Raw genomic sequence first — 288358 nt, 5'->3', positions numbered from 1 at the left:
TGACTTTGACCAGGTTTTTCTGAAAGTCCTAAATATAAAAGTATTGTAGCTACCATTAATAAGAGATTAGAAAGGTAAGTGAGGGGCAATAAACATAAAAAGATTGTATGTAAAAAAAAATCAATTAATAAGATGATACAATAAAAAAAACTATAGCAATAACACTGCAGATATATTTGCCTTGTTCAGGATATAGAATAATACCTGACACGTAGTAAGCACTCGATAAATTACTATTGACTTGATGAGTAAATTTACGATGAATGAACACATCCTTTGGGGGAGAAGATAAAAGTTTATACTCAGTTCTTCACTGAACAAATTCTACACTGAAACTCTGATGCCAACTATCATTACTATTAAATTTTATTAAAATACATAAACATTCAACATAATTATATAATTTCCAATGATATTCTATTTCTAAATTAAAAAATTAAATCATGTTTGATGAGAGTGAAAGAGGAGAGTGAAAATTCTGGCTCAAAACTCAACATTCTAGAAATGAAGATCTTGGCATTATTGTCCCATTACTTCACGGCAAATAGGTGGGGGAACAATGGAAATAGTGATAGACTTTATTTCCTTGGGCTCCAAAATTACTTCAGATCGTGACTACAGCCATTAAATTAAATACACATGCTCCTTGGAAGAAAAACTATGACAAATCTAGACAGCATATTAAAAAGCAGAGGCATTGCTTTGCCAACAAATGTCCATCTAGTCAAAGCTATGGTTTTTCCAGTAGTCATGTATGGATGTGAGAGTTGGACGATAAAGAAAGCTGAGCACCAAAGAATTGATGCTTTTGAACTGTGGTGTTGGAGAAGACACTTGAGAGTCCCTTGGACTGTGAGGAGATCAAACCAGTCAATCCTAAAGAAATCAGTCCTGAATATTCTTCAGAAGGACTGATGCTGAAGCTGAAACTCCAATACTTTGACCACTTGATCTCACGAACTGGCTTATTGGAAAAGACCCTGATGCTGGGAAAGATTGAAGGCAGGAGGAGAAGGGGATAACAGAGGGTGAGATGGTTGGATGGCATCACCAACTCGATGGACATGAGTTTGAGTATGTGTTGGGAGCTGGTGATGGACAGGGAAGCCTGGCCTGCTGCAGTCCATTGAGTTGCAAATAGTTGGACATGACAGAGTTACTGAACTGAACTGTTTGGCTATATATGAAAATGATTCATTTAAAACTAAAACACTTGCCATTAAATATTTTGTTTAAGTACACTGAAATAATCTACAATACATAATCAAAAGAGAGTAATTTATCTGTGTCTTATGAAAGCATGTAATAATGTGCTAAATACTCTAATATTTCATGTCATTGATGTTGAAGGTTATTGCTTCAGACCAGTGTTCCTTGAGTATTTGATTGTATTTTAAACACAAAAGCACTTAAACAATCACTTTGGAAGATCTGGGAATCTCTTATAAAATTAAGACTGAAGCTACCCCATGACTTACCAATTTCACTTTTGCGAATTGACCCAAAAGAAATAAAAAAAATTCATGTTTCTGAAATGGCTTTTACAGAAATGTCATAGAAGTTTTTTCATGTTAGCAAAATGTTGAAAACCACTCAAGTGGCCATCCAAAGGGGGCATGTAATGAAATATTGTTGTTTAATCTTTAAGTCATGTCCAACTCTTTGCAACCCCATGGCTGCAGCCTGCCAGGCTCCTCTGTCCATGGAGTTTCCCAGACAAGAATACTGGAGTGCATTGCCATTTCTTTCTCCAGGGGATCTTCCCAACCCAGGGACTGAACCCATGTCTCCTGCATTCACAGGTAGAGTCTTTACTGCCACCGGGGAAGCAGAATGGAATATTACTCAGGAATAAAAAGTAATGAACTACTGCTACATTTGGCTTCCCAGTAGTGCTAGTGGTAAAGAACCTGCCTACCTAGGCAGGAGGCATAAGAGATATAAGTTTGATTCCTGCGTTGGGAAGATCCTCTGGAGGAGGGCATGTCAACCTGCCCCAGTATTCTTTTCTGGAGAATCCCCATGGACAGAAGAGCCTGGTGAGCTACAGTCCATAGGGTCTTGCAGGGTCCAACACAAATGAAGCAACTTAGCACATACTCACTGATACACCAAACACATGAATGAATCTCTAGTACATGCTGGGAGAAAATAACTTTATCAAATAGTATATAGTATACTCTAGAACATTCCATGTAAATGAAGTTCAAGAACAGGTCAAACTGACCTACGTGGGAAAAAAAAAAAACAAAACAAAAACAAACAGTTGCCCCTGGAAGGTCAAGCAGAAAGGATTCATCGTGAATGAACACAAGAAAAACTTTTAAGATACCATCCTATGTCTGCTAGGAGTTCACGTTTTACAGGAGCATTATTTGTCAAAATTCATCTAGTAGTACATCTAAGAGTGAGTATTTCAATCTCTGTGACTTTTACCTCCAAAGAAAAAAAGAGTTCTGAAGTGAATCTAGTGACATGTACACTGCAGTTTTTAGGGTATACGGTGCTGATGGACAACTTCTGAAATGCATCGAAAGTAGGCTGTTGAACTCAGAGAGGAACGGATAACTGTAATAAGACATGCATGATACAATTTAGATGGTGACACTATTGTATTGGCATTAAAATTCTTCAGCTCTTCTATAGTTTGAAAATTTTCATGATAAAATGTAAGAAAAAATTAAAAGCAATTTTCCTAGCTTATACTTCCTTTTTAGTTAACATTCACAGAATGACTTAATCATTTAAAAATATTTTATTTCCATAGAAATGAAAATATTTTCATAATTCTAGTTCACTACAAATTTTTATTCAATTTAGTTTGTTTTTAAAGATTTTTCATAGTTTTTCTATTCCTTGTTTTTTCCAGTTTTTAAATTATAGCCAAGTAATATGTTTCAAAAGCAGAGACATTACTTTGCTGACTAAGGTCCGTCTAGTCAAGACTATAGTTTTTACTGTGGCCATGTATGGATGTGAGAGTTGGACTGTGAAGACAGCTGAGCGCTGAAGAATTGATGCTTTTGTGGTGTTGGAGAAGACTCTTGAGAGTCCCTTGGACTGCAAGGAGATCCAACCAGTCCATTCTGAAGGAGATCAGCCCTGGGATATCTTTGGAAGAAATGATGTTAAAGCTGAAACTCCAGTACTTTGGCCACCTCATGCAAACAGTTGACTCATTGGAAAAGACTCTGATCCTGGGAGGGATTGGAGGCAGGAGGAGAAGGGGATGATAGAGGATGAGATGGCTGGATGGCATCACTGACTTGATGGACGTGAGTCTGAGTGAACTCCAGGAGTTGGTGATGGACAGGGAGGCCTGGTGTGCTGTGATTCATGGGGTCACAAAGAGTCAGACATGACTGAGAGACTGAACTGAACTGAATAGGTTTCAATCTTAAAGTGGCTAACTTTATCAATGCACAGTACATTACAAAATGTCCTGGTATAAACAATTTGTTAGTCAGATGACAATGACCTGACGAATTTCAATTTGAGCAGTTTACTGATGCCATTAAAGGTAGTTTGTGTGGAACTAGTGTGAAATGGTAAATTTGCAGTTAAAGTTCTGTGTTTGAATCCCGCTAGCCAAGATACATAATAATCTAGATTTATTTTTTCTTTTTTTTTTTCATTTTTATTTATTTATTTATTTATTTATTTTTAAATTTTAAAATCTTTAATTCTTACATGCGTTCCCAAACATGACCCCCCCTCCCACCTCCCTCCCTACAACATCTCTCTGGGTCATCCCCATGCACCAGCCCCAAGCATGCTGCACCCTACGTCAGACATGGACTGGCGATTCAATTCTTACATGATAGCATGCATGTTAGAATTCCCATTCTCCCAAATCATCCCACCCTCTCCCTCTCCCTCTGAGTCCAAAAGTCCGTTATATACATCTGTGTCTTTTTTCCTGTCTTGAATACAGGGTCGTCGTTGCCATCTTCCTAAATTCCATATATATGTGTTAGTATACTGTATTGGTGTTTTTCTTTCTGGCTTACTTCACTCTGTATAATTGGCTCCAGTTTCATCCATCTCATAAGAACTGATTCAAATGAATTCTTTTTAACCGCTGAGTAATACTCCATTGTGTATATGTACTACAGCTTGCTTATCCATTCATCTGCTGATGGACATCTAGGTTGTTTCCATGTCCTGGTTATTATAAACAGTGCTGCGATGAACATTGGGGTACATGTGTCTCTTTCCATTCTGGTTTCCTCGGTGTGTATGCCCAGCAGTGGGATTGCTGGGTCATAAGGTAGTTCTATTTGCAATTTTTTAAGGAATCTCCACACTGTTCTCCATAGTGGCTGTATTAGTTTGCATTCCCACCAACAGTGTAGGAGGGTTCCCTTTCTCCACACCCTCTCCAGCATTTATTGCTTGCAGATTTTTGGATCGCAGCCATTCTGACTGGTGTGAAGTGGTACCTCATTGTGGTTTTGATTTGCATTTCTCTAATAATGAGTGAATAATGAGAAAGTAGAAAAAGAAATTAAGGAAACAATTCCATTTACCATTGCAACGAAAAGAATAAAATACTTAGGAATATATCTACCTAAAGAAACTAAAGACCTATATATGGAAAACTATAAAACACAGATGAAAGAAATCAAAGAGGACACTAATAGATGGAGAAATATACCATGTTCATGGATCGGAAGAATCAATATAGTGAAAATGAGTATACTACCCAAAGCAATTTACAAATTCAATGCAATCCCTGTCAAGCTACCAGCCACATTTTTCACAGAACTTGAACAAATAATTTCAAGATTTGTATGGAAATACAAAAAACCTCGAATAGCCAAAAGCAATCTTGAGAAAGAAGAATGGAACGGGAGGAATCAACTTGCCTGACTTCAGGCTCTACTACAAAGCCACAGTCATCAAGACAGTATGGTACTGGCACAAAGACAGACATATAGATCAATGGAACAAAATAGAAAGCCCAGAGATAAATCCACACACATATGGACACCTTATCTTTGACAAAGGAGGCAAGAATATACAATGGAGTAAAGACAATCTCTTTAACAAGTGGTGCTGGGAAAACTGGTCAACCACTTGTAAAAGAATGAAACTAGATCACTTTCTAACACCGCACACAAAAATAAACTCAAAATGGATTAAAGATCTAAATGTAAGATCAGAAACTATAAAACTCCTAGAGGAGAATATAGGCAAAACACTCTCAGACATAAATCACAGCAGGATCCTCTATGATCCACCTCCCAGAATTCTGGAAATAAAAGCAAAAATAAACAAATGGGATCTAATTAAAATTAAAAGCTTCTGCACAACAAAGGAAAATATTAGCAAGGTGAAAAGACAGCCTTCTGAATGGGAGAAAATAATAGCAAATGAAGCAACTGACAAACAACTAATCTCAAAAATATACAAGCAACTTATGCAGCTCAAGTCCAGAAAAATAAACGACCCAATCAAAAAATGGGCCAAAGAACTAAATAGACATTTCTCCAAAGAAGACATACGGATGGCTAATAATCTAGATTTAAAGATTAATTCCCTTTTTTGTGATGATGGTAATTGATTGAAGAAATATAGTCCACAGAGTTCCTTACAGGGCATTTTTTGAAGTAATTGCAGAGTCAACCCAATTCCTAAATCATCAAGGTGCATGAAGACTTTGATATTCCCCAGGGTGATTTGAAAGTATCACATGATGTGGAAAGAATGATCAACTTGTCACACTCTCATGTTACCAGTACCATTATATGGTAGTTTAAAAGGGCTTTTCAAGGGAATTGCCTTAGAAATTTCTCTTCCTTCCTTAGCTGAGAGCAAAGAGAGACAGCCACTTCAGCTAATCATACATTAGCTATATAATCCAACTAAACAATTTATCAGCCCTGACTTAATATACCCCCTCTACACCAAAAATAGTATAGTGAAGTGAAGTCACTCAGTCATGTCCAACTATTTGCAACCCCGTGAACTGTAGCCCACCAGGCTCCTCCGTCCTTGGGATTCTCCAGGCAAGAATACTGGAGTGGGTTGCCATTTAGGGGCCATTAAAAACCTCACACTGGTGATTGGTGGAAATTTTCCTACTCTGGTACATGCTCACACCTCACTTTATCATGTATTAAAGTAACCTTTGGCGGCCACTGGACTCACTGAAGCTGAATTTTGTTGTTTAGTTGCTAAGTCGTGTCCAACTCTTTGTGACCCTATGGAAAGCAGCATGCCAGGGTTCACGCTCCTTCACTAACTCCCAGCATGCTCATGTCCATTGAGTCAGTGATGCTATCTAAACAACTCAGCCTCTGATGCCCTCTTCACCTTTTGCCTTCAATCTTTCCCAGCATCTGATCTTTTCCAATGAGTCAGCTCTTCCCATCAGATGGCCAAAGTATTGGAGCTCCAGCTTCAGCATCAGTCCTCCCAAAGAATATTTAGGGCCCACAGGAGGAATGATCTCCAGACTCTTCTTCTGCTGACACTTTCTTCTTTCCTTTCTCTCTCTCTCTCTCTCTCTCTCTCTCTCTCTCTCTCTCTCTCTCTCTCTCTCTCTCTCTCTCTCTCTCTCTCTCATACTTTTATTCTTTTCTTCACTGTTAGTCAACAAGACTCTGCAAGTGAACTTTCAAATGGGTACTCAAGTTACACTCCACTTTTCAGAGAAAGGACCTTAAAGACAGGCAAGAAATTGATCTGAAAGAACCTAAGGTTCTTATTTTGAAGGAATGTTTACTATGTATATTCTCTCAAAATCAAAATCACTTGATGAGACTCACTTTTTTCTTGAAACTCACTTTTAAAAAAGGAAAAAGTACTCAAAATATTTCACTAGTAATTTATCTTCCTGAAAGAAGAGAAATATTTATAAAAATAAATTTATTTAATATTAAAAAATATAGTTTATACATTATAATCATACAGTAATATTTGGTTTCAGTTCAGTTCTGTTGCTCAGTCGTGTCCGACTCTTTGCAGCCCCATGAATTGCAGCACTCCAGGCCTCCCTGTCCATCACCAACTCCTGGAGTTCACTCAGACTCACATCCATCAAGTCAGTGATGCCATCCAGCCATCTCATCCTCGGTCGTCCCCTTATCCTCCTGCCCCTAATCCCTCCCAGCATCAGAGTCTTGTCCAATGAGTCAACTCTTCGGATGAGATGGCCAAAGTACTGGAGTTTCAGCTTTAGCATCATTCCTTCCAAAGAAATCCTAGGGCTGATGTTTAGAATGGACTGGTTGGATCTCCTTACAGTCTAAAGGACTCTCAAGAGTCTTCTCCAACACCACAGTTCAAAAGCATCAATTCTTCAGCGCTCAGCTTACTTCACAGTCCAACTCTCACATCCATACATGACTACAGGAAAAACCATGGCCTTGACTAGATGAACCTTTGTTGGCAAAGTAATGTCTCTGCTTTTCAATATGCTATCTAGGTTGGGCATAACTTTTCTTCCAGGGAGTAAGCGTCTTTTAATTTCGTGGCTGCAATCACCATCTGCAGTGATTTTGGAGCCCCCCAAAATAAAGTCTGACAGTGTTTTCACTGTTTCCCCATCTATTTCCCATGAAGTGATGGGACTGGTTACCATGATCTTAGTTTTCTGAACGTTGAGCTTTAAGCCAACTTTTTCACTCTCATCTTTCCTTTCATCAAGAGGCTTTTAGCTCCTCTTCACTTTCTGCCATAAGGGTGGTGTCTTCTACATATCTGAGGTTATTGATATTTCTCCCAGCAATCTTGATTCCAGCTTGTGCTTCATCCAGCCCAGAGTTTCTCATGATGTACTCTGCATATAAGTTAAATAAGCAGGGTGACAGTATACAGCCTTGACGTACTCCTTTTCCTATTTGGAACCAGTCTGTTGTTGCATGTCCAGTTCTAACTGTTGCTTCCCTGACCTGCATACAGGTTTCTCAAGAGGCAGGTCAGGTGGTCTGGTATTCCCATCTCTCTCAGAATTTTCCACAGTTTATTGTGATCCACACAAAGGCTTTGGCATAGTCAATAAAGCAGAAATAGATGTTTTTCTGGAACTCTCTTGCTTTTTCAATGATCCAGTGGATGTTAGCAATTTGATGTCTGGTTCCTCTACCTTTTCTAAAACCAGCTTGAACATCTGGAAGTTCATGGTTCACATATTGCTGAGGCTTGGCTTGGAGAATTTTGAGCATTACTTTACTGGCGTGTGAGATGAGTGCAATTGTGCGGTAGTTTGAGTATTCTTTGGCATTGCCTTTCTTTGAGATTGGAATGAAAACTGACCTTTTCCAGTCCTTGTGGCCCCTGCTGAGTTTTCCAAATTTGCTGGCATATTGAGTGCAGCACTTTCACAGCATCATCTTTCAGGATTTGAAAGAGCTCAACTGGAATTCCATCACCTCCACTAGCTTTGTTTGTAGCGATGCTTTGTAAGGCCCACTTGATTTCACATTTCAGAATGTCTGGCTCTAGGTGAGTGATCACACCATCGTGATTATTTTGGTCTTGAAGATCTTTTTTGTACAGTTGGAACTTTTCTTAAATCCTTCTTAAAATTAATAGCACAATATAGCAGTATTTACAACACATTTTATTTTTCACTTTGTGCTCCAGGTTATTTTTGTCAAGAATATTTGTTGATTTTTTCAGTTTCCCTAGAGCTTCTCTCCATATGTTGTTATTCAAATAATTTTCATTTGAAGCACATCTCTTGTCATAAGCACTCATGTAAGAAACGAATCGCCAGTCTATGTTCGATGCAGGATACAGGAAGCTCGGGGCTGGTGCATGGGGATGATCCAGAGAGATGATATGGGGTGCGAGTTGGGAGGGGGGTTCATGTTTGGGAACTCATGTACACCCGTGGTAGATTCATGTCAATGTATGGCAAAACCAATACAGTATTGTAAAGTAAAATAAAGTAAAAATAAAAATTAAAAAAATTAAAAATAAAATAAAAAACCACTTTTGATTATCTAATTGTAGGCCATTGTTAGGTAGCTGGTATCTGCCAGAGTATCACTAGACAATGACTTTTAATGCAATAATTGACTTTATGTACTCCTGTAACATTTGCCATATTTGCAACTGTTCTTCAAAATCAATTTCCTATATTAATTGTATGTTATTTGAAATTCAGAGAGAAACATCCAAAGATATAACCCTGATTGATTACGAGAGTCTTCCTTTCAGGAAGAATAATAAGTGGGCAATCGTTTTAACAGTGAATATTTTTATACCATGGCAGACTTAACTGCCTTATGCTACACTGAATGTGGGGACTCAGATTATAGAGCCCTCAAATAATGAATACTTACACAAGGAGTTGTTTGTCTATGATTTATTATTAAATAGAATTAACATCACTGATAGTGGTTGCTTGATAGGGAGCACTCACACACTCACTCCTTGAACAGCTCAGTCTCCAATGTCTGACAGAGACAGTATGGATTGTGGGGAGATGTGAGAAGACAAAGGGAAGAACAGGGACTTTTCTAGAAATTGGCAGATTCATCAAGTTTCTTCCCCAGATGTCAGATTTATGACAAATTTTAAATATTGTTCTCTATAGCAGGTGAAAGCATGTGGAGATCTTGAGATTTTTCTGTCATTCTCTAATAGAGACACATGTGAGCTATGGAGCACTGTGGAGGAGAGCAACTCTTCATCAACTAGCTCACTTTGTTATTTGAAAGATGCAACTAACTCTCACCTCATCAGTGTTTGTCTGTATGTTTTGCACTGTCATTGTTCTGTGATAATCAGTTGTCATTTTTACGTGTGAGTGTTGCAATTACACAGTCAGCTTTTACAGCAGGAAACTCTTGCGTCTGATTTCTTTCACTGTTGGTTATAACATGATGCAGGCTTTTGAAACCATTTATGTATTTTGGATTACCTTAAAGCCATTAGTGTAATATTAAATGTGTATTTTATTACATCAATATACAACTAAATGAACACATACTACTTTAGAGGAAGTAAATATTAGTATGTGGATACCATCTCTCTAGCATCTCTTCTCTTATTCATTAAAATATCAGACTTTGCCTGACTGTTCTCTGGAGAGTTAACCACAGAAAAAGAACAAAAGAGAGGAATTTTAAATGACTCTTTTAAGTTCAGGTAACTTGAGGTAAAATTTAAAACTAGATTTACTAAAAAAAAAAAAAAAGTGAAGTAAAAATGTAAAAGAAAATCTAAAGTCACATTTATGATATGTGATAGTATTTTGAGTTACATTTGTATTTATATTTTGTTTCTCTCAATGAAGTATTTTAATGTGATTTAATGAACTTTTGAATATAACAATGTTGCTAATTTAATTGGGACAATCTTTATGGGCTAAAGAGGAGTAAAGTAGGAAGAAACATGTAAAAATTACATCACAATTGGAGAAAGAGACTGTTGTTCATCTTCTTAGGTACCTACCACTCCAAAATTGCTCATGTAGTGAGAGTTCAATAAATGTTTTTGAATAGGTAAAAGCTGGCCATATTGATCATATACACTCATATCCTCTTGCAAGAAAATGACTAGCTCTCTTCATTTTCTTCCTTGGCTGTCTTACTGCTCCTTCATTCATATTTCCCATTTCTGGACTGAGGGACTATTTTTAGTTTCTCAAAATAATAGACTAGTAAATCTTGAAAATACCAAGAAAATAAAATTGTAGTAACAATTGCCAAGTTAATAATTTTAAAAGTTATTCTCTAAGGTCATATATCTTAAAAATTTTAAGTATAAATGACAGTGGTTGACAGATTAGGTGAAGTGGGAATAATTCTGTAAAGTTTTTTTTCCCCTTAAGGATATGAAGTCCATTTAATAACAAAGGTTTATTTTCAAATAGAGGCTAATAAATGTGCTATTATAGTGATCATTTCTTAGAATTCCCTTCTCTTTCTTTCATCCTCTTCATTAATCCCCTCCTCTCCCTGGAACCCTGACAATTGATTAAGCTGTTATAATTGATTCAAACAAGAGTTCTTTATATCATACCTGTAGACATCATTTTCAGTTCTTCCAATTATGTATATTCATTTGTTTTCAATCAATGACACCCAAGCTTAAACATCATTTATATTTCACCCCCCTTTCATTTTCTGCTACTAGGCTGCCTATGCTATTCTTAACTCTATTCTTTCTTCCATACTTCTTCAGGATCTCACCTCTCCAATACTACAATTTTCTCCTTTTTTAAAAAACAAAAATCTCTCCTTTTTAGCCCCTTCCCGTCTACTTGTAAGAGCCACAGCTCTTGCTTTTGACTAAAACTCTTTCCTAGATCCCATTTGGCCTTCAGCCTCTGCCCTAGTTCTACCATTTCTACCTAACCACTGGATCTCGGTCTCTTTTCATTTCACCTCCTATAATTCTGGTTGTGGGTCTACATTTTATAACACCAAATCCAATGTTTATTTCTGAACCCTTATTTTTCTTGATCTTTGTGCTTTACCCAGTGGAAAAGCCCTGAGTCTTGAATGTCTCTCCTTTAACTTTCTAAATGATTACTTTGTTCTATTTTGGTGTGATTACTTTGTTCTATTTTGCTCCTTGCTTGTTTGATAACCTGTTACTCTTTTGTCACTTTAACCATTTTCCCCTAATCTAACTCTAAAGTTTGGTTTTTCCATTGTGGAGACTGCAACTCATTTTCAATTTATCCTTCATTTCAAGCTGATCAGCACTACCATTATTTATTTATATTTATTCTTTACCTGTTAATATGAGTTAATTTATTTTTATATTTTTGTAGTTTAAGTTTACTTTATTTTTAAAAGGTAGACTTCTATCACGATGGCAAATGGATACATTAGCATTTTCAAAAATAAATGAAAATTATATTAGCTTCCAAGGGCTGCCATAATAAATATCACAGACTTGAGTGACTTAAACAACAATAGAGTATTTTATCACAGTTTGGGGAGAAAGTCCAATATCAAGGTATTGGTGGGTTCAGTTTCTTCTACTGCTTCCCTGCTTGGCTAGCAGACAGCTGTTTTGTCATTGTGCCCTAAACATGTCTCTCTTTGTGCACATGTTTCCTTTTGTGTCTAAATTTTACCCTTTTGTAAGGACGCCAGTCAGACTGGATTAGGACCCATCCTGATGACCTTCTTTTAACTTAATCATCACCTTTTTTTAATCAAATGTTTTCCAGCTTTATTGAGATATGGTTGAGAAATACAAATTGTGTGTATTGAATTTGTACAATATAATTATTTGGTATATGTTCACTTTATGGAATGATTGCCACAATTAATCTAATTAGCATAAACTATCACTTAATATATTAATAGTTACTTTTTGTGTGGTGAGAGCACTTGAGATCTGCTCTGTCAGTAAATTTCAAATATAAAATATATTAATATTAACTACAGTCACCATATATACAATATATTAACTACAGAAGATACACAAATGGCTAATAGATATACGAAAAATCCTTACTGCCACTAATCATCAGGGAAATGCAAGTTAAAACCACAATGAGATCGTACCAACCTGCAAGGATGGCTGTTATCAAAAGGTTAAAAGATAACAAATGTTGGTGAGGATATGGAGGAAAGGGAACACTTGTGCACTGTTAGTGGGAATATAAACTGGTGGAGCCACTTTGTAGAAGTTTGGTGGTTCCTCAAACAATTAAATATAACACCACCATACAATCCAATAATTCCTTTCCGGGAATCCCCAGAGGTAGTAAAATAGCTTAATAAAAGAGATATCTTTCCTCTCATGTTCAATGTAGCATTATTCATAATAACCAAAATATGAAAACAACCTAAGTGTCTGTTAACAGCTAAATGGATAAAGAAAATTACACACACACACACACACACACACACACACACACAGAAACACACACACACTCTAATATTCTTGCCTCAAAAATCCCATGGACAGAGGAGCTCGGTGGCTATAGTCCAAAAGGTCATAAAAAGTTAGACATGACTAAGCATGCACATATCTTGAACCTCTTTTAGGGGATCCCCTGGTGACTCAGAGGGTAAAAAATATATGCCTACAATGCAAGAGACCTGGGTTCAATCCCTGGTTTTGGAAGATCCACTAGAAAAAGGAATGGCTACCCACTCCAGTATTTTTGCCTGGAGAATACCATAGACAGAGGAAGAAGCTTGGTGGGCTACAATCCATAGGGTCATAAAGAGTTGGACATGAATGAGTGACTAATACTTTCACTTTCACACACACATACACACATATATGATTGAAATGTATGTATACATATATGTATGTATAAATTGAAATGTATGTATGCAAACACATACATACATGCATATGTATTTCAATCATATATATGGAATATATAAATATTATCCAGCTTCACAAAAGAAAGATTTATTTTTTCCTGCCATTTGTGACAAAATGAATGAACCTGAAGGACATTATGCTTAATTACTTCTTTTTTTTTTCTTTTCTTTTACTTTATTTTACTTTACAATACTGTATTGGTTTTGCCATACATCAACATGAATCTGCCACGGGTGTACATGAGCTCCCAATCCTGAACCCCCTCCCACCTCCCTCCCCATACAGTCACATAGTGGAATACTAAGACTTGGAGACTGCACAAAAATTTTAGAGGAGACAATTCAGTCCACAACAGTATCTATAAAAATAATCACAATGATTAATATCTAGATTGACCTTTTATCTTCTTTAAGGTTTCAAATCTGAGGAAAAACAATTGACAAATGTAGACACACTAAAGATATATCAGCACCAAACTGAGACTTTAGATAATCTGAAAGATTAACAAACAACTAATAGGAAAATAACTTTCTCCCTGGATGATAAAATATCATGTCATTTCCCAAAGCCCCTGACATCACCCCACAGCTTATATGGGAGGAACTCACCTTTGCTCAGGGTTCCATGTCTCACGCTGTCAGCTCAGGTAGGTTGTTTTTCATCCCTGTATGTATGATAGACACTATATCTTCTCTTTAGCTGAAGTTTGCTAAGTGAAATTAATCCAATTAGCATAGGTAAATATATTAACTTTTTGTAATTTACAATACATACGCAATGTAAAATAGATATGATATTGTTTAATCCTCTTGAATATAATACAGCCTAAGAGAAATTAAAAAGAAAGTTACTAAATTAAATTGTCTCTGTGCAATTTCAAGTAATCTTATATACAGAGAAAATTTTGTTTTTCATTTCCACAGTCCCATTTGACTCTTTGTGATCATGCCAGGCTTCCCTGTCCATCACCATCTCCCAGAACTTGCTCAAACTCATGCCCACTGAGTTCATGATGCCATCCAAACATCTCATCCTTTATTGTCCCCTTCTCCTGTCTTCAATTTTCCCAGCATCAGGGTCTTTTCTAATGAGTCTGCTCTTTACATCAGGTAGCCAGTGTACTGGAACTTGAGCTTCAGCATCAGTACATCCAATGAATATTCAAGATCGATTTTCTTTAGGATTGACTGGTTTGATCTTCTTACAGTCCAAGGGACTCTCAAGAGTCCTCTTCAGCATCACAGTTAAAAATAATCAATTCTTCAGCACTCAGCCTTCTTTATAATCCAACTCTCACATACATACATGACCACTGGAAAAACCATAGCTTTGACTGTATGAAACTTTGTTGGCAAAGTAACGTCTCTGCTTTTAATATGCTGTCTAGATTTGTCATAGTTTTTCTTCCAAGGAACAAGAGTCTTAATTTCATGGCCACAGTCACCATCTGACATGATTTTGGAGGCCAAAAAAATAAAGTCTGTCACTGTTTCCATTGTTTCCCCATCTATCTGTCATAAAGTGATGGGACTGGATGCCATGATCTTCGTTTTTTAAATGTTGAGCTTTAAGCCAGCTTTTTCTCTCTCTCGTATTTCACCTTCATCAAGAAGTTCTTTGATTTCTATTTTCTTTCTGCCATAAGGATGCTGTCATCTGCATATCTGAGGTTATTGATGTTTACCCCTGCTGGAGTGGTAGCTGTGTGGTGCTGGAGCTGATGTAAGGAGATGCCCCACACACAAGGGCAGAGAAGCCCAAGCAACATGGCAGGAGGTGGGGAAATCACATTTAGAATCAAATCATATACCCGCCAGAGACACTCAGAGGGCTCAAACAAACCTTATGAGGACCTTATCAGGACCCAGAGACCCAACAGAGACTGAGACAGAGCTGTGTTTGAGTGTCTCCTGTGGAGGTATGGGTCAAAAGTGGACTGCTGCCGGGGCAGGGGCTCTGCATGCAGCAGATCTGGGTATGGCATAAGCCCTCTTGGAGGAGGTCGCCATTAACCCCAACATAGAGCCAGCAGAACTTACACAGGACTGGGAAAAGAGACTTTTGGAGGGTGTAAGTAGAACCTTGTTCACACTAGGACCCAGGAGAAAGGAGCAGTGACTCCACAAGAGACTGACCCAGACTTGTCTGAGAGTGTCCATGAATCTCCGATGGAGGTGTGGATTGGCACTGACCTCCTGCAGGGTTGAAGGCACTGAGTGTAGCAGTGCATGTGTGGGACCTTTTGAAGGAGGTAGTCATTATCTTCATTACCTCCACCATAGTTTGCTGCCGCTAAGTTGCTTCAGTCGTGTCAGACTCTGTGTGATCCCATAGACCAGGCTCCACCATCCCTGGGATTCTCCAGGCAAGAACACTGGAGTGGGTTGTCATTTCTTTCTCCAGTGCATGAAAGTGAAAAGTGAAAGTGAAGTTGCTCAGTCATGTCCAACTCTTCATGACCCGATGGACTGCAGCCCACCAGGCTCCTCCATCCATGGGATTTTCCAGGCTAGAGTACTGGAGTTGGTTGCCATTGCCTTCTCCCCACCATAGTTTACATCACCAGGTAAGTGACAGGGAAGGAACACAGCCCCACCCATCAACAAAAAATTATATTAAAGATTTACTGAGCATGGCCCTGCCCATCAGAACAAGACACAGTTTCCCCCACAGTCAGTCTCTCCCATCAGGAAGTTTCCATAAGCCTCTTATCCTTCTCCATCAGAGGGCAGACAGACTGAAAACCACAATCACTTCTTTGGAAGGAATGATGCTAAAGATGAAACTCCAGGACTTTGGCCACCTCATGCGAACAGTTGACTCATTGGGAAAGACTTTGATGCTGGGAGGGATTGGGGGCAGGAGGAGAAGGGGACGACAGAGGATGAGATGGGTGGATGGCATCACTGACTCGATGGACGTGGGTCTGAGTGAACTCCGGGAGTTGGTGATGGACAGGAAGGCCTGGTGTGCTGCGATTCACGGGTTCACAAAGAGTTGTACAAGACTGAGCGACTGAACTGAACTGAACTGAACCAATCTGATAGCATGGACCACAGCCTTGTCTAATTCAGTGAAACTATGAGCCATGCTGTGTAGGGCCACCCAAGATGGACAGATCATGGTGGAGAGTTCTGACAAAACATGGTCCACTGGAGAAGGGAATGGAAACCCACTTCAGTATTCTTGCCCTGAGAATCCCATGAACAGTATGAAAACGTAGAAATATAGGACACTGAAAGATGAACCCCCCAGGTTTGTAGGTGCCCAATATGCTACTGGAGATCAGTGGAAAAATAACTTCAGAAAGAATGAAGAGATGGCGCCAAAGCAAAAACAACACCCAGTTGTTCATGTGACGGGTGATGGAAGTAAAGTCTGATGCTGTAAAGAGCAATATTGAGTAGGAACCTGGAATGTTAGGTCCATGAATCAAGGTAAGTTGGAAGTGGTTAAACAGGAGATGGCAAGAGTGAAGATTGACAGTTTAGGAATAAGTAAACTAAAATGGACTGAAACAGGTGAATTTAACTCAAATGACCTTTATATCTACTACTGTGGGCAAGAATCCCTTAGAAGAAATGGAGTAGCCATCATAATCAACACAAGAGTCTGAAATGCAGTACTTGTATGCAATCCCCAAAATGACAAAATTGTCTCTGTTCGTTTCCAAGGCATACCATTCAATATCACAGTAATTCAAGTCTATGTTCCAACCAGTAATGCTGAAGAAGCTGAAGTTGGATGGTTCTATGAAGACCTACATGACCTTCTAGAACTAGCACCCCAAAAAGATGTCCTTTTAATTATAGGGGACTGGAATGCAAATGTAGGAAGTCAAGAGATACCTAGAGTAACAAGAAAATTTGGTCTTGGAGTACAGAATGAAGCAGGGCAAATATAACGGAGTTTATCCAAGAGAACACACTGGTCATAGCAAGCACCTTCTTATAACAACACAAGAGAAGACTCTACACATGGACTTCACTATATGGTCAATGCCGAAATCAGATTGATCATATTCTTTACAGCCAAAGATGGAGAAGCTCTATACAATCAGCAAAAACAAGACCCAGAAGCTCATTATTGCCAAATTCAGACTTAAGTTGAAGTAAGTGGGGAAAACCACTAGACGATTCAGATATGACCTAAACCAAATCCCTTATGATGATACAGTGAAAGTGAGAAATAGATTCAAGGGATTAGATCTGATAGACAGAGTGCCTGAAGAACTATGTATGGAGGTAGGGATCAAGAACATCCCCAAGAAAAACAAATGCAAAAAGGCCAAATGGTTGTCTGAGAAGGCCTTAACAGTAACTGTGAAAAAAAAAAAAGAAATGAAATGAAAGACAAAGGAGGAAAGGAAAGACACCCATTTGAATGCAGAGTTCCAAAGAATACCAAGAAGAGATCAGAAAGCCTTCCTCAGTGACCAATGCAAAAAAATAAAAAAAATAGAATGGGAGAGAATAGAGATATCTTCAAGATAATTAGAGATACCAAGGGAACATTTCATGCAAAGATATGTACAATAAACGGCAGAAATGGTATGGACCTAACAGAAGCAGAAGATATTAAGAAGTGGCAAGAATACACAGAAGAACTATACAAAAATGGTCTTCAGGACCCAGAAAATTATGATGGTGTGATCCCTCACCTGGAGACAGACATGCTGGAATAAGAAGTTAAGTGGGCCTTAGGAAGCATCACTACAAATAAAGTTAGTGGAGGTGATAGAATTCCACACGAGTTATCTCAAATCCTAAAAGATGATACTGTGGAACTGTTGCACTCAATATGCCAGAAAATTTGGGAAACTCATCAGTGGCCACAGGACTATAATAGGTCATTTTTCATTCCAATCTCAAGGAAAGGCAATGCCAAAGAATGCTCAAACTACTGCAAACTAATGCTAATGCTCTCCTCTCACACACTAGTAAAGTAATGCTCAAAATACTCCAAACCAGGCTTCACCCATACCTGAATCATGAACTTCCAGATGTTCAAGTTGGATTTAGAAAAGACAGAGGAACCATTGCTAACATCCATTGGATCATTGAAAAAGCAAGAGAGTACCAGAAAAATATCTATTTCTGCTTTATTGACTATGTCAAAACCTTTGACTGTGAAGATCACAGCAAACTGTGGAAAATTCTTCAAGAGATGGGAATACCAAACCACCTGACCTGTCTCCTGAGATATCTGTATGGAATTCAGGAAGCAACAGTTAGAAGTGGATGTGAAACAACAGACTGGTTCCAAAACAGGAAAGGAGTATGTCAAGGCTGTATATTGTCACCATGCTCATTTAACATATATGCAGGGTACATTATAAGAAACACTGAGCTGGATGAAGTACAAGCTGGAATCAGGATTGCTGGGAGAAATATCAATAACCTGAGATATGCAGATGACACCACCCTTATGGCAGAAAGTGAAGAAGAACTAAAGAAACTCTTTATGAAAGTGAAAGAAGAGTGAAAAATTTTGCTTAAAACTCTCAGAAAGCCATGGCATCTGGTCCCATCACTTCATGGCAAATAGATGGGAAACAATGGAAACAGTGACAGACTTTATTTTTCTGGCCTTCAAAATAACTTCAGATGGTGATTGCAGCCATGAAATTAAAAGACACTTGCTCCTTGGAAGAAAAGTTCTGACCAATCTAGATAGCATAATAAAAAGCAGAGACATTACTTTGTCAACAAAGGTTCATCTAGTCAAAGCTATGGTTTTTCCAGTAGTGACATATGGATGTGAGAGTTGGACTATAAAGAAAGCCGAGGGCCGAAGAATTGACGCTTTTTAACTGTAGTGTTCGAGAAGACTCTTGATAGTCCCTTGGACTGCAAGGAGATCCAACCAGTTCATCCTAAGGGAAATCAGTACTGAATATTCATTGGAAGGCCTTATGCTGAAACTGAAACTCCAATACTCTGGCCACCTGATGCGAAGAACCGACCTATCTGAGAAAACCCTGATGCTGGGAAAGATTGAAGGCAGGAGGAGAAGGGGACAGCAGAGGATGAGATAATTGTATGGCCTCACTGACGGGATGGTCATGAGTTTGAGTAGGCTGCAGGAGTTGGTGATGGACAGGGAGGCCTGGTGTGCTGCGGTTCATGGGGTCCCAAAGAGTCAGAGATGAGTGAGTGACTAAACTAAACTGAATTGAACTTAACCTGCAATCCTGATTCCAGTTTGTGCTTCATCCACCCTGGATGTCACATCATGTACTCCTTATATAAGTGAAATATCAGGGTTACAATATACAGCTTTGGCATATTCCTTTCCCAATTTGGAACCGGTCCATTGTTCCATGTAAGGTTCTAACTGTTGCTTCTTGACCTGGATACAAGTTTCTCAGGAGGCAGGTCAGGTGGTCTGATATTCCCATCTCTCTCATATTTTTCCACAGTTTGTTGTGATTCACACAGTCTAAGCCTTTAGTGTAGTCAAAGAAGCAGATGTTTTTCTGGAATTCTCTTGCTTTCTCTAGGGTCCAACAGATGCTGGAAATTTAATCTTTGATTTTTCTGCTTCTCCGATATCCAGCTTGAACATCTCGAACGTCTTGATTTACATACCATTGAAGCCTGGCTTGGAGAATTTTGAGCATTTCTTTGCTAGTGTATGAAATGAGTGCAATTGTGTGGTAGTCTGAACATTCTCTTGCATTGCCTTTCTTGGGATTGGAATGCAAACTGATCTTTTCCAGTCCTGTGTCCACTGTTGAGTTTTTCATATTTGCTGGCATATTCATTGCAACACTTTAACAGCATCATCTTTTAGGGTTTGAGATAGCTCAGCTGGTATTCCATCACCTCTACTAGCTTTTTTTGTAGTGATGCTTCCTAAGGCCCACTTGACTTCACACTCCAGGATGTCTGGCTCTGTGAGTGATCACACCATCATGGTTATCTGGGTCATTAAGCTCTCTTTCTTCTTGTTCTGTGTATTATTGCCACCTCTTCTTAGTATCTTCTACTTCTGTTAGGTCTATAATTGTTCTGTCCTTTATTGTGCCTGTCTTTGCATGAAATGTTTCTGTGTTATCTCTAATTTTCTTGAAGAGATCTCTAGTCTTTCCTATTCTGCTGTTTTCCTCTATTTCTTTGCATTGATCACTTAAGAAGTCTTTTTTATCTCCCCTTACTATTCTTTGGATCTCTGCAGTCAGATGGATATATCTTTCCTTTTCTCCTTTGTGTTTTGCTCCCCCCCCACCAAAAAAAAGAAAAATTGGATGTACATAAGTAAACAGCAGGACTATTTAAATAGCTTATTGATGAGCTCAGTTTTTAAACAACCATAAATGAATGATGGATGAAAAGATATTCAGTCATGGATGAAAAGAAAAAATAAAAAGTAGAAACAGAAAATAATTTCTAGAAGGAAAGAGTTTAAAATAAATTCGACAAGCTGCTAATATTTTAAACAGGAAGAATTCATATCTGCTAATATATGTTAAAAATACATCTGTTTATATGCTTATTTTCACAGTTGCATTTGTAACTAAATTATCTGTCTATCTTTAATATTGGATAAATTATTGCTTAATGTATTGGTAAGAGATCACTAGGGGAATATGATTCTTGTTTTGATTCTAAAATACCTGTTGATACCTGCAATCATTTTGCAACCATAGACACTGAACTTGGTGTGTCTACATAGCTCTACTCTGCCTAAATCACATTCCTGGGAAGATGCTAAAGAAAGCAAAAAGATTTACCTGAAGGAGAATACATATGTAAAATCAAAAGTAGAAAAGGTAATCACTTCCCTGATGGCTCAGACAGTAAAAAGTCTGCCTGTAATGTGTGAGACCCAGGTTCAATCCCTGGGTTAAGCAGATCCCTTGGAGAAGGAAATGGCAATGCATTCCAGTAGTCTTGCCTGGAGAATCCCATGGATGGAGGAGCCTGATGGGCTACAGTCTGTGGAGTCACAAAGAGTCGGACACGACTGAGTGACTTTCACACACACGAGGAAGTTGGGAAGGTTGAGATGTCCGCTTTAGGTAAGTATCTACGTTTGAAATCAGATCTAAGAAGTCAGAGGCTAAAAGATCAAACAGACTAGGCCAGACCAAATGGGAATGGTGAAAATAAATGGATCCTGAGTAGATATTATTTTTATAGGAACATATTTAACAAGCCTTTTAGAAAACATTTTAAACATTTTAGAATGATGAATGCTTATATTATGTTTGTGAAAGCTATTAATAATTTATCTGAAGTTGTTCACCTGGATTAAGAGCTAGTACTTTTAAAATTACCTTTAGAGATTTTTCAAGCTCAGAACTATTTAGTCAGGCTCTAACTTTCTGTGAAGAAAGTAAAGGAGGGAGGCGGTCCTAAGATGGCAGAGGAATAGGACAGAGAGACCACTTTCTCCCTCACAAATTCATCAAAAGAACATTTCAACGCTAGACAAACTCCACAAAACAACTTCTGAATACTGGCAGAGGACATCAGGCACCCAGAAAAGCAGATCATTGTCTTCAAAAACAGGTAGGAAAAAATATAAAAGACGAAAAAAAGAGACAAAGGAGGTGGGGAGGGAGCTCTGTCCCAGGAAGGGAATCCTGTCCCGGGAAGGGAATCTTAAGAAGAGAGGTTTCCAAACACCAGGAAACACTCTCCCTGCTGAGTCTGTGGTGAGGCTTGGAAGCACAGAGGGCAACATAATAAGAAGGAAAAATAAATAAATAATTAAAACCAACAGATTACAAGCCCAACAGTAACTCCCCCAGCAGAAAAGCAGCGCAGACGCCTGCATCCACCACTAGCAAGTGGAGGCCGGGCAGGGAGGCGTGGGAGATGTGGGCTGCAGAGCTTTTTAAGAATCAGGCAGGAAAGCCCCATGCGTAACCAGAACGAACTAACTTGGCTAGCAAACCAGACTGTGGGATAGCTACCAGGTGAAAAGCTTGAACATAAGACACTGCCAGGACCGTGCACAGAACAAAGTACGGAATGGAAATAGCCGGCTGCAGACCATCCCCCTCTGGGGACAGGCAGCCAGAGCCGTAAGGGCTGGAAAGGGGCAATTGCAGCCCCGGAGAGACTTTACCTACCAAACTGCAAGCAGGCTTCTTTGCTAAGACTTCTGGGGGTTCTGGACAGTCACCATCCACCTCACAAGGGGTGCCAGTGGTACATCCAGAAAACTGAATAGCAGAGATGGGAAAGGCGATAAGTTGCAGTGACCGCGCTCGTCAAACACCTGAGCTACTCAGACCTGGGAAGGGCACAAAATGCAGTCCCAACTGAATTTGCACCTCTGAAGGCTACCTGCATGATGAACATGAGCGGCTTAGGCTGGGGAGATGCAGGCAGCCTAGGACCAGCCTCAGACAGTTCCCGATGGAGCAACGTAGAGCCTGAGCAGTTTGTGCGCTGGGAGCAGAGGTAGGCCCAGTGGGGCTGAGACACTGGGTGCACACGACAGTCTTATTTGTTTGCAGCATCCCTCCCTCCCCACAGCACGACTGAACAAGTGAGCCTTAAAAAAAAAATAAAAAATGTCCACCACTGCCCACCCTGTGTCAGGACGGAAATCCAACACTGAAGAGACCAGCAAACAGAAGAAGTTAAACAGAGGGAACCGCCTTGGAAGTGACCCCACACTGCCCACAACACCAGAGAAAGGGCCAGAAATATCTTTATTATTTTTATGATCATTCTTTTTTTTTCTTTTACCTTTTTTTTGTTTGTTTGTTTGGTTTTTGTTGATGTTGTTGTGTGGTTGTTTTTTCTTCTTTTCTTTTCTAACTTTTTAAAATTGTTAAGTCCTCTGTTTCTCCTTTAATTTTTATTTCTATAACCTACTATTACTTTTCAAAAAAAAAGACCCTATTTTTTATTTTTATTTTTTTATATTTGTTTTTTTTTTTAGTTTTTATTTTTAAATTTTAAAATCTTTAATTCTTACATGCGTTCCCAAAAATGAACCCCCTCCCACCTCCCTCCCACAACATCTCTCTGGGTTATCCCCATGCACCAGCCCCAAGCATGCTGCACCCTGCGTCAGACATAGACTAGCGATTCAATTCTTACATGATAGTATACATGTTAGAATGCCATTCTCCCAAATCATCCCACCCTCTCCCTCTCCCTCAGAGTCCAAAAGTCCGTTATACACATCTGTGTCTTTTTGCTGTCTTGCATACAGGGTTGTCATTGCCATCTTCTTAAATTCCATATATATGTGTTAGTATACTGTATTGGTGTTTTTCTTTCTGGCTTACTTCACCCTGTATAATTGGCTCCAGTTTCATCCATCTCATCAGAAGTGATTCAAATGAATTCTTTTTAACGGCTGAGTAATACTCCATTGTGTATATGTACCACAGCTTTCTTATCCATTCATCTGCTGATGGACATCTAGGTTGTTTCCATGTCCTGGCTATTATAAACAGTGCTGCGATGAACATTGGGGTACATGTGTCTCTTTTGATTCTGGTTTCCTTGGTGTGTATGCCCAGCTGTGGGATTGCTGGGTCATAAGGTAGTTCTATTTGCAATTTTTAAGGAATCTCCACACTGTTCTCCATAGTGGCTGTATTAGTTGGCATTCCCACCAACAGTGTAGGAGGGTTCCCTTTTCTCCACACCCTCTCCAGCATTTATTGCTTGCAGATTTTTGGATCATAGCCATTCTGACTGGTGTGAAGTGGTACCTCATTGTGGTTTTGATGTGCATTTCTCTGATAATGAGTGATGTTGAGCACCTTTTCATGTGTTTGTTAGCCATCCATATGCCTTCTTTGGAGAAATGTCTGTTTAGTTCTTTGGCCCATTTTTTGATTGGGTCGTTTATTTTTCTGGAATTGAGCTGCATAAGTTGCTTGTATATTTTTAAGATTAGTTGTTTGTCAGTTGCTTCATTTGCTATTATTTTCTCCCATTCAGAAGGCTGTCTTTTCACCTTGCTTATATTTTCCTTTGTTGTGCAGAAGCTTTTAATTTTAATTAGATCCCATTTGTTTATTTTTGTTTTTATTTCCAGAATTCTGGGAGGTGGATCATAGAGGATCCTGCTGTGATTTATGTCTGAGAGTGTTTTGCCTATGTTCTCCTCTAGGAGTTTTATAGTTTCTGATCTTACATTTAGATCTTTAATCCATTTTGAGTTTATTTTTGTGTGCGGTGTTAGAAAGTGATCTAGTTTCATTCTTTTACAAGTGGTTGACCAGTTTTCCCAGCACCACTTGTTAAAGAGATTGTCTTTACTCCATTGTATATTCTTGCCTCCTTTGTCAAAGATAAGGTGTCCATATGTGTGTGGATTTATCTCTGGGCTTTCTATTTTGTTCCATTGATCTATATGTCTGTCTTTGTGCCAGTACCATACTGTCTTGATGACTGTGGCTTTGTAGTAGAGCCTGAAGTCAGGCAAGTTGATTCCTCCAGTTCCATTCTTCTTTCTCAGGATTGCTTTGGCTATTCGAGGTTTTTGTATTTCCATACAAATCAGGCCAATATCACTGATGAACATAGATGCAAAAATCCTCAACAAAATTCTAGCAATCAGAATCCAACAACACATTAAAAAGATCATACACCATGACCAAGTGGGCTTTATCCCAGGGATGCAAGGATTCTTCAATATCCGCAAATCAATCAATGTAATTCACCACATTAACAAATTGAAAAATAAAAACCATATGATTATCTCAATAGATGCAGAGAAGGCCTTTGACAAAATTCAACATCCATTTATGATAAAAACTCTCCAGAAAGCAGGAATAGAAGGAACATACCTCAACATAATAAAAGCTATATATGACAAACCCACAGCAAACATTATCCTCAATGGTGATAAATTGAAGTCATTTCCCCTAAAGTCAGGAACAAGACAAGGGTGTCCACTTTCACCGCTACTATTCAACATAGTTCTGGAAGTTTTGGGCACAGCAATCAGAGCAGAAAAAGAAATAAAACGAATCCAAATTGGAAAAGAAGAAGTAAAACTCTCACTGTTTGCAGATGACATGATCCTCTACACGGAAAACCCTAAAGACTCCACCAGAAAATTACTAGAGCTAATCAATGAATATAGTAAAGTTGCAGGATATAAAATCAACACACAGAAATCCCTAGCATTCCTATACACGAATAATGAGAAAGTAGAAAAGAAATTAAGGAAACAATTCCATTCACCATTGCAACGAAAAGAATAAAATACTTAGGAATATATCTACCTAAAGAAACTAAAGACCCATATATAGAAAACTATAAAACACTGATGAAAGAAATCAAAGAGGACACTAATAGATGGAGAAATATACCATGTTCATGGATCAGAAGAATCAATATAGTGAAAATGAGTATACTACCCAAAGCAATTTACAAATTCAATGCAATCCCTATCAAGCTACCAGCCACATTTTTCACAGAACTAGAACAAATAATTTCAAGATTTCTATGGAAATACAAAAGACCCTATTTTTTTTTAAAGCAAACACCATATATAGTCTTTGTGTGGTTGCAGTTGTTGTTTTTTAATAATTCCTGTGTCTTTTTTTTTTCTTCTTCTTCTTTTCCTTAATATTATATTTTTGAAAATCCAACCTCTACTCTAGATTTTTAATCTTTGCTTTTTGGTTTTTGTTGTCAATTTTGTACAATTAAAAACCCAAATGTCACTACCTAATTTTACCTGAGAGCGAGATTACTGGCTTGACCACTCTCTCCTCCTTTGGACTCTCCTTTTTCTCCACCAGGTGGCCTCTGTCTCTTCTCTCTCCCTTCTCTTCTTACCCAACTCTGTGAATCTCTGTGTGTTCCAGATGGTGGAGAACACCTAAGGAACTGGTTACTGACTGGATCTGTCTCTCTCCTTTTCATTTCCCTCTCTTATCCTCCTGGCCACCTCTGTCTATTTCCTCCCTCTCCTCTTCCCTTTATAACTCCGTGAATACCTCTGAGCAGTCCAGACTGTGGAGTGCACATTAGGAAGTGATTACTGGCTAGCTTGCTCTCTCCTCTTTTGACCCCACCTCATCTCATTCCAGTCACCTCTAATGACCCCCTCCCTCTTCTCTTCTCCGTGTAACTCAGTGAATCTACCTGGGTGTCCCTCAATGTGGAGAATCTTTTCATCTTTAACCCAGATGTTTTATCATCAGTGCTGTATTGATGGAGAAGTCTTGAAGCTACTGTTAAAATAAAACTGAAAACCAGAAGCAGGAGGCTTAAGTCGAAATCCTGAGAACATCAGAGAACTCCTGAATCCAGGGAACATTAATCAATAGGAGCTCATCAAATGCCTCCATACCTACACTGAAACCAAGCACCACCCAAGGGCCAACAAGTTCCAGAGCGAGACATACCATGCAAATTCTCCAGCAACACAGGAACACACCCCTGAGCTTCAATATACAGGCAGCTCAAAGTTACTCCAAAACCATTGATGTCTCATAACCCATTACTGGTCACTCCATTGCACTCCAGAGAGAAGAAATCCAGCTCCACCCACCAGAACTCCAGCACAAGCCTCCCTAACCAAGAAACCTTGACAAGCCACCCGTACAATCCCACCCACAGTGAGGAAGCTCCATAATAAAGAGAACTCCACAATTTCCCAGAATATAGAAAGGCCACCCCAAACACAGCAATATAACCTAGATGAAGAGACAGAGGAATACTCAGCAGGTAAAGGAACAGGAGAAATGCCCACCAAACCAAATAAAAGAGGAAGAGATAGGGAATCTACCTGAGAAAGAATTCCAAATATTGATAGTGAAAATCTTGTAATAAAAATGGAATCACAGATAAATAGCCTGGAGACAAGGATTGAGAAGATGCAAGGAAGGTTTAACAAGGACCTAGAAGAAATAAAAAGAGTCAATATATAATGAATAATGCAATAAATGAGATCAGAAACACTCTGGAGGCAACAAATAGTAGAATAATGGAGGCAGAAGATAGGATAAGTGAAATAGAAGATAGAATGGCAGAAATAAATGAACCAGAGAGGAAAAAAGAAAAACAAATTAAAAGAAATGAGGACAATCTCAGAGACCTCCAGGACAATATGAAACGCTCCAACATTCGAAATATAGGAGTCCCAGAAGAAGAAAACAAAAAGAAAGACCATGAGAAAATCCTTGAGGAGATAAGAGTTGAAAACTTCCCTAAAATGGGGAAGGAAATAATCACCCAAGTCCAAGAAACCCAGAGAGTTCCAAATAGGATAAACCCAAGGTGAAACACCCCAAGACACATATTAATCAAATTAACAAAGATCAAACACAAAGAACAAATATTAAAAGCAGCAAGGGAAAAACAACAAATAACACACAAGGGGATTCCCATAAGGATAACAGCTGATCTTTCAATAGAAACTCTTCAGGCCAGGAGGGAATGTCAAGACATACTTAAAGTGATGAAAGACAATAACCTACAGCCCAGATTACTGTACCCAGCAAGGATCTCATTCAAATATGAAGGAGAAATCCAAAGCTTTACAGACAAGCAAAAGCTGAGAGAATTCAGCACCACCAAACCAGCTCTCCAACAAATGCTAAAGGATATTCCCTAGACAGGAAACACAAAAAGGATGTATTAACCCGAACCCAAAACAATAAAGTAAATAGCAATGGGATCATACTTATCAATAATTATCTTAAATGTAAATGGGTTGAATGCCCCAACCAAAAGGCAAAGACTTGCTGAATGGATACAAAAACAAGACCCCTCTATATGCTGCCTACAAGAGGCCCACCTCAAAACAAGGGACACATACAGACTGAAAGTGAAGGGCTGGAAAAAGATATATCATGCAAATAGAGACCAAAAGAAAGCAGGAGTGGCAATACTCTTATCCAATAAAATAGACTTTAAAACAAAGGCTGTGAGAAGAGACAAAGTAGGCCACTTTGATCCTTCAAAGGATCAATCCAAGAAGATATAACAATTATAAATATATATGCACCCAATATAGGAGCACCACAATATGTAAGACAAATGCTAACAAGTATGAAAGGGGAAATCAACAATAACACAATAATAGTGGGAGACTTTAATACCCCACTCACACCTATGGACAGATCAACTAAACATAAAATTAACAAAGAAACACAAACTTTAAATGATACAATAGACCAGTTAGACCTAATTGATATCTATAGGACATTTCACCCCGAAACAATGAATTTCACCTTTTTCTCAAGTGCTCACAGAAGCTTCTCCAGGATAGGTCACATCCTGGGCCATAAATCTAACCTTGATAAATTCAAAAAAATAAAAATCATTCCAAGCATCTTTTCTGACCATAATGCATTAAGAGTAGATCTCAATTACAGGAGAAAAACTATTAAAAATTCCAGCATATGGAAGCTGAACAACACGCTTCTGAATAACCAACAACTCACAGAAGAAATCAAGAAAGAAATCAAAATATGCATAGAAACAAATGAAAAGGAAAACACAACAATCCAAAACCTGTGGGACACTATAAAAGCAGTGCTAAGAGGAAAGTTCATAGCAATACAGGCATACCTCAAGAAACAAGAAAAAAGTCAAGTAAATAACCTAACACTACACCTAAAGCAACTAGAAAAGGGAGAAATGGAGAACCCCAGGTTTAGTAGAAGGAAAGAAATCTTAAAAATTAGGGCAGAAATAAGTGCAAAAGAAAAGAGACCATAGCAAAAATCAACAAAGCAAAAAGCTGGCTCTTTGAAAGGATAAATAACATTGACAAACCATTAGCCAGACTCATCAAGAAACAAAGGGAGAAAAAACAAATCAATAAAATTAGAAATGAAAATGGAGAGATCACAACAGACAACACAGAAATACAAAGGATCATAAGAGACTACTGTCAGCAATTATATGCCAATAAAATGGACAACGTGGAAGAAACGCGGAAATTCTTAGAAAAGTACAACTTTCCAAAACTGAACCAGGAAGAAATAGAAAATCTTAACAGACCCATCACAAGCACGGAAATTGAAACTGTAATCAGAAATTTTCCAGCAAACAAAAGCCCAGGTCCAGACGGCTTCACGGCTGAATTCTACCAAAAGTTTTGAGAAGACCTAACACCTATCCTACTCAAACTCTTCCAGAAAATTGCAGAGAAAGGTAAACTTCCAAACTCATTCTATGAGGCCACCATCACCCTAATAACAAAACCTGACAAAGATGGTACAAAAAAAGAAAACTACAGGCCAATATCACTGATGAACATAGATGCAAAAATCCTCAACAAAATTCTAGCAATCAGAATCCAACAACACATTAAAAAGATCATACACCATGACCAAGTGGGCTTTATCCCAGGGATGCAAGGATTCTTCAATATCCACAAATCAATCAGTGTAATTCACCACATTAACAAATTGAAAATAAAAACCATATGATTATCTCAATAGATGCAGAGAAGGCCTTTGATAAAATTCAACATCCATTTATGATAAAAACTCTCCAGAAAGCAGGAATAGAAGGGACATACCTCAACAGAATAAAAGCTATATATGGCAAACCCACAGCAAACATTATCCTCCATGGTGAAAAATTGAAAGCATTTCCCCTAAAGTCAGGAACAAGACAAGGGTGTCCACTTTCACCGCAACTATTCAACTTAGTTCTGGAAGTTTTGGCCACAGCAATCAGAGGAGAAAAAGAAAGAAAACGAATCCAAATTGGAAAAGAAGAAGTAAAACTCTCACTGCTTGCAGATGACATGATTCTCTACATAGAAAACCCTAAAGACTCCACCAGAAAATTACTAGAGCTAATCAATGAATATAGTAAAGTTGCAGGATATAAAATCAACACACAGAAATCCCTTGCATTCCTATACACGAATAATGAGAAAGTAGAAAAAGAAATTAAGGAAACAATTCCATTCACCATTGCAACGAAAAGAATAAAATACTTAGGAATATATCTACCTAAAGAAACTAAAGACCCATATATAGAAAACTATAAAACACTGATGAAAGAAATCAAAGAGGACACTAATAGATGGAGAAATATACCATGTTCATGGATCAGAAGAATCAATATAGTGAAAATGAGTATACTACCCAAAGCAATTTACAAATTCAATGCAATCCCTATCAAGCTACCAGCCACATTTTTCACAGAACTAGAACAAATAATTTCAAGATTTGTATGGAAATACAAAAGACCCTATTTTTTAAAACAAACGCCATATATAGTCTTTGTGTGGTTGCAGTTGTTGTTTTTTAATAATTCCTGTGGCTTTTTTTTCCTTCTTCTTCTTCTTTTCCTTAATATTATATTTTTGAAAATCCAACCTCTACTCTAGATTTTTAATCTTTGCTTTTTGTTTTTTGTTGTCAATTTTGTACATTTAAAAACCCAAACGTCACTACCTAATTTTACCTGAGAGCGAGATTACTGGCTTGACCACTCTCTCCTCCTTTGGACTCTCCTTTTCTCCACCAGGTGGCCTCTGTCTCTTCTCTCTCCCTTCTCTTCTTACCCAACTCTGTGAATCTCTGTGTGTTCCAGATGGTGGAGAACACCTAAGGAACTGGTTACTGACTAGATCTGTCTCTCTCCTTTTCATTTCCCTCTCTTATACTCCTGGCTACCTCTGTCTACTTCCTCCCTCTCCTCTTCTCTGTATAACTCCGTGAATACCTCTGAGCGGTCCAGACTGTGGAGTGCACATTAGGAAGTTATTACTGGCTAGCTTGCTCTCTCCTCTTTTGACCCCACCTCATCTCATTCCAGTCACCTCTAATGACCCCCTCCCTCTTCTCTTCTCCGTGTAACTCAGTGAATCTACCTGGGTGTCCCTCAATGTGGAGAATCTTTTCATCTTTAACCTAGATGTTTTATCATCAGTGCTGTATTGATGGAGAAGTCTTGAAGCTACTGTTAAAATAAAACTGAAAACCAGAAGCAGGAGGCTTAAGTCCAAATCCTGAGAACATCAGAGAACTCCTGAATCCAGGGAACATTAATCAATAGGAGCTCATCAAATGCCTCCATACCTACACTGAAACCAAGCACCACCCAAGGGCCAACAAGTTCCAGAGCGAGACATGCCATGCAAATTCTCCAGCAACACAGGAACACACCCCTGAGCTTCAATATACAGGCGGCTCAAAGTTACTCCAAAACCATTGATGTCTCATAACCCATTACTGGTCACTCCATTGCACTCCAGAGAGAAGAAATCCAGCTCCACCCACCAGAACTCCAGCACAAGCCTCCCTAACCAAGAAACCTTCACAAGCCACCCGTACAATCCCACCCACAGTGAGGAAGCTCCATAATAAAGAGAACTCCACAATTTCCCAGAATATAGAAAGGCCACCCCAAACACAGCAATATAACCTAGATGAAGAGACAGAGGAATACTCAGCAGGTAAAGGAACAGGAGAAATGCCCACCAAACCAAATAAAAGAGGAAGAGATAGGGAATCTACCTGAGAAAGAATTCCAAATATTGATAGTGAAAATCTTGTAATAAAAATGGAATCACAGATAAATAGCCTGGAGACAAGGATTGAGAAGATGCAAGGAAGGTTTAACAAGGACCTAGAAGAAATAAAAAAGAGTCAATATATAATGAATAATGCAATAAATGAGATCAGAAACACTCTGGAGGCAACAAATAGTAGAATAACGGAGGCAGAAGATAGGATAAGTGAAATAGAAGATAGAATGGCAGAAATAAATGAACCAGAGAGGAAAAAAGAAAAACAAATTAAAAGAAATGAGGACAATCTCAGAGACCTCCAGGACAATATGAAACGTGCCAACATTCGAAATATAGGAGTCCCAGAAGAAGAAAACAAAAAGAAAGACCAGGGGAAAATCCTTGAGGAGATAAGAGTTGAAAACTTCCCTAAAATGGGGAAGGAAATAATCACCCAAGTCCAAGAAACACAGAGAGATCCAAATAGGATAAACCCAAGGTGAAACATCCCAAGACACATATTAATCAAATTAACAAAGATCAAACACAAAGAACAAATATTAAAAGCAGCAAGGGAAAAACAACAAATAACACACGAGGGGATTCCCATAAGGATAACAGCTGATCTTTCAATAGAAACTCTTCAGGCCAGGAGGGAATGGCAAGACATACTTAAAGTGATGAAAGAAAATAACCTACAGCCCAGATTACTGTACCCAGCAAGGATCTCATTCAAATACGAAGGAGAAATCAAAGCTTTACAGACAAGCAAAAGCTGAGAGAATTCAGCACCACCAAACCAGCTCTCCAACAAATGCTAAAGGATATTCTCTAGACAGGAAACACAAAAAGGGTGTATTAACCCAAACCCAAAACAATAAAGTAAATAGCAATGGGATCATACTTATCAATAATTATCTTAAACGTAAATGGGTTGAATGCCCCAACCAAAAGGCAAACACTTGCTGAATGGATACAAAAACAAGACCCCTCTATATACTGCCTACAAGAGGCCCACCTCAAAACAAGGGACACATACAGACTGAAAGTGAAGGGCTGGAAAAAGATATATCATGCAAATAGAGACCAAAAGAAAGCAGGAGTGGCAATACTCATATCTGATAAAATAGACTTTAAAACAAAGGCTGTGAGAAGAGACAAAGTAGGCCACTTTGATCCTTCAAAGGATCAATCCAAGAAGATATAACAATTATAAATATATATGCACCCAATATAGGAGCACCACAATATGTAAGACAAATGCTAACAAGTATGAAAGGGGAAATCAACAATAACACAATAATAGTGGGAGACTTTAATACCCCACTCACACCTATGGACAGATCAAATAAACATAAAATTAACAAAGAAACACAAACTTTAAATGATACAATAGACCAGTTAGACCTAATTGATATCTATAGGACATTTCACGCCAAAACAATGAATTTCACCTTTTTCTCAAGTGCTCACAGAAGCTTCTCCAGGATAGGTCACATCCTGGGCCATAAATCTAACCTTGATAAATTCAAAAAATCAAAATCATTCCAAGCATCTTTTCTGACCATAATGCATTAAGAGTAGATCTCAATTACAAGAGAAAAACTATTAAAAATTCCAGCATATGGAAGCTGAACAACACGCTTCTGAATAACCAACAACTCACAGAAGAAATCAAGAAAGAAATCAAAATATGCATAGAAACAAATGAAAATGAAAACACAACAATCCAAAACCTGTGGGACACTATAAAAGCAGTGCTAAGAGGAAAGTTCATAGCAATACAGGCATACCTCAAGAAACAAGAAAAAGTCAAATAAATAACCTAACTCTACACCTAAAGCAACTAGAAAAGGGAGAAATGGAGAACCCCAGGTTTAGTAGAAGGAAAGAAATCTTAAAAATTAGGGCAGAAATAAGTGCAAAAGAAAAGAGACCATAGCAAAAATCAACAAAGCAAAAAGCTGGTTCTTTGAAAGGATAAATAAAATTGACAAACCATTAGCCAGACTCATCAAGAAGCAAAGAGAGAAAAAACAAATCAATAAAATTAGAAATGAAAATGGAGAGATCACAACAGACAAAACAGAAATACAAAGGATCATAAGAGACTACTGTCAGCAATTATATGCCAATAAAATGGACAACGTGGAAGAAATGCGAAAATTCTTAGAAAAGTACAACTTTCCAAAACTGAACCAGGAAGAAATAGAAAATCTTAACAGACCCATCACAAGCACGGAAATTGAAACTGTAATAAGAAATCTTCCAGCAAACAAAAGCCCAGGTCCAGACGGCTTCACGGCTGAATTCTACCAAAAGTTTTGAGAAGACCTAACACCTATCCTACTCAAACTCTTCCAGAAAATTGCAGAGAAAGGTAAACTTCCAAACTCATTCTATGAGGCCACCATCACCCTAATACCAAAACCTGACAAAGATGGTACAAAAAAAGAAAACTACAGGCCAATATCACTGATGAACATAGATGCAAAAATCCTCAACAAAATTCTAGCAATCAGAATCCAACAACACATTAAAAAGATCATACACCATGACCAAGTGGGCTTTATCCCAGGGATGCAAGGATTCTTCAATATCTGCAAATCAATCAATGTAATTCACCACATTAACAAATTGAAAAATAAAAACCATATGATTATCTCAATAGATGCAGAGAAGGCCTTTGATAAAATTCAACATCCATTTATGATAAAAACTCTCCAGAAAGCAGGAATAGAAGGGACATACCTCAACAGAGTAAAAGCTATATATGACAAACCCACAGCAAACATTATCCTCAATGGTGAAAAATTGAAAGCATTTCCCTAAAGTCAGGAACAAGACAAGGGTGTCCACTTTCACCGTAACTATTCAACATAGTTCTGGATGTTTTGGCCACAGCCATCAGAGCAGAAAAAGAAAGAAAACGAATCCAAACTGGAAAAGAAGTAAAACTCTCACTGTTTGCAGATGACATGATTCTCTACATAGAAAACCCTAAAGACTCCACCAGAAAATTACTAGAGCTAATCAATGAATATAGTAAAGTTGCAGGATATAAAATCAACACACAGAAATCCCTTGCATTCCTACACACGAATAATGAGAAAGTAGAAAAAGAAATTAAGGAAACAATTCCATTCACCATTGCAACGAAAAGAATAAAATACTTAGGAATATATCTACCTAAAGAAACTAAAGACCTATATATAGAAAACTATAAAACACTGATGAGAGAAATCAAACAGGACACTAATAGATGGAGAAACATACCATGTTCTGGATCAGAAGAATCAATATAGTGAAAATGAGTATACTACCCAAAGCAATCTATAGATTTAATGCAATCCCTATCAAGCTATCAGCGGTATTTTTCACAGAATTAGAACAAATAATTTCAAGATTTGTATGGAAATACAAAAAACCTCGAATAGCCAAAGCAATCTTGAGAAAGAAGAATGGAACTGGAGGAATCAACTTGCCTGACTTCAGGCTCCACTATAAAGCCACAGTCATCAAGACAGTATGGTACTGGCACAAAGACAGACATATAGATCAATGGAACAAAATAGAAAGCCCAGAGATAAATCCACACATCTATGGACACCTTATCTTCGACAAAGGAGGCAAGAATATACAATGGAGTAAAGACAATCTCTTTAACAAGTGGTGCTGGGAAAACTGGTCAACCACTTGTAAAAGAATGAAACTAGATCACTTTCTAACACCGCACACAAAAATAAACTCAAAATGGATTAAAGATCTAAATGTAAGACCAGAAACTATAAAACTCCTAGAGGAGAACATAGGCAAAACACTCTCCGACATAAATCACTGTAGGATCCTCTATGATCCACGTCCTAGAATACTGGAAATAAAAGCAAAAATAAACAAATGGGATCTAATTAAAATTAAAAGCTTCTGCACAACGAAGGAAACTATAAGCAAGGTGAAAAGACAGCCTTCTGAATGGGAGAAAATAATAGCAAATGAAGCAACTGACAAACAACTAATCTCAAAAATATACAAACAACTTATGCAGCTCAAGTCCAGAAAAATAAATGACCCAATCAGAAAATGGGCCAAAGAGCTAAATAGACATTTCTCCAAAGAAGACATACGGATGGCTAACAAACACATGAAAATATGCTCGACATCACTCATTATCAGAGAAATGCACATCAAGACCACAATGAGGTACCACTTCACACCAGTCAGAATGGCTGTGATCAAAAGTCTGCAAGCAATAAATGCTGGAGAGGGTGTGGAGAAAAGAGAACCCTCTTATACTGTTGGTGGGAATGCCAACTAATACAGCCACTATGGAGAACAGTGTGGAGATTCCTTAAAAAAATTGCAAATTGAACTGCCTTATGACCCAGCAGTCCCACTACTGGGCATACACACAGCGGAAACCAGAAAAGAAAGAGACACTTGTACCCCAATGTTCATCGCAGCACTGTTTATAATAGCCAGGACATGGAAACAACCTAGATGTCCATCAGCAGATGAATGGATAAGAAAGCTGTGGTACATATACACAATGGAGCATTACTCAGCCGTTAAAAAGAATACATTTGAATCAGTTCTGATGAGATGGATGAATCTGGAGCCGATTATACAGAGTGAAGTAAGGCAGAAATTAAAACACCAATACAGTATACTAACGCATATACATGGAATTTAGAAAGATGGTATTGATGACCCTGTATGCGAGACAGCAAAAGAGACACAGATGTGTAGAGCAGACTTTTGGACTCTGAGGGAGAGGGAGAGGGTGGGATGATTTGGGAGAATGGCATTGAAACATGTATACTATCTTGTAAGAAATGAATCGCCAGTCTATGTTCAATGCAGGATACATGATGCTTGGGGCTGGTGCACAGGGATGACCCAGAGAGATGGTATGGGGAGGGAGGTGGGAGGCGGGTTTTTGTTTCGGAACTCATGTACCCCCCTGGTGGATTCATGTCAATGTATGGCAAAACCAATACAGTATTGTAAAGTAAAGTAAAGTAAAAATAAAAATTAAAAAAAAAGAAAGTAAGGGAAAAAAAAATTGGAGACAAGCAAACCTAGCATGAAAAGCAAAAATGTATGAATCACAGAAGATTTAAGATCTAAGGTTGCATGCAGATCAAAGAAAGATGATGAAAACATCAGTTCTTGTTTTTAATGAAGCATCTGAAGCTTGTGTAAAATTAAAGGTGATGACCTGGACCAGAAGTTGGCAAAATATGGCACTAGGCCAGATCCAGTCCATAGCCTACTTCTGTACAATGTGCAAGCTATGAGTGATATATATTTAAGAAGTTGTTTCATAAAGAAAGAAGGAAAATCTATGAAAGAGACCCTATGTGGCCCACAAAACCTAAAATATTTATTGTCTGGCCCTTTATAGAAAAATTTTTCTGATTCTTCAAACAAACCATTTCTGAAGTTTCTTAAGTTAGATTTTTAAGGTATAGTCACCTTGATGACTGCAGTGTTGTCAGAGTCATTCAATAAAATGCAGGACATTCACTTAAATCTGAATTTCAGATAAAATATTTTTGAACTAGTATATCCCATGAAGTATTTGGGACATACTTATACTAAAATACTATTCATTGTTTTTCTGAAATTTAAATTTCACTCAGAAACTTGCATTTTGTCTGACAACTATATGACTGCAGATATATGTGAATGTTCTGATAATATTTTGTATCTACAGCTAGTTGAGCAATTTTTCCAAAATATATTGATAGACAAATAATCTAAAGTTAGGTCTAGAAACAGTATTATTGAGAGGGTATAGGCCTTTGTCTTTGGACCTATTTAATCATTGTTTAAATCAGTGCACTGGATAAAGATCAGTTTATACTTATATAAACCACATGAAAGAGGGCATACATCTTTAGAGACAGCTAAGGACTAATTTTGGAGAAGGAAATGGCAACCCACTCCAATGTTCATGCCTGGAGAATCCCAGGGACCTGGGAGCCTGGTGGGCTGCCTTCTACAGGGTTGCACAGAGTCAGACATGACTGAAACAACTTAGCAGCAGCAGTAGTAAGGATTATTTTAAATTTCAGATGGTCCAATCAGTGTAAAACTGATAGTGATAAGCAAGAAATGACCAGAGGGAGAAGGACTTAATAATTAATGAGGTGTATCTGAAACTGGAGGACTTTATTTTCTTCCCTAAAGTGAGAGTAACTGACATTTTATTTACTCCATCACAAATATGTGGAGAATTATATTTGTGAAATGTATTTTGAGAGTGTGCTTTCATTAGAAATGAGTTTCTAAAGTTTGAAAATGTCATGTAATATTGGAAGAGTAAATAAGAGCAAAACTGCCTAAGTCTCCACGTTAAAGATAGATGGAAATAAGTTCACTAGCAGAGATTTTGGCAAATACATAATTTCAAAATAATATGAATAGTGATGTGGGACAGAAAAAATCAGAATAAGAATGATATGTGCCAGACTGGATATGTATTATATTTGTAAATTAATATGAATGATTTCAATTATTGAATGTGATGTTAAAACCTGTATAGGAATAGTGTAAATAGCATTTACATGAAGGCCACAATTACTACCAAAATTTCTGGCTTTGAGTTAAAAAGCAGAAGCATAGCATTCTAATCTAGAACTATGTGAAGCATTAATGTGAGATGTTAATGCCTCAAAATATATGAATAGTGAAATGTCAGAGCGTATTTTTTAAACAGAGCATTTCAAATTATCTAAATGCAAATTAACCTGATATATGCACATTACATTTAAAAAAAATAAAATTGAGTTTAAAATGAAGGGACCATTGCTTTACAACAGGGAACAGTCCTACACAGCTATGCTTTGGGTTTTCGAACATATGTTCAAACATCTGAACAATGGTATGGTTGATTTCACAAACTCTAATTGTGTCCAGAGTTACACATTCATCATTTTTAGCAATTTGCAACATTGGCTATTTTCAAGTGACTACATAAAAACTTTTTGGATATTCATACATAATGATTTTTATCACCTGTATAAAAAGTGAATTATAATCAATTTAACATGAAATGTGTACAGTTACATTTCTATCTAGTAAAGAAACAGAAAAAAATATATAAACTCAATGTGTAAGAGAAAAAACTCATTCAGATTTATTTTCTTTTTGCTTTCAAATATTGTGTACAGTTTCTTTCCAGAATATATTTTTGGCACTGCAAACACTAATTTGAATAAGGGAACACATTTTAAGTGGCTCTTTTGCTTTTTATGCCAAGAAATGTCAGATGTGCCGCACATAGGAATCCACAGTAAATAGGGCTTTTAGAGTCCTTATTAAACTAGGTATTAGAAATTTGTGAAAGACTAGAAAACATTTTTCTGAAAAGTTCGAATCATAGAAAACTTAAATAGTTGTTTGGTGGTGTCACTGAAATACATCTAGTTAAAGACATCGTTTTCCAACTTTCTTTTATATCCTAGAAAGAAATGTAACTACATCACTCTGCATGAAAATACAAACTCTGAACAACGTACTTCCACATATTCTAGAGTCTGTGCACAATGAATACATATTGATACAAATGTGAAAGATGTGGTTAAGTAAATATGATGCCTACTACAGAAAATCATGAGTATAGAAATACTGCTTGTTCCATGTAATTAGATACGATAAAAATGACCTCAAAATAATTGCCAATCAACATTGTAGAATGAGATATAGGTGTTTAGAGTCTGTCTATGGGATTTGGAATTCACATTCATGTAAAGGAATTCAGTAGTTGAATAATGGAAGAATTCAAGTGTAATGTCCAATCTGAAATGCATGTGATATGTGTGTGTAATGATGCCAACATGATAGAAATAACAAGTAAAATTTGTCATTTTTTTTTAGAAAATTTACATTGTTGATTTCAGACTTCTATTTTACTTCAAGATTGCAAGTTATCCCATTTTCTTTACTCTGAGTTCTATAATAGAAAACTCTAGAGGATAACCTTCAGTGGTTTATGATACTCCAAACTCAAAATTTACTAGAGTTGCTTAAATTTTTTTAAAAGTAGTAGATATTTTTGAAATCCTTTTAAAAATTAAGGGTTATTTTTAGTTTATTCAGGAAAAGGGATTATAGCAAAAATTGAGTGATAAACCGAAAATATTTTGTCGAGTTCTTATGTTGATATGTTTTAAATCCTATGATACATCCTGGAAAATTTGTGTTAGTTTGATTTCAAGCATGTTTGTAAATATCATAGTCTAAATAGTTTAGACTTTAGGGCTTCCCTCATAGCTCAGTTGGTAAAGAATCTGCCTGCAATGCAGGAGACCCCAGTTTGATTCCTGGGTCGGGAAGATCCCCTGGAGAAGGGATAGGCTAACCAGTATTCTCAGACTTCCCTTGTGGCTAAGCTGGTAAAGAATCGACTTGTAATGTGGGAAACGTGGGTTTGATCTCTGGGTTGGGAAGATCCCCTGGAGAACAGAAAGGCTATCCACCCCAGTATTCTGGCCTGGAGAATTCCAGGGACTATACAGTCCATGGGATCGCTAAGAGTCAGACATGAATGAGCGGCTTTCACTTTCACTTTAGCTACGAAAGAAGGGTAATGTATTCTAATAAACCCAAGTTAGAAGTGCTGCCTGAATATTCAGGCACAGATTGAAATGAATATAAAGTTTGAAAACTGTTCAAATCCAAAACTAGTTCAGATGGGGAAAAAGTCAGAGACTTGGGCTATAAATTTGTTATAGAGAGAGCAAGTTTTATATTTTTTCCAAGTATGATAGCATTTATTTACTTAAATAGCTAAATAGTTATTCAGTTGTTTAAAAAATAGTTTTATTTAAATTAAACAAAAATATATGTTTTCCTTTTATATCTCAGGTGCTACACTAGATACCTGGGTTGGAAATACATAAATGAAGAGAGTTATTGTCCTTGATATCTTCCTATCTAGGAGGAAGATGAAAGTAAGTATGCTATGAAAAAGTCTATACACAAATAAGGAAAGGCACAACATAATATGGGAAAATAGGTTGGAAACGAAAGCAGATTGGGATGTGAATCACAGAAGATAGCTTCCCAAAGAAAATAATAATTGATCCAATTCTTTAAGGAAGAGAAGCAGCTGACCAGATTATGAAGACTATTCCACATATAAGGACGGGTTGAGAGCATGGGGCATGATGCCTGAATGGGCAAGAGAGGCTGGGAGATTACAAATCCCTCATCATAACTGGATTGGAGTTTTGAATGGCAAGAGATTGGAGGAAAACAAAGCCAGAGAAGTAAGCAGGAATCAGATCATGGAGGGCAATGTGTGTCAGAAAAAGAAATGAGTTTGGAAGAAAAAACAAGCACAGATCAGATCATTTGTTAAAGAAGAATGTCATGGATCCAGGCGAATAAAACACCTGAGTGTCAATGAGAAATTGCATTCTCTCACTCTATGAGGGAGACCAAGTGTCCCAATTAGAAACAGCAAATGAAGTGAAACTGCAGACTTCAAGATATTCCATACAACTCCAACTCCAAACAGCATCCTTTCCCCCAAAGCCATTTGCTTTTTTCAGAAATTGCTCTGTGAGTAATGTCAGAGGAGCACACAGCAAAGACACTTTTAGAATTCCTAGGCTGGAAAATACTAGTGTAACTGTAGAAGAACCTCTTGCTCCATGTCCTCTCACTCTCACCCCATGTTCTGTAAACAATGACAGCATGGTTATGTAATAGCTGAAGTCATTTATAACACTGTGCACATATATATTTTTTTAGTTTTATTTTTACTTTATTTTACTTTTACAATACTGTATTGGTTTTGCACATATATCTTGATGTAATTTGGCCATGTGCCACCTTTGTTCATATAATCACCACCTGAAACAGCCTTGCAGCTGTCAGCCACCTGTGAATAAAGCATGTCTGAAGTTCCCAAGGCTCCTCTCATTTTCTTTCAGCTTTCCAGCTCATGCTTTGCCTACAATGGATTCGTCAATCAGCAAGGCAATTGGTATAGTTGGCAAGATACCCAGAAGATAGGGGAGCCTGAGACTACAATGGCCACAGTGGCCACCACATAGCATGTGGTACCTGGTGGTGACCGTCCTCTTGGTGTGGGCCCCAGTGGAAGACTGGAAGGTAGTGGACAGGTCACGGGTTAGCCTTGAAAAGGCATTATAGGTGGTCAGATCCCATTTGCCAGACAAAGCAGCTCATACTGTCATACTGCAGCTGGCACCATGGGGTGGATTTTGTTGACTACCCTGTAGGCTAATATGGATCGTGCCCTCTGTGATGATGCACAAGTGTGCAAATTGCAGAGATGAGAGAAGAGTTAGAACAGTGTATACCTGCCGGGGTCCAGCCCCGGTGGATCCAGGGAATTCGAAGGTGGGGAAGGCGTCGGCGTCCTTGGAAATAACTTATTTAATTACAGATAGAGAGGGATTTGAAAATTAGCAGATAAAAAGAGGCTGAATAACTTGGTTCACATGGAATACCAGTCACCACCTACGTAGGCCGCAGGCATCTTCCTGTTCTCCCAAAGGAGAGGAGGCACTGAGGCCCCCCGGTCCGATCTTAGGAGCCCAGGCAAAATTAATAGGCTTGGTGGGTACCCATGCACCAGATGGGAATTCGGCCAGAAAATAGTAGGAGATAAAAAGAGGCTGAATAACTTGGTTTATGTGGGATACCAAGAAATTTCCAAGACAAGGAATTTGCACCATCTATGTTGGGCCACCGGTGCCACTTGAATATCAGAAGGTGCCCCTCCTTAGGCTCCTTCTCATGTGGGCTTGAAAACTGGGGCAAATAAGTAGACTTGGAGGGCACCCACACTCCAGATGGGAATTCAGCCAGAAAAACGGGGAGCAGAAAAGAACGACATGAGGGAATTAGTCTTTCTGGAAACTGATCCGATTTCTTTATTTTGGGGTTTGTTTACATACCTTTTGTCACACATAGGGATGAATACAGAGTTACGCAGGGGTCAGCAGTCCTGACCTTTATCAAAATCAGGTGCTTCACATAAAAAGGTCTTAGGGATTTTACATCATCTTCTGGCCATGAGACCTGCTGACATTTTATGATCCTTTCTTTCTGATAACCAAAAAACTTATTTTTTCCAAGGGTGTTTTTTCTTAAACCAGGCACCACCCTCCAAATACAGTTACATTCCTATAGGGTGAGGGTGTAGTGAGTTACAGTCAAGAAAGGAATTTATTTAACCCAAGGTTAACATGATTAATCTTAAAGGTTAACACTTATTTCTCCTATATGCTTAAAGGTTAATACTTATTTCTCCTATATGTTAGTTATATTCATTATAAGGGCAGGGAATATGGAGATTTAGCAGCAAATATCAGCCCAACAAATGAAAATCCTTTCACCAATGCTCCCCTTAAGATCTATTTAGTCTTAAGATAGTGATAAAGTTACATTTTTACATAGCAAGGACACAGTGATTTATAACAAAGTACAGTGATCTATTACAAAAGAGAAAATTCATTAACTCAAAAAGTCTAGTATTGCTAACATCAAAAACTACTATATCTCCTTTTCTATATTCCAAATACATTGATTAATATACTCCCAGGTGCCTAAGGATATGGAGGCCTGGGGGCAATCATTGACTCAACAATGAGAAAAGCCCTATGCTAATTAAGATTTTTAAAATACTCCAAAACTCTCTGTGCTGTTTATGGTTGAGAGGTAGTAAACAATCATGTGTGTACTGGCAGGAGTATGGATAATCCTGTCACACAAGCTAGTCTGTCAGCAGAGAGGTTTGACCTAAGACTCCCTTGTCACACCCAGGGCAGTGAATTAGCAGCAATTATTGGCACAACAAATGAAAAGCCCTTCACCAATATAATTCCTAACCAACCCACTATACTAATAATTTCCAACTCCCCAAAATAATTTGCCTTTAGTAAGTCTAAAACATCTGTGCCTCTCAGATTGGGAGGCTGTAAACAATCACATGTGGCTGGGCGAACCTATACAGGTGGGCTAGATAACCTTCAGAGGAGTCCGTAAGCTGAAACACTCTTGTCACGCCCAAGAATTTTTATTGCCTTGGAGCTGCACGTTTACTCCTTCTCCGAGAAAAATGGTTATGGGGGAGAGCATAAAACAGACTCTGGTTTTGGGGTAGATGCTCAGGAACAGGGGATTTCCTGAGGCTTGATCACGCCTTTGCGTGTGCCAAGCCTCCTTCCTCATGACCTTTGCCATGGGCGGAGTTCCTCATGCTGGCTCCCGGCATATACCTATGCTGGAGCAAGACTTACATGGCCTTGATGAACCCAGCATCTTGGACAATGAGGTAATAAGGGACAGTGACAATGAACATTATGAGACCACATGTCCCCACATGTTAGAGAGGCCCACTGTGCAACAGAAGAGAAACACAAGCAGCCTACGGTCCAGGGGAGCATCCCCAAGGGGCCCCCAATGTGACTGAGTACACAATGTGTCGATGATATACCTAGATGGAGTTGGTCGATTTGGGTAAGCAATTTCCACAGAAGCAAGGGGAACCCTTGGTAGCTTGGCTTTTGTGACTCTGGAACAAAAGGGGGAGGATGGTTTTATTTGTTTCATGGATGAGACAGAACACTTGTCATCTATAGCTGCTCACGTCTCATTGAGACAAAGATTACAGAATGTTAGGTAACACACTTACAAGGCACCTAACAAAACACATGCCCTGATAGAATGAATTAACACTGCCATTTGCTCCATGCAGACAAATGTGGGCGAACTCTCAGAAACTGTGAGTAAATGACATATCTTTGCTGAGTTAATGCAAGTTGTGAGAGAGCTGGGCATGAAACTGTTTATGTTTAACCTATGATAAGCATTTTATAGCAGCATGCGAGATGCCATTTGAACAATGTCCCATCTACCTCTTTTGGACCCTTAGGGGTATTCTTGCACCCTGCGTGGGCCACCCCATCTATGAGGAGATCTCAATGGTGGGGAGCTTGGGAGAAGTAGAGGGATGGTGGCAGGCAAAGCGGGTTAGAAATGTTGGCCAATTGCTGGCAGCAGGAGTTGACAGAAATAAAATTGATAAAGAGCCCAATGCTCTGCTCCTAGAGTTATGGAGGCAACTGAGACCAGAGAAACAGTACCAAGTGCGGGAAGTACCCACAGCAAGAGATACAAGCGGTTCAGTTAGAAGATTACATAGCACCCAAGGATGTTCCTTTGGATGCCCTTTTCCACTTTGAATAGGACTCAGACTAAAGTGCCCACCCAGAGAGCCCAAGCAGGGACAGGAGGCCCCATGTAGAGCTTGCATTTCATTGGTCACAGGCTAGTGTATAGAGAGTAATGGCTCTGGTTGGCACTGGTGCTGGAAGCAGCTTTATGGCAAGCCAGAATAGTTTCCAGATCCTTGTGCACAAATTAATGGCTATGGAAGACAAGCAGTTAAGGTAAGGGCTGTGTCTTTACCTTTGGAAATTGGACGACTCCCTATGTAGATGCATACTTTGTATGTATCCCTGATCCTGGGATATATTTGGGAGACAGATGTTCCACGAGGCCTAATGTTGCAAACCTTTGTGGGGGAATTTTGTCTTTGAGTGTGTGTGATGAAGGCTGTTGTGAGGGAATACACAAAGCATCCCTCACAGTTTTTACTCACACCTTGGAGGGTAACCTCTGTGAGACAGTCATTTACCAGGTGGGCATGAAGAAATAAGTGCCACCATTGCTGAACTGGCAAAAGTGGGTATCGTACCACCTGTTCATAGTCCATTTAACTCCCCAGTGTGGCCTGTTTGCAAATCTGTGGCTAATGGTGAATGACTGTGGACTATAGAAAACTGAATAAGGTGATGCCACCTATGCATGCTTCTATGCCAGAGATTCATGACTTGATGGACCAACTGACCACAGCGTTGGGTGCTTATCACTATGTGGTGGACTTAGTTAAGGTGTTTTTCTCTATTTTTATAACTGATGAGAACCAAGACCAATTTGAATTCACTTGAGAGGGATGCCAGTGGACATTTCAGGTTCTTCCCCAAGGGTACCTGCACAGCCCAAATATTTGTCATGGGCTGGTTGCAAAGGATGTGACAAATGGAAGTGCCCAATATCAGTGAAGCTCTTTCATTATATTGGTGATGTATTACTAACCTCTAATTCTCTTGAAGATTTAAAACAGTGTGCACCAGAGCTTGTAAAACATTTGAAATCATGTGGGTGGGCTGTGAACACCACCAAATCCCCTCTTTGAAGGGGTGGGACCAACACCTATGGGGAGTTTTGTGGTTCCTTAATAAGAAACCCTGCAGGGGTGGAGTTGCCCCTGTGGAGACTCTCCTGCGTCATGCTACCACATCCACACAATTGCAAGTAACAACAACATTTTGTTAAAGCTTGGATACAGAATCCAAAGTAATATCCTGCTGCCAACTCCGACAGGGATTTCACAAGGACAGACAGTGGACTGGACTTGGCCATGGCGGATAAAGTCATCCCACATAAAGTTGATGGTTCTTCTAGCCCCATGGGGTCAAGGAGTGCAACATGAGTTCCAGGTGGTGTCCTGGTTGATGAATCCCTGGCCCTCTCATGTGTGAGTCACCTATCCAGTACCTGGCATTGGGTTTTGCTATGCAATGGGGATGTAACTTGTGCTCTAGTAGTTTGTTGCTGTAGCCTCTACTGTTGCTGTGGGTTGTGGGTCTAAGTGTCAGCATTACCTACCAAATGGGTATCATGGAAGACAGACTGCACATAGATTGTGAGGTGAGAGACCCTGAAGGGATGGAATATAGTTAGGCTCTCTCACCTCACATTCTATAAACAATGAATTTGTATGGTATGTAACAGCTGAGATCATGTATAATCCTTCAAACACACATCATGATGTAATCTCTTGGCCATGCGCCACACTTGTTCATGTATACGTATACAAGCACCACCCGAAACAGCCCTTGTGCCTGTCAGCCACCCATGAATAAAGCATGTCTGAAGTTCCTAAGGCTTCTGGAATTTTCTTTCAGCTTGACAGCTCATACCTTGCCTACTCTGAATTCAGGGATTAGCAAGACGGTAGTTCATGATTGAACCTAAAGGATGCAGAGAGATATTGATGTGGCAGATGCTGTGAAGCATTTGCTGTCAAACACAGCTACCTTCTTTCTTGTACATGTGTTGATCTTAAAAATGCTCCCTTAATAAAATTCTTATTTTATAATCTTTTTCTAGGGTTCTGTTTCTCTGGGAACTCACTCTGTAACAATTGGGGAGCAAATTTATAAAATGGCCTGACAAGCAAGCTCTTCAGGCAAGATGAAGAGGCATCCCCTAAGTCCCAAGTGCAGCAGCTGCTGCTGCTGCTGCTGCTAAGTCACTTCAGTCGTGTCTGACTCTGTGCGACCCCATAGACGGCCTCCTACCAGGCTCCCCCTCCCTGGGATTCTCCAGGCAAGAACACTGAAGTGGGTTGCCATTTCCTTCTCCAATGCATGAAAGTGAAAAGTGAAAGTGAAGTCACTCAGTTGCGTCCAACTCTTAGAGTGATTGCTAAATAGAGCCAAGAGATTTTGTAACAGGGAAGAACAAATCCACTTCAATATTGGATCTGTTTCTTTTACTTTAACCTTTGTATTCTATTGCTTTTGTTACAAATTAATCACTAAAGGGATGTTGCCTATAAGCTTAAATTATACATAATGACCTGTCTTTGAGAACTCTGCCTTCTGTGTAATGAACATTAAGCTAAAACACCTCTTTTTAGCTCACTGGAAATATCCTGAATGGGCCCACCGGTGAATGACTACAGGAAGGGAGAATTAACACATGCCCTCTAACATTTGACTAGGACTAGGAAATGATGACTGTACCCTCTGAGTCTAAAAGAAGCCTGAATTCTAACTCTCTAACTCGAGGAAGATGGTCCTTTGGGACAATAGTCCACCATTTTCTCTGTCTGCTGGCTTTCCAAATACACTCGCAATTCCTTACACCAACATCTTGTCTTTCAATTTATTGATCTGTCATGTGGTGAGTAGTATAAGTTTGCACTCAGTAGCAGTTTCATGTTAGAGACCAATCTGGGTTTAGTACATTTTAGAGATAGGGTCAGTTCAGTTCAGTTACTCAGTCGTGTCTGACTCTTTGGGATCCCATGGACTGCAGCATGCCAGGCTTCCCTGTCTATCATCAACTCCCAGAGCTTACTCAAACTCATGTCCATCGAGTCAGTGATACCATCCAACCATCTCATCCTCTGCTATCCCCTTCTCCTCCTGGCTTCAATCTTTCCCAACATGAGTCTTTTCCAGTGAGTCAGTTCTTTGCATCAGGTGGCTAAAGTATTGGAGTTTCAGCTTCAGCATCTGCCCTGCCAATGAATATTGAGGACTGATTTCCTTTAGGATTTACTATTTTGATCTCCTTGTAGTCCAAGGGACTCTCAAGAGTCTTCTCCAACACCACAGTACAAAAGTGTCACTTCTTTGGCACTCAGTTTTCTTTATAGTCCAACTGTCACATCCATACATGACTACTGGAAAAACCATAACTTTGACTAGATGGAAAATTAAGATCTCTGCTTTTTAATATGCGGTCTAGGTTGATCATAGCTTTTCTTCCAAGGAGCAGGCATCTTTTAATTTCATGGTTGCAGTTACCATCTGCAGTGATTTTGGAGATAAAGAAAAGAACTTCTGCCACTGTTTCTATTGTTTCCCCATCTATTTGCCATGAAGTGATGGGATCAGGTGCCATGATTTTAGTTTTTTGAATGTTGAGTTTTAAGTCAACATTTTTACTCTTCTCTTTCTTTCATCAAGAGTCTCTTTAGTTCCCCTTTGCTGTCTGCCATTAAGATGATAATATCTGAGGTTATTGACATTCTGGTAATCTTGATTCCACTTTGATCTTCATCCAGCCCAGCATTTTGTATCATGTACTATGCATATAAATTAAATAAGCAGGATAACAATATACAGCCTTAACATTCTCCTTTCTCAATTTTGAACCAGTCCATTGTTCCATGCCCAGTTCTAAATGCTGCTTCTTGACCTGCATACATGTTTCTCCTGAGGTGGGTAAGGTGGTGTAGTATTCCCATCTCTTAAGAATTTTCCATAGTTTGTTGTGATCCACACAGTAAAATGCTCTGGCACAGTCAATAAAGCAGATGTAGATAATTTTCTGGAACTCTATTGCTTTTTTGGTTATCCAGCAGATGTTGGAAATTTGATCTCTGATTCCTCTACCTTTTCTAAATCCATCTTGAACATCTGAAAGTTCTCTGTTCATATACTGTTGAAGCGTGGCTTGGAAAATTTTGAGCATTACTTTGCTAGTGTGTGAGATGAGTACAGCCCTTTTAGAGCTAAAATGGGCTGCAACTTGATTATAGCTCTATCACTTTGACGGTACAGAACCTGAAGGTCAAAAGAGTCATGATTCCCCTAGTTCTGCACAGCCAATTAAGCACTGGGCTGAGGATTTCATGTCTTCTCTCTTCTAACATACTGTCTTTTTCCAGCATACAAAAGTAGACCTCTGCTTCTCACAAAGATGCATTTCTGGGAATTTTCTTCAGCATATTGTTTGCTTATAGCCACAGGAGAAACATGAACATTCCTAGAGAATGATTTCACTTCCCTCTTATATCACTATTTATAAAATGTAAGGAGCGTGTGGTTTTTAAGATGAAAGAGGCAAGAGTCTCCCAAGATCTTTGGAATTCAGCTTAGAACCCTTTTATGTAGAGTTGAATTTCCTCCACTACTAGGGATAAATCAGTGTACATGTTTGAAAAGAACCACAGAAAGAAATTCCATTATTCCTAGGTATTCGATTCTTTTTCATTTTGGTTAAAATGTACTTATATAAGTGTAATAGCATCTATTGATATGAGGACTTTATTAGTCACCAAACTGCAGACAATTCATGATAACTATCCCCCATTCCAAAGATCGTATTACACACATCTGAGCGGTACACATTAAGAAGAGGTCAGTTGGTCCAATTATCCTCACCCTCCAAATCTATATGAGAGAGGGCACAGCCCAGCACAGAGAGAAGTGCTGCAGGGAATCACCAACAAGACACTGATGCCCCTGTGATGAGAGAAGGCACTTGTTCTCTCCATCAGGAGCCACTCAGGAATCAGATTTCACACTTTTCTTGATTTCTTCTACTCTTGAACTGACCCTGGGAGGAGATGTAACTATGGGAGAGATAGGAGGATGTGGACAACTTCCAATTGGGTGTATGGATGAAGTAATTAGGTCAATTGGATTAAACTTTTTATCAGCAAGTGACCTGAAAGCTTTGGACTGTATCTATGTTATCTCAAATAAAGAAAAGATAAACATAGCAGAAAATATATTAAGTTGATTGCTGGGAGAAATTAAATTATTCCTGAATGTAACCTGCCAAATCAGCTCATTTAAGAAACTAAATTCATTCAGTTCAGTTCAGTTCAATTCAGTCACGTCTGACTCTTTGTGACCCCATGAATCACACCACACCAGGCCTCTCTGTCCATTACCATCTCTCAGAGTTCACTCAAACTCATGTGCATCGACTTGGTGATGCCATCCAGCCATCTCATCCTCTGTTGTCCCCTTTTCCTCCTGCCCCCAATCCCTCCCATCATCAGAGTCTGTTCCAATAAGTCAACTCTTTGCGTGAGGTGGCCAAAGCACTGGAGTTTCAGCTTTAGCATCATTCCTTCCAAAGAACACCCAGGTCTGATCTCCTTTAGAATGGACTAGTTGGATCTCCTTGCAGTCCAAGGGACTCTCAAGAGTCTTCTCCAAAACCACAGTTCAAAAGCATCAATTACTATGTCAATATAGATGATATTGCATGCCCTATATTCTTAAAGGAGATTTTATTTTATTTATTTATTTATTGGCATCAAACTCAACTTGGTTTGAGTTCTGGCTTTGCTCATCACTGTGAGACCATGGCAAATTACTTCCTCTGTGCCTCAGTTTCTCCTTTAGTAGGATGGGATATTGACATTTGAGGTTTACACATTTTATGGTGAATTCCAAGCCCACCAGGATTCTTCTTTCTTGAGCAATGCTTTCTGATTTCTTTTAGCAACCAAGCTGATACAGCAGTTTTAGCCACAGTTACTAGGCTAGTGATGGTGAACTTAGTCATGCATCTCCACCCCAGGGTTGATCTTAGACTCAGTCTTTCCCTAGAGGAAGGACTCTACAGTGCTGAGTGGGACTCTACAGTGTTCAAACACCATCGTCAGCTAAGACCTGGTGAGAAGAATGAACAGAACTCTAGCAGAGAATGTACGTGGGTGCTTTTGCTCCTAGTTCCAGTCTTTTTCTGGGGATACATTTTTACCTTATTCTGGAGTTCTATAAGATGCCACGTTTATACTTTCATAAGTAAATTTTTCTGTCTTTGCTGACATTAACTTGGATTAGAAAAGAAGGATAGTTTAAGAACTTGGATTCCGATTCCAATTCCAAACTTACTGGCTAAGTAACCATGTTGCTTAAACTCTGCATCATTTTGTCTCCCATTATGGGGAGAGAATAGCACTTACTTTGAAATAATACTCATCCTTGAGGAATACATGGCTCACTACAGGCTAAGGTTAAGACAAATGCCTAACACATCTTAGTTCAGTTCAGTTCAGTCATTCAGTCATGTCCGATTTCTTGTGACCCCATGAATTGCAGCACACCAGGCCTCCCTGCCCATCACCAATACCCGGAGTTCACTCAGACCCACGTCCATCGAGTCAGTGATGCCATCCAACCATCTCATCCTCTGTCGTCCCCTTCTCCTCTTGCCCCTAATCCCTCCCAGCATCAGAGTTTTTTCCAATGAAGCAACTCTTCGCATGAGGTGGCCAAAGTACTGAAGTTTCAGCTTTAGCATCATTCCTTCCAAAGAACACCCAGGACTGATCTCCTTTAGAATGGACTGGTTGGATTTCCTTGCAGTCCAAGGGACTCTCAAGAGTCTTCTCCAACACCACAGTTCAAAAGCATCAATTCTTTGGCACTCAGCTTTCTTCACAGTCGAACTCTCACATCCATATATGACTACTGGAAAAATCATAGCCTTGACTAGATGGACCTTTGTTGGCAAAGTAATGTCTCTGCTTTTGACTATGCTATCTAGATTGATCATAACTTTCCTTCCAAGGAGTAAGCGTCTTTTAATTTCATGCCTGCAATCACCTTAAGTATCGAATAAATATGAGCTATTATTTTTTTTTAATGTTAAGCAATGCAATTTTATTAGAGACACAGATATATAGAACAGTCTTTTGAACTCTGTGGGAGAGAGAGAGAGTGGGATGATTTGGGAGAATGGCATTGATACATGTATAATATCATATAAGAAATGAATCGCCAGTCCAGGCTCAATGAGCTATTATTTTTTGAGTTGACTTTCATCACTTGAAAACTAAAATAACTTTGACCAATAAAGTATCATTTACAGACTTCCCTAGTGGCCCATTGGTTAAGAATCCACTTGTATGCACGGGGCATGGGTTTCATCCCTGGTCTGGGAAGATGTCACATGCTGTGGAGCAACTCAGACTGTTCAGTTCAGTTCAGTTCAGTTCAGTTGCTCAGTAGTGTCCGACTCTTTGCGACCCCACCTGTAAGCCACAACTATTGAACACACAAATGGAGCCCATATGCTGCAACTACTGAAGTCGCATGCCTAAAGCCTGTGCTCCATGATAAAAGAAGCCACTGCAAATAACAGTGGCCCCTGCTTGTTGGAACTAGAGAAAGCCCTCACACAAAAATGAAGACTTGGCAAGATCAAAAATCAAAAATAAAATAAGTAAGTAAAAATTTGTTAAAAAAAAAGTATTTTCTGACCCATAGAGTTGGTGTGATGATGAAAGAGAAAATGCAAGAAATGAGCTTAGCAAGGTAAGTACCAACAGTAAAATGGTCATTACTAGCTGTTATTGTCTCTTGTCCCCTCATTTCCTAGTTACCACTGTATCTGACGTTAATTGCCAATTAACACAAAGATTACCTATATCGTCCAGTCCTTATTTTTAATCCACAAGCAGCAAACAGGTCTACAAAGAGAACATGACAAATATACGTGTGCGGAGTGGTTTTGATTTCCAATTCTCTCTCTCGGTTCAGTTCAGCCGCTCAATCATGTCCAACTCTTTGCAACCACAAAGACTGTAGCACACCAGGCCTCCCTGTTCATCACCGACTTTCAGAGCTTACTCAAACTCATGTCCATTGAGTCAGTAATGCCATCCAACCATCCCATTCTCTGTTGTCCCCTTCTCCTCCTGCCGTCAATCTTTCCCAGCATCAGGATTTTCTCTGAGTTAGTTCTTTCCATCATGTGGCCATAGTATTGGAGTTTCAGCTTCAGCATCAGTCCTTCCAATAAGTATTCAAGACTGATTTCCTTTAAGATTGACTCGTTGGATCTTCTGGTGGTCCAAGGGACTCACAAGAATCTTCTCCAACACCACAGTTCAAAAGCATCAATTCTTTGGCACTCAGCTTTCCTTATAGTCCAACACTCACATCTATACAAGACTATTGGGAAAAAAAAAAAAAGAAACCCATAGCTTTGACTAGATGGACCTTTGTTGGTAAAGAAATGTCTCTGCTTTCTAATATGCTGCCTAGGTTGATCATAACTTTCCTTCCAAGGAGCAAGTGTCTTTTAATTTCTTGCCTGCAGTCACCATCTGCAGTGATTTTGGAGCCCAAGAAAATAAAATCTCTCACTGTTTCCATTGTTTTCCCATCTACATATTCTCTCTCGCTACATATTCATATTTATTTTTATCTATATCTATGATCCTAGGACAGATAATAAAGAGATATCCACAGAGATATCTTAACAAAGTAAATTAAAGTAATTGAAATTGATTTAGTATTTCAAGGACAGACAGTTTAAAGAAAAAATTCTTTTGCTCAGATGTTTTTCAATTTCATTAATCAAATTACATTTATGAGTAAGGCTATGATGTTGCCACTTAAATACAAGTTTTATTGATTGTTTCCTGCCAAAGTCACATCATATGATTAAGAAAATACTTGCTTAAAACTCAGTTTCCCAGAGGCCATGTGATATTTTTTTTTTTTTTAGCTCTGGGCCTCCTAGGTCTTCTGTTTTGCTATTATGTAACAAGTCTGTAGGACAGGTCAACATCAGCCATCCTGTTTGCTATTGCTCTGTTCTTGTATCCTCTAAGTTTATGTCTTCCAATTCTTTGTGCTGATTTCTTCTAGCTAACTGTAAATTAGAATTTTACTATTTCATACACTGTATTAAAGACCCAGGTTCATTCCCTGGGCATGGAAGATTTCCTGGACAAGGAAGTGGCAACCCACTCCAGTATTCTTGCCTGTAAAATCCCACTGATGGAGGAACCTGGTAGGCTACAGTCCATGGGATCGTGAAGAGTTAGGCATGACTGAGCAACTTCACTTTCACTTTCACAGTACAATACAAAAGTATTAGTATAGGTTTTTCTTTCATTATGTAAATGTTAAAATAAAAGAAAAAAGTACTATTAATAAGCTGTAATTAACTATCAGTAATACATTCTCATATAGAAGAGTTTAGTGCTTTCTTTGAAAGAGTGTACTGCAGCAATTGTGAGAAAATAGTCATTATTATGACTAAAAGATAGCATCTGATCATAAAACTTTACCATATTTCTTGAGATGGGGATCAGTAGGCCTACTAAAAATTTGAATAGATGAATGAAATTAATGCAATTGTTTTTCTCTTTGTTAATTTGTTTTATTCTCCTCTCCAACTTTAGTTAAAAAAATCATTTCTACTTATAGTTTTTCTTTTAAAACAATAACTGGTAGAAAGCCATTCTTACATATTCATTTTCACGATAACATAATATTCTCTTTGTCTGAACCACTCATTTCTCTTTTCCAAAAGCATGGCACCTTCTGATTTTTAATTTTAGGTTAAATGACATTTGCTAGTTGTAAATTTCTAATTGGGTCTTCCTCCACTTCCACCACACCCTACTCTGTTTTTCTTTGCTATACCACTCTGTTTCAGAGTCTGTATGTCAGTTTGAATTATATATTTGAACATTTACTTCTCAATTGGTTTATACTTCTTGTAAAGGCAAAGGGCAGGGAATATGTCCATCTTATTCTTCAGCATGTGACCATTGTTTAAAGTGCACAAGAAAAGAATGAAAATTAAAATGCTTCCTAACACCATACATAAATATAAACTCAAAATGGATCAAAAAACTAAATGTAAGATCAGAAGCTATAAAGCAGCGGAAAACACAGGCAGTACACTGTCATAAATCACAGCAAGATCCTCTATGACCCACATCCTAGAGCAATGGAAAGAAAAACACAAATGGGACCTAATTAAACTTAAAAGTTTTTGCACAGCAAAGGAAATCATAAAAAAGATGAAAAGACAATCCCCAGAATGGGAAAAAACAATTGCAAATGAAGCCACCAAAAAAGACTCAATCTCCAAGCAGTTCATGCAGCTCAATACCAGAAAAACAAACAATGAAATCAAAAAATGGACAGAAGACATAAACAGACATTTCTCCAAGGGGCTGTTGCACTGAGACGACCCAGAGGGATGGTACGGGGAGGGAGGAGGGAGGGGGGTTCAGGATGGGGAACACATGTATACCTGTGGTGCATTCATGTTGATGTATGGCAAAACCAGTACAATATTGTAAAGTAATTAACCTCTAATTAAAATAAATAAATTTATATATTTTTTTAAAAGAAAATATACAGATGGCTAATAAACACATAAAAAAGTTCAGTATCATTTATTATTAGAGAAATACAAATCAAAAGTACAATGACGTATCATCTCATGCCAATCAGAATAGTCATCATAAAAAAATCTACAAACAATAAATGCTGGAGATATGTGGAAAAAAGGGAACCCTCTTGCACAGTTGTTGGGAATATAAATTGATACAGCCACTACGGAGAACAGTGTGGAGATTTCTTTTTAAAAAACTGGGAATAAAATTACCATAGAATCCAGCAATCCCACTACTGGGTATATGCCCTGAGAAAACAACAATTTTAAAAGACACATATGCCTCAATGTTCATTGCAGAACTATTTACATTAGTCAGGACAAGGAAGCAACCTAGATGTTCACCAACAAAAAAATGAATATAGAAATTGTGATACATATATACAATGAAATATTACTCAGCCATACAAAGTAATGATTTTGAGTTAGTTCTATGAGATGAATTAACCTAGAATCTATTATATAGAGTGAAGTAAGTCAGAAAGAGAGAAATAAATGTCATATATTAACTCATATATATGGAATCTAGAAAAATGGCACTGAGGAACATATTGCATATGCAAACATTGAGAAGAGATTGTGGACATGATGGGGAAAGGAGAGGGAGGGACAAATTGAGAAAGTAGCATTGAAACATATACATTACCATATATAAAATAATTGATTAATGAGAATTTGCTGTATGAAGCAGGGAGCTCAATCCAGTGCTCGGTGATAACCTAGAGGGTGGGCTGGGGTGGGAGATGGGATGAGATTCAAGAAACATATGCATACTTAGAGCTGATTCATGTTGATGTATGGCACTAACTAACACAACATTGTAAAGCAATTATCCTCCAATTAAAAATAAAGAGATATGTAAATAATGTGTGGTGGAAATGTGGAAGAATGACATCGTCTAATAATTTGCAAATGAATTAATACATTATTGTGAGAATGAGAGAGATTGCCTCTGAAAGAGTTGAAAAGTTGTTGCTGAGCCATGAAAGGCACTGGTATTCCTGGCCTCTGGAGGAGTGGAATTCAATCCTGGACCAGTGACAAGGCTTAATCACTCAGAGTTTTTGTGTAATAAAGTTTCATTAAAATATAAAAGAGAGAGAGAAAGCTTCTGACATAGACATCAGAAGGGGGAAGAAAGAGTGTCTCCCTGCTAGTCTTTAGCCGGATGTTATATAGCTACTAGCAGGCTGCTAAATAGAGAAATGAAATATCTCAAAATTCAAAGATTGGCACCAGGCGCCTCACCCACAACATGCATTCTGATATAACATTGGCATAAAGTGAGTTGTCCCGGGCCATAAAATGATTGACATGAATCTTGAAGAATGGCAGATTTCCAAGCAAAGACATAGTCTCATTTAACATAGCCTGTGAGAATATTGCATTAGTAAAACATACTGGTTTATCAAGTCCATTCTGAGTCTTAGGCGGAACTGACTTGAAGACTGAGTCTAGGGTAAATACATAGTTCATTAATATAGTGAAGACAAACATTTCCACAAGAAAAACACATTGGTTAGCTCAAGGTTTGAGAAAAGTCTAATTCAGGTGGAAACAGGTGTCGTCATGGCAACAGAGAATTAAAAAAGAAGCCTTTTTTAAAATTTGTGTAGAGAAGGGATAAAAATCTAACACTTGTAGTTTGTTTACTGCTGCTGCTTGAGAGACATAAAAAGTGTCTGACACTTGCAGACCTCTGGCCTTCCTGCCTGTTACCCCCTCACTCCCCCCTTTTCTTTTAGGAGAATTATGTTGCCTAGGGAAAGAGGCATCATTCTAACTCTGTAACTGCTTCTGAGCTGAGAAGAGGAGTCATCCCTAAATTGTTGAGGCAACATATTCTCCTAACCCTCATAATGAGGGTCTCTGATCCAGGCATCCCAAGTAGTAGTTGGAGGAAGCTGCTGCAGTCACAGGAGTTTGAGCAACCATTTGTAACTTGAAAGCCTTCATGTGACTACAAACAAATCCAGTTACACAATTACAGATGCAGGGAGCAAACAGCAAAAGTGGAACAATCAGAATTATTGCAAGTAGGAAAGTTTTCCACCATGGGGAACTAGTTAATTTCCCCCAAAGTGAGGCAGTTGAGGTTTCATGAGTATCCATAGCCTGAATTATTTTGTTCATGTGCTTAGTAAACTGAGTAACATTAGTGCTCACATTGGATATATATGTACAGCACTGGGTATGAATAATGGCATAAGTTCCTCCTTGTGCAGCTGTCAGAATATCTAAGGCCAATTTGTTTTGTAAAACCACTTTTCTAAATTGTATTTGTTCAGCATTAAGAGCTGAAATAGCTTTTTGAGATTCTTCTAAAACCTTTTGAGTAGAGTTAGTCAGAACATCAACTCATAGCATAACATCTGTACTTCCCAGAGAGGGAACAAATACTACAGCCAAATAATCATAGCAGTGAAATACAGACCTTGCCCAGTGAGTTCTAATGTGTGGTAAATTATCAAGCATCTCTGGAAGCTCTGAAAATATGAAGCCATGAGTAAAAGCTAGACCTAGGCTGCATCTCCCTATCCAGCCAGGAGGAAGTCAGGCCATAGATAAGAGCCACATATCCAGTAGGTCCGGTTTGGAGCAAGCTAGCATGACTTAGGGATACAGTCCCAATCCTGGCCAAGCAAAATGAGGACCTGAACTGGGATTGGAAAACACGGGAATGATTACATTGCATGTTTCCTGAGCAGAAATCCCAACTGTTTTCAATCATTATAATTAAGTTGTTGTCTATCTTCTGGGGATGGCTCTATTTGTTCCAAGCATATGGGGGTGCTAGATATTGAGATCCCTTTTCAGGAGTTAGCCATATAACCTCATCCCATATTTCATAAATATCAGGTAAAAAGCCACCAGATCTAGATCCATTTACCTTCTTACGTGCAGCAAAATATTCATTAAACCAAGACAATGTATAATCAAAATTAAAAGTCACATTATGTCCATAGTTAAAGCAAAAAGTGTTGTACCAGTCCATTTTAGGATTGTTAGATGTCATCAGATTAAGAAAAAGCATCACATATGATTGTTGTTGTCAAAGGTATTCACAGACTTGGAGAAAATCTTTTCCTTGAAGTGAAGATGTCTACTATGGGAAGACTTCCACTGATGAACAGGGGAGCACTCTGCAGATGCAGCAGTTAGACCAATTGTGGAATGCAGCATAAGAGTGAGCCCAGGACAGGAAAGCATTGTCTTGAGAATCAAACAGCAGACTCAGGATTTTTGGAGTCAGCAGAAGCAGGCTCACATATATTATCAGGCCCATCTGAAAAGTACAAAGTCAGAGCAGGGAAAGTAAAGACATAAAATGACATCACTTAGTTCTGGTCAGGGTGCCACCTTTTAACTAGAGTGTGATGCACCCACAAATCAATTCATGACACTTTGACAGCTGTGGGAGAAGAAAGAATAACCTGGTAAAGGCCGTTTCAGAGGGGCTCGAGGGATTGATCCCCAGATCCCAATGTTTTTTATCAGGACCTTGGTTCCTGGCTCAAATAGAGGCTTGCTTGATTCAAAGACTGGGTCAGGAATCACCTCCCAGAGTTCTGCTATTGCCTGTTGAAAAGCTGAGAGCTGAGTTACATAACTAGTTAATTCCAAGGCTTCAGGATCTATAACAATGTGCATAAGAAGGCCTTTCCAGAAATACATTAAAAGGGGCACAGTCCCTTCTTTTGGGGGGCAGGTTGAGCCCTCATTAAAGCTATGGGTAGAACTTTAAGCCAGTTGTCCTGTGTCTCTTGAGTTAATTTGCACAGAAGTCTCTCAATAATGTCATTAGCTTTTTCTACCTTTCCTGAGGATTGGGGTCTCCAGAAACAGTATAAGTGATATTCTATTCCTAGAGATTTTGACACTCCCTGAATTACAGCAGATTTAAAGGCCTAGCCATTGTCACTCTGGAGGCTCTGTGGCAGCCCAAACCTGGAAATAATTTCATGGATTAAAATTTTTACAACCTCCTTAGCCTTTTCACTATAACAGGGAAAAGCCTCAATCCATCCAATAAAAGCATCCACCCAAACTTGTGAGCAAAAATATCCATTTGCTTTTGGCATATGAGTGAAATCAAGTTCCCAGTCCTCTCCAGTATATTTTCCATTTCATTGTAACCCAGATTTTGCTAGCTTTTCAGTCTCTGGATTATTTTTTTGACAAACCTCACATCTTTTGATAATGCTCTTTAAAGTTTTCGTTACATTTTTATCTTGAAACAAACTAAAAGCCATATGGTAAGTACTCTCAACACCTAACTGAAAACTCTGGTATAAACCCTTAAGAATTTCCCATTGAGAATTTTCAGGAATTATTAATCATTCATCCTTGGACTGTAACCATTCTTTATCAGCAATCTTTGCTCCTCTTCTCTCATATCTTTCCAATTCTTCCTCAGCATATTGTGTTTTTCCTGTTCCACAGGACCTCTCCAGATAAAGGCTTCTGTAGTTAAGGGATTTGATAAAGCACAGCCTTTCTGGCTTGACAGTCAGCCAACTGATTATCCTTGGCTACTTTACTCCCATTCCTGCTGTGCCCTTTGCAATGCATAACAGCTACTTCTTTAGGAAAATGTATAGCAGTTAAAAGTCTCTCAATCTCTCTGAAATGCTTAATAGGTTCTCCTTTTGCCATTTAAAATTGCCTTTCTTTCCATATTGCAGCATGGGCATGCAAAGTCAAACAAGCATACTTAGAATCAGTGTAGATATTTACTCGCTGCTGCCTCTGGTAGAAGGATGGCTCTGGATGCTTTCATTTCTCTCTTACAGATGGGAGCTAACAATTCCAGCCTCACTCCTTTGAACTGTATTCTGAAAAAACTGGGTAGATTTGATCCCCAGAGCTTAAAGAAGACATAGCTGATCTTCCTATGGGATAGTGCATGGCCACGGTATCCATTGGAGGATAACAATTGGAGGCTGGTTGGAGGGTCTCTTAAATATAATACTGTTTTACTATTAGGCCAGTTCTGTAGAAAACCAGAGAAATGGATAGAAGTAGCATATGTGTTGCCCTTTTTTTCTCCGTGAGGTATGCCAAACTTACGTCCTAAGGGTATAGATTTTGATATGAAACCTTCAGCTCCTTTCTGTCCTCCTATTTTGCCCCTGTACCCAGGGCTCCAAACTGAGCAAAGTGAAAGTCAAGGGACCCTCCCCTGGAAGAGTTGCCTTGATCTCAGTAAAAGCTCAAACCAAAATTCAAGTTATCTTGATCTTGGTAAAAACCCAAATTGAGATTCAAACTGCCCAAGTAGTGGTCCAAACAACCCATCTGAGTACAAAATCAGACTACTCTGGTTTCAATAGAAACTCAGACAAACAAAGTAAGAAGCTCAGACAGCAAAAACTAAGGGTGAAATACAGGATGAGATGGAAGATAGGAGACAAAGAGATAAAGAAAAGCAGGTTTCTCCAATCTATCCCTGGGATCATATGTACAGAGCAGCCAGAGAAGCTGAGGAACACAAGCTGTTGCCTCTTCAGGAAGCACCCATTGGGAGAAACAATCAGTCTATGAGAGTTAGTAAGCCCTTTCTTATCAAGAAATACAAAGAATCAAGGAGTATCTGGGAGACAATTTAGAAGAACCAGAAAAATATATTAGAGCTTTTAAAGGTGTTACTCTGCTTTATGACCTTACTTGGAAGGATGTAATGTGTATCCTGGGACAAACGCTAACTTTCAACTCAAAAACTCAAGTTTTGGGGAAAGCTCTTGCCTATGGAGATGAATGGCTTGGTAATAAATCAGTAGAGAAGAGGGAGGATGAGATAGCCACCCGCCCTAGTGGGAATCAGGCAGTCCCAACTATAGAACCAGATTGGAACTATGCTATAACATGGCTAAAGGAAGACGGGATCAGAGTAACTTTGTCATATGTGTTCTTGAAGGACTCAAGACATGCTAAGACTTTATGCCAAATTGGCAGACAGGACAGAAAGAGAAGGAAGCTCCTGATAAATTCCTAGATAAACTGAGAGAAGCCCTTTGCAGATTCACTGAGATTGATCCCTGAGATTGATCCCTGAGATTGAAAATGAAGACAGAAGAGTGATCTTAAAATATTTCTCACTCAGTCAGCTCCAGATATCTATTAAAATAGGCATATGGACCAAATTGGAAAAGACCCTGATGCTGGGAAAGATTGAAGGTGGGAGGAGAAGGGGATAACAGAGGATGAGATGGTTGGATGGCATCATCGACTCAATGGACATGAGTTTGAGTAGGCTCTGGGAGTTGGTGATGGACAGGGAAGCCCAGTGTGCTGCAGTCCATGGGGTCACAAAATCAGACACAGCTGAGCAACTAAATTGAACTGAACTGACGGGCCAAATCAGTCTTTAGATAATCTGCTGCAACAGGCTCAGACAGTCTATTATGATAGGGAATATGAGGAAAAGAAAGAAAGGTAGAGAAAACAAAGGAACAGGTGGAAGCCCTTGTAATGGCTGTCAGTACTGTTCTTAAACAGCCTGAGAAAAATTCCCAGAGGGATGCAGGTGAAAAGGGATGGGCTTGCTATTATTCTGGAAAGGAGGGGCACCTCAAGTGGGATTGCCCTCAGGCATCTAAGCCGCCCCCCAGCTCCATGTCTGGTCTGTAAGGGACTACACTGGAGAGCTGTGTGCCTCAGAGGTGTATGTTTCAGGTCTCAGACTCTCAAGGCAATCAGGACTGAAGTTTCTCGGGGGTCCCCACACAAGGCCCCATCCTAATTACACCTGAGGAACCCCAGGTATTAGTAACTGTGGGGTCAATCTGTAGATTTCCTTTTGGACACTGGGACAACTTAACCTGTGCTTACTGAAACCCCTGGCTCACTTTCTCCCCGATCTGCTTCTGTAATGGGACTGTCGGGATGCGCCAAATGTTATTATTTCAGTTGTTCTCTAAGCTGCGACTAGGACTCTATGCTATTTTCACATGAGTTTCTGATTGTGGCAGAGTCTCCTTCACCCCTTTTGGGGAGGGATATACTAAGCAAGGTCCATGCCTCTGTTTTCATGAATATAGAAGCCTCCCTTTCTCCCCCTTTAATTGAAAACAATGTAAATCCTAGAGTGTGGGCTGATGGGAAATCTGTGGGTCGAGCACAAGTTGCTATTTCTATAGTTGTCAAGCCCAAAGGCCTGCACTTATTTCCACATAAAAAGTAGAATCCACTGAAATCTGAGGTTAAGTAAGGGTTAAAAATCCAACATTGAGGATTTAAAGGAGCAGGGGCTATTAATTCCTTGTAACAGTCCATGCAACACTCCTAATTTGGGTGTAAAGAAGTCAATTGATAAATGGAGACTAGCTCAAGATTTACAAATAATAAATGAGGCTGAAGTTCCTTTATACCCTGTGGTGTATAATCCTTACAGTCTATTGTCTGAAATTCCTGAACAAGCCAAATATTTCTCAGTAATTGATTGAAAAGAAACATCTTTTTAAATTTGTATAGAAAACGGAAAAAGAAATCTAATACTTGTAGTTTGTTTTCTCCTGATGCTTAAGAGAGACATAAAAAATATCTGACACTGGCAGCCTATTTCCTCTGTTTGGAGACCTCTGGCCTTCCTGCCTGATACCTTCTGAGACAAGGCCCATTTTTGTGTGAAAGGTCTTGTTTTATATACAAGTGTAACTTGCATGTCTGGCAGACAGTGAAGGTTGGAGCTGAATTGCAAATGGGCAGCTACCACTGTAGATGTCACGTGAAGCTTCAGGGTTCTGTTGGAACCTCTCCAACAGATAAAGGAGACAGATAAAGTAAACACAATTAAGAAAAGAGAGATCAAAGTGAGTGCTCTAGAGTTTGATAAGTCAATGTCTTTTTAAAACATACTGCAACCCACTCTAGTATTCTTGCTTTTGAAATCCCATGGACAGAGGAGCCTGGTGGGCTATAGTACAAGGGGTCACAAACAGACACAGCTTAACAACTGAACATACATACACACACACATTAAAAAAATAGGATAGTTTAGTATTTTAATTGACATATTCTATGATTTTAGCAGCTTTCAGCATCTCTTATACTATTCACATCTTCTTTCAACCACAGTACTTTTGTACAAGCAACGTTCAAAACTGCTAAGGCATTTTCCTTTGGCCTCATGAGCTGTGTCATCCAATGATATCCACCAGCCACATGTAAACACCTGAAATGAAGCTAGTTTAAACTAAAATGTGCTGTGTCAAGTATACAGCAGATTTGAATACTTGATATGAAAAACAATTAAATAATCCACTAATATTTTCATACTGATGAAGTGATAGTATTTTAGATATACTTGGCTAAATAAAATATATTATTAAAATTAATTCCTTCTATTTAGGTTTTTAATGCGGCAACAAGAAAATTTTAAAATTGCATATATGCCTTGCATTCGATTAGTTTTGAACAGTCCTATAGAACTATTGAAATTATTTTAGTATCACTGGATACCAAGATCTAAGAAATTATTCAGTTCAGTTCACTCACTGAATCGTGTCCAACTCTTTGTGACCCCATGAATTGCAGCACGCCAGGCCTCTCTGTCCATCACCAACTCCCGGAGTTCACTCAAACTCAAGTCAATCAAGTCAGTGATCCGATCCAGCCATCTCATTCTCTGTCGTTCCCTTCTGCTCCTGACGCCTATTCCTCCCAGCATCAGAGACTTTTCTAATGAGCCAACTCTTCGCACGAGGTGGCCAAAGTATTGGAGTTTCAGCTTTAGCATAAGTCCTTCTAAAGAACACCCAGGACTGATTTCCTGTAGAATGGACTGGTTGGATCTCCTTGCAGTCCAAGGGACTCTCAAGAGTCCTCTCCAACACCACAGTTCAAAAGCATCAATTCTTCGGCCCTCAGCTTTCTTCACAGTTCAACTCATATCCATAAATGACTACTGGAAAAGCCATAGCCTTGACTAGACAGAACTTTGTTGGCAAAGTAATGTCTCTGCTTTTGAATATGCTATCTAGATTGGTCAATAACTTCCCTACCAAGGACTAAGAGTCTTTTAATTTCATGGCTACAATCACCATCTGCAGTGACTTTGGAGCCCCCCAAAATAAAGTCTGACACTGTTTCCACTGTTTTCCCATCTATTTCCCAAGAAGTGATGGGACCAGATGCCATGATCTTCGTTTTCTGAATGATGAGCTTTAAGCCAACTTTTTCACTCTCCACTTTCACTTTCAAGAAGAGGCTTTTTAGCTCCTCTTCACTTTCTGCCATAAGGGTGGTGTCATCTGCATATCTGAGGTTATTGATATTTCTCCCGGCAATCTTGATTCTAGCTTGTGCTTCTTCCAGCCCAGCGTTTGTCATGATGTACTCTGCATATAAGTTAAATAAGCAGGGTGACAATATACAGCCTTGACGTACTCCTTTTCCTATTTAGAACCAGTCTGTTGTTGCATGTCCAGTTCTAACTGTTGCTTCCTGACCTACATACAGGTTTCTCAAGAGACATGCCAGGTGGTCTGGTATTCCCATCTCTTGAAGAATTTTCCACAGTTTATTGTGATCCACTCAGTCAAAGGCTTTGGCATAGTCCATAAAGCAGAAGTAGATGTTTTTCTGGACTTTCTTGCTTTTTCCATGATCCAGCGGATGTTGGCAATTTGATCTCTGGTTCCTCTGCCTTTTCTAAAACCAGCTTGAACATCTGGAAGTTCACAGTTCATTTATTGCTGAAGCATTTCTTGGAGAATTTTGAGAATTACTTTACTAGCATGTGAGGTGAATGCAATTGTGTGGTAGTTTGAGCATTCTTTGGCATTGCCTTTCTTTGGGATTGGAATGAAAACTGACCTTTTCCAGTCCTGTGGCCACTGCTGAGTTTTCCAAATATGCTGGCATATTGAGTGCAGCACTTTCACAGCATCATCTTTCAGGATTTGAAATAGCTCAACTGGAATTCCATCATCTCCACTAGCTTTGTTTGCAGTGATGCTTTCTAAGGCCCACTTGACTTCACATTCCAAGATCTCAGGTTCTAGGTGAGTGATCACACCATCGTGATTATCTGGGTCATGAAGATCTTTTTGTACAGTTCTTCTGTGTATTCTTGCCACCTCTTCTTAATATCTTCTGCTTCTGATAGGTCTATACCATTTCTGTCCTTTATCGAGGCCAGCTTTGCATGAAATGTTCCCTTGGTGTCCCTAATTTTCTTAAAGAGATCTCTAGTCTTTCCCACTCTGTTGTTTTCCTCTATTTCTTTGCATTGATCGCTGAAGAAGGCTTTCTTATCTCTTCTTGCTATTCTTTGGAACTCTGCATTCAGATGCTTATATCCTTCCTTTTCTCCTTTGCTTTTCACCTCTCTTCTTTTCACAGCTATTTGTAAAGCCTCCCCAGACAGCCATTTTGCTTTATTGCATTTCTTTTCCATGGGGATGGTCTTCATCCCTGTCTCCTGTACAATGTCACGAACCTCATTCCATAGTTCATCAGGCACTCTATCTATCAGATCTAGGCCCTTAAACCTATTTCTCACTTCCACTGTATAATCATAAGGGATTTGATTAGGTCATACGTGAATGGTCTAGCGGTTTTCCCTACTTTCTTCAATTTAAGTCTGAATTTGGCAATAAGGAGTTCATGATCTGAGCCACAGTCAGCTCCTGGTCGTGATTTTGTTGACTGTATAGAGCTTCTCCATCTTTGGCTGCAAAGAATAGAATCATTCTGATTTTGGTGTTGACCATCTGGTGATGTCCATGTGTAGAGTCTTCTCTTGTGTTGTTGGAAGAGGGTGTTTGCCACCAGCACACTAAGCATGGGCGGCTGCCACCAGTGCACTAAGCGTGGCCAAGAGGAGCTACCCCACGTCTGAGGTCAGGGGCAGAAGCTGGGAGGACCCCATGACCGAAGCGTGGCAGCCAAGAGGAGTTACCCCACGTCCGAGGTCACGGGCAGCAGCTGAGAGTGCCAGGCTGTGATGGCATAGGAATGGCCAAGAAGAGCTACCCTGTGTCCGAGGTCAGGGGCAGTGGCTGGGAAGAGCAACCCCACATTCAAAGAGCAGTGGCTGTGTGGGTGCAGGAGAGCCTAGAGGAGCTATCCCACGTTGAAGGTCAGGAAGGGTGTCGGTGAGGAGATACCCTTCATCCAAGGTAATGAGCAGTGGCTGCACTTTGCTGGAGCAACTGTGAAGAGATACTCCATGCCCAAGGGAAGAGAAACCCGAGTAAGATGATAGGTGTTGCAAGAAGGCATCAGAGGGCAGACACACTGAAACCATACTCACGGAAAACTAGTCAGTCTAATCACACTAGGACCACAGCCTTGTCTAACTCAGTAAAACTAAGCCATGCCTGCGGGGCAACCCAAGATAGGTGGGTCATGGTGGAGAGGCCCACTGGAGAAGGGAATGGCAAACCACTTTAGTATTCTTGCCTTGAGAACCCCATGAACAGTATGAAAAGGCAAAATGATAGGGTACTGAAAGAGGAACTCCCCAGGTGAGTAGGTGCCTGATATGCTACTGGAGATCAGTGGAGAAATAACTCCAGAAAGAATGAAGGGATGGAGCCAAAGAAAGAACAATACCCAGCTGTGGATGTGACTGGTGATAGAAGCAAGGTCTGATGCTGTAAAGAGCAATATTGCATAGGAACCTGGAATGTCAGGTCCATGAATTTAGGCAAATTGGAAGTGGTCAAACAAGAGATGGCAAGAGTGAACATTGGCATTCTAAGAATCAGTGAACTAAAATGGACGGAATGGGTGAATTTAACTCAGATGACCATTATATCTACTACTGCGGTCAGGAATCCCTCAGAAGAAATGGAGTAGCCACCATGGTCAACAGAAGAGTCCGAAATGCAATGCTTGGCTGCAGTCTCAAAAAGGACAGAATGATCTCTGTTCGTTTCCAAGGCAAACCATTCAATATCACAGTAATCCAAGTCTATGCCCCAACCAGTAACAGTGAAGAAGCTGAAGTGTAACGGTTCTATGAAAACCAATAAGACCTTTTAGAACTAACACTCCAAAAGATGTGCAATAAGTGCCCTTAAATATAGAAAAGGGAAGTGGAAGAGAGTAAATCTATTGACATTATTTCAGAAAGATTGGAGCTATCAGTTTTTCCATTGAGTATGAAATTAAAGGGGTCCAGAGCTATGGAAAGCAGGAAATCTCTGGGAGCAAGAAGAAGCAAGGATAAAAATTAGCCCCTAGAACCTCCAGAAAGGAGCACAGCCCTGCCATCACCTTGACCCCAACATGCTGAGAACTGATCTACAGAGCTTTCAGATAATGACACTTGTGTTGGTGCATTCACTAAGTTGTGTGATAGCTATGGAAGCAACAGAAAACTAGCATAGGTCCTCAAGAAGACACTTCTGTGGGAGTGGTGGTGATGCTGAGCTGAGGTTGTGTAGCCTAAAGAAGAGAGAGGGAATGGCAGCTTACATGTGTATCACACATGTCTTCTCTTCCCTATGTCCCTTCAATCCTCACTCTGTGCTCACACTACTTGCAAACTGAGGGATAAAAATGTGCTTTTTTCATCTTCATACCAAGGTTCCCCCTGGTGGCTCAGTGGTAAAGAATCTGCCTGCCAGTGCAGGAAACACAGGTCTGATCCCTGGGTCAGAAATATCCCCTAGAGAATGAAATGGCAACCCACTCCAGTATTCTTGCCTGGGAAATCCCACAGACAGAGGAGCCTGGTGGGCTACAGCCAGACACAACAGTGGTTAAACAAAAAAATAACAACATCTTCATACCACCTCTAATGACTAGTTTCTTGTGTAATACTGATACCTATATGTTTAATTCATGTTTTTTTAATTGGATGTGTTAAATTATAGGGGAAACAGGATGTTAATTAAGGCGATAAGGGAGAAATGTCATCCTTTTTTGATGGAAAGAGGAGAATATGTATGTTCTTCTCTTCCTAGATGGGAATTTCTAGATCATCACCAATGTAAATAGATTGATGGACATGTAATTTTTACAGTTACAAGCACCTGGACGTGGGTGGGGAGCTGTCACTTTTTACCAGCTGAACTTGGTGCTCACTAGTGAAAAACACAGCAAAAGTAGTGAGAAGAGTAGGGACGGGCAGGCGGCTTCCCCTGCCCTTGATGCAAAAATAAAACCCTCTGTCAACACCCATAGGTAGTCTCACCTCCTGTCAGTCTCTGCCTTTGACTTCAATCCCCATTCACTTTCAACTTAACATCTTAATATTTCAGCAGTTGCCATTTACTAATAGATATGCATGGATGTGAGAGTTGGACTGTGAAGAAGGCTGAGCGCTGAAGAATTGATGCTTTTGAACTGTGGTGTTAGAGAAGACTCTTGAAAGTCCCTTGGACTGCAAGGAGATCCAGCCAGTCCATTCTAAAGGAGATCAGCCCTGGGTGTTCTTTGGAAGGAATGATGTTAAAGCTGAAACTTCAGTATTTTGGCCACCTCATGCAAAGGGTTGACTCATTGGAAAAGACTCTGATGCTGGGAGGGATTGGGGGCAGGAGGAAAAGGGGACAACAGAGGATGAGATGGCTGGATGGTATTACTGACTCGATGGACATGAGTTTGAGTGAACTCCGGGAGATGGTGATGAACAGGGAGGCCTGGCGTGCTGTGATTCATGGGGTCGCAAAGAGTCAGACATGACTGAGCGACTGAACTAAACTAAACTGAACTGAATAGACATGCAGTATTGCCCTATGCTTTTAAAGACAGACTCAGATAGGAATTTTATGGCAACACCCATTTCTCAGCCCTTCTCTGATGATGTAGACCCATCACTCCTCTGGAGGGAGACAAGTAATTGTTATTAGATGCTGACTGTATCTGCCTTCTTTGGCCCTAGAAAATCCCACATTCAGCCATCTGATCTATTGTTATTATATAAGTTCAGACTACTGTAATGCGCATTTAAAATATGCTCCAGTTAGTGTGAAAACAAAGCAGATATGTAGGTAGTCTTTTTTTTTTTTTTAATTAAACAAGACAAAACACTTAGTAAAACTTCTCATTTTTATTTCTAGGTTTGCAATTTACTCAGTGCAGCTGATCTTTAAGCATATATGGAATATACACAGACAGAATATAAAATAAATAATTTATTGGTTTTAATGTATTGGCATTTAAATGCTCCTTTATTGCACTATTTATAAAACTGTTTTATAGAGCACTAAAATTTATGGGACTGTTTAAAAATGTTAATCCTATAATTAATAGTCAGAAGCATACGCTTTCCTCCAGCACAAAGTGCTGATATTCTAAATCTGTCACTCTGAACTTTACAGTTGGGACAGCCATCTGCCTGCACATAGCCATCTAAAACAAAGCAAGACTATAGGCTCTTATGTCTCCCATGGTGAGATGCAGGATCAAGATAAAGTAGGCAGCAGGTTCAGCTAATATGAACTAAGACAGCATGTATTGAGGAAAACAACATATTAAATCAAACTGATTCTGTAACTCAGTATTATTAGGTGATTAGACATGATTTTATGAAGTAAAGACCCTGATATAATGTCAAGTAGATGGGAAATAGTGGATTGGTGACCTACTACTGAGTCATATAGCTTTGCACATACTTGCTTTGTGTTGCTGAATCTAATGCTATTTTAGTTAAGGCTCTTATGTAACTGACATCTGACATCTCCATTTTGCTGTGAGATTTCAAGGTTGTTAAGATAAAATAATATTTTTTTCAAAGGTTGAGAGTATTTACTGGAAGGAAAAAGGAGTAAGGCTATGAGGAAAAATCAATTTTGAAGATATCCTTACATGTAGATGTCTCTGAAGTTATATATATATATATATATATATATATATATATACATATATATATATTTTCATCTATGTCTAAATTTTTCTGAAATTCAAATCTTCTTAATTTACTTTCCACATTTTAGTTTTACTGAAATTGTTATTGAAAGATACTACCACTTCTCTTCAGATCACCTAATACACTTATTGGCTTAATTTTAGTTGGGTCATGAAAAATTATTAGATTAACTTTCACTTATTTGGTTTTATAATTCTAGAAATTTTTATTCTTTTTAAAGAAATCTCTTTTCCTTGAAATAAAGGTACTTTTTTTTTTTTACATGAAAGCATGAGGAATATTAGAAATTCTATGTCATGTTAAATCTGATTTTCTGATGAGTGTGTCCATAGAACATGGTGGTTAAATATGAATTCTAGGGTCTGATGAAATGGCTTTTAATTCCATCTCCACTATGTGCAAGCTGTGTGACCTAAAGAGAGTAATTCAACAGCTCGAGGCCTTCGGTTTCTCATTTGTAAACAGGAGAGTGACTTAGAGTGCTGACTTCAGGTGGGTTGCTCTGAGAACTAAGTGAAATAAGATACATGAAGCAACCAGGATCTCTTGCTGCTCGATCAGAACTCTTCACAATGACAATATGCAAACTTCATTCCTAAAGTGGAAGCTCACATATTTTAGATGTAGCAATCTCTCTGCAAATTTAAGCCTATTAATACTGAGAATATTTCTCAGAAATTATATATTACAGGATCACACAGTAGCTCTCTTGGGTATATATCCAGAGAAAACCAGAATTTGAAAAGACATATTTATCCCAGTGTTCACTGCCACATTGTTTACAATAGCCAGGATATGGAAGCAACCTAAGTCTGCATTGATGAATGAATGAAGATGACGTGGTATCGCTATAAAATGGAATGTTACTCAGAATAAAAAAGAATGAAATGACGTCTTTTGCAGCAACATGGATGGAGATAGACATTATCATAGCAAGTGAAGTAAGTCAGACAGAAAAAGACAAATATCAAATGATATCACTTATATGCGGAATCTAAAGAAACATGACACAAGTGAATTATTTGCAAAGCAGAAACAGACTCAAAAACATAGAAAGCAAACTTATGGTTACCAAAGTGAAACTATCAGGGGGAGGGATAAGTTAGAAATTTAGGAGTAACATATAAACACTGCCATACATAAAATAATTAAACAGCAAGGACTTACTGTATAACACAGGAAATGATATCCAATAATTTATAATAACCTATTTGTGAAAAGAATCTGAGAAAGAATATATATGTATATATATTTAATTTTGCTGTACATCTGAAACCTAATACAACACTGTGAATCAATTACATTTCAAAAGTAAATTAAAAGCTATATGAAATATATTAAATATTAATATATAAATGAAATCATAAGAAGTATCCATATATAGATAGAGAGAGGTAGTTTAGAGATTGTGTATCCAAAGCAAGATTTTTACCAGGTAGTTAAAATACACTGAAACTGGCTTACAATGCTAATTTATTGAAATGTACATTTAGAAATCATGGCAACTGGATAATGCTATATATAAGCAGTCTTGTCATGGTACCAGATCCCTGAATTGTGAACCTTAGGTGGTATTCATCATCTGTGGATCTGGATTCTAAGATGCATCCTAGTATGATTTACATTAATAGCATCAAATTAAGAACACAAATCTGTCCTTGGCTTTCTTTATGACTTAGAAAGAAAGGGGGTAAACTCAAATATAGGGGGTAAATGGTTAAAAATAAACATGTATCAGTTCAATTCAGTTCAGTCACTCAGTTGTGCCCGACTCTTTGCGACCAAATGAATTGTAGCACACCAGGCCTCCCTGTCCACCACCAAACCCCAGAGCTTACTCAACTTCATGTCCGTTGAGTCAGTGATGCCATCCAACCATCTCATCCTGTCGTCCCCTTCTCCTCTCACCTTATATCTTTCCCACTATCAGGGTCTTTTCAAACATGTACAAAAAGAATAATGATTAACTGTATAGCACAAAGATTGATATGCAATACCTTGTAATAATCTATAATGAAGTATAGTATGCAAAAAAATGAATAAAATGCTGTATACTTAAAACCAATAAAATATGTAAATAAACTACACTTCAATAAAAACTATTTGAACAAGGGAAAATGTGTACTTTTTCCAATTAGAAAGATATTCAGTTCAGTTCAGTTCATTCGCTCAGTCCTGTCCAACTTTTGCAACCCCATGAATCGGAGCACACCAGGCCTCCCTGTCCATCACCATCTCCCAGAGTCCACTCAAACTCACGTCCATCGAGTCAGTGATACCATCCAGCCATCTCATCCTCCGTCGTCCCCTTCCCCTGCCCCCAATCCCTCCCAGCATCACAGTCTTTTCCAATGAGTCAGCTCTTTGCATGAGGTGGCCAAAGTACTGGAGCTTCAGCTTTAGCATCATTCCTTCCAAAGAAATCCCAGGGTTGATCTCCTTTAGAATGGACTGGTTGGATCTCCTTGCAGTCCAAGGGACTCTCAAGAGTCTTCTCCAACACCACAGTTCAAAAGCATCAATTCTTCGGCTCTCAGCCTTCTTCACAGTCCAACTCTCACATCCATACATGACCACAGGAAAAATCATAGCCTTGGCTAGACGGACCTTAGTCGGCAAAGTAATGCCTCTGCTTTTGAATGTAATATCTAGGTTGGTCATAACTTTTTTTCCAAGGAGTAAGCGTCTTTTAATTTCATGGCTGCAGTCACCATCTGCAGCGATTTTGGAGCCAAAAAAAAAAAAAACCAAAAAAACGTCTGACACTGTTTCCACTGTTTCCCCATCTATTTCCCATGAAGTGTTGGGACCGCATGCCATGATCTTCGTTTTCTGAATGTTGAGCTTTAAGCCAACTTTTCACTCTCCTCTCTCACTTTCATCAAGAGGCTATTTAGCTCCTCTTCACTTTCTGCCATAAGGGTGGTGTCATCTGCATATCTGAGGTTATTGATATTTCTCCCAGCAATCTTGATTCCAGCTTGTGTTTCTTCCAGCCCAGCGTTTCTCATGATGTACTCTGCATATAAGTTAAATAAGCAGGGTGACAATATACAGCCTTGACCTACTCCCTTTCCTATAATAGAACCAGTCTGTTGTTGCATGTCCAGTTCTAACTGTTGCTTCCTGACCTGCATATAGGTTTCTCAAGAGGCAAGTTAGGTGGTCTGGTATTCCCATCTCTTTCAGAATTTTCCATAGTTTATTGTGATCCACACAGTCAAAGAATTTGGCATAGTCAATAAAGAGAAATAGTTGTTTTTCTGGAACTCTCTTGCTTTTTCCATGATCCAGCAGATGTTGGCAGTTTGATCTCTGGTTCCTCTGCCTTTTCTAATACCAGCTTGAACATCAGGGAGTTCACAGTTCACGTATTGCTGAAGACTGGCTTGGAGAATTTTAAGCATTACTTTACTAGCATGTGAGATGAGTGCAATTGTGCCGTAGTTTGAGCATTCTTTTGCATTGCCTTTCTTTGGGACTGGAATGAAAACTGACCTTTTTCAGTCCTATGGCCACTGCTGAGTTTTCCAAATTTGCTAGCATATTGAGTACAGCACTTTCACAGCATCATCTATCAGGATTTGAAATAGCTCAATTGGAATTCCATCACCTCCACTAGCTTTGTTCATAGTGATGCTTTCTAAGGCCCACTTGACTTCACATTCCAAGATGTCTGGCTCTAGATTAGTGATCATAACATCATGATTATCTGGGTGTTAAAGATCTTTTTTGTACAGTTCTTCTGTGTATTCTTGCCACCTCTTCTTAATAGCTTCTGCTTCTGTTAGCTCCATACATTTTTTGTCCTTTATCAAGCCCATCTTTGCATGAAATGTTCCCCTGGTATATCTAATTTTCTTGAAGAGATCTCTAGTCTTTCCCATTCTGTTGTTTTCCTCTGTTTCTTTGCATTGATTGCTGAAGAAGGCTTTCTTATCTCTTCTTGCTATTCTTTGGAACTCTGCATTCAGATGCTTATATCTTTCCTTTTCTCCTTTGCTTTTTGCCTCTATTCTTTTCATAGCCATTTGTAAGTCCTCCCCAGACAGCCATTTTGCTTTTTTGCATTTCTTTTCCATGGGGATGGTCTTGATCCCTGTCTCCTGTACAATGTCACGAACCTCATTCCATAGTTCATCAAGCACTCTATCTATCAGATCTAGGCCCTTAAATCTATTTCTCACTTCCACTGTATAATCATAAGGGATTTGATTAGGTCTTACCTGAATGGTCTAGTGGTTTTCCCTACTTTGTTCAATTTGAGTCTAAATTTGGTAATAAGGAGTTCATGATCTGAGCCACAGTCAACTCCTGGTCGAGATTTTGTTGACTGTATAGAGCTTCTCCATCTTTGGCTGCAAAGAATATAATCAATCTGATTTTGGTGTTGACCATCTGGTGATGTCCATGTGTAGAGTGTTCTCTTGTGTTGTTGGAAGAGGGTGTTTACTATGACCAGTGCTTTTTCTTGTCAAAACTCTATTAGTCTTTGCCCTGCTTCATTCCGCATTCCTAGGCCAAATTTGCCTGTTACTCCAGGTATTTCTTGACTTCCTACTTTTGCATTCCAGTCCCTATAATGAAAAGGACATCTTATTTTTGGGTGTTAGTTCTAAAAGGTCTTGTAGGTCTTGATAGAACCATTCAACTTCAGGTTCTTCAGTTTTACTGGTTGGGGCATAGACTTGGATTACTGTGATGTTGAATGGTTTTCCTTGGAGACAAACAGAGATCATTCTGTCATTTTGAGACTGCATCCAAGTACTGCATTTCGGACTCTTTTGTTGACCATGATGGCTACTCCATTTCTTCTGAGGGATTCCTGACTGCAGTAGTAGATATAATGGTCATCTTGGTTAAATTCACCCATTCCAGTCCATTTTAGTTCGCTGATTCCTAGAATGTCGACGTTCACCCTTGCCATCTCTTGTTTGACCACTTCCAATTTGCCTTGATTCATGGACCTGACATTCCAGGTTCCTATGCAATATTGCTCTTTACAGCATCGGACCTTGCTTCTATCACCAGTCACATCCACAGCTGGGTATTGTTTTTGCTTTGGCTCCATCCCTTCATTCTTTCTGGAGTTATTTCTCCACTGATCTCCAGTAGCATATTGGGCACCTAATGACCTGGGGATTTCCTCTTTTGTTATCTTACCATTTTGTCTTTTCATACTGTTCATGGGGTTCTCAAGGCAAAAATAGTGAAGTGGCTTGCCATTCCTTTCTCCAGTGGGCCACATTCTGTCAGACCTCTCCACCGTGACCCACCCATCTTGCCCTGCCAGCATGGCTTGGTTTCATTGAGTTAGACAATGCTGTGGTCCTAGTGTGATTAGATTGATTAGTTTCTGTGAGTATCGTTTCAGTGTGTCTGCCCTCTGATGCCCTCTTGCAATACCTACCATCTAACTTGGGTTTCTCATACCTTGGGCATGGGGTATCTCTTCATAGCTGCTCTAGCAAAGCACAGCCGTTGCTCCTTACCTTCCATGATGGGTATCTCCTTACCACCGCCATTCCATTTCCAATTCTAAAAATGTACTTCTCATCACATTCTAAGTTTTATACTGAAATATTTCCTCATAAGGCAAGAAAAAAAGTTATCAGTAATACTATGATATAATCTAAGGATTCCTACCTCAAGAATTTTGTTTCATGTATCATTGACTTAAATTTTCTTAAGAAAATTTATTGGTAAGATTATTCACAGTTCCTAACTATTTTGCACTTAGAAACAAATATTCTGTGGTGGATTATATAGATTTAGCAACATGTTAACATCCAATTTATCCGTTTAAAATATTGCAAATTCAACAGGAAAAACAATTAAAATATAAATGGTAGAAACTGCTTAATAATGTTGGAAGCAATAAAATATTCCTTGAAGTGAATATAGAGTAGAGTTCCTTGCTTCTTTTCCTAAACTCAGGGTCTTTCATTCTGCCACCCAAACACCAAACAGTCAAAGCTCAGTCAAGCCTGGGGTTTAACTCCAGGTAAACCTGGGTTTTTGTTTTTCTGGAGAAAAGTATGAGTTACTGCATGAAGCATTAAAGCCACAGAGTGAGGAGTCAAGGAGGAAGAGGGCAGTTGTGGACCTTGGATCCTCTGTGGTCTGGCCCATGACCAGGGAGGGACACACTCATAACTGAGAACCCCTGCTTTCACAGCATCAATTTCACCAGTCAGTAAATTTGGGCAGTAATACATAAAATAAAATATCAAAATGTATTTTAACAAAAGTAAGGAGGGTAATTTAGTATCATGAAGTTAAAAGAGGAAAAACGCTCTCAGTTTTACATGTGGAGCTAAAAGAGCTTTATCATCCAAATTATGTCCCTAGAGGTCCATTCATAGTACATAACACAGATGGTCTCAGATGGGAGCAGAGTCTCATGGTACTTTGCAAACATAAAATAGTCACTCAAAAATCAAGCAATAGTGGTGTGTTTTCAAAACCATCTTACAGGTAAAAAAATAAACTTTATGGATATAATATGTTTACAATGAATATGAAAAGAGACCATGTTTCGATTTCTGTGCTTTTGGCTATACTTACTGGCTTACTTGGTTAAATAGTAACAGGTTCATTACAGTCAAATAAGATTGGGAAGAAGAGTGGAATATTAGATATATGTATTTTTGACGTCACTTTTGGAGGCCCCACAATTTGCTATTTTAAAAAAAGAGTTATTTAACACAATCTTGGAAAAAGTAATGAAATTCTCTTCCATCTGAACCATCACCTAATAGTAATTCCTATCCCTCCCCCCAATATAGAACAAGTGATAAATTTTACATAAAAAATAATGAAAATCTCCATGCTTAGTGCATGTACAGGCCAGCTGCATAGACACCTAATGCCTTTGTCATCTGCTGAGGGCATTTTTTGCTCTCTTGCCCAGCACTGCTATAGTTAACTGAAATACTCTTAGAAAGTCAATAGATGCTGACAATAGAAGACTTTCCTTTTGATTCATAAATAGCTTCATTAATTCTTAAGCATCAAAGAATAAAGTGTTCTTCTGAAACACCAAAACAACTTCAATATAGAGATCTACTTATGAAGTACAAAAAAGCATTTTGATTAACAAATAAGCAATAAAATAATATTAATTAGAACTTAATTGTTTCTATGGTGACAAAGATGGATGCATCACAATTTTCAAGAAACTATCTAAATAACACTACATTTGAATTGCAACTCCTATTTTGTATGGCTATTACAAACATATTTTGAATGACAAGTTTAATGAAACAAACAAACAAACAGTGTTTGCTTTGCAACCCTGAACCAAAAACGTTCTATCAGAATTCATTTTTAAATAAAATTATACAGATATTTCTTGTTTGTGCTAATAGCCCTCAAGATGTTTATGATAGATTTTTCTTCTTTTCCACCCTCTGGAAAAGTTTTATAAAAGAAATATAGGAGGACAGTGAAGTTTGTTTACCTTGTTCTCAGAACTGGAGGGTAAATTGGAGCAGACAGTCACATTAGAAGGAGAAGGCGCCCCCTGGGAGGAGGACAGTGAGGCAAGGGCCCCTGTTGTGACACAATGGCCCCTGGTGGGTGGCAGGTGCTATGCTGGGGGCTAGCAGGACCCCACAAGGAATGAAAGACTGGGGCCTTTTGGATGGAGTGGGATACTTGGATCTAAACTTATACAAAGTTCAGGAAAAAATATATATATATATATAAGTAAAAGAGCCAGGTATTTAAATAGAAATAACAGAAACTTTGGTTTAAAATAAGGGGGAAAAGCTCCAAGCAAAAGACAAAGACTAGCTGAATGGATACAAAAATAAGACTCTCATATATGCTGTCTGCAAGAGACCCACCTCAAAACAAGGGACACATACAGACTGAAAGTGAAGGGCTGGAAAAAGTTATTTCATGCAAACAGAGGCCAAAATAAAGCAGGAGTAGCAATTCTCATATCATATAAAATAGACTTTGAAATAAAGGCCATGAAAAGAGACAAAGAAGGACACTGCATAATGAACAAAGTATCAATCCAAGAAGAAAATATATCAATTATAAATATATATGCACTCAAGATAGGAGTACCTAAATACATAATGCAAATGCTAACAAGTATGAAAGGGGAAATTAACAATAACACAATAATAGTGGGAGACTTTAACACCCCACTCACACCTATGGATAGATCAACCAAACAGAAAATTATCAAGGAAACACAAACTTTAAATGATACAATGGACCAGTAAGACCTAATTGATATATATATGACATTTCACCCCAAACAATAAATTTCACCCTTTTCTCAAGGGCACATGGAACATTCTCCAGGATAGATCACATTCTGGGCCATCAATCTAGCCTTGGTAAATTCAGAAAAAAATGAAATAATTTCAAGTATCTTTTCTGATCACAGTGTGGTAAGATTAGATGTCAACTATAGGGAAAAAAATTAAAAGTACAAACATATGGAGGCTTAATAAGAAACTTCTGAATAACCAACAAATCACAGAATAAATCAAAAAAGAACCAAAATATGCACAGAAACTAATGAAAATGAAAATACAACAACCCAAAACCTACGGGATTCAATAAAAGAACTGCTAAGGGGAAGGTTCATAGCAATACAAGGTAACCTCAAGAAACAAGAGAAAAATCAAATAAATAACCTAACTTTACACCCAAAGCAACTAGACAAAGAAGAAATGAAGAACCCCAGGTTAGTTGAAGGAAAGAAATCATAAAAATTAGGGCAGAAATAAATGAAAAAGAAATAAGGGTAACTATCAACAAAACTAAAAGCTGGTTCTTGAGAATATAAATAAAATAGACAAATCATCAGCCAGACTCATTAAAAAAAAAGGAGAAGAATAAAATCAACAAAATTATAAATGAAAATGGAAAAATCACAACAGACAACACAGAAATACAAAGGATCATAAGAGACTACTCTCAGAAATATATGAGAGTAAAATGGACAACTTGGAAGAAATAGACAAATTCTTAGAAAAGTATAACTTTCCAATACTGAACCAGGAAGAAATAGAAAATCTTAACAGATCCATCATAAGCATGGAAATCGAAACTGTAATAAATAATCTTCCAACAAAGAAAAGCCCAGGACCAGATGGCTTCACAGGTGAATTCTACCAATAATTTAGAGAAGAGCTAACATCTATCCTACTCAAACTCTTCCAGAAAACTGAAGAGGGATGTAAACTGCCAAACTCATTCTATGAGGCCACCATCACCCTAATACTAAAACCAGACAAAGATGCCACAAAAAAGGAAAACTACAGGCCAATATCACTGATGAACATAGATGCAAAAATCCTCAACAAAATTTTAGCAAACAGAATCCAACAACATATTCAAAAGATCATACATCATGACTAAGGGGGCTTTATCCCAGGGATGCAAGAATTCATCAATATTTTCAAATCAATCAATGTGATACACCACATTAACAAATTGAAAGATAGAAACCATATGATTACCTCGGTAGATGCAGAGAAAGCCTTTGACAGAATTCAACATCCATTTATGATTAAAAACCCTCCAGAAAGCAGGCTTAGAAGGAACATACGTCAACATAATAAAAACCATATATGATAAACCCACAGCAAATATTATACTCAGTGGTCAAAAGCTGAAAGCATTTCCTTTAAAGTCAGGAACAAGACAAGGGTGCTCATTCTCATCTCTACTATTCAACATAGTTTTGGAAGTTTTAGCTATAGCAATCAGAGAAGAAAAATAAATAAAAGGAATCCAGACTGGAAAAGAAGAAGTAAAACTCTCACTGCTTGCAGATGACATGATCCTCTACGTAGAAAACCCTAAAGACACCACCAGAAAATTGCTAGAGCTAATCAATGAATATAGCAAAGTTGCAGGATATAAAATTAAAACACAGAAATCCCTTTTATTGCTATACACTAACTATGAGAAAACAGAAAGAGAAATTAAGGAAGCAATTCCATTTGCCATTACAAAGAAAAGAATAAAATACTTAGGAATAAATCTACCTAAAGAAACAAAAGTTCTGTATATAGAAAACTAAAAACACTGATGAAAGAAATCAAAGATGACACAAGTAGATGGAGAAATATATCATGTTCATGGATTGGAAGAATCAACATAGTGAAAATGAGTATACTACCCAAAGTAATCTATAGACTGAATGCACTTCCTATCAAGATACAAATAGTGTTTTTCACAGAACTAGAACAAATAATTTCACAATTTGTATTGAAATACAAAAAACCTCGAGTAGCCAAAGCAATCTTGAGAAAGAAGAATAGAACTGGAGGAATCAACTTTCCTGACTTCAGACTGTACTACAAAGCTACAGTCATCAAGACAGTATGGTACTGGCACAAAGACAGAAATATAGACCAATGGAACAAGATAGGGGGACAATATGAGAGAATAGCATTGAAATGTGTATATTACCATATGTGAAATAGATCACCAGTCCACGTTTGATGCATAAACAGGGCACTCAAAGCTGGTGCATTAGGACAACCCTGAGGGATGGGATGGGGATAGAGTTGAGAGGGGGGGTTCAAGATGGGGGCACATGTACACCCATGTGTAAAGTAATTAGCCTCCAATGAAAATAAATTAATTTTAAAAATAAAGCAAAAAAACGGCAGTCATGCAAGGTTCAATTGAAAGCAAATAAAACTGTCACATTTGTTTTCCATGGTGGATTTTTTTAAAATTTTATTTATTATTATTATTATTATTATTTTTTACTTTACAATATTGTATTGTTTTTGCCATACATCAACATGAATCTGCCACGGGTGTACACGTGTTCCCAATCCTGAACCCCCCTCCCACCTCTCTCCCCATACCATCCCTCAGGGTCATCCCAGTGTACCAAGTGGGCTTTATCCTAGGGATGCAAGGATTTCTTCAATATCCGCACATCAATCAATGTAATACACCACATTAACAAATTGAAAAATAAAACCCATATGGTTATTCCATGGTGGATTTTTAAAATGTTGGAAATGTGACCCGGGGTGAATCATAGAATCCATCTCTGTGGTTCTGTGAAGCTGTATTAATTTCTTCAAAGTCCTGGGCAATCCGAATATATCAGCCTGCATAAGGCTCAGAGTCAGCTCTTGAGAATAATTCAAACTTGGGCTGAACATAGTTTACTTTGGCTCCTTATGAGCCTGAAACAAAGTAATACCATATTACATTTTAGTGGTAAAATTGCTTGAATTTAAATTCTTTCTAGGTTGATCACTAGAAATATGTTTTTCTTTCAAAGTCACTTGCATTCATTTGATAAATTAAGCAAGAGATACTTTAGGAATGCTACTAATGACTCCCTACTCTTTTCACAAACTTTACAGCCAGTTTGATTTTTTCTTCCCTAAAAACTGATGAACAAAAGCCAGTTCTATTTGAATTAAATTGAAATTCCTTATTTTTACATTCAAAGCTTATCAATAATTAGATACCCTTTGCCTTTCAGCCTGTTTTATCATGATTCCTAGTAAGTACCTTAACTTCTCTCAAACATTTTGAGATTACTATTCCTTAAAGGCTCAGGCTTTCCTAATTGTTGAAGTTTGTTGAAACCACTTTCTACACATTCTTATTCCTTTGTTCCTATATATAGTCTTCCAAGGTGGATTAGTGATAAAAAATCCACCTGCCAATGCAGGAGACACAAGAGACTGGTGTTCGACCCCTGGGTTAGGAAGATCCCTTGGAAGAGGAAATGGGAACTCGATCCAGTATCCTTTACTGGAAAATCACATGAACAGAGGAGCCTAGTGGACTACAGTCCATGGGGTTGCAAAGAGTCACATGAATTAGCGACAGCACAGTATAGCACATTCTTCTGTATCAGTTCCATTCCTTTCAGTCGCTCAGTCATGTCCGACTCTTTGCAACCCCATGAATCGCAGCATGCCAGGCCTCCCTATCCATCACAAACTCCTGGAGTTTACTCAAACTCATGTGCATCGATGTGGTGATGCTATCCAGCCATCTCATCCTCTGTTGTCCACTTATCCTCCTGCCCCCAATCCCTCCCAACATCAGAGTCTTTTCTAATAAGTCGACTATTCGCATTAGATGGCCAAAGTATTGGAGTTTCAGCTTCAACATTAGTCCTTTCAATGAACACCCAGGACTGGTCTCCTTTAGGATGGACTGGTTGGATCTCCTTGCAGTCCAAGGGACTCTCAAATGTCTTCCTCAACACCACAGTTCAAAAGCATCAATTCTTCAGTTCTCAGGTTTCTTCACAGTCCAACTCTCACATCCATACATGACCACTGGAAAACCAAAGCCTTGACTAGACAGAGCTTTGTTGGCAAAGTAATGTCTCTGTTTTTAATATGCTATCTAGGTTGGTCAATAACTTTTCTTCCAAGGAGTAAAGGTCTTTTAATTTCATGGCTGCAATCACCATCAACAGTGATTTTGTAGCCCCCAAAACTAAAGTCTGACACTGTTTCCCATCTATTTCCCATGATGAGACCAGATGCCATGATCTTCGTTTTCCGAATGTTGAGCTTTACGCCAACTTTTTCACTCTCCTCTCTCAGTTTCATCAAGAGGCTTTTAGTTCCTCTTCACTTTCTGCCACAAGGGTGGTGTCATTTGCATATCTGAGGTTATTGATATTTCTCCCAGCAATCTTCATTCCAGCTTGTGCTTCTTCCAGCCCAGCGTTTCTCATGATGTACTCTGCATAGAAGTTAAATAGGCAGGGTGACAATATACAGCCTTGACGTACTCCTTTTCCTATTTGGAACCAGTCTATTGCTCCATGTCCAGTTCTAACTGTTGCCTCCTGGCCTGTGCATAGGTTTCTCAAGAGGCAGGTTAGGTGGTGTGGTATTCCCATCTCTTTCAGAATTTTCCAAAGTTTATTGTGATTCACACAGTCAAAGGCTTTGGCATAGTCAATAAAGTAGAAGTAGATGTTTTTCGGGAACTCTCTTGCTTTTTGAATGATCCAGCGGATGTTGGCAATTTGATCTCTGGTTCCTCTGCCTTTTCTAAAACCAGCTTGAACATCTGGAAGTTCATGGTTCATGCATTGGTGAAACCTGGCTTGGAGGATTTTGAGCATTACTTTACTAGTGTGCGAAATGAGTGCAATTGTGCTGTAGTTTGCGCATTCTTTTGCATTGCCTTTCATTAGGATTGGAATGAAAACTGACCTTTTCCAGTCCTGTGGCCACTGCTGAGTTTTCCAAATTTGCTGACATATTGAGTGCAACACTTTCACAGCATCATCCTTCAGGATTTGAAATAGCTCAACTGGAATTCCATCACCTCCACTCGTTTTGTTTGTAGTGATGCTTTCTAAGGCCCACTTGACTTCACATTCCAAGATGTCTGGCTCTAGGTCAGTGATTACAGCATCATGATTATCTGGGTCGTGAAGATCTTTTTTGTACAGGTCTTCTGTGTATTCTTGCCACCTCTTCTTAATATCTTCTGCTTTTGTTAGTTCCCTACCATTTCTGTCCTTTATTGAGCCCATCTTTGCATGAAATGTTCCTTTGGTATCTCTAATTTTTTTGTAAGAGATCTCTAGTCTTTCCCATTCTGTTCTTTTCCTGTATTTCTTTGCATTGATCACTGAAGAAGGCTTTCTTATCTCTCCTTGCTATTCTTTGGAACTCTGCATTCAGATACTTATATCTTTCTTTTTCTCCTTTGCTTTTCTATTCTCTTCTTTTCACAGCTATTTTTAAGGCCTCCTCAGACAGCCATTTTGCCTTTTTGCATTTCTTTTCCATGGGTATGGTCTTGTACTATGTCATGAACCTCCATCCATAGTCCATCAGGCACTCTGTCTAGAAGATCCTCCCTTAAATCTATTTCTCACTTCCACTGGTATGTATAATCAGAAGAGATTTGATTTATGTCATACCTGCATGGTCTAGTTATTTTCCCTACTTTCTTCATTTTAAGTCTGAATTTGGCAATAAGGAGTTCATGATCTGAGCCACAGTCCACATCACCAGATGGTCAACACCGAAATCAGATTGATTATATTCCTATGTATGCTGTTACTGCTAAGTCGCTTCAGTCATGTTCAACTCTGTGCGACCCCACAGATGGCAGCCCATTAGGCTCCACAGTTCCTGGGATTCTCCAGGCAAGAACGCTGGAGTGGGTTGCCATTTCCTTCTCCAGTGCATGAAAGTGAAAAGTGAAAGTGAAGTCACTCAGTGTCGGACTCTTTGTGACCCCTTGGACTACAGCCTACCAGATTCCTCCATCCATGGGATTTTCCAGGCAAGAGTACTGGAGTGGGTTGTCATTGCTTTCTCTGATTGCTGTGTATAGCTCATCTATATTGCCAAATCAAGGTCTCTGTCATTTCTTCAACATAGCCTTCTTGGTTTTTTCTAACATAACAAGATGAAGTTGATGTGTCTCTTCTGTCTACAATTCCATGACATGTCATTGTACCACTGTTAGAATATTCCTACCTGCTTTTAGTATGGTTACTATTTTATGTACATATTCCTACTAGGTTGTATGTTATATTGATCATTATTTTCTCCACCCTTCTTCCACACACAGATTTCTCATTTTGGAAAAATTCCCTATTCTTAATAAAGACTTTGTGTATATATTTGTTGAATTAATTTCCTCAGTGTACCCCTGAGTGTTATATACTGTTTGAGAGGTGGTTTTTTGAAAATTTTCTTTCATAATATCATTAAAAGAATTATCTTTTAAATATAAAAAAATCTCCTTGCCATTAAAAATAACCAACAATGTAACTATTTGTGTAAATCTTTATTTTGTACATTTTTATAAATATAAGATCTTGGTAAAAAAAAGTTCAAAAATAACATCTGAGTGATAATTAAAGACTAATTTTTTGTCTATTTGGTATTCATATATCAACTCACTGGAATGAGAAGCTAAAGAAAATAAAATTGATAACTCATAAAAATATCTTACCAAAATAAAGTTAATGTAGAGGTCAGTTTCTTTTGTTTTACAATCTTTTTGTAACCTGAAATACTTCATTATAGTGTTTATCGTAGTTTGTAACTGTGAAGAAAAAAATGTTGCATGTGTTCCAGTTCTAAAAGGATCAAGTCATTTGCCACTGCAGGAATTCAGGATGAATAAAACAGGGATCATTCTGTGTGTTGGATACTGGCATGAGATAATTAAGATATGTATCTAGGGAGAAATTTCAATGATCCCAGATTCGTGCATCTGGGATATACATAGAAAGGCACTAAAATCATTAACTGGAGATGTCTACTCTTTGTAATTAGCAGTAATCTTTTGATGTGTGAGTAAGTAACCTTTCCCTCCAAAGAAAAGTTTATATATGTGCTGACTCATTTGAATAGAGCCTCTTTCTGAGAGGTTGCTTCCCAGGCTACAAGCATCATTAAGACACTGAAAATTCATTTTTTAAAGGGAACATGACCAATTTTTATTTTTATAATTGTTAAGCCTGACTCTTTTTCCTCTGGACTGAAATCTCTGTGAATAGATAGATCACTTCTGCTCTTCATCACGTTCTTAACAATGAGTATTCCCAAATACAAATATTTTATAAGTGAATTTGAATCACTCTTGTAAATATGCAATGTATATTCTACTAACAAGAAAAACGACAAGTAGAAATAATTTGGTTATTTTGAGGTCAATTTCATAACTCAATTACATAGTTCTTTGGTTTTATAGATAATATAAATTCTATCAGTTTGATGCAGCTCCACAATCAAAACTTTCTCTGACTTCATTCTACTGTATTAGAGTCGTTCTCATTTGTACTCAATATGTTTGTCCCTTTAAGGTAATTTTTGTTAAGTTAAATGGCAATGCTAATTTGAATTACATGGGACTTATTACTCAACGTTTCTTGTTCTAATTTAATTTTAGTTTTAGTGTTTTTTTTTTTTATTTTTTTATTTGGGGAGAATTAATGTCTTTTCAATATTGAATCTTCTTTTTTTTTTTATAGTTATTAGAATAATGTGTTTTTTTTTTTTTTTAGTTTTTATTTTTAAATTTTAAAATCTTTAATTCTTACATGCATTCCCAAACATGAACCCCCTCCCACCTCCCTCCCCATAACATCTTTCTGGTCATCCCCATGCACCAGCCCCAAGCATGCTGCATCCTGCGTCAGACATAGACTGGCGATTCAATTCACATGATAGTATACATGTTAGAATGTCATTCTCCCAAATCATCCCACCCTCTCCCTCTCCCTCTGAGTCCAAAAGTCCGTTATACACATCTGTGTCTCTTTCCCTGTCTTGCATACAGGGTCGTCATTGCCATCTTCCTAAATTCCATATATATGTGTTAGTATACTGTATTGGTGTTTTTCTTTCTGGCTTACTTCACTCTGTATAATTGGCTCCAGTTTCATCCATCTCATCAGAACTGATTCAAATGAATTCTTTTTAACGGCTGAGTAATACTCCATTGTGTAGTGTTTTTGAATGATATCACCATTTTGGTTGGTTTGATATTCTTGCAACTCAAGGGACTCTCAAAAGTTTTCTCCAACACCACAGTTCAAAAGCATCAATTATTTGGTACTCAGCTTTCTTTATTGCCCAACTCTCACATGTATATGTGACTACTGGAAAAACCATAGCTTTCAGATGCTGATTACATAAAATTAATTATTATCAACTGACCATATTAGTAGAATTAACAATGTAAGAAGGGAGAATAAAATTATAGTTCTCAATCTCATAACTTACATTGTTAATTATATTAATATGGTTGTGATTTGGTTGTGTTTAATGAACCATCCACATCAGTTCAGTTCAGTTCAGTCACTCAGTTATGTCCGACTATGCCCAACCCCATGAATAGCAGCACTCCAGGCCTCCCTGTCCATCACCAACTCCTGGAATTCACTCAGACTCATGTCCATCGAGTCAGTGATGCCATCCAGCCATCTCATCTTCTGTCGTCCCTTTTTCCTCCTGCCCCCCATCCCTCCCAGCTTCAGAGTCTTTTCCAATGTGTCAACTCTTCTCATGAGGTGGCCAAAGCTGGAGTTTCATCTTTAGCATCATTCCTTCCAAAGAACACCCAGGGCTGATCTTTAGAATGGACTGGCTGGATCTCCTTGCAGTCCAAGGGACTCTCAAGAGTCTTCTCCAACACCACATTTCAAAAGCATCAGTTCTCCGGTGCTAAGCTTTCTTCACAGTTCAACTCACATCCATACATGACCCCTGGAAAGACCATAGCCTCGACTACACGGACCTTTGTTGGCAAAGTAATGTCTCTGCTTTTCAATATGCTGCCTAGGTTGGTCATAACTTTCCTTCCAAGGAGTAAGCGTCTTTTAATTTCATGGCTGCAATCACCATCTGCAGTGATTTTGGAGCCCCCAAAATAAAAGTCTGACACTGTTTCCACTATTTCCTCATGTATTTCCCATGAAGTGATGGGATTGGATCCCATGATCTTCGTTTTCTGAATGTTGAGCTTTAAGCCAACTTTTCGCTCTTCTCTTTCACTTTCATCAAGAGGCTTTTTAGTTCCTCTTCACATTCTGCCATAAGGGTAGTGTCATCTGCATATCTAAGGTTATTGATATTTCTCCCAGCGATCTTGATTCCAGCTTGTGCTTCTTCCAGCCCAGCACTTCTCATGATGTACTCTGCATATAAGTTAAGTAAGCAGGGTGACAATATACAGCCTTGATGGGCTCCTTTTCCTATTTGGCACCAGTCTGTTGTTCCATGTCCAGTCCTAACTGTTGCCTCCTGACTGTACATAGGTTTCTCAAGAGGCAGGTCAGGTGGTCTTATATTCCCATCTCTTGAAGAATTTTCCACATAGTTTATATTTTTAAACTTTTGTGTAAAAATAATTGAAAATTTAACAGGCAGAATAAATCTTTTTTTAGAAAAATATGTAATGCTATGAATAAATTGTATTTATTTTTATTCCGAAGTCTAAGTAAATTCATGGCATAATTTACAGCTAATAAAAAAGCACTGATGGTCAAGGACTAGTAATAATATGTCTGATATAAAATCTGATCATAAGAAAATAGATTTGGTTAATGCTGTTTTCAAACTTTGATTTATGAGTCTGACATTTTAATTGATTGGTCAATTGATAATAATTATTTTTATGTAATCAGCAACTGAAGTGTGCCAAACATTGATTTACTCAGGTGAGACATGGGCTCCCTAAGCAGCTACACTAGGAGAAAAAGGACATTTAACTCAATTTAATTTGTTTTCTGAGAAAAATGTGATTGAGTTAAGTTCACAAAGTTCATTGCAAAAGTTAGACAAAATGGTGATGTCATTCAAAAACACTAAAACTAAAATTAAATTAGGACAAGAAATGCTGAATAATAAGTCCCATGTAATTCACCTTTAGCCTACTGTCTCTATGAATTTGTCAATTTTGAACAGGATATAAATGGAATCATTTACATGTGGTCTTTTACGGTGGGCTTTTTCACTTTGCAGAATGTTTGTTTTAAAGTTTCATTCATAGTTTTTGCATGTAAAATAAATTTATTTCCTTTTACTACTGATATTTTATGTATCTATTCATTAACTGATCACTAGGGGTTGTTTTCCTTTGGCTATTAGGAACAATGCTACTATGAATATTCATGTCCAAGTTTTGTCTGCATTCTCTTGGTTATATAATTAGGAATAGAATTGCTAAAGCTTATATCTTGTGGTTAACATTTTGAGTAGCAGCAGAGCTATTAATATTTTCCAAGAAACTGCACTGTTTTACATTCCTACCAACGAAATATGAGAATTCTAATTTCAGCACATCCACATTGGATCATATATTCTTATGTTGCATGCATTTAACTTTGTATGGATATAACATATTTTTATCTACATTAAAATGATTTATGTCAAAGGGGAGCTTCATTTTCCTCAACAATTCCCTTTGTAGTCTTTTAAAAATTATTATTATCATTTAAGGTTATTATTTATTTATCGTTGGTTACTTACACAATCTTAGTTCCCCAATCAGTAATCGAACCTGGAGCCTTGGCAGTGGAAACACTAACCACTGGACAACCAGGCAATTTCCTAAAGTCGTTTTAAAGAGCAGTTTTATGAACAGGATTCACTAATATCTGTTATTTTTCCTGGAATCATACCTGGGCAGGCCAGGTAAGCCATACTGCCTTTGAGATTAAGGTACTGAAAAAGTTACTCAAAGTGCTTACTCAATCCTTCTACATATCCATTTCTCTACTTATGTATGATCATACTTCATATACTTGTATTCACTATGCCTGTATCTATCTACATTGACCTCCATTACTATTTTTGTTGAGTGTTTTAGTGATTAGGACCTTGCATTCAAGCAGATAGTAAAGGACACTTAGTGATTTTTAGTGGTGGTGGCTAATAGAAAAAAAATCTAGAGAAGAATTTAATTCCTACTCTAACTCTCAATATCAACAACATAATATTCAATAGAGTTTTGGAAATATGGCTTCAAAGTTTTATTTAAATTATCATCATTTTCTACTATCTCTAAAATTTATATTGTTTCTAGTTTGAACTAATGCATTTTAAAATAATTTTATATGATTGTGAAACAACACAGAAAAGTGTTATTTAAAATGAATTTAATTGGTAGAATTATATTAAAAGAAGAAATATATGAAATTACTGTTAGTATGTATAAAAATCTCGTTTGCCTCTCAAAATAAGAATTAGATATCAGTTCAGTTCAGTTCATTTCAGTCTCTCAGTCGTGTCCAGCTCTTTGCGACCCCAAGAATCACAGCACCCCAGGCCTCCCTGTCCATCACCATCTCCCGGAGTTCACTCAGACTCATGTCCATCAAGTCTGTGATGCCATCCAGCCATCTCATCCTTGGTCGTCCCCTTCTCCTCCTGCCCCCAATCCCTCCCAGCATCACAGTCTTTTCCAAAGAGTCAATTCTTCGCATGAGGTGGCCAAAGTACTGGAGCTTCAGCTTTAGCATCATTCCTTCCAAAGAAATCCCAGGGTTGATCTCCTTCAGAATGGACTGGCTGGATCTCCTTGAAGTCCAGGGGACTCTAAAGAGTCTTCTCCAACACCACAGTTCAAAAGCATCAATTCTTCGGCACTCAGCCTTCTTCACAGTCCAACTCTCACATCCATACATGACCACAGGAAAAACCATAGCCTTGACTAGACGGACCTTAGTCGGCAAAGTAATGTCTCTGGTTTTGAATATACTATCTAGGTTGGTCATAACTTTTCTTCCAAGGAGTAAGCATCTTTTAATTTCATGGCTGCAGTCACCATCTGCAGTAACTTTGGACCACCAAAAATAAAGTCTGACACTGTTTCCATTGTTTCCCCATCTATTTCCCGTGAAGTGATGGGACCAGATGCCATGATCTTCGTTTTCTGAATGTTGAGCTTTAGGCCAACTTTTTCATTCTCTTCTTTCAGTTTCATCAAGAGGCTTTTTAGCTCCTCTTCACTTTCTGCCGTAAGGGTGGTGTCATCTGCATATCTGAGGTTATTGATATTTCTCCCTGCAATCTTGATTCCAGCTTGTGTTTCTTCCAGCCCAGCATTTCTCATGATGTACTCTGCATATAAGCTAAATAAGCAGGGTGGCCTTGTACTCCTCTACTTATTTGGAACCAGTCTGTTGTTCCATGTCCAGTTCTAACTGTTGCTTCCTGACCTGCATACAGATTTCTCAAGAGGCAGGTCAGGTGGTCTGTATTCCCATCTCTTTCAGAATTTTCCACAGTTTATTGTGATCCACACAGTCAAAGGCTTTGGCATAGTCAATAAAGCAGAAAGATGTTTTTCTGGAACTCTCTTGCTTTTTCCATGATCCAGCGGATGTTGGCAATTTGACCTTTGGTTCCTCTGCCTTTTCTCAAACCAGCTTGAACATCAGGGAGTTCACAGTTCACGTATTGCTGAAGCCTGGCTTGGGGAATTTTGAGCATTACTCTACTAGCGTGTGAGATGAGTGCAATTGTGAGGTAGTTTGAGCATTCTTTGGCATTGGCTTTCTCTGGGACTGGAATGAAAACTGACCTTTTCCAGTCCTGTGGCCACTGCTGAGTTTTCCAAATTTGCTGGCATATTGAGTGCAGCACTTTCACAGCATCATCTTTCAGGATTTGAAAGAGCTCAACTGCAGTTCCATCACCTCCACTAGTTTTGTTCGTAGTGATGCTTTCTAAGGCCCACTTGACTTCACATTCCAAGATGTCTGGCTCTAGATTAGTGATCACATCCTCATGATTATCTGGGTCGTGAAGATCTTTTTTTGTACAGTTCTTCCATGTATTCTTGCCACCTCTTCTTAATATCTTCTGCTTCTGATAGGTCCATACAATTTCTGTCCTTTATCGAGCCCATCTTTGCATGAAATGTTCCCTTGGTATCTCTAATTTTCTTGAAGAGATCTCTAGTCTTTCCCATTCTGTTCATTTCCACTATTTCTTTGCATTGATCACTGAAGAAGGCTTTCTTATCTCTTCTTGCTATTCTTTGGAACTCTGCATTCAGATGCTTATATCTTTCCTTTTCTCCTTTGCTTTTGACCTCTCTTCTTTTCACAGCTATTTGTAAGTCCTCCCCAGAGAGCCATTTTGCTTTATTGCATTTCTTTTCCATGGGGATGGTCTTGATCCCTGTCTCCTGTACAATGTCACGAACCTCATTCCATAGTTCATCAGGCACTCTATCTATCAGATCTAGGCCCTTAAATCTATTTCTCACTTCCATGTATAATCATAAAGGATTTGATTTAGGTCATACCTGAATGGTCTATCGGTTTTCCCTATTTTCTTCAATTTGAGTCTGAATTTGGTAATAAGGAGTTCATGATCTGAGCCACAGTCAGCTCATGGTCTTGTTTTTGTTGACTGTATAGAGCTTCTCCATCTTTGGCTGCAAAGAATATAATCAATCTGATTTCAGTGTTGACCATCTGGTGATGTCCATGGGTAGAGTCTTCTCTTGTGTTGTTGGAAGAGGGTGTTTGCTATGACCAGTGCATTTTCTTGGCAAAACTCTATTAGTCTTTGCCCTGCTTCATTTCATATTCCAAGGCCAAATTTGCCTGTTACTCCAGGTGTTTCTTGACTTCCTACTTTTGCATTCCAGTCCCCTATAATGAAAAGGACATCTTTTTTGGGTGTTAGTTCTAAAAGGCCTTGTAGGTCTTCATAAAACCGTTCAACTTCAGTTCCTTCAGCATTACTGGTTGGGGCATAGACTTGGATAACTGTGATATTGAATGGTTTGCCTTGGAGACAAACAGAGATCATTCTGTCATTTTTGAGATTGCATCCAAGTACTGCATTTCAGACTCTATTGTTGACCATGATGGCTACCCCATTTCTTCGGAGGGTTTCCTGCCAGCAGTAGTAGATATAATGGTCATCTGAGTTAAATTCACCCATTCCAGTCCATTTTAGTTCGCTGATTCCTATAATGTCGACGTTCACCCTTGCCATCTCTTGTTTGACCACTTCCAATTTGCCTTGATTCATGGACCTCACATTCCAGGTTCCTATGCAATATTGTTCTTTAGAGCATCAGATCTTGCTTCTATCATCAGTCACATCCACAGCTGGCTATTGTTTTTGTTTTGGCTCCATCCCTTCATTCTTTCTGCAGTTATTTCTCCACTGATATCCAGTAGCATATTGGGCACCTAATGTCCTCGGGAGTTCCTCTTTCAGTATCCTATCATTTTGCCTTTTCATACTATTCATGGGGTTCTCAAGGCAAGAATACTGAAGTGGCTTGCCATTCCCTTCTCCAGTGGACCACATTCTGTCAGACGTCTCTTCCATGACCCACCCGTCTCGGGTTGCCCGGCAGACATGGCTTAATTTCACTGAGTTAGACCAGGCTGTGGTCCTAATGTGATTAGATTCACTAGTTTTCTGTGAGTATGGTTTCAGTGTGTCTGCCCTCTGATGCCCTCTTGCAACATTTACCATATTACTTGGGTTTCTCTTACCTTGGGCGTGAGGTATCTCTTCACAGCTGCTTCAGCAAAGCACAGCCACTGCTCCTTACCTTGGATGAGGGGTATCTCCTTACCACCGCCGTTCCTGACCTTCACTGTGGGATAGCTCCTCTAGGTCCTCCTGTGCCTGCTCAGCCACTGCTCCTTAGGTTGCTCCTCCAGGCCGCCAGCCCTGGCCTCAGGCGTGGGTGGCTCCTCCCAGCTGCCGACCCTGGCCTCAGGCTCATGGTGGCTCCTCAGGGTCACCGCACCTGGCCTCGGGCGCGAGGTGGCTTCTCCCGGCCTCCACTGGCCTCGGACGCTGGGTAGCTCTTCCCGGCCGCCGCCCTGACCTTGGACGCAGGGTGTCTCCTCCGGCTGCCCCAGACCTTGGACGTGGGGTGTCTCCTCCTGGCCTCCGCCCCTGACCTCGGATGTGGGGTGTCTCCTCCTGGCCTCCGCCCCTGACCTCGGACGTGGGGTAGATCCTCCCGGCCGTTCCTTTGCCATCGCAGCCTGGCACTCTGGGCCACTCTCCCTGACTTCAGACATGGGGTAGCTCTCAGCCGTGCTTAGTGCACCGGCCCGCCACCGCCGCCTGTGCTTAGATATCAAAACAACCAATTATACTTGGCAAGTCAATCTAAACAATCATAATGCCAAGTTTAGTTCCTTTTACAAATGTAAGATTATGCAATTGAACAATACCATTATATCCTTATAATTGATGTAATAAATTTAACATTTAAAGACAAGTTAATTCATTATTAACATAATAGTATAATTTTAATAGGTCTTGCTTTCATATTGTCTAATTAGTCTTACTAAAAGAATGCATTTCTCATTTTCACAATCTTCTATTTTTTAGCTCTTATATATTCATAGTTAGGGTTCTTGAGACTAGTCTTCACAGGATGATGTTCTCAGTGTCAACATGTGTTAGGCAAACAATTGTACTCCAGGGCATTTCAGACCACAGTTTCTCAGTATCTAGAGAGGATACTTTTGAAAAGGTAGACCTCCCCTACCCCACCGCCTTGATAAATTATGGTCCTTTTTTCTCATGCCATCCTTACAGAGAATGTTTCTTGATTATAGAGGATATGAAGGGTCTGAGCCTAGCGTTCAAAGCTGGATGAAACTTAGATGAACATTTCGGCCTGTGTGGAAATCCAGAACTATCAAAATCCTGGATTTCTTTATTATCTTGTTTCCCATCTTTGCCTTCAAATACTACTCTCCCTTTATAAAATTTTATTTATTTATATATTTATTTTTTGTTATTTTTAATTGAAGTATAGTTGATAACAATGTGTTAATTTCTCCTGGGCATCAAAGAGACTCAGTTATATACATATATGTTGTTATTCAGTTGCTAAATTGAGCTTGACTCTTTGCAACCCCCAAGGAGTGAAGCACACCAGGGTCCCCTTTCCTTCACTATCTCCCGGAGTTTGCTCAAATTCATGTCCATTGAGTCAGTGATGCTAATTAACCCTCTCATCCTGTCGCCTCCTTCTCCTTTTGCCTTCAGTCTTTCCCAGCATCAGGATCTTTTCCAATGAATTGGCTCTTCACATCAGATGGCCAAAGAAATGGAGCTTCAGCTTCAACTTCAGTCCTTCCAATGAATATTCAGGACTGTTTCCCATTAGGATTGACTGGTTTGATCTCCTTGCAGTCTAAGGGACTCTCAAGAGTCTTTTCCAGCATCACAGTTCCAAAGCAAAAATTCTTCAGCACTCAGCCTTCATTATGGTCTAACTCTTATAGCCTCTGCTATACAGTAGCACCTTGTTTATCCATCCTGTATATAATGGTTTGCATCTGCCAATCCCAAACTCCCAGCCCATCCCTCTGCCTTTACCTCTCTCCATTGGCAACCACAAATCTGTTCTTTATGTCTGTGAATCCCATTCCTGGGCATAAACTGAAAAAACTATAATTCAAAAAGATACATGTACCCCTATGTTCATAGTAGCACTATTCACAATAGACAAGACTTAGAAACAATCTAAATGCCATTGACAGATGAATGCATTAAGGTGTAGTGCATATATACAATAGACTGCTACTCAGCCATAAAAGTAGTGGAATAATGTCATTCAGTTCAGTTCAGGTCAGTCGCTCAGTCATGTCAACTCTTTGTGACCCCATGAATCACAGCACGCCAGGCCTCCCTGTCCATCACCATCTCCCGGAATGCACTCAAACTCATGTCCATCGAGTCCGTGATGCCATCCAGCCATCTCATCCTCTGTTGTCCCCTTCTCCTCCTGCCCCCAATCCCTCCCAGCATCACAGTCTTTCCAATGAGTCAACTCTTCACATGAGGTGGCCAAAGTACTGGAGTTTCAGCTTTAGCATCATTCCTTCCAAAGAAATCCCAGAGTTGATCTGCTTCAGAATGGACTGGTTGGATCTCCTTGCAGTCCAAGGGACTTTCAAGAGTCTTCTCCAACACCACAGTTCAAAAGCATCAATTCTTCGGTGGTCAGCCTTCTTCACAGTCCATACATGACCACAGGAAAAACCATAGCCTTGACTAGACGGACCTTAGTTGGCAAAGTAATGTCTCTGGTTTTGAATATACTGTCTAGGTTGGTCATAACTTTTCTTCCAAGGAGTAAGTGTCTTTTAATTTCATGGCTGCAATCACCATCTGCAGTGACTTTGGAGCCCCCCAAAATAAAGTCTGACACTTTCTACTGTTTCCCCATCTATTTCCCATGAAGTGATGGAACCAGATGCCATGATCTTCGTTTTCTGAATGTTGAGCTTTAAGCCAACTTTTTCACTCTCTTCTTTCACTTTCATCAAGAGGCTTTTTAGTTCCTCTTCACTTTCTGCCATAAGGTTGGTGTCATCTGCATATCTGAGGTTATTGATATTTCTCCAGCAATCCTGATTCCAGCTTGTGCTTCTTCCAGCCCAGCGTTTCTCATGATGTACTCTGCATAGAAGTTAAATAAGCAGGGTGACAATATACAGCCTTGACATACTCCTTTTCCTATTTGGAACCAGTCCGTTGTTCCATGTCCAGTTCTAACTGTTGCTTCCTGACCTGCATACAGATTTCTCAAGAGGCAGGTTAGATGGTGTGGTATTCCCATCTCTCAGAATTTTCCAGTTTATTGTGATCCACACAGTCAAAGGCTTGGCATAATCAATAAAGCAGAAATAGATGTTTTTCTAGAACTCTCTTGTCTTTTCCATGATCTAGCAGATGTTGGCAATATACAGCAACATTGATGCCGCAAGAGATTGTCATACTAAGTGAAGTAGATCAGATAAAGAAAGACAAATGCCGTATGATATTGCTTATAAGTGGAATCCGAAATATGGCAAAATGAACCTATCTTCCCTTTTATAAACTAACAGAACTGATATTTTGCTTTTTGTCAGTTTTATGTTCATATTTCTTTGTCAGTGTGTCTGACTCTAGTTCCTATTTTTTCCCAATCCATCCTTACTCTTCTTGTTCTTATTACTTCTTTACCAAAAATTACCCTGATTGAAATTATATATTCTACTCTTATTTGGTTCTATTTACCTTTCAGTTTTATCTTCTTCCAATACCTTAATATATGTCCAATATATGTTCTAAACACTTTCTAGTCTAATCATTTTGGTGTTCAATACTTCATGTTTTACATATGCTGAGATTCCCCTGAAGTAAATTTTACCTAATTTTCTCTTAGGACACAACTCCAAAGTTATTTTCATGGATAAAGATGCATTTATTTACTTTATACCTTTTCTAATCCATGAATATCTTCTGAAATATGATGTAAAAGAAGCAAATAATTTTAAAATATAAAGTATAATAGACCGTTATGGAAACCAAATTCTAGGATCCTTAAATAAATATATACATTCCCATTTTAAAGCTGATACTATTTACATTTTTGAGAGAAAATTGAATTTATAATTTATAAAGACATTATTTTTGACTAAGAGCATGTGTTTATTTAGTGGCTACATTTAGATTTAGAAATCATTAAAGTTTGAATATCTTTCCATTATGAAGAGTAAGAAATACATAAATAAACAGTATTTTTATTTTTTATTTTTATTTCTATTTTTTAAAATTATGAATGTGTGATAACACATTTACAGGAAATTTGCAAAATGCAGAGAAAGTTTGCATATATGTCCACTATATATTATAATTATTTTTAAAATAAATCATATTTTTAGTTGGAGTTTTAATATCAAGCTCTCAAAACTTAATAGAATAAATATACAGAGAAGTAGGATACAGTAGACCTTTGAACAAATTCAACATAATTAAAATTTATACAATTTTCACACAACTGTAGTATAAAAAATTCTATTCAAGTTGTCATACACTATAAACTTGGAGACACTAGAACATACCCAGGGACATAAAAGAAGCTGCAAAAATTGGCATGGTCTAAAGGTACTGTGAAATCATGGAGAGTGTATTCTCTTATTACTGCGGATTTATGTTAGAAACCAATATCAAAAGATATTTGAAAAGAACCCACATATTCTCAATTGCAATGTAATATTTACCAAGAGGCCATTGAAAGCCTCAATAAAATTTGACTGAAAAAAACATAAAAGGTTCATGTAAAGAGGAAAGCATTTAAATAAAAAATTAGTATCAAAATGAGAGATTAATATTAAAGATACTTTAAGCAAAATCCCATTTCTTTGTAAATTAAAGTCCATTTTTAAATGATGGGTGTATCTAAGAAGCCATAACAAGGAAAATTAAAAAATATTTGTAAATAATAACAATGAAAAGAAAATTTATCAGAATTTGTTGCACATAGCTGAAGCTGCTCAATGAAATTAAATACAGTGTGGAACCTTGAATAAGGCACAAAGACAAATAATGGACACTAATATAAAATTTTGTGAAATTTGAAAAAAAATCTGTACTTTAGTTAATAATACTGTATCATTTGTTACTCCCCCCCCTCCTTTTTTTTTTTTAAACAGCACAGCATTTCTTTATATTCTCAGAATTGGATTGGAAGTTTCAAGACCCATTCAAATTTTTAAAAATAACTCAGGGAATTAATTTTCTAGACTTTTAGCCATAATACTAGATGCCAAGATACATGGAATATATAAAAGTTTTGAGTGAATATAAATTAGAAATCTAACATTCTATTCATACTAAGTCAAATAAATGGAATCAAAAAGTAATAATTTTTTTAGCTAGGCAAAAATTTATACATTTTCTAATATATGTATTACATTATATATACTATATATTCGTGTGTGTGTGTGTACGAAAGTTTTTCTACTATGCTTGATAAAATCTTGAGAAAGAATAGCAACAATAAAAAAAGATAGAGAAATTGGAAAACATAAGCTAAATGAAATGGGAGCACTGAATATGAACTAATAAAAATGAAACAAACTAGACGGTAAAGCGCCTGTCTACAATGAAGGAGACCTGGGTTCGATCCCTGGGTCGGGAAGATCCCCTGGAGAAGGAAATGGCACTCCAGTACTATTGCCTGGAAAATCCCATGGACAGAGGAGTCCATGGGGTCGCAAAGAGTCAGACACAACTGAGTGACTTCACTTTCAGATAAAGGTAAAAGATCAACAGCCCAGTCATTTTTAGACATGGATGCTCATTATAAACACATCTGGAGCTTGGAGAAGTATAGCAATACTTAGGCATTAATAGTTTTTGAAAAACTCCAAGATAATTTGGCTATGCATCTGGATATTTTACAGTGGTGACAAGTTTTTCTATTATACAGTAGTTTCAGTGATATAGAATTCTATTATCTCCTGTTAATCAATCATGATACAATGGTATTTATTAGTATAAATAATATGGTTACATAATCACTCTAGTAAAAGATGTTTATCAATGTTAACAATCAACAAACAAAGACAAACAGACAAAAAATATAAGATAATTACAACTGCAAGCCATAATGGGGACATGATTAATTTAACAATATAAAATAGTTAAATACAACTTGAGGGGTTAAGTAGAATGATGTGATGAGTGGAAGTGCATAGAGGTACATGTTCTCATCTGCCCAGCCAGTCTATAACTTTTGATTGGTACATTTAATCCACTTACAGTTAAGGTAATTATTGCTATGTTTTATCCTATTACCATTTTCTTAATTGTTTTAGGTTTATTTTCTGTAGATCTTTGCCTTTTCTTGTGTTTTCTCTCTAGAGAGGTTCCTTTAGTATTTGTTGTAAAGCTGGTTTGGTGGTGCTGAATGTTCTTAACTTTTGCTTGTCTGGTAAGCTTTTGATTTCTCCATCAAATCTGAATATGAGTCTTGCTAGGTAGAGTATTCTTGGTTGTAGGTTCTTCCTTTTCATCACTTTAAACATATTGTACCATTCCTTTCTGGTTTGTAGAGTTTCTGTTGAGAAATCAGCTAATAACCTTATGAGAATTCCCTTGTATGCTATTTCTCATTTTTCCCTTGTTGCTTTTAATAGTTTATCTTTGTCTTTAGCTTTTGTCATTTTGATTACTAAGTGTCTTTGTGTGTTCATCCTTGGGTTTATCCTGCTTGGGACTCTCTGTGCTTCCTGCACTTGGTTGACTATTTCCTTTCCCATGGTAGGAAAGTTTTCACTTATTTCTTTAAATATTTTCTTGAGTTCTTTCTCTCTTCTCTTCTGGGACCCGTATAATGAGAAGGTTGGTGTCATTAATGTTGTCCCAGAGGTCTCTTAGGCTGTCTTCTTCTTCTTTTTTTTTTTTTTTCATTCTTTTTCTATATTCTGTTCTGTGGCGGTAATTCCCATCATTCTATTCTCCAGATCACTTATCCATTCTTCTGCATCAGTTATTCTGCTATTGATTCCTTCCAGTGTATTTTTCATCCCTGTTTGTTTGTTCTTTATTTATCTAGATCTTTGGTAATCATTCTTTGCATCTTCTCAGTTTTTGTTCCATTACTTTTCTGAGATCTTGGATCATCTTCACTATCATTATTCTGAATTCTTTTTCTGGAAGGTTGCCTATCTCCATTTCATTTAGTTGTTTTTCTGAAGTTTTATCTTGTCCCTTTATCTGGAACAAAACCCTTTGCCTTTTCACCTTGGTTATCAAAACCACATTCTGTGATGTGGTTTTGGTTCTAGCCACTGCAAGATTGTGACTCTTCTTGTTTGTTCTGTCTGCCTTCTGGTGGATAGGCTAAAGGGCTTGTATAAGCTTCATGATGGTAGGGACTGGTGGTGGGAAAAACTGGGTCCTGTTCTGGTGGGCAGGACCATACTCAGTAAAACTTTAATCCAATTACCCACTGATGGGTGGGGTTGCACTTCTTCCCTGTTAGTTGTTTGGGCTGAGGAAACCTAGTCCTGATGTCTATGGTCTCTATGGGCTCTAGGGTAGGGTTAAGAGTAACCTCCAAGAGGATTTATGTCAGGGGCCCCTTCCAGGACTGCTGTTGCCAGTGCCCCCATCTCCATGGCGAGTCACTGCCAACCCAAACCTCTGCAGGAAGCCCTTCAACATGAGCTGGTAGATCTAGTTCAATCTCTTGTGGGGTCACTGTACCTTTCCCCTGGGTCTTAGTCTGCACAATATTTTGTTTGTGCCATCCAAGGGTGGAGTCTCTGTATCCTCCCTTCTTATGAAAGTCCTGTAATCAAATCCCACTGGCCTTCAAAGTCAGATTTCTGATTTCCAATCCCTTTGCTGGATCCCCAGGCTGGGAAGCTTGACATGAGGCTCAGAACCTTTACAACAGTGGGAGAACTTCTTTGGTATTATCATTTTCCAGATTATGGATTGCCTACCTGGTGGGTATGGGATTGATTTTATTGTGTTTGCAACCCTTCTACCATCTTGCTGTGGCTTCTTTTTTGTCTTTGAACATAGAATTTTTTATTGGTGGGTTCCAATGTCCTCCTGTCAATGGCTGTTCAACAGCTAGTTTTTAGTTTGGTTCTCTCACAGGAAGAGATGAGCACATACACTTCTACTCCTCCAGCTTGACTATAGGCCCCCAGTATTTTTAGTAAGCATTTTGTGTCAAATAGGAACAGTCATTTTATTAATTAAATTTGGTGTATTTCCTCCTTTATGGAGTGATACCATGCTGAAATACTTTCAAATTAACATAAAAATTGCAGGACAAAAGAATATTCTAAATTATCAGCCAGAAATAAAAACAAACAAATGAAAGTCTATGATTGCTTATTACATGAAAATTTCATCTAAGTTAGAGAAAGACAAGTGAACAATCACAGTGTCATGATGAAAGCCATAGATTTAACCCAATGACTGTAAGAATGTGTGCACTGGCAAAGACAAATGTAACTTTTTCTTCTACTCTGATAAGGACAGCAGTACTTCCTCAGGTTCACAGGAGCCCAAGAGTGTGTATTTCAGAAAAAGGATTCCTATAAGGAATTTTGACCTAGAAGTTACTATTCAGGATTTGAAAACTGAAGATGAGCCAAGAGAGGTCATGCCTATCAATCTAGAATTCACTGCACTCCGTTTTTTCATTTATTTATTCAACCAGTGAGGACTTATGAAGTTCTCTCTGTGCACAGAAATTAAAATCAAAATTACATGGTTATTGGTAGAACACTGCCCTCCTTTTTGTGAGCTTTCAGTTTTGTGAGGTTGAAAAAAATAAGCAATTGCAAACTTGCATAACACATTGAGTGCCTGTTCTAACCCTGGCACATATTTCAAAATGTGCTAACATAATTTAATACTCAGTCAGTTCAGTCACTCAGTCGTGTCTGACTCTTTGCGACCCCATGAATCGCAGCACTCCAGGCCTCCCTGTCCATCACCATCTCCCGGAGTTCACTCAAACTCACTTCCATTGAGTCAGTGATGCCATCCAGCCATCTCATCCTCTGCCATCCCCTTTTCCTCCTGCCTCCAATCACACCCAGCATCAGAGTCTTTTCCAATGAGTCAACTCTTCACATGAGGTGGCCAAAGTACTGGAGTTTCAGCTTTAGCATCATTCCTTCCAAAGAACACCCAAGGCTGATCTCCTTTAGAATGAACTGGTTGGATCTCCTTGCAGTCCAAGGGACTCTCAAGAGTCTTCTTCAACACCACAGTTCAAAAGCATAAATTCTTTGGCGCTCAGCTTTCTTCACAGTTCAAAAGCACATCTATTTTATTCCTAAATTCACAGGTGAGGAAACAGAGATACACAATTAATAAACCTGCTCAGGATCATAGGAAAATATATAGTAGAAATGAATTTGAACCCATAAAGTCTGAACCTTGAACTATTAATAAAGCTTCTCAAAACTTATAGACTTGTGATGGAAGGTGAGAGGGGACATGCCAATGATTAAATCATGGATAGCTGTTATGGGAAGATAAATGAGTAAGGACTCATTGGGAAAGGCTTCTTCGAGAGGTTTACAGCTGAATTTTAAAAGGCCAGATGGAATTGGCTGGAGTAGGATGGCAGGACAAATACCCGTGATTTTGAGAGAGTGCTCAGAGCCCCGCTAGAGAAGGTTTAAGCCCCAAAGAAAGAGATAGCGAGTGAGAAGGATTGCATGTGGTCTGCCATGGAGACAGCTACAGTGTGTTTGTGTGTGTGTATGTGTGTGTGTGTGTGAGAGAGAGAGAGAGAGAGAGAGAGAGAGAGAAAGATGGGGCGGGGGAGGGTGGAGAGACAGAATACGTGAGTTGTTGGATATAGGCAAAGGCTGGATTTTGAGAAGATTTGTTGGCCACTTTTAAGGCAACATGACATTTTAGAACTAACACCCAGTAAAGATGTCCTTTTCATTATAGGGGATTGGAATGCAAAAGTAGGAAGTCAAGAAACACCTGGAGTAAAAGGAAAATTTGGCCTTGGAATGAGGAATGAAGCAGAGCAAAGACTAATAGAGTTTTGCCAAGAAAATGCACTGGTCATAGCAAACACCCTCTTCCAACAACACAAGAGAAGACTCTACACATGGACAGCACCAGATGGTCAACACCGAAATCAGATTGATTATATTCTTTGCAGCCAAAGATGGAGAAGCTCTATACAGTCAACAAAAACAAGACCAGGAGCTGACTGTGGCTCAGATCATGAACTCCTTATTACCAAATTCAGACTTAAATTGACAAAAGTAGGCAAAACCGCTAGACCATTCAGGTATGATCTAAATCAAATCCCTTATGATTATACAGTGGAGGTAAGAAATAGATTTAAGGGCCTAGATCTGATAGATAGAGTTCCTGATGAACTATGGAATGAGGTTCGTGACATTGTACAGGACGCAGGGATCAAGACCATCCCCATGGAAAAGAAATGCAAAAAAGCAAAATGGCTGTCTGGGGAGGCCTTACAAATAGGTGTGAAAAGAAGAGAGGTGAAAAACAAAGGAGAAAAGGAAAGATATAAACATCTGAAGGCAGAGTTCCAAAGAATAACAAGAAGAGATAAGAAAGCCTTCTTCAGCGATCAATGCAAAGATATAGAGGAAAAGAAAAGAATGGAAAAAACTAGAGATCTCTTCAAGAAAATTAGAGATACCAAGGGAAAATTTCATGCAAAGATGAGCTCGAGAAAGGACAGAAATGGTATGGACCTAACAGAAGCAGAAGATATTAAGAAGAGGTGGCAAGAATAAACGGAAGAACTGTACAAAAATGTCTTCACGACCCAGATAATCACGATGGTGTGATCACTCATCTAGAGCCAGACATCTTGGAATGTGAAGTCAAGTGGGCACTACAAAGAAAGCTAATGGAGGTGATGGAATTGCAGTTGAGCTATTTCAAATCCTGAAAGATGATGCTGTGAAACTGCTGTACTCGATATGCCAGCAATGTATTTCTTTTTCTTTCTACTCCTTCCGTATCCTGCCATCCTACTGACCAAATGTATTTGGAAGGCAGAAACCAAGGGGAGCTGGGTGGTTGTAGCTCATGGAAGCCAGTCTCCCAGAATATCAAGCAGGGAAGAAAAAGATGGAGAATAGATATGGAAGTGAAGCAAAGAATAGCTAATCTAGAGGGAAAGAGAGAAAAGTGTGGTAGGTGAATCTTAGTTTTGTCACTGGGTAACTGAATGAATAGTGAATACTAAGATTTAGTGAGATGGAAGATATTAATTTCATAGTATAAGTGAGTGATCTCTTATAGAAATTCCTAGTAGCACCTATACCCCTTTTCCATAAATGACTGATATTTTAACTTTTCTTTCTTTTGGCTATTTGGGAGAGAAGAAACTTGAGCACATGAACTTATATCACCACTTTGCATGAGGAGCCAGTGAAATACATCTTTCAAAAAGAAACATTGATCCATTTCATTATGTTCTTGATCAGTTGGGTGATGAAATCATGGCCCTGAATGTCATTGTTTATCTGGGGAGTATCTAGCAGAATTGCTAACAATGTGGCCAAAGGCTATAGCCATTTCTCCAAAGAGAAATCCATATAGTTATTACAAATGCCTACTGCATCAAGGAATTAATTTAAGAGATTTATTTCATTAGGCCTAATAAAATAGAGCCACAAATAGTTGAAGCAATGATGATAAAATGTTCATTTCAAAGTTCAAAATAAAAAAAAATGGACACAATAAATCTACTTTCAAAACATAATAGCTTGTACTAAAGGGTAGTCATTGGTTTCTTATTGCTGTGAAAAACATGATAAATAAGCTTTGGAATCTTATATAAGTATGCACAGAAAAATTAAATTCAAATTCAAGTGTAAGATCATTGACTAAAATTATTTTGTTGTGCATAGAACAAGCTCAGGCAGCCAGCATTCTACGTCAGTTTCCACTTAAGTCCTAAGGAGAGATCCAAATATGGCTGTATCTTTCACCAATTTTTTAAAAATATAAATTTATTTATTTTAATTTAAAAAATGTTTTGCAAGCTTTGTATTAAAAAAGAATGTTAACTTATTTGTGCAGGTCAATCTTTTCCAAAAATATACTAGACAGCCTAAGAAAACAAGATTAGATCAAAAGTTGCTGAAGCAAAGGATAGTCACAGATATTATAACAGCATTGTCTATCTCATCTTGTTCTTAAACACTCAGTGTTGTATCACTAATGCATATTTAGCCTTGTCCAATACGAACATCTGTTAATGGCTTGTCTGTGAGAAGCTGGGCTATTGGCTTTAGCTAGCAAAGGACTCAGGCCAGAAGAGACAGTTTTCTGTGTATTCGAAAGTGATACCTTAAAATAGCTTTGTAATCTTTTGGTTTAATCTCAAACAAAGTAGACATGTTAAATAAGTGCTCCAAGTTAATAATTTATGTAAATTTTAACATCACATTTCAGAGGACTATTGGGACTATTCAAGGTGAGAATAAATGGTTCACAGGCATTACTGTGTAGCAAATGTCAATAACCAATGATAAATGGGACTGCATCTGATGTCTACACAACTAAGGTCTTATTTTCCTTAGTTTGATAAAATAGTAACACCTTCAGGGCTTCCAGGAAAGACTTACCTAAAGGGGAACAATCGTGGCACAAGCACTGGGGCATAATGCAAAAAAAAAAAAAAAATTATTAAGAATAAATTTTTCGTAGTTGTGACTTCTCTTCCAGCCAAGAAAGCAAGCGGAAGTGTTTTCTCCAAAAGTTAAACTCCATTTATTATTTTTGTTCTCTATTTGTTTTATTATGAAACTGCTATTGTGATTATATTTGGTAGAAATGGTAAAGTGTGCTCATCTATTCCATTAATCCTACTATATGCTAGGTAGTAAGTGTGGAAAGGATATATGTCAGACATCGTTAAGAAGTTTGGGTTAGGTGAGTCAAACTAATAGACAAACACGGTAAAATAGGATGAGCTTCACAGGAAGAAATTAGGTCAAGCATCAAGAATTTAAGGAGGCTTCTCAGGGAGGTCAACTGATCTAAATCCTGAAGGCTAGAGACGAGATCCCAGTGGCAGCAACTGTACTAGGCTGAAAAAAACAGCCTCTGAAAAATTGAAAATATTTCTATTGATATGATTGGAAATTTTTACATGCTATAGAGAATGAATCTGGAAGTCGATATAAATTGCGATGAAATTATCATTTATTCTCAAGTGCCATCTTTTGAACATTTTGTCTTCAAGTTGCTGAGAAGTCCCAGGTGCTCTTCAGAGCTTCAGATCAGAGTCATACATGCAACTGTGCAGCAACTTTGGGTGTTTCCCAGTCACCTGGGCTCCCACCCTCTCCATCCCCCAAATCTCACCCTCTTAGGTGGTTCTCACACATGGCCACAACTCAGGTTAGAAACCTGAGAACAGTCCTTTGTGCTCCTTCATCCTTGATCTACACATTCACCCCATCACCAGGATCTCTTCAACCTATGGGGTAAGTATCTCTAGACTCAGCCTGCTGTTACTAACATCAGTTCCTGCCAGGGTGATTGCAAAAACAATCCAATTGATTTCTTTATATCCAGTCTGGATCCTGTCCATTTATTTGCCACAGTGCAGTGAGAGTGATCATGTCAAAAGGTGATTCTGAGCACATCACCCTCCTTCTCCGAACATCAGAGACTCCCTTCCTGCTCTCAGGATCCAGTGTAATCTTATTCTCTGGCTCTCAAAGCCCTTCGCAAGTTTGTTCTATTAATACCTCCTGAACCTTTCATTTCTCAGCTTTAAAAAAATTTGTTCTTTGCTTTGTTCTACTTTTCCTGATTGATACCTATTTGTACTTATATTCTTAACTTAGAAGATGATTCTTCTCGGAAGATTCACTTGACACTCAAGTTCAGTTTAGACACACATCCTATGTATTTAGAGACCTGTACTTTTCTTTGAAGTCTCATCACCTTTTACTGAAATAGCTTATTTGTTTGTATATTTCCCCTAGAATCTAACTGTAAATTCAGGGATTTTCTGTACTCCTTCCCTTTTCAAGGTATTTGATGTGCCCACTCAGTCCTTTGAATTATGTTGGCATTGTGTTTATGGAATGTTGAATAAGTGTGTAGGGTCTTGATTAGAAAAGCCATTACATATCATGTTGAGAAGCTTGGGCTTTATTCTATTTATGTCAGTGCTTTTAACTATATGCCAGGAATACTGGGATCCATAAGATAAATTCAGGGAAGTTTCTGGGAACATTAGTACTCCTCAAAGTTAATTAACTAGTGATTTCAATTGTGTAATTAATGCTTGCATGTCTAAAACAAAACATAACATTTTAGTGAACTTTTCTTGACACTGCTGCTAGATTGAAACAGATATCTGTGTTCCTCTACCATTCTCAGCATTTAATTGTACACCACAGAGATTCCCTACAGAAGCTGTTGCAAACGTTGGCAGGTTTTATGCAGAGTGGAATGACAGGTCCAGATTTAAATGATGCATCATTTGAAAGTACATACTTTATGGTAAGTTAGAAGCAAGTATCACACTTTGTATATCAACTATCTGGTAAGAATGGCTGATGCAGGCTGGCTGTGTTCACATCTCCAATTTAGGGTCTCACTCACTGCTGATGCCATGACCAGCATCGCAAATGATATCTTAAGTAATCTTTTTAGGATTTTTTGATGACCATGATGACCATAGTAAGAAGCATTGGCATCTTTTCAGCTTCCACATCATGAAAGAAGCATCAGGCCTGAGTGGAATGATCCCTCACATGACACCATCTGTGCTGGAGGGAACACTGCACCCAAAACACAAGGCTCTGGTTTCTTCCGCATGTGGCATCAGTGATTGCCAATGCAGCTTCTAAGTGTGGAAGAGTTAATTCCAAGGGAAAGGGCTTTACCCACTGGGAGCTTGAGTAGAGAGAAGACATGTAGGTAAATTGGTCTCCCTTCTCTCCATAGGCAGTTCTGCCATGTGTAAGCCTCTGTTCAGATGTCCTGCAGGGATGAACAATCAGAAGCAACAGTCGTGAAGTTGTGATCCCTTAGTGACACACCACTTCCTGTTCATCTGCATGGTCCTCTGCTTCACTTTCCCTCATCCCTCATTCTAGGGGCTGAACTCCACATAAATGTTTAAGGAAGTTTCTATTTTCTAGGGAATTTGGTGCAAGAAAGCTAGATCTTAGAAAGTGATGACAAACTGTGTTTCTGCACCTGGGAGACCCTGATTAAACAACTATTTGCCTTCTTCCTTCCTTGAAACTCCCTCATGCATCCCTGTGTCCATGAGTTTGAGTTACCATCCCATTATTTTAAAAGATTTATCATATTTTTCATGACATGTGGCTTTGAAAATCAATATGAGTATATGCCTCTGTGTGGTTTACAAAGTAGCCACACAACAAGAACAAGCAGATACTTCAATTGACTTTTCCAGAGTCTCTCTCTGGTTTGTTCATCGTGGTCCATACCCAGGAAACCCATGCATTCAACTACCCCAGTGGGTCTCCAGTGCTCTCTGATTTTGGTTTATCTGCCCCAATGAGGCAGCTAGCAGGAGCTGGGAGGGAAGCATGAGACTGAGGTTAGCATAGTATTGGTTCCTGTGAAATTGTCTCTGAGGTCACCTAGAGCTGGATGCACTCATGAGTGTGGAAGGCACTCATCCGCTTCTTCCTCTTACCTCATCTCTTTGGGCCATGGATGGTGATAGTTCACCAGGTGCTTTATGGGGTCCCGGTGCTAACTTTGTGATTCTACCACAATCCACCCACTCCTGTATCATTGCCATCTACTAAGCAAATCCTGCTTGAGTTGTAATATGTTGTGCATTTATTTCCTGGTGAGACCCTGACCGATACACATGTCAACGTACCTGCGAGTGATCTTGCAGAACTGATTTAAGGTATATAAATATATGAAATCACATAGAGGAAATAAAGGGAAGCAGGGCTAAGAGAACAGTTTTGGAGACTATCAGAATTTAGAGAAATTTGGTACAAATAATGATTTGACCAAGATAGAAAGGAAAAAACAATATACAGTAAGGATTAGGTGGAAAATCAAGTATAAAGTATTTTGAAGTTAAGGAATTGAGGCTTAAGATATGTTAAATTATTTGTAGCCTTTAAGCCATCATTGTCAATTATGGTGACAGCAATTTCTGTAGAGGTGTTTGAAGCAAAAAAGTAGTTAGTTATGAACTATGTTCTGAGTGTGGAGGTGTGGAGGTGAAGAGAGAAAGTGAGACTTACTCTTGTCCAAAACCTAAAACCTAGGGGAAGAAAAAAGAGTTTCTGAAGTGATTAGATGCTCAAATCCTCATAGAAACTTCAACTGAAATGACACTTATCCAGTTTGTCCATCATCATCACCTTTCTTTTCTGTCTAGTTTTCTTTTGGTTATTTATTTTATATAAATGGTTCTACTAAACAAATAACTAAAAAATCATTGTACAAATGAGTTACTGGTAACAAAATATTGTTACTGGTAACACAATATAAATTAATGCTGTAAAATATTCTTTTCAATTATCAGTGAATTTTAAAAATTATTCTTGACATTTTGATTTGTTTCTAATTGAATTAAATGCACATCATTTATATAATAAACGAGAATTATTGCTCTTTTAATTCAAATATTTCACCTTGAAGAACATTATCTATTTTGAGTTAATTCAGTCATACCACTTTAACAGCCAATTGTGTATGTAAAATGCTTACACATGTGTGTACATGTGTATCTATATATGTGTGTGTGTTTGTATTTGGATATATATATATATATGTATATATATATATATATGTATATATATATTTCTATGTAAAATATTTCCTCATGTGTAGTATACAGCAATTCAGTCACTTTGACCATTATTTACTTCCCTGGTGGCTCAGATGGTAAAGCATCTGCCTACAATGTGGGAGAACCGGGTTTGATCCCTGGGTTGAGAAGATCCCCTGGAGAAGGAAATGGCAACCCACTCCAATACTCTTGCCTGGAAAATCCCAGGGATGGAGGAGCCTGGTATGTTACAGTACATGGGGTCTCAAAGAGTCAGACATGACTTCACTTTCACTTTGAACATTATGCCAATTTATCACAAAAATTTTGTATTTTCTGACTTCACTTCCTCTTCTAACATGTATTTAGGCTATAATATGGTTTGAATGTTTGAGTCCCCTGCCAATTTATATGTTGAAATGCTAGCCCTCACAACAATGTTGTTAGAATCTTTGAGAGGTGATTAGGTCATGAGAGTGGAGCTCTCATAATGAGATTAGTGCCTTTACTGAAGAGGCCCAGACCCTTTCATCAAGTGAGGACACAGAGAAAAAAAAGTCCTCTTTGATACTATACATGTTTCAATGCCAGAAACGAATAGCCAGTCCAGGTTTGATGCATGATACTGGATGCTTGGGGCTGGTGAACTGAGATGATCCAGAGGGATGGTACAGGGAGAGAGGAGGGAGGGGGGTTCAGGATGGGGAACACGTGTATACCTGTGGTAGATTCATGTTGATGTATGGCAAAACCAATACAAATTTGTAAAGTAATTAACCTCCAATTAAAATAAATAAATTTATTTTTTTAAAAAAAGTCCTCTTTGAATCAGGAAGCCCTCAGCAACCACATATCGAACCTGCTGATGTCACGATCCTGAACTCCCAACCTCCATCACTGTGAGGAATCAATGTTTGCTCTTTATAAGCTATTCAGTCTTGTAATGTTTTGTAGTAACCTGAATGGACTAAGACAGTGCTTTTCAAAAAATAATAGTATTTGAATCATTAGACTGAGTAGAGAAGATCCATGCTTCCCAGTATGGCAGACACTGCCCAACCTGTTGTAGAGCCCTAATAGGACAAATCTATGTAAGGAGTGTGAATTACTTCTTTTTTTTTCTTGAGCTGGGATGTCTACATATTCTCCCCTTGGACAGATTCTCAGGACTTCAGACTCCTGGATTTAGACCTGTGGCCTCCAATCTAAGGTTTTGGTATTCAGGCTGGATTATACCATTAATTTCCCTGGTTCTCCAGCTTGCAGACAAGAAATCATGAATCTATCAACACCCATAATGGCTTAAACCAATTTCCATATTAAATTTTTTATGTCTCTCTATACATCTATAGCTATATATATATACATATATATCTGTATATATATATGTATATTTCCTATTGATTTTGCTTCTCTGGTGGATTCATTATACATGTGTGTGCTTAGTCTCTCAGTCTTGTCCGACTGTGACTCCATGAACTATAGCCTACCAGGATCCTGTGTCCATGGGGACTTCCCAGGCAAGAATACTAAAGTGGGTTGCCATGCCCTCCTCAAGGGGATCTTCCCAATCCAGGGATCAAACTCAGTTCTCCCACATTGCATGTGGATTCTTTTACAGTCTGAGCCACCAGGAAGCCCTTGGCTCAGTAAGGGCTCACAGTGAATGGTTGTGTGGAGCCCTTATGTTGAGGAGCTAGTGCTTGATTTATCATTTAAGAGGCTCTTGTGGATTTGGCTCCAATTTCCTTCCAGGCCCACCAGCTTTCTTTTTACTGCTAAACTGCAAAGGAAAAAAAGACAAAGATGCAGAAGAAAGCAGAAGTAACACTTAAGCATCCTGAGTAGCTGCTGAGGTTTGTCCATCCTGTGGCAAAGTTATTAAGAAGGCTGTGTGCTGTCTGTCTACAGAGGAGCCGCAGCCATCTACCACAATGATGGTAACTAGATTTGCTGTCATGAACCACGAAGTAGGAAAGAATGAAGCCTCTAGGGGACATAACCTACCCTTTATAGGCTTAACAATAAATGTTGTCTTTGGCACATGAGCCTGGTGAGGCCACAGAGATCAAGGTAATGAGAGCTACGTAGATGGCTGCCTCAGAGAAAGAAGTAAGGAATAAATCTGTGTCAGCTGAAAATTTCTGGTTCATCTATCCTTCCTTAGCTCTCTATGACTTGAGTGCTATATCTTGTCCCTTACAGGTCATTTCCTTTCTGATATCTTGTCAACATACAAAACCTATTATCTTACAATGAAATAGATTTTTTTTTCTTTCAAAACTAACTCTCGGTTCTCCTTATTCAAAGTGAAGATCTTTGAGGTATTTTTGACTTATCTTTCCTTTTTCTTCATTTTTTGGCAGACAAAATGCTATTTAGGTTTAAATCTCTGCTCCTATTTAGGCTTAAATCTCTCTGAATTTGGACTATTGCAATACTTTCCCAAATGTTCTCACAAACTTTGGCTTTTCTTACAACTGATATAGCAAAGGCTAAGAAATTTAAGTTTTAAAACAACAAGAGAACTTCCTCTGCTTTCAAACATTCAATGAATATCCTTAATTTCTTAGAGAATCAAGTATTATGAAGTTTAAACATCCCGGTGTTACTTATAAAAGTGCAAAATTCAAAATAGGATTTTGTCCACTGTTTGCCTTGGTTTACACGCAGACTTCATTTTTTTAATCTCTCATATATGACATTATACATGTTGTAAGTAATTGTATTTAATGATATAAATAGATCAGTAAAAATACCCCAGAAGGTATTTGACACCAAAATATTTTGCACTATTTTTCCTGCTGTAACAAAATGAATTTAACATATTGCAGAGATAGCCAACACCCTTTCTCTGTGTTTTTGCTCTGTGGGTCCAGTGTTTCCAAGAATTTCCTGCCTATAATTTTCCTTATGTTTGTCCCTGTGGTTTGAGATATGTCTATTCTTGGATGCTTTTTTTTTTTTTTTTTAAATCCCTACCTACAGAATGTCTTCCTTTCTTTATTAAGTAGTTGATGATTGTTTCCTAGCAGAGTTGTTTATCTTTTATGTATATATTTTTTCCCTGGTAGCTCAGCTGTTTAAGAATCTGCCTGCAATGCAGGAGACACTGGTTCAATTACTGGGTCAGGAAGATCCCCTGGAAAAGTATTCCCTGGTGGGTCAGATGGTAAAGAATCCACCTGCTTTGCAGGAGACCTGCATTCAGCTCCTGGGTTGGGAAGATCCCCTGGAGGAGGGCATGGCAACCCACTTCATTATCCTTGCCTGGAGAATCCCATGGACAGAGGAGGCTGGCAGGACTAAGCAACTAAGCACAGCACATACAACCTCCTTTTTACTCATTTTTATTTATTTGTTCTCACTTTTTCAAGGATCAGCTTAACCTCAGTTTTCGAGCTGACCTGAATTCTCTCCTCTGTGTCCCTATACTGCATGTCATATGATGTCAGAATTATGCAAATTTCATAATTTATGTACCTTTATGTCTCCAGCATCATATAGTAGGGACAATGTATTTTAATTCTTTGTTCACTTCTACCTTCAATCCATCTTCCTTGCCTTTTCCTCTACAGCAGGAGTTGGATTCAAAAGCTGTATTTAAGAGTAAGTAAGAATTTAATGGGCTTCACTTGTAGCTCAGATGGTAAAGAATCTGCCCACAATGCAGGAGACACAGGTTTGATCCCTAGGTCAGGAAGATCCCATGGAGAAAGAAATGGCAAATCCACTCCAGTATTCTTGCCTGGAGGATTCTATGGACAGAGGAGCTAGGCAGGCTATAGTCTATGGGGTCGCAAAGAGTTGGACACTTTCACTTTCAATATTTTAATAGTATGATGGGACAGTGTGAAATAGGCTGTTCATTTTAGACTTCTGATTTTCAGGTTCATGCATGCTCAGTCACTCAGTCATGCCGAACTTTTTGCAACCCCATGGACTGTAGCCTGTCAGAGTCCTCTGTCTATGGAGTTTTCCAGGCAAGAATACTGGAGTGGGTTGCCATTTCCTCTTCTAGGGGATCTTCCTAATCCAGAGGTCGAACCCACATCTCTTAGGTCTCCTGCATTGTCAGGCAGATTCTTTACCGCTGTCAATGATTCTTTACCTGGAAAGACTCTACCACGGAGACCCAATTTGCAAGTGTCAAAAGCCAATTCATCATAAAAGAGATGGCCCCACTCCAGTGCCCACTTACTGAGGCTTACTTCTGAAGTGGGCACTGGAGTGGGGCCATCTCACTCAACTAGGTTCAACATTAAACTGGCTTCTTCCAGGTTATAAGCTTCTTACTTCCTTTTAATTAGGGCATTTCTTTTATTGTAAATTCCCTGTAAGTGATTTCAATCACCTCTTTACTTTGCTCCTCCTCACCCAGGACACCCACGCTCCTCTCCTGGTATGTATCTCTGTTTAGCTTCTGACTTACTGCATTCCTCCTCATTAGAGAGGATGCCCATACCCTTTCTCCCTAAAGGTACATTTCTGCCTTGCTTCTGTTTTAAGTAAACTGTTTCTCAGTGTGCTCTTCTAAACATTGTGCTGTCTCTAATAACACACTTTGTACCTGTTTTTACAGTTTTTGACTCCTTGAAATATTCTTGTTTTCAAATTGGGGAAAGAGCCAGGGCAACTTTGCTTCTAGCCTGTAGCCCCTCGTGGTCTAGTGGCTAGGATTCTGGTTTTCTACCCAGGCTCAATTTCTGGGCGGGCAACTAGGCTGTCTTCAGGAGGGCTCACTGCTGTCTCTCTGAAATCAGAATCAATCAGGGAAGTTGGTGACCCTGTCTCCCAGAATCTGTGGATGGGTATGTGCTAAGTTAGACAAGCTCCTCATAAAAAACATAGATGACCTAGCCACACTGACCACCTGCTCATTAACAGCCTCTACTACCTTTCCACTAGCTCACTCCAGAGCTCAAACTTGTGCTGCCTGTGTGTCTTTTCTCAGCAGAATAGAGTTAAATCTCTCTCATCGATTGAAATAGTTTTGAATATACTCATCCTTGCCCATTTAACTTTGCCCTGTGAAAATTTTTGTTGATGGAGCAATTCCCTCTTTTTCAGATACAGGGTTATATTTCTCATCTCTATTGTTATTGCATAAACAAAACAATACTAAACAATTCATCTGCTTTGTACATTCTGGACATTTGCCTATCTCAAGTAAATACTGTATTTCTCAGTCTCTCTTGATGTCAAATATTCCAATGTAAGTTCTAGCCAACGGGATATAGAAGTGAAATGTGAAATATTTGGAAGTGTTTTCTAATGGAGTGGACATTCTCTTGTTTATTCCTAGCATTATTAAAATAGGCCAATTTTTTCTATAGTATCCTTTAACTAATTACAGATAATGTGCAAAATTACTTTATGGGTTTTTTGAATGTGACTATTGAAAGGAATTTTTATCAATTTTCATAGATTTTGGGTTGATATGTTTAACTACGATGTAGTCACAGTAAGTAAAACCTTTACTTTGCACTTGTTTTACCATTTATATTTCTTATTTATGTTTTTATTTCATCATTGAGAACTTCTACAACAATGGTAAATGATAGTAAAAACAGTTTCTCTTTTTATTCATGTCTCAATAACACTTTTTTCTATATCATTATCATCTTATAATTAACTGTGATGCTCTCTGTTTGCTTAACATGATTTTAATCATCGTATTCTCTCATTCTTGTTACTCTAGGAAGTTTAATCAAAAGGATGCTAGTGATAAGAACTTCTGAAATGTTTTGGTATTTATTAAGATGATCCTGCCTATAATAATTTTCTTATTGGGCGTACAGATGGTATAAATATATATCTAATACTAGGTAATTTTTGATTACCTGTATCATTTGAGACCCCATGGACTATACAGTCCATGGAGTTCCCCAGGCAAGAATACAGGAGTGGGTAGCCTTTCCCTTATCCAGGGACTATTCCCAACCCAGGGATTGAACCCGGGTCTCCCACATTACAGTTGGATTCTTTACCGTTTGAACCATCATGAAGGCCCCTTTGTTATTCCTAGGGCCATCTGTTTATTTTTCCCAAAACTTAAGAGAGAAAATATTGGTATTAGGTTTATTTTCTTATTCTTTGTTATTTTGAAATATTTAACACATTCTATATACGATCTCCAAAATGTCAGTATGCCTATTGTAGAATACTTATTTTTTTCCATGTATAGGTACTTTGCTATAGAACTTCTAATTTTTCACAGCAAATTGAAAACTTGAAAGAAAAGACCAACAGTATGTAGATTAAATGGCTAAATATAGTCTAGTTCAAACTTGGGGATATAGGAACTTAATCACTATCTGTCTTGTCTACTTAGGGACATATGAAGTACCCTGATCCAATGCTGAGTTTTCTCAACTTTGAGCTGAGTCTCTTGGGGTCCCCCTGGGTCTGAACTTGAACTTTCTATGATTTCCAGACATGTAGAGGACAATTTCTAGTACATGGTATGGTCTCACTCCTTTGAAGGACTTATTTTAACCAGGTAATGATTAGAAATTGAGAATAGAAAACCATGTAAAATTTAACAAATACTATATCTCAAAAATCAAAAAATTAAGGGGGGGGGACAAGAAAAACAAGAACCTTGGAGAGAGTAAATATGAGTACTTCTAATTACCAGTGTGAGTTTTGGCAATTTAATGAACTCTGAAATGGAATGCTGTTCTGAGATTTAATGGAATTTTTACATGAAGTGCTTGGTACAATGTCTGGATCACAGTAGGTATCCATCAAAAAATAACACTTCTTATTCTAAGTGTTGCCTGGATCGAGACTTCTTGAGGTCAGTACAGTTAAATAGTTGCAAAATTATGACCATACCTTCATTCTGGATTCTTGCCCTTCATGTTCCCTGCTAGCTGATTTAATCACTCAGCCAAACAATAATGAATGGGGATGGTTTTTAGATCCAGATACTAAGTTTTTTTCAAAATATGTAATGAATAGTTAGTAGGTAAGCCAAGGTGATTCTTTTTTTTAATTTTTATTTTTACTTTATTTTGCTTTACAATACTGTATTGGTTTTGCCATACATTGACATGAATCAGCCTTAATTTATGATGAACAGTTTTTTGTCTCTGATTCTCTTTCAGAGATGTAAATACTTTAAAATAATGTGCTGGTACAGGTTCCTCAAGTATGCACACCCTTGTAGTATTGAAATCTTGTTCTGAAATGCATATATAAAAATTTTAACATAGCTAAGAGTACTGCATTTTTTTTGTAAATAGTAGGAAAATGCTACAGTAATAGTGTTTACTTCTATCATCTTCTTTGATTCTCATAAATGAAATCTGCAAAAATAGCAGATTAGTTTTATGGGGCTCCCCAAGTGGCACTGGTGGTAAAGCACCTGCCTACCAAAGCAGGAGACAAAAAAGGAGACAAAAAAGAGACATGGGTTCAAAGACTGGGTCAGGAAGATCCCCTGGAGGAGGCCATGACAACCCACTGCAGTATTCTTGCTTGGAGAATTCCATGGACAGAGAGCCTGACAGGCTGCGGTCCATAGGGTCACAAAGAGTTGGACACCACTGAAGCAACTTGGCATGCATGCAGAAGTTACACCTATTTTTAAGGTGAAGCAGTGGAGATTTAAGGGTTAGCATAACCTATATAACGAGAGACATTACTTTGCCAACAAAGGTCCTACTAGTCAAAGCTGTGGTTTTTCCAGGAGACATGTATAGATGTGAGAGTTGGGCTATAAAGAAAGCTAAACACCAAAGAACTGATGCTTTTGAACTGTGGTGTTGGAGAAGACACTTGAGAGTCCCTTGGACTGCAAGGAGATCCAACCAGCCCACCCTAAAGAGACCAGTGCTTTGTATTCATTGGAAGAACTGATGCTGAAGCTGAAACTCCAATACTTTGTCCACCTGATGTGAAGAACTGACTCATTGGAAAAGGCCCTGATGCTGGGAAAGATTGAAGGAAGAAGGAGAAGGGGACGACAGAGGATGACATGGTTGGATGGCATCACCGACTCAATGGATGTGAGTTTGAGTGAGCTCGAGGAGCTGGTGATGGACAGGGAGGCCTGGTGTACTGCAGTCCATGGGGTCGCAAAGAGTCGGACACAACTGAGAGACTGAACTGAAGGGATAAACTACATGATCTTGTGCCAGTCACTGAGGGTGGCTTGAAACAGAAATCTGGTTTTAACCTGTGGCTGTTTGCTCTATACGATATGCTGTCTTTTCATTTAGAAGTGACAAGGTTATCACCAGATTTGAAGACGTGGGGATATGCAGTGTCACTTTCAACTTTACATTTTGAGAACCCAGCAAAGAATAGTCTACTCCAAGAATGTAAAACAAAATAATGCCTAATTTTCAAGTGTTCATATATCAAAAAGAGAATCAAGAGGGAAGAGTTGCAAAGGGTAAATGAAACACTAAGATAATCAATTTACACTTTTTAACTCAGCTTCCATTTTCATCTCTCAAAATTACAAGTTCATAACACCCAGATATTAAATATTTAATTCATTAGTAAGTGAGTATTTTAATAGAACTATGTTTGAGTTCTAACTTGGTATTAATATGTAAGTTAACAGTCAAGCAACAGTATTTTAAGTTTGGATGAGAGGTTACTGAAACAATCCAGTTGAAAAGCAAGACAATAAAGGGAGGGTGTTTAGCTTAAAACACACACACACACACACACACACACAACTCAGTAATGTTTTACCACTCAGCAAAAGTGTAACAGAAATTACATTCCTCACGGTGAAATTTTGTTGAGTCCAGTGAGTCCAGTGGGAGTCCATTATTACAAAGCACTTTTTAAGGACATTTACTGAACTAATGCTAATTTAAGATCTTATATCCCAAGTCTGGCTAAAGAAACTCCACAATGAGTTGAGGACAAAATCTGATGAGATGTCACAGTGGCATTTCACTTACACAGAGGCAGATTTATAGTAACCACACTCATCCAGAAAACAATGGTAATCAGGGCATCAATCAGCCAGGCCTCTGTGCAGCCCTATCTGTCAGCAGAGTCATCTACATCATCCCAGGGAACATGGGCTAACCTTCAGTTTTGAACCAGGCACTGGGGTGTTCAGTAACACTGCACCAAATCAGATATAGGACAACAGACTGACAGCAGAAAAAGAAGTTAAAAATACTAAAAGATAAAATGATGGCAAACGGTGACCACTAAAGGCTATCTCTGCAATATTTGATGTTTGTAAGACAATATTCACTAATAGATTGTGTGTTCTGTTTAAGAAGATGAGAAAAAGAAAACACATTTTTCATGCTTTAAGTATTTAATTTTCCAAATTATTATTTAGAATGTGTTTTGGGGCTACTGAAAAATGAAATGCTGTTTTATTTATGTAGTATATTTAATTTTTGAAGAACTTTTTGAAGATATGAAGTCAAATAAAGGTTTTTTTTACACGCTACCATGAAATTACTTATCCCACCTTTTATTTTTTGAAGGGAAATACTGCATGAAATTAGCACTACAACACAACACTCAATGAGATATGAAATATTCTAATGAAACTGCTAGTCAAAGAGCCAGTGTCATAAAAGAAAAGTAGTTACAGATGTCTTCCTCATACATCAAAATCTTACCCTGACATGAAGAGGACCCTGGGGCTCTGTGCCCCTTCTTGAACTGTTACCTCTTTCCCTTCACACTATTAATAACTTCTGTCCTTCTTAAATGTTTCATCTGTCTTCTTATACATATGTTCCACCATGACCATCTTCTTTTCTGTTATACTTGCCAGCTGCCTCTCCAACAACTATAAATAATTCTCCAAGCATCCTCACTAGATGCATCCTTATAGCAAAATAAATTCCAGTAGAATTAAAGACCTTAATATAAGAAACACAATAAAACCATCATGGCACAAAAAGTCTACATAAAATTAAAATAAAACAAAACAAAACCTTGATTAAAAGAAGCCTTCATTAAACTAGATACCAAAAGTTAAATTTGATTAAATAAAAAAATTTAATTTCTGTTTCCAGTGTATATGACAGAAGAGATCAATATATATATAGACCAAAAAGCCAATAGGGAAAAAAAATGGTCAGAATATAGAGAAACCAAACAAGAAATACGAGTAATATACAAACATAAAAAAATGGTCAATATTGAATATTTTCAGTTTCTGTAAAACTAATTGGCAAGATTTGAGAAACTGATAAATCTGAAAACTTGATGGTGAGGCATTAGAGAATCTTGATGTTGTAGGCTGTTGCCAGTAGAGAAATTGAAATGGTGCCCTCTATTGAGAATCTACGCAACTGCCAATATTTATTTTGTATTTAACAGTATATATCTTCTGCTTTTGGGCTTCCCAGGTTACTCAGTGCGTAAAGAATCTGCCTGCAGTGTGGGAGACTAAGGAGACACATTTGGTCCCTGGGTCAGGAAGATCCCCTGGAGGAGGACATGGCAACACACTCCAATACTCTTGCCTGGAGAAGAGTGAACAGAGGAGGACAGAGGCGACTGGCAGCTGCAGCCCTTGGGACTGAAAGAATTATATACAACTGAAGCGACTGAGCACACAGACACACAGCTTCTGCCTTTAGGAGTTTATCTTACAGATGCATTTGTACTTATATGCACATACATAATGGGTGATATTTTAACTGCAGCATTGCTTTTTCCTAGCAAAATGCTAGAAACCATCAACATATCACCCTCGTGGGAATAAAATTAAATTATGGAATATCAATTAAATGAACAGTTATGTGGCTGTTAAAACGATAGAAGTAGAAGATGGGAGGAATAGAAAAGGGAGATTACTTTCTCTCCCACAAATTCATCAAAAGATCATCTGCATGTGGAACAACTTCCACAAAACAACTTCTGAATCCTGGCAGAGGACTGAAGATACCCAGGAAGGCAAACTAACCTCTTTGAAGTGATAAAGATAAAGATGAAAAGGGAGACTAAAGATTTCAGGACAGAGATCCATCCTGGGGAGGGAGACTTGAAGGAGAAGAAATTTCCACACAATAGGAAACAGTTCCGCAGGCAGGGTCAGTGGGGAATTTTGGAATCTCAGAGGGCGGTATAACCAAAAAAAAAAAAAAAAAATCACCACAAAAGTCATGCCAAATGGCAATTACCACCTGAGAAGAAGAAGAAGCTCACCTGCACACATTCGGCTGCACTGTGCTGGGTCTGGGTGCGGAGGCGTGGGCATCATTGGTCCTTAGAGGACTAACGTGACATAGCACAGACAGAATGGGTAAAACCCAAACTGTATGAACACCAGAGGACAAAAACAATGGACCATTCCCTCAGAAAAGCTCTAACACTGCTCTGTGACCCCTGGCATGCCCAGAGAACAAAAGATTGTGCCCTAGCAAATACCAAAGGAGAGCAAGCCAGCTGCCATTTGTGTGACCTTTCCTGGAGGCAGAGAGAAAGGTGAGTAATAGCCAGAGGCAGACAAAGCTAGGGTCTCTGCCATCTTGACCACAAAGACTGCATCTCCCGCCAAACTGTGAGCAGGCCACCAGTCTCTAATCATGTTTTCCTGGGATCCTGGATGGTTCATATCTGCGGAGACTGTCACAGCCTAAGAACTGCTCCCCTGATGAGACACACTACCCACCTGAGACTGTTCCCTCCTGGTGCACCTGGGAGCTTGAACAGCTTGGGAGGTGTGTGCCATCTTGGACTATGGAAACCTCCATGTGGTATATTTGTTATGAGTGCTCCACACACACACCAGCGGCATTTATTTGCAGTGTCCTTCCCTCTCCACAGCACAACTGAGCAAATGAGCCTGAATGAGTGGCCACTTTCACCGCCTCATCAGGGCAAAGATCAGTCACTGAAGAGACTTGGAAGCAGAGGAGGTGAACCTAAGCACAGAAAAGAAGGGGAACTGCCCCACAAGTGGCAGGTGCAACAGATTAAAATCCTGCAGTTAAGCTGAGACTGTGCATTTGAGGGGCAACTGTAAATTTTGATAACAAGCTGGAACAAGAGAATAACTGGCACTGAACTGATTCCACACAGCCCACAACAGCTCCAAAAAACTCCCTAGATATATTTTTCTTTATTAATATTATTTTTAAATTAAGAAATATTTTTAAAATTTCATTTTTTTATTTTTTATTTCTCTCTTTTTTTCCCTTTCCTCCCCTTCTTATTTTCTTTATTCCCTTATACTGTCCTAACATGGTTCTGTATTACTCCTTTAACTTTTATCTTTTTTTAGAGCCTACTTTTACATTTCTAAAAAAGAAGACATTTTAAAAATAAATTCCATTTTTTTATTTTTGAATTTGACTTTTTAATTAATACTTTTGAGAGTCTAATTTTTATTCTAGGCTTTTATTTTTGCATTTTGATCTTTTGTTATTAATTATATATCTTTAAGGTCCATCTAGTCAAGACTATGCTTTTTCCAGTAGTCATGTATGGATGTGAGAGTTGGACTGTGAAGAAAGCTAAGCACTGAAGAATTGATGCTTTTGAACTGTGGTGTTGGAGAAGACTCTTGAGAGTCCTTTGGACTGCAAGGAGACCAAACCAGTCCATTCTAAAGGAGATCAATCCTGGGTGTTCTTTGGAAGGAATGATGCTAAAGCTGAAACTTCAGTACTTTGGCCACCTCATGTGAAAAGTTGGCTCAATGGAAAAGACTGTGATGCTGGGAGGGATTGGGGGCAGGAGGAGAAGGGGACAACAGAGGATGGGATGGCTGGATGGCATCACTGACTCGATGGACGTGAATTTGAGTGAACTGCGGTAGTTGGTGATGGACAGGGAGGCCTGGCGTGCTGTGATTCATGGGGTCGCAAAGAGTCGGACACGTCTGAGAGACTGAACTGAACTGACTGAACTGAAGAGTCTAATTTTTAGTATCCGTTTTCACTTACGGGTTTGATTACTGGCTTGATTGCTGTTTTCCCTTTTGACTCTCCTTTCTCTCATCCTGGTCACTTCTGTTTCTTTCCTTTCTCTTCTCTTCTTTATATAGCTCTGTGAATCACTTTGGATATTCCTGGCTGTAGAGAGTTGCTTCACCATTGACCTAGGGTTTTTTTTTTTTCTTCTGTGCTGTGTGGATGAAGAAGTCTTGATGCTATGGTAAGAGGTTGGGACTGAAACCCAGATGCAGGAGGCTCAACTCCAGAAATTTAGACCATCATAGAACTTCTTACCCAAGGGGACATTAATAGATGAGAGCCCTCCCAAAAGCAACCTCCATACCTACACTGAGACCAAATTCCACCTAAGAACCAGCAGTTCCAGTGCAAGACACCCTAAAGTAAAAGCGCGGGGGGAGGAGGGGGGCGGGAAGCTCCAGCAAAACAGGAATGCAACCCTAAACATTAAAAGACAGGCTGCCCAAAGCAATACCAAACCCACAGATACCCAAAACTCACCACTGGACACCGCATTGCACTCCAAAGAGAGAAGATCCAGTCCCATCCACCAGAACAAGGACACAAGTTCCCCCAATCAGGAAACTTTCAAAAGCCGCAGATTTAGCCCCAACCACAGGGAGCAGATTCCACAATTAAGAGGAGCTACGACTCTCCAGTCTTCAGAAAGGAGACCTCAAATACAGCAAACTAAACCAAGTGAAAAGGCAGAGAAATATCCAGCAGGTGAAGGAACATGATAAAGACCTATCAAACCAAACAAAAGAAGGAATAGGGAGTCTACCTGAATATAATTCAGAATTATTAGATGAAAATAATTCAGAATTATTAGATTATTAGATTAGAATTAGTAAAGATGATTCAAATTCTTGAAAACAAAATGGAGATACAGATAAAAGGACTAGAGACACATATTGAGAAGATGCAAGAAGTGTTTAATAAGGACCTAGAAGAAATGAATAGTCTATCAGTAATGAACAATGCAATAACTTAGATTTGAAACACTCTGGAGGGATCCAACAGTACAGTAACTTAAACATAAGGTAGGATAAAGGAGCTGGAAGACAGCATGGTGGAAACAAATGAAGTAGAGTGGATAAAATAAAATAAAAGGAATGAGGACAGCCTCAGAGACCTCTTGGACAATATTAAACACCTCAACATTTGAATCATAAGTGTGCTAGAAGAATAATACAAAAGGAAAGGGCCTGAGAAAATATTTAAGAAGATAATATCTGAAAACCTGCCTAAAAAGGGAAGGGAAATAGCCACCCAAGTCCAAGAAACCCAGAGAGTCCCATACAGAATAAATCCAAAAAGAAACATGGCAAGATGCATATTAATCAAATCAATGAAAATTAAACACAAAAAACAAATATTAAAAGCAGTAAGAGGAAAGAAACAACCTACAAGGGAAGACCATAACGATAATAGCTGGTCTTTCACCAGAAATTTGGTTGGTCAGAAGCAAATGGAAGGATATAATTAAAGTGATTAAAAAAAAAATACAACCGAGATTACTCTACTCAGCAAGGATCTCATTCAGATTTGAAGGAGAAATCAAAAGCTCTACAGACAAGAAAAAGCTGAGAGCATTTAACACCACCAAACCATCTCTTGAACAAATGCTAAAGTATCTTTACTAGATAGATAACACAGAAAAGGTATATAAAAACAAACTCAAAACAATAAAGTAGATGATAACAGGAGCATACCTATCAATAATTATCTCAAACTGGAGGATAAATTCTCCAACTGAAAGACATAGACTGGCCAAATGGACACAAAAACAAGTCTCTAAAAGAGACCCACCTCAAATCTAGGGACACATACAGACTGAAAGTGAGGGGTCTGAAAAAGATATCTCATGCAAATGGAGACCAAAAGAAAGTGGGAGTAGCAATACTCATATCAGATAAAATAGCCTTTGAAATAAAGATGATGATAAAAGACAAAGAATGATACTACATAATGATCAAGGAATCAATCCAAGAATAAATATTATAATTATAAACATATACAAACCCAACATGTGAGCGCCTCAATGCATAAGGCAAGTGCTAACAACTGTTAAAGGGGAAATCAACAGTAACAGAATAATAGTGAGAGACTTTAATACCCCACTCACACCAGTGGACAGATCATCCAGACAGAAAATTAGCAAGGAAACACAAACTTTAAATGATACATTGGACTAGTTAGATCTAATTGATATCTACAGGGAATTTCTTGCCAGAACAAGGGATTTCACCTTTACCTCAAGTGTACATGGAACATTATCCAGGATAAATCACATCCTGGGCCAAAAATCAAGCCTTGGTGAATTTTTTAAAAACTGAAATCATTTCAAGCATCTTTTCTGACACGATGCTGTAAGACTAGAGGCGGGGAAAAAAGAACTATAAAAAACATAAACATGTCATTGAATAAATCAAAAAATAAATCAAAATATGCATAGAAATGAATGATAATGAAGATCACTTAAGGTATCAAAAAGGAAATAAAAATATGTATAAAAACAAATGACAACAAAAACACAACAACCCAAAATCTATGGAATTCAGTAAAAGCAGTGCTAAGAGAGAAATTCATAACAATACAATCCTACCTCAAGAAATAAGAGAAAGATCAAATAAACAACCTAACCTTACACCTAAAGCAACTAGAGGAAAAAAAAAAAAGAACAAAAAAACCCAAAGTTAGTAGAACAAAAGAAATCATAAAAAATAGAGCAGAAATAACTGAAAAAGAAATGAAGGCTATAGCAACGATCATTAAAATTAAAAATTGGTTCTTTGAGAAGATAAATAAAATTGACAAGCCATTAGTCATATCATAAGAAAAAAAGGAGATCACCATCAATAAAATTAGAAATGAGAATGGAGAAATTACAACAGAAATACAAATTATCATAAGAGACTAATATGAGCAATGATATGCCAATAAAGTGGACAATTTGGAAGAAATGGATAAATTCTTAGAAAAGTATAACCTTCCAAAACTCATCCAGGAAGAAATAAAAAAATTGAACAGACCAATCATAAACACAGAAATCGAAAGCATAGTCAAAAATCTTCCAACAAACAAAAGCCCAGAACCAGATGGTTTTACAGCTCAGAGAGACAACAAGACTTAGCCAGAAGTAGGCCTTTGACAAGTAAACTAATCAATCCAGAAACTTACCTCCCATATCTGACCTGTGTGCACTCCAGGGAGAAATATTCTTCTGCCTTAATCACTCCAAGGCAGGTACCAGGCAGCTAGAGGCCACCCTATAATCCAAAGTCCACTGAAATTATTCAAGCCAGTCAAATCTAAACTATTTACCCTGCTTTACCTGCCCTTTCTTGAGAAAATTCTAATAAAGACAGTGATCTGAGTGTTCCCTTCTCTCCTGTCTCCAAACCTGCTGTTCCTCCAGGGACCCTGTGTGATCATCAGCTGTGCCTTGAATCTAGGGGAACTGTGAGTACACTTAACTTTCCTCTCAATGGTGTCGTCCTCTCCACAATGCCTTTCTGTCACTTTCATAAATTAAGATCTGGTGCAAACCAAACAGAATAATGTTTACAGTGTACATGGAAAAATAATATGTATGCATACATTCTTTTCAGTCATGGAAAAATAATAGATATGCATACATTCTTAAATACATACATACATATATATATGCATACATTCTTACATACATACATATATTATATGTTGCACATATAAATAAGTATATGCATAAGAGACAGTTTCAGGAGAAAGAATTCTGGGGAATGGAAATAAAAACATTGGGTAGGAAAGAAAATCACTCAATATATACTCTTTTGGGCAATTTAAATTTCTTATATACATTGTCTTTATAATGGTAAAAGAGCAATCTGAAGATGACTCTGGCTGTTTTGTGGGGAACACACTGGAGAAAGCAGGACAGGTGGAGAAGCCTGCGGAATGAGTGCATCAAGCAGAGAGGATGGTTCAACAGACTAGGGAGAAAACAGGGAGAAAAATGAATGGCTTAGAGGTCCATATTAGTGGTAGACACATAGCTCTTCCTGTTAGATAGAATTTTGGTGACAAGGAAGAGAGGAATTGAGAATTAGTTTAGGGTTTTGACCCAGGCAGTTGAATAAACTGGAGTGCTGTTTACAACCATGGGAGAAGTGTGAGGGACAGGATTATAGGAGATGCTTAGACAATCCTACGTTGAGGCTGAGGAGATTGTATTCAGAGATTTGCATGATTTAGTTCTCCCTTCTCTTGGGAAGAGAGGGAATTGGTAAATGTTCTTCATAGCCTCTTTCAGGGGGTACTTCATGCTCTGAGACAGAATGATATTATTTCCAGAAGTTAATCTAGATATGGTTTAACAAAAAGGAAATGACTATTTATATATCTTCCTTTGACTGAAAAAAAAATATGGATTTTATCATGTGAAGTTTCTATGACAGAACTGGTAATTTCTCTCAGTGCTTTAAAATAATAAAAAATATTCTGGTTGATTTCTCCTGGCTTTGTTAAGATGTGATTGACACACAAAAGTTGTGTATATTTAAGGTATTCAACGTGACGTTCCTTGTATCCAATTGTCTTCATCACTGTTAGTCAACTGGGCCATGGAAGTGGGATCATGGCTATCAAGAGAAACCACTTCTCTTTGAAGCTGGTACCAGCTAACTTTACAGCTTGACCAAGGAAAGTGCACCGCTTTCCCCATCTAAGAAGGAATGATTTCACATTATAAGAGAAAATTGAAGTCAAATAAAAACCATAGGGGTCACGGGGCTTGTGAAACCAGCGCAAATCAAATTATATTAGATTATTTTATAGCATAAAATAGAAGAAAATAAAGGAAATGTGCTGAAAAATTCTAGTCTAAACTGATTCATGCTACTTTACTGCCTTAAAGGGAGCGAATTAATGTTTTAAGGTCTGGAAGTGAAAAACAAAGTAATCCCTCAGCTTTGCAGGATACTTGATACAAAGCAATGAAATAAACAGAAATAAGCAAGAAAATGAATTTCAGAAACTGTCCTAATTTAAATTTTATTCCTGCTAATAATAAACATACAAGTAGAGGTGTCAAGTTAGAGATACCAAGTTGGTATATAAAATTTCAGACAAGATGTACCTTCATTGTCAGTCAACAGATAATTTATGCCATGGCATTACTTCATTTAACTTCTTGCTACCTTAGATTCTAAAACTGTACTGTTTTTTTCTTTACATTCTGTAAACAATTTCTATCTTTTATATTTTAACATTATCAAGTGTTTAGTACCTTCAAAAGCATATACATGATATATAAAGACATGCTTTTGTAATGAAAAATAGAAATAATTTCTATTAGAAATCTGTTATAATTCATTACAATGGATTAAAATAAAGCTTACTGTATTGAATGACATTAATCTACTTTGAGTAAAATTATTCCCAGACAATTAATTTAAATTAGTATCCTTATTTATCTTGTTTACTGGCTGAATAGTGATTCAAGAACACCAAATATAGTCTAAGCATTTATTATATATAGTATATACTCATTAAACTCACATTATGAATTTATATATTATTTATTATAGTACATATATAGATTTTATATTATACAATATTATTACATATATTCATTATACTTTGGGGTTAGATATATCTTTACAGTTTTAATCTCAAACTTGGTCATTTCGGAAGAGAATAATAGTGCAGTTTCCTATAGGCTACTCTTTGTGTTTGGTCCACTGCAGAAAGTGAACACTTTGCTTTATGGTTTTCATTTGGGGCAGTTGTGAGTTCTCTTCAGGAGAGTAGCTTGCACATGAAATACATCATGCATGTGCACATAGCTTTTTGAACTACAGCACCAATCCCTGTACTAGGTAAGGAGGAGATAATGGCAAAGATGGAGACAACTTCTGTTCTTGTGCACATTACAACTTCAAAATTATTTAGAGCACTGAGAGGTATGAGGAAAGACATATGTCTACTCTAACTGACTAATTTTAAAACTTAAAGTGTGAATAAATGAATGTTTAATCAAATCTATATAATTCAATTAAATACCAGAACGGTAGCTCAGAGGCTTCCCCAGTGGCTCAGATGGCAAAGAGTCTGCCTCCAATGTAGGAGACCCAGGTTCAATTCCTGGGTCAGAAAGATCCCCCTGGAGAAGGAAATGGCAACCCATTCCAGTATTCTTGCATGGGAAATCCTACGGACAGAGGAGCCTGATGGGTGACAGTCCAGTGTCGCGGAGAGTCTGACAAGACAGTGATTAACACTTTCACCTTCACTTTTCACTTTCATTGTGTTAACAGAGTATTTTTCTCTATTGTTGACAGAAATGTGGATTTCAGCTTTGAGTCAGGAACAATGATTTTAGAAACACTGTTATACGTGCTTCCTAGAGATTATATACAGGAACAGGAAGTAGGATTTCTTGTAGAATAGAGTTGTATGCAACCTTATTCAATAAACAGGTTCTTTTATTTTGTTGATACTTGTTACTATTATTGCTAAACTCAAAAAAATTCTGCCTACCTAGTATGTGTTTGACAGACCTAATTGTGACCTTAATTTGTATCTTTTCATATTTCTTTTGTTCAGTTTTTCTGCTGAGTTGTTATACTAATTTATATCTGCTCTTTTTTTGTTTGTTTGTTTTTAATATAAATTTATTTATTTTAATTGGAAGTTAATTACTTTACAATATTGTATTGGTTTTGCCATGCCTCAACACGAATCTGGCACCAGTATACACATGTTCCCCATCCTGAACCTCCCTCCCCGCTCCCCGTACCATCCCTCTGGGTCATCCCAGTGCACCAGCCCCAAGCATCCTGTATCCTGCATCAAAACTGGACTGGCGATTTGTTTCCTATATGATATTATACATGTTTCAATGCCATTCTCCCACATCATCCCACCCTCTCCCTCTCCCACAGAGTCCAAAAGACTGTTCTATACATCTGTGTCTCTTTTGCTGTCTCACATACAGAGTTATTGTTACTATCTTTCTAAATTCCATATATATGTGTTAGTATACTGTATTGGTGTTTTTCTTTCCTGCTTACTTCACTCTGTATAATAGGCTCCAGTTTTATCCACCTCATTGGAAAGGATTCAAATGTATTCTTTTAATGGCTGAGTAATACTCCATTGTGTATATGTACCACAGCTTTCTTATCCATTCATCTGCTAATGGACATCTAGGTTGCTTCCATGTCCTGGCTATTATAAACAATGCTGTGATAAACATTGGGGTACACATGTCTCTTTCAATTCTGGTTTCCTCGGTGTGTGTGCCCAGCGGTGGGATTGCTGGGTCATAAGGCAGTTCTATTTCCAGTTTTTTAAGGAATCTCCACACTGTTCTCCATAGTGGCTGTACTAGTTTGCATTCCCACCAACAGTGTAAGAGGGTTCCCTTTTCTCCACACCCTCTCCAGCATTTATTGCTTGTAGACTTTTGGAGCTTTCTAACACCATACACAAAAATAAACTCAAAATCGATTAAAGATCTAAATGTAAGACCAGAATCTATAAAACTTCTAGAGGAGAACATAGGCAAAACACTCTCCAACATAAATCACAGCAGGATCCTCTATGACCTATCTCCCAGAATATTGGAAATAAAAGCAAAAATAAACAAATGGGACCTAATTAAAGTTAAAAGCTTCTGCACAACAAAGGAAACTATAAGCAAGGTGAAAAGACAGCCTTCAGAATGGGAGAAAATAATAGCAAATGAAGCAACTGACAAACAACTAATCTCAAAAATATACAAGCAACTCCTGCAGCTCAAGTCCAGAAAAATAAATGACCCAATAAAAATATGGGCCAAAGAACTAAACAGACATTCCTCCAAAGAGGACATACAGATGGCTAACAAACAGATGAGAAGATGCTCAACATCACTCATTATCAGAGAAATGCAAATCAAAACCACAATGAGGTACCATTTCATGCCAGTCAGAATGTCCATCATCTGAGCTTGTTTCTGTTGTCCAGGTTTCCAGCACGTTGGGCTACTTGTCACTTCCACTGCTCTGGGTTTTCTTTGTGTTCAACTTCCAACATAAGCACTTTTGCTGAGTTGGGCTTCTACTGTGCTTGGCTTCCACCTCATGGGGGCTGAGCAGAAGTTGTTTCAGCCAGGTCAAATCTGAGTCATGGCACCATATATGTTGGAGGAGTTTACAATTTTCTTGGTTCTGTCTCACCACAACAAAAATTTGAAGTGTTACAGCTCCATGTTACTGCTCAGTTTTATTTAGAAAGTGAAGGAAAATGCATCCTTGATACATGACAGTAGGTCGACCCAAAAGATGTGAAGAGAAGAGAAGCCCCCAGGGCTTATTCTTAAATAATGAAAAAACTCCAAGAAATTAGGATGATATATATGATGATTGATATAAATGACTGTATTATCAAGTGCAAGATTGGTATCAACATTTTTAATTAGTAATTATCCCATGCACAAATATCCTGCTTTGAATTGTTGTGACCAAGATTCCGTAACTGCAGGCAGGTGACTTACCCTTATTCAGATGAAAAAGTGAGCACATTTGCTTGATTTCTGGGATATTTTCCAGCTTAAAATTTCTCTTATACTTATGACTTCAGGAACAGACTATATACAAGACATTTTTAATATAGCATAAAAATGTAATAGTGCCTTTTAACACCATTCAAGTCAACCTTGTAACTGTGTGACTTCATCAATGGGAATGAAGAAAAATATGAATTTTTCTTACTTCTGGCTCAGACAGTATAGCGTCTGCCTGCAGTGCAGGAGACCCGGGTTCGATCCCTGGGTCGGGAAGATCATCTGGAGAAGGAAATGGCAACCCACTCCAGTACACTTGACTGGAAAATCCCATGGAAAGAGGAGCCTGGTTAGGCTACAGTCCATGGGGTCACAAAGAGTCAGACACAACTGAGCGACTTTTCACTTCACTTCATATACTTTAAGGAAGACTATCTATGCTCATAACACAATATTGTACAATAGAGCAATGGAAAGACATTTTAAATAAAATCAAATCCCTTGAACTCTGAATAAGTTCTCTGGTTATCATTGCATTATTCACTAGATTACAGGAAACAATGCTTGAGAACATTAATCGCTGCTTCTGAAGTCTTAATCAAAGCTTCTGGAAAAGGTTGATTTGTAATACTATCGGGCTCTAGAGGGCACTGCTGTACTGTGTATCAAGTTGGGTTTCTGGACAGAGGTTTAATCTAGGTTTCATTAAAGAATTCTGCAGGTTTCTGACACAGAAAAAGCACATAAACTATTTATAATCAATTCAAACTTTGAGAAAACTAGGTAACTGTGTAAAATATTTATATATAGTTTTTGGAAATGAATGTTTCTTTTGTTGGTAAGAATATCTGTCTTTCTGCAGCAAGTAAATCGGTTATAGATAGGAATGTTTTTATTAACGTTTCCAGTCAAGGTCTCACTAAGGACAATATGCATTATTGGTATGGAATTATATAAAGCATTCTGACTTAAAGTTCAAAAATAAGAACAGAAATAGCATAGGTGTTTCCTGAATCTTTTAATTGGCTTTGCCATTGCTATGCTTAATCTCTAACCACAAGGCTCTGAATAATTATATAAATTCTCTGACTTACGACATCTTTTAAAAATAAAGAAGCTCAGAAACAGTGGTAGTTCAAGATAATCCTAAAGGTAAGTAACAAGATGTGTACTATTAAACCGTGAGAAAGGACTGTCAAAGTGAGAGCCAAATACAGAAGTCAAATCGAAGTCTCATATGTTTTAAAGCATATTAAAAAAAATCTTGAAATATTGAATTATTTCATTTAAATCTGTTATTTATGGACTATGAATACTTAACAAAATCTGTAAATTAAAAAGCCCAAATCAGGGTACACAAGTATTTGTGTTGAAGAATGATAGAATTTTTTAAACATATATGGAAGATTAACTCAATTACTATTCACTGGTAAAGCACTAAGAAAAGTTAATTTAACATTTTCAAGCTTAACTATGGTAGCTTAAAGGACACAAAATTCTCTAAAGTAAAATAGGAATTCTATTTGTATTAGTGTAACATTTCATCGGTATCTCGCTCATGGATACATCATAAAAGGCATAATTCACCATCATATATATATATAACATATATATATATATATAACATATATATATGTTAGATTTCCTCATTAATCACTGTGTATATATGGCATGATTGTCAGTTTAGATTGCTTACTCTAATTCTTGTATATTGTGATATGCAAGAAAGAGGAATTCTTGGGGCCAATATAGAATTTTGGAGGACTTTGCACTATAATCCTGATCTAAGGATTCAAGGTACTGTCCCTGAATATGGAATGGAGGGAAATGTTTGAGATATATCTAGGAGATACAGTTGATAGAAATTGCTAACTGCATGAAAGGGCAGGTGATGGAAGAATGGATTGACTGTGATTGTATATGACAGTGGAGGCATTAAATAAGACACATGTTTCTATCTTGATATCTTGGTTGGCAACAAACATGTACTTCTAAAATCACTAGTGTGCAATATGAAATAAATACATCATATCTAATAGTCTCAGTCAGTTTTTCTCAATTAACCCATAGACAGACAACTTGAAATTGTCCATATATACACGTGGACATTTATTACTCTGAGGGTAATAAACTAATACATGCTTAGCTGCAAAGATTTTGGAACAGGGTTCAACAAAGATGCTCAAGTGCAATTCTGCAATAAGCTCTCTTTTCCAAGTCTGATGCTTCCAAATTAGAGGAAATTTTGTGTATTCTCACAAAGTCCAACTTGAAGTCCACTTGAAGCAAAGTGAAGAAAAAGCTAAATCATTTTATATTTTCAATAATCATTAATTTCAATACAAGGAAATTGACTTCAATCAGCTTAGAATCATTCTCTGACTCCAGATGCCCAGCTTCAAGTCTTCAAGCTGAAGTTCTTTCTAAACATTTTGAGGAGGAACAAGCTAATCATTTTGTATTCTGTTGGAATTTCTGGCTCATGAAATTCATAAGCATAATAAATAATTGTTTCACTCTAGTGGGTCTTGGGGTGATTTGTTACTAACACTAACTGGAGCACCTCTCCAGGGTTAGACACTATCACGTTATGCCTGAACTAGTGAGAAGTTTCTTTCAATCCGTTCCACTGCAATTCAATCCGTCAACAAGTCTACTGCTTCTACACAAAAAATAAAAATCCAATCATTTCTCACCATCTTCATGGTTACCAAAATTATTTCCCTAATTTCTCTTGCATCCCTCAGAATGTGTTTACCACACAGTAGCCAGAATCACATATATTTAATAAATGCATCATATCATGTCTTTTTGCTGCTCTAAACTCTTATTATTTCCCAGTCACACTGAAATGGAAATTTGAAGTTTTTAATATGGACTATCAACTCCACAGGAATCTTTTTTACCTAATGTCTTACCTCATATGTCCTTGTCCAGTTCTTCTTAAGGGAGTATTACTTGTATATATCAATCTCACCCTCACTTAAGGATTTTTGTGCTAACAGGTTCTTTGTCTGAAATATAACCCCCCAAATATTTTTCTGGCTAGGTCCTCCATTTGGTCATGTGTTTCCTCAATCATCACCCCTATGGAGATGCCTTTCTTTCCCAGTCTAACTAAACTGGTTACTTAAGTGAGAGAAGTATCAATATTCTCTGATTCCTTATTTTACCTTTTATATATTACTTATCTCTAACAGTTGGGCCATACATATAATTATTCATTTATCAGTCCATTGCTCACTTTCTCTACCAGAATGTCAGTTATTTGATGACAGGAACTTCATTTAGTTCTCACTGTGTTCCCAGAGCCTAGATGCACAGTGAACACTATCTGTTATATAGTTAGGTCTCCAGGATGAAGTTTGGAGACAGATTAGGATAAACATCCTGGAAGAACCCTCTGGATTTCTGACATAGTTTAGAGGAGAACTGAAAGAGACACATGTACCCCAGTGTTCATTGCAGCACTGTTTATAATAGCCAGGACATGGAAGAAAAGTAATTAACCTCCAATTAAAAGAAATAAATGTATATTAAAAAAGTGTCAAATCTCAGTGGTTTACTAGATATTAAAACTATATACACAGAAAGTAACATTGAAAGTTTTTTTTTTCACTCTTTTGACTTTAAGTTAATCACTTTAGCTACTCTTCCAATGACAGCTAAAAAGGGACTATTAAGATGGACAATTATCCAATATCTGTCACAAAATAATTCATGTGCCATTCAGAAGTTGATAACTATGTTCATGAGTTATAATTTTATACATATGTTTATAAAATATTAACATTATGTTATATTAATTTTAAACATTGCATTCAGAAATGTGAAAATAAATGTGAAATTAACATATAGTGTAATTAAAAGGATTGAATGGTGTATATTCTTACTAACTAATGTAGTGAATAAAGTTAACTTATATCTCAGTATGCTCATCACATAGATTTCACAGGATAGTGGAGTAGAAGGACATCCAGCCATCTTCTGTGAGAATTCCAAAACTACAACTTGCTGCTGAACAACCATTGACAGGAAAATATTTGATTCCACTAAAAAAAAAGTTACCACACATTCAAGGGAAAAGAAGAAGCCTCCACAAGACGGTAGGAGGGGTGAAATTGCCTTTAGAATCAAACCTTGTATCCCACAGAGATGCTTGGAGGGATAAAACAAAAACTTGTGCAAGCAAACAATGCTATGAAGAAAGCTAGTGGAGGTGATGAAATTCAAGTTGAACTATTTCAAACTTTTAAAAGATGATGCTGTTAAAGTGCTGCATTCAATAGGCCAGCAAATTTGAAAAACTCAACAGTGATCACAGGGCTGGAAAAGGTCAGGTTTCTTTCCAATCCCAAAGAAAGGCAATGTCAAAGAATGTTTAAACAACCACATGATTGCACTCATCTCACAGACTAGCAAAATAATGCTCAAAATTCTCCAAGCCAGAAAGGCAGAGGAACAAGAGATCAAATTGTCAATATCTGCTGGATCATTGAAAAAGCAAGAAAATTCCAGAAAAACATCTACTTCTTTTTTATTGACTATGCCAAAGACTTTGACTGTATGGATCGCAACAAACTGTGGGAAATTCTTCAAGTGATGGGAATACCAGACCACCTGACATGCCTCCTGAGAAATCTGTATGCAGGTCAAGAAGTAACAGTTAGAACTGGACATGGAATAACAGACTGGTTGCAAATGGGGAAAGGAGTACATCAAGGCTATATATTGTCACCCTGTTTATTTAACTTATATGCAGACTTCATCATGCGAAGTGCCAGGCTGGATGAAGCACAAGCTGGAAACAAGATTGTTGGGAGAAATATAAATAACCCCAGATACACAGATGACACCACCCTTATGGCAGAAAGTGAAGAAGAACTAAAGAGCCTCTTGATGAAAGTGAAAGAGGAGAGTGAAAAAGCTGGCTTAAAACTCAACATTCAAAAAAGTAAGATTATGGCATCCAGTCCCATCACTTTATGGCAAATAGATGGGGAAACATTGGAAATAGTGGCAACTTAATTTTCTTGGGCTCTAAAATCACTGAAATGGTGACTGCAGCCATGAAATTAAAAGACTCTTGCCCCTTGGAAGAAAAGTTATCGCCAACCTAGACAGCATATTAAAAAAACAGAGATATTACTTTGCCAACAGAGGTCTGTCTAGTCAAATTGCTATGATTTTCCAGTAGTCATGAATGGATGTGAGAGTTGGACTGCAAAGAAAGCTGAGCACTGAAGAATTGATAGCTTTGAACTGTGGTGTTAGAAAAGACTCTTGAGAGTCTCTTGGACTGCAAGGAGATCAAACCAGTCAATCCTAAAGGAAATCATTCCTGAATATTCATTGGAAGGACTGATGCTGAAACTGAAGTTCTAATACTTTGGCCACCTTATGGGAAGAACTCACTGATTAGAAAAGACCCTGATGTTGAGAAATATTGAAAACGGAAGGAGAAGGGGACAGCAAAGTATAGGATGTTTGGATGGCATCATCGACTCAATGGACAAGCATTTGACCAAGTTCTGGGAGCTGGTGATAGACAGGAAAGCTTGCTATGCTGCAGTCAATGGAGTCGCAAGTAGTCACACATGATCTAGTGACTGAAATGAACTGATACTCATCACAAAAACTAAAGAGCACATATGCAACAAGTGGATTGTCTTTGGAAGTTTCAATCTTTGAAAAATCAGCAATAAATCTATGTGAAGGGTCTGGCCTTTCTTGGATGGCAGGGGACAATAAGACCAGGAGCATTTATGCATTGGTGATGTACATACCTCTACAAACGCCAATCTCATCTTTAGAGTGGACATCATGACATCATTTTTAGTTAAAAGGAACAAGATATCTTGATTTCCCTCCATAGTCTGAGAAGTATATCTCATGCTTATTAATAGACTTCAGACATTACCATATTTTCATAACGTGTCTAATAGTGAACTCTTGGAGTCTCAGTTGTTGGTATGAAGCAACCTTGCCAAATGTTCCATGCACTCAGGATCCAAACCTGGGAAGTTCAGCCTTGAGTCCCAAACACTTAGCATGGGCTCTTAGGCAAATTTTTGAATAACTGAATGAGTGAACTGATGTGTTCTCAAATGAGACAGATAAATGACAAAGCATTCCAGAGAGACAGAACTGTCTATGTATTTGAAACTCTGTGTATTTGAAACTCACTTGTATTTGAAACTCTGCTACAAGAAGATATGTGAACAGAGTTGCAGATCCTCCAAAGAGCTGTGTTTTCTGTGTGCTTTATGGACTGACAGCTGTAAGAAGCAAATGGTGCTCAGATGTTTGCAATTGGTCCCCTGGTCTTCTCACTCTGCAAATGGTCCTTGGATGCCTTTGTTCACTTTCATAGTTTTAGCTGTTATTTTTATATCTAACATTCCCAAACATATTTTTAATTCATGTCATTTTAAGCCACAGACTCCCTAATATAAATCTATCTGCTGTACATATCTAACCAGAGGCTTATTCCCACCTGGGTCCAAATCTACAGAGTGTTGAACAGAGTTCTCTGCTTGTAGTAACCTAAATGGGAAAAAAAAATGGAAAGAGTGAAGACATGTATATGTATAACTGAATCACTTTACTGTACACTTGAAACTAACACAATAATGTTAGTCAACTATACTCCAAAGTTAAAAAAAAAGTTCAAATCTATTATACATATTCAAAATAGAAGTTTGTATGTAACTATTTATATCAGAATCTTAAACATAACCCTTCATATCCTCTGAGCTTCAGCATTTCTAGAGAGTTGGGTCTCTCCACCCAGCCTTAGCTGCTGTTCAGCAGGGTTTCCCTTCCTCCTGAGAGGCAGTCATTTATGCTGCCTCTAGGGGAGTCCAGTGAGACTGAGCTCTCAGTCCTATCTGTGGTCAGGCAGTTCCTTGCAGGAGAGCACTTCCTCTTGTAAATTCTACATTATTCTTCCCTTTTGTCTCTCCCAATCCCTGGGATTACTTTTTTTTTTTTTTTCCACAGAGGAATAGCACAGAGGAGTCCAGGCTGACATACCACCAACATCTGTGTCTCCTCTGGTAGTACTTGCTGGTTTCCTGCCCTGTACACTGAAACTTCAGCAAAAACCATAGGAGTCATTCCTCCCTTCTTTTCTTCTTAATCTGCTTGACACTAGCCATTGCTGATTCTAAATAAAAGATTCATTCATCCCTCACTATTTCTGCCAATACTGATTTGTGTCAGGCACTCACTTTTCCTTAGATTATTGGAATGGCTTCCTGTCTGGTCTTCTGAGGCTAGTCTCATATCTTGACATTTAGTCTCCAAACAACATACAGAGATCCAGCTGATTAACCTGAAATGGATCTGAACACACTCTCATCACTCAAAACCCATCACCTACCAAATTTCATTGTCCGATCAGAGCTTATATTTTGAGGGTGGTTTCTCGTGTCTTGTAATTTCACTCCCCAAACACAAAACAAGCCATTAAAAATGTCTATCTCTTTGTCTAGAAACCTTTCCCTCCTCTTCCGGTAAACTCTGAGTTTATAACCAAGATCAGACATAATTTTCTTCTTAAATCATATCCACCCTACCCCAAGCTGAGATAGACACCTTTCTTCTGTGCAACATAAGATTATTTATGGTATTTATAAATCCATCAAGAGAATGACTCTCGTTTTTTTTTTTTTTTTCCTTGTATCACATAGCCTTGTTGGCTATGACATTCATCACTATGGCAGAGATGCTTTTGGTATGGGGAGCATCTACATCTTCCCAATACATGAAAGCTGTTTCAGACTCTGAAAGACAGGGACCAGGTAAAGTGTCTGATTCTGAGATGCCTGCTCTGACAATATCTTGCTCTTTTGCTTCCCCTCCACCCATTTCTCCTGAAAATACAGCAGACTATACTCCCTGTGGAGAAGGCAATGGCACCCCACTCCAGTACTCTTGCCTGGAAAATCCCATGGAAGGAGGAGCTTAGAAGGCTGCAGTCCATGGGGTCGTTGACAGTTGGACACGACTGAGCGATTTCACTTTCACTTTTCACTTTCATGCATTGGAGAAGGAAATGGCAACCCACTCCAGTGTTCTTGCCTGAAGAGTCCCAGAGATGGGGGAACATGGTGGGCTGCCATCTATGGGGTCGCACCGTGTCAAACACGACTGAAGTGACTTAGCATACTCCCTGAGAGGCAGATAAGGCCTGCTTTGTGTGTCTTTATATCTCAATATCTCTCCTGAGAAACCTGTATGCAGATCAAGAAGCAACAGTTAGAATGAGACATGGAACAACAGACTGGTTACAAATCGGGAAAGGAGTATATCAAGGCTGTATATTGTCACCCTGCTTGCGTAACTTCTACGCAGAGTACATCATGCAAAATGCTGGACTGGATGAAGCACAAGCTGGAATCAAAATTGCTGGAAGAAATATTAATAACATTAGATATGCAGATGACACCACCCTTACGGCAGAAAGTGAAGAACTAAAGAGCTTCTTGATGAATGTGAAGGAGGAGAGAGAAAAAGCTGACTTAAAACTCAACATTCAAAAAACCAAGATCATGGCATCCAGTACCATAATTCCATGCCAAATAGACAAGGAAACAATGGAAACAGTGACAGATTTTATTTTCTTGGGCTCCAAAATCACTGCAGATGGTGACTGCAGGCATGAAATTAAAAGATGCTTGCTCCTTGGAAGAAAAGCTATGGCTAACATAGACAGTATATTAAAAAGTAAAGGTCTATTTAGTCAAAGCTATAGTTTTTCCAGTAGTTGTGTAGAGATGTGAGAGATGGACCAATAAGCATGCCAAAGAATTGATGCTTTCAGATTGTGATGCTGGAGAAGACTTTTGAGAGTCCCTTGGACAGCAAAGAGAGCAAACCAGTGAATTCTAAAGAAAATCAACCCTGAATATTCATTGGAAGGACTGATACTGAAACTGAAGCTCCAATATTTTGACCATCTGATGCAAATAGCCAGCTCACTGTAAAAGACCCTGATGCTGGAAAAGATTGAGATCAGGAGGAGAAAGGGCGACAGAGAATGGGATGATTGGATGGCAGCTCAATGAACATGAGTTTGAGCAAACTCTGGGACATAATGAAAGACAGGGAAGCCTGATGTGCTGCTGTGCTGCAGTCCATGGAATTGCAAATAATGGAACATACTGAGTGACTGAACAACAATATCCCAATACCTTGAAAAGAATCCAACCATCAACTAAGAAGTCAATACATATTCACTGAATAGATAAAGTATGAATGAATATTATAGGCACATCTGAGGTCAGAACAACTTTTGGTCAAACAGTATTCTTAAGAAGCTTAATTTGTATAGTCTCGTAGTAAGCACATGGGATTGACTTTCCAAGGTTACCAATTACATACAGCTGCTCGGTGGGTAACCACATTGCCAGAAAGATTCCAAAAGAAGGAACCTGACTCGGGTAATCAAAGAGTTTCTTTAAAAGCCTAAAGGGACTTATCCACCACACTCAGCAGCATCTGCTTCAACACAGTAACTTTTTCTGTGTGATTAAGAGCCAGTGCAGTATCTCTCTGACTAGTCCTTTGCCCACTAAGGTGACTGTGTGCTATTAGTCACATCCTTCACCCTCTAAGTAACTTTATTTGTCTCAATAATCCACAGCATATCAGGAGTTTAAAACATTGTAAAGTGGAAGAACCTTTATGAGAGGATGGAGGAATGGTAAGACAGGAACTGGGTGGAAACAGTAGAACCAGATGAGTAGGATGTTCAAGACTAATCAGAAATTATCTGGCACTCTGATGGGTTAAAATTTTCGCAGTCTGTCTTAGTTTTTTGAATCTTTACTGCTGTAACCAGTAACCACGAAATTTCAGGAACTTAATGACCATTCATCTTTCTCGATTAGCTGCTAATAGAAGTATCTCTATTCAGTGGGATTAAGAGGGTGAGATTTCTCCATACAGTAATGCAAGACCTGAGGCTCCTTCTGTCATGTGCTCCAACTGCTAACCAGTGTCTTAGAAGCCTCTACATACAGTCAGAAGGTGACAGGAGAAAGTGCAGAAAAAGCTGGCCTGAACTCATTCTCATCAGTTCAGTGGCATCCTCTATATAAGCTATAGGAAAACTTCTTTTCTGTAGAGGTAAAGAGTAAATGCTTTAAGCTTTTTTAGCCCATTCATCTCTGCCACAATTACTCATCACTATGATTTTAGTCTGAAAGCAACCAAAGATAATATAACATGATTGGACGTGGCTGTGTTCCAGTGCAACTCTATTTACGGGCACTGAAATTTGAATTTTATTTAATTTTACCTAATTTATTTTAATTTAATAAATTCCACAGGACATTATTTAAAAATATTTTCCCAACTATTCTAAAATGTAAAATGCTTTCTCTGTCCTTAAGTCTTGTGAGTATAGGTAAGTAGTAGGCTGAACTTAGCCTGTGGCATCAACTTGCTTACCCTGAACCTGGAGACAGAGTGCTTGGAAAAAGTTGCTCCTCTCTCAGCAGCTGCCTTTAGTAAATGCTGACTGATAGTTAGTGGCGTTCCCTTAGTCTGTGCCTCTGGCTACTTAAATATCCATACACAACACTTTCTCCCATATAGAAGATACCCAGTCCCTTCCTAAGAGTCACAGAACACATTCTCATACAGATACTACATCCAGCTCAAAGTCAAGAGTTTCTGGGTGATGTCCAAACCTTCCCATTAGATCTGGCTTTTACAGACTCAAAAACAACCCCCACCTTTAATCTAAACAAATTAATCAAGGGCAGGATTCTTACACTGAGTGTCCCCTTGAAAAGGAAGGGTGGGAATACTTAGTGTGAAGTGAAAGTCTCTCAGTCATGTCCAACTCTTTGTGACCCCATGGACTATATAGTACATTGCATTCTCTAGGCCAGAATACTGGAGTGGGTAGCCTTTCCCTGCTCCAGGGGATCTACCCAACCCAAGGATTGAACCCAGGTATTCCACATTGCAGGCGGATTCTTTACCAACTAATCTATCAGGGAAGTCTGGGAACACATAGCTAAGAGGCAAAGCAGGAAGTTATCCTCTGTGACACCTCTGCCTCACCCTACAGCGAGTTCGTTCTTATGTTAGACTGATCTCCTGTCCACAGTGCTTGGATCACCTCTCTGGTCACATCTGAAATGGACTCTGGGTAGCATGTGCCTCTCATGGAAGGCAGAACACAGTGTTTCATGCTGCTGTGAATTTGGAGACAGTGCAGAAGCATGCCGGCTGCAATGGACCTTACAGAAGTGTGGCCGAAAGGAGCTACCCCTTGACCAAGGTCAGGGGTGGCAACAGAGAGTGCCAGGCTGACATGGTGCAGGAGCAGCCGAGAGGAACTACTCCACATCCGAGGTCAGGGTGGTGGCCAAGAGGAGCAACCTCATGACCAAGGAGCAGCAGCTGCGGATGAGCACTGGAGGGCCAAGAGCAGCTACTCCACGTTCAAGGCCAGGAGGGGCAGTCATGAGGAGATACCCCTCGTCCAAGGTAAGGAGCAGCGGCTATGCTTTGCTGGAGCAGCCATGAAGAGATTCCCCATGTCCAGCGTAAGAGAAACCAAAGTAAGACAGCAGGTCTTGCGAGAGGGCATCAGAGGGCAGACACCTCAGAGAAAACTAGCCAATCTGATCACAGACCACAGCTTTGTCTAATTCAAAAAATTAAGCCATGCTCTGTGGGGCCACCCAAGATGGACAGGTCATGGTGAAGAGGTCTGATAGAATGTGGTCCACTGGAGAAGGGATTGGCAAACCACTTCAGTATTCTTGCCTTGAAAATCCCATGAACAGTATGAAAAGGCAAAATGATAGGATACTGAAAGAGGTACTCCTGAGGTCGGTAGGTGCCCATTATGTTACTGGAGATCAGTGGAGAAATAACTCCAGAAAGAATGAAGGGATGAGCCAAAGCAAAAACAATACCCAGTGGTGGATATGACTAGTGTTAGAAGCATGGTCCAATACAGTAAAGAGCAATATTTCATAGGAAGCTGGAAGGTTAGGTCCGTGAATCAAGGCAAATTAGAAGTGGTTGAACAGGAGATGGCAAGAGTGAATGTCAACATTCTAGGAATCAGCAAACTAAAATGGACTGGATTGGGTGAATTTAACTCAGATGACCATTATATCTACTACGGTGGCCAGGAATTCCTTAGGAGAAATGGAGTAACCATCATGGTCAACTAAAGAGTCCAAAATGTAGTACTTGGATGCAATCTCAAAAATGACAGAATACTCTCTGCTCGTTTCCAAGGCAAACCATTCAATATCACAGTATTCCAAGCCTATGCCCCAACCAGTAACACTGAAGAAACTGAAGTTGAACGGTTCTATGAAAACCAACAAGACCTTTTAGAATTAACACCCAACAAAGTTGTCCTTTTCATTACAGGGGACTGGAATGCAAAAGTAGCAAGTCAAGAAACACCTGAGTAACAGGAAAATTTGGCCTTGGAGTATGGAATGAAGCAGGCAAAGGCTAACAGAGTTTTGCCAAGAGAACACACTGGTCATAGCAAACACCCTCTTCCATCAACACAAGAGAAGACTCTACACATGGACATCACCAGATGGTCAACACCGAAATCAGATTGATTATATTCTTTGCAGCCAAGATGGAGAAGCTCTATACAGTCAGCAAAAACAAGACCAGGAGCTGACTGTGGCTCAGATCATGAACTCTTTATTACCAAATTAAGACTTAAATTGAAGGAAGTAGGGAAAACCACTAGACCATTCAGGTATGACCTAAATCAAATCCCTTATGATTATACAGTGGAAGTGAGAAATAGATTTAAGGGAATAGATCTGATAGACAGAGTGCCTGATGAACTATGGACGGAGGTTCATGATATTGTACAGGAGACAGGGATAAAGACCATCCCCAAAGGGAAAAAAAAAAAAAGCAAAAAGAAAAATGGCTCTCTGAGGAGGTCTTACAATAGCTGAGAAAGGAAGAGAAGCTAAAGGCAAAGGAGAAAAGGAAAGATATAAGCATCTGAATGCAGAGTTCCAAAGGATAGCAAGAAGAGATAAGAAAGCCTTCCTCAGTGAACGGTGCAAAGAAATGGAGGAAGAAGAAGGAAAAAAAAAAAAACCAGAATGGGAAAGACTAGAGATCTCTTCAAGAAAATTAGAGATAACAAGGGAATATTTCATGCAAAGATGGGCTTGATAAAGGACAGCAATGGTACGGACCTAACAGAAGGAGAAGATATTAAGAAGAGGTGGCAAGAATACACGGAAGAACTGTACCAAAAAGAACTTCATGACCAAGATAATCACAATGTTGTGATCACTCACCTAGAGCCAGACATCCTGGAATGTGAAGTCAAGTGGGCCTTAGAAAGCATCACTATGAACAAAGCTAGTGGACGTGATGGAATTCCAGTTGAGCTATTTCAAGTCCTGAAAGATGATGCTGTGAAAGTGCTGCAGTCAATATGCCAGCAAATTTGGAAAACTCAGCAGTGGCCACAGGACTGGAAAAGGTCAGTTTTCATTCCAATTCCAAAGAAAGGCAATGCTAAAGAATGCTCAAACTATAGCACAATTGCACTCATTTCACACGCTAATAAAGTAATGCTCGAAATTCTCCAAGCCAGGCTTCAGCAATACGTGAACCATGAACTTCCAGATGTTCATGCTGGTTTTAGAAAAGGCAGAGGAACCAGAGATCAAATTGCCAACATCCACTGGATCATTGAAAAAGAAAGAAAGTTCCAGAAAAACATCTATTTCTGCTTTATTGACTATGCCAAAGCCTTTGACTGTGTGGATCACAATAAACTGTGGAAAACTCTGAAAGAGATGGGAATACAGACCACCTAACCTGCCTCTTGAGAAAGCTATATGCAGGTTAGGGAGCAACAGTTAGAACTGGATATGGAACAACAGACTGGTTCCAAATAGGAAAAGGAGTACATCAAGGCTGTATATTGTCACTCTGCTTATTTAACTTATATATTGAGAGTACATCATGAGAAACGCTGGGCTGGAAGAAACACAAGCTGGAATCAAGAATGCCAGGAGAAATATCAATAACCGCAGATATGCAGATGACACCACCCTTATGGCAGAAAGTGAAGAGGAACTAAAAGCCTCTTGTTGAAAGTGAAAGAGGAGAGTGAAAAAGTTGGCTTAAGGCTCAATATTCAGAAAACAAAGATCATGGCATCTGGTCCCATCACTTCGTCAGAAGTAGATGCGGAAAAAGTGGAAACAGTGTCAGATTTTAATTTTTTGGGCTCTAAAATCACTGCAGATTGTGATTGCAACCATTAAATTAAAAGACGCTTACTCCTTGGAAGGAAAGTTATGACCAACCTAGATAGCATATTGAAAAGAAGAGACAATACTTTGCCAACAAAGGTCCATCTAGTCAAGGCTATGGTGTTTCCAGTGGTCATGTATGGATGTGAGTGTTGAACTGTGAAGAAAGCTGAGCACTGAAGAATTGATGCTTTTGAACTGCGGTGCTGGAGAAGACTCTTGGAAGTCCCTTGGGCTGCGAGGAGATCCAACCAGTCCATCCTAAAGATCAGTCCTGGGTGTTCATTGGAAGGTCTGATGATAAAACTGAAATTCCGATACTTTGGCCATGTCATGAGAAGAGCTGACTCACTGGAAAAACTCTGATGTTGGGAGGGATTGGATGCAGGAGGAGAAAGGGGCAACTGAAGATGAGACGGCTGGATGTCATCACCGACTCGATGGACATGAGTTTGAGTGAACTCCGGGAGTTGGTAATGGACAAGGATGTCTGGTGTGTTGCGATTCATGGGGTTGGAAAGAGTCGGACACAACTGAGTGAATGAACTGAACTGAAAGACGTGTTATATTTGAAAAAAAAAATTTTATTTTTTTGTTTTTTGAAACAAGATTTTGGTTTCTTGGAGAAATGTTAACAGTGTGGAAGCACTGCTCTATTTGCATCTAGTCTGGTCAATGTTAGTGTCAACCTGCAACATTTTCTTTTTGTTCCAATTCTCAAGTTGATTTTAGTTTTCGTTTTTTTCTCCGTTATATCTTTATCTGTCAACAACAGCTAATTTGAGGTCATCTGAACAATATGCTTGAAGCAGATGGAGCATACTTTGAATTGATCTTTGCTGTATGGCTTAGTTCTTATGCATACAAAATAGATTTCAATGAGCTTATTAAACTTATTGGCATTATATATTCTGTGTTGCTCTTGGCATTATTATTCTTAATTCGTTTTTGGGAGGGGTTCTATGTGTTGCTCTTGGCATTATATATTCTTAATTCTTTTGAGGGATGGGGTTCTAGAAATAGTCAACTTTTCTAAACTCTAGAACTTTCAATCATATATTAGATCTTTAAAGTTCTCTTCACCTAGAAAATGACAAATGCATTTCCTGAACATTACAATCCAGAGGTCAATTCATATCTGTGGGTGAGAGCTAACTTTGTACATCAAACAGATGTAAGAAATTGGGTTGTGGGTGAGGGAGAGGATTGGGAAAATGTGTTCTTGGCTGTGTAACTATTTCTGAGGGACACTTCTCTTTCATAGAGGGGGTCATGAACTGTTCTGTTGCAAAGTGGTAGTGAATTTATCTCTTATTCTGAAAGTAATGGTAAGCATTTAGAAGACTGGCATCAATTAAAACCAAACGTAGAAAGTGAAAATATGTCTAAAGGGTAGTGCAGTATACTGAAGCCCAAAGGCACCAAGATATATGTAGCTCACAAGCTCATCACTGTTTTGAACATAGGAGACAATTTTTTTTCAGAGCTATCATTAATCATAAAGACTACCATGGGAACTATCATTCCAAAATAAACAAGGCTTCTATTTTTCATAATTATAAAGCTAGTTATATAAGCAGGCCCTCAAATAGTAACATTTGAAAAATAATCATATTAAATTCTACCAGATATAATTATATTTGTATAAATAAAAGTTATCTATATCCACTTCATTGCAAAACTAAAATAGTTTCTTTTTCCTGAACATTTCATTTCCTAAGTATTAAAATAGAGTTTAAAATACAAATATTGATATCTTTCAATTGTCAAGGAAAGTATACAATGCACAAAGATTTGGATGAGACAGAAATAGAATTTTGGAAAGTTTCTACAATGTAGAAAGTGAAAATACATTTAGATAAAAAAATTTATGCAAAATGAAAAAGCTAAATTGGAATCGATATGAACCTAATTTACAGTTTAACAAAACCTAAACATTTCTTGTTTGTACTCTTTTCTTAAAAATCTTTGCATTCATTTCTTCTTATTTTCTTTATTGTACTCCTTTTCATTTTGCCCCAGAAAAAACTAGATAGTTAAAAAATAAAGGTAGCACATTTGAACTTCTCATGGAAATTGCTATTCTTCTTAGATGACTATTATACTACTTGATTGTAATTGTGGTCAAATAAACATATGTAAAGACGGCCAATCATATCATAATAGTTACCAAAATGGAGGCTTTCCCATGTCTAGTATTGTGCTAAGTGCATTCAGTTCAGTTCAGTTCAGTTCAATTCAGTCACTCAGTCATGTCCGGCTCTTTGAGACCCCATGAATTGCAGCACGCCAGGCCTCCCTGTCCATCACCAACTCCCGGAGTTCACTCAGACTCACGTCCATCGAGTTAGTGATGCCATCCAGCCTTCTCATCCTCTGTCGTCCCCCTTCTCCTCCTGCCCCCAATCCCTCCCAACATCAGAGTCTTTTCCAATGAGTCAACTCTTCACATGAGGTGGCCAAAGTACTGGAGTTTCAGCTTTAGCATCATTCCTTCCAAAGACATCCCAGGGCTGATCTCCTTTAGAATGGACTGGTTGGATCTCCTTGCAGTCCAAGGGACTCTCTAGAGTCTTCTCCAACACCACAATTCAAAAGCATCAATTCTTCGGCGCTCAGCCTTCTTCACAGTCCAACTCTCACATCCATACATGACCACTGGAAAAATCATAGATGGACCTTTGTTGGCAAAGTAATGTCTCTGCTTTTCAATATGCTATCTAGGTTGGTCATAACTTTTCTTCCAAGGAGTAAGTGTCTTTTAATTTCATGGCCGCAGTCACCATCTGCAGTGATTTTGGAGCCCAAACAAATAAGGTCTGAGACTGTTTCTACTGTTTCCCCATCTATTTCCCATGAAGTGATGGGACTGGATGCCATGATCTTCTTTTCCTGAATGTTGAGCTTTAAGCCAACCTTTTCACTCTCCTCTTCACTTTCATCAAGAGGCTTTTTAGTTCCTCTTCACTTTCTGCCATAAGGGTGGTGTCATCTGCATATCTGAGGTTATTGATATTTCTCGTGGCAATCTTGATTTCAGCTTGTGTTTCTTCCAGTCCAGCGTTTCTCATGATGTACTCTGCATAGAAGTTAAATAAGCAGGGTGACAATAAACAGCCTTGACGTACTCCTTTTCCTATTTGGAACCAGTCTGTTGTTCCATGTCCAGTTCTAACTGTTGCTTCCTGACCTGCAAACAGGTTTCTCAAGAGTCAGGTTAGGTGGTCTGGTATTCCCATCTCTCTCAGAATTTTCCACAGTTTATTATGATCCACACAGTCAAAGGCTTTGGCATACTCAATAAAGCAGAAATAGATGTTTTCTGGAACTCCCTTGCTTTTTCAAATACAATGTCTTTCAGTCCTCATGTTGGCCTTTATTACTGTCCTTATTTTAAAGATAAAGACACTGAAATTCAGAGGTTCTTTTGCCAAGATTATGTCTATAGGAAGCAAGACAGCTGAACCTGAAATTTGATACAGATCTGACTCTGACTCTCTGCCACAGAAATGCAACTTGAATCACAGTCATGTTTCACAAAACCAGCTAATTAACTAGCAGCTAAACGTTTCTCTTGTCCTCATCTGAGTAACACAGCAGAGGCAATTCTTCTGGAGCTGTCACATATTAACCATGTTTTGTGATCAAATCTGTGAAATAAGAACAAAAACATTTTCCATTCCTTTTATGGAAAGATTTTCCTTCATTTGAGAAATATACGGTAGACCATTTAATTTGCCTAAGGTATAGTGCAGAAGTAAAAAAAAAATGTCATTATGAAAGTCAATTGCTCTACTTAATATGATAGAAAAAAACTAATTGAGTTTCTAGAGTGTGAAGGATTAAGGATTCCTAGAATTATAAGATGAGCATAGGCTCTGGGGTGGGAATACTTGCACTGAGGCTTAGAGGGATCTTAATACTTGAGGTTGGAATGGTCAAGGGGTTTCTGAAAAGAAAGATGGATAATCTTCAGTGTTCCTTATTTTTGCCTTGTTTTGCTGTTCTCTGAAATACTTGACCCCTTTTCCTAACTTCCATCACCTGAGATTTCCAGGTGTTCCCTGGAAAAATCTAAGAAAAAGGATTATGTTGAGTCTTAATTTGAGAAAGAACAAAGAAACAATGACTATATTGAAAATAGTAGCTAATAATGATAAGTGCTTCCTAGGTATTTGGCACCATTTTAGGAATTGTTTTTAAATGTACACTTAACCATACATTTTGTCACTGTCATTACAAGTAAAGGAAGCACTAAATTACACAGATGATATCATGCAACATCAACAAATTCATGGTTCCCGAGTCACTGTTCTCACCTTACCACAGGATTGCTTTGCACCTTTGAATCAGAGAGAATATAAATAGAGAGAGTGTGACAAAAACTATGCATTTAAGTATTAAATTCCCTAGTGACCATTGGGAGAACAGAACTTATACATACATGGGAATCAAGTCAATTTTAGATACATTAAAGAAAATTGTGATTTCACAATGGTCACTCCATTTCTGATCTGAGGAGTTGCCAAGTAATGCAAATATTTGCAAAAATATACAATTAAGTATCTTAGCTGGTAATAAAGCCTAGATTGTTAAAGACTTTAATTGTGCACTTACAAGCTCTATTCTCATGTAGCTTTAGATACAACTGCCTGTCTAGTTATTGGATAACTCAGGTACCTGTGTACTCAAAAATTTCTGTTCATACAGATTAAAGCTATTTTGCCATTCTCAAACCAAAACAATCCTGAAATATATGATCAAATCCATTATGGTATTCTAGAGTAGAAATCATTTAAACATATTGTGAAGGTAACTAAAGATACCAAAATATCACAAAAGAGTAGAAATAATAAAAGTTTCACTTATAGATATACTAAATATGCATTTTCAAAATTTCATTTATTGTTAAGACTGCTGGGTTTATCTATTTTGGATTTGTAGTGTCCAGAAATTAAGAAAGAAACTTATTTTCAAGTATATACACATGTGTCCTTTTATTGCAAAACTTGTCAGATATATACAAAATTAAAAATAAAAACAAAAAAATTTTTGATAAATTGGAGAAAGTATAGCTATATGAAAAATATTTTTTCCAAGTGTGCAGTAGATTGTCTTTGCATTTTCCTTGTAGAACTGTACAAATTGATTAAAATACAGCTAAAGCATTTTCCATAGTATGATTTTGAAATGTGATGCTAGAGGAAATTCTTGAGAGTTCTTTAGACAGCAAAGAGATCAACTCAGTCATTCCTAAAGGAAAACAATCCTGAATATTCATTGGAAGGGCTGATTCTGAAATGAAAGCTCCAATACTTTGGCCACCTGATGCAAAGAGCCAACTCATTGGAAAAGACTCTGATGTTAGGAAAGATTGAGGGTAGAGAGAGAAAGGGGTGATAGAGGATGAGATGTCTGGATGGCATCACTGACCCAGTGTTCATGATTTGGGGCACTCTGGGAGATAGTGAAGGACAGGGAAGCCTGGTGTGCTGCAGTCCATGGAGTTGCAAAGAGTCAAACATGACTGAACGATTAAACAACTGAACAACAACCCATAAAAAGGCTGAGCACCAAAGAACTGGTGCACTTAAATTGTGGTGCTGGAGAAGACTTGAGAGTCTCTTGTCTGACAAGGAGATCAAATAAGTCAATCCTAAAGGAAATCAATCCTGAATGTTCATTGGAGGGGCTAATGCTGAAGCTGAAACTCTAATATTTTGGCCATGTGATGTGAAGAGCTGAGTCATTGCAAAATACCCTGATGATGGGAAAGATTGAAAGTAAAAGGAGAAGAAGGAGGCAGAAGACTGAATGGTTAGATAGCATCACTGACTCAATGAACATGAATCTGAGCAAACTTTGGGAGATAGTGAAGGACAGGGAAGCCTGGTGTACTGCAGTCCATGTGGTTGTGAAGAGTCAGACCCAACTTAGTGACTAAACAACAACACCCCAGGCAGTAACCTGATCAATACAGTTCCTATCAAATAATCAGTGACATTTTTCACAAGCTAGAACAAAAATGTAAAGTGTGAATGGGAACACAAAAGACATCAAATAACCAAGAGAACATTGAGAAAGAAGAAGGGAGTTAGAGGAATCACAGCTCCCAGTTTCAGACTTCCCTATACTACCAAGCTACAGGAATCAAAATAGTACAGTACTGACATAAGAACAGAAATATAGAACAATGGAACAGGACATAGATAGAGTCACATCCTTACAGTCAATCATCAACAAAGGGGGCAAGAATATACAATCGAGAAAAGACAGTCACTTCAATAACTGGTCATGGTAAACCTGGACAGCTGCATGTAGAAAAATGAAATTAGAACATTATCTAACACCACACTCAAAAAAAAAAAAAAGAAAAGAAATAAAATTAGATGTAGATCTGAGTGAAGTTAAGTAAGACAAAGAAAGATATATAATATCTCTTGTATGTGGAATCTCTAAAAAAAAAAGGCACAAATGAACTTATTTACAAAACAGTAGTCACATTTGTAGGAAACCAACAACAACAACTTATCATTACCAGGCAATAAGGTGGGGGGGAGGGTAAATTAGGAGATTGGGATTGATGTATACACACTACTACATATAAAATAGAAAAAAAGAACCTACAGTTTAACACAGGAATTCTATTAAATATTCTGTAATGTCTTGCATTGGAATAGAATCTAAGAAAAGGGTAGACATATGTATATGTAGAGCTGATTCACTTTGCTGTACACATGAAACACAACTAAATCAACTATAATTAATTAAAATATTTTTAAAAAATTCTAAGTGTAAGACTAAAAAGCCTCTTGATGAAAGTGAAAGAGGAGAGTGAAAAAGTTGGCTTAAAGCTCAACATTCAGAAAACAATGATCATGGCATCCAGTCCCATCACTTCATGGGAAATAGATGGGGAAACAGTGGAAACAGTGTCAGACTTTTTTGGGGAGGGCTCCAAAATCACTGCGGATGGTGACTGCAGCCATGAAATTAAAAGACCCTTACTCCTTGGAAGGAAAGTTATGACCAACTTAGATAGCATATTGAAAAGCAGAGACATTACTTTGCCAACAAAGGTCTGTCTAGTCAAGGCTATGGTTTTTCCACTGGTCATGTATGGACGTGAGAGTTGGACTGTGAAGAAAGCTGAGCATGGAAGAATTGATGCTTTTGAATTGTGGTGTTGGAGAAGACTCTTGAGAGTCCCTTGGACTGCAAGGAGATCCAACCAGTCCATTCTGAAGGAGATCAGCCCTGGGATGTCTTTGGAGGGAATAATGCTAAAGCTGAAACTCCAGTACTTTGGCCACCTCATGCGAAGAGTTGACTCATTGGAAAAGACTCTGATGCTGGGAGGGATGAGGGCAGGAGGAGAAGGGGACGACAGAGGACGAGATGGATGGATGTCATCACTGACTTGATGGACGTGAGTCTGAGTGAACTCCGGGAGTTGGTGATGGACAGGGAGGCCTGGCGTGCTGCAATTCATGGGGTCGCAAAGAGTCGGACATGACTGAGTGACTGAACTGAACTGAAGTGTAAGACTGGATACTATAAAAGTATCTGAGGGAACCGTAGGCAGAACACATTCTACTACAAATTCCAGCAATATTTTTTAAATGTTTTAAATCAGGAGTTTGGAATAAACACACAAGCTACCATATTCAATCTACTGTTTACCTATTGTATACCACAAGGACCTATATTCTGTATCTCTTAGTAACTTTTAATGGAAAAGAATCTGAAAAGAATATTATATACATATATATTTGCATGCTTGCTAAGGTGCTTCAGTCATATGTGACTGTTTGCAACCCTATGAACTGTAGCCAGGCAGGCTCATCTGTCCATCAGATTTTCCAAGCAGGGGATTGTCATCCCCTGCTTCAGAGTATCTTCCCACCCAGAGACTTAACCCATGTCTCCTGCATTGCAGGTGGATCCTTTACCATTCAGACACTGGGGAAGTACATAAGATATACTCAAATATATGTAATTATATAAAATGTATTTATATATACAATATATAACTATGTACTTTTATATTTACATAAGCACAAAATTAATATAAATTTTTATATATTACATATAATTATAGATATACACAAATATATATGATTATATATAACATCGGAGAAGGCAACGGCAGCCCACTCCAGTACTCTTGCCTGGAAAATCCCATGGACAGAGGAGCCTGGTAGGCTGCAGTCCGTGAGGTCGCGAAGTCGGACACGACTGACTGACTTTACTTTCACTTTCCACTTTCATGCATTGGAGAAGGAAATGGCAACCCACTCCAGTGTTCTTGCCTGGAGAATCCCAGGGACGGGGGAGCCTGGTGGGCTGCCGTCTATGGGGTCGCACAGAGTCGGACACGACTGAAGCAACTTAGCATATATAACATATTAATTATATAAATTTTCATATATGTTAAATTCTGTATTAAATTATATATTTTAGCTGTATAAATTATGTCTAATCATATAAGTATATATAATTATGGGCTTCCCTGGTGACTCAGAGGGTAAAGTGTCTGCCTAGAATACTGGAGACCCAGGTACAATCCCTGGGTTGGAAAGATCCACTGGAGAAGGGAATGGCAACCTACTCCAGTACTCTTGCCTGGAAAATTTCATGGATGGTAGGCTACAGTCTATAAGGTTGCAGAGTCAGACACGGCTGAATGACTGATTGATGTATAATTATATATATTGAATATATATGTGTGTGTATATATATATGTATATTCTTTTTCAGTTACTCTTCCATTATAGGTTGTTAAAAGATACTGAATATAGATCACTTTATATATATAAATTGTATACAATTATATACATAGTAAATATTTACTAATATAAATTATTTACTATAACTTTATAAATAATAAATATAAATAACTGTTTACTTATGTAATATATATATAGATATAAAATTATATATTGTATATCATATAGGAAATAAATTATAAATGTATTTGTAGATATGTTATATATGAATATATATATATCTCTATACTTTTTCAGATTCTTTTTCATTATAAATTGTTTAAAGATTTTGAATATAGGTCCCTGTGCTACACAGTAGGTTCTTGTTTATCTATTTTATATATAGTAGCTTCTATATGGAGAAGGCAATGGCACCCCACTCCAGTACTTTTGCCTGGGAAATCCCATGGGTGGAGGAGCCTGGTAGGCTACAGTCCATGGGGTTGCTAAGAGTCGGACACGACTGAGCGACTTCACTTTGACTTTTCACTTTCATGCACTGGGGAAGGAAATGGCAACCCACTCCAGTGTTCTTGCCTGGAGAATCCCAGGGACAGAGGAGCCTGGTGGGCTTCTGTCTATGGGGTTGCACAGAGTCGGACACGACTGACGCGACTTAGCAGCAGCAGCAGCAGCTTCTATATGTTAATCCCACACTCATAGTTTAACACATTCAAAAATATATTGTTGCAATTTATGTCAAAGTGTGTTCTGCTTATGTTTTCCTCTAGGAGTTTCATAGTATTCAGTCTAACACTTAGCTCTTTCTTTAAATATTTTTATAGGAGTACAGTTGATTTGCAATATTGTGTTAATTTCAAGTACATAGCAAAATGAATAAAATGTATGTAACATGTGTACACTATATACTCGAGATTTAATGTATAAAATGATGACTATAGTTAATAATACTATAGATTTCAGGTGCTCCCTTTGAAGTTTATTATTTTGATTTCTTTTCTTTTTATTTATTTTTTAAAATATAAATTTATTTATTTTAATTGGAGGTTAATTACTTTACAATATTGTATTGGTTTTGCCATACATCAACATGAATCTGCCACAGGTATACACGTGTTCCCCATCCTGAACCCCCCTCCCACCTCCCTCCCAGTAGCATCTCTCTGGGTCGTCTTAGTGCACAAGCCCCAAGCATCCAGTATCATGCATTGAACCTAGACTGGCTATTTGTTTCATATATGATACTATACATGTTTCAATGCCATTCTCCCAAATCATCCCACCCTCGTCCTCTCCCATAGAGTCCAAAAGACTGTTCTATACATCTGTGTCTCTTTTGCTGTCTCGCATACAGGGTTATCGTTATTATCTTTCTAAATTCCATATATATGCGTTAGTATACTGTATTGGTGTTATTCTTTCTGGCTTACTTCGCTCATTTTGATTTCTAATGAAAATTATATATTGTAAAAGTACAAATGATTTGATAAATATATACATAGTAAAATGTTTATTATAGTCATGCTAACTAACACACTCATCTCCTCACATTATTATCACAGCTTTTATGGTGAGAACACCTGAAATCTACTGCAGATTTCCAGTGTTCAGTGCAGCATTATTAACTTTAGTCATTTTTTATCAAATGACATTATAAATATTAAAATTTCCTTATCCTACTCTGATCACCATGGGAATCAGCAACTCGTGACACAGTTCAGCTCTTTGAAACCATTACACTAAGCTGATGGTCCTGAAAGGCAGTCAAGTCAAGGCAGATATATTCAAAACCTAATGTGATAAACTCAGCTTGACATGACAAGCTTTCTTCTCTTCAGACCTAGATGTATAAATACATAGTTAATACTAATTCTCAATTTCAACTCTTCTCTATCATCTAGTATTTACTTTTAAATGATAATCATGTCTCTAGGAAACCATGAGTAAAAGAAATCATAGCACATTTCGGTGAGAGAAGTATGGGACAGTCTAAAATACGAGAAGAGGGTGTTTGCTCTGTTGAGTGTGTTCTCCTGGCAAAATTCTACCCTGCTTCATTAAACTTTACCCTGCTTCATTCCATATTCTAAGGCCAAATTTGCCTGTTACCCCAGGTGTTTCTTGACTTCCTTTTTTGGTTATTAATTCTAAAAGGTCTTGTAGGTCTTCATAGAACCATTCAACTTCAGTTTCTTCAGCGTTACTGGTTAGGGCATAGGCTTGGATTATCGTGATATTGAATGGTTTGCCTTGGAAAGGAACAGAGATCATTCTGTCATTTTTGAGATTGCATCCAAGTACTGCATTTCAGACTCTTTTGTTGACTATCATGGCTACTCTATTTCTCCTAAGGTATTCCTGCTCACAGTAGTAGATATAATGGTCATCTGAGTTAAATTCACTCATTCCAGTCCATTTTAGTTCGCTGATTCCTAGAATGTTGATGTTCACTCTTGCCATTTCCTGTTCAACTACTTCCAATTTGCCTTGATTCATGGACCTATAAAATATTGCTCTTTACAGTATTGGACCATGCTTCTATCACCAGTCACATCCACAACTGGGTATTGTTTTTGCTTTGACTCTGTACCTTCATTCTTTCTGGAGTTATTTCTCCGCTGATCTCTAATAGCATATTGGGAACCTACCAACCTGGGGTAGTTCCTTCTTCAGTATCTTATGGTTTTGCATTTTCATACTGTTTATGGGGTTCTCAAGGTAAGAATACTGAAGTAGTTTGCCATTCCCTTCTCCGGTGAACCACATTGTGTAAGAGAAAAGACTAATAGAGTTTTGCAAGATAATGCACTGGTCATAGCAAACAGTCTTTTCCAACAAAACAAGATAAGACTCTACACAAGGACATCACCAGATGGTCAACATAAAAATCAGATTGATCATATTCTTTGCAGCCAAAGATAGGGAAGCTCTATACAGTCAACAACAACAAGACCAAGAGCTGACTATGGCTCAGATCACAAACTCCTTATTGCCAAATTAAGACTTAGATTGAAGAAAGCAGGGAAAACCACTAGACGATTCAGGTATGACCTAATTCAAATCCTTTATGGTTATACAGTGGAAGTGAGAAATAGATTTAGGGACTTCAGTGATCAATGCAAAGAAATGGAGGAAAACAACAGAATGGGAAAACTAGAGATCTCTTCAAGAAAATTAGAGATAACAAGGGAACATTTCATTCAAAGATGAGCATGATAAAGGACAGAAATGGTATGAACCTAACAGAAGCAGAAGACATTAAGAAAAGGTGGCAAGAATACACAGAAGAACTTTGCAAAACAAGAGCTTCATGACCAAGATAATCCCGATGGTGTGATCATCACCTAGAGCCAGACATCCTGGAATGTGAAGTCAAGTGGGCCTTAGAAAACAACACTACAAACAAAGCTAGTGGAGGTGATGGAATTCCAGTTAAGCTATTTCAAATCCTGAAAGATGATGCTGTGTAAGTGCTGCAGTCAATATGCCAGCAAATTTGGAAAACTCAGCAGTGGCCATAGGACTGGAAAAGGTCAGTTTTCATTCCAATTCCAAAGAAAGGCAATGCCAAAGAATGCTCAAACTACCGCACAATTGCACTCATCTCACATGCTAGTAGAGTAATGCTCAAAATTCTCCAAGACAGGCTTCAGCAATACGTGAACCATGAACTTCCAGATGTTCAAGCTGGTTTTAGAAAAGACAGAGGAACCAGATATCAAATTGCCAACATTGGTTGGATCATGGAAAAAGCAATAGAGTTATAGAAAAACATTGATTTCTGCTTGATTGACTATGCCAAAGCCTTTGACTGTGTGGATCACAATAAACTGTGGAAAATTCTGAAAGAGATGGGAATACCAGACCACCTGACCTGCCTCTTGAGAAACCTGTATGCAGGTCAGGAAGCAAGAGTTAGAACTGGACATGGAACAAGAGACTGGTTCCAAATAGGAAAAGGAGTACGTCAAGGCTGTTTATTGTCACTCTGATTATTTAAAATGTAGGCAGAGTACATCATGAGAAACTCTGGGCTGGAAGAAGCACAAGCTGGAATCAAGATTGCTAGGTGAAATATCAATAACCTCAGATATGCAGATGACACCACCCTTATGGCAGAAAGTGAAGAGGAACTAAAAAGCCTCTTGATGAAAGTGAAAGAGGAGAGTGAAAAGGTTGGCGTAAAGCTCAACATTCAGAAAACAAAGATGATGGCATCTGTTCCCATCACTCAGGGGAAATAGACGGGGAAACAGTGGAAACAGTGTCAGACTGCTTTTTTTGCGGGAAGTGCTCCAAAATCACTGCGGATGGTGATTGCAGCCATGAAATTAAAAGACCCTTACTCCTTGGAAGGAAAGCTATGACCAACCTAGATAGCATATTGAAAAGCAGAGACATTACTTTGCCAACAAAGGTCCGTGTAGTCGAGGCTATGGTTTTTCCAGTAGTCATGTATGGATGTGAGAGTTGGACTGTGAAGAAAGCTGAGCATGGAAGAATTGATGCTTTTGAACTGTGGTGTTGGAAAAGACTCTTGAGAGTCCCTTGGACTGCAAAGAGATCCAACCAGTCCATTCTGAAGGAGATCAGCCCTGGGATTTCTTTTGAGGGAATGATGCTGAAGCTGAAACTCCAGTACTTTGGCCACCTCATGTGAAGAGTTAACTCATTGGAAAAGACTCTGATGCTGGGAAGGATTGGGGGCAGGAGGAGAAGGGGACCTCAGAGGATGAGATGGCTGGATGTCATCACTGATTCGATGGACGTGAGTCTGAGTGAACTCCGGGAGTTGGTGATGGACAGGGAGGCCTGGCGTGCTGCCATTCATGGGGTTGCAAAGAGTCGGATACGACTGAGCGACTGAACTGAACTGAACGGAAAATACTGGAGAATATTGTAACTTACTTCATTTAATTTTAGATTTTATTATATTATGTCATTGGACAGATAAAATAATGAACCTTTGAATTCTGATTTCTAAATAATCAAATTTTTCTTTTAGATTTTATTTTTAAGTTTCATCAGTTCAGTTGCTTAGTTATGTCCGACTCTTTGCCACTCCATGGACTATAGCATTTCAGGTTTCTCTGTTCACCACCAGCTCCCAGAGCATGCTCAAATTCATGTCCATCAAGCTGGTGATGCTGTCCAACTGTGTCATCCTCTGGTGTCCCCTTCTCCTCCTGTCTTCAATCTTTCCCAGAGTTAAGGTATTTTCCAGTGAGTCAGTTCTTTGCATCAGGTGGCTAAAGTTTTGGAGTTTCAGCTTCAGCATCAGTCCTTCCAATGAATATTCAAGATTGATTTCTTTTAGGATTGACTGGTTGGATCTCCTTGCAGTCCACAAGACTCTCAAGAGTCTTCTCCAACACCATAGTTCAAAAGCATCAATTCTCTGATGCCCAGTTTTCTTCATGGTCCAATTTTCATATCCATACATGACTACTGGAAAAACCATAGCTTTGACTAGACAGAATTTGTCAGCAAAGTAATGTCTCTGCTTTTTAATATGCTGTCTAATTTGGTCATAGCTTTTCTTCCAAGGAGTAAGTGTCTTTTAATTTCATGATTGCAGTCACCATCTCCAGTGATTTTGGAGCCCAAGAAAATAAAGTCTGTCATTGTTTTCAATGTTTCCTTGTCTCTTTGCCATGAAGTGATGGGACCAGATGCCATGATCTTAGTTTTCTGAATGTCGAGTTTTAAGCCAACTTTTTCACTCTTCTCTTTCATCTTTCTCCAAAAATTATTGTTGCCCCTCAAAAGGAGTTCCATCCTCAGCGATTCTCTTATCTACTTTTTCTCGTGTGTCCTTTCGAATACACTGTAACTCATGCTAATATCTGGGCTGCATACCACATTCCTCAGTTTAATTCTTATCTTTCTAAGTCCTGTTTCCCCCTAATATCCTAAGCTCACTATTTCTTAGAAAGGGCTACTAGCTAATAATATCTCTGAAGTCCCTAATTTCTATAAGCTATAGTAGAATATGCTAACATTATAGGATCCCTTAAATCTTTAGCTTCTAACTATTTTAATTATTCCTAAGTCTAAATTCAGCAAACTCCTTTGCCATAAACACTTTCCTCACAAATGGGCTTCAGATAGCAATCCTTCCCATGGCCTCAAGCTGCAGCCTGTGTGATCACCCTGGAACAGTCTTTTGTAAAAGTCCTTGAACAAATGTCAATGATTAACGTTATGAATTATTCTTTGAGCACAGCTGCAGAAGGCTTTATGCCTTCTTATGCTCCTCTCAAAAACAATAAGCACCTTAATATTCTCTTCAGTGAACTCAGCCTAGGAAAGGAAAAATCAAGTCAGAATCACAAAGCCTAACTCCTTCATTCCGGGTCCATGCCTATGGAACAAAGAGAGGTTTAGGGCCGTGCCTAACGTGGCTCCTGACACGGTGGTATCATCTACGTGTCTGAGACTGATATTTTCCCCTGCAGTCTTAATTTCAGCTCATGATTCATCCACCCCAGCATTTTATACTTAATTTTCATATAAGTTAAATAACAGGGTGAAAATATGCAGCTTTGGTGTACTTCTGTCCCAGTTTTTAATGAGTCCGCATTTCCATGTCTGGTTCCAACTGTTGCTTCTTGACCTGGATACAGGTTTTCCAGGAAGCAGGTACAGTGGTCTGGTATTCCTATCTCTTTAAGGATTTTCAGTTTGTAATGATCCACATAGTCAAAGACTAGCATAGTCAATTAAATAGATCTAGATTTTTTTTTTCCCTAGAATTCTCTTGCTTCTACTATGATCCAATGGATGCTGGCAGTTTGCTCTCTGGCCCCTCTACCTTTTCTATATATGGAATTTCTCGATTCAACTACTGTTGAAGCCTAGCTTGAAGGATTTTGAGCATTACCTTGCTAGCATGTGAAATGGTCATAATTGTGTGGTAGTTTGAACATTGTCATTGCCCTTCTTTGGGATTGGAAATAAAATTTTTCCAGTCCTGTGGCCATTGCTGAGTTTTGCAAATTTTCTGGCATATTGAGTGAAGCACTTTAACCACATCATCTTTTTAGGATTTGAAAGACTTCTTCTGAAATTCCATCACCTCCACTAGCTTTGTTCATAGTAATGATTCCTAAGACACATTTGATTTCACTGCCAGGATGTCTGGCTCTAGGTGAATAAACACACCACCATAGCTATCTGGAGTCATTAAGAGTGTTTTTGTACAGTTTTTCTGTGTATTCCTTTCCCCTCTTCTTAATCTCTTTTGCTTCTCTTAGGTCATTGCTGTTTCTGTTTCTGTCCTTTAGTGTTCCCATATTTGTATGAAATGCAAAGGAAAAACCTATCCACAGTGACACATAGGAGTATCTAATTCTTTTCAGCTGTCTTTTATTTTGTCATGTTTACCATCCTTTTAAACATGCACTCCTTCCTTTTAAAAGTTTTACTGTATCTAATATGGCACATTAGAATGTCATTGGATCATATCAGGATGCCTTTCTGTGGTTGAAAGTTGGAGGTGGAGTAAATGATTTGGCTGTTTTGACAAAATACTTCCTTGATACTTGACCACAGAGCCTGAATGAAAGACTAAATTCACATAGTGTGCACAAGACATAAACCAGTCAATGGTGATAATTTCCTGCTTTCAGTTTATACTATGTAGTTATTAAGAACACAGTGAAGAAAATATAGGCTCCTATTAAAATAGACAGGACATAACCTAACAATTAATTTAAAGGTGAAAATTTTTATCTATAAATAAATATAATTGACAATTCTATCACTGGAAAATATCTTGTTAGAAAAATTGAAGCAAACAAACATGGGGAAAAAATAACAACCAAGTAAAGAAAACTCCAAATACCATAACAGGTAAATAGATTTTCTTGACAATGGTATGCTGAAATTTATAGTTATTGTTGGATTTTCTTATATCATCAGTATAAATCTGATTGCTAAAAAAGAGGAAATAGAACATAATATTCTAAAAATTTGAGTCGTTTAGTCAATTAAAAATTGTATTAAGCCAGAGATCCAAAAATTGTGGTGATGTTCACTTTCTTTATGTATTAAAGACAAGAATCAGTATTAATTTTGGTTTCGGCTTCTCAAAAGCAGCAACTTTGTGCTAAAATTATCAGATGTTAGTTCTGTAGTCCCTCTAATAAAATTCTGAATCATGCAGTCTTCCACTGAAAAAACAGTTTTCTGTAGGCAAACATTGTTTTAATAAACAGAGCACAATCAGGCATTGTAAAGGAAAGCAGCAGTTCTCATGGGAAATACCATGAAGTCTAGGAGACCCCATGATTTTTCATATGGTCAGTGAGGTTTAAATATTTTTAATGATGATACTAAGATATTATTTGACTTTTTTCAGTATGTTTACATTTGCACTGATGACCTAAGGACAATGGTGGAGAAAACTACTGATGAGTAAAAATAGTAGTACCAACAGGTATACTGCTTACTATATACTATAACAACTTCCCTGGTGGTGCAGCATTAAAGAATCACCTGCAGTGCAGGAGCTGCAGAAGACATGGATTCAGTCCCTGGGTTTAGAAGATCCTTTGGAAGAGGGAATGGCAACCCACTGCAGTATTCTTGCCTGGAAAATCCATGGGCAGAGGAGTCTGGCAGGCTACAGTCCATAGTGTTGCAGTCACACACCACTGAAGTGACTTAGCATGCACACAGGCACAGTATGCTGTATACTACATACTATATCACTTCAGTCATGTCTACTTTTTGTGCCCCTATGGACTGTAGCCTGCCAGGTTTCTCTGTCCATGGGATTCTCTAGGCAAGAATGCTGGAGTGGATAGCCGTTTCCTTCTCCAGGAGACGTTCCCTACCCAGGGATTGAACTTGCATATTTTACATCGCCTGCATTGGCAAGTGGGTTCTTTCACTAGTGCCACCTGGGGAGGTACATACTATATATTAACAAGTATAATTTTTCTAGTAGTCATGTATGGATGTACGAGTTGGACCATAAAGAAGGCTGAGTGCCCAAGAATTGATGCTTTTGAATTATGGTGATTGAGAAGACTCTTGAGAGTACCTTGGACAGTAGGGAGATCAAATTAGTCAATCCTAAAGGAAATCAACCTTAAATATTCATTGGAAGGTCTGATGCTGATGCTGAAGCTCCAAAACTTTTGCCACCTGACACAAACAGCTGACTTACTGGAAAAGACCTGATGCTGGAAGAAACTAAGGGCAAGAAGAGAAGAGGGTGACAGAGGATGAGATAATTGGATGGCATCATTGACTCAGTGTACCTGAGTTTGAAAAAACTCCTGGAGATAGTGAAGGATAGGGGAACCTGGAAAGCTGCAGTCCATGGGGTTACAAAGAGCCAGACACGACTTAGTGAGCAACAACAATAGTGTTTATTTTCAGCTTAAAAATCCTAATTTCACCTAAGTGTATTTGAGGCTGAGGCAAAATTATTATTTTTTACACTTTCAAATTTTTACTAATGTGTGTGAGGAAAAGGGGAGTATGCATAAAGTACATTTCTGCATGATGAAGTGTGAAGGTTCTCTCCATAAGAAGTGCTTTAATGAATATTTGGTGTGTTGAGACCAACTAGTTTCTTCTTTTGGACTAAGATAATAAAGCAGTTAGCTTGTTCACACACTGGAAAAGACCCTAATGCTGGGAAATTTTGAGAGCAAGAGGAGAAGTTGGTGACAGAGGATGAGATGGTTGGATGGCATCAGTGACTCAATGGGCATGAGTTTGAGTGAACTCTGGAAGACAGTGATGGACAGAGGGGCTTGGTGTGCTGCAGTCCATGGGGTTCCAAATAGTCAGACATGACTTAGTGACTGAACAGCAACAAACAAAACTGCTTCTTTTCATGACAGGTAATTTTACTTGAAATAATTAGTATTCGAACTATGGTTATGCAATCTTAGGTATCAGGTATACTTTTCTCAAAAACAAAATGAGACTGTCACTCCAAGGAAAACAACTAAGAGTATTCATTGCCAATAGTAAAAACTAAATTTTAAGGCAAACATTAGAATTTTGGAAAAATCTTTTGCACTCTTTCACCCTTGACAGCTTTACAGTGCTTATAGGTTGGAATGGATATTCATGAACAATATTTTTCAATATTTTATCTTGATATGTGTCAAAATCTGGATTGGATAATGCAAGAAACCAGTATTTTTCCAGACACAGTACAAAATTATGCATGAGTAGTAGAAGGTTCATTCAAAAATGCAACATAGGACAATGGATTTACATTTGCAGAATATCATTCGATTCAGGGTTAGATATTATAATCCACATTGCAAATAAACTTTAACAATCTATGACATCAAATTTTGGTACAATGTCAAAGAGGAATGTTCCCAATTGCTTGAAAAGACTCTTTGAGTACTTGGATTATTTCCAAGTACATATCTTTGTGAGGACTGAACTTCTTTAGCTATCACAATGAAAGAGTTGTTGCACAGGCTGAATGCAGAAGTAAATATTGAAATCTGGTATCTTCATTAAGCCAGACATAAAAGATATTTGATAAAAATGTGAAATGCCAAGCATTATTTTTAGTTGCTTGATTTGGTAAATGCATTTATTTTTTAAAAATTTTTAAAAAAATTTTTATTTTTACTTTATTTTACTTTACAATACTGTATTGGTTTTGCCATACATTAACATGAATCCACCACGGGTGTACTTGCATTCCCAAACATGAACCCCCCTCCCACCTCCCTCCCCATAACATCTCTCTGGGTCATCCCTGTGCACCAGCCCCAAGCATGCTGTATCCTGCATCAGACATAGACTGGCGATTCGATTCTTACATGATAGTATACATGTTTCATTGCCATTCTCCCAAACCATCCCACCCTCTCCCTCTCCCTCAGAGTCCAAAAGTCCACTATACACATCTGTGTCTTTTTTGCTGTCTTGCATACAGGGTCATCATTGCCATCTTTCTAAATTCCATATATATGTGCTAATATACTGTATTGGTGTTTTTCTTTCTGGCTTACTTCACTCTGTATAATCGGCTCCAGTTTCATCCATCTCATCAGAACTGATTCAAATGTATTCTTTTTAATGGCTGAGTAATACTCCATTGTGTATATATACCACAGCTTTCTTATCCATTCATCTGCTGATGGACATCTAGGTTGTTTCCATGTCCTGGCTATTATAAACAGTGCTGCGATGAACATTGGGGTACATGTGTCTCTTTCAATTCTGGTTTCCTCGGTGTGTATGCCCAGCAGTGGGATTGCTGGGTCATAGGACAGTTCTACTTGCAATTTTTTAAGGAATCTCCACACTGTTCTCCATAGTGGCTGTACTAGTTTGCATTCCCACCAACAGTGTAGGAGGGTTCCCTTTTCTCCACACCCTCTCCAGCATTTATTGCTTGCAGATTTTTGGATCGCAGCCATTCTGACTGGTGTGAAGTGGTACCTCATTGTGGTTTTGATTTGCATTTCTCTAATAATGAGTGATGTTGAGCATCTTTTCATGTGTTTGTTAGCCATCCGTATGTCTTCTTTGGAGAAATGTCTATTTAGCTCTTTGGCCCATTTTTTGATTGGGTCGTTTATTTTTCTGGAATTGAGCTGCAGGAGTTGCTTGTATATTTTTGAGATTAGTTGTTTGTCAGTTGCTTCATTTGCTATTATTTTCTCCCATTCCGAAGGCTGTCTTTTCAGCTTGCTTATATTTTCCTTTGTTGTGCAGAAGCTTTCAATTTTAATTAGATTCCATATGTTTATTTTTGCTTTTATTTCCAGAATTCTGGTAGGTGGATCATAGAGGATCCTGCTGTGATTTATGTCTGAGAGTGTTTTGCCTATGTTCTCCTCTAGGAGTTTTATAGTTTCTGGTCTTACATTTAGATCTTTAATCCATTTTGAGTTTATTTTTGTGTGCGGTGTTAGAAAGTGATCTAGTTTCATTCTTTTACAAGTTTCCCAGCACCACTTGTTAAAGAGATTCTTTACTCCATTGTATATTCTTGCCTTCTTTGTCGAAGATAAGGTGTCCATATGTGTGCGGATTTATCTCTGGGCTTTCTATTTTGTTCCATTGATCTATGTGTCTGTCTTTGTGCCAGTACCATACTGTCTTGATGACTGTGGCTTTGTAGTAGAGCCTGAGGTCAGGCAAGTTGATTCCTCCAGTTCCATTTTTCTTTCTCAAGATTGCTTTGGCTATTCGAGGTTTTTTGTATTTCCATACAAATCTTGAAATTATTTGTTCTAGTTCTGTGAAAAATATCGCTGGTAGCTTGATAGGGACTGCATTGAATTTGTAAATTGCTTTGGGTAGTATACTCATTTTCACTATATTGATTCTTCCGATCCATGAGCATGGTATATTTCTCCATCTATTAGTGTCCCCTTTGATTTCTTTCATTAGTATTTTATAGTTTCTATATATAGGTCTTTAGTTTCTTTAGGTAGATATATTCCTAAGTATTTTATTCTTTTCGTTACAATGGTGAATGGAATTGTTTCCTTAATTTCTTTTTCTGCTTTCTCATTATTAGTGTATAGGAATGCAAGGGATTTCTGTGTGTTGATTTTATATCCTGCAACTTTACTATATTCATTGATTAGCTCTAGTAATTTTCTGGTGGAGTCTTTAGGGTTTTCTATGTAGAGGATCATGTCATCTGCAAACAGTGAGAGTTTTACTTCTTCTTTTCCAATTTGGATTCCTTTTATTTCTTTTCTGCTCTGATTGCTGTGGCCAAAACTTCCAGAACTATGTTGAATAGTAGCGGTGAAAGTGGGCACCCTTGTCTTGTTCCTGACTTTAGGGGAAATGCTTTCAATTTTTCACCATTGAGGATAATGTTTGCTGTGGGTTTGTCATATATAGCTTTTATTATGTTGAGGTATGTTCCTTCTATTCCTGCTTTCTGGAGAGTTTTTATCATAAATGGATGTACAAGCATGGAAATTGAAACTGTAATCAGAAATCTTCCAGCAAACAAAAGCCCAGGTCCAGACAGCTTCACAGATGAATTCTACCAAAAATTTCGAGAAGAGCTAACACCTATCCTACTGAAACTCTTCCAGAAAATTGCAGAGGAAGGTAAACTTCCAAACTCATTCTATGAGGCCACCATCACCCTAATACCAAAACCTGACAAAGATACTACAAAAAAAGAAAACTACAGGCCAATATCACTGATGAATATAGATGCAAAAATCCTCAACAAAATTCTAGCAATCAAAATCCAACAGCACATTAACAAGATCATACACCATGACCAAGCGGGCTTTATCCCAGGGATGCAACTATTCTTCAATATCTGCAAATCAATCAATGTAATTCACCACATTAACAAATTGAAAAGTAAAAGCCATACAATTATCTCAATAGATGCAGAGAAGGCCTTTGACAAAATTCAACATCCATTTATGGTAAATGCATTTAATTTTCATAAAAATATATTCAGTTCAGTTCAGTGCAGTTGCTCAGTCATGTCCGACTCTTTGTGATTCCTGAATCCCAGCATGCCAGGTCTCCCTTTCCATCACCAACTCCCGGAGTTTACTCAGACCCATGTCTATCAGGTCAGTGATGCCATCCAGTCATCTCATCCTCTGTTGTCCCCTTTTCATCCTGACCCCAATTCCTTCCAGTATAAGAGTCTTTTCCAATGAGTCAACTCTTCACATGAGATGGCCAAAGTATTGGAGTTTCATCTTTAGTATCAGTTCTTCCAAAGAACATCCAGGACTGATCTCCTTTAGAATGGACTGGTTGGATCTCCTTGCAGTCCAAGGGACTCTCAAGAGTCTTCTCCAACACCACAGTTCAAAAGCATCAATTCTTTGTCACTCAGCTTTCTCCACAGTTCAACTCTCACATCCATACATGAGTACTGGAAAAACCATAGCCTTGACTAGATGGGCCTTTGTTGGCAAAGTATTTTCTCTTCTTTTCAATATGCTGTCTAGGTTGGTCATAACTTTCCTTCCAAGGAGTAAGCGTCTTTTAACTTCATGGCTGCAATCACAATCTGCAGTGATTTTGGAGCCCCAAAAAATAAAGTCTGACACTGTTTCCCCATCTATTTCCCATGAAGTGATGGGACCAGATGGCATGATCTTCGTTTTTTGAATGTTGACATTTAAGCTAACATTTTCACTCTCTTCTTTCAAATTCATCAAGAGGCTCTTTAGTTCCTCTTGAATTTCCACCATAAGGGTGGTGTCATCTGCATATCTGAGGTTATTGATATTTTTCCTGGCAATCTTGATTCCAGCTTGTGCTTCTTCCAGCCAGCGTTTCTCATGATGTACTCTGCACATAAGTTAAATAAGCAGGGTGGCAATATACAGCCTTGACGTATCCCTTTGCTATTTGGAACCAGTCTGTTGTTCCATGTCCAGTTCTAACTGTTGCTTCCTGACCTGCATATAGGTTTCTCAAGAGGCAGAGCAGTAGGTCTGGTATTCCCATCTCTTTCATAATTTTACACAGTTTATTGTGATCCACACAAAGACTTTGGCATAGTCAATCAAGCAGAAATAAACGTTTTCTGAAACTCTCTTGGTTTGTCTATGATCCAGCAGATGTTGGCAATTTGATCTCTGGTTCCTCTGTTTTTTCTAAAACCAGCTTGAACATCTGGAAGTTCACAGTTCACGTATTGCTGAAGCCTGGCTTGGAGAATTTTGAGCGTTTCTTTACTAGCATGTGAGATGAGTGCAATTGTGCTGTAGTTTTAGCATTCTTTGGCATTGCCTTTCTTTAGGATTGGAATGAAAACTGACCTTTTCCAGTCCTGTGGACACTGCTGAGTTTTCCAAATTTGCTGGCATATAGAGTGCAGCACTTACCCAGCATTATCTTTCAGGTTTTGAAATAGCTCAACTGGAATTCCATCACCTCCACTAGCTTTGTTCGTAGTGATGCTTTCTAAGGCCCACTTCACTTCACATTCCAGGATGTCCGGCTCTAGGTGAATGATCACACCATCGTGATTATCTGGGTCATGAAGATCTTTATTGTACAGTTCTTCTGTGTATTCTTGCCACCTCTTCTTAATATCTTCTGCTTCTCTTAGGTCCATACCATTTGTATCCTTTATCGTCCCTATCTTTGCATGAAATGTTCCCTTTATATCTCTAATTTTTTGAACAGATCTCTAATCTTTCCCACACTGTTGTTTTTCTCTATTTCTTTATATTGATTGCCGAGGAAGGCTTTCTTTTCTCTCCTTGCTATTCTTTGGAACTCTGCATTCAGGTGCTTATATCTTTTCTTTTCTCCTTTGCCTTTAACTTCTCTTCTTTTCACAGCTATTTGTAAGGCCTCCTCAGACAGCCATTTTGCTTTTTTACATTTCTTTTCCATAGGGATGTTTTTGATCCCTGTCTCCTGTATACTGTCACGAACCTCCATCCATAGTTCATCAAGCACTCTGACTATAAGATCTAGTCCCTTAAATCTATTTCTCACTTCCACTAAATAATCATACGAGATTTGATTTAGGTCATACTTGAATGGTCTAGTTTTTTCCCCATTTTCTTCAATTTAATTCTGAATTTGGCAATAAGGAGTTCATGATCTGAGCCACAGTCCGCTCCCAATCTTGTTTTTGTTGACTGTATAGAGCTTCTCCATCTTGGCTGCAAAAATATAATCGATCTGATTTTGGTGTTGACCATCTGGTGGTGTCCATGTGTAGAGTCTTCTCCTGTCTTGTTAGAAGAGAATGTTTGCTATGACCAGTGTGTTCTCTTGGCAAAACTCTATCAGCCTTTGCCCTGCTTCATTCTGAACTCCATGGCCAAATTTGCCTGTTACTCCCGTTGTTTCTTAACTTCCTACTTTTGTAGTCCAGTCCCCTATAATGAAAAGGACATCTTTTTTGGGTGTTAGTTCTAAAAGGTCTTGTAGGTCTTCATTGAACCATTCAACTTCAGCTTCTTCAGCGTTACTGGTTGGGGCATAGGCTTGGATTATGGTGATATTGAATGGTTTGCATTGGAAAGGAACACTGCTCTATGTGTCGTTTTTGAGATTGCATCCAAGTACTGCATTTCAGACTCTTTTGTTGACCATGATGGCTGCTCCATTTCTTCTAACTGATTCCTGCCCACAGTAGTATGTATAATGGTCATCTCAGATAAATCCACCCATTCCAGTCCATTTTAATTCGCTGATTCCTAGAATATTCACGTTCTCTCTTGCCATCTCCTGTACATAGGGATAAATAATTCCACTAAAAAATGTTATTTGCAAAGTAATTTTTAAATGCACAATGGTCAAAATGATGAGAATCAGTGAGTAGAGTGACTCAAAGAATTTCAAGATAAAAATTTGTTTGAAGAAATAATTATAGAAGAATCACAAAACATTTTATACAGCACATCTTTGAGCATTTTTGAGCATTCCAGGCCCTGGGTAAACAGAAATAGATGAAGCCTGCAGATTCATGCCTGCAAGGAGCTCAAATCATAGTGAAGTGAACCATGTAGCAAACTGAAGATCAAATAGAGAAATACATTGAAAAAGTGACATCTCTGGTAAGCATAAAAAACAAATTATGGAAATAAAGAGTGACTAGAAGATATGAATGGGAGGTCACTGCCATTTGCCAGATCTAGGAGTCTCCCTGACGAGGTCATTGTTGAGCCTGGGAAGTAGCTGGACTAGTGAAGAAGGGCTTGGGAAATGGAGAAGTTGCTTCTGGAGAAAGAACTAGAGGTGCAACTTTCTGGAGATGGTGGTGAATTTAGCAAAGGCCACTGTCACTGAGATTTTAACAAAGAGAAGAGACCAATTGTAACTTATTTAGAACTATGAGGGAAATGTTACTGATTTTACAGAGAAGATAAAGGACTTTGAAAAATTTTAAACCTTACTTTGTGTCATACATGGGCTTCCCTGGTGGCTCAGTGATAAAGAATATGCCTTCAATACAGGAGACATGGGTTTGGTTCCTTGACTGAGAAGGTTACCTGGAGGAAAACATGTAAACCTGTTCCAGTAGTCTTGCCTGGAGACTCCCATGGACAGAGGAGCCTATTGGGCTGCAGTCTATAGGGTCGCAAAGAGTTGGACACGACTGAGCAACTGAACTGAACTGAACTGATGTTGAGGGAAACTGAGTAAATGTTCATAGAAATGTAACAGTCTCCACTTGCTCTAAGTCTAAATACAAGTAAAGTGTCTTTTATATGTTGTCAGCTATGTTAGACATTGTAGAGAGGGATGATATTACTTCACGTTGAAGAATCAATACAACAAAATGGAGGTCAAATGACGAATAGCATTGCTAGCTGATAAAATAGGTCTTCTAACAGAGCCCAGGCTTCTCTGGTGGCTCAGACCACAAAGAGTCTGCCTGCAATTCAGGAGACCCAAGTTTGATCCCTGCATCAGGAAGATCCCCTAGAGAAGGAAATGGCAACCCTCTCTAATATTCTTGCCTGGAGAATTTCATGGACAGAGGAACCTGGCAAACTACAGTCCATGGGGTCACAAAGAGTTGGACATAACTAAGCGACTAACACACACAAGAGAAGCCAAGAAAAACCAAAGCATTTACTAATTGCATTGCAGATATCTGAGATCATGCAATTTTTGTTTTTGTTTTATACTTATTCGTACAAAAGCTAAACGTGTCCTTCATTTTTTTTTACTTAATTTTTTAATTACTTTACAATATTGTATTGGTTTTGCCATACATCATTGTAAAACTAAAAAAAAAAAATTCTTTACCAGATTGCTAAATTAGAAGATGATTATATAAATTTTCAAAGGATTTTATCATTTTTCAATGAATTTACTAGTTGTTGTTGGACAGGGAGGCCTGGCGTGCTGCGACTCATGGGGTCGAAAAGAGGTGGACACGACTGAGTGACCGAACTGAACTGACTGTCCTTAGTTCATTTAAGTATCAGTTAATGTATCATAGTATTTAACAGAGAAGGTAGAGAGCAAGGAGTCTTGGAGTTAAATATTAGGAAATACTGCTAACAGTAAATCTATTAAAAATGAATACTGACTTTTAAAATAAATTAAGAATAAACAGTAAAATATAAGGACTTTCTGGTGTTGAATTTATATTAAAATTTCTAGAATCCATCTAGTGTGAATTTGCAGGTTTTCATTTGATTTAAAGTAAGCAAACCAAAAAGCACCCTCTCAACCACTGTAGGTGCCAAAAATATTTAAATGTACTAGCCAAAGGGAAAACAATGGAGGAATGAATTATCCTTTTACTTTCAGAAGTGTTTCCTTTATTTTTGAATATACATAATATCTCTCTACCTGTGAACAAAGCAGGTTTGATTACATTCAAATATATAAAGTTCTCATAGCCTTCTCCTTTTTATTTTTCTTAAAGAACTCTTCATATTTATACCTTCATTTAAATATTTCATGAATATCTTCACTACTACCATATAAACTCCTTAGAGACAGTCACCATGTGATTGTTGATTCACCTTCAGTTCAGTTCAGTTGCTCAGTCGTGTCTGACTCTTTGCGACCCCATGAATCGCAGCACACCAGGCCTCCCTGTCTATCACCATCTCCTGGAGTTCACTCAGACTCACGTCCATCAAGTCAGTGATGACATCCAGTCATCTCATCGTCGGTCGTCCCCTTCTCCTCCCCACCTCAATCCCATCCAGCATCAGGATCTTTTCCAATGAGTTAACTCTTTGCATGAGGTGGCCAAAGTACTGGAGTTTCAGCTTTAGCATCATTCCTTCCAAAGAAATCCCAGGGTTGATCTCCTTCAAAATGGACTGGTTGGATCTCCTTGCAGTCCAAGGGACTCTCAAGAGTCTTCTCTAACATCACAGTTCAAAAGCATCAATTCTTCGGCGCTCAGCCTTCTTCACAATCCAACTCTCACATCCATACATGACCGCAGGAAAACCATAGCCTTGACTAGATGCACCTTAGTCGGCAAAGTAATGTCTCTGCTTTTGAATATGCTATCTAGGTTGCTCATAACTTTTCTTCCAAGGACCATAGTAAATAGCAGAATTTTGATATTTCAAAAAACTTTGGTAAAATATATCAATGTGTTTCTTCTGCTGACTTTTATGCTGTCCTGCCTGCCCTCCCCCCAACTCCTGAACCCACTGGTAGAGATTTCTATATCGAGAAGCAGGTTTTATGAAAGCAGTGTCACTGAAAAATAAAGTTTAAGCACAATGACAACATTTTGAGTGTAATATCTTAGAAGTAAGCAATACCTTAAACAATACACCACATGTATGAGTGTCAGCATGCTTATATTTGAAATGATCTGAAAGATTATATTTTCTGATCATATGTAACTGATAATTTGTTGGTAGATACACTGATTCTTATACAGCACAAAACAGAGACACATTATAAATAAATGGTCCAACTTAATTGGGATGTAGCATAGAAATGATATAGTCTGTAAAGAAAGTGAAGTAAATGTGAAAGTGGGATGGAAAATGAAATGAATAAAATATATTCTAGCATTGTTTAGATGATTTCAAAGTGGATATGCTACTTCTGGTGAGATTATTTGAACAAGTATTTGAAGAATCATTAGTAATATCTTACCTGCAGCTGTCAATGTGAATTTTTTTCACTGCCTTGGATGGGATGAAAGATCTCCAGTTATTGATTTCTAAAATTTTTATGCAGTCAGTAAAATTCTCAACTGGTCCAGAAATCTGAAAGGGCAGGAGGGAATGAGGCAGAAAGAAAGAGAGGATAATTTATATTATTTTCTTCAATGTATTATTTCTGCTGTAAACTAATCAGAGAGGGGAACCAGATTGGGGGTCTGATTTGATTTATTCAATATATTGGTAGAAAGCAATACAACTCTTCTCACAAATATTATTTGAAAAATTGGTGGGAAAGGTTACCACTTTATTCAAAAATTACTTGAAATCTGTATCTTATGGTATAAATTATAAAAAGTCACTTGTATATGAATAAACAAAATATTTTATTACTTATTGAAACATAGGAGAACATTGGTCTTTTCCATCAAGAGGTTATCCTTTTCCATCTTTTGCCTCTGTTCTTGGGATATTTTCTTTCAGACTTTAGTTACCTTATCCCATCCACAGCTACGGAAACATCAAGGAAAATTTCTCTTCCCAGGGCACAGACTAAGCTGCAATTTTTTTTTTTTTAATATACTGTACCCCTGATGCATTCTGCATGATTATTGCATTCAGTTGTTGTGTGGCCTATTCATTTTAAGAATAACTTGAGCATAAAATAACATGCAGAAAGATTGCCAAAGGGCCAAGAGCAAAAAGAGAAAATGACTGGAAAGTATTATTATTGATAAACAAATATAATCTGTTAAACAGACATTTCCTCTCATTGTACTCAGTGTGAATATGCAATATTTCACCAATAATTATTATATTATGTAAAAAAAGTTAATTTGGAAAAGCTAAAATGGGCTCAGCTCAAATTTCAATAATTTGAAATGAGTATTTATTTCAGGTTCTGTCTTCTGTTTCTCAATATTGTTAAAAATTTTCAAGCTAAGATGGAACAAATTATGACCAGTGTAATCACTGACTATTGACGTTGAAAAATAAGTTACTCATCTTGATTTTTTAGCTAATAATATACATTAGTCACGTTCTCACAACTTCACTTCACATTGAATGTAATGTGAAAGAAAGAAAGAGGAGGGGAAAGGAGGGAAGGGAGGAAGGAAGGAAAAGAAAGAATAAAAGAAAGAATGGAGGAAAGATATTTTTGTCTTATTTAAACATGTTTCGGGTTAATGTATTTTATTTCATCTTTTAATTTAACAATCTTAGTTTTAAAACTTTTAAACATTTCCTTCCTTTTTTGATGTTGACTCAAATATACTGCAAATCCTCTCAACAAGAAGCATTCTATTGAGTGTCAAAAGCACTGAATTAGAAAAAAAAAAATATAAGTGCGCAAAGAAGTCAGCTGATTATGAGAAAAACAGAAACATTTGCCTCTTACATGCTAAAGGAGGGAAATCTGTAATTGTTAGCTTAAAGTTTTTATACATAATTTTGCTTTCCAAATTTATTTTTTATTTTTATCAAAGTTATACATGAAGCTTACTTTGAAAATTGAAAATACAGCTTATATACTATACCTGAGATGTCATAAACATGTAATTAGTAAAATTTACAATTAAAATGCTATATATAAAATTGAAATGATTGTGAAAAATCCTTTTTCTTATAATGATTGTGAATGTTAGACTTCTTTTTTACTTTTGTTAACCTATTTATTTTATTTAAATCATAAAAGATACACATATCTAAAATGCTAAATAAATTGTATTACCAAAATCAGTTCAGCTCAGTTCAGTCATTCAGTCGTGCCTGATTCTTTGCAACCCCATAGACTGCAGCACACCAGGCCTCCCTTTCCATCATCAACTCCTGGAGTTTACTCAAACTCATTTCCATTGAGTTGGGGTTGCCATCCAACCATCTCATCCTCTGTCATCTCCTTCTCTTCCCACCTTCAGTCTTTCCCAACATCAAGGTCTTTTCAAATGAGTCAGTTCTTTCCATCATGTGGCCAAAGTATGGGAGTTTCAGCTTACCATCAATCCTTCCAATAAACATTCAGGACTGATTTCCCTTAGCATTGACTGATTGGATCTCCTTGCAGTCCAGGGGACTCTCAGTAGTCTTTTTCAACACCATAGTTCAAAAGCATCAATTCTTTGGAGCTCAGCTTTCTTTATAGTCCAACACTCACACCCATACATAACCACTGGAAAAACCATAGCTTTGACTAGATGGACTTTTCCTGGCAAAGTAATTTCTCTGCTTTTTAATATGCTGTCTATGTTGGTGATAACTTTTCTTACAAGGAGTAAGTGTCTTTATTTCATAGCTAGAATCACCATCTGCAATGATTTTGGAGCCCTCCAAAATAAAGTCTGTCATTGTTTCCACTGTGTCCCCATCTACTTGCCATGAAGTGATGGGACCGGATGCCATGATCTTAGTTTTCTTTTTTTTAAATATAAATTTATTTATTTTAATTGGAGGTTACTTTACAATATTGTATTGGTTTTACCATACATCAACATGAATCCACCACAGGTATACACGTGTTCCCCATCCTGAACCCCCCTTCCTTCTCCTTCCCTGTACCATCCCTCTAGGTCGTCCCAGTGCACCAGCTGTTGAATTTTAAGCGAACTTTTTCACTCTCCTCTTTCACTTCCATCACGAAGCTCTTTAATTCTTCTTCACTTTCTGCCATAAGGTTGTTGCCATCTACATATCTGAGGTTATTGGTATTTCTCCTGGCAATCTTGATTCCAGCTTGTGCTTCATCCAGTCCAGGTTTTCTCATGATGTACTCTGCATATAAGTTAAATAAGCAGGGTGACAATATACAGCCTTGAAATACTCCGTTCCCTATTTGCAACCAGGCTATTTCCCCATGTCCAGTTCTAACTGTTGCTTTCTGACCTGCATGCAGATTTCTCAAGAGGCAGGTCAGGTGTTCTGGTATTCCCATCACTTTTAGAATTTTCCACAGTTTGTTGTGAGCCACACAGTCAAAAGTTTTGGCATAGTCAATAAAGCAGAAATAGATGTTTTTTTCTGGAACTCTCTTGCTTCTTCAGTGATCCAATGGATGTTGGCAATTTGATCTCTGATTTCTCTGGCTTTTCTAAGTTCCATTTGAACATCTGGAAGTTCACGGTTCATGTACTGTTGAAAGGTTGGCTTGGAGAATTTTGAGCATCAATTTACTAGTGTGTGAAATGAGTGCAATTGTGCTGTAGTTTGAGCATTCTCTGGCATTGCCTTTTTTTGGGATTGGAATGAAAACTGACAGTTTCTAGTCCTGTGGTCACTGCTGAGTTTTCCAAATTTGCTGGCATATTGAGTGCAACACTTTCACAGCATTATCTTTTTGGATTTGAAATAGCTCAACTGGAATTCCATCACTTCCACTAGCTTTGTTTGTAATGATGCTCTCCAAGGCCCACTTTACTTCACATTCCAGGATGTCTGGCTCTAGGTGAGTGATCATCCATCATGATTATCTGGGTCATGAAGATCTTTTTTGTATAGCTCTCTGTGTTCTTGCCACCTCTTCTTAATATCTTCTGCTTCTGTTAGGTCCATGCCATTTCTGTCCTTTCCCCCCCCCCCCCATCTTTGCATGAAATGTTGCCTTAGTATCTTTGATATTTTTGAAGAGATCTCTCCTTTACTCATTCTATGTTTTCCTCTCTTTCTTTGCATTGATCACTGAAGAAGACTTTCTTATCTTTCCTTGATATTCTTTTGAACACTGCATTCACATGGGTATATCTTTCTTTTTCTCTGTTGTCTTCTACTTCTCTTCACAGCTGTTTGTAAGGTCTCCTCAGGCAACCATTTTGCCTTTTTGCATTTCTTTTTCTTGAGGATGGTCTTGATCACTGCCTCCTGTACAATGTCATGAACATCCGTCCATATTTCTTCAGGCACTCTGCCTATCAGATCTAATCCATTGAATTATATATAGTTGTATAGTTGTAAGGGATTTGATTTAGGTCATATCTGAATGGTCTAGTGGTTTTCTCTACTTTCTTCAATTTAAATCTGAATATGTCAATAAGGAGTTCATAATGTGAGCCACAGTCAGCTACCCATCTTGTTTTTTTGACTGTATAGAGCTTCTTGGTCTTTAGCTGAAAAGAATATAATTCATCTGATTTCAGTATTGATCATCTGGTGATTTCCATGTATAGCATCTTCTCTTGTGTTGTTGGAAGAGGGTGTTTGCTATGACCAGTGCATTCTCTTGGCAAAACTCTATTAGCCTTTTCCCTGCTTCATTTTGTACACCAAGGTCAGATTTTCCTGTTACTCCAGATATTTCTTGACTTCTTACTTTTGTATTTAAGTCCTCTATAATGAAATGGACATAGTTTTTGTTTGTCAGTTCTAGAAGGTCTTTACGTCTTCACAGATCCATTCAACTTCTGCTTATCTCAGTAGATGCAGAGAAAGTTTTTGACAAAATTCAACACCCATTTATTACAAAAAAAAATCTCCAGAAAGTAGGCATAGAAATTGCATACTTCAACATAACAGATTCTTTAAGTGACAAATCCACACAGCCAATAGTATTCTCAATGGTGAAAAGATGAAGCGTTTCCTCTAAGATCAAGAATAGGATAAGTGTGCCCACTCTCACCGCTATTAATCAACATAGTTTTTGACATTCAGGCCGCAACATTTAGAAAAGAAAAAGAAGTAAAAGGAATCTGGATTGGAAAAGAAGAAGTAAAACCCCTTCTGTTTGCAGATGACCTGATACTATGTAAAGAAAACCCTAAAATGCCACCAGCAAATTACTATGGCTAATGAATGAATATAGTAAAGTTGCAGGATATAAATTTAACACACAGAAATTCATTACATTCCTATTCACTTAAAATGAAATATCAGAAAGGGAAATTAAGGAAACAATCTCATTCACCATTACAGTAAAAATAATAAAACATGTAGGGATAAATCTACATAAAGAATAAAAGTCCTGTATGTAGAATGCTATAAGACACAGATGAAAGAAATCAAAAACAACAAAGACAGAGAGCTATATCATGTTCTTGGATTGGAAGAATCAATATTGTGAAAAATGGTCAGAGCAATTTAAAGATTCAATGCATTCTCCATGAAACTACCAGTTGTACTTTTCACAGAACTAGAACAAAAATAATAATAATTAATTAGTACAGGGGAAAACAAAAACAAAAGACCCCAAATAGCCAAAGAAATCTTGAGAAAGAAAAGTGAAGCTGAAGACATCAGTCTTCCTGACTTCAGACTATGCTACAAAGTTACATTCATCAAGACAGTATTGTACTGGCACTAAAACAGAAATATAAATCAAAGTAACATGACAGAAAGCCTAAAGACACACACCCATGGGCACCTTTTTGACATTAGGAGGCAAGAATACACAATGGATAAAAGACAGTCTCTTCAATAACCGGTGCTGGAAAACTGTATGCTGCTGCTGCTGCTTCTAAATCACTTCAGTCATGTCCGACTCTGTGCAACCCCAGAGATGGCAGCCCACCAGGCTCCCACGTCCCTGGGATTCTCCAGGCAAGAACACTGGGGTGGGTTGCCATTTACTTCTCCAATACATGAAAATGGAAAGCGAAAATTGAAAGTGAAGTCACTTAGTCGTGTTCGACTCCTAGAGACCCCATGGACTGCAGCCTATCAGGCTCCTCTATCCATAGGATTTGCCAGTCAAGAGTACTGGCATTGAGTGGGTTGCCATTGCCTTCTCCCAGAAAACTGTATAGCTACATGTAAAAGAATGAAACTAGATCACCTTTTAACACCATACAGAAGAGTAAACTGAAAATTGATTAAAAGCCTAAGTGTAAGGCTAGAAACTATAAATCTCTTAGAGGAAAACTTTGACAGTCCACTCTTTGACATAAATCACAGCAAGATCCTCTATGACTCTCCTCCTAGAGTAATAGAAGTAAAACCAAAAATAAACGAATGAGACCTATTTAAACTTAAATGCTTTTGCACAACAAAGGAAACTCTAAACAAGGTGAAAAGACAACCCTCAGAATGCGAGAAAATAATAACAAATGAAGCAACTGACAAAGAATTAACCTCCAAAATATATAAACAGCACATGAAGCTCAATACCAGAAAAACAAACAACCCAATAAAACATGGAGAGAAGACCTAAATAGACATTTCTCCAAAGACATACAGATGGCTAATAAACATATGAAGAGATGCTCATCACTGCTTATTATATATACCACATCTTCTTTTTTTTTTTTTTGCATTTATTTATTTATTTTTTTAAAAAATTTTAAAATCTTTAATTCTTACATGCATTCCCAAACATGAACCCCCCTCCCACCTCCCCTCCCCATAACATCTTTCCGGGTCATCCCCATGCACCAGCCCCAAGCATGCTGCATCCTGCGTCAGACATAGACTGGCGATTCAATTCACATGATAGTATACATGTTAGAATGGCATTCTCCCAAATCATCCCACCCTCTCCCTCTCCCTCATCTTCTTTATCTATTCATCTGTTAATAGACACTTAGATTGCTTCCATATCTTAAATTTTGTAAATAACACTGCTCTGCATATTGGGGTGCATGCATCTTTTCAAATTGCTGGTTTTAATTCTTTGGATATATATCCAGATATGGAATTGCTTGATCATTTAGTAATTCTAGTTTTAGATTTTAAGAATCTCCATATGTTTTCCATAGTGGCTCCATCAATCTACTATCCCACAAATAGGGCTCGAAGGTCCCTTGTTCTCTGCATCTTCACCTACATTTGTTATTTATAGACATTCTGATGCCAGCCATTCTGACAGATGTGAGGGGATATTTCATTGCGGTTCTGGTTTGTATTTTTTTGATGATTAGCAATGGTGAGTGCTTTTTTAATGTGCCTGTTGGCCATTTGTGTGTTGTCTTTGGAAAAATAATGTAGCCTATATCTACATTGTGCATGTTGAGCTAATAAGCTCTTTATATATTATGAATATTAATCCCTCCATCAATCATGTCATCTATATCATGTGGAGATATTTTCTCCCTTGCCTGGGAAATCCCAAGGACAGAGGATCCTGGTGGGCTACAGTCCATGGGGTTACAGAAGAGTCAGACATGACTAAATGACTAAAATGACAACAACAAGGTGTCTATAAATATGTAACAGAAAGAAGCAATTCTAGAACCTGTGAATACTACTTTGCTCAGACTGATGTCTATCAGAATATTTTTTTTCCATTTTCCCCACATTTAAATATTCCATTTCACAGAATAACTGAAAACAAAGCTTGCATCAGTTCAGTTCAGTTCAGTCGCACAGTCGTGTCCGACTCTTTGCGACCCCATGAATCACAGCATGCCAGGCCTCCCTGTCCATCACCATCTCCCAGAGTTCATTCAAACTCACGTTCATCAAGTCAGTGATGCCATCCAGCGATCTCATTCTGTCGTCCCCTTCTCCTCCTGCCCTCAATCCCTCCTAGCATCAGAGTCTTTTCCAATGAGTCAACTCTTCGCATGAGGTGGCCAAAGTACTGGAGTTTCAGCTTTAGCATCATTCCTTCCAGAGAAATCTCAGGGCTGATCTCCTTCAGAATGCACAGGTTGGATCTCCTTGCAGTCTAAGGGACTCTCAGGAGTCTTCTCCAACACCACAGTTCAGAAGCATCAATTCTTTGGTGCTCACCTTTCTTCACAGTCCAACTCTCACATCCATACATGACCACTGGAAAAACCATAGCCTTGACTAGACGGACATTGTAATATGGCATCAATAAATTTTAAAGTTAGATTGAGGTTTTCTGGGGAGCTTTTTCAACTTTTTAATCTTTTTTTAAATTAAAACTTTTAGAAAGATGATAATGATAACCCTGTATGTGAGACAGCAAAAGACACAGATGTATAGAACAGTCTTTTGGACTCTGGGAGAGGGAGAAGGTGGGATGATTTGGGAGAATGGCATTGAAACATGTATAATATCATATATGAAATGAATTGCCAGTTCAAGTTTGATGCAGGATACAGGATGCTTGGGGCTGGTGCACTGGGAAGACCCAGAGGGATGGTACAGGAAGAGAGGTGGGAGGGGGGTTCAGGATGGGGAACACGTTTACACCCATGATGGATTCATGTTGATGTATGGCAAAACCAACACAATATTGTAAAATAATTAACCTCTAATTAAAATAAATAAATTTACATTAAAAAAATGGTACCGAGTTGTACCATGTTGGGTTGGCATTGTACAGAAATTAATAGCCATATTGGTGTAGAAACGTTAAACATAATTTTTTCCATTTGTACAGGGGTAACACACTGTATTAAATATGTAAGGTCTTATCTACATGGGTTTGATTACAGAAACTAATAAAGTATTCTCAAAAAAAATGGTAACAGAAAAAAATAAGCATAAATCGATCTGCCAAAATTAAAAAAATATATATGGATTTTAGAGGGACACATTCAGTCTATAGCAGTACTGATGTATAACAGAATTTTTCCACTAATTTTAACATAATTTTTTTCTCCCTGTTTATAAGACCAAAAACATATAAGGCACACAATACTCTGCCCCAATGTCAAAATATAATGACTATGCTATGATTCCATACTGAAATACTTGATAAAAGCATTTGAGAAAAAATAATACAATGTTAACATATTGCAACAGTATCTTTTTGAATCTATCTCCTAAGGCAAAAGTAAAAGCAAAAAGAAATAAACAAGATCTTGTTAAACTTAAATGTTTCTGCACAGCAAAGGAGGCTGTTGACAAATAAATAAATAAATAAATAAATAAATAAAATAAAAGTAAAACTATTGGAGTGGGTAGCCACTCCAATATTCTTCTCCAGGGTATTTCTCCCACCCAGGGATCGAACTGACATCTCCTGCATTGGCAGGCAGGTTCTTTACCACCGAGCTACTGGAAAGCCAATTTATATACCTATCCATGTCTTTTCTGTATCATATCTATATCTATACCCATCTCTGAAACTATTGATAGATAATTTAAATTTATCAGCTGTTTCTATTGTTCATCTTTACAAGGATATCTGAAGCAGAATAATTTCCATTTAAAGTATCTAAACATACAAAAATTTTCTAAAAAGCTATGTGTTTAAATGAACCAGGTAATGATTTTATTTTATTTTTTTTAATTTTATTATTATTTTTTTTTCATTTTATTTTATTTATATTTATTTATTTATTTTTAGTCTCTTTATTTATTTATTTATTTATTTATTTTTAGTTTTTTATTTTTTAAATTTTAAAATCTTTAATTCTTACATGCGTTCCCAAACATGACCCCCCCTCCCACCTCCCTCCCCACAACATCTTTCTGGGTCATCCCCATGCACCAGCCCCAAGCATGCTGCACCCTACATCAGACATGGACTGGCGATTCAATTCTTACATGATAGTATACATGTTAGAATTCCCATGCTCCCAAATCATCCCACCCTCTCCCTCTCCCTCTGAGTCCAAAAGTCCGTTATATACATCTGTGTCTCTTTCCCTGTCTTGCATACAGGGTCGTCATTGCCATCTTCCTAAATTCCATATATATGTGTTAGTATACTGTATTGGTGTTTTTCTTTCTGGCTTACTTCACTCTGTATAATTGGCTCCAGTTTCATCCATCTCATCAGAACTGATTCAAATGAATTCTTTTTAATGGCTGAGTAATACTCCATTGTGTATATATACCACAGCTTTCTTATCCATTCATCTGCTGATGGACATCTAGGTTGTTTCCATGTCCTGGCTATTATAAACAGTGCTGCGATGAACATTGGGGTACATTTGGCTCTTTCAATTCTGGTTTCCTCGGTGTGTATGCCCAGAAGTGGGATTGCTGGGTCATAAGGTAGTTCTATTTGCAATTTTTAAGGAATCTCCACACTGTTTTCCATAGTGGCTGTACTAGTTTGCATTCCCACCAACAGTGTAGGAGGGTTCCCTTTTCTCCACACCCTCTCCAGCATTTATTGCTTGCAGATTTTTGGATCGCAGCCATTCTGACTGGTGTGAAGTGGTACCTCATTGTGGTTTTGATTTGCATTTCTCTAATAATGAGTGATGTTGAGCATCTTTTCATGTGTTTGTTAGCCATCCGTATGTCTTCTTTGGAGAAATGTCTATTTAGTTCTTTGGCCCATTTTTTGATTGGGTCGTTTATTTTTCTGGAATTGAGCTGCATAAGTTGCTTGTATATTTTTGAGATTAGTTGTTTGTCAGTTGCTTCATTTGCTATGATTTTCTCCCATTCAGAAGGCTGTCTTTTCACCTTGCTTATATTTTCCTTTGTTGTGCAGAAGCTTTTAATTTTAATTAGATCCCATTTGTTTATTTTTGCTTTTATTTCCAGAATTCTGGGAGGTGGATCATAGAGGATCCTGCTGTGATTTATTTCTGAGAGTGTTTTGCCTATATTCTCCTCTAGGAGTTTTATAGTTTCTGATCTTACATTTAGATCTTTAATCCATTGTGAGTTTATTTTTGTGTACGGTGTTAGAAAGTGATCTAGTTTCATTCTTTTACAATGGTTGACCAGTTTTCCCAGCACCACTTGTTAAAGAGATTGTCTTTACTCCATTGTATATTCTTGCCTCCTTTGTCAAAGATAAGGTGTCCATATGTGTGTGGATTTATCTCTGGGCTTTCTATTTTGTTCCATTGATCTATGTGTCTGTCTTTGTGCCAGTACCATACTGTCTTGATGACTGTGGCTTTGTAGTAGAGCCTGAAGTCAGGCAAGTTGATTCCTCCAGTTCCATTCTTCTTTCTCGAGATTGCTTTGGCTATTCGAGGGTTTTTGTATTTCCATATAAATCTTGAAATTATTTGTTCTAGTTCTGTGAAAAATGTGGCTGGTAGCTTGACAGGGATTGCATTGAATTTGTAAATTGCTTTGGGTAGTATACTCATTTTCACTATATTGATTCTTCCAACCCATGAACATGGTATATTTCTTCATCTATTAGTGTCCTCTTTGATTTCTTTCATCAGTGTTTTATAGTTTCTATATATAGGTCTTTAGTTTCTTTAGGTAGATACATTCCTAAGTATTTTATTCTTTTCGTTGCAATGGTGAATGGAATTGTTTCCTTAATTTCTTTTTCTACTTTCTCATTATTCATGTATAGGAATGCAAGGGATTTCTGTGTGTTGATTTTATATCCTGCAACTTTACTATATTCATTGATTAGCTCTAGTAATTTTCTGGCGGAGTCTTTAGGGTTTTCCATGTAGAGGATCATGTCTTCTGCAAACAGTTAGAGTTTTACTTCTTCTTTTCCAATTTGGATTCCATTTATTTCTTTTTCTGTTCTGATTGCTGTGGCCAAAACTTCCAGAACTATGTTGAATAGTAGCGGTGAAAGTGGACACCCTTGTCTTGTTCCTGACTTTAGGGGAAATGCTTTCAATTTTTCACCATTGAGGATAATGTTGGCTGTGGGTTTGTCATATATAGCTTTTATTATGTTGAGGTATGTTCCTTCTATTCCTGCTTTCTGGAGAGTTTTTATCATAAATGGATGTTGAATTTTGTCAAAGGCTTTATCTGCATCTATTGAGATAATCATATGGTTTTTATTTTTCAATTTGTTAATATGGTGAGTTACATTGATTGATTTGCGGATATTGAAGAATCCTTGCATCCCTGGGATAAAGCCCACTTGGTCATGGTGTATGATCTTTAACAGAAATAGACACCAAATCCATAAATAAATAATTTAGCAGATGACTAAAAATTTTTAGACCAAAAAAAATGCCATGAATTTTTTCTTTCTGAAAAATGGATTTAGATGTATAGGGGACTGGAATGCAAAAGTAGGAAGTCAAGAAACACCTGGAGTAACAGGCAAATTTGGCCTTGAAATGCAGATTGAAGCAGGGCAAAGACTAATAGAGTTTTGCCAAGAGAACGCACTGGTCATAGCAAACACCCTCTTCCAACACAAGAGATGACTCTACACATGGACCTCACCAGATGGTCAACACCAAAATGAGATTGATTATATTCTTTGCAGCCAAAGATGGAGAAGCTCTATACAGTCAGCAAAAACAAGACTTGAAGCTGACTGTGGCTCAGATCATGAACTCTTTGTTGCTAAATTCAGACTGAAATTGAAGAAAGTAGGGAAAACCACTAGACCATTCAGGTATGACCTAAATCAAATCCCTTATGATTATACAGTGGAAATGAGGAATATATTTAAGGGAGTAGATCTGATAGATAGAGTGCCTGATGAACTATGGGCTGAGGTTTGGGACATTGTACAGGAGACAGGGATCAAGATCATCCCTATGGAAAAGAAATGCCAAAAAGCAAAATGGCTGTCTGGGGAGGCCTTACAAATAGCTGTGAAAAGAAGACAAGTGAAAAGCAAAGGAGAAAAGGAAAGATATAAGCATCTGTCTGCAGAGTTCCAGGAATAGCGAGAAGAGATAAGAAAGCCTTCCTCAGTGATCAATGCAGAGAAATAGATGAAAACAACAGAATGGGAAAGACTAGAGATCTCTTCAAGAAAATTAGAGATAACAAGGGAACATTTCATGCAAAGATGTGCATGATAAAGGATACAAATGGTACAGACCTAACAGAAGCAGAAGATATTAAGAAGAGTTGGCAAGAATACACAGAAGAACTGTACAAAAAAGATCTTCATGACCCAGATAATCACGATGGTGTGATCACTCATCTAGAGCCAGACATCCTGGAATGTGAAGTCAAGTGGGCCTTTGAAAGCATCACTACGAACAAAGCTAGTGGAGGTGATGGAATTCCAGTTGAGCTGTTTCAAATCCTGAAAGATGATGCTGTGAAAGTGTTGCACTCAATATGCCAGCAAATTTGGAAAACTCAGCAGTGGCCACAGGACTTGAAAAGGTCAATTTTCATCCCAATCCCATAGAAAAGTAGTGCCAAAGAATGCACAAACTACCTCACAATTGCACTCATCTCACATGCTAGTAAAGTAATGCTCAAAATTCTCCAAGCCAGGCTTCAGCAATACGTGAACCATGAACTCCCTGATGTTCAAGCTGGTTTTAGAAAAGGCAGAGGAACCAGAGATTAAATTGCCAACATCCACTGGATCATTGAGAAAGCAAGAGAGTTCCAGGAAAACATCTATTTCTGCTTTATTGACTATGCCAAAGCCTTTGACTGTGTGGATCACAATAAACCATGGAAAATTCTGAGAGAGATGGGAATACCAGACCACCTGACCTGCCTCTTGAGAAACCTATATGCAAGTGAGGAAGCAACAGTTAGAACTGGCCATGGAACAACAGACTAGTTCTAAATAGGAAAAGGAGTGTGTCAAGGCTGTATATTGTCACCATGCTTATTTAACTTATATGCAGAATACATCATGAGAAACGCTGGACTGGAAGAAGCACAAGCTGGAATCAGCATTGCAGGGAGAAATATAAATAACCTCAGATACACAGATGACACCACCCTTATGGCAGAAAGTGAAGAGGAACTAAAAAGTCTCTAGATGAAAGTGAAAGAGGAGAGTGAAAAAGTTGTCTTAAAGCTCAACATTCAGAAAATGAAGATCATGGCATCTGTCCTCATCACTTCATGGGAAATATATGTTGAAACAGTGGAAACAGTGTCAGACTTTATTTTGGGGCGCTCCAAAATCACTGCAGATGGTGATTGCAGCCATGAAATTAAAATACTCTTAGTCCTTGGAAGGAAAGTTATGACCAACCTAGATAGCATATTGAAAAGCAGAGATATTACTTTGCCAACAAAGGTCTGTCTAGTCAAGGGTATGTTTTTCCTCTGGTGATGTATGGATGTGAGAGTTGGACTGTGAAGAAAACTGAGCAGTGAAGAGTTGATGCTTTTGAACTGTGGTGTTGGAGAAGACTCTTGAGAGTCCCTTGGACTGCAAGGAGATCCAACCAGTCCATTCTAAAGGAGATCATTCCTGGGTTTTCTTTGGAAGGAGTGATGCCAAAGCTGAAACTCCAGAACTTTGGCCACCTCATGCGAAGTGTTGACTCTTTGGAAAAGACTCTGACGCTGGCAGGGATTGGGGGCAGGAGGAGAAGGGCACGACAGAGATGAGATAGCTGGATGGCATCACTGACTGGATGGATGTGAGTCTGAGTGAACTCCAGGTGTTGGTGATGGACAGAGAGGCCTGGCGTGCTGCAATTCATGGGGTCTCAAAGAGTCGGACACGAGCGACTTCACTTTCCCTTTTCATTTTCATGCATTGGAGAAGGAAATGGCAACCCACTCCAGTGTTCTTGCCTGGAGAATCCCGCGGTGGCGGATCCTGGTGGGCTCCCATCTATGGGGTCTCACAGAGTCAGATACCACTGAAGCGACTTAGCAGCATGCCTTAGTATAAATACAAAGCAAAGTCCTTTCTGGATCCCTCTTGACCCTATAGAACGAGCACAGTGATATCTAGTATGGCTTTCCATTCTAACTCCTCTACTCTGAATAATTATTCACGAGTTTTTTAACCTATCAGTATATTGGCTTCTTTATATGTAAAAGGAAAAGGGTAATAATATAAATAATGATAGTAATAGAAAAGAACATATTTTCTGTAGTCATTATGGGACTCTATTGTTAATGCATATAACATATTTTAAGATAACACTTGTCCCTTAATGTTCAGTATATGTTAGCTGGTATCATTATCATGCAGCCACTTAAAAGCAAATGTTAAGAAATCCTGCCATTCTTACAATCTTTAATGTGTTCTGACATTGCTCTCTTCCCACGACTCCATGCGACACTTGTCTGATCCACCAATGTGTTTAAATGGATGCTTGTCTTCATCCTGTTCTGTACCTCCCTCAATGTTTGCACCTTGTAAATTCATGATAAGTATCTTGACTGATTAAGTGGATGTATGTTTTAATAATTTTAAGATTACCCATGATGGGAAAACAAACTCAACATAGACTTACTTGTAACAGTCTGAATTACTGTGTCCCGACAAAGTGCATATGCTGAACTTTTAGTGCCCTGTGTGAAAGTATTAGGAGGCAGAACATTTTGAAGGTTCTTCGGTCATAAACACCATGGGCGGAGGAGCCTGGTAGGCAACAGTCCATGGGGTCACAAAGAGTTGGACACAACTAAGTGATTTTACTTCACTTAGGTCATAAAGGTGGAGCCCTCATGAATGGAATAGGTGTCTTTATAAGATAATCTACATGTCTCCTGGTCCCTTCAGCCATATGAGGATAAAACGAGTTACTTGTGACCGGGAAGAGGCTGTCACGTGATCATGCTGGCACACTGATCTTGGTACTTCAGTCGTCAAAAGCATGAGAAATACATTTCTGGTGTTTATAAGCTAGTCAGTTTCTGTTATTTTGTTGCTGTGGTGCAAATGGACTAAGAAAATTGGTGCTAAGATGTGGGAGTATTGCTACAAAAAAAAAATGTATCTAAAAATGTGCAGGTGTCTTTGACCTTGGTAATGGGTAAATGCTGGGTGAGTTTTCAGCGGTATCCTAGAAGCCTACACTGCTGTGGAGAGACAATCAAAAGCCATTCTTGACTCAAGAGAAGACGATGTCTATAGAAGGAGCCTCAGTCTTCTCAGAGAATGCCAAATGGTTGGAAATCAGACTTCAGTAGAAGGAAGGATGGTAAAGACCATTATGAATGAAGTCTGATGGAAATGAGGAACAGGATGGTGGAGGAAATGCCACCCTTCCTATAAACTGGCAAAGAATTTGGCTGAATTGTGTTTGTGTCTTATTGGTGAGAAATGAAATTGAATATTTGGCTGAAACTCTTTTTTCTTTATATTGTATTTACTTATTTAATAGACTTGCATATATTTAAGGTGTACAACATGATAACTTGATTACGTATACATAGTTTAATGATTACCAGTCAAGCTAGTTAACATAGCTGACGCTATTTCTAAGCAAAATGTTGAGGATGTGGCTTGTCTTCTCTTCAGTGACTACAATAAAGTGAGAGAAGATAAAAATGATTTAAAGATGGAATTGTTAATTAAAAAGGAAGCATAATTTTAAAATTTGGAAAATTCTCAGCCTTTTATTGCAAAAAAATAAGAAAGTACGTTTGGAAGAAAACACTAACAGTGTGACCAGGCGATCCTTTGATAAAGAATAGTCTGACTTAAGTCTGACATTCATCATCACCTTGGCAGAAAAAAAGTCAATGTGAACCCAAGGAGAAGGAGATGGGAAGGAAGGAAGACAGGTGTCAGACATCTTAGATTTTACATGATGGGGTCACAGTTATTAACTGTGAACAAGCTCTGTTCTTCAAGACAGAGAATGAGGACCCCAAAGAGGATTCAGAGATCATCAGAGCAGCCGCCTCAGTTTTAAAAGGGAGGTGGTCACTGGGTTTCAGCAGTTCTGGAGACACTCTCTCCCACACCAAAGCCTGGGGGAGTGCTGCTTACAGCCTGTAGGGGCAGGACCATGACCAGCAAGGCACAGGCTTCTGGCTACACCCACCTAGATTTTGCAGGATGGGTTTCTGGAACTGTGAGACTGCAAGACAGCTCCAGCTCTGTCAAGCTGCCCATTTGGTTGTGCCTGGAAAACCACATGGGGGGATGTCCCCATAGATCTTAAAGTTTAGAACTTATTTGTTACTTGCTTGCTAGTTACTGTTTTTCTTTTTTTGCACCCCCCCCCCTCTTTTGGAATGGGAATAACTGTCCTATGCCTATCTCACATATATTTTGGGAATTGATCACATGTTTGATTTCACAGATTCACAGCTGAAGAGCAATTTCCTCAGGGTGAATTGTCTCACTGGCATTTTTAAAGCAATATTTAAATGAGACTTTGGATTTAGGCTTTTAAGTTGATGCTAGAACAAAAGAATTTGGGGGCTATTGCAATGGATTGAGTGTATTTTGCATGCAGCAAGAACATGAATTGGGGGAAGGCAGATTGAATGCCATGGATTTTGTACCCCTGATTCATATGTTGAAATTCGTATGCCCAATGTGATGGTATTAGGAGGTGGGGGCTTTAAGAGGGTAGAAAACTCATATATGGGATTAGTAATCTTATAAAAAAGCCCCTACAGAATTCCCTAGACTTTTCTGCCCTATAGGAATACAGGAAGTCTCTAACTCAGAAGAAGGCCCTCACCTGTCTACACTAGCACCTTCATCTCATAATTTAAGAATCCAGAGCTGTGAGAAATAAATTTCTATTGTTTATAAGCTACCCTGGCTGTGTCATTTTGTTATAGCAGCTTTAACAGTCTAAGACCATTTGTTTGCTCACATTTTTAAGCTCCTGTTCTTATACCTGGATGCAAGAAAGGAAAACAAAGTCATAACTATTTTAAGAACAAATATTGATTTTGTCTTTTGAGAAAACATCACTTTATTGTTAATTCTCTCCAAAACTCTTAATATCAACTAATTACATCATGCTGTCTGATGGTTTTGACTTAGGCCCAACAGAAAAATTTCCCTAAAATTTATTCTACAGCTATGTATTTAGAGGTAGATTCACTAGAAACTGTGGTATGGTCTGTAGACATGACTAAACAAGACATGTCTCTTCCCTAAAGGCATTTCTGGTGTCGGCCAGAGGATAAAGATGCAAAGCAAAATTTATAATGGAACAAGTCCAGGTGTTTCATGAGGATATGGACTTGATTTGCTCTCTTCACTGCTTTATTCCTGGTACATAATCTTAGAATAGATGTGATATAATATTGTAGTAGTATGTACAAGGCAATAGTCTATAAAACTCAGTTAGAAATGGGAAAACTTATGAGCTTTTAAGTCCAAATGCCCTAGGACTTAAGCTACATACTTCATCTGGGTCCTGTGACAATCCTGTGAGCTCTGTGCCTTTTAAATATTCTGTCTATTTAAGTTTCCTTTTCCCTATAATTACCTGTGCATCTCCTAAATTAGGCATTTGAAAATCCTGCATGAAAGGTAATATCAGTTTAAAGGATCTTCCCATGATGTGGCTGAAACAGACCTGGTAAGATTTCAAGGGCATTAAGAAAACCTCAAATACAAACAAAAGCTTTTCTCTTCTGGCTTGTTAATACCAGATATCCCCTGCTCTGAGATTTATTCTTCTGGAAGAAGACTTTTAGCTTATTGAAGTGTAAATGCCCCAGGAGAGAAACATATTAAGTTATCAAGTATTTAAAAGCTTGTTATAATTGCTTTCATCAGACCCTTTCTAGAGAGCCTGAATTAATGGGTAGGAATTCATGAAGTGCAGGAAAATTGGGTTTCAAGACATGAGAGGAAGGAGGGGGAGAAGACAGACAGAGGATGCCCAGCAATGCCAGCTGGGAGGCTGGCTCCACCACAGGGGGCTGCTGTTGTCTGTGATCCAGCTTTTCTAGCCTGGTGGGATGGGGTAACATCTGTGCTGGGGATATCAGAGTCCCACAGGTGCAGAAATCTAATTTATTAGAAATAGATTTGTAAATACAGAGGGAAGCAACTGGTACTTCGAGCCCCAGAGATCAGCAGCAGTAATGAAATCAGCAAAGACCTGCCTGAACACTGTTTTCATTGATGGCACAGGGCAGCCATTCAAAACATTCTTAAAAAAAAAAAAAAAAAAAAAAAAAGACAGCACAAAATGCTTACCAAAAACCTTCCAAAAAATTCAGTTCAGTTTATCTTATTAGGATTGTTTGATAAGTCTAAAAAAAAAAAAAAATTAGTCCAGTATACACAGTACTAGATGTACAGTAGCAATATCCTGATTTATCTGAGCAAATTTTGGCAGGAATAGAAGAAAATATCTTTCATGTCAGATGTAAACAATCACATATTCTTTCCTGAAGAATACAAATTAAATCACCATTTTATAAGTTGGCTATCAAGATGGTGGAGGAGTAGGAAACAGAGTTTATCTTCCTCAACAGAAACATTGAAAACACATTTACAAGTAAAACAGTTCACACAGAAAGGCTACTGAGCACTGACAGAAGACTTCAGACACCGCAAAAGACAAGAAAACATTCACATAACTGGGTATAGCAAAAAAAAAAAAAAAAAAAAAGAAGAAGAAGAAGGAAGGAATGAGGACAGGGCTTGTGCCATGGGGAAGGCAGGTTCACACGCCTTGGGAGAAATTAGACTGGATGGAGGGAGAGTTCTGTATTCCAAAAGGGAAGAGCAGCAGCTGGTTTGTGGAAGGTGAAAGAGACAGCCTGAACAGAGGCCTGGCATTGCTCCCCTGTGCTCCCCACCCTGAGACACTCCTCTGCTGGTGAGGATTGAAGTTAGATGCTAAATCTCAGACCCAGAAGCTAAGTCCCCAGGAGACAACCAGGGTTAGATGCAGAAATAGTCTGAAGGGGTTGGATAGTGTCAACTGAGGGTATAACTAGGAAGAAGCCTGTGCCTACAAAGAAGCAAGGCACTGATATTAGGAGGTGCTTGAAAGAGGGGTGGGACCCCATAAGAACTCTTATGTCTGTGATTGCTCCCAGGCAACAGGACATTGCCCACAGCAGGGCTTCCCCAACTGCTAGGCCCTGGACTGGTACCCGTCGGGGGCCTCTTGGGAACCAGGCCACACAGCAGGAGCTGCCTGGTGAGTGAGCAAGCAAAGCTTCATTTCTATTTACAGCCACACCCCGTCACTTGCATTACTACCTGAACTCATCTCTCAGATCATAGGTAGCATTAGATTCTTACAGGTGTGTGAACCCTACTGCGAACTGTCCATGTGAGGGAACTAGGTTGCATGCTCCTTCTGAGAATTTGAATGCCTGATGATCTGAGATATAGCTGAGGTGGTGATGGTAGTGCTCAGGAGCAGTTGCAAATACAGATTATCATTAGCAGAGAGATTTGACTTCACGGAGACCATAATAAATCAACCACTTGAAGATTTATCAAAGCCTTATCAGTGAGTGGCAAGTGAAAATTGAGCTGTATCGGGTGGAAGGTTTTAAGTCATAATCCAACGCTTATTTTAGTCTGCACATGGCCTGCCCATTATTGTATTTGCCACTTCTTTCTGTACCTATTTCTTGCACTGTGCACTTGTCTCCATTACAGTTTTGGTAAACTCACAAGGCAACCCTAGCAAAAATGAAAAAAAAAAAAAGTTACTGGAGAGCTCCTTGGAAAGGGAGAAAATACATCAATGATGAAACAGAAGACTCTGAGACTGCCAACAAAAAGAAAGATGGATGTAAAAGAAAATACCAAGAGTCCTACTTAAAATTATGGGTTCATTGCAACAAGTGATTCATAGTCTCCAGTCCACTTTGTTTAATGTTTGACGACTGGGTATCCAATTAAGCCATGAAATCTTGAAAACTGCTTTACCGTATGGATATCAAGCATTCTCCATTAAAAGACAAGCTTTGGAGTTTTTCAAAAGAAAATAATGTTAACATGAAGAACAGAAGCAATTGTTGAAGGCCACCACTTCATCAAGTATGTCTGTAATGAGAGAATTATTCTCAATGGCTAACTGCATTGCTAAAATTAAGAAAGTGAAAGTCGTGTCCAATTCTTTGCAACTCCATGGACTGTCCATGGAATTCTCCAGACCAGAATACTGGAATGGGTAGGTTTTCCCTTCTCCAGAGGATCTTCCCAATCCAGGGATTGAACCCAGGTCTCCTGCATTGCAGGCAGATTCTTTACCAGCTGAGCCATAAGGAAAGCCCAAGAATACTGGAGTGGGTAATGTATCCTTTCTCCAGGGGATCTTCCCAACCCAGGAATTGAACCAGGGTCTCCTGCATTGCAGGCAGATTCTTTACCAACTGAGCTATGAGAGAAGCCCTTTACTATTGGTGAAGAGTTGATCCTACCTCCTGCTAAGGACATTTGCCTTGAACTTTTAAGAGAAGCTGCAGAAAAAGTGGCACTTGTTCCTCTTCCAGCTAGCACCATAAATAGATTAATTTATTAAATAGCAGAGGATATTGAGGCACAACTGTTAGAGACGATTTATGAGTCATCATTGTATGTAATCCAGGTTGACAACTCTCTTGATGTTGACAACAAGTCAATAATGTTTGTTTTTGTGTGATATATTTTTCAGGAAGATGTGCATGAGGATACATTATTTACACTTTTGTTGCCAACCAAGAATACAGTGGCTGAACTATTCAAGTCTTTGAATGATTACATATAAGGAAAGCTGAGTTGGTCTTTTTGTGTCATTATATGCAGAAACAGAGTAGCTGCTGTGACTGGATGACCTTCCGGTTTCACTACTTGGGTCAAAGAGATCTCTTCTGAATATGAGACTGCACACTGTGTCATTCACAGAGAAATGCTGGCTAGCTGAAAAAAAATCTAACATTTTGCAGGATGGGATTAAAATATCAACCACATTAAAGTACATCCCCTTAACACACATCTGTTCACCCAGCTCTGTCACGGGATGGATGCAGAGCACACACATCTTCTCTTACACACAGAAGCGAGATGGCTTCTAAAGGTAGATTGCTGGCCAGAGTTTTTGAGTTATAAGGATTGTCCCAGAGATTTCTTTTTTAAAAAAGGTCATCGCTGGCAGCACATTTCAATAACACCAGAATGGGTCACAAAACTTCCTTCCTTGTGTGATATTTTCAACCTGCTCAACAAATTCAGTCTGTCACTTCAGGAGAAAATGCCAACTGTGTTCAAGTCAGCAGATAAAGTAGCTTCACTCAAAGTTAAACTAGAATTATGGGAGTGATCATTGAGATTTTTAACACGTTTCAAGTAATAACAGAAATTTTAAAGGAGACTGAGTTAGTGCCTTCTTTCTCCCAGCTTGTGAGAGTCTCAGCTTTCAAAAGAGTTTGTGCACTATTTCCTAATCACAAAAGGCCTCAAAGTGGAAAAGAATGGATCTGTGACCTATTTGTGAACAAGCCAGGTAAATCAAATTTTCTGTGCTAGAAAAGGATCATCTGCTGGAGATCACAAATGATGGTGGCCTTAAAAGTATGACTGACACAACTTCAAACTCTTCATACATTATAAATTAAAATCAGGGTGAAATATCCTGAGACTGCTGCAAAAGTACTGAAAAGCTTGCTTCCATTTCCAATATCCTATCTTTGTGACACAGGATTTTCTACAGTGACAGCAACCAAAATGAGATTATAGAATAGACTCGACCTAAGCAACATACTTTGCATATCTCTGTCTCTCATCATCCCCAAAAGGGAACATCCAGCTGAAGGAAAGACAAGCTCAGGGCTCTCACTGGTGAGTTGTATAATGATTTCATTATGTATATCACAATGTAGTGATAATGAAATAAAGTGCAAAATGGGACTTCTCAGGTGACACTAGTGTTAAAGAACTTATCTGACAATTCAGGGGACCTAAGAGAAACCACTCAGTCCTAAAGGAAATCAGTCCTGAATATTCATTGGAAGGACTGATGCTAAAGCTGAAACTCGAATACTTTGGCCACCTGATGCAAAGAACTGACTCATTGGAAAATACCCTGATGCAGGGAAAGATTGAAGGGAAGGGGAAAAAGGAATAACGTAGGATGAGATGGTTGGATGGCATCACTGAATTGATGGACATGAGTTTGAACAAGCTCCAGGCTTTGGCGATGACAGGGAAGCCTGGCTTGATGCAGTCCATGGGATCAGAAACAGTCAAACATGACTGAGCAACTGAACTGACAGACTGAAGACACTGGGGTTCAATCCCTGGGTTGGGAGGATCTTCTGGAGGAGGGCATGACAACTCACTCCAGGATTCTGGCTGTATTCTTGTCTGGAGAATCCCGTGGAATAAAAAACTTGGTGGGGTACAGTCCATAGGGTTGCATAGAGTTGGACACAACTGAAGCATCTTAGCACAACACAGCACAAATTGTACAATAAGTTTCATGTGCTTTAATCATTCCAAAAACAAGCCCCTTCACTCTGGTCTGTGGAAAAACTTTCTTCTATGAAGCAAATCCCTGATACAAAAAAGATGAGGACCACTGGCCTACAGGAGCTCCAGGAGCAGGAAAGAGTCCCTGCTTCCATTTTGGATTCCAATAAGCGCAAAGATTGCCTCTTCCAGAGCTGCAGGCATATGCCAACATCCTCCCTTGCTGACTTGGAAGGGCAGAGACAGCTTCCTGCTAGGAATTCTACCAGCAGACCCCAGGACCTACCCACGATATCTTGGGAGGGAACAAAGCGTGTCCACTACTATGAAATCCAACAGTTGGTGCTGGGACAAGCCCCTCTGTCCCGGGAGGGCTCTGATAACTGTGACTAAGAAATCCGTCAGTGAGAGGCAGAATTCATCCTTCTATTTGAGCAGCATTTGGATAACTCCCCTCACTAGGAAATTTGGAAGTAAGTGATGGGATCTACTCTGCTGTCCTGGGAGGGTACAGGTAGTTCTGTTCACCAAGAAATCTGCTCAGAGGAGGGGCTGAAACCAAAGGTGAGCCTCAGAAGCTGTTTAAGTAAGAAGAGATGAAATTTCTCCTTGTGTCTGCACAAACTGCAGAATTGCATCTCTGCTGATGGCTTCCTAAATTCAGCACCTGTGAAGCATCTGAAAGGACAGCAACTGCACTCACAGCTCAGAAGGGTCTCACATTAGCATCTGCGGTCTTTTGTGCATGCACATACAGGAGGTGGGCCAGAACAGAATCTGAGCTGCCTGTATAGCTCCCATGGTAGGTTCAGGTGCATAACTACTGCAGTCCTGGGACTTGACCTTAGTGGAACCCGGAACCTGATCTTAGTGGAACCTGGGACCTGATCTCAGTGGACCTGTGCCAGTGAGTGGCCTGAGAGTCACCAGGGCCAATTGCCGACATATGCAGTTATAGAGGGAACAAGAACAGTGCCAATAACAGTATACTTCGTGAGATCATACAACAGGTGAAAGGGAAAAAGATCACATTCACAGGTGAACAGCTCCTGAGGAGAAATACTCAGTGGCTTCTCTCCCAGTAGTAGTGCTCCAATTCTAACTTCCTTGTACCACAGATTGGAATAACAACCTAGAAACAGATCTATATGCCTATAAATCAACACCTGGGGAGCAGATCCATACATGACAGAGCAGTGACAATCACAAAGCAAAGGGGAGGCCCCACACTATATCTAGGGTAGGTGTTGTTCTCCATCCTATATCAAGGGGATAACTGACACGAACTTCTATACCAATCTCATCCACTAGGGGACAGACATGAGAAGCACAAGGAATTACAATCCAGCAGTTTGCAGAAAGGAAACAAAAACATAGTAAATTTTATATAATGAGATGACAGGGAAATATGTTGCAAATGAAGGAGAAAGTTAAAAACATATAAGAACAACTGGTTGAAGAGGAGATAAGCACTCTAATCCCCAAATAATTCAGAGCAGTGATAGTAAAGATGATCCAAGATCTCAGAAAAGGAATGGAGGGATAGATTGGGAAGATAAAAGAAAAGTTTAACAAAACCTAGAAGGACTAAAGAACAACAACAACAAAAAAAAAACAGAGATGAACAAGAAATATGCAAAATGCACTAGAAGGAATCAGTAGCAGAATAATAGAAGAATGGATAAGTGAACTGAAAGAAATAATTGTGTATATCTCTACTGTAGAACAGGATAAAGAAAAGGAATGAGGATAGAGTCAGAGACTGAAATAGAAAAATTAACACAAGACAGAAGAGCAAAAGAGGAAAGGAAGGAGAAAGACCTATCAAAACAAACTCAGAACAATGAACAAAATGACAAGAGGAACAAATATATTGATAATTCCCTTAAATGTAATCAGAGAAAATGTTCCACCCAAAAAACATACACAGACTGAATGGATACAAAAGCAAGATTTGTATATATGCTGCCTACAAGAGATCCATTTCAGACATTAGAGCACATATAGACTGAAAGTGAGGGGATGGGAAATAATGTTCCTTAAAAATGCAAATCAAAAGAAAGCTGGAGTACCAATACTCATATCAGACAAAATAGACTTTAGATTAAAGACTGTTTTAAGAGATAAGGAAGGATATTACATAATGATCAAGGGATCAATCCACAAAGAATATATAAAATTATGAATATCTATACACCCAACATAGGAGTGCCTCAATACATAAGGAAAATACTAACAACCATAAAAGGAGAAATAGACAATAACAAAATAATAGCAGGGGGCTTTAAAAGTCCATTTTTATCAATAGACAGATAATCTCGACAGATTTAATAAGGAAAGGTAGGCCTTAAAAGACACATTATATCAGATGGACATAACTGATATTTATAGAGCATGCTTTAAAGCAGTAGAATAGACATTTCTACTCAAGTGGATATGGAATATGCTCCAGAATTGATCACAACTGCAGCCATGAAATTAAAAGACACTTACTCCTTGGAAGAAAAGTTATGACCAACCTAGATAGCATATTCAAAAGCAGAAACATTACTTGGCCAACAAAGGTCCGTCTAGTCAAGGCTATGGTTTTTCCAGTGGTTATGTATGGATGTGAGAGTTGAACTCTGAAGAAGGCTGAGCGCCAAAGAATTGATGCTTTTGAACTGTGGTGTTGGAGAAGACTCTTGAGAGTCCCTTGGACTGCAAGGAGATCCAACCAGTCCATTCTAGAGATCAGTCCTGGGATGTCTTTGGAGGGAATGATGCTGAAGCTGAATCTCCAGTACTTTGGCCACCTCATGTGAAGAGTTGACTCATTGGAAAAGACTCTGATTCTCGGAGGGATTGGGGGCAGGAGGAGAAGGGGACGACAGAGGATGAGATGGCTGGATGGCATCACTGACTCGATGGATGTGAGTCTGAGTGAACTCCAGGAGTTGGTGATGGACAGGGAGGTCTGGCATACTGCGATTCATGGCGTTGCAAAGAGTTGGACATGACTGAGCAACTGAACTGAACTAAACTGAACTGAAGTCATAAAGCAAGCCTAAGTAACTTTTTAATTGACATATTCCAAGCATCTTTTAACACAACACTATGAGATTAGAAATCAACAAGAAAAAACAAACAAACAAACACATGGAGGCTCAACACCAAGTTACTAAATAACCAAAAGATCACTGAATAAATCAGAGGAAATTAAAAAGTACCTGAAACGAATGACAGCAAAAACTCAATGACCCAAACCTTTGGGATGCACAAAAGTAGTTCTAAGAGGGAAATTTACAGCAGTAAAATCTAATGTCAAATAATAGCTCAAATAAATAACAGACTTCATACCTAAAGCAATTGGAGAAAGAAGAACAAAGACCAAATTTAGTAGAAGGAAATAAATCATAATAAGCAGGTCAAAAAATAAATAAATTAAAAAAACCCAATAACCCAAATGAATTAAACTAAAACCTGGTTCTTTGAAAACATAAACAAAATTAATAAACCTCTAGCCAAATTTATGAAGCAAAAGAGAGAGGGCTCAAATCAATACAATTAGAAGTGAAAAAGGAGAAGTTACAACAGACACCGCAATAACACACAGGATCATAAGAGAATACAATTAATACAAAAATTATATGCTAAAAAATAGATAACTTGGAAGAAATGGGAAAATTCTTAGAAAGATATAATCTTCCAAGACTGTCCCAGGAATAAAGAGAAAATATGAACAGACCAATAATGAAATAATGAATTTGAAACTGTGATTTAAAAATTCCCAACAAACAGAAGTCCAGGACCAGATGGTTTTACAGATGAGTTCTATTAAACATTTAGAGAAGAGCTAACATTTATTCTTCTCAAACTTTTCAAAAAATCTTCAGAGGGAAAACACATCCAAGCTCATTCTACAAGGCCAACATCACCCTGATACCAAAACCAAGCAAAGCTATAATAATAATAAAAAAAAATTGCAGGGCCATATCACTGATGAATATATACACAAAAATTTTCAACAAAATATTAGCAAACAGAATCCAACAAAGCATTAAAAGGATCATGCACCATGATTAAGTAGGATTTATCCCAAAGATGCAAGAATATAAATAAATGCAAATCAATCAATGTGATACACCATATTAGCAAATTGAATAATAAAATCCATATGATCATCTCAGTAGAATCATAAAAAGCTTTCAACAAAATTCAACATCCATTTCTGCTTTAAAAAAGAAAAAAAAAAACACAACTCTCCATAGAGGGAACCTACCTCAGTATAATAAAGGCTATAATACAACAAACTCATAAAAAACATGTTTCTCAATGGCGAAATCTGAGGACAGTTTCTCTAAGGTCAGGAACAAGACACAGATGTCCACTCTCACCATTATTATCCAGCATAGTCTTTGAAGTCCTGGCCATGGTGATCAGAGAAGAAAAAGAAATAAACATAATCCAAATCTGAAAATAAGAAGTAAAACTGTCACTGTTTACAGATGACATGATACTATACATGGAAAATCTTAAAGACGCCACCAGAAAACCTCTAGAGCTCAACAATAATTTGGTTAAAGCTGCAGGTTACAAAATTAATAAACAGAAATCTCTCTCAGGCCTATATCCTAACAACAACAACAACAACAACAAAACCCAAAAAATCAGAAAGATAAATTAGGGAAACAATATCTTTTGTCATTACATAAGAAGAATAAAATACCTAACAATAAACCTATTTAAGGAAGCAAACTTCCCTGGTGGCTCAGACTGTAAAAGCATCTGCTTACAATGTGAGAGACCTGGGTTTGATCCCTGGGTTAGGAAGATCCCCTGGAGAAGGAAATGGCATCCCACTCCAGTATTCTTGCTTGGAAAATCCCATGGAGGGAGGAGCCTGGCAGGCTACAGTCCATGGGGTCACAAAGAGTCGGATATGACTGAGCGATTTCATTTCACTTCACTTCACTTCAAGGAAGCAAAAGATCTGTTCACAGGAATCATGATATTGACGAAAGAAATTAAAGATGACACAAGTAGTTGGATAGATATATCATGTTCTTGGATTGGAAAAATCAATTTTGTGAAAATGACTACACTACCCAAGCAACATACAGATTCAATGCAATTCCCATCAAATTACCAAGGACATTTTTCACAGAATTAGAACAAAACATTTTACAAATTGTATGGAAACACAAAACCCCCAAATAGTCAAGTCAACCTTAAGAAAGAAAACGCTGGAGAAATTGGGCTTCCTGACTTCTGACTATCCTACAAACCTACAGTAATCAAAACACTATGGTAATGACACAACATAGAAATATAGATCAATGGAATATATAGAAAGCCCAGAGTTAAATCTATATTCCCATGGTCACTTAATCTAAGACCGAGGAGACAGGACTATGTAATGAAAACAAGACAGTCTTTTCAATAGATGGTTCTGGGAAAACCAAACGGCTAAATGCAAAAGAATGAAACTAGAACATACTCTAATAGTACACACAAATATAAACTCAAAATGGATTAAAGACCTGAATGTAAGATCAGATACTATAAAACTCTTAGAGGAAAACATAGGCAGACCCCTCTTTGGTATAAATTGCAATATGACTTTCTATGATCCACCTCATAAAGTAATGAAAAAAAATAAAATGAGACCTAATTAAACGTAAAAGCTTTTGCACAGCAAAGACAATGATAAATAGAACATAAAGGCAATCCTCAGAATGGGAGAAAATATTTGCAAATGAAGCAACTGACAACAGATTCATCTCTAATATATAAAAACAGCATATGCAGCTCAATATAAAACAAACAAACAAATAGCCCAGTCAAAAAAAGGATGGAAGATCTAAATAGACATTTCTCCAAAGATATACAGAGAGTCAACAAACACTTGAAAACATGTGCAGCATCACTAATTATTTGAGAAATGCAAATCAAAACTACATATCACCTCTCACTGGTCACAATGGCCATCATCAGAACATTTAGAAATGATAAATGTTAAGAGGCTGTGGGAGGGAAGAGAACCCGCCTACACTGCTGGTGGAAAAGTAAATTGGTGCAACCACTATTGGGGACAGTATGGATGTTCCTTAAAAAGCTAAAAATAGAAACACCATATGACACAGAAATCCCAATTCTGGGCATATACTCAATGAAAACCCAAATTTGCAAAGATACATGTAATCCAATGTTCATTGCAGGATAGTTCATAGTAGTTTGCTGAACTAATCACTCTGAAACTTATTTTAAAATAACTATCTCTGTTTGCAAAAAAAAAAAAAAAGATTGTACTTTAAAAATATTATTGGAATTTAGTTGTTTTACAATGTATGCTTGTTTCAGGGGTACAGCAAAGGGAATCAGTTATACATATCCATTATTTTCATTTTAATTTAGGTTCTTTCCCCATATCAGAGATATGAAGATGTTTATAATATTTTATAATAGTTTGGAGATGGAAACAACCTAAATGTTCATCAACAGAAGAATAGGTAAAGAAGATGTGGTACATATATACAATGGGATGTTAGTTATAAAAATAACAAAATAATTTCATTTGCAGCAACATTGATGGACCTAGGGATTGTCATACTGGGTGAAGTAAATCAGGTGCAACAAATACAAATATCATATAAATGGAATCTAAAAGAATAGGTACAAATGAACTTATTTAGAAAACAGAAGTAGAGTCACAGATGTAGGGGGGGGTGGAAACCTACCAGAGGGAAAGGGGCCAGAAAGATAAATTAGGAAATTGGGATTGACATACATTGATTCTCCCTGGTGGTTTTCAATGGTGAAGAATCTGCCTGCAATGCAGGAGACCTGGATTTGATCTCTGGGTCAGAAAGATTCCCTGGGAGTAGGGAATGTCTACCCACTCCAGTATTCTTATCTGGAGAATTCCCTGGGCATAGGATCCTGGTGAGCTACAGTCCATGATGTTTCAAAGAGTTGGACATGACTGAGCGATTGACATAACACACTGTATATTGATATGCATAAAATAGATCACTAATAAGAACTTACTGTAAGGCATAGAGAACTCTATTAAATACTTTGTAATGGCCAATATGGTAAAGTTAAGTTAAGTTAATTTAAGTCGCTCAGTCCTGTCCGACTCTTTGCGACCCCATGGACTGTAGTCCACCAGGCTCCTCCATCCATGGGATTCTCCAGGCAAGAATACTGGAGTGGGTTGCCATTTCCTTCTCCAGAGGATCTTCCTGACCCAGGGATCGAACCCAGGTCTCCCGCATTAGAGGCAGACGCTTTAACCTCTGAGCCACCAGGGAAGCCATATGGGAGAACAAATTAAAAATGGATAGTGGATATATACAACTGATTCCCTTTGTTGTACCCCTGAAACAAGCATACATTGTAAAACAACTAAACTTCAATAATTTTTTTAAGTGTAATTTTTTGCAAAGAGAGACACTTATTTTAAAATAAATTTCAGAGTGATTAGTTCAGCAAAGCCTAAAAAGGCTTGTGAATATGAGCAACATAATCTACTCTTTGTCTTTTTTTGCGGGGGGAAGGAGCTAACTTTAAATTTTCACACAGGGCATACATGTTCTAATCTTGTGTGCTAGATATTGATTCTGAAGGTAGGTAGTAAAAATGAAGACATAAGTTTAATTTCAAGTTTGATTCCTTGTGAATAAAAAGGAAGCATTGACCAGGGTGTTTTCCTTCAGCTTTAATTGTCTCTGATGCAGGATTCACACAAATGAAAACTCCTACAATTTTCTCATCTCTATACTCCACCTACATTGTTTACCCTCTTAGCATAACCATCTACTTCTTATTCTTAATGTGAGATATAATGTAAATTTGGCATTCCAAAATTCCATAGTAAATAAATTAATTCCACATCTAAAAATGTGTAGTGTCATTAGAAGCTCTACTTTTTTTTAATCACTAAATTTCAATAATATATGCACATATACAATATCTTTAGTGAAATTGCATAAATAATATGGTCTACATGTACAAAAAAGCCTCATTATAATTATGTGCATACCATAAAAATTCTTATCTAATTATTCGATAGCTTATTTTATGCTTCAGAGAAGGCAGAAATATATTCTAATGAGTTGAAATGTAGGTAGCATTTCCCAGGATATTTCTTCATATGGTTTCTTAGCCCTCAGATATTCACAAACTACTTTGTGATTGTGACTGTAGCTGAAAACCTCCTAAATAACTATTTATTTTATTTTTTTTAAACAATTCAGGACCAATGCTACTACCCACTCATTTTTTCCCTAAGCATAAACACTCATGAAATCACAAGTTTGACAGGCATGTTAGAGTAAACCACACTCAAATAAAATTAGACTTAGAACAAATAAAGTAAATCTTTGTCCACACATGACCGAAAATTATCTCACACATGGGGAAATAATAAAGGCAGTTTGCATGTGCACTAATTCAGCACATGTTGTTGGGGTTAAGTAACTAGGCTTAGATTCAGACCCTGATGCTCAGTTGTGTCATCTCAATAGTACTGTTTCCTCAGTGGTAAAATAGCCACAGTAAAATTATTAGCCAAAATTAAGATAATGTGTATAGAAACTCTGGTTTTTTTCATATAGTGTATGATACAGACATATTTGTATTTTAACTTTTTACTGTTGATGAAGAAATCATTACACAGGTGTTTGTATCTATTGATTTTTCCACAGGAGCATTGCTCCAATATTGGCTGTTCAGTTGAGACTGAAGCCTAGATTATTTGATCCAAATTCAAGCTCCCAGAAAAGTAGCTGAAGCTTCTAAATAGGTCTAAGTCACATTCTTGAGTGGTTTATTTCCTGGGAGAGTCTAACTTATTCTTTTGAGAATACATTAATCAGTTCAAATTTTGATTCAAATATTTACCAGGTGGATACTGTGCATGAAACAGAAGCTGTGATAAAGACGCAGGCAGAGCTCATGCCTGGGAGAGTTAACAGATGATGTCCATGGAACTGACAAAGAAGAGAGATCCACAGCCCCACCACAGCTCAGGATGTGGGGCAGGAGTAGAATCTAGATAGGGGATCTGGGAAGTATATGATGGACAACCTTCAGATGCCAGGAATTCTGCAAAACACTATATGTGATTTGTCTCATTGAATCCTGACCACATGCCAATAAATTTCCCCTTTTGCAGAAGCAGTAACTGAAAGAGTGAAAGTGAGTGAAAGTTGCTCAGCCATGTCCGACTCTTTGTGACCCCAAGGACTATACAGGCCTTGGAATTCTTCAGGCCAGAATACTGGTAGTTGGAAAGATTCCAGTAGATCTTCCCAACCCATGAATTGGCCAGCGTCTCCTGCATTGCAGGCAGATTCTTTACCAACTGAGCTCCCAAGGAAACCCTGAAAAAGGAGGCTTACTGTAATAGTAAAGTGAAGCTTGGTTCCAGATCCAATATTATGACATGTTATTACACTTAAACCATTTAAATATCCATTATAGAAGAGAAAAAAGCTGCATGTAGAGGTTTGGAGTTATGATTTTAGTTGTGTTCCATTTCACTTGCTGTTTGCTATTTGAACACTATTTACTAACACATTTCTTTAAAATAAATTATCTTCCAAAGTTATTGAAATTCTTCTCCCTGAAGCAGTTTATACATTAGAAGAATGAGTTTATTTCAGTGCTGAGTGATTATATTTCTGAATATTTAAGTCATAATTCAAAATAATCAAAATGAATGTTCTAAGTCTAGGCTCAAATAACACACCTTAAATTTCACATTTCCCTGGTCTTATAATTTGATTTTTAAAATTTTAGTTATTTTCTTATTTTTTAAAAATTTGTCCCCAGTCTGTTAAAAGCTGGCCCTTTGTACATCTTTATCAGATGGACCAATTCACCTCACCACGGGGGAGGATAACTGCAAGGGCTGGGGACTCTGGTGTAGAGATCATATCTGTTCAGCTTTTGCCAGAGATGTGAAATTTTGAAGTGATGCATGCCATTGTTATGCAGAATGATTTGGGAGATGGAATTGTCTCCGTATTGGCAAAATCTGTTCCATTATAATCTCCTTTTTTCCTCTCCTATTTTAACTGTGGCTATTGTGGCCTTGAGCAGAGCCAGGCAAGCTTTAGAAAATCTGTCAGGTGAGAAAGCCCAAAACAGTTCTTCAGCACTCCTGAAACCAAGTCCTAAAGACAGATATGATTAAAATCTACAAAAAATAAAAATGTACTTAAAATGCTATTTTGAGCCTCATTAAACTTGAATTAGTCAACATCTATTTCTGGGGGCAGAATCAGTTTGCATTATTCAGTGGTTCTCTTTGGCCAACTAATATCTGTGTGATCACATTAAGCAACTTGAATCAAAACAAAAATATTCAAAATATGTAATAAGAAAATTCCATTGAAAAAAATGAGAATAAAACTCATTGTAATTGACTCCGGTCCTTTCTGTCTTATGAGGGAATTATATATGCAATTATTGATTTTTTTTTCTTTCAGGGAATGTGTCTATTAATCACTTGATCGTGTCTGACTCCCTGTGATCCCATGGACTGTAGCCCGCCAGGCTCCTTTGTTCATGGGATTTCCCAGGCAAGAATAAGGGAGTGGGTTGCCATTTCCTTCTCCAGAGGATCTTCCTGACTCAGGGATCAAACCCAGGTCTCTCACATAGATTCTTTACCATCTGAGCCACAAGGGAAGCATATATTTCAGGAAATGCCATATAGTAAACAAAACAAGCAAACAAAAAAACAAAACAAAACAAAAAACAAAAAAAGCAACGACAATTCTGTGCATAGACAGCCTTTAGTTTGCAGTTTAAAGAGACCACAGTACAACTGACAATAAGTTAAGATGATATAGGAAAAATGATGTTTTTATTTTTCACCTAAAAGGGGTCCAAACAGTGCTTATTATTCTTTGCCATCAGGTAAATTCTTCAAAATATGTATCTCTGGCAGATATGTATAAGATGTTCCTAAACTCTTAGATGTACCTGGTAACTCACCCTTTTACTAATTTCATAGTCCTGAACAAAAGTTTGTGTTTGAACCAAGCTGTTGGAACTTCTTGTGGACAGAAGTGAGGTAGTTCTGGGTGAATGTTCTGATTCTCATTATACAATAGTGAAGTGAGCAAGTTTTTCTCAAAAAAGAAAGATAGTAAAATATTTTAGGCCTTGAGGGATATTTGATCTCTATAATAGAGAAAGCAGCCCTACACAATACATGAACATATGGGAGTAGCTCTGCTCCAATAAAGCTTGGATTTGAAATGAATGTCAGCATCGTGTATACCGGTGGTGGATTCATGTTGATGTATGGCAAAACCAATACAATATTTTAAAGTAATTAGCCTCCAATTAAAATAAATAAAAGTATATAAAAAATAAAAGTAAAATAAGTGAATGTCAGGTAAGATTTGTCCTTGGGCTCTGATTTGCTGACCCCTGAGGTAGTGAAATCCCAGGACAAATGAGATGATTCTGGTTCAGGGGGAATATTTCCTGTCAGTTTTTCAGGAGAAGCTGTGTTCTATGTGGCTTTAACCTGTGACCATAAAGCTGTAAGGAGGTAATCAGTGGGCATTTCCAGAAGGCCTGGTCGGATCCTTGGGCCTTTGGTAATGAGAATGGAGTCATTTCATTAATACTGGATAGTGATGCTCGTGTCCTTACTGAATATCCTGTCTGAACTGATTTTGTGTATGTGTGTCCATTATAAAAGCAAAATTAGTTTTATTTGCTCAGATAGAGTCACATCTTGGCCCCTTTGCCTCTTGTATCTGCAGTGGATATTTGTGCATTAATGTTTGTAGTCAGAGGTGGTTAGGATGTCATCTTGGGGTCTCTTTCACCATTCTCAGACCTCTGTCAAGTAGGCTGAACCTGGTTCCCATTGGCAAGGCTTTGCAGACAAAACCAAATTAAACTGCATTATGAAAAGAGGGCAGGTGTCATCAATTGCTGGGAAAGTGCTCTGGTTTAGAAATGAGGCCTGCAGTTCCTTCCAAGGAGTGAGTTTTGGGTACCTTTGTAGGAACTTCAGTCTCTACTCCCAAACTACTCCCCCTCAGGTCTCAGATAAAGAGCTTTCCATTCTTTCTAGGATAGCCAGGCATGGTTATTTCAGTACCTTGGCTGAAATGTTGGAACTTGACTATCTCACTCTCCAGAGTCCTGACCAAAACAGTAAGTGACATGGGATGTAGTGTATGGTACATGCCCCTGCAGACAGCAGTAATCTCAGGAGTCATGTTGGATTGAGACAGTGTCCAAAGTGAGCCAAGAATTTGGGGCCAGGAAATGGAAATGGAAGAAATTCATGGTTGACAGTAGACAGAGTAGTCACAGGAAAGACAACTGCACATATCAAATCAGGAGAGGAATTAATTCTTAACTAGCTGCATGAGTACTGAAACCAATGGCTAAGCGAGTCCAGTGCCTTCCAAGATAAAGAGCATCCATGATTTCACCACCAAAAAGGAATTTATGTATTATTTTCCCTTTTATACAATATATTTGATATAGTCTATATCAGAGGTAATAAAGATGATGAATCATAAAATATAAAGGTTTTAGGATAACCTCTAGTCTTATTCTTCCAGAAGTTACAGATAATTCAAATTTCCACAAATACTGAAAGGACTAATGTTGGGTTGTTTATTTTTTATTTTTCTCAGTAATGGCATAATAACTATCATAATTTGCATTATAGTTTCAAATAAAAGAATATTCTATTGTCAAAAAATAGAAAAACATTAAGGAAGTTTTTAATTTCAAAATGTTTATAAAATTGAATAAAGATCCTAATTTTACCCAGGAGTGATAAACATTGGAATTTGTCTGTTAACTGATGTTTGGGAATCATTTTTTTAAATATAAATTTATTTATTTTAATTGGAAACTAAATACTTTACAATATTGTATTTGTTTTGCCAGAATCATTAACCCTAATTTGAAAACTATTCTGATATTTGACTCTTTGGTAAACTCCTTGGGATATTATATTCTGGTCTCTGTCTGAATTGTTCTAGTTATAGAAAATTGTGTACCACCTGAAATATCTCATAGAGAATTTTTAGAAAGACAAATACCATATGATATCACTTATATGTGGAATGAAATCTAAATACTAGGCTGTAACATTTTGGGGAAAAAATGAAAGAAATTTTGGGCCAACCTAATACAACACAAATTAACATATTGATGAAAGAAAAATAGACTTATCATTATAGAGGACAAAGTTGTGGTTGCCGAGAGGGAGGGAGGTGGGAGACAAATGGACTGGGATTTTAGGATTAGGAGATGCAAGCTATTACATATAGGCTGGATAAACAACAAGGTAGTAACGTATACCATGGGGAACTATATTCTATATCCTATGATAAAGCATAATAAAAAGAATATGGAAAAGAATATAAAAATTTGTGTGAATATAAAAATTCTGTGACACAGAATCAGTTTACTGTAGGAAAGAAATTAAATGAAACATTGTAAATCAACATACTTTAATTTTTTTTAAAAAAAGAGCTTTTCTACTTTTCACTGAAATCTGTCCTTCTATAATCATGCCATTAGTCTTTATCTTAATCTGCTGGACTTTGCATAAGGAAAATAACATGGGGCAGGTGGCTCAAACAACAGAAATTTATTTTCTCAGCTCTAGAAACTAAAAGTTCAAAATCAAGTCAATTCAGTTCTAGCAAGAGCTCTCCTTCTGGCTTGCCAAGGGCAACCTATTACTGTGTCCTAACATGGCCAAGAGAGAGATCCAAACTCTTATAATGGGGTACTAGCTCTAGAGAATTAGTTGTTGTTGTTGTAGCTCAGTCGCTCAGTTGTGTCCGATTCTTTGTGACCCCATGAACTGCAGCTCGCCAGTCCTCCTTGTCCCTCACAATCTCCCAGGGTTTGCCCAAGTTCATGAGATAATTAAAGCCCCATCCTTTTGACCTTATTTAAATCAAGATTGCCAGGAGAAATATTAATAACCACAGATATGCAGATGACACCACACTTATGGCAGAAAGTGAAGAGCCTCTTGATGAAAGTGAAAGAGGAGAGTGAAAAAATCGGCTTAAAACTCAGCATTCAGAAAACTAAGATCATGGCATCTGGTCCCATCACTTCATGGCAAATAGATGCAGAAACAATGGAAACAGTGGCTGACTTTATTTTCTTAGGCTCCAAAATCACTGCAGATGATAATTGCAGCTATGAAATTAAAAGATGCTTACTCCTTGGAAGAAAAGTTATGACCAACATAGACTGCATATTAAAGGGCAGAGACATTGCTTTGCCAACAAATGTTCATATGGTAAAAGCTATGGTTTTCCCAGTAGTCATGAATGGAAGTGAGAGTTCAGCTATAAAGAAAGCTGAGCACTGAAAAATTGATGCTTTTGAATCGTGGTGTTGGAGAAGACTCTTGTGAGTCCTTTGGACAGCTAGGAAATCCAACCAGACCATCCTAAAGGAAATCAGTCCTGAATATATTCATTGGAAGGATTGATGCTGAAGCTGAAACTCCAATACTTTTGCCACCTGATGAGAAGAACTGACTCATTGGAAAAGACCATGATGCTGGGAAAAATTGAAGACAGGAGAGGAGAAGGGGATGACAGAGGATGAGAAGGTTGTATGGCATCACAACTAGCTAGTGTGTGTGTGTGTGTGTGTGTGTGTGTGTGTGTTCGGTCACACAGTATTGTCTGATTCTTTGTGGCTCCATGGACTATACAGCAGGTTCCCTCTGCATCTTCTTATGTCTTCTGTATTGGCTGGCAGATTCTTTACTATTGCCATCTGTGAAGCTCACTGGCTAGGTTAGTGAATGCCAAAGAAAGTAACTACTTCTTAAAGAAGGGCAGATTTTAAGGGACTTCATTTCCAGTGCATATGTTTTCCTGCTCTGATGCCTGTGGGCACTCAGGTACACAAACAAAACAAAGCAACAAGCCTTCATTAATGTAACCCTTTATAGTAAAGGGGCCCAGAGATGTTTTATCTTGAAAATCTAAGATAAAGACAAGGAAGACAAATCTTAGGCAAAACAAACACACTGTAAATTTTTGGACACAATAAATAATACATCCAAAAAATTGCCCTTTCTGGAAAATGTAATTTCAAAGAACATGGCCCTATGATATATTCATACTGTCATACTATTGTATTAAGAACCATACAAATGCAATTTGAAGAAAATGATTTCATGATTTATTCAGAAAATATACTTTGGACCTACTATGTGCCAAGCCCTGTCCAAAACCTTTGGGATATAAATGCAAATAAAAAAATACCTTAATATCAAGGGGAGGACACAGACACAAGAGATTGTGTGAGCAATTCCTATACGGAATAAGGGAAAGATGATTCCCTTGAAGGGTTACAGGAAAGAGTCACAGAGTGGAATAATTCAAAGAAACATGTATCCTATAATCCATCTACTTTTAATAGAGCATTAAACATTAAGCTCAACATTCAGAAAATGAAGATCATGGCATCTGGTTCCATCACTTCATGGGAAATAGATGGGGAAACAGTGGAAACAGTGTCAGACTTTATTTTGGGGGGGGGCTCCAAAATCACTGCATATGGTGATTGCAGCCATGAAATTAAAAGACCCTTACTCTTTGGAAGAAAAGTTATGACCAACCTAGATAGCATATTCAAAAGCAGAGACATTACTTGGCCAACAAAGCTCCATCTAGTCAAGGCTATGGTTTTTCCAGTGGTCATGTATGGATGTGAGAGTTGGACTGTGAAGAAAGCTGAGCACTGAAGAATTGATGCTTTTGAACTGTGGTGTTGGAGAAGACTCTTGAAAGTCCCTTGGACTGCAAGGAGATCCAACCAGTCCATTCTGAAGGAGATTAGCCCTGGGATTTCTTTGGAAGGAATGATGCTAAAGGTGAAACACCAGTACTTTGGCCACCTCATGTGAAGAGTTGACTCATTGGAAAAGATTCTGATGCTGGGAGGGATTGGGGGCAGGAGGAGAAGGGGACGACAGGATGAGATGGCTGGACGGCATTACTGACTCGATGGACATGAGTCTGAGTGAACCCCGGGAGTTGGTGATGGACAGGGAGGACTGGTGTGCTGTGATTCACGGGGTCGCAAAGAGTCGGACACGACTGAGCAACTGAACTGAACTGAAATATTTTTGGCTTATATCCAGAGTCATGATTTTACATTTTAATTACATTTTCTAGATATTTTTCTACTGCATAATAAAAGCAATGACCTCCAAAAACATAAATTCTCACAAATCAAGTAAATATAAAACTTCTCTTGGATTTCAGGAAAACATATCACAAACATGTTGCTTTAATAATTGCATGATTTTCTTTTTCTCCGAAGTTACTTTACTTAAAACACACCCTATTCATAGAAATGTTCTACTCATTGCTTTGAGAACAGAGCATTTTATGTTTCCCTTCCCTTTGCAATTCAGTAGTAGCTATAATTTTAAATGTAAGCTGGACCCACATATGGAAATGACATTTACAGACAGCCAGTGCTTCTATTATATTTCTCCAAATGTTTTCTCAGAAGCCTCTTTGCTTTCTTGAACTTGGAGTCAGATTGACTTTTATACAGCAGTTTCAGGATAGTTAGTACTGTTTTTCTAGGATCATTTCTTGTATTACCTCTGCTTGAGATTGTTTGAACACTTAACACAGTTACAATATCAAATATCTTGGAAGAAGTCTCAATAATTTGTTTGCTGGATTTGAAAGAATGTAAAAGTGAAAGTCGCTCAATCATGTCCAACTCTTTGCAACCCCATGGATTGTCCATGGATTTCTCCAAGCCAGAATACTGGAGTGGGTAGCCTTTTCCTTCTCCAGGGGATCTTCCCAACTCAGGGATCGAACCCAGGTCTCCCGCATTTCAGGTGAATTCTTTACCAGCTGAGCCACAAGGGAAGCCCAAGAACACTGGAGTGGGTAGCCTACCCCTTCTCCAGGGTACCTTCCTGACCCAGTAATTGAACCGGGGTCTCCCACACTGCAGGCAGGATTTAGTACTTTTTTTAAAATCACCGTTTGATTTTATACAAAAACTTCAACTTCAATGTTTTCAACATCAACTGCTTCAAAGTCGTTCCTTCAAACAACAACTAGGAATGACAACAGGAAAGACTGAAGAGCAGTGTGCACTGCCAACAAAATCTATACTGAAAATCACTAAACATGGAGATAGGAACACAGTCCTAGATCAAATCCTAAATGAATTTTAGTAGAAGTTCGTGAAATGATGTAAGATCAGAAACTATAAAACTCCTAGAGGAGAACATAGGCAAAACACTCTCAGACATAAATCACAGCAGGATCCTCTATGATCCACCTCCCAGAATTCTGGAAATAAAAGCAAAAATAAACAAATGGGATCTAATTAAAATTAAAAGCTTCTGCACAACAAAGGAAAATATAAGCAAGGTGAAAAGACAGCCTTCTGAATGGGAGAAAATAATAGCAAATGAAGCAACTGACAAACAACTAATCTCAAAAATATACAAGCAACTTATGCAGCTCAATTCCAGAAAAATAAACGACCCAATCAAAAAATGGGCCAAAGAGCTAAATAGACATTTCTCCAAAGAAGACATACGGATGGCTAACAAACACATGAAAAGATGCTCAACATCACTCAGTATTAGAGAAATGCAAATAAAAACTACAATGAGGTACCACTTCACACCAGTCAGAATGGCTGTGATCCAAAAATCTGCAAGCAATAAATGCTGGAGAGTGTGTGGAGAAAAGGGAACCCTCCTAGACTGTTGGTGGGAATGCAAACTAGTACAGCCACTATGGAGAACAGTGTGGAGATTCCTTAAAAAATTGCAAATAGAACTACCTTATGACCCAGCAATCCCACTTCTGGGCATACACACCGAGGAAACCAGAATGGAAAGAGACACATGTACCCCAATGTTCATCGCAGCACTGTTTATCATAGCCAGGACATGGAAACAACCTAGATGCCCATCAGCAGATGAATGGATAAGAAAGCTGTGATACATATACACAATGGAGTATTACTCAGCCGTTGAAAAGAATTCATTTGAATCAGTTCTGATGAGATGGATGAAACTGGAGCCAATTATACAGAGTGAAGTAAGCCAGAAAGAAAAACACCAATACAGTATACTAACACATATATATGGAATTTAGGAAGATGGCAATGACGACCCTGTATGCAAGACAGGAAAAAAAGACACAGATGTGTATAACGGACTTTTGGACTCAGAGGGAGAGGGAGAGGGTGGGATGATTTGGGAGAATGGGAATTCTAACATGTATACTATCATGTAAGAATTGAATCGCCAGTCCATGTCTGACGTAGGGTGCAGCATGCTTGGGGCTGGTGCATGGGGATGACCCAGAGAGATGTTGTGGGGAGGGAGGTGGGAGGGGGGGTCATGTTTGGGAACGCATGTAAGAATTAAAGATTTTAAAATTTAAAAAATAAAAAAATAAAAAAATTAAAAAAAAAGAAATGATGTTTAAAGCACAAGAATATATTTTCTATGGTCATAGTAATAGTTATATGAATAACAAAAGAGAAAGAGTCAACATAACTCTTCCTATTGATGTTGGGAGATTTATTTACTCTGAGAAGTAGAGGCTGCCATCAGGAGGATAACAGGTCCTCAGATAAGACCATGTAAAGGCAATCTATTCTATTCATAAATTGAATCAACATCTTGTAATACATATGAAAACATATTTCCTTGTGACATTATTTCAAAATATGTGACTAAATGCATGATTTTTAATAAAATTATGAAATTATACAAATATGATTATGCTATTTAGAACAGAACAACAATGAATTGGAGATTAATTTAATTTTTTGGAAGGGGGGTATGGGGGAAGGAATAGGCATGAATAACCCTAATAAAACACTATAATAATGTGAAAGAATGTATTTTGTTTTCATTTTTCTATTTTAACAGCAGTGTCATCATCGTGCATTATCATCGGGTTTTCATTGTGAAACTATTCTGAGACTTCATCAGTTTTCCCAGGTGCCTCATTTAATTTGTCATAATTCAAATAATTTCTTTTAAAGTGTCTATCTTGTCACCAACCTTCTGGACCTTCTGTTCAGTTTTTAATATCAAACTCTGCAATATTCACAGTTATCTTTGATTTGTATGTGATTCCCTTTCCAGGTGGCTCAGACAGTAAAGAATCTGCCCATAGTGTCGGAGACCTGAGTTTGATCCCTACATCAGGAAAATCCCCTGGAGAAGGTAATGGCAACCCACTCGAGTATTCTTGTCTGGAAAATTCCATGGAACGAGGAGCATGACATGCTACAGTGCATAGGGTCACAAAAAGACAGACATGACTGAGCAACTAACATACATACTGCATGTGATTATTTGTTTTCAGTATCAATTTATTCAATATTGAAAAGTCTCCCATCTTTGAAAGATATGCAATTTTTCATTTTATAAACAACTTGTAATGAAATGTTCTTGTGTTAACACTTGACATTATTCTGATGTTGATGTGATGGGTTTAACACTGATGTTAAGCTGAGAAATATGCTTAGATGGGAGAGATTTGAAGGCAGTCATTTCATTACCAAATGTTTTTACATTCGGTGAGTCTTCTTCCCTTTGTAGCAAATTAGCTGTGACACAGACAAATTATTTAGTATTTCTAAATTTAGTTAGTTTGTTTGTTTTCCAATGGAGATTATAACAGTTCTTACCCTTTAGACTGGTTATGATGAGGAAATTAAGTATTTTCTGTAAATATTTTAATAGGCTTTCTGGCTCAGAGCATGTGTTTTGTACATAGCTATTACTTCATTAGAAGCTACACAAAAATCAGCATCCTTTGATCAAACAGTCATTAGGAATAGAAGCACAATTTATGGAAGATAACTTGGACTGAGAATAACTTAAACTAAACCTTCTTTCTTATTTCTCAAATTTCACAGCAACGCAACAAAAAGAAATGTAAGTAACTGCACAACAGCATGAAAAAAGAAGGTATGCCAACACTGAAAATTCATCAAAGAGCAAAGGGATGCAGGATAGTCATACAATATTTCCTAAAATGTATCTTTAGATGTTCTCCCTTCTCAATAAATCCCACAAAATTTTAGTAGCTGATCAATCTCTTCACTTGCTTTTTTTTTTTTTTAATTTTAAAATCTTTAATTCTTACATGCATTCCCAAACATGAGCCCCCCTCCCACCTCCCCTCCCCATAACATCTTTCTGGGTCATCCCCATGCACCAGCCCCAAGCATGCTGTATCCTGCGTCAGACATAGACTGGCGATTCAATTCACATGATAGTATACATGTTAGAATGGCATTCTCCCAAATCATCCCACCCTCTCCCTCTCCCTCTGAGTCCAAAAGTCCGTTATACACATCTGTGTCTCTTTCCCTGTCTTGCATACAGGGTCGTCATTGCCATCTTCCTAAATTCCATATATATGTGTTAGTATACTGTATTGGTGTTTTTCTTTCTGGCTTACTTCACTCTGTATAATCGGCTCCAGTTTCATCCATCTCAACAGAACTGATTCAAATGAATTCTTTTTAACGGCTGAGTAATACTCCATTGTGTATATGTACCACAGCTTTCTTATCCATTCATCTGCTGATGGACATCTAGGTTGTTTCCATGTCCTGGCTATTATAAACAGTGCTGCGATGAACATTGGGGTACATGTGTCTCTTTCCATTCTGGTTTCCTCAGTGTGTATGCCCAGAAGTGGGATTGCTGGGTCATAAGGTAGTTCTATTTGCAATTTTTTAAGGAATCTCCACACTGTTCTCCATAGTGGCTGTACTAGTTTGCATTCCCACCAACAGTGTAGGAGGGTTCCCTTTTCTCCACACCCTCTCCAGCATTTATTGCTTGCAGATTTTTGGATCTCGTATGGAAATACAAAAAACCTCGAATAGCCAAAGCAATCCTGAGAAAGAAGAATGGAACTGGAGGAATCAACTTGCCTGACTTCAGGCTCTACTACAAAGCCACAGTCATCAAGACAGTATGGTACTGGCACAAAGACAGACATATAGATCAATGGAACAAAATAGAAAGCCCAGAGATAAATCCACACACATATGGACACCTTATCTTTGACAAAGGAGGCAAGAATATACAATGGAGTAAAGACAATCTCTTTAACAAGTGGTGCTGGGAAAACTGGTCAACCACTTGTAAAAGAATGAAACTAGATCACTTTCTAACACCGCACACCAAAATAAACTCAAAATGGATTAAAGATCTAAATGTAAGACCAGAAACTATAAAACTCCTAGAGGAGAACATAGGCAAAACACTCTCAGACATAAATCACAGCAGGATCCTCTATGATCCACCTCCCAGAATGCTGGAAATAAAAGCAAAAATAAACAAATGGGATCTAATTAAAATTAAAAGCTTCTGCACAACAAAGGAAAATATAAGCAAGGTGAAAAGACAGCCTTCTGAATGGGAGAAAATCATAGCAAATGAAGCAACTGACAAACAACTAATCTCAAAAATATACAAGCAACTTATGCAGCTCAACTCCAGAAAAATAAACGACCCAATCAAAAAATGGGCCAAAGAACTAAATAGACATTTCTCCAAAGAAGACATACGGATGGCTAACAAACACATGAAAAGATGCTCAACATCACTCATTATTAGAGAAATGCAAATCAAAACCACAATGAGGTACCACTTCACACCAGTCTTCACTTGCTTTTAACCCCAACCTCTCTTGTCTGTTTTCTGACACACCACACACCCCTTATCCTCTTTCCCTAGCGTTCCAGACTTGTATACACAATTAATTTCCTCTCCTTTCTTATCCACTCAGATTTAGCTTCGAGGCTTTTTCCTGTTCTCTTCACCAATCATATCTTCCCACCAAAGATCAGGAACTAAGCAAGTCCATCAGGAATCTCCAATACAGACCAACAAGGAGAATTCCCTCGGTCCTGCTCTTGTGTCCTTAGCAGCCTTATGAACTTGGGTATCCAGTTTACTGCTCGATTTCTTCACCAATAGATTGAGGAATTTTAACTCCATGATTTCTAAGCTGACCTTGAACTAAAATTTTGTATATGAGTTTCTAATTATATAAACTCCAAATTTAAGAGCAGTTACATGCAGTATACTTGAAAAATGAAAATAAATATTTGATCACTTTTGTCAAGAAGATTCTTGCTCAGTCAGGGGAGGATACAAACCCTGTCGTCTACAAAAGTAAAAACAGTTTCTTTCTTTTTCTTCCTCCTGTCAATGGCAAATAAATCTATTCTGGGTGAAGTACTGAAGCTAAAGTTTCTTTACCTTCAAAGTATATCACTGTTAGAAAAATCAATCTAGTTAGTCCAAATTAAGCAGCTCTTGGAATTTAATTGAAGAAAGTGTATGTTCATATTAAAAAAAAAAAAGGCAACAATAAGTATCTATTTTCATTTGTTTAGTCCTGGCAAGTTTTTTTTTTTAATTTTTACTGCTTGGGGGTTATTCAAGTGTTCAGAAATAAAGTGGATCATTCAGAAGACCATCACATAAAAGTAAACAAGATGGTGAAGTCAGAGAATGATGAAAGCAATCAAGAGACAAGAAGAAAAGCCAAAGAAAAACCAGAAAATAAAGACACAGAAAAGAAGATTGCTTTCAATTGGCAATTGCTACAATAATGTAAGGAATACTACTGATACAGTGGAAGAATGAACTAGGAGTAAGAACAAGGGAGAAAAGGGCAGGAATTAGGAAAAAAAAAAAAGAGCGAAGGAGAAGGAGAGTGAGTGCTGGGTCAAAGAAACAGTCAGAAATCGTTAAATGTGGGCAGCGCATGCCTCTGGAGTGTGAAGCAGAGACAGCAGTGAACAGACCAACCTTTAGAGGGGAGAGGGAAGCACCCCAGAGCAAGCTAGGTCCTAGCCTCCTGCTCTCATGCCAGGAGTCCCTTGAAGTCAAGGCAGGCCAGGCCACCTTGGAGGAGGTCAGACATTGTGGAGCAGCCCGCAGTAACTCACAGGAGGATCCACAGCCTGAAGTTTTTGACACCCCTGTGTGGGAAATGCACCACATGCTGCACCAGCAACAGAACCTTTAGTGTCTAATCTGCACAGCCACTGCCAGAACAGATTCAGAGAGTTACAGTATTTGCAATGCACTTTGAGAGCTTCCCAGGGGCACAGTGGTAAAGAATCCACCTGCCAATGCAGGAGACACAAGAGATGCATCTTTGATCCCTGAGTTGGGAAGATCCCCTGGTGTAGGAAATGACAATCCACTCCAATATTCTCACTTGGAAAATTCCAAGGACAAATGATCCTGGTCGGCCACAGTCCATGAAGTTGTAAAGAACTGGACACGACTAAATGACTAAGCACACTCACACAGTGTGCTTTGAAGGTGCATTAGTAGAAATAGTGATGAATGTACAGATATGAATTATTTGTAATCTATACCTCAGAGCACTTGATCAATATGTTTAATTGTCATGGTAGATCATATTCCTAAGATTGTAATCTTGTCTCTATCCTTACATTTTCTATCTTTTATTTTCTCTTTTAGTAAGAACTTGTCATATCTCCATCAAGAACTGAAGTCTATTTCTTCTCACATTTAATGTGGGCTGATCTGATGATAGCACTGTGAAAACAACAGAAGTGACATTTTTCTAAATGGTGATATTTGAGGAGCTCAGTAATTAGGAAGGCCTAGCAGCTTCTGCTTTCATGCTCTGAGAAAAGCCAATCACTGTACAAGGAATCCTAAGTAACCTGAGATGGCCATGTTTTATGTGAAAAAAGGCCAAATTAGCCAAATAATAGGTAATGGGGGGGGGAGAATATATATACATACATATATATATATATATATATAGAGAGAGAGAGAGAGAGAGAGAGAGAGAGAGAGCTAAGATATACCTCAGCTATACCTATCTACATCTATGTCTAAAGTCTATATCTATATCAATATCAGCATCTATATTTATATCTCTATCTGTATCTACATATATATCTATATCTGAGAGACAGAGAAGCCCAGCCATTCCTCTGCTTTTCCAACCATTCTTGCTGAGTTGTAAGACATAATGACTAAGTCTTTTTGGATATTCAAGCCTCCAAAATGGAGCAAAACTAAGCTCTCCTAAGTCCTATAAATATTGTGGAATTGTAGGCAAATAAATGATATCTGTTGTTTTAATGACTGAGTTTTGGGGAAATGATTTATTATGAGTTTGGTTACTTAACACTTCAGAAGTCCTTATCAAAATATATTTTGTCAATTAGCACCCTGGATTTTGCCTCTAATATTTTTAATTAAACAAATAATCATTTTCAGGCTTCTGGTCATTTAGAAAGATTTCATAATTAAGTGCATGAATGTGGTAATCACAGAATAGCTCTCAGTCTGTAGCCCCCTTTGTCATTTTGTCTTCACTTTATAGGATAAGCTGTCACTCGACTGTCCTGCAAAGCTGTTTGCTGCTGAAGACATCAGAATTTAATGCATTAGCCTTAAAATTAACCTTTCATTAAAAATGAATTCAGAGACCTAAGGACATATGGCTCAACAATGTGATGAGACAACATTTTTATGCTTCTCGGCTGATATATATTTGACAGAATTTAACCTAGGCTTTCTTTCTTTGTAACATAACCCCTGCTGATGTGTGTGTGTGTGTGTGTGTGTGTGTGTGTGTGTGTGTGTGCGTGTGTTAGTTGCTCAGTCACATCCAACTCTTTACGACTCTTGCAGACTCCTCTGTCCATGGGATTCTCTAGGCAAGAATGCTGGAGTGGACTACCATGACCTCCTCCAGGAAATCTTCCCGACCCAGGGATCAAACTCAGGCCTCCCAAGTTGCAGGCAGATTCTTTACTGTCTGAGCCACAGGGCAGTCCCTGCTGGTGAGGTTGTGGGAAAAAGGCGCATAATAGACCACACCTACCACTAGTGACAAGAGTTCACAGATGCTTACACAAATCTGTAATGGTTAAAAAAGACACTGACTCTCGGGGCAATGCAGTGAGTCTAAGGAAAAAAGAAGTTCAACTAGAGTGGACACCTCTCTCCACTCTGTATTAATAGATTCTTGAGAGGAACACATGAAAGGAAACAGACAAAAGTTAAGATATATTTGAAAAATTTTAAAAATAATACATTTTATATGAGATCCCATGATATATGATCTTAAAAATAAGAGCTTGTAACTCATCAAAGCATTTCTAGCTTGAAACTCTCCTGTTGTCAAAAACTGCATTTCCCTTCACATTTACTAGTAAATCTCATGCCAATTTAATTCTAGTCTACTGAAGTTAATACAATCTAAAAATAAAATTAAATTCAATGTCTTTCTAGTCAACATTTATGGGTCCCTGTAGACTCAGATATCAGCAGGGAAAATTAAAACAAAACAAAACAAAATAAGAAAAGTCCATCATTTCAGGATCATCTATGGTCATGGAATAAGACAGAAGACAAGTGATGACTGCAGTACAAATAAGAAATGCTAAAAGAGACATAAATAAAGGCTGCAAGGAGTCCTATTAAGGGGAAAACAACTCATACCTTGCTGTCAAAAAGCTGCCTGTGGAACCAAGGAAGGGGGACAGGGGCTGCTGTGCAAACTACTAGTGGTGGCCTTTGGCTGAAGGGGGCACACATCAAAGGCAGCAGACAGGCTGAGTTTGGATACCACAAATGGGGAACTGCTGGGCTGTGGGAATCTGAAACATGGCAAATGGAGGCACCTAGGAGTGTTTGCAAACCAAGGAACAAAGAGATATTATATCTTAGAAACTCTCCTCTGACAGTCCTGGTGAGACATACTAACTGGAATGCCAATGATTTCTAGAAGGATGTGCTTTTCTGTTTTCAGAGAGTTGGTTTTAAATCCTATGTTTTTTCCTGGAGTCTGATTCCCTCCCTTTGCTTCAACTATAGCACAGAATTGGTCAGAGGCTCCTTGATGGGAATCTCAGGCTGACCTGTCCAGGGCATTTTAGACTCAGGATAAAAGGACAACATCTCTCCCCATCCAATCATTTCCCTTCCAATATTTCCTATCTCAGGGTTGGCTTTCTCAGCTAGCTAATCAGCTCAAAACAGAAGCCTGGCCTTTTTCCTTGATTCCTCTGACAACTTCAGGTGAAATCCAACTGTTAACATGTCTTGATTTTAATCCAAATTTTTTAAAAAATATAAATTTATTTATTTTAATTGGAGGCATCCTCTTCTCTAACTCTTACTTTTTGTTCAAATTGAGAGTATAATTGTTTCTTGCCTGAAGAATTTCAGATTTCTGACAAAATTTTGCAAGGATAGCAAAACATAGATGTAAAGCTGTTAAAGATATGGGTCAGTTAAAGATATGGGTCAGTGCACAAAATGGAAAAGCAGTTAGTGTAGAAACAGCATTTGTCTTACTGTAGGGTAGGAGTTTGAACTGGATATGGAACAACAGACTGGTTCCAAATAGGAAAAGAAGTACGTCAAGGGTGTATATTGTCACCCTGCTACTTAAATTATATGCAGAATACATCATGAGAAATGCTGGGCTGGAAGGAGCACAAGCTGAAATCAAGATTGCCAGGAGAAATATCAATAACCTCAGATATACAGATGACACCACCCTTATGGCAGAAAGTGAAGAGGAACTAAAAAGCCTCTTGATGAAAGTGAAAGAGGAGAGTGAAAATGTTGGCTTAAAGCTCAACATTCAGAAAACGAAGATCATGGCATCCAGTCCCATCACTTCATGGGAAGTAGATGGGGTAACAGTAGAAACAGTGTCAGACTTTATATTTTTGGGCTCCAAAATCACTGCAGATGGTGACTGCAGCCATGAAATTAAAAGACGCTTACTCCTAGGAAGAAAAGTTATGACCAACCTAAATAGCATATTCAAAAGCAGAGACATTACTTTGCCAACTAAGGTCCGTCTAGTCAAGGTGATGTTTTTTCCAGTAGTCATGTATGGATATGAGATTTGAACTGTGAAGAAAGCTGAGTGCCGAAGAATTGATGCTTTTGAACTGTGGTGTTGGAGAAGACTCTTGAGCGTCCCTTGGACTGCAAGGAGATCCAACCAGTCCATTCTAAAGAAATCAGTCCTGGGTGTTCTTTGGAAGGAATGATGCCAAAGCTGAAACTCCAGAACTTTGGCCACCTCATGCGAAGTGTTGATTCATTGGAAAAGACTCTGATGCTGGGAGGGATTGGGGGCAGGAGGAGAAGGGGACAACAGAGGATGAGATGGCTGGATGGCATCATGGACTCGATGGACATGAGTCTGAGTGAACTCCGGGAGTTGTTGATGGACAGGGAGGCCTGATGTGCTGCGATTCATGGGGTCGCAGAGTTGGACAAGACTGAGCAACTGAACTGAACTCAACTGAGGCTAAGAGACAAGTTTCTACTGTGTTACAAAGTGAAAGTCGCTCAGTGGTTTCTGGCTCTTGTGACACCATGGAGTCCATGGCATTCTCCAGGCCGGAATGCTGGAGTGGGTAGCCATTCTTTTGTCCAGGGGATCCTCCCAACTCTGGGCTTCCATATTGCAGATGGATTCTTTACCAGCTGAACACAAGGCAAGCCCAAGAATTCTGGAGTGGGTAGCCTATCACTTCTACAACAGGTCTTTCCCACCCAGGAATGGAACTGGTGTCTCCTACATTGCAGGCAGATTATTTTCCAACTGAGCTATCAGGGAAGCCTACAAAGTGAGGCTCAGTCCACGATGAGATGCCAAATAACAATGGCATGCCCTCATGTGGGAATAAATAAAAAGTGGTTTTTATATATGCAAGTAATAAGAAATAATTTTCATTGGTCAGTGTCTCAAGTTGGTCTGTATCTGATATTTTGTTATTTGAGGCCAGAAGCCACTAATGTTAGAAAAAGGCAGCCAAGGAGTCAAGAGGATGTCCACTAGAATGATCAAATGAATGAATTAATGACTTATAACAATGAATTTTAGAATGTTTCAATGAAACCTTCATGTCTTTATTATTTTGGTTATGTTTGTCAGAGATATGCCTCTTTAAAATGTTCTGTTTACTGTAGAGTGATTCTGTTCTTGACACTGAATGGACAAAAAATGAGGAATGATTAAGCATTAACAGTTGAATGTTTTCATTTTTCTTGATATTTTTCCATTGATGTATTTCAATTTGTTTTTGACTACATTGTATCCATCTAACAAGTGTCTTGGAAGAGGTAAAATAGGTTGACAAACATCCTCTAACAAGTATTATAAACAATTTACTAAAATGTCATTATATCTATAAATTGATAATAAACTGTAACAAGTAATATAAGACATTAAAATGTTCTATAGTAAGAGAAACATGGATAATGTAGGTAATTTTTAAAATTCATTCTTCAGGAATCTATCACAACTTCTAAAATATAATCCTGTCTTTATGTCTTAGACTATTAAGAGTAACTTTCATGGCTAAAATATTTTCATGGCTGATGAGTGACAGGATTTTTTATAAAAGTGTATGTAACTGTGTCAGATTAGCCACTGTATATGCAAATTAACGTTTTGAATACATTGGTCACTATCATGGACTGAATGCTTGTGTTCGCCTCAAATTGCCATGTTGAAATTCTAGACCTCCAATACATTGGTGTTAGAGGTGGGGACCTTTGGGAAATGAAGGTGAAGTTCTAATTAATGGAATTAGTGCACTTATGAAAAAGACTCCCTTAGGACTTTTTTATTTTACTGCCAATGTGAGGACCCAGCTAGAAGACACCTGTCCATAAAGCAGGAAGAAGGCGGTCATCAAATGCTAATCAACTTACACTTGGATCTTGAACTTCCCAACCATCATAACTTTGAAAAAATAAATGTTTAAGCCAGTCTATGGTATTTTGTTATGTTATAGTATCCCAAATGGACTAAGTCAGTCCTTGATTCTTGAAAAATTCCAATGTTACATGACAGTACATGCCATCATATATTGTTTTGAATATTAGTGATTGATAACTGTGGGGGGAAAAAGCTAGGATCTTTCTAGAACACATTTCATGTTTATCAGTTTCTGTAGAAAGAGGAAAAAATCCTCTAATAGATTAAAAGTAATATTCATTTACTTGCATAATTATTTTATTTGCTTTTATATTAGCAAAAAGAAGAGTTGGTACTATTGTAATTTGCTCTGGATTCATTAGGGATTATGGTTTGTTGTCCTTAAGCAATTTGGACCCCAAAGCAAGAGTCCATGTACTCAAAAGTGTAAGTAATTAAAGCACTACAAAGAAAAGTGTTTTCCTTCCTCCAGAGAAAGAGAATTTACTTCTAGACCTTAGAAGCTATCACCATTATTGTCATTAAGGGATGCAGAATTCTTCACACTTTTGGCAGAAAATTGAATGGTCTGTTTCAGCCTCTCTTCACATATACTGAGCTCTGTGTGTTTTTGTTAAAGGAAACATTAAACAATCTGTCAGGAAACATTAAACAACATTAAACAACCTGTTAAAGGAAGCATTAAACAACATACACATTGGATTAGACTTTTATCATGTGGAGGGGCTCTGGCCAGTACAGAAGGGCATTATTTTAGAAATTCAGAGGCAGGAGAATAATTGCAGATTAGCACTTATTAGCTAGAGGAATCAACTATTGCTTTCTTCCTTAGTGTTTTATATATCAGGCCTGTTGTTTTTAATTTCTGAGCACTGACAACACACTGAGCTTAAACAACAGCTCATAATCAGAACACAATTTTTACATAATATTAAGAGAGTCTGTATTAAACACAAATTCACAAAATTTGATTTCCTTTTTTATGATTTATCGTATGATTTCTCTTTATTACATGGATATATTTTATAGTCTGCTTGTGAAGAGGAACTAAAAAGCCTCTTGATAAAAGTGAAAGAGGAGAGTGAAAAAGTTGGCTTAAAGCTCAACATTCAGAAAACGAAGATCATGGCATTTGGTCCCATCACTTCATCGGAAATAGATGAGGAAACAGTGGAAACAGTGTCAGACTTTATTTTGGGGGGCTCCAAAATCACTGCAGATGGTGATTGCAGCCATGAAATTAAAAGATGCTTACTCCTTGGGAGGAAAGTTATGACCAACCTAGATAGCATATTCAAAAGCAGAGACATTACTTTGCCAACAAAGGTCCGTCTAGTCAAGGCTATGGTTTTTCCAGTAGTCATGTATGGATGTGAGAGTTGAACTGTGAAGAAAGCTGAGTGCCAAAGAATTGATGCTTTTGAACTGTGGTGTTGGAAAAGACTCTTGAGAGTCCCTTGGACTTCAGGGAGATACAACTGGTCCTTCCTAAAAGAAATCAGTCCTGGGTGTTCACTGGAAGGACTGATGGCAAAGCTGAAATTCCAGTCCTTTGGCCACCTCATGTGAAGAGTTGACTCACTGGAAAAGATCCTGATGCTGGGAGGGATTAGGGGCAGGAGGAGAAGGGGATGACAGAGGATGAGATGGATGGATGGTGTCACTGACTCGATGGACGTGAGTCTGAGTGAACTCCGGGAGTTGGTGATGGACAGGGAGGCCTGGTGTTCTGTGATTCATGGGGTCGCAAAGAGTCGGAGACGACTGAGCAACTGAACTGAACTGAACTGTCCAATCATTTAAGTATATATCACATAAACATGTATTTGCACACACACAACAGTTACTATGACACAATAATAGTATAAGAAGAAAATAAAGAAAAATCAACAAGGGACTGACATAAAATCTTTCAAATACAGCATATTGAACAAGGAGGTGAAAAAATGCTTAGAGTTGACTGTTGCTTTTAATTTCAAGGTAACTTCACTGGTCCACACACTGAAGTTCCTCTAAATTTGATTGCAGCAAATGTCCAGTTGCTTTACATCACAGGGCTAATATCAAGTTTTTAGTAAAAGAGTCCTTTAGTATATGCTAATCTTCATAAACAATATTTTAGGGAAAAAGTCTTTATTTTTAATTATTTTTTAAGTATAAATTTATTTATTTTAATTGGAGGTTAATTGCAATATTGTATTGGTTTTGCCTTACATCAACATGAATCTGCCACAGGTATACACGTATTCCCTATCCTGAACCCCCCCTCTCTCCTCCCTCCCCGTACCATCCCTCTGGGTGAAACTGGAGCCAATTATACAGAGTGAAGTAAGCCAGAAAGAAAAACGTCTTTAGATTATAGTCAACAACAATCCTCTCTGCAACTCTACTTTAACACTCTATTATTCCCTAGATAGTCCAACATTTCTTTCTATATGTACTAACCAACTGCCAGTAAAAGTAACCCCAAATCATTGCTGCTTCTTTTATTCTGTTTGTTCTTACTTGAAGTGATACAGTTTGTTTTCTGTTCTTATTGTTCTCTTGAAACTGCTAACTGGTCATTTGTAGCTTTGGTGCTGAATACGTGCTCATTTGGAAATGTTTTCCATCCTTGGTTTTTGTGATGAGATGTTTTCCTCTTTCTACTCATTACCAATCTCTCTACTCCTTGTTCAGTTTTTTGTGTATCTCTTTAGCCCACTCTTTGACTTTAATCCCCAATCCTTAGCTTTGTCTTCTCTCATTCTATAGTCAATTCAATCAGTGTGACTTCCACCATCACCTGTATGAAGACTTCCATAGTCACACTGGTACACAACACTATATAAGTTTTCTGTGAATTAATATCATATTGCGAATACACTTCAGCAAGCTCACCATCAAAAATTTAATTTCTATCCATTCAGTTGGTTCCTTTTGCCCATTTTCCACCTGCTTTGCCTTTCCTTTTAAAACCACTATTCTGTTCTCTATGTTTATGGCTTATTTTGGTTTGGTTTGTTATTTTACTTTGCTATTTTGCTTGCGTGTTTTCTATAGACAACATATGAATAAAACTATATGGTATTTGTCTTTCTCTGAATTATTTCGCTTAGGTCCATACTTGAAGCTAATGCAAGATTTAATATTTTTATGGCCAAGTAAAGGTCAATATATCTTTTTATGGCTGAGTAATGTTTCAATAATATGACTCTGTGTGTGTGTGTGTGTGTGTGTGTGTGTGTGTATCAAATCTTCTTTATCAATTCATGAAACTGTGGGCACTTAGATTGCTTTCATATATTGGCTATTGTAAACAATGTCCTGATGAACATTGGTATGTACATACTGTTTTAAGTTTGTGTATTCATATACTTTGTATAAGTACACAGTAGTGGGAGAGCAGAATTGTATCATAGCTCTATACATTTTTTTAAAGAAACTTCTATATTCTTTTTTTTAAAAAATGTCTGCCTTTATTTTTATTTATTTATTTTTTGATATTTTATTATATTTTTAAATATAAATTTATTTATTTTAATTGGAGGTTAATTACTTTACAATATTGTATTGGTTTTGCCATACATTGACATGAATCCACCACAGGTATACACATGTTCCCCATCCTAAAACCCCTCCCTCCTCCTTCCCTGTACCATCACTCTGGATCATCCCAGTGCACCAGCCCCATGCATCCAGTATCATGCATCAAACCTTGACTGGAGATCCATTTCATATATGATATTATACATGTTTCAATGCCATTCTCCCAAATCATCCCACCTTCTCCCTCTCCCACAGAGTCCAAAAACCTGTTCTATACATCTGTGTCTCTTTTGCTGTCTCACATACAGGGTTATCGTTACCATCTTTTAAAATTCCATATATATGTGTTAGTATACTGTATTGATGTTTTTCTTTCCGGCTTACTTCACTCTGTACAATCGGCTTCTGTTTCATCCACCTCATGAGAACTGATTCAAATGTATTCTTTTTAATGGCTGAGTAATACTCCACTGTGTATATGTACCCAGTTTTCTTACCCATTCATCTGCTGATGGACATCTAGGTTGCTTCTGTGTCCTGGCTATTATAAACAGTGCTGTGAGGAACATTGGGGTATACGTGTCCCTTTCAATTCTGGATTGCTTGGTGTTTATGTCCAGCAGTAGGATTGCTGGGTCATAAGGCAGTTCTATTTCCAGTTTTTTTAAGGAATCTCCACTCTGTTCTCCATAGTGGCTGTACTAGTTTGCATTCCCACCAACAGTGTAAGAGGGTTCAATTTTCTCCACATCCTCTCCAGCATTTATTGCTTGTAGACTTTTGGATTGCAGACATTCCGACTGGCATGAAATGGTACCTCATTGTGGTTTTGATTTGCATTTCTCTGATAATGAGTGATGTTGAGCATCTTCTCATGTGTTTGTTAGCCATCTGTATGTCTTCTTTGTAGAAATGTCTATTTAGTTTTTTGGCCCATTTTTTTTGGTTGGGTCATTTATTTTTCTGGAATTGAGCTGCAAGAGTTGCTTGTATATTTTTGAGAATAGTTGTTCATCAGTTGCTTCATTTGCTATTATTTTCTCCCATTCTGAAGGCTGTCTTTTCACCTTGCTTATAGTTTCCTCTGTTGTGCAGAAGCTTTTAAGTTTAATTAGGTCCCATTTGTTTAGTTTTACTTTTATTTCCAAAATTCTGGGAGGTGGGTCATAGAGGATCCTGCTGTGATGTATGTCAGAGTGTTTTGCCTATGTTCTCCTCTAGAAGTTTTATAGTTTCTGATCTTACATTTAGATCTTTAATCCATTTTGAGTTTATTTTTGTGTATGGTGTTAGAAAGTGTTCTAGTTTCATTCTTTTACAAGTGGTTGGCCAGTTTTCCCAGTACCACTTGTTAAAGAGATTGTCTTTAATCCATTGTATATTCTTGCCTCCTATTCTTTTCTATAATGGCTGGAACAATTCACAAACTTACAATTCTACTAACAATGCATGAGGGTTACCTTTTCTTCACATCCTTATCAACTCTTTCTATTTTTTGCCTTTATGATAATAAGCAATCTGACAATTGTGAAGTGATATATCTTGTCATGGTTTTCATCTGGATTTTCCTAATAATTAGTGATGCAAATATAATGTCATTTATCTGTTGTCATTTGTACACCTCTTTTTGGAAAAAAATTCTATTGACATTTTCTGCACATTTTGTAAGCACTGTTGCCATTGTTGCTGATAAGTTGCATGAGTTCTTTTTGTATTTTATATTGTTGTTGTTATCCAGTCTCTCAGTCATGTCTGACTCTTTGTGACTCCATGGACTGTAGGATGCTAAGCTTCCCTGTCCTGTACCATCTCTCAGAGCTTGCTCAAACTCATGTCAGTGATGCCAGTCAACCATCTCATCCTCTGTCATCCCCTTCTCCTCCTGCTTCAATCTTTCCCAATGAGTTGACTCGACATCAGGTGGCCAAAGCATTGAAGCTTCAGCTTCAGCATCAGTCGTTCCAATGGACTGATTTTGTTTAGGATTGACTGGTTTGATCTTGCAGTCCAAAGAACTCTCAAGAGTCTTCTCCAGAAACACAGTTTGAAGGCACCAATAATTTTCACTCAACCTTCTTTACGGTCCAACTCTCATGTCTGTACATGATTACTGAGAAAATCATAACTTTGACTAGACAGACCTTTGTAGGCTAAGTAATATCTCTGCTTTTAAATATGCTATCTAGTTTTGTCACTGCTTTTCTTCCAAGGAGCAAACATCTTTTAATTTCATGGTTGGAGTTACCATCTGCAATGATTTTGGAGCCCAAGAAAATAAGTCTGTCACTGTTTCCATTGTTCCCCATGTTTGCCATGAAGTTATGGGGTGGATGCCATGATTTTTTGTGTTTTGAATGTTGCTTTTTCAACCAGCTTTTTCACTCTCCTCTTTCACTTTCATTAAGAGGCTGTTTAATTCCTCTTTGCTTTATGCCATTTGAATGGTGTCATCTGCGTAGCTGAAGTTATTGATGTTTCTTCTGGCAATCTTGATTCCTTCTTGTGCTTCATTCATTCAAGTGTTTCAGATGATGTACTCTTCATATAAATTAAATAAGGAGGGTAGCAATATACATCCTTGATGTACTATCCCTTGCTCAGTTTTGAATTATTCTGGTGTTCCATGTCCAGTTATAACTGTAGTTTCTTGACCTGTATACACATTTCACAGGAGCCAGGTAAGGTGGTTTGGTATTCCCATCTCTTGGTGAATTTTCGACATTATTTTTGTGGCTGCACAGTCAAAGGTTTTAGCATAGTCAATGAAGCAAAACTTTGTTTTTCTGGAATTTTCTAGCTTTTTATATAATCCAATGGATGTCTGCAATTTTATCTCTGATTCCTTTGCCTTTTCTAAATCCAACTTGAACATCTGGAAGTTCTCAGTTCACATACTGTTGAAGCCTAGCTTGAAGGATTTTAAACATTACTTTGCTAACATGAGAAATAAGTGCAATTGTGTGGTAGTTTGAACATTCTTTGGCATTGCCTTTCTTTGAGCTTGGATAAAATTTGATTTTTTTCCACTCTTATCAACTGCTGAGGTTTCCAAATTTCCTGGCATATTGACTGTAGTACTTTAACAGCATCATCTCTCAGGATTTCAAATAGCTCATGTGGAATTCCATCATTTCCACCGGCCTTGTTCATAGAGATGCTTCCTAAGGCCCACTTGACTTCACAGTCCACGATGTCTAGCTCTTGGTGAGTGATCTCACCATCGTGGTTATCTGGGTCATTAACACTTTTTTTTTTTTTTTGGTAGAGTTTCTGTTTATTCTTGTCACCTCTTCTTAAACTTGTCTGTTTCTGTTAAGTCCATACTCTTTTGTCCTGTATTGTGCCATCTTTGCGTGAAATGTTTCCTTGACATCTCTAATTTTTTTGAAGAGATCACTGGTCTTTCCCATTCTTTTTGTTTTCCTCAATTTTTTTTCACTATTCATTTAAAAAGACTCTTTTATCTCTCCTTCTATTCTTTGAAACTCTGCATTCAGATAGGTGTATCCCTTCTTTTCTCCTTTCACTTTTCACCTTTCACTTCTCTTCTTTTCTCAGTTATTTGTAAGGCCATCTCAGACAACCATTCTGTCCTTTTGCATTTCTTTTTCTTGGGGATGGTTTTTATCACCACCTCCTGTACAAAGTAACAAGCTTTCATCCATAGTTTTCAGGCACTTTATCAGATCTAATCCCTTGACTCTATTTGTCAGTTCAACTATAATCATAAGGGATTTGATTTAGTTCATACCTGAATCACCCAGTGGTTTTCCCTGCTTTCTTTAACTTAAGTCTGAATTTTGTAACGAGGAGTTCATGATCTGAGCCATAGTCAGCTTCCATTCTTTTTTTTGCTGTCTATATAGGGCTCCTCCGTCTTCAGCTGCAGAGAATATAATCAATCTGATTTCAGCATTTGCCATCTGGTGATGTCCTTGTGTAGAGTCGTCTCTTCTGTTGTTGGTAGAGGCTGTTTGATACGACCAGCACATTCTATTGGCAAAACTCTGCCAGCCTATGCCCTGCTTCATTTTGTACTCCAAGGCCAAGTTTACCTGTTACTCCATATATCTCTTGACTTATTTTATATACTAACTCCTAATTAGATAATGATTTATGAATATCTTCTCCCTTTTGGTAGGTTGTCTTTCTGTTTTGTCAGTGGCTTCTTTTGCTCTACAGAAGGTTTTTATTCTGATATAGTATCATTTGTTTCTGTTCATTTTTGTTTCCCTATGCCTGTAGAGACATATTCAGAAAGTTATTGCTAAGATGGATCTTAAAATGTGTACTGCCGATGTTTTCGTCCTGGTATTTGATGATTTCAGGTCTTACACTGAAGTCTTTATTTCATTTTTATTTTATTTTTGTGTATGGTGTGAGATAGTGGTCTAGCTTCTTCTTCTTCTTTTTTTTTTTTTTTGTATGCAGTCATTCATTTTCCCAACACCTTTTATTGAAGAGGTTATTTTTTTCTCCAATTTGTATTACTTGCTAGAATTTGAAATAAAGAATTTTTTACTTCCAAAAACATAAAAATACTATGTTCTAATTTGTAGAGCACAATGATAAATATAGTATGAGATAAGATTAATTAATGGTACATTTATGGTACATTAAGCTATTGGTACACTTAATAAGAAACATTAAATTTTTAAAGTAATGATCCATAATAACAAAGTAGAACCAAATAATCAATGCCATTTAAGTCAGCACACAAGCTATCATCCTAAAATACAGGTTAATAATAACAAGAATAAGCTAATTATCTAAGTGGAAATTTAGAGAATAGCCTGGCATATGGACAGAACTCAGTAGAGGTGTTCTATGTTTTGGAACTCTGTGAAACAGAGATGGGGGGATGAAGTTCCAATTCCCATTCTTGAATCATATTTTTTGTGTGTATTATTAAGCCAGCCCCTTATATATCCAGAGACTAGGGATGAACAAAAGGACCTATATTTAATCTTATCATGAAATATAACGGGCATGTATAGCCATTAAGACAGAAAAGCAACTTGATACCGGAATAATTCTGTGTAATGAGAACAGTACATTTTTAGTACAATTTGGGAGAATAGGTGAAGCCATATATGTTAGTAGAATGAAAAAATAAGAAAAAGTAACTGTGTAGATGGCCCTACTAATCAGGAAAATTCCAAAGTTTTCCTACTTTTCTTTTTCAAAAAAGACACAATGAAAATATTTTGTATCATTAACAGAATAACCTGATACACTGTATGAAGATCTGGAACTCTACCAATAAAGACAGCCCTAGATTCTGGCAGGTACTTTCCAAGTATGTGGCTGATAGATTCACTTGTTTTTTATAGTCCTTCCTAGAATAATCAGTTCAGCTTTACATGGATCCAATTCTTGCCTGCAATCATTTAGATAAGAAACTTATGGTTTTAGTATGCACTGTAAAACATTTGTTTGACCAGTTAATTAAGCTGTTAACAAAAGAAGAAAGACTTTAGTAAAGAGATTATCTCACCATAAAGCAAATAAAACCAGAAGTAGATGAGTCTGTTCTAAATTAGAAATCCTCAATGATTTCTGTACTTAAATATAAAGTTTAACTTTAATAAAATGACCAATTGTAGCAATCACCTAACAACATAAACAAATCCTGATAATAAACAGGTCTTTCTCAACAATGACTAAAATAACATTAGAGTACAATGTTCTACTTCAGTTTTTGCATGGTTAATTTTTTTTTTTTTGAGTGAAATAGACCAGGTTTAGATATGGTTATTTAATGTAAAATATAGCTTTAAGTCAAAAACAATGAAATTGCAGAGTAATTAGTTGTGGAAATATAAATCATGTTGAGAAGTATACCTAGGAAACTTTTTAAAAATACATTGAGATTAATTCTTTGTCAGTTGCTTAATTTGCTGAAGCTGGTGCACTGGGATGACCCAGAGGGATGGTATGGGGAGGGAGGTGGGAGGGGGGTTCAGGACAGGGAACACATGCACACCCGTGGTGGATTCATGTTGATGTATGGCAAAACCAATACAATATTATAAAGTAATTAGTCTCCAATTAAAATAAATACATTTAAATTAAAAAATAAACTGACTAAATATAACTTAATTAGGAGATTTCCAACAATAATTTTCATGTATTCATTTTTTTAGAAAGATGAGAACAAAAGCTTCAATATGTAGATATCCACTTTGGATAATCTGCTTAATTATCTAATCCACGGATTGGAAACTAGTGGCCCATGGGCCAAATCTTGCCTGCCACCACTTTATACTTAAAGTTTAGCTGGAACATAGCCACACATTTCTTTGCATATAATCTAAGGCTGCTTTCATAGCAGACTTGAGTGACTGCAGCAAAGACTCTGGAGACTGAAGACTCTGAAAGAGTTATTACATAACATTTCATAGAATAATTTGGTAGATCCACTGTCTAGACCACTTATTTATTTATCCAGAAAGTAACTTTAAATATAACTTTAATTATAATCCTTCTCAAGATACTCATATTGTAAGATCCATGTAACATTCACCTGTCATATTATGAGGATGTGACATTCTGCCTCTCATCTATCTTTATTGAAGTATAGTAGACTTGTGTGGTGTAGCAGGCAATGGCAAGCCACTCCAGTGTTCTTGCCTGGAGAATCCCAGGGATGGCGGAGCTTGGTGGGTTGCCATCTATGGGGTCGCACAGAGTCGGACACGACTGAAGCGACTTAGTAGCAGCAGCAGACTTGTGTGGGGAGAGAGGAAATTGGCCAGGATGGTATGTTCAGGCTCTCTCACGCCGTGTTTTGTAAATAATGACTATGTAATATCTGAGATCATTTATAGCACTGCTCATGTCCATCATGAGGTCCTTGCTTGGTCAGTGTTGTGTGCAGTATGCTTATAGGAGCTCCACCTAGAAAGCGGTGGGAATTACTGCTGCATCACGGCCGTGTCTGTTGAGTCAGCCACAAGAGGAGAGAATACAGAATGTCTGCTGCTATGGCTGCTGTGTCAGCCAGGAGAGAAAGAAAGTGTCTGCAGCTCCTATGGCCTCTCCAGTCCTCTTCCTCTTAACTCATACTTACCTACCCTGGGTTCAGCGAACAGTGTGCACAGTGAGATATAGCAAGACAGTTGGCGTCACAATCAGGATCAGTAATACAATTGGCGTGGTCAACAGGATACCCAGGAGGTAGAGGAGCCTGAGGCTCCACAGAAGAAAAGGCGGCAGGATATTCAGCGGTAGAAGAGCCGGAGACTCCACTGGATGGAGGAAGCCCATGGCCACCATATACCATGTGGTACTGTGTGTGTGGCTGCAATTCTCTCAGCTTGGGTGGAAGATTGGGAAGGTGGTGGACTGTTCCCTGGGTAGCACGGAAAGTGCGTTACAGGCAGTGAGTTCCCATTTACCAAACAAGACAGCACAGACTGCCGCTGGCACCATGGGGCGGGTTTTCCTGACTGACCTGAAGGCGAATATGGATAGTGCCTTATGTGATGCTGCATCAGTTCACAAACTGCAGAGACAAGAAGAGGAACTAGAGTAGCATATACACATGCTAAACAAGAGATGTGTGGTCTTGAGGAAGCCAGCACCTCGACCTATGAGGTAATGAGGGACGATGATGAACACTGTGAGACCGTGGGTCCCTGCTTGGTGGTGAGGCCCATTGTGCGGCAAAAAGTGAAACATAAGCTGCCAATGGCCCCTTGGGTATGTCCTCAAGGGGCCCCCAATGTGACTAATGACATATCGATCATATACTCAGGTGGAGTTGGTCGACTTGGGTAAGCAGCAAAATCAAGGGGAAACTTGGCAGCTTGGCTTTTGTGACTCTGGGACAGAGGAATGGGCCCAGCACCTATGGGTGATTTTGCAGGTCTTTACTCAGAGAAGTAGAGGGACAGAATGCGAGATGCCATTTTAAAAGTGTGAAGACCCTGACGGGGGCTGGAGCTGGCAGGGCTCCCGTCTACCTTATATGGATGCAAATGTGGGCTGATCCATGTCGAGGTATATTGTAAGGGCTGTGTCCTATTTAGACAGTGCATTATAAAGTGTGTGTCCTCAGATTCAGAAAAGTGTAATCATGTGGATGGACTGTGGACACTGAAAAGATCCCCTCCTTCAAAGGGTGGGCCTGACACCTGTGGGGGCTTTTCAGGTCCTTAATAAAAAACCTGCAGTGGTTGGAGCTGCCCCTATGGAGGCTTTCCTGCAGTTTCACAAGGTCAAACTGTGGACTGGACTTGGACATGGAAAATAAAGGCACTCCACATGGGTGGCTCTTATAGCCTGGTGAGGGCTAGGATTCAACATGACTTCCAGGTGATACCTGGTGTTGGGTTTTGCTATATATTAGGGATGTAACTCGGAGAAAGCAATGGCAACCCACTCCAGTACTCTTGCGTGGATATTCCCATGGATGGAGGAGCCTGGTAGGCTGCAGTCCATGGGGTGGCTGAGGGTCGGACAAGACTGAGCAACTTCACTTTCACTTTTCACTTTCATGCATTGGAGAAGGAAATGGCAACTCACCCCAGCGTTCTTGCTTGGAGAATCCCAGGGAAGGGGAAGCCTGGTGGGCTGCCGTCTATGGGGTCACACAGAGTTGGACACGACTGAAGTGACTTAGCAGTAGCAGCAGCATCAGGGATGTAACTGATTGCTCTTGCAGCTACTGCTGTTTCAAGATGTACATCCAAGGGTCAGTGTTACTCACCAAGGGAATATCACAGAAGATGGACTGTTCATAGAATGTAAGGCAAGAGACCCTTGAAAGGGTGGAGTGTAGGGAGAGAGCAAATTGGCCAAGATGGCATGTTTGGACTCTCTCACTCCACGATTTGTAAATATTGACTATGTAATAGCTGAGATCATTTATAGCGCTGCACATGTGCATCACAAGATATTTGCTTGTTCATGGGTTGTGTGAGGTATGCTTATATAAGCTCCACCTAGAAAGTGGCAGGAATTACTGCTGCATCACTGCTGCGTCTGTTGAATCAGACACGAGAGAAACTATAGTGTGTCTGCTGCTATGGCTGCTGTGTCAACCAGGAGAGAAAACTAGTATAGGTGCTGTGCCAGTCAGTTCTGTTCAGTTCAGTTGCTCAGTAGGGTCCAGCTCCTTGCAACCCCATGGACTGCAGCATGCCAGGCTTCTCTTTCCACCACCAATACTGGGAACTCATTCAAACTGATGTCCATTGAGTTGGTGGTGTCATCCAGCCATCTCATCCTCCGTCATCCACTTCTCCTCCTGCCTTCAATCTTTACCAGCATCAGGGTATTTTCCAATGAGTTGGTTCTTCCCATCAGGTGGCCAAAGTATTGGAGTTTCAGCTTACACATCAGTCCTTCCAATGAATATTCAGGACTGATTTCCTTTAGGATGAACTGGTTTGAACTCCTTTGAGTCAAGGGACTCTCAATAGTCTTCTCCAAAACCACAGTTCAAAAGCATCAATTCTTTGGCACTCAGATTTCTTTATAGCACAACTCTTACATCCATACATGACTACTGCAAAAAACATAGTTTTGACTAGATGGACCTTTGTTAGCAAAGTAATGTCTCTGCTTTTTAATATGCTGTCTAGGTTGGTCATAACTTTTCTTCCAAGAAGCAAGTGTCTTTTAATTTAACGGCTGCAGTCAGCATGTGGAGGGATTTTGGAGCCTACAAAAATGAAGTCTCTCCCTGTTTCCACTGTTTCCCCATCTATTTCCCATGAAGTTATGGGACTGATGACATGATCTTAGTTTTCTGAATGTTGAGTTTTAATCCAACTTTTTCACTCTCCTTCACTATCCCCAAGAGGCTGTTTAGTTTTTCACTTTCTGCCATTCCCAAGGGAAAGAAATGGAAAAAGGCAAAACTGTTGTCTGAGAAGGCCTTACAAATAGCTGAGAAAAGAAGAGAAATGAAAGGCAAAGGATGAAAGGAAAAATATACCCATTTAAATGCAGAGTTCCAAAGAATAACAAGGAGAGATAAGAAAGTCTTCCTTAACGATCAATGCAAAGAAATAGAAGAAAACAATAGAATGGGAAAGACTAGAGATCTCTTCAAGATAATTAGAGACAAAGGGAACATTTCATGAAAAGATGGGCGCAATAAAGGACAGAAATGGAGAATTAATGGACCTTAAGAAGAGGTGGCAACAATACTCAGGAGGACTATATGAAAAATATCTTCATGATCCAGATAACCATGATGGTTTCATCGCTCATCTAGAGCCAGTCATCCTGAAATGAGAAGTCAAGTGGGTCTTAGGAAGCATCTCTATGAACAAAGCTAGTGGAGGTCATGGAATTCCAGTTGAGCTATTTCAAAATCTAAAAGATGATGCTGTGAAAGTGTTGCACTCAATATGCCAGCAAATTTGGAAAACTCAGCAGTGGCCGCAGGACTGGAAAAAGTCAGTTTTCATTCCAATCCAAAAGAATGGCAATGCCAAAGAAAGTTCAAACTATCACACAATTGCATTCATCTCACATGCTAGCAAAGTAATGCTCAAAATTCTCCATGTCAGGCTTGAACAGTGCATGAACTGTGAACTTCCAGATATTGAAGCTGGATTTAGAAAAGGCAGAGGAAAGAGCAATCAAATTGCCAACATCCGTTGGATCATAGAAAAAGCAAAAGAGTTCCAGAAACACAGCTACTTCTGTTTTATTGACTATGCCAAAGCCTTTGACTGGGTGAACCACAACAAACTATGGAAAATTCTTAAAGAGATGGGAACACCAGACCGCCCGACCTGCATCTTCAGAAATCTGTATGCAGGTCAGGAAGCAACAGTTAGAACTGGACATGGAACAACAAACTGGTTCCAAATAGGAAAAGGAGTACGTCAAGGCTGTATATTGTCACTCTGTTTATGTAACTTTTATGCAGAGTACATCATAAGAAACGCTGGACTGGATGAAACATAAGCTAGAATTAAGATTGCTGGGAGAAATAGCAATAACTTTACATATGAAGATGACACCAGCCTTATGGCAGAAAGTGAAGAAGAACTAAAGAGCCTATTGATGAAATTGAAAGAGGAGTGTGAAGTTGGCTTAAAGCTCAACATTCAGAAAACTAAGATCACACCATTCGGCCCCATTACTTCACGGCAAATCAATGGGGAAACAGTTGCAACAGTGACTGATTTTATTTTGGGGGGCTCCAAAATCACCACAGTTGGTGACTGCAGTCATGAGATTAAAAGATGCTTCCTTCTTGGAAGAAAAGTTATGATCAACCTAGACAGCATATTAAAAAGCAGAGACATTACTTTGCCAACAAAGATCCATCTCTTCAAGGCTATGATCTTTCCAGTAGTCATGTATGGATATGAGAGTTAGATTATACAGAAAGCTGAGCACCAAAGCATTGATACTTATGAACTGTGGTGTTGGAGAAGACTCTTGAGAGTCCCTTGGATTTCAAGGGACCAGTCCATCCTAAAGGAAATCAGTCCTGAATATTCATTGAAAGGACTGATGTTGAAGCTGAAACTCCAATACCTTGGCCACCTGATGCGAAGAACTGACTCATTTGAAAAGTCCCTGACGATTGGAAAGATTGAGGGTAGGAGGAGAAGGAAACGACAGAGGATGAGATGGTTGGATGGCATCACCAACTCAATGGACATGAGTTTGAGTACACTCCGGGAGTTGGTGATGGACAGGGAGGCCTGGTGTGCCGTGGTCCATGGGGTCGCAAAGAGTTGGACCAACTGAAAGATTGAACTGAACTGTACTAAATCCCCTATCCCCATCTTTCTCCTCACCACCACATCTTCCCCACTGGTACCCACTGGTCCGTTCTCTGTACCCATGAGTCTGTTCTGTTTGCTATACTCTTTAATCTTATATTTTAGATTCCACATATAACTTGCAACACACAGTGTTTATCTCTTTCTGACGGACTTATTTCAGTAACATAATACCCTCTAGACCTATCCGTGTTGTTACAAATGGCAAATTTTCAATGTTTAAAATCAGGCTTTAGTTAATGTATATTAGTATCAAATGTACCACCTAGTGATTCAAAAATTTTATAATTATAACTCAAAGTTATAAATTATAAAAACAGTCTAAATGTTTACATAAATTTTTATATAACACCACAGTGTTTATATATATGCATTATGCAAAGGGTAAAGGATAAATATCTATAAACTATCATCTTGTGTATTTATCAAGCACCCACTACCTAGTCAAGAGATAAAAACTCCACTTCAACACAGATACATTTTACTACCTACTCTCCATCTTCATCTCCTATTCATCTTCTACTATCAATATTCGTCTTTGTTATTCAACTTAATAGTAATTTCTTCTTTTTCAAGATACATTATGTTGATATTTTACAAATTATTCTAGTGCTATAAACATGCTTGTGCATATTGTTTAATAAAATATGTATTCATTTCTATTGTATGCTGTTATTGTTGTTTAGTTGCTAAGTCGCATCTGACTCTTTTACAACCCCATGGACTATAACCCACTAGACTCCTCTGTTCATGGGATTTCCCAGGCAAGAATACTGCAGTGAGTTGACATTTCCTTCTCCAGGTGATGTTCCACATGCAGGGATCAAACCCACATCTTTTGCATTGGCAGGTGGATTCTTTAACACTGAGCCACCAAGGAAGCCCTTCTTAATAATGGCTTTTAATTATCAACTGTATCAATTTTAACTTATAGCAATTGAATAATTTTGTGTAACTATTTATATTGTGGTGATTTTATGCTGTTCCTTTTTCATGCCACTTTTGAAAATATTATTTTACTACTGACAGTTGGTTCCACGATGGACTAGGGATTGTTTTTAATTTTTTGTTTTAATATCAGTTCAGTTCAGTTCAGTCGGTCAGTCATGTCCGACTCTTTGCGACCCCATGAATCACAGCATGCCAGGCCTCCCTGTCCATCACCAACTCCCAGACTCACTCCCATCATCACTCAGACTCACGTCCATCGAGTTAGTGATGCCATCCAGGCATCTCATCCTCTGTCGCCCCCTTCTCCTCCTGCCCCCAATCCCTCCCAGCATCACAGTCTTTTCCAATGAGTCAACACTTCGCATGAGGTGGCCAAAGTACTGGAGTTTCAGCTTTAGCCTCATTCCTTCCAAAGACATCCCAGGGCTGATCTCCTTCAGTATGGACTGGTTGGATCTCCTTGCAGTCTAAGGGACTCTCTAGAGTCTTCTCCAAAACCACAGTGCAAAATCATCAATTCTTCAGGGCTCAGCCCTCTTCACAGTCCAACTCTCACATCCATACATGACCACTGGAAAAACCATAGCCTTTACTAGACGGACCTTAGCCGGCAATGTAATGTCTCTGCTTTTGAATATGCTATCTAGGTTGGTCGTAACTTCTCTTCCAAGGAGTAAGCATCTTTTAATTTCATGGCTGCAATCACCATCTGCAGTGATTTTGGAGCCCCCCAAAATAAAAAAAAAGTCTGACACTGTTTCCACTGTTTCCCAGGTATATATCAATCATAATTCATGTTCATATGCATGTGGGTCTGTTTCTAGACTCTCTATTCTGTTTCATTGGTCAGTTTTTCTATCTTTGTATTAATACATCATTGTCTTAAAATTTACTCTAAAAATGCTGTGCTGAAACCCAGTAGAGTATTATATCAATATTGTTACGGAGTATTAAATTTCATGGAATGTTTTGGCTTTGTTGATGGTGGCCATTCTCTGTTTCCTGGTTTGCTAAATTCTGCTCTTATTTCTATGATTTTTGTCCTTTAACTTTCCTTTGGGATTAATTTAATCTGATTCTAGAGGTTTTAATCTAACATATGCTCTGCAGATTGCAAATTTTCCCTTAAAGAATAGATTTAGCTATATGCATGGTCTACTGTTTATCATCATCTGTTCAAAATGTTTTCTAACTTATTTTGTTTTTTTTTCTTTGTTCCAAGAATTATTCAAAATTGGACTGCAAATGTGCAAATATAAAGAAACTTTCTGTTCATTTTTTGTTTTATAAAATTTTATCAAACTTTATTTAAATCAAGTTTGTTCAAAGAATATTCTCTATTTGCTGTTAATTTTTTGAAGTATATTGACTTAGGCTGCACAGTCCAGGACATGGTCAATTTTAGCAATACTTTCACGGCTTTGGAGTTAATAGTTAATTGTAGTTTTCTATATATGTGAATATGGTCAGGTTTCACACAACACACAAACAAACATTAAACCACTTTTGGCATGAATATATAATGAAACAATAGAATAATTGAAATGTGACTATGATGCATGAATTTTTTTCCTAAAGAAAAAAATACAGAGTTATTTTTGTACACTTCCTCCTATGATATATCATGATATAAAGTTAATATCATAAGATCAGGTGTAGTCATGCTGCCATTTTGAGGTTTTGATGAAGCTCTGAATTAAAAAAACAATGTTCTCTATATTAAAAATACGGGAGAAAAACGAATTGAACATTTTCAGAACCCACTTGATATTCTTGGATTCTGTATTAGAATCAAACAAGAAGCTTTCTGGTTTAATTATTTCTTTCAATTAATTGTTAAAAATATCTTCAGAAGAATATAGCTTCCAGGAAGTTATTTTTAAATGCTAAAAATAAAAAGCACAGCTACTTTTATTCCAATCAATCTTTAATAATTTGAACTGTTTTGGGATAGTAAAATATCTATAATAATTACCCACTAATATTTTGTTAATAAACTCATTTCCCATATATCATGAAGCAAATGCTGCTCATTTCCTGTTTGATTATAATATCAGAAAGGGTAACTTTAAAATAATACATACAAATTCAATTTTCTCTGACTACAGAACCAATATAAGTATACTGGATGCTTGGGGCTGGTGCACTGAGATGACCCAGAGGGATGGTACGGGTAGGGAGGAGGGAGGAAAGCTTTAGGATGGGGAACATGTGTATACCTGTGGCGGATTCATGTTGATGTATGGCAAAACCAAAACAATATTGTAAAGTAATTAACCTCCAATTAAAATAAATTTACATTAAAAAACACAAATTAATATATAAAAAATAGAAAAAATTATTCAACATAATTATTAAATAGAGGAAAACAGATCCCAGATGGAATCACTTAAGTGAGTAGAGCCCTTGTCACCAAGCCAAAACCTAATTAACTTAATTTGATGTTCCCAGGAATGGAATCTTATACCAATCAACAAGGAGTTGCCTAACCAGTTTTAGTTAGGTTATCTGCCTGATAAAACCCTTCCATCCCTATAAAGAAAGTAACCTTACAATAGCCGGTTGACCTTTTTTCCTCCTATGACTTCTTGCTTCTGCTTCCTAGGGCCTATAGAATCTCTTGCCTTGCAGAGGTCTTCAAATCTCCTTTGTAGATGATAGATTGAATGCTACATGATCCATGAATCACTGAATGAAATCGGTAAGATCTTAAATTTTACTCAATTGAACTATGCTTTCAGACTGTCAACTAAAGCAATCACCTGGAATCATTGGCAGTTGGTTTTTACAAAGATATCAATAGAATATGGTCAAAAACTATACATTTCATTAAAATGTTTTGATCTACATGATTTTCTACTAAATGACTGTATAATCTATCTTTGGATATTTACTTTTTTTAAGAATCAAAAATAATAAATGATTTTGTGATTTGTGAAAGGTTATCTAGTATTTATTTAATAATTTTTGTAGAAGTATTCTTTTTTAATGTAAATTTACTTATTTTAATTGGAGGCTAATTACTTTACAATATTGTATTGGTTTTGCCATACATCAACATGAATCCACCACAGGTATACATGTGTTCTCTATCCTGAAACCCCTCCCTCCTCCCTCCCCATACCATCCATCTGGGTAGTCTCAGTGCACCAGCCCCAAGCAGCCAGTATCATGCATAGAACCTGGACTGGAGATTTAATTCATATATGATGTTATACATGTTTCAATGCCATTCTCCCAAATCATCCCATGCTTTCCCTCTCACACAGAGCCCAAAAGCCTGTTCTATACATCTGTGTCTCTTTTGGTGTCTCGCATACAGGGTTTTCGTTACCATCTTTCTAAATTCCATATATATGCGGTAGTATACTGTATTGGTGTTTTTCTTTCTGGCTTACTTCACTCTGTATAATAGGCTCCAGTTTCATCCACCTCATTAGAACTGATTCAAACGTATTCTTTTTAATGGCTGAGTACAGCCACTATGGAGAACAGTGTGGAGATTTCTTAAAAAACTGGAAATAAAACTGCCTTATGACCCAGCAATCCCACTGCTGGGCATACACACCGAGGAAACCAGAATTGAAAGAAGTGTTCTTAAAAGTGAATTATTGAAGTAAATTGTTGGCACTTTTCAGGATTTATTATCAAATTTCCAAGGTACACTCAAGAAACTGTCCCAATTAACATTGTTAGAAAGCCAAAGATTTTGTTGTTTTATATTTATATTCATATGATAATATATACGAATATTTTCAATATGTTATCTGAATGGAAAAGTTTCCTGTCCAAGAAATAAATATTTGCTCATAGTTTATACTTATGGACAAGTTTGAAACTCACCAGCACTTCACAATAAGCCATACACTTATTTTTACTTTGTATTTTACAGTTTTTAAGCATGATATTTGAAACTGATTATACTGTTTTAATTATTGTAGTGGTACAATTGATTTTAATATTTGTTAGCCCAGTATTGTCTCTTATGACTCTTTTTTCAAGATTTTCTTGATGTATTGGAATGCTTATCATTTGTAATTTATTTTCCATTCCAAAAATTGTCAGTGGCATTTTTATCAAGAAATAAAAGTTATTTTATATTTCAAATTTAAAGGGATATGCTTATATTTTACATATAACCAAGGGCTTCCCAGGTGGCACAATGGTAAAGAATTCACCTGCCAATGTAGGAGAAGCAAAAGATATGGATTTGATCCCTGAGTCAGAAAAATATGTTGGAGTAGGAAACGACAACCCACTCCAGTATTCTTGCCTGGAAAATTCCATGAGCAGAGGAGCTTGGCAGGCTACAGTTCATGGGGTTGCAAACAGTGGACACGACTGAGGGAGTGAGCACTTGTACCTATACCTGAGCTTCCCTGCAGGCTTTCCCCTTGAGGCTCAGTGGTAAAGAGTCTGCCTGCAATGCGGGAGATGTGGGCTCATCGCCCGGGTCAGGAAGATCCCCTGGAGAAGGAAATGAGCTCCAGTATTCTTGCCTGAGAAATCCTGTGGAGAGAGGAGCCCGGCAGGCTACAGTTCATGGGATCACAAGAGTCAGATATGACTTAGTGACTAAACAGCAACAACAGTATATACCGGCATGTAGACATATGCACACACATACATCTGCATATATATATCTAAAATGGGTATATATGTGTGTATTTAGAGTATTTATATTACAAATTATAATATTTATCTTAATAGGGAGAACAATATTGACTTTTATTCCTTCATTTAACCATTTATGCTTAATCCATTTTCAACTGTAGCCGCCATCCTTGAGGAATCGTCTACTTAGAGAAGAATAATGAGAAAATATGACATATATATTAATTTCATACACAATTCCACTAAGTTGTATTTTGCAGATGACAATGAAATAAAAGCTAATTAAAGTTAGACATTTCACATTGATCTCTATGTGATTAAGATGTTCATGATAAGAAAAAGAGAAGTTTAGTAAGTAGAAGCTACAGATATAAGATCTTCAGTGTAGATGAAAGCTAGAAGAAAAAAAGAATAAAGTGGAGTTCTCTAGGTTTTACTTTGCTTATAGTTGAGAAAGTGACTTCAGTTCAATACCAGGTCTTTAAGCTTGTTTACTATGAGATGTGGAACATGTTTCAATCTGTGCAGAGGTTGGTAATTCATTCTATGCAGAAGGTAAACATCATAAAGAGAGCTCTTTCTTACTTTATCACTTCATCCTCACAGATAGAACGGGACCTTGTGCGTGGCAAGAACTACAGTATGGGTTGAATATTGAGCAGTTTTTTTCAAGACACCATCTGAAATATGTGCTTAATGACTGAGAGCATTTTTATTTTGAAGAGAGCATGTGCTTTACTTTGTCCAGTTACAAGTGTTTGCTAGAAAATATTTCACAAAGTGTTGAAAATATAAAAAGGGCAAAGCGCAGTGTCTGCATTGATTCCAGAAGGAAGTATTCTTTTTCTTTTACTACAGTTTAAGACTTTCATTTTTTCCTGGCTTGCTTCACTCTGTATAATAGGCTCCAGTTTCATCCACCTCATTAGAACTGATTCACATGTATTCTTTTTAATGGCTATGTAATACTCCATTACACATGTAATGTGTATATGTGTATATGTACAACAGCTTTCTTATCCATTCATCTGCTGATGGACACCTAGGTTGGTTCCATGTCCTGGCTATTATAAACAGTGCTGTGATACCGGATGCTTGGGGCTGGTGTGCTGGGACGACCCAGAGGGGTGGTACGGGGAAGGGGGATGGAGGGGAGTTCAGGATGGGGAACACATGCATACCTGTGGCAGATTCATGTTGATATATGGCAGAACCAATACAGTATTGTGAAGTAATTAACCTCCAATTAAAATAAATAAATTTATATCTAAAAAAGAAAAAAAAACTTTCATTTTTTATAGAATTTATTCCAAAATTGTTATGTAACATATAAACTCTTCCATAGTTTATCTTCTTCCTTAATGTAATAAAATGAACATGATATAAACATTTACATGTCTTAATATTATTCCAAACTATTGATTTTAATGAATGTATAGTAATTGTTCATTTGTCTGTACTTCATTTCTAAAATAGCCAACCGTTGAATATATTTTCCCCAATTTTTACACCATTCTATAAAACTACAATGCATGTCTATTCCATACACTTTAATACACACATTCTATTTTCTTAGGGAAAATTCCAGCAGTTGATTTGCAGTATATTTCTACCTTTTCTTCTAAAAATATTCTCAATTTACTATCTGTTATGGTTAGTTTTATGTGGCAATATAGCTAGGCTATAGTTTCCTGTTATTCAAACACTAGCCTAGGTGTTGCTGTGAAGGCACTTTTTATGTTGTTTGCATCAGTTGACTTTAAATAAAGGAGGTGACCCTCCATAATGTGAATAGACCTCATCTAATCATTTGAAAGACTTGAGAGCAAAACTGACGTTTCCCTGAAGAAGAATAAAATTCTGCTTGTGACCTGCAGTGTCAATTCCTGCCCAAAATTTTCAGCCTGAAGCCCTGTTCTTGTACTTATCCAGCCAGACACCACAATTGCATAAACCAGTTCCTCAAAATAATTACCCTGATATATGTTTCCTGCTGGGTCTGTTTCTCTGGGAAAGCTTTCACTGATACAGATACTGGTGCCTAGAGTACAGAGAGTTCTGGGATGAAGGCTTGCCCCAATGTATAGCCAGCATTTTACCATTACATTTACACCATCGAGGCAGGATTAATGTTAACTGAGCATGGAATTTGATTCTTTCTTTATTTTATTTTTTATTTTTTTTCCAATTGGAGGCTAATTACTTTATAATATTGTGGTAGTTTTTGCCATACATTGAAATGAATTTGATTCTTAATTGGAGCTGTACTTTATGATAGTTTTTTTTTTTGGTCAAAATCTCAAGACATGTCTTTCTTAATTAGCACTATGCACATGGAATTTAATTTCTTAAGGCATTTTTTTCCCACTTTTTTGGATAAATAGCAGTGTGTCAGGTGATGAACCTTTGACCATCAACTCCAATCCATAGACTTGTCATGACCTTTCATCTGAATAAATGAACAGAAGAACTCATGCTCATGTATCATTGTGGAAAATTATTTTTAGCATATCAAATTTGAGGTTATTCCTTGAAATTTATTATGATTTTTATTATTTCAATACAATTTTTACTCATCACATTAGGTAGATTGTTTCACCATCAAGAATATATATATATATATTGTCTATGTACTAATTCTGCAGGCTTTCATCTTTAAATAAGCATGGGACTTTTCCTTCAAATTAAAATTCTGCCTTGTTTATTCTTGTTTTCCAAGCTATTATCATTTTTTAAATAAAGTATACATTGTAAATGAAAACCAGGATGGTGTTTCATCTTTTCTCATACATATATTTCAGCAAACTGGCCATTAAACTGAAGGAAGATGAAAAGTAAGTATGTCCACCTCCATCATGACAATGTAGACTATCAGGTTTTCTTTGCTGAAAATGCAATTCTAATATTTCATCTAGCAGTATTGTTATTTTAATCAAGAGACACACTTTTAACAGCAGTCATATCTTTCCCCATAGGCTCATTAGAGTGACAATGCTGTTCTGATTATGCCCAACTGAATCCAGCAGGAATTGATGGAACGTAGGAAAACCATCATGCAACATCCTTATTTAGCAGTTGTTGATGATGCAGTTTTCCTAGCACATTGTGCAATGCAATATTTTTCCATCAAATATTTTTAATGCTGTCTCTAAAACCAGCACAGAAGATTCTTTAAAGGTAAAATCAGTAGAATAGTTTTGTTGTTTTGGATAACTAAAAACATATATAGCACTCTCTTGAGGACTCCTGGTGTTGAACTATCTTTTAACTGTTCTTTCACAAAATTTGTAGTGATTTATTTATATTTGTCACTTGTACTCACATAAGTAAATGCTAACTACATCTAACTACAAAAAAGATCTTAGTGACCCAGATAAACTGAGGATGTTATCACTCACATAGAGCCAGCCATCCTGGAATGTGAAGTCAAATGGGCTTTAGGAAGCAAAACTATGAACAAAGCTAGTGGAAGGGGTGGAATTCAGGTTGATCTATTTGAAATCTTAAGAGATGATCCTGTTAAAGTGCTGTACTCAATACGCTAGCAAAGTGGGAAAATTCAGCAGTGGCCACAGGATTGGAAAAAGTCAGTTTTCATTCCAATCTCAAAGAAGGACAATAGCAAAGAATGTACAAACTGCTGCACAATTGTGCTCATCTCACACACTAGCAAAATAATGCTCAAAATTCTTCAACAGTAGGTTGAAGTTAAGCTTCAACAGTATGTGAAGTGAGAACTTTCAGATGTTGAGGCTAGATTTAGAAAAGACAGAGGAGTGAGAGATCAAATTGCCAGCATCCATTGGATCATAGAAAAAGCAAGCGAATTCCAGAACAAAAAGACATCTACTTATGCTTTATTGTCTATGTTAGAGACTTTGACTGTGTGGATCACAACAAACTGAAAAATTCTTAGAGATGTGAATAACAGACCACTTTTCCTGCCTCCTGAGAAACCTGTATTCAGGTCAAGAAGCAACAGTTAGAACTGGACATGGAACAACAGACTGGTTTCAAACTGGGCAAGGAGTACATCAAGGATGTTTATTGTCATCCTGCTTCTTTAACTTATGCAGAGTACATAGTAAGAAATACTATAATGGCTGAAGCACAAGCTGGAATCAAGATACTCAGGAGATATATCAATAAGCTCAGATATGCAGATGACAGCATCCAACTGGCAGTAAGTGGAGAAACTAAGGAGCCTCTTAATAAAAGTGAGAGAAGAGTGAAAAAGCTGGCTTACAACTCAACATTCAGAAAACTAAGATCATGCCATCCGGCCCCACCACTTCATGGCAAATAGATGGGGAAACAGTGGAAACAGTGACATACTTTATTCTCTTGGGCTCCAAAATCATTGCAGATGGTGACTGCAGCCACGAAATTGAAAGACTCCTGTTCCTTGGAAGAAAAGCTATAAGAAGGCTGGACAGCATATTAAAAAGCAGACACATTACTTTGCCAACAAAGTTCATCTAGTCAAAGCTATGGTTTTTCCAGTAGTCATATATGTATGTGAGAGTTGGACCATAAGGAAAGCTGAGTGCCGAAGAACTGATGCTTTTGAACTGTTGTGTTGGGGAAGACTCTTGAGAGTCCCTTGGACTGCAAGGAGATCCAATCAGTCCATCCTAAAGGAAATCAGTCCTGAGTACCCATTGAGAGAATGATGCTGATACTGAAGCTCCAATACTTTGGCAACCTGATTTGAAGAACTGCCTAATTGGAAAAGACCCTGATAATGGGAAAGATAGAAGGTGGGAGGAGAAGGGGACAACAGAGGATGAGATGGTTGGAAGACATCACCGACTTGATGGACATGAGTTTGAGCAAGCTCTGGGAGTTGGTAATGGACAAGGAAGCCTGGTCTGTTACAATCCATGGGTCCACAGAGTCAGACACGACTAAGCAACTGAACTGAATTGAAATCTGAAGAACAGATAGAATTATTGTTTAAAATTATTTATTTATTTAAAATAAAAACCAAACTTTTTTATGAACTAATGAGAGAAGTTTGAAATACTGAATTCAACTTGTTTACACAAGCTATTCTATTTGTTTTGCTTTTTCTCTGAAAGTATTCTCAGTCTTTATTATACTAATGTTCATTTTATTCTCTAGAAAATAGGATGGACTTCATTGGGTAGCAAAGAGTCAGACACAGCTGAATGACTGAACTGAATCACTAACAACTCTTTAGTATTTAGGACCTAAAAGACAAGATTATTGTGCCACAAATTCTATCTATTATGTTAATGTACTCAGGATAGACGCCAAGAAATATTGAATATTCTTACTGAACTCAGTGGCAATGTGAGTGACCCTCTGTTTTCCTATTTGTGTGACTATCATTTATCATATACTAATAAGTTCTAAGCTTCCATATATGTTAGCAAAAACTGGAGTAGGCCTACATGAAGGAGGCCAGTATTGTAAATAAATAATCAAAAAGGCAGCAAATAGCAATATTCTTTCATGTTGGATATCATCTCTCAACTCAGTATCTTGTGATTATAAAAATCATGATTTAGCAATTACTCAGCTGCTTTTAATTGACAGTGTAAATAATCCCACAAAATCTGAATATTTGTTTCTTGTTTATTGCCTATAATACTTATATTAAAAACAATATCAATTTGTTTAATCAGTCATAAAAATATAAAGAAATTACTATAAAATCAAGATAGAAGCTCTATCTTTTTAGGGAGACTTCAGACCCATAAACTGAAACTGAAGTAAATGCTAGGCATCAATTTAAATATTTGATGCTGATATGCTATTTTTAGTCAGATCAAATTACCCCAGATATCTAAGGAAAATTTATATTTATTTAATCTAGAAGATGATTGATTAAGTTCCATCTGAAAACTGATTTGTCAAATCAAATATAGAAGATTCTGATTCAGAATTGAATTCTGACTCAAAAGGAGACTGCTTCAATTCTTGTAATATTTATTCAGGTGTTTTTTTCACAGGTAACAATGCAATTAATTGCTTTCAGCTTTCACTTTCCCATCCTACCTTTGAAAAATTAATAGAATGAGTTAAAACTCCCAGATGTAACACGTTGAATGACAGATTATTGTTAAAAGAACTAAGTAGAAAAGCCCTCATTTGGAATTCAACTTCCACTCCTTCCAGTTTAGGCTCTTACTATCTGTATCCCTGGCAGCTGGACAAGAGGATGTTTCTGCCACACTTGTTGTCTCCTCCCTGCCCCACAGGTTTCTCTTTTATCCATTTAAACACTACTCATATGTTTATTTTTGCTTTTATTTCCAGAATTCTGGGAGGTGGATCATAGAGGATCCTGCTGTGATTTATGTCTGAGAGTGTTTTGCCTATGTTCTCCTCTAGGAGTTTTATAGTTTCTGATCTTACATTTAGATCTTTAATCCATTTTGAGTTTATTTTTGTGTGCGGTGTTAGAAAGTGATCTAGTTTCATTCTTTTACAAGTGGTTGACCAGTTTTCCCAGCACCACTTGTTAAAGAGATTGTCTTTACTCCATTGTATATTCTTGCCTCCTTTGTCAAAGATAAGGTGTCCATATGTGTGTGGATTTATCTCTGGGCTTTCTATTTTGTTCCATTGATCTATATGTCTGTCTTTGTGCCAGTACCATACTGTCTTGATGACTGTGGCTTTGTAGTAGAGCCTGAAGTCAGGCAAGTTGATTCCTCCAGTTCCATCCTTCTTTCTCAAGATTGCTTTGGCTATTCGAGGTTTTTTGTATTTCCATACAAATCTTGAAATTATTTGTTCTAGTTCTGTGAAAAATGTGGCTGGTAGCTTGATAGGGATTGCATTGAATTTGTAAATTGCTTTGGGTAGTATACTCATTTTCACTAGATTGATTCTTCCAATCCATGAACATGGTATATTTCTCCATCTATTAGTGTCCTCTTTGATTTCTTTCATCAGTGTTTTATAGTTTTCTATATACAGGTCTTTAGTTTCTTTAGGTAGATATATTCCTAAGTATTTTATTCTTTTCGTTGCAAATAAACAAATGGGATCTAATTAAAATTAAAAGCTTCTGCACAACAAAGGAAACTATAAGCAAGGTGAAAAGACAGCCTTCTGAATGGGAGAAAATAATAGCAAATGAAGCAACTGACAAACAACTAATCTCAAAAATATACAAGCAACTTATACAGCTCAATTCCAGAAAAATAAACGACCCAATCAAAAAATGGGCCAAAGAACTAAATAGACATTTCTCCAAAGAAGACATACAGATGGCTAACAAACACATGAAAAGATGCTCAACATCACTCATTATTAGAGAAATGCAAATCAAAACCACAATGAGGTACCACTTCACACCAGTCAGAATGGCTGCGATCCAAAAATCTGCAAGCAATAAATGCTGGAGAGGGTGTGGAGAAAAGGGAACCCTCCTACACTGTTGGTGGGAATGCAAACTAGTACAGCCACTATGGAGAACGGTGTGGAGATTCCTTAAAAAATTGCAAATAGAACTACCTTATGACCCAGCAATCCCACTTCTGGGCATACACACCGAGGAAACCAGAATTGAAAGAGACACATGTACCCCAATGTTCATCCCAGCACTGTTTATCATAGCCAGGACATGGAAACAACCTAGATGTCCATCAGCAGATGAATGGATAAGAAAGCTGTGGTACATATACACAATGGAGTATTACTCAGCCGTTAAAAGAATTCATTTGAATCAGTTATGATGAGATGGATGAAACTGGAGCCGATTATACAGAGTGAAGTCAGCCAGAAAGAAAAACACCAATACAGTATACTAACACATATATATGGAATTTAGGAAGATGGCAATGACGACCCTGTATGCAAGACAGGGAAAGAGACACAGATGTGTATAACGGACTTTTGGACTCAGAGGGAGAGGGAGAGGGTGGGATGATTTGGGAGAATGACATTCTAACATGTATACTATCATGTGAATTGAATCGCCAGTCTATGTCTGACGCAGGATGCAGCATGCTTGGGGCTGGTGCATGGGGATGACCCAGAAAGTTGTTATGGGGAGGGAGGAGGGAGGGGGGGTTCATGTTTGGGAATGCATGTAAGAATTAAAGATATTAAAATTTAAAAATAAAAACTAAAATTAAAAAAAAAATAAACACTACTCATAAAGCTTACTTCAGATTCACTTTTAGTTAAAATGTTACTAATATTTGCAGTCTTAATGATTTCTTTCCCATCTAGTACCATCATAGTGTGCCATTAATTTCCATTCATGTACTATTTTCTCTTATGTAATTGCTTAATATTTTCACATTCATTATCCAGTGGAAAAAGAATCTATCTGCAGCACTTTTATTTGTCCATCTTTAATTTTTTAATAAAGCTTAGGCATTGTCTTACTGACCTTAGAAATATCAATTCTACATACATCAACTGTGTTCCTAGAAATATATCAGTTTTTCTATCTTATGTTTGCAAGTGTGATTCTAAGATGATAGCTCATGTTTGATAGGAGCCACACTCTGTCTGGTGCTTGGCTGCTTCCTTTTCTGGGACCACAGGTTGGCCCTGGCTTCCATGTGAGGCATGATTACCCTCTGCCCATGGGGCTTTCTGCTGGAAAAATAGCTGTTTGCATTCAATGAGCCAAAGTCAGATTGTCTAACAATTATGGGCAGCTCCATAAAGAGAAGCTAAAAGATTTGTATTCAAATTGAAAATGCCCATGTAATTGAGTTGCTATCTGGCTAATTATAAACAAAGTATTATTCTAGTCAATCTTTTATTTCATGGCACGTTCTTTTAAGAAGCACATGTGCAGACATTTTTTTTTCCTTTATGTTCTTCTGTGGAAAACATTTTTCTCTATATGTCATGGTTCTTCTAGAAGACTGTTTCCGCCTTAAACTTCAGACATCTTCACTGGATACATGAATAAAATATATACATTGCATTTGTGATTGAAATAAAATATGATTGGTAAACATTAACTGTTGTGATTCCATTAAATTATATTTAATATCTGTGAAACAATACTCAATAATAGAATATTTGGCATTAGGTTATTAAATACTAAGATCACTGTTTAAGTCTAATCAAAAAACATATATTAAATTATTATCTTTATAATTGTGAGCAATTAAGTCAATGCTGGGCTGGAAGAAGCACAAGCTAGAATCAAGATTGCTGGGAGAAATATTAATAACCTCAGATATGCGGATGACACCATCCTTGTGGCAGAAAGTGAAGAGGAACTAAAAAGCCTCCTGATGAAAGTGAAAGAGGAGAGTGAAAAAGTTGGCTTAAAGCTCAACATTCAGAAAACGAAGATCATGGCATCTGGTCCCATCACTTCATGGGGAATAGATGGGGAAACAGTGGAAACAGTGTCAGACTTTATTTTGGGGTGACTGCAGCCATGAAATTAAAAGATGCTTACTCCTTGGAAGAAAAGTTATGACTAACCTAGATAGCATATTGAAAAGCAGAGACATTACTTTGCCAACAAAGGTCCGTCTAGTCAAGGCTATGGTTTTTCCTGTGGTCGTGTATGGATGTGAGAGTTGGACTGTGAAGAAAGCTGAGCGCCAAAGAATTGATTCTTTTGAACTGTGGTGTTGGAGAAGACTCTTGAGAGTCCCTTGGACTGCAAGGAGATCCAGCCAGTCCATTCTGAAGGAGATCAGCCCTGGGATTTCTTTGGAGGGAATGATGCTGAAGCTGAAACTCCAGCACTCTGGCCATCTCATGAGAAGAGTTGTCTCATTGGAAAAGACTCTGGTGCTGGGAGGGTTTGGGGGCAGGAGGAGAAGGGGACGACAGAGAATGAGCCTGGATGGCATCACTGGCTTGATGGATGTGAGTCTGAGTGAAATCCAGGAGTTGGTGATGGACATGGAAGCCTGGCGTGCTGCTATTCATGGGGTCACAAAGAGTCGGACACAACTGAATGACTGAACTGAACTGAAGTCAATGCTAGCAATATTTTCTTGAGATGAAATATCTATTTTATTATTTTTAATTGAAATTGGCTTTTGAATCTCTTTGTTTGCAGGAAGAACATGGCAGATAAGCTCACACAGATGTATTATTACATGAACTCAAATATGCTCAGCTTCTTGCAGAACTGATTCCACAAACAGCAAAACACACTGATGTTTAATAGATCCTCCATACCCACTGAAGTATCTACAGTGGTTTACAGATGGCAGAATAGAAGGATATGAGCTCACCTCTTCTTAAAAAAAGCACTAAACTGACAACTAACTGCTAAACAACTATCATCAGTAACAAAAACAACAAAAGCTGGAAACTACCAAAAAGCATACCCTACCTACAAAGAATGGGAGAGGGGTTCAGGATGGGGAACACGTGTATACCTGTGGCGGATTCATGTTGATGTAATGGAAAAACCAACACAATATTGTAACATAGTTAACCTCTAACTGAAATAAATAAATTTATATTAAAAAAAGAATAAACTACAATGAGATGTTAGGAGGGGTGCAGTCATGATAAAATCTGACACCCACTGGGTGGGCAACTCAAAACTGGAAAATAATTATACCACAAAATTACTCCTACAGAAGTGAAAATCTTCAACCACATGTCATTCTTCCCAGACTGGGGGATTTGGCGGTGAGAATAGGAGCCCACAGACAACCTGGTTTTGAAGGCCAGTGGTTTGATTGCAGGAACTCCATAGGAATGAAAGAAACAGAAACAACATTTTTGGATGGTGCACACAAGGTCTGGTGCACACAAGGTCTAATGCGCACAAGCTCTATTGCACACAAAGTCTCAGAAAACAAAAACAAAAACAAAACAGTGATCTCATAAAAGACTGGGCCAGAACTACCTTTTAGTATTGGAGGATCTTCTGCAGAGTCAGGAGTCAGCTGTGCTCATTGTAAGGACAAAGACACTGGCAACAGTAGTTATGGTGTTTACTCATTGGCGTGAGCCCTCCTGGAGGCTGCTATTTCTTCCTAAAATCTTATCTCCACCCCGCAGCTAATAGGCTCTAATGCTGGGATGCCTCAGGCCAAACAATCCAATAGAGTGGGGATACAGTTCCACACATCAGCAGACAGGCTGCCTAAATTCTTCTGGAAAAAAATCCTATCCATCAGAGGGACAAGATTCAGCTCCACCCACCAGTGGGCAGAAACATGTACCTCCCACCAAGAAGCATACACAAGACTCTTAGAGAGCACCATCCATTAGTGGGCAGATAGCAGAAGCAAGAGGACTTACAATGCTGCAGCCTTCAGAATGAAAACCACAATCACAAAAGTTAGATGAAAGAAGATGGTTGAGGAATATGTCCCAGATAAAGAAACAAGGGAAAACCCTAGAAGAACAACTAAGTGAAGTACAGGTAGGTAAAATACCAGGGGAAAAAAATCAGAGCAATGATAGTGAATATAATCCAAGATCTTAGAAAAAGAATGGAGGCACAGATTGAGACTATACAAGAAAGGTTTAACAAAGACATAGAAGACCTAAGGTACAAAGAGATGAACAACATAATATATGAAATAAAAATATGCACTAGAAGAAATCAAGAGCAAAGTAACTGAGGCAGAATGGATAAGTGAACTGATAACAGAATGGTGGAAATCTGCAATAGAACAGAATGAAGATAAAGATTTAAAAGAAATTAATACAGTCTAAGAGACCTCTGGGACAACAGTAAGTACAAAAACATTTATCTTATAGGGGTCCCAGAAGGAGAAGAGAAAATACCTGAGAAAATAGTTGAAGGGAAAATAGCTGAAAACTTCCCAAAGATGATAAAGGAAACAGTCACACCAGTCCAGGAAGTGCAGAGAGTTCCAGGCATGATAAACCCAGAGAAGAATGTGCCAGAAGACATAGTAATCAAACTTACAAAAATTAAAGGCAAAGAAAGAGTACTAAAGAGGAAAGCAACAAATAACATACAGAGGAACTCCCATCAGATTATCAGCTGATTTCTCAACAGAAATTCTGCAGGACAGAAGGAAGTGGCACAATATATTTAAGAAAAAGAAAAAAGACAAAACAAATAAAAAAACAGTTAACAAAATGACAATAGGAACATGCATATTGATAATTACCTTAATGTGATCAGCTTACTCCATCCAAAAGACCTCGACAAGACTTGTATATATGTTATCTATTAAAGACCCATTTCAGACCTAGGAACACAGACAGATGAGGGGGTAGAAAAATATATTCAATTCAAATGGAAATCAAAGTTGGAGTAGCAAAATAGACTTTAAAAAATGACTGTTACAAGAAACAAGGAAGGACACTGCATACAGATCAAGACATTAATCCAAGAAGATTTCACAATCATAAACATATAAGCAGCAAACAAAAAAGCATCCCAATATGTAAGGCAAATACTAACAGCCATAAAAGGAGAAACAGATATTAACACAATAATAGTGGAGGAATTTAAAGCCCCACTTTTATCAGTGGATAGATCATCAGGACAGAAGATCAATAAAGAAAGACAGGCCCTAAATGACACATTACACCAGATGAACTTAATGGATATTTACAGATCTTCTCATACAAAAGCAATAGAATAGACATTAAACCCAGGTGCACATGGAACATTCTCTAGGATTGAGTACGTGCTGAACCACAAAGTGATCCTTGGAAAATTTAAGAACATTTAAATAATATCAAGTATCTTTTGTAACCACAGTGATAATATGATATTAGAAATCAACTACAAAGAAAAAATTGTAAAAAAAACATAAACATAGGCAGGCTAAACAAGATATAACTAAACAATCAATGAATCACGGAAGAAATCAATAAAGAAACTGAAAAAAAAAAAAAAAAACCCTGGAAACGAATCAAAACAAAGCAAAATAATTCAAAACGAATGGGATGCAGCAAAAGTAGTTCTGAAAGGAAAGTTTATAACAAGAAAATCTTACCTCAAGAAGCAATAAAAATCACAAATGAACAACTTAACCTTATACCTAAAGCAATTAGAGAAAGAAGAACAAACAAAACACAGTTAGTAGAAGGAAAGAAATGATAAACATCAGAGGAGAAATAGATGAAAAAGAAACAAAGAAAACAATAGAAAAGATCAATGAAACTAAAACCTGGTTATTTGAAAATATAAACAGAGTTGATAAACATTTAACCAGACCCATTAAGAATAAAAGGGAAAAAACTCTAATTGGTAAATTTAGAAATGGAAAATAAGTTACAGGGGGCAAACAGAAACACACAGGATCTTAAGAGACTACTACAAGTAGCTACATGCCAATAAGTGGACAGACTGGAAGAAATGGACACATTCCTAGAAAGCTACAATATTTTGAGATTGAACCAGGAAGAAATAGAAAATATGGACAGAAAAATCAAAAGCATTGAAATTGGTGATGAAAAGATCTTTCATCAGACAAAAGTCCAGGATCATATTGTTTCATAGGTGAATTTTATTACACATTTAGAGAAGAGTTAACATACATCCTTCAAAACTCTTCAAAAACATTTGCAGATGAAAGAGTGTTTCCAAGCTTGTTTTATGAGGTCATTACTCTGATACCAAAACCAGACAAAGATATCACAGAAAAAAATAAAAAATGAAACAATCATTGATGAACATAGACACAAAGCCTCTGCAAAATACTAGCAAACAGAATCCAACATGTTAAAAGCATCATACCCCATTATCAAGTGGCATTTATCCCAGGGATGCAAGGATTTTTCAATATACTCAAATCAATCAGTGTGATATACCACATAAACAAATCAAAGAATAAAAACAGCGTGATCATCTTAATAGATGCAGAAAAACATTGAAAAAATAAAAATCCATTTATGATAAAATCTCTGCAGAAAATAGACACAGACTGAAAATACCTCAATATAATAAAGGCCATATGACTTTCCTATAGCTCAGACAGTAAAGAATCTTCCTGCAATGCAGGAGACCAGGGTTCTATCCTTGGGTTGGGGAAATATTCTGGAGAAGAGAATGGCTACCCACTGCAGTGTTTTTGCCTGGAGAATCCCATGGACAGAGGAGCCTGGTGGGCTACAGTCCATGAGGTTGCAAAGAGTCAGACACAACTGAGTGACTAACACCACTACGCTATAGCAAACCCATAAGTAACATCATAGTTGATGAAAAGTTGAAAACATTTCCTCTAAGAGCAGGAAGACAACAAGACTATCCAAATCTCACCAATTTTAGTCAACATAGTTTTGGAAGTCCTAGAAATAGACGGGATCCAAATTGAAAAGGGGCAAACAAAACTGTCATGGTTTGCAGATGATATGATAGTATATATAGAACATTCTAAAGATGCTACCAGAAATCTACTAAAACTTATCAATGAATTTGGTAAATTTGCAGATAGGAAATTAGTACACAGAAATCTGTTTTATTTCCATACATTAGCAATGAAAGATCAGAAAGAAGAATTTTTAAAAATCCCATTTACTGTTGCATCAAAAATAATAAAAATACATAGGAATAAAGTCACCTAAGGAGATAAAAGACCTGTATTTTGTAAATTATAAGACACAGATGAAAGAAAAAAAAGACACAAACAGATGAAAAGAGATACCAGGTTCTTAGAATTGGCACAGTCAATGTTTTCAAAATGACTTTATTACTCATGGCAGATTCAATGCAATTGTTATTAGGTTATAAATGGCATTTTCCCCAGAACTGAAACAAGAAACACCATTTGTATGGAGACACAAAATACCTGAATAGCCAAAATAATCCTGAGAAAGAAAAGCAGAGCTGGAGGAATCAGACTCCCTGCCTTCAGACTGTGCCACAAAGCTACAGTCATCAAGACAATATCATGCTGGCACAAAACCAGAAACATAGACCAATGGATCAGGATGGAAAGCCCAGGAGTAAACCATATACCCAATGGTTACCTAACTTATGACAAAGGACACAGATTATATACTTGAGAAAGAAAGTCTCTTCAATAAGTGGTTCTGGAAAACTGGACAGCTACAGCAATCCCACTGCTGGGCATACACACCAAGGAAACCAGAATTGAAAGAGACACATGTACCCCAATGTTCATCACAGCACTGTTTATAATAGCCAGGACATGGAAACAACCTAGATGTCCATCAGCAGATGAATGGATAAGAAAGCTGTGGTACATATACACAATGGAGTATTACTCAGCTGTTAAAAAGAATACATTTGAATCAGTTCTGATGAGATGGATGAAACTGGAGCCGATTATACAGAGTGAAGTAAGCCAGAAAGAAAAACACCAATACAGTATACTAACACATATATATGGAATTTAGAAAGATGGCAATGATGACCCTGTATGTAAGACAGCAAAAAAGACACAGATGTGTATAATGGACTTTTGGACTCAGAGGGAGAGGAAGAGGATGGGATGATTTGGGAGAATGGCATTGTAACATGTATACTATCATGTAAGAATTGAATCGCCAGTATATGTCCGACGCAATATACAGCATGCTTGGGGCTGGTGTACGGTGATGACCTAGAGAGATGTTATGGGGAGGAAGGTGGGAGGGGGGTTCATGGTTGGGAATGTATGTACACCCGTGGTGGATTCATGTCAATGTATGGCAAAACCAATACAGTATTGTAAAGTAAAATAAAGTAAAAATAAAAATAAAAAAAAAGAATGAAATTAGAATACTACTTAACACCATATAAAAAAAATAGACTCAAAATGGATTAAAGACCTGAATGTAATACCAGATACTATAAGTCTCTTAGAAGAAAACAAATGTTAAACATTCTCTAACATAAATTGCAGCAATATTTTTTTCAATTCATCTCCTAGAGTAATCAAAATAAAAACAAACTAACAACAGCAACAACCAAAAACACAAATGGGACCTAATTAAACTCAAAACATTTGCACAACAAAGGAAACCAAAAACAAAATGAAAAGACAATCCACAGAATGGGAGAAAATATTTGCAAAAAATGCTATTGAAAAGGAATTAGTCTTCAAAATTTACAAGCAGCTTCTGTGGCTCAATACAAAACACAAACAAAAACTCATCAAAAATGAGCAAAAAGCATAAATAGACATTTCCCCAAAGAAGACATACAGATGGCCAAGATATGAAAACATGTACAACATCATTAATTATTAGAGAAATGCAAATCAGAACTGTAATATGATATCACCTCATGCCATTTAGAATGATCATCTTCAAAAAATGTACAAACAGCAGATGTTGGAGAGAGTGTGGAGCAAAGTAAACCCTCCCACCCTGTTAGTGGTAATATAAGTTGGTAAAGCAGTTATCAAGAACAATATGGAGGTTCTTTATAAAACTAAAAGTAGAGCTATCCTATGATCCAGCAATCCCATTCCTGGGCATATATCCTGAAACAATCATGGTTTGAAAGGATACAGGCACTCCTATGTTCATTGCAGTTTTGTTTACAGTATCCAAGGCATAGAAGCAATCTAAATGCCCGACGACAGATGAGCAGATGAATAAGATATGGAACATATTTGAAATAGGATATTACTCAGCCATTAGAAAGAATGGCATAACAACTTTTGCAGCAACACGGTTGGACCTGGAGATTGTCATACTAGGGAAGTTGGAGAAAGACAAATGATATGTGATATTGCTTATATGCAGAGTCTAAAAATTATAATACTAATGAACTTATTTACAAAACAGAAACAGACTCACAGACTTAGAGAATTTATGATTACCAGAGGGGAAAGGAGTGGGGGAGGAATAGATTGGTAGTTTGGAACTGAAATGTACATATTGCTATATTTATAATAGATAACAAATAGGGATCTATTGCATAGCTCAAAGAACTCTGCTCAATTCTGTTACAAGATAAATGGGAAAATAATTTGAAAAACAATATTTACATATATATGTGTAACTGAATCACTTTGCTGAGTTGGAGCAAACTCCAGGAGATAGTGAAGGACAGGGAAACCTGGTGTGCTGCAGTCCATGCTGTTGCAAAGAGCCAGACACAACTTAGAGACTGAACAACAATACACCTGAAACTAACACAACATTGTTAATCCCAAGTGTTCCAATAAAAATCAAAAATAGATGCATTAAATAACTGAAGTATAATTTTCAATGCTATCTTAGCTTTAAGTGAAATATCTACTTTTATCTAAATAATACTAAGTAAAAATAGATTATTTAGCACATATTTATACCTTATATCACTAGGGAAAATTGCATAAATAAAATATTTTTAAATATAATGTTATAATTTCTGAATACTCATAAAATACATCTTTAAAATTTTGTTTTCATGAACAATTGTAAAGATAAAGTTAAACCATTAGATTAATTTTGAAATACAATATATTTGTTAGAGAGGGTTTATTTAGTGGTACTTTAGTTTCTACCATAGGAAATCCCGGGAGAACATGGGGTTATAGTGTGATTGCCTCTAATTCCATTGAGGAAAATATCGGGAGTGGAAGTGACAGAGGAAGTTCCATTATTCAAATAAGTAAGAGAGGATCAAAAAATCACATGGAAATGTACAGAATGATTTGGTGATGAAATCATCCTCAGAAAACCTAGATTCACCTCTTCATTCATTCATTCTTGCCTTTGGGTTACTGAGGTGTTGGCAATTAATATAGACATTATTTCAGGTGTAGTCAGCACATCACAATTCCAAAGTGTGACATAATTCTCATCTAATTATGAGAGTTAAGGGAGTGTATCCATAATGAATTTAGTCACAGAATTAAGTTCCAGAGTGCCAATACATAAGCAGGCATTATCTGTTCAGTCCAGTTGCATTTTCCCACTACTTGTAAAGCCTGTTTGCCTTAGAAATGTCAGTTGGGTATTCTAGACGATTCTTCTCTATCACACAACTTAGGGTTGAGCAGGGAAGGTGAGGCACCTGAGCCACCAGATGCCAGATATGCCAGTTTGCTCATTAGAATTTTATTTTAGAAATGACAAAAGTATCTGATTCTGTGCTGTCCTGTCCCAGACTGCTTAATATATGCATGGATTACACCTATGTACACTTTTAAGAGGAAAGAGCAAAAGCATGGAGTTTGAAGCCTGAAAAAAATTCCTTTTGACTACCAGCTTCACAATGTATTATCTGGGATACACTCACCCTTTCTTGGTCAAGCAGGTGTTTTCCATCCAACTATGTGTCAAGACAGTCCATGTTGGGATACAAGACTGACAGAATAGCATTACTGCTCTTGTTTTATATTTCAAATCTCAAGAGATATGGTGACATGCATGAAGCATCAAAAGCGTAAAGTGGCTAGGGACTGATTTAATCTGAGATATCAGAGAATAAGGAAATGAGATTTGAGATAGAATCTGAAAAACCAATAGGACTCAATAGATGAGCAGAATTAGAGAAGAGTGTGCTAAGCATATGAAAATCTGGAGGCAGAGGGTAAGAGTCAGGGGTATTGAAGGAAAGTATGAGCAGGGAGGTCTGGAGCACAATTATGACCCATGTATGGGAATCTGGGTGGGACAATATAATTAGAGAGAGAGGCAAGGGAAATTTTAATTTTTTTGATGTTCAGTTTTCATATTCATGGGCTTCCCTGCTGGCTCAGTTGGTAAAGAATCCACCTGCAATACAGGAGACCTGGGTTTGACTGGGAAGATCCCCTGGAGAAGCAAAAGGGTACTCACTCCAATATTCTGGCCTGAAAAATCCCATGAACTATAGAGTCCATGGGGTCGCAAAGAGTGGGAGATGACTGAATGACTTTCACTTTCATATCCATAAAATAAGATGTGAAACTTACATTAGTGTTAAAAATGTGTATCTTAATGCACTCATCCCATGATTATCAAACAGGAGGCTTGCACAGTTAAAGAAAAGTTAGATGACTTATGGATGCTAGCTTTTTGTTTGTTTGGTTGGTTTTGTTTACTCTCTTAGTCTGCTAGAACTGCCATAATAAAGTACCACAGACTGTTTGCTTTAAACAACAGACATGTGTCCTCTTGTAGCTTTAGGGCTGTAAATTCAAGATCAAGGGGCCAGCATGTTTGATTTACCCCAAGGCCCTTGGTTGCCTTGACTGCTCTCTCCCCATGTCCTCACACGGTTTTTTCTCTGTACACATGCATTTCTGGGATCTCTTCCTCTTCTAACAAGAACATCAGTCATACTGCATTAGGACTCCACCTACACATGTTCACTTCACCTACTTACTTCTTTAAAGACTCAATATCCAGATCTGTCACACTGGAAGGTACTCAGAATTAAGACTTTACATAGAAATTCTCTAAGTTTATATAGAAATTCAGTGCATAACATTTGGTTTGCTCAGACTGTTGTAAACTGCAAGTCTGTTTTCTCTCTTTCACTCCAGGCTAGAAAATCTTTTGGAACTCATTTTTCCCTCAGGATATGTTTTTCACTATCACTCTTCTGTCTTATTTCCCCTCCCATGTTATGCTGTGTTTGCAGTTGTATATTCCTGTTTCAAAGTGTCAGTTCTCTGGTTGCTCTGAACTTGTTCTCCAATTCTGGGTCATAAAATAGATAATTTTATAATCATATTTGTATATATTGATAGTCACACAGTCATGTCTTGACTCTTTGGGACCCCATGGACAGGCTCCTCTGTCCATGGAGATTCTCCAGGCAAGAATACTGGAGTGGGTTGCTATGCCATTCTCTATATCATGTATACCAAAAAAAAAAAAAAAAAAGCTTTTGTAGACTATACACTATACATAGTTGTGAGAACAAGTTATATATTGAACAAATGTAGATACAAGTGTATTAAGGAAAACACTGAAAGGGTAAGACAATAATAAAATAACCAAGTATTGTGGTAGAAGCAATGGCAAAGAATCTGCCTGCAATGCAGGAGACCCAAGTTTGATCCCTGGTTTGGGAAGGTACTCTGGAAAAAGGAATGGTTACCCATCCCAGTTTTCTTTCCTGGAGAATTCCTTAGACAGAGGAGCCTGACAGGTCTATGGGGTCACAAAGAGGCAGACATGGCTGAACAACTAACACTTTCAGAACACAGTGTTATTATTAACAACCAGAAAACTATTGAGACAAAGCAAAAATTGCTTAAATGACAATCAACTTGAGAAAAAATGTCAATGAACCATTAAAAATATACTACTCAGTGGAAGCGTAATGAAATGCAGATATCTAGCTCACCCAAATATGTAATACCACCATACATTCTGGGTGATACTTATTAACTCTCTCCTTATTTACCCATATTAATACTATTATGTTTTCTATATTGCATTATCCTATTTATTGTAAAGAGTTATTATCCCTATTAACATCTGAGAAAATCAAGCTTCAGAGGTTCCACTAGATCAAAAGATTGCCCAAGGCTATTGCTAATAGCTCTAGAACTTGATTTCTTGATCCTTGCCTCCAAACCTTGCTGCTTTCTTCAACTTTTTGTGATATGCAAAGGAAAAAATAGAAAGACATGTCATCGTGTAAGATGCAGTGGGGGTGATGTGTAAACATGCCCAAGAAACTATGCCTATGGGGCATTAAAGGTTATTCATGGAAATAAAAGTATAGTATATTTGAGAACTATTGTTCAATGTTCACCTCCATCAGAAACACAAGCACGTTCACACACACACACAGACACAGAGAAATGTAAAGTTTCATGAACAATTGGGTTTCATTATCCATTACTTGAAATCACAAAAGGGCCACTCTGGGAGGGCTTGTTTAAGCAAACCTAGTACTTGTTAAGCAAACCTAGTAAAATTCATCATCACTATGACATCTATACTTACCGGGTCTCAAACTGCAGTGACTTGAGACTCAGAGATCACACTTACGACCATCCTTCCAGATAACTTGAAGATGGACAATAAAACTGAAATGAAAATTGATGTCTTGAGCCATAAAATTTAGCTTTATGTTTTATTGGTTGCATAGAGTCAAACTCACAAATTTTGGAGTGAAATTGACTCTAAAAGAAAGGCTATATCAGTTATGGGAGATAATACTATTTAAAATGGCTAAATGGAGGTGCTGGAACATCCCCTTGTACTTTTTGCTAAGGAGAAAGATTCAGTTCAGTTTAGTCACTCAGTCGTGTCCGACTCTTTGTAACCCCATGAAGCACAGCACGCCAAGCTCCCTGTCCATCATCAACTCCCAGAGTTCACCCAAATCTATGTCCATTGAGTCGGTGATGACAGCCAATCATCTCATCCTCTGTCATCCCCTTCTCCTCCTGCCCTTAATCTTTCCCGGAATCAAGGTCTTTTCAAATGAGTCAGTTCTTTGCATCAGGTGGCCAAAGTATTATTATTTCAGCTTCAGCATCAGTCCTTCCAATGAATATTCAGGACTGATTTCACTTAGGATGGACTAGTTGGATCTCTTTGCAGTCCAAGGGACTCTCAAGAGTCTTCTCCAACACCACAGTTCAAAAGGATCAATTCTTTGGTGCCCAGATTTCTTTGCAGTCCAACTCTCACATCCATATATGACCGCTGGAAAAACCATAGCCTTGACTAGACGGACCTTTGTTAAAAAAGTAATGCCTCTGCTTTTCAATGTGCTGTTTAGGTTGGTCATAACTTTTCTTCCAAGGAGTAAGCATCTTTTAATTTCATGGCTGCAATCACCATCTGCAATGAATTTGGAGGCCAGAAAAAGGTAGGGGTGTTAATACCTCATCTGAGATGTTAAGCCAGTTCAGTGCTGCACAAATGTAAAAGAAATCTCTAGATTTCTTTTTCAAGCTGTTTTTAGAATTAAATAAAAACAATTTCAAATCTAACTTTATGTTTCATACATACATACACACACATATACACCCATGTCTCACACATATTTTTTAAAGCTATACATAACAGAATTTTATCAGAAATTGCCTTTGAAATACAATTTCTGTTCTATTAATTTGTATTAGAAAAAGTTTTATAGAAGAGAGAATAGATAAAATTAATTAATAGCAACGGAATCAAAATAGTTTCTTATTATTATGTGCTTGAAACATAATGCTTTAGGACAAGACCTATAGGATCTAACATGGATGTGCGTGTGACTGCTTTGTAAGAAAGAAAAATGAAGTGACAATTATGTGGCTTAGTCTCCCTTGCATGAAAACCAAGTTAACTGAGAAGTCAGAGGATCCCTAAGAATAGTTTAAAGAAACATTCTGTGGCTAAATATCTTTAGATAAATAACTGAATATGTTTTTATAACATTTTTAAGCTGAATACTTAAAGGGGGGATGATTATCTTAATACATAAATGAGGGATGGGGAAGTAACAATCCCAAGACTTAAGCCACACTTGCATGCAGTGATAACGTGAATTCTCAGAGAAGGTGTTCTAATGCAGAGAAAGTCTCTTCTAGAAAGCATCATGTAGCATGGATTCACTCTTCTGTTAAAAAAAAATGCATAACACAAGAAATAAACACCTATGTTATCTGTAGGGTACAGAGAATTGGAAAATTCTGAAACTTTAGATGACTCACTGTTGAGAACAGTGCAGAGGATTTCTTGTTTCATTTCTCCTTTCAGAAAAGACTTGGAAGTTTAATGTATCAAAATACAGAATCAACTCTGAGGCAGATATTGTGAGTTTGGGCAAACAATAGGAACTTGGAAGGAAGTGGTCACAAATAGGCCATGCCACAAACTATCAGACTTTGGTTGAACAAACGTCACTGAGTACACACTTTGACAATTGGGATCTGAAAACTGTTTTTGTTGTTATTTGTGGTTTTGCTGGCTTTTTAAGGGAAGGAAAAACAAAAGTCTTAAGTAAAGTTAGGAGAAGCATGGTCCGTTTTGAGGGCTGCTGATCAGATAACCAGCCACTACACTGGTTTCGTATGATGGGTCTACAAGGCCTTAAGTTCATTTGTAAACATTTTTATGAATCTTTTTTTTTTTCTTTCTTTCTTTTTTTTTTTTTTTTAAAGGATGCATACTATGCAGGTGCTGTTGGTGATGGTTTACTTTGGAGAAAAAGGGAGGAACGATAAGTTCATTTCTTTAGGGGAAAGCTTTCACTTCCCTGGTGGCTCAGATGATTAAGCATCTGTCTACAATGTGGGAGACCTGGGTTCGATTCCTGGGTCGGGAAGATCCCCTGGAGAAGGAAATGGCAATCTACTCCAGTACTAATGCCTGGAAAATCCCATTGACAGAGGAGCCTGGTAGGATACAGTCCAGGGGGTCGCAAAGAGTCGGACAGGACTGAGCGACTTCACTTTCACTTTACATTAAGATAGCCTGGTATTTGAATAATCCAACACTGTCTTTTCAGATTAATTTGTGTTTTCAATCAGTAGGAAGAGACACAAGTTACTCGCTTGAGACAATTACAATTTTCAAAACCAGGACATTCGTAGACTCTTCAAAGTGTGTTAACCGAGATAATAGTGGACTCAAAGTACAACAACCTGGTGGGATCCAGAAGCCCAGGAATTTACATAACATTCAGATTCTGAGCTCACCTTTTGTCTGTGCTCCCCAAAATAATTTTCTATGTTATGGAACATTCTCTGATGGCTAATGGAAAGTAAGGTGTGTTGGGGGGGGGGGGGGAATGATGCATTCCACTTCTTTTCATGGAATGAGAATGAATTCTTAAAAATGCATCTGAGAGCATTTGTACTATACCTATTTCATCAGTTCAGTTCAGTTCAGTTCACTCGTCCAGTCGTGTCTGACGCTTTGCGACCCCATGAATCGCAGCAAGCCAGGCCTTCCTGTCCATCACAAACTACTGGAGTTTACTCAAATTCATGTTCATCGGGTCAGTAATGCCATCCAGCCATCTCATCCTCTGTCGTCCCCCTCTCCTCCTGCCCCCAAACCCTCCCAGAATCAGAGTCTTTTCCAATGAGTCAACTCTTCACATGAGGTGGCAAGTATTGCAGTTTCAGCTTTAGCATCAGTCCTTCCAATGAACACGCAGAACTGCTCTCCTTTAGGATGGACTGGTTGGATCTCCTTGCAGTCCAAGGGACTCTCAAGAGTCTTCTCCAACACCACAGTTCAAAAGAATCAGTTCTTCAGTGCTCAGCTTTCTTTACAGTCAAACTCTCATATCCATACATGACCATTGGAAAAACCATAGCCTTAACTAGATGGACCTTTGTCAGCAAAGTAAAGTCTCTACTTTTGAATATGCTATCTAGGTTGGTCATAATTTTCCTTCCAAGGAGTAAGCATCTTTTAATTTCATTGCTGCAATCACCATCTGCAGTGATTTTGGAGCCCCCCAAAATAAAGTCTGACACTGTTTCCACTGTTTCGCCATCTATTTCCCATGAAGTGATGGGTCCAGATGCCATGATCTTAGTTTTCTGCGTGTTGAGCTTTAAGCCAACTTTTTCACTCTCCTCTTTCATCAAGAAGCTTTTTAGTTCTTCTTCACTTTCTCCCATAAGGGTGGTGTCATCTGCATATCTGAGGATATTGATATTTCTCCTGGCAATCTTGATTCCAGCTTGTGCTTCTTCCAGCCCAGTGTTTCTCATGATGTACTCTGCATAGAAGTTAAATAAGCAGGGCGACAATATACAGCCTTGACGGACTCCTTTTCCTAATTGGAATCAGTCTGTTGTTCCATGTCCAGTTCTAAATATTGCTTCCTGACCTGCATATAGGTTTCTCATGAGGCAGGTTAGGTGGTCTGGTATTCCCATCTCTTTCAGAATTTTCCACAATTTATTGTGATCCACATAGTCAAAGGCTTTGGTATAATCAATAAAGCAGAAATAGATTTTTTTTTTTCTGGAACTCTCCTGCTTTTTTGATTATCAATCAGATGTTGGCAATTTGATCTCTGGTTTTTCTGCCTTTTCTAAAAGCAGCTTGAACATCTGAAAGTTCACTTATTTCATCAGCTTTACTAAATAGAAATAAGAATCAAATTGCTGTATTGATACTATTGGAATCTCCACATCCAATGAGCCTTTTATTTCAACTTAAGCAAGAGTTGTAGTGGTATCTGAGGGCAAGAGAAGGCTAATTGTCACTGCCATTGTTAGACAATTTTTGTATCACCTGATTCCAAATGCTATTACCTTTCAAACCTCAAAACCCAAATTTTTGATGTGGAGGCATGTTCGTATTATGTTTACAAAACTAAAACAAACAAACAAACAAAGAAACAAAAGCTTTTATCTTGTAGAATGTGACAAAAAAACGCTGAATCATGCCAGCATATGAGCTAGACTGGAATCTGATGTGTGTATATTGGTCCCTCCTCTTTGTGTACCCCCAGTTACTACAGTAATAAACTTTCTGTGTACAGGTCAGGGACATTTTATTTCATTAGATATAATCTATAACTTTTATGTTGTGAAAAAATATTTTTAAATACTCAAAATTTTCAGTTGGGTAATAATTTTTATTTTAATCATGATATGTGTCAGCATAAAAAATATTCAGCTTAAAAATATGCAGTTGTAAGTTTTTAGAAATTATAAACTAATGACTCCACACATTAGTGCATGTAGTATGGATAAACAGGAGAGAAAAAGAAATTATTCATCTTAAAATATTTCTTAAAATATAATTTTAGAACAAATTAAAAGTACAATTAAAAGTATTATCAAAGGTAACACTTATATAACGTTTAATTTTGAAAAACAATTCAAGTAATATGATGACCATAAATACGTGTCTCACACTCCCTCCCCTTTACATTTCTAACTTAAAGACCACCAGGTTGTACCAGTAGCATTAAAAAAGTATTAATAGTTTGAGAATGGAATCAATAGGTAATGCCCACCAGAGCATAATTAAGCCCTGGTGGCTCAGAAGATAGAGAATTTGCCTCCAATTCAGGAGAACTGTGTTGGATCCTGGATCAGGAAGATCCCCTGGCATGAGAATGGCAACCCACTTCAGAAAAACAAAGAAATGAATCCAAATGGACAGAGGACCCTGGCAAGCTACAGGCTACGGGGTCTCAAAGGGTCAGACACAAATGAATGACTATTTTCAAACCATAATTCAGTTCAGTTCAGTTGCTCAGTAGTGTCAGACTCTTTGCAACCCCATGAATCGCAGCATGTCAGGCCTCCCTGTCCATCACCAACTCCCAGAGCTCACTCAGACTCAAGTCCATTGAGTCAGTGATGCCATCCAGCCATCTCATCCTCTGTCGTCCCCTTCTCCTCCTGCCCCCAATCCCTCCCAGCATCAGAGTCTTTTCCAGTGAGTCAACTCTTCGCATGAGGTGGCCAAAGTACTGGAGTTTCAGCTTTAGGATCATTCCTTCCAAAGAAATCCCAGGGCTCATCTCCTTCAGAATGGATTGGTTGGATCTCCTTTAAGTCCAAGGGACTCTCAAGAGTCTTCTCCAACACCACAGTTCAAAAACATCAATTCTTCAGTGCTCAACCTTCTTAATCGCCCAACTCTCCCATCCATACATGACTACTGGAAAAACCATAGCCTTAACTAGACCAAACGTTGTTGGCAAAGTACTGTCTCTGCTTTTCAATATGCTATCTAGGTTGGTCACAACTTTTCTTCCAAGAAGTAAGCGTTTTTAATTTCATGGCTGCAATCACCATCTGCAGTGATTTGGAGCCCCCAAAATAAAGTCTGGCACTGTTTCCACTGTTTCCCCATCTATTTCCCATGAAGTGATTGGACCAGATGCCCATCAAGAGGCTTTTTAGTTCCTCTTCACTTTCTGTAACAAGGGTGGTGTCATCTGCATATCTGAGGTTATTAATATTTCTCACAGCAATCTTGATTCCAGCTTGTGTTTCTTCCAGTCCAGCGTTTCTCATGATGTACTCTGCATAGAAGTTACATAAGCAGGGTGACAATATACAGCCTTTTTGTACTCTTTTTTCCTATTTGAAACCAGTCTGTTGTTCCATGTCCAGTTCTAACTGTTGCTTCCTGACCTGCATACAGATTTCGCAAGAGGCAGGTCAGGTGGTCTAGTATTCCCATCTCTCTCAGAATTTTCCATGGTTTATTGTGATCCACACAGTCAAAGGCTTTGGCATAGTCAATAAAGCAGAAATAGAAGTTTTCTGGAACTCTCTTGCTTTTTCCATGATCCAGCCGATGTTGGCAATTTGATCTCTGGTTCCTCTGCCTTTTCTAATACCAGCTTGAACATCAGGGAGTTCACAGTTCACATATTGTTGAAGCCTGGCTTGGAGAATTTTGAGCATTACTTTACTGGCGTGTGAGATGAGTGCAATCGTGCAGTAGTTTGAGCATTCTTTGGCATTGCCTTTCTTTGGGATTGGAATGAAAATTGAACTCTTCCAGTCCTGTGGCCACTGCTGAGTTTTCCAAATTTTACTTGCATATTGAGTGCAGCACTTTTGCAGCATCATCTTTCAGGATTTGAAATAGCTCAACTGGAATGCCTTCAACTCCACTAGCTTTGTTTGCAGTGATCCTTTCTAAGGCCCACTTGACTTCACATTCCAGGATGTCTGGCTCTAGATGAGTGATCACATCATCATGATTATCTGGGTTGTGAAGATCTTTTCTGTACAGGTCTTCTGTGTATTCTTGCCACCTCTTCTTAATATCTTCTGCTTCTGTTAGGTCCGTACCATTGCTGTCCTTTATCGAGCCCATCTTTGCACGATATGTTCCCTTGGTATCTCTAATTTTCTTGAAGAGATCTCTAGTCTTTCCCATTCTGTTGTTTTCCTCTATTTCTTTGCATTGATCGCTGAAGAAGGCTTTCTTATCTCTTCTTGCTGTTCTTTGGAGCTCTGCATTCAGATGCTTATATCTTTCCTTTTCTCCTTGTCTTTCCACTTCTCTTCTTTTCACAGCTATATGTAAGGCCTCCCCAGACAGCCACTTTGCTTTTTTGCATTTCTTTTTCATGGGGATGGTCTTGATCCCTGTCTCCTGTACAATGTCACGAACCTCATTTCACAGTTCATCAGGCACTCTATCTATCAGATCTAGACCCTTAAATCTATTTCTCACTTTCACTGTATAATCATAAGGGATTTGATTTAGATCATATCTGAATGGTCTAGGGGTTTTCCCTACTTTCTTCAATTTAATTCTGAATTTGGCAATAAAGATTTCATGATCTGAGCCACAATCAGCTCCTGGTCTTGTTTTTGTTGACTGTATAGAGCTTCTCCATTTTTGGCTGCAGAGAATACAATCAATCTGATTTCAGTGTTGACCATCTGATGATGTCCATGTGTAGAGACTTCTCTTGTGTTGTTGGAAGAGGGTGTTTGCTATGACCAATGCATTTTCTTGGCAAAACTCTATTAGTCTTTGCCCTGCTTCATTCTGCATTCCAGGGCCAAATTTGCCTGTTACTCTAGGTATTCCTTGACTTCCTACTTTTGCATTCCATTTCCCTATAATGAAAAGGACATCTTTTTTGGGAGTTATTTCTAAAAGGTCTTGTAGGTTTTCATAGAACCGTTCAACTTCAGCTTCTTCAGCATTACTGGTTGGGGCATAGACTTGGATTACTCTGATATTGAATGGTTTGCCTTGGAGATGAACAGAGATCATTCTGTCATTTTTGAGATTGCATCCAAGTACTGCATTTCAGACTCTTTTGTTGACCATAATGGCTACCCCATTTCTTCTGAGGGATTCCTTCCCCACAGTCGTAGATATAATGGTCATCTGAGTTAAATTCACCCATTCTATTCCATTGTAGTTCATTGATTTTTAGAATGTCAACATTCACTCTTGCCATCTCTTGTTTGACCACTTCCAATTTGCCTTGATTCATGGACCTGACATTCCAGGTTCCTATGCAATGTTGCTCTTTACAGCATCAGACCTTGCTTCTATCACCAGTCACATCCACAGTTGGGTATTGTTTTTGCTTTGGCTCCATCCCTTCATTCTTTCTGGAGTTATTTCTCCACTGATCTCCAGTAGTGTGTTGGACACCTACTGACCTGAGGAGTTCCTCTTTCAGTATCCTATCATTTCGCCTTTTCCTACTGTTCATGGGGTTCTCAAGGCAAGAATACTGAAGTGGTTTGCTATTCCCTTCTCCAGTGGACCACACTCTGTCAGACCTGTCTACCATGACCTGCCCATCTTACGTTGCCCCATGGGCACGGCTTAGTTTCATCGAGTTAGACAAGGCTGTGGTCCTAGTTTGATTAGATTGACTAGTTTTCTGTGAGTATGGTTTCAATGTGTCTGCCCTCTGATGCCCTCTTTCAACACCTACCATCTTGTGTTTCTCTTACCTTGGGGGTGGGGTATCTCTTCACAGCTGCTCCAGCAAAGTGCAGCAGCTGCTTCTTACCTTGGATATAGGGTATCTCCTCACCACTGCCCTTCCTGACCTTCATCGTGGGATAGCTCCTCTAGGCCCTCCTGTGATGAGTGGAAATTTTAATAAAGCAGAATAATTCAAATTTAATCTCCAGGGTCAAAACGCAAAATCCTCCCCTCAAATACTATGTAGGATCAACAGAATGGTGAGAGCCAACGGTTGCCAGTGTTACCCTAAGATGCATGGACACGTTTTACTTTCTCAAGCGTATGGTGAAAAAATATACTAAAGTGTGAAAGTGTTAGTCGGTTACTCATGTCCAACTCTTTGTGAGTTAATAATGGCATCTGTCCTGGATACACATTTTCACTTCCTGAACTCATTTTCCTCTTGTTTTTGTTTATGTCTCACTTGCAGCTCATTATCTCTCTCCATTTCCACTCTCACCTCATTTTTCTGACCTCTGAATGTTAGACATGTTTTAAGCCAAAGTTGTTCAATTGAAATTCTTTTCCGCTTGTGAGAATTCAGCATTAGTGCTGTAGAAACATTCACTACTTGCCTCTTGAAACACAAGCTAAATTGATAATCTGGTTGCATGTGATGCTGAAGGATAACCTTGGTGCTAGCATGCACATCAACCCAGTGGAAATGCTTTTCTTGTTGAGTTAATGTGGAACTCTAGCCAAGGCAATACTTTTTTTTCCCACTGTGAATATTGCAGACAGTGGCTCTCACTCTGTTGCACAAGATTGCTATTTTTGCTTCTTGTTATTTAACTTTTCTCCTCCTCTCTCTGACTTTGGGGTCCTGTCTATCCAACCACCCCCATGAAAGATATTACAAGTTAAAGCAAGAACAACTTCTATGCTTTTGCTACATTACTCCCATTCCTTTCTCTCTGCCAAAACAGAGTGCAACTTCTCTTTGATTTCAAACCCAGATAAAATCTCCACCTGCAAGGAGAGGAGAGCAAAAATGAAGATACATATGATATCTATAGAGAGTATAGGCTAGTATAGGCTAGAGCTCCGTTTTAAAATTGAAGATATAAATTGGGAGCTAGTGTTTGAAGGTGCAAAAATGAATTTATTATAAAATGGAAGAAAGTAATTGTATTGTAAAAGTATTATTTATTGAATTTACAAACCATTCCATTTATATAACTTGACCAACTAGTCAGTGAAAGGAAACACTTTGAGATTATGAAAACTGGAGGAAGCAGACATCACACAGTTATTAAGTAAAAACTGTAGTGAAAACCCTTACCTAGAAGAAGTGCATCTACAAAGTTGTCCATTGAGAACCTGCTCACAAAAATTTAAATATGAATCAGCAGATAGGAATTCACAATAAGAAAATTATAGCTGGAAAGGATTATTGGTAAGAGTTGAACTCTGAAAGATATGTGGACATTTCTAAATACTTGTGTCAAGTATAGTTAAAATTTAATGAAAATGACTTTATTTGAAAGGGTCTATATTGTAAAAATCAATAAATTGTTGCCAGTCTAATACTTAGCAAATAATAGACACGCTAGTGGAGGGGCATATGACAATAAACACTTTAAGTATAAGAACTATTTGGCAAATGATTTGATACTTTATGAAAATGATAATGTGACTATTCACAAAATTAAAAGGAGGAGGTTTATCTTTATAGTCAGTGAAAGTGATTACAATAAACTGTAATATATCACCACAGAGGAGGAAAGGAAAATGTTAAAAGTTGACAAAACATAAAATTATAGTAACGAGAGGAACACAGATTATTGAAGTAAAATTAATGTTTTTCACATACTTTACAACTGGAGAATTATCATTGAAAGACAGGTGACATCTAATGACTCAGAAGTGAGTAGACAAATTTAGTCAGGCAAATAAAAACCAAAAAAAAATAAATAAATAACAATAATAATAAAAGTTCAGGGACATTCAATAACAATTGCAGTAGCATTCAATACCAATAAAAACTGAAAAGAGAAAATTAGACTAGGCCATGTACTTACAAAAGCCACAAAACTGTTTAAATATATAACATAATGAATGTGTAAAGCAAAATCTGTTAGGAATTCAAGAGGAAATGGCTTGAAATACAAATGTAGTCTGGGAGTTTATTACCAATACTTTATCAGTAAATTATGAAATAGCAAGTTGAAAAAATAAATAACACAGAATATCTGGAAAATAGGATTGATAAAATACAATAAAAATATATATGTCAAATTTTTTCTTATGTAGAATATAACTGATTTTCTAACATCAATTGAATATTTTATTTTTATATTTTGCCACCAAAAATATTTCAGTAAATTTTCCTATAAAACATACAATGGCTGGTGCACTGAGATGACCCAGAGGGATGGTATGGGGAGGGAGGAAGGAGCAGGGTTCAGGATGGGGAACACGTGTATACCTGTGGCGGAGTCATATTGATGTATGGCAAAACCAATACAATATTGTAAAGTAATTATCCTCCAATTAAAATAAATAAATTTATATTAAAAACATACAATAGGTATTATTTGACGATACAACAGATCTAGCATAAGTGAGAATTCTCAGAGAAAAAAATTAAGTAGCATATTTTTTTAAATTTTTTTTTAATTTTAGTTTTTATTTTTAAATTTTAAAATCTTTAATTCTTACATGCATTCCCAAACATGAACCCCCTCCCACCTCCCTCCCCATAACATCTTTCTGGTCATCCCCATGCACCAGCCCCAAGCATGCTGCATCCTGCGTCAGACATAGACTGGCGATTCAATTCACATGATAGTATACATGTTAAGAGAAGTGAAGTGAATGAAGTCACCCAGTTGTGTCGACTCTTTGCGACCCCATGGACTGTAGCCTACCAGGCTCCTCCCTCCATGGACTTCTCCAGGCAAGAGTACTGGAGTGGGTTGCCATTTCCTTCTCCAGGGCATCTTCCTGACCCAGGGATCGAACCCTGGTCTCCTGCATTCCAGGCAGACAACAATTATTTTTAAAGGAATTATGAAGAGTGAAGACTCAGGAGATTCAGGCTGAAGAGAAAAAGAAAGATATTTATTAAAATAAATAAATTTATATTTAAAAAAAGAGAAAAAAGAAAGGTATTTACCAATATTTACAAATCTATGTCCACCTAATTGTGTTGGATGAACACAAGTATTGGTGGAGATGTGTCATGGGTCAATAAAGGGGAGAGAAGAGAAAGCATGAGTGGTTCTGGGGTTAGGGGTATTGACCACTAAACTCTACTCTTATGCTCAGTTGTGTCTGACTCTGCAACCTCATGAATTATAGCCCACAAGTCTCCTCTGTCCATGGAATTTTCCAGTAAAGAATAATGGAACAGGGACCCAAGTATTGAAAGCACATCTCTTGTACCTCCTGCATTGATAGGAAGATTCTTTTACCACTGTGCCACCTGGGAGGCCCATTGACCAGGAAACTGATGTTCAGAAGTGGCAGAAGTTGATGTCTAGTTCCCTAATGGCTCAGTGGTAAAGAATCTGCCTTACAATGCAGTCTTAGATGCAGGATCTATCTCTGGTCAGGCAGATACCCTGCAAGGGGAAATGGCAACCAATTCCAATATTCTTGCTTGGGAATTCCCGTGGACAGAAGAGCCTGGTGGGCTACAGTCCTTCAGGTCACAAAAGAGTCAGACACAACTTAAGAGACTCGACAACTACAAGAAGAACGTTCTTTCATAGTTTCCTCTCTTACTTGAAGAATATCACATGTTTCTGCTCTAAAGCATATGCTACATTCTCTTGAGAGTAATTAATATAGTCCCAACCTCACAACTGGATAGAATTGTAAAACTAAATTAGTATTAGCTGTTCTGGTTAAAACAGGAAGGTCAGAATTATATGATTATGTTTTATCACTTCTCAATGAGACTTGACATTTCCTTTACTACAAATAAAGAATAACATCACAAAAAATATAAAATGGAGATCAGTGGGTGGGGAAGTTCAGAAATGCTTCAGAGACAAACCAGAGGGAGGGCTGCTAGTCAGTTTAACAGAGCTGGAGGCACTTCACCCTGAAGTTCTTACGGAGAGGGTCTACTCTGCAGAACTCTGGAATGAGACAGGTTAAACTGTACAGCGAACCAACAGAATACAGAAGTAAAACCAGAAGTGGTAGAGTGAAGACATGGCCCCTCTTCCCCACCTGGTGCAGCCAAGTGCACCCGTATGCCCAGTGGTTATCAGATTTTTTTCTGTATAAAATTACAAGCCTAAAATTAAGTCTGAGGGTAGAATAAATGTTATATACGGATGTGACAAGGCTTTCTTCACATCCTTTGATTCAGAAACGCTGACATATAAGATACTTTAGGAAAATGCAATAAAACAAGAAAGAGGAAATGGGACATCCAGAAATCATTTGACCTAACAGTAGATCTGCCTGTAGATTTTTGAAAAGCAACAAGCAGATAATAAAAAGGTCATTGCAGATTTTCTTTTTTGTAACATAGATATCTACAATCTTTTATTGTAAACAATTTTTATACAGATATATATTATATTACAGCTATCTTTCTTTTTAGACACATTCCCCTTATCACATTTTCCCCAGTAAATAATTTCCCTGTTTTTTTGGTGTTTCTTTGTTTTCTTTTTTAAAAAATTTGCATAGTTTTCAATATGCCTCTCCTTTGTTTTCTTTAAATGTTTGATCAGATCTACCACCTTACAACTTAGTGGTGAAATTTCTCCACTTTTTCTTGTTTTATTGCATCTCCACCCAGAAAACTCAGAAATCAGGGATAATTTTGGAAATGACCAAATGAATACAGCAATAAACATTCATTATTTAGAAGTATAAAAGTAGGAATATGCATTAAACTTCAAAAAGTTTTAAAGTAATTATCTCTAAAATAGGTGGGCCTTGAAAAGGGGATGAGTGTCTTTCTTTTCCTATTTAATTTTTAATTAGTTTTTTGATTACTTTGATGCAAAAATAATCAAGTGCAAAAATTCATTAAACTTAATAGTGGAAAAGAACAAAAATAAGGCTAAGCTACATGTGACAAAAAGTGGCACCTTGATGAAGAAAGGAAGGATTCTGTGTGGTGATGGCCAAAACTACCCTATGTGTGCACCTATGGCATCTGATGGTAGCCCTTGATTGGGGTTGGAGCACAATGTGGATAAAGATTTTGTCAATAAAATTCTGGATAAATTAAATTCAAATGAGAACATAGGACTTATATCTCCTAATACAGAAAATAAGATTTCAATAAGGTCAGTGCTTCCCTGTATTTTCAGCTTTGTTTTTCATGATGGTACCAAAAATAATAAACTTCTTATTCAAAATGCATCTACAAAACTCAGACATAAGGCATCACTGGCTATGTTTATTAAGAGTAAATATCATTACAGTTTACTTTCTCTCTTTACTAGGACAGGATTACTCTTGGCAAGGACATCAGGTATGTGTTACATATGTCACAGTACTTTCTGATATTTTAGGTTTGAATCTGGGGCCACTTTGGAGACTAGAATGTCTGTTCATGATCATTAAAGGAAAGATTACTGGGAAGAGTTCAGATACTCCACTATTTTAAGTTGCAAGGTATAAAAAAGAAAAGGGCCCATTTTGAAAGTATGTTTATCCATTAATAAAAACTAATAATGACTGCAGTTTTCTTCAAATCATAAGGCATAAATCCAGATTTTTTAAATGTTGCTTTAGTATCTAATAAAGAGGAGCCTTCAAGTACTCAGGCAAATAGTAACTGTTGATAGTTCCTTTGCAAAAAAAAAGTTATTTGATTATACTAGTATTGTTTTTCTCTTAAATATTCAAATGAAGCAAGCTAAGATTTTAGAATTGGTAGACACTGTCATAATGAGTTTTTCTTTTCAACATACATGCTAGTAAAAAATTGAGCTTAAAGCATAAAAGGTTACTTTCAGCAAAGCTGCTCATGTGCTAATCCAAGAGCAGTTGTTCTCCCCTTGGAAAAAATCCTAGAACACAGAAGTAGATGCAGATTTTTTGGCCACCTCACACATGAATTTTTTTCAGAGTAGTGGCAGAAATAAATGGTTTCCTTAAATAAAACACTCCAGGAACAGAAGAAATCAGAGTCTGGCTCAGTTCCTAGAATTTGTGCTTTTGCTCGTGTGATCATTCCTTAGCAAGTGCTTTCAAAGTTAAACCATTTTTCCTACTTTTATAATCAAAAGGAATAAGAACATAAACTTGGATATGAAATTCTGATGCTTAAAGTAATTCCCATTCTGGGTTGAACAAATCTTCATTCTTTGAATTTTAGTTCATAGCAACTGAACTTGCACTAAATTGACAAGAGTGACAGTGAATCACTCAACTTCTGAGCTTATTTAAATTATTTCACATTTTAGATACATGAGTGGATTTCTGTGTGAGTTCTTTATAATCTGCATTTTTTCCCTTATAGTTATTCCTTTATTCTGCCATCTATAGCTTCATTCATTCATCTATTTACCAAAGCTTATAGGATATTTAATTCCTTCAAATGCCAGAGTTAAGTGCTATGAGAGGTTGCTTCTATTTTAATTTCTGTCTAATTCTGTTGAACGTTTTTGAGACACTATTGATATACAGATATATCTTGGTAAAGTTTTCTAAATCATACCCAGGTATCTATTTTCCAAATCTTATCTGGCCTAAAATGGCTGTTACCAAGTAAAAGATTATGGTAGGTAAGGAAAAAAAAAAAAAAAGATAACATAGTGATAATGGCTAACAGTTATTAACTGATTACTAAAGGCTTTAATCTGTTCTAGATTTTTGATCCTCAACGCACCCAGTAAAAGTTTAGAAGCTATGGAACTTGCTCTAAATTTCATAGTCAGTGATGACAGCTGTAGTAGAACTCTGGCTGTCTAACTCAAAAATTCAGTCTTCTCAACCACAGCTAGGATTAACATATACACTGCTACTGCTGCTGCTGCTAAGTCGCTTCAGTCGTGTCCGACTCTGTGCGACCCCATAGACACCCTCCTACCAGGCTCCCCCATCCCTGGGATTCTCCAGGAAAGAACATTGGAGTGGGTTGCCATTTCCTTCTCTAATGCAAGAAAATGAAAAGTGAAAGTGAAGTCGCTCAGTCGTGTCTGACTCTTAGCGACCCCATGGACTGCAGCCTACCAGGCCCCTCCTTCCATGGGATTTTCTAGGCAAGAGTACTGGAGTGAGGTGCCGTTGTCTTCTCCAACATATACACTACCATATATAAAATAGGTAATCAACAAGGACCTACTGTATAGCACAGAGAAGTCTGTTCAATATCTTGCAGTAGTCTATAAAGAAAGAAAATCTTAACTGAATCACTGTTCTTTACACTTGAAACTGGCATGACATTGTCATCAACCAACTATAATTCAATTAAAAAGAAAAACCACATTGTATATGCCCAAGATAAGAGTGATATGGTGGTAACTGAATGGTCTTGCCACTTCATGTTCCTGGACACTGTAGTAGCACAACTGGAACTGGATCCAATGAAAATTTGTATGTGTGTGTGAGTCACTCAGTGTGTCTGACTGTTTCGGATCCCACTGACTGTAGCCCACCAGGCTCCTCTGTCCATGGGATTCTCCAGGCAAGGATACTGGAGAGGGTTTCCATTTCCTTCTCCAGGGGTTCTTCCTGATCCAGGGATTGGAAAGTTGTATACATGTGTGCTAAGTTGCTTTAGTCCTGTTTGACACTTTGCGACTCTAAGGATGATAGCCCACCAGGCTCCTCTGTCCATGGGATTCTCCAGGTAAGAATACTGGAGTGGGTTGCTGTGCACTCCTCCAAGTGATCTTCCCAACCTAGGGGTGGAATCTACATGTCTTATATCTCCTGCATTGGCAGGCAGTTTCTTTACCACTAGTACCTCTTGGGAAGCCTGAAAAGTTGTATACATGTATGTATAATTTTAAGATGATCAATAGTAAAAATAATTAGAAATATTTGCTGAGCATCTTCTGCTTGCAAAGCATTTTCAGTACCTTTTACGATATGAAGCATGACCCTCTGCTGCAGGAAGTATTACTTTTTTGCATTTGACAAGTGAGGGAGGTGAGGTTCTGAGTTGTTCAATAAAAAGCAACCACTCACTATCATTGGCAATGCCAGTATTTGCCTCTAAGTTTCTTGTTTCTGGAAACCTGCTTTAACTGGTAGAACATTAAACTTTTTCTTCAATAACAAGAAAAGTAAAACTATCCTTGCTTGATAAAAATGAACTGTTAAGGTAATTTTTGTTGTTGTTGAACTAAATTGCATTGACTAATGACAATTTTCACACAATTAAAAATATAATGTTTATTAACGTTGCTTTTTTAGGGTTGAGTTATCCCTTAACTCTTATTTCAGAAAGATGAAGAAAATAATTCTGGTTTTCAACTCTAGCCAAAAACACATTCTAACTTGTACTGATGCTATTCCAAAAAAGCACTAATCACATACAATACTTAAAAAATATATATTTTATGTTTATATGTTTTTGAGCAGTGATAGAAACAGTTCCAGGGGATACAGGGAAGACATAGGACAGGCATGATAGCTCCCCTACCCATGTTGTCCCCTTGCTGCCAATCTAAGTCCCAACTCGGGTAGAGGCACCTTTACTTCATACTGTAAATTTTCATATCCACATAAAATCCTACTTATAAAAATATCTTTAGTTAGTTGTGGCATAATTTTTCCAATTATTCATAACTGAGTCCACAGTACAATTGAATATATATTGAGATGTGTGCTTTAAGAAGCTTTAGGAAATTTTTACCTTTTTATTTTTTAACCTGCACCCCTGTGCTATTTCTTCCTTACGGGGTAAAAAGCACTAAGTGAGCTTCTTCCTGTCTTTGAGTCTGAAGAAGTCCTAGATTCTACCTTCTGTGTGATCTAATGAGTAAAGCCAGGTAAAGCCAGATGTTGCATGAGGCCTGTTGACTTAAGGCCATGTGTGCACATGACCACCTGCATCACCTAGGCCTTGGCCACATGATGAAAGCACAGGCCCTGCAGGGGGACTGAAATTAATTTTCTGTTACTTCATCTGAATAAAGGATAGAAATGGAAAGAAATTGTAGAAAATAAGATCATATGTCTTGCATACATATTATTGACTAAAATTTTATATACTACAACCGAAAAAGATGCCTAGTGTTGCTGGTGGTGGGGAGAGAGGGAGGGGGTCTCTAATGTGGAGAATGGAGGAAGTTTCACCAAATTCACGTTCCCGTCATATTCCTCCAAGTTAACCTCATTTGAGGTCTGGTGACATAGCCCTGAAACAAGGAAGACCTGCAGTGGTGCTAAGGATAAGCCATGAGCAATGATCTGGTCCCAGGGCCAGCAGCTTGACTGCTACAGAAATGGCCACGTAAATAGTATGGGGTCCCAGGTATCACTTGACCTGGGAAAAGGCAAGATTGGTCACAACAATCCAGTCTGTGATGTGATTTGAACCTTCTATAGTATTCCCCTCTCATTCATTGAAAACCTTCCTAGTCAGTTCTTCACGAGTCCTTTACTCTGGGTTGTTATATCACAAGTGCTCCTGTTGACAGGAGGGTAAGTGGGGAGGTTGTTATTTCTCATCAGTTTATCTTATAGACTCAAGCAGAAATATGTATTATTTTCTTCAGAATCTTTTAAATAAATATCATTTTCAAGCCAGGTCATACTGGCTATAAATTTATCTTGATTCATGAAGCATTTAATGATAATTCACTTTCTAAATTCTAAACATAATCAATGTGCTATTTACTGATCAAAGAAATTAAAAATACACAAGCTAACAGTTTGGCTTCTTTTTTCCCCAATCTAAGATTAAAAAAATAAAAAAAGCTCATTCTTTTTAATGATTGCTTGAAAAGTGCTCATTAGAGTTTTGAAATAGCTCAAGAAGTATGCGTATATGTGTGCATAAGTGGTTCTCAGTGGAGATATGTGATTTGTCCTCACTTCTCCCCAGAAATATTTGGCAATGCCTGGAGATATTTTTGGTCCTTACAACTGAGGGAAGACATAGTTGGCCAGGTTGCCATTAAGTATCCTTGTTGTGAGGATAGCACCTCAAAACAAGTAATTATTTAACCCCCAAAATCAACACCGCTGAGATTGAGAAATTCAACTATAGCTCAAGGACAGACTTTTCCAATTAAATTGGAGATTAAATTGGGTGCCCACTGAAGGGAAGACTTCATGTTACCTGAACCCAACATCCTTGTTTTGGGAACAGTCACTCAAACAGCTTCCTTCAGTTAGACAAAAATAGCATGAGCATCTGTGCATTGTGACAAAGGTTTGAACAGGTTTATCCCTCTCAGAGCACACAAACACCTCTGTTATTTATTTGGTAAGTGTCCTGGTAGAGGGATCATCCTGCTGAGGAAGCAGACTACCCTCCCCTTTGTCCCTAGGGCCTCAGGAACTCAATAAGGGCAGAGTTGAGCCTCAGGGAGCACACACTGCCCTTATCACCCTGAACAGTTGATAGAGAGCAAATGTTTTCTTAGTGTTGTCACTGATCCCTTCTTTGCTTTTTATTTTTTTTTAAAGTCTCAGGAGCTAATTTCACATGATGATTATGATCACACTGGTGCAATGAAACTTATTAACGAATTTCTTCTTAATTAGTCTTACAATGATGGGGCAAAAGGTTAATTATTATGAATATAATATCTCCATTCACCTTGTGTCACTATTTGGTTTAATATTCCTGTCACCTCACAAGTAGATCAGAGAGTACCCATTACTTTTATTTGCAGTGTAGATTTTTTTCCTCCAGAATAACAAGGTGCATAATAGATAGCACATTTTACATTTGGTAGAACAGATAACATTTTATAATTGCCTTCTAAAATGTAATGCTTTGCTTCTAGAACTATAGGCGTATGAAATGCTTTCTTTTCTTTCAATCTTCTGAGGATAATTTGGTTCTGACCATGTAGAATGCCTATTTTAAAATATTTTGTTCATTCATTCAACCAATCAATCATTCAGTAAACATTAATTATTCTTTGAAGCAACTGGTTAGATCCTGAGAATGTAGAAAGTAATAAGCAAAGTACCCATTCTCCAAATGCTCAGTGTTTAATTTTAGAATATTTACTCTGCATGGATTAATTATTAATGGTATAAAGTTTGCTTGGAAAGGAAGCCAATCCAATTGTATAACTATTTTAATTTCATGTAGGTTGTCATATGCTGTATATATCAATTTGAAGCCATCAAATCCAGAAAATTAAGCAATTTCACTTCTTGGTTGTAAAATCAATGTCCATTCCAAATTCAGACAGATAACCATTTTAACTGGAAGGTTAGGCATACATTACACAATATTTCTAATTAGTCTTAGGTATTGACAGTAATGTGAGAGGTAGAATTTCCTAAAATAACAGAATTGTCATGTCTCTTGGGTGGTATCTTTGGTGACTCAGCTGGTAAAGAATCCACCTGCAATGTAGGAGACCTGGGTTCAATCCCTGGGTTCAGAAGATTCCCTGGAGAAGGGAAAGGCTACCCACTACAATATTCTGGCCTGGAGAATTTCATGGACTGTATAGTCCATGGGGTCACAGAGTTGGATGCAACTGAGCGAATTTCACTTCACTTCACTTCACTTGGATGGTATGGTAATCCCCACGGAGATGTTGGCTGGGTTTAATAAGGGTGCTAAGAAATCAGACTCTTTAGGGCCACCAGTGGGGTCACTAATGACAGACTTTGTGTAGTTTTGAGCAGATTGTGCTATTTAATTTACTTTCAAATATACCTCACATGAAGATAATTACTTTGGATAATTTCAAGTATAATAATTTTATGGAATAAACTATTTCAGTACTTGACCTTCCACTCTGAATTCTTTTAAAATGCTATCCTAAAACTTTACAACCATTTTAATAAATTTAAGTTTCTACTTTAGTAACAGGCTTTTTCAATAATAGCTCTTCAATTGTGAAATATCACAAAGTAAAGTTTGACTCAAAGTGAAGGGAAGTTTATGATTTCATCTCTCTAAAATGACCACAGTAAAAATGGCTTAGCTAAAGCAGGTCTTTTTCCACATTTTTGGCAGTTTACAGCCTAAATACAGACAGATAAAAACACATCCAAAAAACAGCATAAGCATCTGTTTCAAAGTTTGAAAACATAAATTGTTTAAGGTTATTTTAAAAAGTAAGACTCAAAATATCAATAATATCATTATTGATATTTTATTAAATGTCTATAAAGTATCAGGTTGTTACCCACATTAATGTAAACAATGTATGTAACTCTAGAGAAAAAATCTGGCAGTGAATCTAGGTAGTTGGAAGGCCCAGAGGCACTAGGTAACTAGGACTTCTCATTTTTATGGCTGCTCCCAACTATCTCTGTTTATTCTAAACACTGGTTCTTTTTAGGACAACAGACAGGGCTCACTCTATGATTTCCTTCTTTCCCTTGGAGTTTTTTTTCTTCAGCAACTGGCCATCTTTGAGATCTGAAATCAAGTTTTATTCCTGCCTCTCATTAATTATTTAATGTGTGTTAGTCAGTCAGTCGTGTCCAACTCTCTGTGATCCCATGGACTGCAGCCCGCCAGTCTCCTCTGTCCATGGAATTCTCCAGGCAATAATACTAGAGTGGGTTGCCATTTCCTTCTCCAATAATTATTTAATACTTATTTATTAATGGACTACTCATTTGGGCTTCCCTGGTGGCTCAGGCAATAAAGAATCTACTTGCAATGCAGGGGACCTGGGTTCAGTCCCTGACTGGTGCAGAGAATGGCTATCCACTCTAGTATTCTTGCCTGGAGAATTCCACAAACAGAGGAGCCTGGCGGGGGCTGGGGGTGGGGGTGGGG

This window comes from Ovis aries, chromosome 9 (genome assembly GCF_016772045.2).
Source record: "Ovis aries strain OAR_USU_Benz2616 breed Rambouillet chromosome 9, ARS-UI_Ramb_v3.0, whole genome shotgun sequence".
Taxonomy (NCBI): domain Eukaryota; kingdom Metazoa; phylum Chordata; class Mammalia; order Artiodactyla; family Bovidae; genus Ovis; species Ovis aries.
Note: the sequence above shows the minus strand (reverse complement) of the source record.